Source organism: Juglans regia, chromosome 16 (genome assembly GCF_001411555.2).
Source record: "Juglans regia cultivar Chandler chromosome 16, Walnut 2.0, whole genome shotgun sequence".
Lineage (NCBI taxonomy): Eukaryota > Viridiplantae > Streptophyta > Magnoliopsida > Fagales > Juglandaceae > Juglans > Juglans regia.
In genome coordinates, this window is record NC_049916.1 from 1,336,319 (window position 1) to 1,606,287 (window position 269,969).

The following is a 269,969-nucleotide window of genomic DNA, read 5'->3' on the forward strand; positions in this document are numbered from 1 at the left end:
ATAGCTATTGATATCTGTATCCGAAATATCAAACAAAACTAATGAATGCAATTCATTTACCTTGTACTGCATAGACAACTTGAAAAGTTGCGTGTGTGTATATATATATATATATATATATATATATGTGGTTATATAGAGTAATGCTAGAGAGCAGATATTGTAGTTGTGTATATATTACATACACTACGTGACTGTTTCGCATCCTCTTTTTCTTTTTGATACAAAACGCACCACACGGCATCTCATCTCTCTCCATCGTGTCTCTCATCCACTCTCTCTCTCATTACCTCTCTCTCTTCTTGACTCTCTCTCTCATCTTGGTTCTCTATCATCTACTATCTCTCTCATCAGATCTCTCTCTCCTCGACTCTCTCTCTCATCAAATCTCTCTCTCCATCTTCGCTCTCTCTCTCATCTCGGTCTCTTTCTCATCTTCTCTCTCTAATTTTAAATTTAAGAGATGTGTGGTTTAGACGATATCACGTAGTATGTGCAAAAATAGCTGCTCTTAAGAGTGGTTGCTCCCAATAATATATTTCCACCTTCAAATTCATCTACCATTCATTAATTTTCTAACGTGCTAGTAGGTCGGCAGTGAACAGAAAGTGTGGAACCCATTTCTGTCCCTTTCAAAAATAGAAAAAAAAAGAGATTAGGTTTGTGTGGCTTCCCTTGTGTTCTGAATTAATGGGCACGATTCTTGTTTAGGATAGGATAATATTCTAATTATATATATAGAAAAAATCTATTTATGACACTATTTTTTTAACATATCCAAGATACTGCTGATATAGAAAATTTTCATATTAATTATGCAAAAAAGTGATTGGTATTTTAATTTTTTTAAATTAAAATAAATTCTATTATAAATAATATATTAATATACCAATTTATACGTAACAAACATATATAAATATATAAATATATCTTCATTTGCCGTAATAATAATAATAATACACTTTTGAGAGATTTTTCTTTTCTATTTATTTTAAAAAAATAAGGGCAGTGACAAGGTCTTATTTGTTTTCAGAAAACATCTCATCTCATCTCATTTCATTTAATTATTATAACTTTTCTAACTTTTAGTATAAAATAAAATAAACAATTTAATTTTTTTTAAATTTTAAAATAAAAATAATATTAAAAAATATATTATAATAATATTTTATTTAATTATTTAATTTTAATTTTAATTCATCTAATGTCTAATGTATGAAAACAAAAAGACCTTAAATTATGTTTGGAAAGAATGAGGAAATACACCCATGCCACAAATCGAAGTCAACAAGCACTTTTGATACTCTGCACTACAGTACAGACGATTAACTATCTTTCCTAGCAATCACGTACGGAAAATCACGGAGTAAAAAACAAATGATAATCGATAATTAAACTTGACCGAATTAAATAATATATAAATTTTACTGTTTCTTAAAAAAACCTAAAATCTGAGAGAAAACAAATAATTTTCATTGATTTAATCAAATAGTTTTCAAATGGTGTGTTTTGATGCTTCTACTGTTCTGCAAATGGTTTTTTTTTTTCCTAGAAACTTTTTTATTTTTATTTTTTAAACTTCGTCCAAATGAAAAGAAATTAAGCAAAACATAATATTCAAATTAGATAAAAAAAAAATTCTGAATTCTTTAAAAAAAAATCACTATTTGTAATGAAATATCACTATCTTAAATAGTGAGTTGTAAAACAAATTACAAAATAATTCTATCCGGATAATGCTGGAGCTCCAGCTGAGGGCTCCCGCTGGAGCTTATTTTATCATGTGTATTTTTTAATTTTTTTTATATAGATATTTTTAATGATTTTAAATATTTTTAAAAAATAAAAAAATTTATAATATTATTAAATAATACTTGCTTAATCACGAAGTAAAATATAAAATACTTTTTTATGATTTTTTATTTTACTTCGTGATTAAGGAAGTATTTTTTAATAATTTTTTTTTACTTCTTGATTAAGAAAATATTTTTAATAATGTTCTAAATTTATTTTATTTTTTAAAAAATATTAAAAAATATTAAAAAAAATTATATAAAAAATAACTTAAAAAAAACACATATAATATATGTTACAGCCCCCAGTGGGAGCTTCCAACGGGAGCCCCAGCGGGGACTGTAGCACGATCCAATTCTATCCATATCATTATTATTTTTTAAAAATCTTCCAAATCATTACAACGACAAAAAAAACTCATATAAAAAATTGATTCTTAGCCCATTAACGTGTTGTTTGACGGTCAAACTTTGACCAAGGTACAATTTTTTTTTTTCTAAATAGAAAGAAAAATTCAAATTTAGATTAATGCATTGATGGAATTTGAAAGGTCAATGCTAGGAGTTTGATTTGGGCTCTCTTTTTTTTGCCCGATGGGTATTTTATTTTATTTTAGTTTTTTATTTAATAATTAAGAAAATATTATTTAATAATATTAAAATTTTTTTATTTTTTTAAAAATTTTTAAAAGTATTAAAAAAATGACGTGAGAAAAAAAAACTTTAAAGAATTTTTGATTTTTTTTTTCACATAAAATTTTTAATACTTTTAAATATTTTTAAAAAAATAAAAAAATTCAAAATATTATCTTAAGTACTAAGTAAAAGAAAAAAAGGCTAAAAAAATAAATAAAATGCCAATTGGGAAAAAAAAAGGAGAGCCCAAATCGGACTCCTATTATCATTTTTCAATTTGAAATGAGTCTTGCTGCACCCAAGAGGGCGTAGCTCGACAAATTGTCCCGAGAACGTTAAATATTTTTTTTTATATTCTTAAATATTTATTTTTTAAAAAATTTCAATACAATGAAAAAATACTTTTTAATTATTAAATAAATAATTTTTTATTTATTAGACCCATCATCCAGAGAAGTAGCATTATTCGTTTGAAAGAGTCATGCTACACCAACTGACGGTGTAGCCGATAAATTGTTGAGAAGGCTAATGTCTTTTATTTATTTATATATATTTTTATATTCTTAAATATTATTTTTTAACCAAAATTCTTAATATTATTAAAAATAATTTTTTAATTATTAAATAATAATAATAAAAATTTGTCGGGATCCATATCCGACCATCATCGGGGAGAAGTAGCATTATTCGTTTGAAAGATTTTGACATTTTGACACCTCTCTCTCTCTCTCTCCCTCCATGGACCATGTCACCAGAGTTCTGAAATTTTGATCAATCTAATTCATTCGCTAACAGGCATATAGCCCCCGTTTCTGACTCGCCAATTTCCGCGAACCTTCTCTCTCTTTGACGAAGTAGAAAAATCTTCCTTCTTGCACTGATCGATCATGGAGTTCTCTAGCCTGTACTGTACTGGTTGTCTAGTCGCTCTTTAGTCTCCTTGTTCGGTGCGTTTATTTTGTCTTGTTTTATTATTTCGGTTTCATCGTTTTCTTTTGCCAGTACAGAACCTCCCAAGTGATTGTCCTTCAACTTTATCACTATTCGATTCTATTTTCATGCCTTTCGGTTCCAGTTTGGTTTCTTGCGTCTCTCTTCTACTTTCGTTCTCTTTGTGTTTAGTCTTTTTGTATATTTGGAGGTAATCTCTTGAATTTCGTTAAAACGGTTTGAAATTTAATGTTTTAAACTCCGTAAATGTAGGATTCGATTTTTTTGGCTAATTTTTGTTTCCAAAAGTTGAATTAAAAAGTTCGCTGTTTCAAGTACCATATTCCTCATTATGTATGGATAATCGTCAAGTTAATAGATTTATGGTAATTGGTCTGGACATTAGAGTAGTGGTGTATTGCTTTTTTATTGTGTTTTTGGTATGGTTATTAATGGAAATAACTGCAAATTTGGACTTTTTGGTAGTGCACCGGGCTGTCACTCTGACCACCAATTTTGTTCTTATCATCCTTCGACTTTTTGATTATTTATTGTGAATTACGGTGCTTAAGTAATTTTGCGAACATTTGGTGCCTTGAACTATCAATTCTTGTATGGCACAACTAGGGGAGGATGTGCATAAAGTCGATGAAATGCAAATTTCCTAATTTGAAACTTTTACCTATCAGGTTTTGGCATTGCGAGTTTTCGTGGTGCATGAAGAAGTTCCTTGGGCTGATCAACTTTTCTGGGCTCAACTCTTCATCTGGAAAATCGTGTTGTTAATAAGTTATAATCATGAACTACCAACATGAGAAGTATTTGAGGTTAGTTTAACGGTGCATATTCTAATTTCCAATGTTTGGTAATCAGACGCTTCAGTTTTTGCAAGTACGTACTTCTATGATTTTAGAAGCAAATAAATTAAATTCTGGCAGTGCTACTTGAAAACTGCCACAATCAATGCTACCACTGACACAATACAACATGCTCCATCACCACTATAAAGTTATTGATCTTATAGTAGGCATCTTGCTTTTATGAGATGCTTTGGGTATGTTTTGTTTCTAAGAGTTCTCAGAATGTTTTAAAAAAAAATTTCAACTTCAATCCAATCATCTTTAAACACCATTTTATTTTTATTTATCAGCAACTTTTTTTTTTCCTAATCATATCATATCATATCAATAAGCTCTTGTGAAAGAAGAACAACACAAGAACCTGAAGAACTTTCACTAAAACCCAAAAATAATTTTGTTCAAACAACTTTTCAATTCTACCTGCCCAATTTTACAAACCCCTATACAAATCACGTTTGAAAAACTTTTTATTAAATGGAATTCTCATTCTACTTACATATTTTCACAACCCCAAAAAAAAAAAAAAAACCATTCTTTTGTATCGTCATTTTCAACTTTGATATTCATTTCTTTCGGTTCTCTTTTCATGTTCCACTCAAATTGGACTTAGACTCATAAAAGTGGTTTTTATATTATTTACTATGTTTGGTTCAGGTTTGAGGATTGGAAGTCACAGAAAAGTACCGAGGGGGAATATCCTGAAAAGTATGGAGTGCATCCAGGAAGAATCAGAATGGCAGTTAACTTGGTTTCAGAAAAAATTCAAAGAGGTTTTGAATTTAGTTTGGAGAGGATAAACGGGATTATAAAATCATCAAAATCCTATTCATTTAGTAATGCTGTGGCTAAAGGGTCAGGTTTAAAGAAGAAAATTCTTGATCCTCAGGGTCTATTCCTTCAGAAGTGGAATAAGATATTTGTACTGTTATGTGTGATTGCAGTTTCACTGGATCCCTTGTTCTTTTATGTCCCTGTGATTAATGATCACAAGAAGTGCCTTGATTTGGATGATAAGATGGAGACTACAGCTATTGTTTTACGTTCTTTCACAGATATATTTTATGTGATTCACATTATTTTACAATTCCGTACCGGTTTTATTGCTCCCTCTTCTCGTGTGTTTGGGAAAGGTGTTTTAGTTGAAGATGCTTGTGCAATAGCAACGAGGTATCTGTCATCGTACTTTCTAATCGACATTCTTGCAGTCCTTCCACTCCCACAGGTAAGGGGAAGTCTTTACAGCCAAAAATTTCCTTCTTGGGGTATTTATGAGGTTGACTAGCTTGGGGTTGATTTTCTAGACTACACCTTTATTCTGTCGTAGATTCCTTAATTAGTAATGTAGGGTGAGGAGCTAGTATCGCTGTGTGCAAAACTATAAATATTTACCCTGCAACAGAAAGTTGGGTCATTGTGTCCCCTAGCCTGGTCCTCTTTGGATATTTATTGCAATTTCACTTCACTTACTGACCATTTCAAAATTTTCTTGTTGTCCTCCCACGTGCACTTTTTGTTAGATGAAATCTTTGTAACAATTAGTGCCTTGTGCATGTTGACCTCCTGCATTTCAGTTTGAGCATGCGTGGTAGCAACTTGAAGGTTTCCTATAACTTCCCAAATTAGATATATCATGTGGTTAATCCTGTGAAGAGTTATTTGTAAAAGTTCTCTGATATTACCTGATGACTTCTAACTTGCTGTGATATGCTCAGGTGGTCATTTTAGTTATCATTCCGAAAATGGCTGGCTCAAGATCGTTGAACACAAAGAATTTGTTAAAATTTGTTGTTTTTTTCCAATATCTGCCGAGGTTTCTTCGAATCTATCCATTGTACAAAGAAGTTACAAGGACTTCTGGCATACTCACACAAACTGCTTGGGCTGGAGCTGTACTCAATCTCTTTCTTTACATGCTTGCCAGCCATGTAAGATTGGTTAAATGGTTTCAGATTTTTTATTAGTATTTAGGATAAATATACATTTTTATTTTTAAAAATATATGTGCTTTGTAAAAATTCACTTGACCTTGGTTATATACTCTATAGGCTTACCATCTTTGTGAACCTGTCCTATATCCATGTTTGCTCCTTTTGCCTCTTTATGTTGCTTATGGAACTTCACATGTAGCTGTACTCAAATAATTTCTTTAGACAGAGATATGGTGTTTGGCTTTGGACCTTTGAGAGTTATAGTGCCTACTTTTATCAAGTGTATACCTTTTAAATTGTACAAATGTTATGTTGGAATTAAATGAAACAATATATTAAGGAGTGGGAGTGTCAAATGCAGACAGGTGAGATTACATTTGTTATCAGAAGGAACGTGTAAATATATTGGGTTTTCATTAAATACTTCCTTTTCTATAAGCAGTCCTATATTGGGTTTTATCTAAGAGTGGTGATACATTCATCAAGCTATAAAAGAATGAGTTGTTTGTCATCCTATTTTGTGCGTGAATCTTCAATACCTGCTGGCTTGAAGTTGATAACATGTATGAACCTTTATATTTTTAAGAGACATAAATAAGTGGTTTCTTTCTAGTGTTTTGTTTAGGTAACCGGAAATTTTAGTGATAAAAATAAAAGGCATAGCCCAAATACAATTGGTTTGTGAGCCTTTTGGATACTGAACCTTATTTATATGCATGTAAGCATGTCTACCAAAGAAAGTGAATTAAGAATAAAGGAACATATAAAAGGTATTATTCAATATTGTTTATGAATAGTCATGACTTAAATCATGGTGAATACCTTTTCCAACTGTTGCAATGGTGGATTGGAAATGGGTGTTGTTTTAGGGAATAGTGTCCTATGTAGCATATAGAGAAGGTTAAATAATAATGCTGGTTGAAAAAGCTTCAATTTGGACTCTTTTAAGTTCATATACTGACTGTATATGCCAGTATGAGAAACTCAATCTGTGGCTTTTTCCTTACAAGATCTCAACACCATTGAGCTTGCAAAATGCAGTATAAGAACAGACCATTTTTTTGGCATTCTTCATGTTAAAATTATATTGTAAATTGAAGTGCAATTACTCTCTTCTGCATATATTTTTGATAATTAAGTGTTTGCTCTTGTTTTAGGTGTTTGGAGCTTTTTGGTACTTGTTCTCCATAGAAAGAGAAGCTACATGCTGGCAACAAGCCTGTGGGAAAAATATTACGTGCTTCAATAGCTCCTTGCTTTGTGATGATAGGTTATACATGGACATTTTTCTTAATAATTCTTGTCCAGTACGGACACCAAATACAACACTCTTTAATTTTGGAATATTCCTTGATGCTCTTCAATCTGGTGTCGTCGAGTCGACTGATTTTCCACAGAAGTTGTTTTACTGTTTTTGGTGGGGCCTGCGAAATCTGAGGTGTGCTTGAATGGAGATCATTATTTCTTTTATGCTGGCTAGTTGGCAATAATAGTATGACATTGTTTGTGTGTGCGTATGTTTCCATGACATGGCATGCTTTTCTATGCTGATCGAACAGAGTTTTCATTTTGCCATTTGTTATATATGTATGCAGAGAGCATCAAGTAAATTGACTGTGACGACAAATTGCCATGACCTCTGCTACATTGCCCATTAAGTTCTTGTATACTTGCTTGGATTGTGATAACCCTTTTTCTAGTCCGTCCTTGTTCTTTTACTCTGAATGACATATATTATTGATCACTTAACTGGTTTATTTGATCACATTTTATCTAATTGATTGGATGGGAAGGGACTTCTTGGTGGTCATCTACCCCCCCTCCCCGAAAGAGGGGGCCAAAAATTAATGTGGGCAGAAGAATAAATTATATGGTTAGTATCATATATGGTCTTAGATAGTATTGAGTGGAAAAAATGAGTGAACCTAATTTGTTAGGATAAATGACCGAACACTCAGATGGGATTAAGGTGTATTTGGGTTGACTATCATTTATGGGTAAAGGAAGGATGGGTTGAATGTGTCTTTGTAAGAGAAGGGGAGGATAAGGATATGGGATCTGATTGGGATGATAATTGATGATGAAATATTGAACCTTGTTTGTGGTGTGAACATTACTGTTATGCTTATTAGGTATTTAGGTGTAAATGTAGCCTGTTGAATCTTGGTTCCCTTTTCTTGAATTTCAGCCCCTCATCTGATCATGTTGGCTGGTGCATTTATTGCATTTCATGTGGACTGTGTTACAATATGTGTATTTTTTTAGGTGTTCTATGTTGTGCACTTGCAGTTCACTTGTAAAATTATTGTTTGATGATTATCCTTGCTTCTTTTACTCGCAGTTAATTCACATTTGAAATTATTGTCTAATGTTTAAATACTTTCTATTTTTTTTTTTTTTCCTCTTTGTTCCCTTGTTTGATAATTTATGTGCTTTATGCTTCTCTTATAATCGTTAGGTTCAGGTGTTAATGAGGCTTTCCTCTTTCTTGCATGTTCAGCCCCATGTACCAGTCCCATGTTAAGCCCCATGTTAAGCTTTATATCAGTAGAACTGTACAATGTTTTGGTTGAATGAAATTTAATAAATGTACCAGTCAAAGTGATAAAACCACATTTGGATTGTGGCAGGTGCATTTTATTATATTCCGTGTGGGCTTTATCCTCTCATAATTCATTATGATATGCATATCCTTAGTGTGTTCCATGTTGAGCACTGACTTTATGAATTTTTTGTCTGGCAATTTATGCTTCCTTCTTGTTTTGCAGTTCTCTTGGTCAAAATCTTTCAACAAGTACCAATGTCTGGGAAATCTTCTTTGCAGTTTTCATTTCTATTTCAGGCTTGGTATTGTTTTCATTTCTGATCGGGAATATGCAGGTTGGTACTAAAAATTTTATTTAACAGCTCTTGGTCATGCATTTATGTTTGTGAGGGTGATGATCAGTTACAGAAATTTAAGTTGAATGCTCAATGCATGGACCACTCGTCATCTGTATACTTCTGAAGGACTTCTGCCTCAAAGGACTTCTGTATACATTCTTTGATATGCCAGAATGTACAGCTTCTATACAAGCTGCATATGGTGTGATTCAGGCCGATCCTAGAAATGCTTTTGAATTTTCCCATGATTGGTGTTTTGTACTTTGCAGATTCTATCCCCCTCCCTCTGCCCCCTAAAAAATTAAACAGAAATAAAAGAGAGGCTCAGAATTCCTTTTTGCCATTGCTGGCATTATGATGGTTGATGAATACCCTTCATCCTTGTCGTTATTGATACAGTCCTACTCATTGTTATGTTTTTAATTAATTCGAAGGGAGCCCTTTGGATTCATTAGATGACACCATGAAACAAAAGTCCAATGAGAGCTCATTTATGGACTTGTTTAACATGAGACCAAATGCGTGTTTAGGTTGTTTGAGCTAAATTACATGTTATGGAAACTCAGAGGTTCACTTGTATGTGGCCCATATATTCTAGGTTATGATGAATCAACTTTTTTGAAACAGACATACTTGCAATCCACGACTACAAGATTGGAGGAGATGAGAGTCAAGAGGCGAGATGCAGAACAGTGGATGTCACACCGTTTGCTCCCTGAGGGGCTGAGAGAACGGATTAGGAGGTATGAACAATACAAATGGCAAGAAACTAGAGGTGTTAATGAAGAGAGTTTGCTGAGTAATCTTCCGAAAGACCTTAGAAGGGACATAAAGCGCCATCTCTGCTTGGCACTGCTCATGAGAGTGAGTTTCTTTACCTCTCTATTACTTTTTTGTATATCATGTCACTGGTAGTAAGAATGGTATTGTTGTTTATTTTAACTATATTTCCAATCCTCTTTATTCTTATCTAATTCGCACAAAAGCTGGCATGAGCATCTAGCTGCAATGAATGCATCCTAAGAGTTCAATCTTATATTGATAGTTTTTGGAGTTTTTGTTTTGCTTGTTATATGTTAACTTTCGGAGGGTTTTTTTTTTCAAGACAATAGTAAGCGAAAAATTATTGGATGTACTTTCTGCTTTTAAATGGGTAATTCCTAAAAGTAGGGTTGTGTCTATCGATATTGGATAGGGAGAAAGGCCAATCCATCATGATTTATACCCAAATTGAAGCGTCAAATATGATTAATATTCCTTACCAAGAAGTGAGATCGTCTGCAGTCTGTATCAAAGATATTTCTGAAGCAATTCAAAACAGACTATTATTTTAGACATAAAACGTGTTTTTTTTTTCTTGGTTGCATTCATGGCTAGTCTGCTTGGAAATAGTCTATACTGTTATTTCCATTGGTGTGAATTGGTTCAATACTTGAGTTCCCTGTTTATAAGCTTTATCCTGAGTTAGGAAGTAGATTGACTGACTAAATGCTTCGATAGTTTACAATGCTTATAGATATCATTAGATTAATTTTGATGTGTGTCATTTGTGTAGATATTACATCATGGACAATATCTATTGCCTGTATAATTTTCAAAACAAGTCTGCAGCCCGTGTAAAGCTAGTCTCCTAAAGACTTGCTTTTATTGAGTCACCTCAACATTTATTTAATTAATTTTATTTTATTTTTATAATTTTCCATAATTTTATTATTGAATATCCATAAATTTGGTACTTTCTGTTTAAAGAAATTTGAAAGGTCATGGCAATTAATTTATTCAATTTGCAATTTTAAGGTCTTAGAAAATTTCACTTTTCCTATATAAATCTGTCTTCTTTCCTTTATATTTAATTTATTAAAATTAGTAGTTACTCTATAATCAGCCACGCATCGCATGGGTACACACAACTAGTTAAATCTAATTGCAACCGCACACTTGTCGTCAAGGAGGTTTTTCTGGATCATAAGTCCAATCCTTTTCATTGTCGTTGGGTGCTATTCAGAGCGGCACGTTGCACCGACGCGCATTTTAAAGCGAACGTGTAGCGCACTCGAGCTACTGTGAATCACTTTCTGTTGATGCCATGCGCAGCAGCTCTGGGCCCAGTGACTTTGGCACCGTCTTGACCGACCGCTTGGCTCCTTCCCAGAGTGGCGCGTGTCATTCATGCACCACCAGTGTTTTCCCTTTAATGTTGTTTGGTGTTTGATCGTTGTTTCCATTTTCTATATTTCCAACTTTTTGTCGGTGTGTTTTTTGTTGGTGTTTGTTCGTTGGTTTTTTGTTTGAAGGAAAAATAAAGTGAAATAGGCTATTGGACTTATGTCTATAGTAGTGTTGGTTCCTCCTTCCTCTGGTCTGGAGGATGGGTGTGGTATTTACTTCTCCTCCATTGGAGGATGGAGTTTGGATGCGAGTTGGTTTTACCTTTGTTTTATATAGATATTGACACTCTTTTTTGAGAGTTTTATAAAATTCAGACAATGCCTATCGCAAAGATATTTGTGTATGGGAAAGCGTACAATAGGAGTTAGTTTGGCTTGTAACTTGAGTCACAGATGTAACTTCCATATGAAATGAAATGATGTTTATTTCCTATCAAAAAAAAAAAAAAAAAAGAAAAAGAAAAGAAAAAAAGTTGTCTGCACCTTTTTTTTTTTAATAAGTAGTTGTGTACAACCTTTTAAAGTTGAATTCCTCTACAGTACCCTCGGTAATTACTAGATTTACGATTTATTATTCTTATTTTTTATTTTTGGAATGTATTTCAGGTACCAATGTTTGAAAAGATGGATGAACAGCTGTTGGATGCAATGTGTGACCGTCTTAAGCCAGTTTTGTACACAGAGAAAAGCTACGTTGTCCGGGAGGGAGACCCAGTTGATGAGATGCTCTTCATCATGCGAGGCAAGCTATTGACAATGACTACCAATGGTGGAAGAACTGGCTTCTTCAACTCTGAATATCTTAAGGCCGGTGACTTCTGTGGAGAAGAACTTCTTACTTGGGCTCTGGATCCTCACTCTTCATCCAACCTACCCATCTCAACAAGAACTGTCCAGGCCCTTACAGAAGTCGAAGCCTTTGCTCTAAAAGCTGATGATTTGAAGTTTGTAGCCTCTCAGTTCCGGCGGCTCCATAGCAAGCAACTTCGCCATACTTTCAGGCTTTATTCTCAGCAATGGAGGACTTGGGCGGCTTGTTTCATCCAGGCAGCCTGGCGCCGCTATAATAAGAAGAAGCTTGAAGAGTCTCTTCAGGCAGAGGAGGATAGATTGCAAGATGCATTGGCCAAGGCTGGAGGGAGCTCGCCAAGTTTAGGTGCCACCATTTATGCCTCGCGGTTTGCTGCTAATGCACTTCGTTTGTTACGGCGAGATGGTACACGCAAGGCAAGGGTGGCAGATAGAATTCCACCTATTTTACTTCAGAAACCAACGGAGCCTGATTTTGCTTCTGAAGAACAATAGGTACACCATCCCTGGCGAATTTATATGCTTTGTTTTGTTGTATTAAGTGTGAAAATTAGATAATTTTTTGTTTTTTCTACAGAGAGAGTAGTGGAATCACATTATGGTAGAAAAAAATATTCATAATTCATTGGCTATGAGGCCTGTACATTGTATAATGCATATTTCTATGTTGTATATTGAATTTTTACTTCCTGTTTTTTCCTGCCATGCTGAAAGTTGTTAAACCACAGAGATTCTCAGGTTTGAAGTGCGTAAAATATGACTAGCAAAGATATTGAGCCTTTGACAAAACCTTGTTAGCGAAATGTAACCAAATTTACGAAGAAAAATGATAGTTGTAATCGTGAATGTGTAAGTACTGCGCAATCAGTTTGAAAAAAATGAATAAATACGGTATTCACAAGAAAAAAAATTAATTTTTTAATAGTGAATTTTAACTCTTTTTCAAAGCGATTGTATGACGCTTGTGCATTCTATGATTGTATGTAGTATTACTCATTTATGAATAATTACTAAAAAAGGATAAGATAGCGTTTGGTTGCAAGACTCAGTTGAGTTGAGCTGAGCTCAGTCTAATTTCAAGTTGAGTTTAACATCCAAACACCAAACTCTCAAATTACTAAACTCATCTCAACTCAAAACCTCCTTACACGTGGGAACTACAACCTTTTTCAACTTAACACATCTTTAAGACTTTATATATGAGATGCACAACCTTTTTTAACTTCATTTGAAAAGTACTAAACTCATCTTAACATCTAAACATACTTTAAACTCATTTTAGATGGACTCCACATAACTTCCTCTGCTACTTAACTCACTACTATCCATAAAGAACTGAGATTAACTCAATATCCAGATGCAGCCTAAGAGATCTATACTAGTCACCGGGTGTAAAATAAATGATCGTGTCAAAAATTTTAATGGAAATGAGTCCAGATCACAATATGGTGGAGAGGTACAGACCCCATAGTATGATCGGGGCAGAGGAACTCCGGCGAGTAGAATCAAAGTGGAGATGGGAAAGGCAATCTTAAGGCATTCTAGGAACGATCAATGGATCGAGCATTATGAGGAAAGCCCGGTAATTAAGGAGAATTTTAAAATTTCAAACGATCCTGGGACATCAGCGGAGCAGACTAATAATTCACTTACAACGAAAGAATTGCCGTTACAATCTTCATTCCATATTGTGATTCCTCGATAAGATCACGATCCTTTAAAGGAAAGTGAGCCAAGATCAGATGTTGCTTTAATGCAGGAGGGAATTTCGGTAGCTAAGGAGATCACCGATGTAAATTTGATTATGAAGGACTTGTCAGGACTTAGGAGAGAAATGAGATGAGAATTTTGTAAATAGCTGTAAGATAGTTTGTAATAGTAGTGGAATAGTTTAAGTTGAATATTTTTTGGGTTTTGAGAAAAAAGAAAGAACAAATTGAATAAAAAATATTATAAAATTAAAATATTGTTAGAATATAATTTTAAAATATTATATATTTTTATTTAGAGATTTGAAAAAGTTGAATTGTCTTTTATTTTTTGTTTGAAAGTTTGGAAAAGTTATAATGATTAGTTTGAAAATTTTGTATTTGAATTATGTTTGGAATGGGATGATATGAGATGAGATGATAATTTTGAAATAATATCTATTGTCAAACAAGCCCTAAGGATTCTGAGGATCCCTTCCAATTCCAAAATCAGATATGTTACTTGATAGCAAGTATCTCAGATCAAATTTCTCTTAGGGCTGGTTTGGACACTTAGAATATAAATTGTCGCCAATGATATAAGATCGCGAAGGGATTGGCGGCCACTGATCAGTCCAAGCTTAGTTACGAAACTTTTACGGCCACTGATGGTACATAGGCTAAGAAAATGGTCATCTCTCAAAACAGTGAGAAGATGTTGAGGGACATGCTTGCATATATGATAATTACTGATGAGATACCCTTTACCACAGTCGACAAAAGAGGCTTCCGAAAGTTTGTACAAACTATTGAGCCACGATTTTCCATTCCATCACGGTATATGGTGATGCGAGATTGTATGAAGATGCATGCGAAGGAGAAGACGGAGATGAGGAAATTGTTTATTACTACTGGCCAAAGAGTGTCATTTATGACTGACACATGGACATCCATACAGAACGTCTACTACTTGTGTATAACAACACACTACATTGATAATGAGTGTATTTTGCATAAAAGAATTATCGGCTTCAAAGCAATTGTGGATCATAAAGGTGCATCCATTGAGGCGAAGATGGATGATTGTATAAAGGATTAGAGAATTCGAAAAGTGCTGTGTATTACAGTTGACAATGCTAGTGCCAATGACATAGCAATTGATTGGTTCAAGCAGAATACGATGGTGAAAAATGATATCATTCGGGCCCATAAGTTTATTCATATTTGATGCTGTGCTCATATCATCAACCTTATAGTTGTTGAGGGGCTAAAAGAGGTTGATGATTCCATTACCAGAGTCCGCATCATTGTGCGATATGTGAGGGGTTCAAGCCTAGTTTTAGGCAATAGCAGAAGATCTTCAGATTGGATATTCTAGTATGTTATGCTTGGACGTTTCGACTCGATGGAACTCTACATACATGATGTTAGATGTGGCACAGAAGTACCAAAGAGGGTTCGAGTGGACGGAGGTCGAGGATGGGGGCCTGAGGTATGCTTTGTTGGAGCCAGCAAGACGGGGCTCGGTGTGCCAGACGCACATGATTGGACTAGTGTGAGATACTTTGTTCAATTTTTGAAAATTTTTTATGACATAACCATGCAGATATTTGGATCCAAATATACGACTGCGAACTTGTATTTCAGCGAACTCTTGGGGCTTCACTTCCATTTGCAAAATAGTTGTGTTGACTCTAGGGGATTGTTATCTGCTATGACTATGAGAATGAAGACCAAATATGATAAATATTGGAGGAATATTGAGAAGATAAATAGATTACTATTTGTGGCTGTGATCCTTGACCCCCGATATAAGTTGACTATTCTAGAATTTTGGGTAAATTCTATTCTAGGGATAGTGAAGGCTGTAGAGTTTATTAGAGTGCTAAAAAGTGATATTGATGACCTATATAGTCACTACAACAATAGTTGTTAGCCTTCATTTGCAGCTGGTAGCTCCTCACATTCGAGGCCGACGGGTTCGACAGCTTCCTTAGATGATATTGACCCATCAGGAGAGGTTACAGACCATCTTATTATGCAACAGTATCATCAACTCATTGCAACGAGGAATATTATGCAGTGTACGTTTGAGGTTGAACAATATTTATGAAAGCTGTCGAGGCACCTAGTGGTGTATTTCAATTATTAACTTGGTGGAACGTTAATTCCACCAAGTATCCAGTCCTTTTCCGTATAGCCCGAGATGTGCTAGCTATTCCTATCATTACAGTTACCTCAGAGTCGACGTTTAGCACTTGAGATCGCATGTTGGATGCTTATCGAAATTCATTGTCATCGTCAACCGTGGAGGCTCTCGTTTGCACATAGAATTGGATAAGTGAAACGCATATTGAACTAGATACCGTTGGCACTGATGCCTAGAGCTATATGCTTAAATCAGGTAACTTTATATACTTTTAAATAATTATTTAATTATTTTTAATGTTTCTAACTTCTACTTTTTATGATTTTATAGACTTAATTGTTAACTTAAACATAATTACCATTGACTAAAAGTCTGAGACGGACGCTCCTTGAGAGTTGGGATGGAGTTGAGAGACTATGGACTATGGAGAACCTCCTTTCTTGGTAAGAATCAAATTATACTTTTACTGTATTCAATTTTTTTTTTATCAGTTTTTTCCCTTTATTGATTGCAACTTTCTATCTTTATTTCAGGTATGACCAATAGACCATTGAGATTTGAGAGAAATCCGTGTTTAATATTTATGTAATTATCTTTAAAGACTAAGTCAATGTTGTAATAAATGAGATTGTTATAACTTATGGCTACATGTTATTTAGTTTTTAAACTATTGTATTTAAGTTTTTTTTTTTAGTATCTTTTTTTACAGGTTCGGAATTGGGCTTTGGTGAGCCCAAAAGTCAAAAAAGGGCATTCATTTAGCCCAATAAACGTTCGAAGCTCCGACCTTCGTTTGGAGCTCCGATTGGAGTTCGGAGTCAGACTTGAAGTAAAAATTTTCCTCCGACTCTCGGAGGTCAGAAATGTCAACTTCGACTCCGTCGGAGTCGGAGCTCAGCCCTATCTGTTGCTGTCTCACCAGAGGAGATTAGTGTTCTTTTTAATCAATTTTTTTTTATAATTTAATCACTTCCTCTCATCCAGAAGGTATTTCTAATTGTCTAAGCTCCATAAATGCAAAAGTGATTGAAGACATGAACTCCAACTTGATTAAAGGATCCACAGCACTTGAAGTGAAGGTGACCATTTTCTAGATGAACCCTTTAAGCTCACTGGACCAAATGGATTCCCTGCAGCCTTTTGCCAAGACCGTTGGAGTGTTGTAGGGTAGGATGTTAGCAAGGCTGCTCTTGAATTTCTAAACTCAGACGGTGGGATTGATAACATTAATGAGACTCATATTGCATTAATTCACAAGGTAAAGACACCCAAAAAAGTTTCTGATTTCAGACTAATTAGCTTATGCAATTTTCTTTATAAGATAATTGCTAAATGTTTGGCTAATAGACTGAAAGTTATCTTGCCTAATGTTGAATCTCCTACACAAAGTGCTTTTGCAACTGGTAGGTTGATTATGGATAATGTGGTGATTGCTTATGAAGCCATGCATACTATGAACAACAGGATTTTAGGGAAGTCAGGTTTTATGACTTTGAAGCTCGACATGAGTAAGACATATAACAAAGTAGGGTGGTAGTTCTTAAGAGCAGTGATGACCAAGATGGGCTTTAATGAAAGATGGATTGATCTTGTTATGAAATGTATTGAATCAGTCTCCTACTCAATTCTTATAAATGTCTCTCCCTAGTGTGTTTTCAAACCAACAAGAGGTATAAGGCAGGGTGATCCTCTATCACCCTGCCTTTTCATTCTATACTCTAAAGTTTTGAGCATCCTCCTCAACAATGTAGAAATATCAAGGTCAATTACAAGCATACCACTAGCTCGAGGCAGGATTTGCATTAACCACCTCTTTTTTGCAGATGACAGTTTGTTTTTCTGCAAGGGAAACTCAATGAATGGAGTAGGCTGATTGGTATTCTGGACATTTATGAAAAGACATCTGGTCAAATGCTTAAGAAAGCAAAAACCATCTATTCACTTTAATAGTAACACTAGCAAAGAATCAAGCGATATCATCCTAAACTAGCAGGAGTCAGATCAACCTCATTTTATGAAACATACCTTGGTCTGCTAGCCATCATTGGTAGATCTCGATCTCAGGCCTTTAAAAGCATCTTGGATAGGATAAGAAGCAGACTCAGCAACTCGAAAATGAAATTCCTTTTATAGGTAGGTAAGGAAGTTATGCTCAAATTAGTGGTTCAAGCTTTGCCCCTACAACATAGGAGTCTTCAAGCTTCCAAGATCACTTCTCAATGAAATCAATAGAGTGATGAATGATTGTTGGTGGGGAAAATAGGAGAATGATAGAAAGATTCACTGGGTATCATGGAACCAAATGGGAAAGGCAAAGTTGGCTGGAGGATTAGGCTTTCGAGATGCTGAGAGTTACAACCTAGCAATGCTTGCCAAGCAAGAATGGAGATTGATTTAGAGACATGAATCCCTAGTAGCACAAGTAGTCAAATTGAAATATTTCCCTCAGACCTCCTTTTTTCAAGGAAAGTTAGGTCCAAACCATCTTTTATTTAGATGAGTATTCTTGCAACAAGACATTTATTGGAAGAAGTCACAATATGGAGGATTGGAAATGGAGAACAAGAGTTGAAGGATTTACAACGACTAAGTGGATCACCCGGCCAACTACTTTCAGAGTGCAAAGTGCTGCTAGAATTCTTGATGAGGATGATACAGTTGCAGCTCTCATTAACTCGGATACAAAACAATGGAATGTTGTAAAGAAACGACCTGATCTACTGCAGGGCATTTGTATTTACTTATATAAAAAATATAATGTGACATTTTATAGCTAAGATGACAATGAGACATAGCTATACATGGAAATAAAACTATACATGGAAGTAAACTATACATGAAAGTAAAAACAGCTAGAGCTAATGATTATTATAGAATATGCAAGAATCTAATAAAGGAAATCTCAGAAATAACAGTGATGATAATCTTTACATTCTCCCTCAAACTCAAGGCGAAACAGGTTCGACATAGAGCTTGTTACGACTTGGTTCAAACTTTGGACTACACAGGACTTTTGTGAAGATGTTAGCAACTTGTTCTTGACTAGAGATGTGAGCTAAAGAAATTTTACCACTTGCAAGTTGCTTTCGGACAAAATGAACATCTATCTCAATGTGTTTTGTACGGTGGTGGAAAACTTGGTTTTTAGCTATATTGATAGCATTGAGATTATCAGAATACAAGGTGGGTGCAGGTAGGTGTAGTCGAGATTAGAAAGGAGGTGCATGAACCATATCAATTCAGCTGTTGAGGTGGCTTGAGCTCTGTACTCGGCTCTTGCAGTTGAGCGAGAAACAATTGTTTGTTTCTTTGCTCCCAAAGAAAGTAAATTGTTGCCTATGTAAACAACAAAGCTAGTCGTAGAGCGGCGGTCACAGACAAAGTGGACAGCATGAGCAATGTCTAGTCGCGTTAAGGTGAGATATTGGAGTGTCCCAACCATTTGTCTGTAAAGAGTGGGATCAAATAAGGGAATACCATCTGTAGTAGAGAGTTGATCACCAGATACTAGAGGCATGGAGATAGCCTTTGCACCATCAAAGCCAAAATGTTGGAGGATAGACATAAAGTATTGAGTCTGAGTGAAAGTCATTTCAAATTCACCACGAGCAACTTGTAGACCAAAAAATAGTGTAACTCACCAAGATCTTTCATATGGAAGACATTTGAGAGATGCTTGATAAACTGAGAAATTTCAAGAGTAGAGCTGTCGATAAGAATGATATCATCGACATAAATGAGAAGCATTAAAAGGGTAGACCCAGTGCGACGATAGAATAAGAATGTATCATAGGGACATCGCTGAGAACCCATTTGTTGGATGTAAGTGCTAAACTTCATGTACCAAGCATGAGGTGCTTGTTTAAGACCATAAAATGCTTTGTGTAACTGACATACATGAGTAGGTCGAGTTGGATCCTCAAATCTTGGTGGTTGGGAGAGATATACATGCTCTTGGAGATCCCCATGCAAGAAGACATTGCAGACATCCAGTTGTTTAAGGGACCAACCATGGGAGAGAGCCAAAGTGAGGACTAAACGAATAGTAAGAGGTTTAACTACTAGACTAAATGTTTCGTCATAGTCAAAACCAGGAATTTGTGTGAAGCCACGAGCAACAAGGTGAACCTTATACCTCTCAATGGAGCCATCAACTCTATTCTTAACCTTGAAAACCCACTTGCTGCTTACAATATTCATATCAGACAGATGAGGAACCAAGGTCCACATACAGTTTGTATGAAGAGCTTCCAGCTCATCTTGCATGGCTTGTTTCCAATTGGGGTCCTTTAGTGCTTGTTTGTATGATCTTGGTTCCTTTGACTGAGCTGCAAAATCAGCAACAAAACAAAGTGGAAGAGGATGCCGAGTTGAAAGTAAAAATTTAGGACGTCTTGTACCATCTTAGGTCCTTGTGATCATTGGATGAGTACGAACTTGAGCAACATTTTTCTGTTGGAGCAGGAGTGTTGGTTGGCAGAGAGGGAGACTAGATCTCAGATGAGTGTTGGGAGGAGGAGCTCAAATTAACTGATGAATTTTGGACAGAAGGCAGGGTAATGGTAGAATTTGATGTTATGAGGAACAACATGTTGCAGAGACTTTGGAAGAGATCGTAGGCGAAACATCTGTAAATTCTTTGAAAGAGAATCCTGACTACGAGCAAAAAGAAAGGTTAACTCATTAAAAAGCACATGACGTGATAAGTATACCGTCCCTATTGACACATTTAAGCATCAATAACCCTTGTAATGAAGTGGATAGCCAAGAAAAACACATCTGGTGGATTTGTACTCCAATTTATTTCGACCAAATGCTTGCAAATAGGGATAGCATGCACAGTCAAATACTCTCAAATGATTGTATGTAGGGAGAGTGCCAAAGACCATATCATGAGGGGTTTTGTTTTGAAGAAGTGGAGTGGGTAGTCGATTTATAAGAAAAGCTGCAGTGGTGAAAGCAACAGATCATAATTTGGATGGGATAGAGGCATGTGCAAGTAGAGTTAAGATTTTTCAACAATTTGTCGATGTCTTCGTTTAGCCAATCTTTTTTGCTTTGGGGTGCCGAGACAAGACAAAAGATGAAGAATTCCTTTGGAAGCAAAATCGGTTTTAAAAACTCGATTTAAAAATTCCCTTCCTCCATCACTTTGGACTATCTTGACACTTGTTAAATTGATTCTCCCCTAATTTCAAAAAAAGTTGGAAATATAGTGGCTACATCAAATTTTCGGACCATAGGACCAAACATACATGGAATATTCATCAATAATAACAAGATAAAAACGTTGGTTATCATAAGAAGAAATTGGGGCTGGTCCCCTTGCATCTGTATGAATTGTATGCAAGAAAGTAGAGACATAAACTGTCTGAGAAGAAAAAGGAAGCTTCTTTGATTTTTCTAAAGAACAACTTTCACAAAATAAGAACAACTTTCACAAAATTCAAGTGTCTTATTCGAAATAGGCAAGCAGGAAGAGAGAGTTGCTAGTATTTGAGAACTTGGGTGGCCCATGCAAGCATGCCACAAGCTGGCAGAACATTTTGCAACCGTGAATCCAACTAGAGAAGGAAAAGTGCATTGAGGATGGATTAGTGATTATAAGCCATTTATCACTGATCCTTTAATAAGCAGTTGATTCGTCCACAAGTCCTTGACGATAAAACCCCACGAATAAAACATTAAACAACAGTTACTATCTTGTGTAAATTGAGAAACTGAAAGTAGATTTTTCTGAATGGAGGGAACAATGAGAACATTATCCGATTGAAAAGAGATTTTTAGAAGATTAAATCGACCAACTACAGATTGGAAGGTCAGCATCGTTGCCAACCATAACAATGAGACAGTACTGTTTCAGTACCTAAATAAGGGTGAGTTGAATACCCTGGGCATCATTGGAGGTGGAGGTTATATGTTGATTTGCTCCTGTATCTGGATACCAAGTCTCATCAACCATGTCACCCACTTGAGAGCAAGAAAAGCTTTGTATTCCTTAGCTTCTTCATTAGAAGCATGGTAAGCATCTGCTTTATGATTTGGACCCCCACAACAGTAACAGGTGATACGAAAAGTTTCATTGAGACTGTAGATTTGGGCGAGTGCCTTTTGTCTGTTGAGAAGAAGATTGAGAATTGGAGTATCCACAACCACGAGTTTGACGTCCACCTCTTGAACCACCTCAATTTGTATAAAAAGCCGTTGTAGGAGATGCTTCTCTCATAAATGTAATGCGCATCTCAAAGTCACGGAGCTTGCTAATGACACCTTCAAGAGGAGGGAAGGTGTCTCGAGCATTGATTGCAGCAACGATGGGATCAAAATCTGATCCTAAGCCAAGAAGAATATAGATGATGAAGTCATCTTCATCCATCGGTTTGCCAGCACCTCGAAGAGAAAGAGACAAAGACTTGGCTTTTTGCAAGTAGTCTTCCAACGAAGACCTTCCTTTGGTGAGTGTTTGAAGCTCATCTTTGATCTGTTGAATATTGCGTGTATGACTCCCATACAACATCTCTAACACTTCCCATGCCTCATGGGAAGATTCACTGTTGATCACCTAAGAAAGAGGTGGATTTGAAAGAGAACTATTGAGCCAGCCAAGAAGGAGCTGGTCAACGTGCAACCAACGTGCAACATCAGGATTTGGATGTGAAGTACCATCCTCACCTAGGATGGTTGCAGGTGGCTAATGTATTTCCTTTTTGACATAGCCAGGTAAGCCATGGATTTGGACTCGAGCCTTCCGTAGCAAATAATTGGTGGAGGCAAACTTGGTAGAGATATCAGGCAAACTCATGTTTGTAGGGGAAAATTCAAGGGAGGTAGAGTCAATGATAGGTGAGATCGAGGAGGTTGAAGAAGAATCCATTTTCTCCAACCTTAATGGCAGTCTTATACCATGTAAAGAAAATACAATGTGACATTTTACGACTAAGATGACAACGAGACAAAGCTATGCATGGAAAGAAAACTAGCTATACATGGAAAGAAAACTATACATGGAAGTAAACTATACATGGAAGTAAAAATAGCTGGTGCTAACGATTATTACAGAATATGCTAGAATCTCGTAAAGGAGGAAATCTCGACAATAACAGTGATGATAATCTTTACAAATGTTACACTAATTGAAGAGGTGTTTTCCAGTGTTGAAGTTACTGTCATCAAATCCTTGTTAGTCTTTGTAATAGTCCAGACAAGTTGATATGGAGGTGCACCGCCAATGGTCAGTTCTTTGTTAAAAGTTCCTGCTAACGATTATTACAGAATATGTAGGAATCTCATAAAGGAGGAAATCTTGGCAATAACAGTGATGATAATTTTTACAAATGTTACACTAATCGAAGAAGTTTTTCCAGTGTTGAATTTACTATCATCAAATCCTTGTTAGTCTTTATAATAGTCCAGACAAGTTGATATGGAGGTGCACCGCCAATGGTCAGTTCTTTGTTAAAAGTCCCTGCCATTTGCAAAAAGAAATCATAGATCGACTTAAAGGGCAACCTTTTAGAACCAGTCATCAGAAGGAAATTTGGACAAGAATATGAGAGCTAAAAATCCCAAATGCTGCAAGAGTGTATTGGTGGAGAGAGAGCATGCCTTGAAGCACTTTCCACGAACCTGAATCTTTTCAAGAAAAAAGAAGTTGAATTTCCAAATTATCCAATCTGTTTAGAGGAAGAAGAATCAGTTATACATGCTCTATGGGAATGTACTGTAGCAAAAGATGTTTGGGGTCAATGTTCAAATAAAAAATAAGTAGAATTACAAAAGATAGTTTTTTGGAAACTTTTGCAACCAAGTAAGACTTGTTTGAGGAGCAGTCGGAAGAAATTGTAGTAGTTGCATGGAGGTACTATGGTTGAGAAGAAATGAATTTGTGTTTAGAGCCAACTTCACCCACCCGAATTTTGTTATGCAACAATCTAGACAGCTCTTGCTAGCCTTTAAGGAAGTGCGCAAAGATAAAGACAGTAAGGAAAATTATCTTAGAAGGTGATGCTCTTCAAGTTGTTCAAAGCATTACAAAGACAGAGGTCCTTTAGAATAGCATAGCTAGGAATACTGATCATCACTTATATTAAACAAACACTGTTATATTTTGATTTTTGGTCAGTCCAACATATTAGAAGGGAGGCAAATGTTGTGGCTCATATGTTAGCAAATAATGCTTTAGAAATTTCGGGTGAATGCCATTATTGACACGGAGTATAGTCCTTGTATTATTTCCCTCATTCAATGGAGGTTATCAATTAAACTGTTTTGTTCTAAAAAAAAAAATCGACACTACAACAAAATTGACTTTTAGGGATGAAATTATTTAGGCCTAAAAGTATTTTTTTGGGACAAAATTTAAATTTTGTCCAAAAAATTGATGACTTTACAAAACCGTTCAAATGTCAAAATGTTCGTTGGAACAGTATTTTTTGTGATGAATTAAAGTGTCTCAAAAAGTTTTTTATGTTCGAGAGGAAAAAATACGTCGAATAGAAAAATCTTGGCGGGGAAGTAATTTATTATGCTGGGGAAAGTTTAAAACCATTTGAACGATAATTATTTTTGTTCGAATGGAAAATAATTGGTGGCAAAACTTGGCGAGAAGGTTCCTAAACTGTTCGAATGGATTATATTTAGTTCGAACATATTCAAGCACCACATTTATACATTCAAACGTATAATATTAATCTCGGTACGTAACTCAAATAACAAAAAAGCTATATATACCATATATACAAATTCATTAATTAATTTTATGTAATTAATTTAAAAATATTTTAATGATTTCTTTTATGTTAAATAAGATTTTTATTTAAATAAATATTATCAGACATACACCACATAATATAAATCAATAATTACTCCAGAAAAGATAAAATATTTAATTTACAACTTAAGTAAATCATCAAAACACTATATATAGTGTCCATAACTATAACAAAAAATATATAAATAAAAAATAGAAACTACTGTGATGCGAGGTCTCTGGACACATCCTAGACTGCAGCTAATTGTCTCTCTACCTATGCCAGTCGAGTATTAAGCATGACCTGGGTTGTATTATTGGCATTAATCTATGTACGTAACTCATTAACCTTTGTACGAACTCAGAGACGCTAGCCATAATCTCTGTACGCAACTTAGTCATGGCAGTATGCACTGCATCGATCACTGCTGATATGTGTATGCCGATCTCAGCACAGTATGTCGACCATCTCCTCGCGAGTAGATTTGCGTGATGCCTCGGCCTGTGTAGATGCCTCAACAACCAATACTCCAGTATCTCTCGGCTGTGGATTTCTCTGAATATCAGCCCTGTATTCAGGAACAAGTCCACGAAAAGGAAATCTTGAGTGTACCGTGCTCCATGACAGGGTGGTGCTATTGATCGGTCCCATCGACTCTCGTGAACGCTTGGCAACTTCTGGCACGACCCTGTAATGTAGCAAAAATCGAGTGATCAGGATCCTAAACGGTGGTATATCTGTCGTAATATACCAAGCCTTTGATCGAATCCTCTTAAATATATATCCCACGAGGTCGATTAGAATGCCACGAGCCATCTGTATCATAAATGTCACTAGATTCATGCCAACCTCGGTCTTGTGCTGCTGAGGGTCAATGTTTTCATTATACTTTACTATATATGTTATATATGATATCATACAACATATATGTATATAGAGTATAGATTACTAATATACTATTATCTTATAAATTTCTCTATACTTTACTATATGATCTTAGTATATTTGAGGCTATATATATATGTGAGTATATATTACTAGTATATATGATCTTATATTTTCCTTTATACTAATTTAGTATAGTATCATATATATTATACTATATATATTATATATGATACACTTGCGGCCATTGATAGCAGAATTGAAAGATTCGTGGGAGAATGAGGTCTGAACATTTGATTCATTAACATACAAGTCGTTCAAGATGCATGCTGCAGTGTTATGGACAATAAATGATTTTCCTGCTTATGGAAACTTGTTAGGTTGGAGCACTAAGGGGAAATTGGCATGTCCAACTTGTAACAAACATACCCAATCTGAATGGCTTATGTATGGGAAGAAACTATGCTTTATGGGTCATCGTCGATTTTTACTTGGTGACCAAAGATGGTGTGAAAATGGTGGGATGTTTGATGACACTGTTGAATGGGGGCACCCTCCACCATTCTTATCTGGCGAAGATGCTATTGCACAGTTTGTGAATGTCAGAAGTAATGATTTCGGTAAAAAATAACGGAAGAGAAAACGAAGTGTGAATGAGTTAAATTGGACAAAGAAGAGTATATTTTTTGAAAACCCCTACTGGTCGACGTTAAAATTGCGGCATAGGCTCGATTTATGAATATTGAAAAAAATATATGCGAGTCTGTGTTAGGAACGTTGATGTCAATTGAAGGTAAAATGAAGGATAATATAAACTCACAGAAAGATCTAAAGCAGTTGGGAATTATACCTGAAATGTACTTGCAACAAAATGGTTCATCTGTTTACATGCCAATTGGGTGATATACATTGTCAAGGAATGAAAGGGCTACATTTTGTGAGTGGTTGCAGAAGATTAAATTATCGGACGGGTATGCTTCGAATCTAACAAGGTGTGTGCGAACAAATGATTGGAAAATTATTGGACTAAAAAGCCATGATTGTCATGTATTTTTATAGAGTATCTTGCCTGTTGGTGTGACTCCCCGACCCCCTCCTATGACAACGTGGGAATCATGATGTCGGGATGATGATAACACGGGTTACGCATCCCAACGATAAGTGCCAAGTATGTGTACATGCAGAAAGTGTACAACAAAAATGCAGCGGATAATTTAAGTACGTCAACTAAGTACCAAAATTATTTAATACAAATATTTAAAATAAATTGCCTTAAAAAGTTATACAGTTATCCTTAACATAAGTAGAAAGTTGAATACATATACAAAAGAAAAACAAATCCCATAATCCAAAAGCAACCACATGTCATTCCCTTCACGGAGCCGATTCCTCAGGCTCTTCGTCCTCATCTGCATCAAAATCTATGGTATCATAAAACGATACCGCAGGAAAGTAATAATCCAAACAACCCACGAGATAAAAATGCATTAATGCAACCAACATGCATGCTTATGATGAAATATGCATCAGACCCAAAATATCATTTTCCCGAAAATGAATATTTTCCAACACATGCCAAAATCCCATTTTGGCCCAAAAATATATTCCATCATTTTTCTATAAAATGATTCACACAAAAACCAACCATTTATTGGACACTGTAGGCAGGAATCGCAGGTGGGACTATACCACCATCCCTACTGCGTGCACTGTAGGTGGGAATCACAGACGGGACTATACCACCATCCCTATCGCATGCACCGTAGGCGGGAATCACAGGCAGGACTCTACCACCATCCCTACCGCATGCATCGTAGGTAGGAATCACATGCGAGACTCTACCACCATCCCTACAGTCTCTTTCATTTCTCTCACATGAAAATCTAATTTTCAATAAACACATGAACATGAATGCAATTACACGAAAATCCAGTTTCCATTTACAAATATGAACATGCATGCAAATATGCAATGTACAAGACACGACATCAATATCCAACAACCAACAAATCCCAATATAAACCAATCACGCAAACAACTCCATCCTGCAATCCAACCGACCCCCTTACTCCTCGGACTTAGTCCGGCATAACCAACCAATCATAGTAAATAAATGAGTTAGCGCAAAAATATATTTAAATCTCAAAAGTTATTTACAGCACTTTATTATAATTTTCGAAGAATCACGGAGGTGGAAGAGATAACAACACAACAACGGAACAATGCAAAACGCACAGTGGCTGTGGGTCTCAAAAATCCACTTTTGAACAGGGACAAACCAAGACCTGAGATTACTTGGTAAGGGCTTAGGGATGTCGGTGAAGCTAATGGTGGTGGTAGTTGGCCATGGGTGGTGGTGTAGAGGGCGGTTGAAGGCCAAAATGCTCAAAACAGAAATGGAGTTGGTGGAGCTTCACCGGTGGCGGATCGAAGCTAGGGATGGGTGGGTTAGGTTGCTAGGAGGTCAAGAAAGATGTGGTGAAGAAAATGTGGCCGGAGGTGGCGCGACGGCGACGCGCGAACACAGGAGGTGCTGCGGCTTAAAGCAATGCGTGGGGGCTCATGGCGGCGTGAGAGGGGCTGGAAATCGAAGGGTGAGATCGCCGGCCGAAGGGGAAGAAAACAGTAGGGGCGGTGATGGCAATGGGCGGCGCACGACGGCGCTGTGGGTGGAGGCGAAAAATGAACGAGGGAGAGAAGGAAGGTGTCGCGCGTTCGGGGAGAGAAGCAGGGGAGGAAAAAGAAAAGGAAGAAAAAGAAAGAAGGGAAAAAAGAAATGAGGAAAAAGAAAAAGAAAGTGAAAGAAATGAGGTCCAATTCTCACATCTTGGGTCACACAAATGATCCAACGAAAAAGATTTTAAAACAGCAAGTTAAATAAAATAATTTAAACATAGTGCTTAAATGAAAATAAAATAATTAAATCCAACAATAACTAACTAGAATAAAGAACAATTTAAATAATGAACAATAGTTAATAACAAGAAACACATTGAATTAACAATTAAAAATCTTAAAATAATATAATATAAATCATCTAAAATTTAAAATAAGAAAGCCCCTAATCTTAGTATATGCAATAATTTACTTAGTCAAAATACACGTAAATATGGGGTATCACAGTTGGTATCTATGGGTTCTTGACCAGAGATGTGCAGGTTGTGTTAATTGAGTTTGGTGCATTTTTTAAAGATTTACGTGCTAGAACGTTGAATATAGAAGTTTTGGATTGTATGGAACTAGAAATTGCATTAATATTGTGTAAGTTTGAGAGATTTACCCACCGTCATTTTTCGACATCATGATTCATTTACCCGTTCATTTGCCACATAAGGCTCGACTTGCAGGACCAATCCAGTACAGGTGGATGTATCCCATTGAGCGGTTTCTTGGAAAATTGAAATGCACAGTGGGTAATGATGTCTATCCAAAAGGATAAATTGCATAAACATATATTGATGACGAGTGTCATACATTCTGTTTCAAATACTTCCACGGCATTGACACAATGTTTGATCGGCTGGAAAGAAATTTTGATGTTGACCAAGCAAGACAACGGAACGGATTTTCTATATTTTCTCAACAAGTACGTCCACTTGGTGCTTAGCGTGGTTATGATTTGTGTGAAAAGGAGTTCAAGAAAACTCAGTGGTACGTGCTAAATAATTGTCTAGAGATAGAGAATCACTTGAAGTAAGTTCAAATTAATTGTTAATTAATCATTGAATTTACTTATTAAACAATTATACGAATATACTTATTGTTGGTAACTTTTAATTTCAGTGATCATATTAACGTGCTCAAAGAACTGAGAGTACATGATATAGACCAGAGACATGAACAAGAGTTCCCGAAATGGTTCGAACAATGGCAATGACATTAATACAGATGTAATTTTGCACTAACATATTTAAAATAGAGATGATTGTTAACAGTTGAATGTTTATACTTGATTTAATATGTAGGTTGTATAAATGCATATGAGTAATCCAAACGATATATCAGATGAACTATATGCACTGGCACGTGGCCCCTCGAGATGTGCTGCTTGATATTTTGCATGTATTTCTCAAGGAAGTAGGTATCACACAATTAATCGAGAACTTGATAGGAAAACACAAAATAGTGGTGTCCTTGTCGAAGGGAGTCATGATGGAGACACTATTGATTTTTATGGAGTTATTGTAGATGTAATTGGAATGAGATATGTGTGGGAGCTTGTGGTTTATATATTTAAGTGTGATTGATGGGATTTAAGCAATTCTCGAAGGGGAAAATGCCAGGATGAATATTTTATGAGTATTAATACGTCAAAAAAATGGTATGAAGATGATCATTTTATTTTGGCTTCCCAAGCATCTCAAGTATTCTATTTAAACGATCCTCAGTTAGGAAATCAATGGCAAGTAGTATAAAAGTTTTCTCCTAGAAATATTTATGACGTTATCCCTGAGATAGAGGGATAAGATAAAGAAGAAGATGATCCCTCTACTCAAGAAGCATACCAAGAGAGTCAACATGCCTTTAACTTATTTGTGGATTTGAATCAGTATTAGATGATCCCATTACATAGGGAAGATATTGAAGCTGAAATAGTTGATGCGACAGTTGATTAAAGTATTAAGTCATCTGAAGTATCTACAGATGATGAGAGCGAATCTATTGATGAAACTGATACAGATGATTGACCGGTTTTATGTTCACATTATACAGTATCTCGCAATTATGCCACCAAAGAGGAAGGAAGTTCGCATCCCATCTCCACCTGTTTCTAGCTCTCCATCTGACTCACTATTAGAGATTGACTCTATGGAGCAAGATAAATAGCTAATACTCATTTTTTCACTTAAGATATATGATAATTGATACGAGGTAAATAACTAACATTATTTTATAGCGATAACAATACAATCTTGTCACGGACGAGGCACTACTAGAGGCGTGACGTTAGAGAAATATCGTAAAGTAGGTAAGATTAAGGTTAACATTCCTGATGAACATACCGGAAGCGAGGGACAACAAGCAGCTTGGCTTGCATCGCATGTGGGTGCTCCTACACGGACTTATGCACATTTAGCTATGAGTTCGTGGCATAAAGTCCAACAAGATGTGAAAGAGCTTATAAAGAAGTATTGTTTGGTACGTAATATTTAAATAATAAATTTATATTGATATTATTTAATATTCTAAATGATAATATCTTTGTGTATATACTTTTTCAAGGATGACTTCGAACTAAATTTTTGTCGGAGAGATGAGCGTAGGACTGTCGAAGAGCTAATATGTAATGCATTCTGCAAGTATAAAGAAGGTGTCACGAGCATTACAAGAAGTATGAGAATAAGGAAGATGCACGCCATCATTCTTTTTAGGATGTTCGGCCTGAAGATCAATGAGAAAAACTTTGCGACATGTTTGAGGATCAATCATATAAGGTAAATTAAATGAATACTTTATATGTCATATTTGTAATTTTCACTTACTAACTTTTACAACTTCTATGCAGGAGCAAAGTTCTATAAACAAAACGAATAGACCGAAATTGAAGATTCATCATCATACAAGCTCAATATCTTTCTATCGCCTCTTTAAAAAATTGGTAATGAACTTTTTTTTTTTTCTATATAGTTTGTTTTTAATATTAACTTTATATATTAACAATGTCTCTTGTAGAAAGAGTCAGACACTAATTATGATCTGATAAAATTATATGCTGCATCACATACTAATAGTAATGGAGAGTGGACTCATCCCGATGCTCATGAGAATTATGTAAGTATTATAATTTCTTTTAATTAAACATATTTAAATTATTGTGTCAATATTAATTTTATATGTTGTGTGTAGGATAAAATGGTGACCCTTCGTGCTGAAGTTGCATTAGATCATAATTCATCAACAAGTGATGTTGAAATTTTTACACAAGTTCTGGGTCAATGTTCAGGATATTTAAGGGGTTTGGGTCGTTGTGTAAAGCCTTCAGGTTCTTCATCAACGTCAAGCACTACTATCATTGCGTTAGATAATGCAAATTCTAGGATCGAAGAATTGATGGCAAAACAGCATGAGTTAGAGGCTCAATTGACGAAACAAGCAGACATGGAGATGTGCTTAAAACAACAAGAAGATCAACAAAGAGAGATGCAACTCCAAATGCAAGAACAACAAAGACAGATATAATTTCAAATGCAGATGCTTATGCAACAATTCAGGCCTCCAAGTAATTAATTTTCGTTTGAAGTGTTTTTGTATATTGAACAATTATATATCATGTACTGATAATTCTATTAGTATTTTATTTATTTAGATTAGTTTAGTTTTATTTGTATTGAACAATTTGTAACGTATTTTTGAAATATAAATATCTATTTAGTTTTAAATTAGTATTGTCCATGAAAATAATAACTGTTTAAACTCTCATCAAACGTTCGAACATATATTAATCGGACACAACCATTCGAACATCACATGTTAATGTTCGAACGGTAAAAAAGTTGCATGCCGTTCGAACATGCAATTCACTATTTACATTCGATCGTTACTTTTTTTGTTCGAACGTTTCTTCATGTGTATTTAGTTGAACGGACTGGTATCGATCGACTAGACATGAAGTACCCGTTTGAAAAATCCCTCTTTGTTTGAACGTTATTTACTTCGTTCGAACGAATTTTCGAGACGAATTTAAATCGTCCTAGAAAAAAACCATTCGAACTCGATCAAATGGTCTGGCTCAATTTCGTCCTAAAAAATATTTTTTGGAACGAATTTGTGATTTTATTCTCAAAATACCTCTTGAAATAGTTTTATTGGGACGACCTTGGAACTTTTTTTTTTTCCGTCTCAAAAAATATTTTGGGACGAAATGCCAGTCTAAAAGACAATATTTGTTGTACCAATATTTAATTTTCGAGAGCTCCAAACAACAACTTGTAATGCGAGGACTGTCTCAATATTTAACATGTTTTTCATGTGGATGACTTGGTCATCTCATCTCATGAATGGAACTCAGATCAGAACGTTCCTCGTCTTGTAGGTCAAACGATTACATGCACATGATTCGGTGAAAAGGATTCATATAATATATCTTCGATCTCCGTGGATAGGAACTAGCAAGTATCTCACCATCTCCATTCACACTGGGTTTTCCATGCTTCTACATTGGAAAAGGAAAAGACCCTCATAACCCCCTAAATGTACTCGAATGTGCATCTTCACCCCTATGTGTAGCTTCACAATTTATTTGCTTATAACGAAAGTTCATAGATAATGCTATATATAATCTTGTGTACGAACTCCTTGGTCAACAAATTAACACTTAATATTTTAGTATAATCTTATTACTAAAAGAAAATCAGTACTGGTTGTGCTAGCTGTCACTGTGTCACATCACATGGAATCTCACATTTTCGTCAACTTTGCGAATTAAAAATTTTACCCAGTTCTGTATATTAATTAGCAAATTGCCTTTTTCAATCATTTTGATTTGCTGGGAAAGTCCCCAAGTTTGACTTTTCCCATGTTACAGTAACACGTTTAGCTGGCTGGGTTGACTTGGGAGTAGTTAAGTTTTTATGGGTTGTTACGAACCACAATATATGCTAAAGAAAGACTCGAGTACGGGGATAAAACAGACTAATGGCGCCAATGCTATTCGCTCGCTCTTATCTATATATTTGTCAGAAGATAAAGACTTATGAGTACCATTATTGTTCATCACTTGCTAGCTTCTGCATCCATCTTCAATCTTGCATGCAGCTCATTCCGAAGTGGATGCATGCAGCATCTAATTAAGGCACTTCCTGTCACTCATTTCTTTAATCTAAATCCTCGTCTTGTTTCCTCGCTCCAACTTTAACTATAAGTTCATTTTCTACTGATCTATAAATCCGCATTGTTGGATGAAGTTTTTTTTCCCTCAAATTTTGCATGTTTGGCTATTACTATGCATAATGTTGATGAATGAAAAATCGTACAATAGACCAGAAGGGGAAAAAGAATCATTCTCAATCCGTTGAGACGATTTAGGCCTCGATCCGTTGTTGTTTGGAGCTCCCGACAATGGTGACTATTGTTACTCAGGTCAGACTACGTAATTAACATTCTCGGCATTCTTCCAATCCCCTAGGTATTATCACAGCTTCTAATTTTATGATCCAAGCAATATTACTAATTAAATGTATAAAATTAGAAAAAAATAGAAAAACATAAGTTAAAATAACAAACATGCCAAAATCAAAATAAGAAAAAAATAAAAATATATATAAATTCTTTCTTAATCATAAATAAGTAAATAAATAAAAATATAAGTGGACATATTTAATAGTCATACTATCATTTTCCTATATTAATGAAATGATACATGCTACAACATATACGGCCTTTTGCGGCCACTTGATCATAGTTTGACCAAGTTTTTGGTCAATAAGTCTGCAAAAAATTTATTCGCGTGGTTGATCTAATATTCTTTCTTGAAGGTGGCCGGTAACTTTGATTTTTCCCTTTGTTACAGTAACACGTTTAGCTGGCCGACGTTGACTTTTCACTATTATGTATTTTATAATATTTATATATATATGTATATATATATATATATATATATATATATATATATCAGAACATAATTAAGACATGATCACTATTGTTCACCACAGCTTCTGCATCTTCAATATTGCAGCTCACTCGTAATTTGATGCAGCATCTAAGGCACTTTCTGTCACTTATTCATGCTTTAATCTAAATCCTCTTCTTGTTTCCTCGATCGCTCCAACTTTATGTGCAGGTTCATTTTCTACTTTATAAATACAAATTGTTGGATGTAGTTACTTTTTTTTTTTTAATTATGCATCGATCTCTCTGGCTATTACCATCCATGAAGTTCTTTATAAGTACTACACGAGTTTTTATATTATTAAGTCTTTTATTTTTTTTTGCTTCTGGGCTGCATATTATATGACAGCGTTCATATGTTTTCCATTTTCTAGAAGTGCACCAAATCCGGAATTTCTGGATACTAAGAGAAGTTCGCGGTGTTGAAAGATTGGGACTTTGTAAGCTTTAGTTATGAGTCGTCGTTGGAATTCTCAAGGAAGCGGGCGGGTAAAGTGAGCATCTTCTTCTTCTTCTTCTTCAATCTTAAAAATGCTATTTATCCTACTGTTATCTTTTGACATGAAAGACAAAAATTTGTAAATACTTTTCTACCCATGATTTAGTAAATACTTTTCATGTGGTTAAAATATTTTCGTGTGTATATGAGTAATGTTACATATAATTATAGAGTATGCAAGTACTGTATAGTCACTTTAGAAAAGAGTGCTATTCATGTGGTTTGAATAAGAGTCTCTTGGAAAAATGAGGTTTATTATTAAAAAATTATTTTTTTTTTATGTAAATTCTGTATTTATTCACTTTTTTCAAAATGATTATACGATGTTTACATACTCAAGACTTCAACTATCATTTCACATATACATATATTTTGCTGGTCAGCGACGTGGATATTGAGCGGCAAGCTCCCAAGAATGATGGTACTGGTTCAGATAAAAAGACGACAATAAAAATGGCAATTGGGCAGGCCGTCAATTACCCTTTGATGATAAAAATTATTTCAAAAATGAAGGAAATCATCTCAAAAATGCCGTGGTGGTTCCAGTACTTCCATTGGGATGTGATGTTTTTAGTGTTGTGCGTAGTTACAGTAGCAGTGGACCCTTTGTTCTTTTATCTTCCTGTCATCAACGAGGCTACCAAATGCATTACTATAGATACCACTTTGGAAATCACTGCTATTTGTGTGCGATCGTTCCTGGATTTGGTTGCTTTTGGGAATTTGGTTGCACGCAGGGATTACATGATGAGTTCAGACTACGTAATTAACATTCTCGCCATTCTTCCAGTTCCTCAGGTACCATGACAAACTTTTCTGATTCTAATTTTATAATCCAAACGATAATATTACTAATTATTAAATGTATAAAATTAATAAAAAAATATAACTTAAAAAAAATTAAAAAAACACGCCAAAATTAGAATAAAGAAACTAGAAAGTATAGAAATTAAAAAACAACTCAAAACATAAACCAATATTTTTAAAAGAACATAAGAATATAATGTATAAAAAAATTATATATTAGAAAAGAAAACTAAAAAATTGCTAAAAACATAATGAATAGGGTTTTCCTTCCAATTATGTTGGAGGAAATTTTATTAAAAAACAAGTGCTTGTTTCTCATATGCTCAAGAGATACATATCAATATTATAACCTAGAAGATATTTGCAACTGTGAATTATGCAATCTACGCATAATCGCTTTGAAAAAAGTGAATAAAACATGAGATTCATATGAAAAAGAATTAATTTTTTAATAATAGATTCCACTATTTTTCAAAGTGATTACACGGCGTTTACGTACTTCACGGTTGTATGTAGAATTACTCATATTCTAAATGGGTTAGTTGGAAGAAAAACTTCCTCCCAAAAACTCTGTCCTATCATAGTATATTAAATTTTCAATTAATAGAACACCACCAAAACACTAGACAAGGTAATATAATATATAAGATGTCAGAAGTTCATGTTATTTGAATGTGAGAAGTTGAATATGATTTGTTTGTATGTTGAACAATATTAAAAACATTGTTATTATTTTTATATTTTTTAATGCTAAAATCTTGGACTGTTCATCTGGGTTCCGGCCTGGAAACCGGGTATACCCGGACCAGGTTAGCTCTGGTCAGACCCAACCCGAGTTTCGGTTCCGAGTTGAATCCTTTTTTTTTCCTCTGCATAAAACCTTCCAGAATGCCTTTATTCTTTGCTTTGCTTCCCCTGCTTCATGATATATGTTTTCCAATGCCGAAAAAAAAAATACAATCTCAGGGAAAATAGTAATTGTGTTTGAATTAAGAAATTTGAATTAAGAAAGGTCAACAAATCTGGAAACCAATCAGCTACTGATTCAGACCTTGGGCCATGTCGAAGAGCACGAGCTTTATCTGCAGTCTCTGTAAACAATTAGAAATATAAAAGAAATGAAGTTTGGCTCAATCAATTACCAGTTGGTCGAGTGTATTCATATATATAGATGAGTACAGAGAGTTTAAATTACATTATCTAGATAGATACAAGATTTCAAATATTTAAACATCTACTAATAGAACTAGATAACTAGATAACTACATAATACTTATGAAATTTGCAGTGATTCACTAGATAACTATAACAACAACTAGGTAACAGCTGTAACAGATTTATCGGAGCTAATATGTCTAACATCCCCCTTCAAGGTGATGGGAAGATCTTGAACCATCAACTTGTCACAAAGGAGCAAAAATCTAGCTAAAGTGAGACCCTTTGTAAAAATGTCTGAAGGTTGAGCTGTTGTCGAGATGTAACCCGCTTGTATGTCTTTGTTAAATATCTTCTCTCTGAAAAAATGATAATCGACCTCAATATGTTTGGTACGAGCATGAAATACGAGATTAGAAGATAGAGCCAAAGCACCAAGATTATCTAACCATAGACAGGGAGCACTAGTTAGTGGTATTTACAGCTCCTTAAAGAGCATGCGAAGCTAATAGAGTTCAACCACAGTGAATGCCATAGACCTGTATTCTGCTTCTGTGCTTGATCTTGCTACAAAGGGTTGCTTCTTTGCTGACCAAGAAATAAGGCAGGGGCCAAGATATATACAATAGCCAGATCTGGACTTCTGTCATTAGGAGACCCTACCCAATTAGAATCACAAAAACCATTAAGTTGCAAGAAGCCCTTGCTGAAGTTGAGACCAAACTGTAAGGTGCCCTTTAGATACCGCAACACTCTCTTAGCCACTACTAGATGCTCAGTGGTTGGGCAATGTAAGAATTGGCACAGTTGGTTCACACTGAAGGATAGGTCAGGTCTGATAAGTGTGAGATATTGTAAAGCTCCCACCAAAATTCTATATTCAGTAGGATCATTGAGTGGATCCCTTGAAAATTTGGAAAGTTTGGAACCTGAGGTGCAAGGTGTGGAAGTTGGTTTAGCACCAGCCATCCTTGTGCGATTCAATAGATCAGTAGCATACTTTCCTTGATTGAGATGGAGACCTTTTGATGTTTTTGTGACCTGAATTTCCAAAAAATAAGAGAGGGGACCAAGGTCTTTGACAGCAAACTCATCACTAAGGTGAGTAATAAGATGATCAATGGAAGAAGATGAATTACTTGCAATTATTATGTCATTAACATAAATAAGCATAAACAGAAATGTTGTTCAAATGGAATGTAAAAAGCGATGTATCAACCATGGAGCCATTGAACTCGAGAGCAAGTAAGGCTTGTGACAGTCTCAAAAACCAAGCTCTAGGAGCTTGTTTGAGTCCATAGATGGACTTATGTAATCTGCACACATAATCAGAGAGATGAGGATCCTCAAACCCTTTAGGTTGTTCCACGTAAACTTCCTCTTCAAGAAAACCATGTAAAAAGGCATTGGAGATGTCAAATTGTTTGATAAACTAGTCATGATGAACAACTAATTTTAGTACCAATCAAATTGTGGCTGGTTTAATAATAGGGCTAAATGCCTCATTAAAGTCCACCCCATCAATTTGATCGAATCCTTTAGCCACTAATCTGGCCTTGTAATGATCAATACTCCCATTTGATTTTTGTTTGAGCTTAAACACCCACTTATTCCTAACAACTTTCTTATGGCAAGGTTGTGGACATAAAGTCCAAGTTTTGTTGGCTATGAGGGCATTATATTAAGCCTGCATAGCATCAAGCCAATGCTGGTTCTTCACTACTTCCTTATAGGTTTGGGGTTCAGAAGGTAAGTTGATGGTAGAGAGAGCTTGGAGAGGATATTTGGTGGAGTAGTAGAGATGGTAGTCTGGAAGTTGTTTAGGTTTGGAGGAGTTGGTCATGGATTGTGTAATGATTTGAATGGAGGAGGAGGCATGCAAATTTATGGTGGTGAGAGGAGTGGAATTAGGTGAAGGAAGTTGAAGATCAGGTGAGGAGGAATCAGGTGGGGTTTCAGAGATAAGATCATTATGAAGAGCAAGTGGAGAAGAAGCAAGTTGTGTTTCTAAGATGGGAGTATTATGTGGAGCAGGTGGGCTTGTATCATTGAGAAAAATAGACTCAGGTGGGCTTGTTTCATTGGGAAAAATGGGCTTAGGTGAGATAGATAAGGTGACGTATCAAGGGAAGAGGTTGTGACAGTGAATGTAGGAGGTGTAATAATAGGAAAAGAAGAAACTGAATTAAGAGATAAGGGATTAGAGAAAGAACCTGATTGTGAGGCATTGACAGAGGAGGGAAAAATATCCTGCAAGGGTGAGGAAGCAGCAGCTGGAGCCCTTGTATTAGAAGTAGGAAAATTCAATTCATCAAAGAGGACATGTCTGGAGATGTAGACTTTCTGAGAATTTAAATCCAAGCATCAATATCCCTTCTGATTTGAGCTATACCTGAGAAAAACACACTTGGTGCTTCTAAAGGCTAATCTGTGGGTGTTATAAGGTATAAGCAAAGGGTAACATGCACAACCAAATGTCTTTAGGTATGAGTAATCTAGTGGTTTGTTAAATAAGGTGAAGAATGGTGACTGATTGCTAAGGATAGGTGTAGGAAGCCTATTGATGACATATATGGCAGTGAGAAAAGCATTAACCCAGTAACATGATGGAAGATGGGACTGAGCTAAGAGTGATAAACCTGTCTCAGTGATATGCCTATGTTTTCTCTCAGAAATCCCATTTTGCTCAGAAGTATGAGGACAAGTGAGCTTATGTAAAATTCCATTGGTAGAGAGGTATTCTCCACCATTGTCAGTCATAATTTGTTTGATTTTTCTAGAAAATTGAGTTTCAACAAGTTGTTTAAACTTAAGAAAACAAGAGAATACATCAGATTTGAATTGCAAAGGAAACAACCAGGTAAATCTGGAAAAATCATCAATAAATATAACATAGAGTTTACATCCACGTACAGAATCAACTGGAGAGATCCAAACATCTGAGTGTATTAACTCAAGAGGATGTGTGCATCTGCTATTGGACTCGGGAAAGGGAAATTTGTGACTCTTAGCAACTTGACAGGATTCACCCAGATTATTCTGTTTTACAGGTCCATAAATAGGAAGCAAAGCTTCTCGAATGACCCTAGCAACTGTGGACTTAGAGGCATGAGCTAATCTAGAATGCCAAATATTAATTGGAGCTTTGACACCTTGTAATGCAGTGAAAGAGGAAATATGAGCAGGTTTTGGATTAGATTACTTGAGTTTCAACTTCTTGAGATACATGGGATATAGTCCAACTTCACTCTGCCCTTGAAGAAGTGTTTCCTTGGTCTGTAGGTCCTTCACAAAGAAATGAGATGATGTGAGCTCAAAGTAACAGTTATTGTCATTGCAAAATTTCTGGATGGATAAAAGATTAGAAGATGCATTCGGGCAATGTAAGATATTGTGTAAAAGAAACTTGTTTTTGGAGTTAAGAAGCATAGAAGAACCAGTGTTGGTGATGAGCAGGCCTCCTCCATTGCCCACTATGACCTGATCTTTGCCCTGATAAGGCTGTTGTTGTAGGGTCAAGTTGTCCAATTCAGAAGCAATGTGGTTGTTGGCACCACTGTCAAGATACCAAGGCTGCTCAACTTCTTGTGTGCCATGAGTGTGGGCTGCCAACTGAGCTGGTGGTTGTCGACCTTGGTAAGTAAAGTCCATCTTGTGATAGCAATCAAGGACTTGGTGGTTGTTTTGCCACATATTTGGCATCGTGGGAATTTGGTGGAGGTGAAGGTGCTGCTGGATGATTGTGGCTTAAGGGAGAAGTTGCTAGTGTTTGAATTGGCAGGAGGTTGATTATAGTTGGAAGGCTTCCCTTGCTGGGTGGGGTATTTGGATTTCTTGCCATGGTTAAACTTTGGTTTGTTTGTGAAGAAAGCAAACTGACTGCCATCACTGGGAAGGATCTTGTTTTGAGATTCAAGTAATTGCTCATAATTAAGCAATTCAGTTTGAAAATCCTCAAATGAAATTGGTTTGTCTCGAGTTGCAAAATTAGGAGATGTGATGAAAGGATGATAAAGGGAATTAAGACCCCCGATGACATAGGAGATCAAGTCTTCCTCATCAACAGATTTACCTGCTGTTGTGAGTTGGTCAAACCAGTTTTTGGCAAGGATAAAGTAATCAGAGCAGGTTTTAGTGCCTTGTTGCAATGTTTGGAGCTATCTTTTGAGGTGGGAAAAGCGAGATCTGGACTGAGGAGCAAATTTGCTAGCCAATGTATTCCATACCATTTTGGATGTTGTCAACCCATAGACTATGGAGAGGATCTTCTCACTGAGAGTGGCATTTAACCAAGCCAAAATAAATTGATATTTCTTCTGCCAAACCAAGTAATTTGGGTTGAGATCAGAAGTAGATTTCCCAGTGGAATCAAGAAGATATTGAGAGGGACAGATTTATGACCCATCAACAATGCTTAGTAAGTCATGGCTTCTAAGCACAGGAATGAATTGAGTAATCCAATTCAAATAATCAGTTCCATCTAGTTTGACAGAAACCAAAGAGGTAATGTTTGAGATAACAAAAGAGGGATTGGATGAGGCCATATAGGATCGAGTTGCGTAAGTAATTTAATTCTCTGATAGCAAGTTAGAAATATAAAAGAAATGAAGTCTGGCTCAATCAATTACTAGTTGCTCGAGTGTATTCATATATATAGATGAGTATAGAGTAGTTTAAATTACATTATCTAGATAGATACAAGAATTCAAATATTTAAACATCTACTAACAGAACTAGATAACTACAGAATACTAACAGAATACTTATGAATTCTACGGTGATTCACTAGATAATTACAACAACAATTAGGTAATAGCTGTAACAGATTTATTGGAGCTAATATGTCTAACATAAACTGTGCCAGAAATAAACTCAAGAAATGGTTTGGCAACCATGATTTCCTCAGATTCTATTGTAGACAATTGTAACTTGTCAAGCTGAGTAATAAATCTTTTGCCATTACAAAAAGAGAGAATGCCCACAATAGGGAAATACAGGAAAGTAAAACTTGTATGTTGAAAAAGAACAAATACTCCCAAGTAAAAATCGCCAGAGCATTTTACGGAGAGAGAGAGTTTATTATGAGCTAATTGATTGGCTTGCTCTCTTTTGGCTGTACTTGCAGCTGTCCTAGTTCCTTTTCTTGTGAACCTTTTGAGAGATCAAACTTATGGTCTCAATCAGTAGCTCACGGTGATTAACTGAAAGGAAAAAAAAAAAAAAATCGGGTGCTGGGTTGCAAAACCCAAATTTGGATCCAAATCCGAAACCGGAATCTAGTTTTTCAGATTTCGGACCGAATCAGAAAAAATTCCATCCCGAATAAACAATCCTAGTAAAATCAATTGTTTTATAAAGAGATTGTGGAAACTTACGTATTTAGATCTTATAGAGTTCATTACTTTTGCATAAACAAGTACGTCCTCCTCAATATATAGCTAGTAGATCTTACGTACGTACCTTAATTTTTATATTTATGAACAACAGGTTCTAGTGCCACTTATGTTTTCTGAAATGAGCGGTTCAAAATTTCGGAACATAAGGAGATTCCTAAATGTAGTTGTTCTTTCGCAATATGTGCCAAGAATTCTCCGTATCTACAGATTGTGGAGGAAAGTCAACGAGACTATCATCCTACCCAAAAGTATCCCCTCAACTACTAGTACTAGTACTGTTAAAGCAGTGAACGCAGAAGGGTACAAGAATATGATGAAGAATATCCCACCCAAAGGTTTTATAGTGATGAAAGGTGGATTCAATCTCTTTCTGTATCTCGTTGCCAGTCATGTACGTATGTTTAATAATATTAATTCATCATTTATTATTATCTCTACTAATTTATAATTAATTGCTGAAATATTAGTGGTATATATCTTTGATCTTCAGGTACTGGGTGCTTTTTGGTACTTCTTCTCCATCGAACGAGAGACCACGTGCTGGCACGTGGCCTGTGAGCCGCATCAGACAGATATTGGATGTATCGAGACTTCTTTCAACTGTGATGCTGGTTTTGGAAATCACACAATTTTAAATGATTATTGCTCTTTAGAAAAAAAAACAAATACAACTCTCAGCTTTGATTTTGGGATATTCCAAGATGCCCGTCAATCTGGTATACTGGCGTCCATGGATTTTCCACGAAAGACCATGTTTTGTTTTTGGTGGGGCCTGCGAAATTTGAGGTAACTTCGTAAACGTTACAATTTTTTCTTTTTGAGATATTTCAAAATATTTGTTTAATTATGTGACATGTCATCTGATCAAGAACCATGCATCTATCATGCTATCAGCTTGTTTCATAACACGTACATTGTATATATATAATCATACATGCATGCATTTTGTTCCTTTAAAGTTTCTTACGTACCCATTTTACAATGTAATCAAATATAATATATATTAAATGTCAAAGTAATAATTCAGCTACCTCAATATTCATTTCAACAATCTATTCAATATATATATATATATATATATATATATATATATTCATTTCAACAGTCCAGATAATAATTTGAAGGTAAAAAGACGTTATAAATTGTTTCTTTTAAAAATAATTCCTCGCTAGCTAGTCGGTAATTTCCATTGCCATATTTTCTTGTGCTTAGTCTATTCATTCTGCATATTGATCAGCTAGGACAGGGCCAAATCATGTCTAGTACTTCTTGGCTGGCTATCTATCCCGCACTTATGATCTATAAAGTACAGCATGATATCAAATTTAATATTTGGACTGGCTATCAGAAGAAAAGATTGAAAAAAGTAAACGAAATAAGAGAATATATATATATAAATATATTTATATAATGTTGTTGATCTTGTTGTTATTATTATATATAGGCCCCGAATAAGAAGCTTTACATGATTGCTCCAAGATAAAAAGAATGGACTATGGAGTCAAAATAAGTTATTATTAATTTAGATGAAAATAGATACACAAACAAAAAATCAAAGTGCATGAAAATCAAGTATACTTATCTTGTACAGAATGCTAAATCATGAAAGAAAATTGTTTTCACCCTGCATGCATCTCTAAATTAGATCTCATATGTCCATGCAGTCACATAAATAAACGGCTTTTAATTTGTATGTTTTAATTAAGGTGATCACTTTAAATTTTGCTTGTTTATTTTGAGCATATATATATATTAATATTTTCTATAATTATTAACTCATACATAGCCGTTTCAAATCTTGCAGTTCACTTGGTCAAAACCTTGAAACAAGTTCTGATTACTGGGAAAACTGCTTCACAGTTTTAATCTCGGTCTTTGGCTTGCTTCTGTTTTTATACTTCATCGGAAATTTGCAGGTTGATACTGATCATCATCAATTTTTTTTTTATTTTTTTTAAAGCAGGGCCTCTTATTATTTCCATATATAATTATGTCATGTCTATATATAATATATATGAATATCATGTTTGAATTTTTATAAACATATATGTGTAGAGGTCCTTAAATTTGAATTCTCACTCATTTAATTGAATATTCTATATTAGGTCAATAATTAAAAGAGTCTGATCACATCATGTGAAGGTATAAATTGAGTGATTAAATTCCCATATTGGATCTTTGGGACACGTGGTTTGACAAAGTACGTACAACGTGTTAGGCAAGGATATATGGTTTATGGATGATATATATATATATATATTATTTTTGTTATATAATTTGTATGTTTGTATATAATTAATTAGGTTGGGGGATTCTTTACAATATTCCAATTTGGAGGAAAATCTTGTACTAATATCAAGAACAACGTTAATTTCCTCCAAATTAAATTGGATGAAATTTTCTCGAACTCATTTAAAGGTATATATATATCATCATGTACGATCATGATAGTCTTGTAAATTTGAATTTTAAACATGTAGCAACAATAAATTAATCTCTATCTTTGGCTATTATTAACTAAAATATGGCTAGTCTAAGAATTAATATAATAATGTGAAAATTTATGATCAGTAGAAATCTAATCTTATATATATGAATATAGTGTGACAATTGATAACTGTTAGATGTAACTTATAATGAGTAGAAATCTTAGAAACTGATCAACATTATATATAATTATGATGTGACAGGTGTACATGCAGTGGGAAGCATCTAATGAGTTGAAGGAGATTTTTAACCGATCGAAGAAATCTAAGCAGCATGATAAGATATCTAAGCGGTTGGAGAACTCTAATTCTAAGCTCAAGTTGGAGACATATAAGCGGTACTACTTGACAGATACGGATGAGGAGGATAAGGCAAAGACCATTAGAACTAAATTACGTAGCATCGAGTCTTGGATAAGCACAATCGGACTCTCTTACCAGCTAAAACACATAATCAAGAGCTATGTGACACCATTAATACTCGAAGATCAAAAGAAAGATATTGATACAGAGAATCCATTCCCTCATCTTCCCACACCACTTGGAAGATTGATTAAACTCCATCTCTGCTTGCCCCTGCTAAGGACGGTGAGTTTCGATCCCCCTTCCTTTTATGCTTGACCAAACAAATCATTCAAGTGGCCTGAAATTTTAGTTATTTTTCAGTTAATTGAATGGATAGTAAGATGATGGATCGACGTAGTGGTTTAGTTATTTACTTAAGACTTACATTTAGAGAAATGTCATTTTTATAACGACATTTATTTGACATTATTCATGATCCTCAATCACACTAATTATTGTTATGTCATATTTTAATGGTTTTTCATTTAAATAATTTACTAACAAAATCACTTAAAAATATGTCACATCAATCAAAGATGATAAGTATGGTCACTAGATTTTGCATGATCTATTTTTTCGCATTGACCTGTTTGCTTCGAAAAGAGTACATGATGCACCAATGTCCATCTCGTAGAAGTTGGTATGTGTGTGTGTATATATATACATATATATATATATATATATAAATATCATGCTCATTGTTAATTAATCTTGTCGATTGTTTGTGAACATACAGATGCCAATATTCAAAAATGAAAGTGAAGAATTGTTGTATGAGATCACTTGTAAGTTTCTCAAGCAAGTGCAGTACAATCAAAATAGCTACATTGTTCGAGAGGGAGAACCACTAGATGCGATGATCTTTGTGGTGAAAGGAATTGTGTGGATGTATACAAGTAATCATGACGATAAAACTGACTGTCTTAAGAAAGGTGACATATTCGGAAGAAATCTTGTAGAATGGGTGCTGGAAACCCCCGAACTATCCGACCTTCCCTTATCGACAATGACACTCAAATGTCATACAAAAGTAGAAGCTTTTTGTCTTATGGTTGGCGACCTCAAGGATATGATATCTCAATACTGGTGGAGATTTAGTAAGTTCCGCCACATCACCCAGTCTGACTCGAAACAGTTGAAACATTTTGCAGCTTCATCCATCCAAGCAGCATGGCGCCGCAATGCCATCTTGCATCCTCATTAAGCACTTGAATGAGGTTACCTATTCTGCCCATGTATTTGGCTAATGCCGCCACCACCGACAGCTCCCCAAGTTTAGATAACAATATATATATACCACTTAATAATTAATCTAGTGTTATCAGATGCTATTAATGCTCTTTGTTGAAAGACAATATATAGTTTGTTCAAGAGGCCGGCTTGTATTATATTGTGGATTAAATACTGTACTCATTTTTTGAGTAGTTAATTAACTTGCTAGTCGCTTGATCTTAATATTGAGTTGTTAAAAGAGTAGGAAACCATAAATAAATATTTGCGTAAAAATAAATAAAATCGCTAATTATATTGCTGCACATTATCATGAATTTGAGAAAGGAAAAAGTAGATTCGCACCCTCAAATTATTGGAAATGTATTTTTATACTTTGCACCATTATCCAATTAATTATATATATAATATAGTTGTTCATGACATAGATGGAAAATATTTATATAGTTGTTAACATAGACTCGCACCGTCAAAACACTGCATGGTCACTCTCAATTACCAATAGCACTACAAGAATACTAATTTTTTCTGGCAAACCCGCCAAAATACATATTTTCTGCGACTTTTTCTTGTCATCGCTTTAGTCTTGTCTTAAATGCTATATATTTTGCAGCAAAATAAAAAATAGTCGTAAATAATACATTATTTTGGCGATTTGTTTTGCCGCAAATAATGAGATATTAGCTAGAAATAGTATCCCTGTTACGCGATAATATCGCCAGAAATAGTTGACCAAAATATTTGACAAAAACATTATTTGCCGAAAATAGTTGACCATGCTTGAAAAATGAGATGAGTCTCGTCTCAAAATTTCTCACAATTTCATTCCCAAACATCATTCAAATGCAAAACACTTTTCAATATCAAATATTCAATATTTTCATCTAATCTGTTACAACTTAAATTTGCAAAACAGGCTAGAACATGAGGAAAGAGTCATCCCCAGCCCACAGAGGTGATTTGGGCCACGATGATGTAGTTAAAAAGTCCCACGATGGTGGTTTGGATGTTGAACCAGCACTTGAACCTTCATTCATAAGAATAAACGGTAAATAAATACATAAAATATAAATAAAGAGATAGACAAAAAGATTTATGTGGTTCAACTTAAAAGCCTACATCCACAAGTTGTTTGAGGGTGAAATCCACTATGTTGAATGGTTGTACAATATCTCATTGCCTCACATTTCTCTAATACACTGGAGGATTTTAGAAATTTTGGATGTTGAAGAAAATGTCATCATCCTGAAGAGAGAATATTTTTTCGAGTCTCTGTGCGTAATGTAGTCTTCTTGAATATGAGGAGATTCTCTTCCTTTATAGAGGTTTCCTTCCTTTGAGTAATTGAGTCATACTTGCCTTGTGAAATCATTTCCTTTTACATGATTGAATCAACTTAATTGCCTTATTGCTACTTGGCCTTATCATAGGATTTAATTCTTGGTTGTTTATTTTATACCCAACAGATGCCTTAGCATCAATGTGAGAAGCTGAGAAACTAAGTATAGATAAATGAACTTCCTTTTTCCATAGCAATGCTAGCCTCTCACTTTTACCCATAGCTTCAACTGTTAGACAACAATTAAACCTTAAGCGAACTCTACATAATTCCATCTTTGCAACATTAAGTTTTATCTCTTGCAAGAACAAAGCATTCGGATATACTCTTTTGATAAGATCAGAAAGAGCACGAATACCATGAGGGTTCCTAAGCCCTCGAGTATTCCAGGTTAAGACCTTCATTGATCTCGGCGGGGCTGTGTACCAGCCTCCACCAATAACTGTTGGTTGTTGTCCTCACTCTCCCCATGAGTTTTTGCTTTATGTTTCAGTCTATTAGAATCTCTAGCCACTTCCACAGCAGAATCTGAACGAAGAGCCCTTTTAGATCCCCCTTGATCATTGATTGATATAGAATTATGATATGAACCTGAGGCCTTAAAACCCTTTTCCATTTACATGAGAGAGTTGTGTTATTGGATCCCTCTGATTTTGCCTGCATATCCTTCCTGCTAGTTTCTTTTACAAAAGTCTCCCTAGTAGAAATGACAAAATTATCCCTCTATTGATCATTATCCATACTGAGAGAAGTGTGACCATCACTAGGTAAGTCTCCCAATTTATCTCTTGGAATCTTGCAACACAACTGTTGGCCCGAGATATGCTCCACCTTACTGCTCCTCTGTAACGGAAATTTAGGATCATTATCACAATTTTGAAAATTAACCAAAATATGCGCCCCAACATCCTCCTCACAAACGTTATCTACATTAACTACCATATTCAGATGTATTGGAAAGTCGTCGGTGATCTGAACTTTCTCATGACCTGCAAGAATATTGCTATCTTTCTGCTGAGATTGCCTATCACGCACAGGACTCCCATAATCACCAAAGTTACCTGAACGTAGCCAGGGTCCATATAGAAATGCAGAAACTGATAACTGCTCCATCGTTGGCTTCCCTTGACTGCAATTCTTATGACTATGTACAAGAGTACCACATACATAGTAGAAATTTGGGAGGCATTCATAGGAGAAACGAATCTAGATAGGATTAGATGATCCCACAAAAATCTTTTTACCACGCAACAATGGCTTCGTCACATTCAAACCAACTCTAATACGCATGACTTCTCCCCAGGCTAATTCATTTTTCTCCAATTCCACCTCCACCACCCTCCCTAATTCCTTACCAATAATATGCCCCATCTTCCAGTTCTTAGCCATAATTGGAAGATCATGGATACAAACCCAGAAGAGTGCCTCTGAGAATGACACTTGATGTACTTGTTGAAGCCCTTCTACATCACTTGTTAACACCAAGTGTTTATCAAACGCCCAAGGACTCCGTTTAACACGTTCTTTATCCCAAGGATCATCAAATGCAGTGATGAATAAGTTTGCATTTACATCCCTAATAGAGATCGGCTTACCAGGATGCCATAGTTTCCTCATCGTACTCTTGAACGCTTCCTTGTTGAATTGTTTAATAGTGTGAAGTTTCAACAAAAAACATCTTCCACCTCTATCCAGAGCACCATCTAGAGATGCTTCATCGACCACCAAAACATCCTCTTCCTTTTCTGTTTACGACAGTCACTCATACATCTTCTCTAGATTTCCATCCATAGCTTGCACACACAAAAGGAACGATTGGAATGAAAGAAAAAATAATTCAGACCTGCATGTAGCAGGTAGGGTAACCTCTACTCAAGGGAGCCCTCGAGAGGATTGTGGTGTATGAATTTATACTTTATACTCTTTTATACATGATATTTATTGGGTGGGTTCCTCCTTGTGGGGAAAATCCATTTGGCCACTTGTGTTGCATTTTAGTAATTTTTGAATAATAGGGTTTTTGTCTTAAAAGAAGGTTGTCTCATGTGTGTGGTGTGGAGAGAAAGAGGAAGAGAGAGAGAGAGAAAAGAAAAAGAAAAAGAAAAAGAAAAAAAGGTAAAAAATATTCCGCTGTGTTTTTTCTGTTCACCCTAGGTACCAGAGCTTGGTTGATTATTTTGCTAATTATCTGTATGGATTAAATAGAGGATTTACTTGGTGGCATGATTAAACTCACTTATTCCAATTACTCAATTTGGAAGACAAGGATAGAGGATGTAGTGTATTGCAAAGAGTTATTTGAACCTATTGATTTGGTTGGTGTTAAACTAGAAATGAAAACTTATGATGAATGGAAGAAATTGAATAAGAAAGCTGTTAATCATATCATGCAATGGGTTATTCAAAGTGTCTTCGATCATGTAGGCAAAGAAATAAATGCTTATAGTCTTTGGATGAAATTATAAATTCTTTATGAGATAAAGATTGCATAAAACAAAGTCTTTATGATAAGAAGACTTGTGAATTTAAAGCACAAGGATGGACAAAGTGTTGCAAAGCATCTGAATAATTTTTAAGAATTGTTGAATGAGTTGTCTACCATGAAACTTGTCTTGGATGATGAAGTTCAAGCTTTAATTTTGTTGAGTTCCTTACTATAGAGTTGTGAAACTTTGGTTGTCTCTCAATAATTTAGCTCCCAATGGTGTGATGACTATGAGTATGGTGAAAGACAACCCTGTTCAATCAAAGGGCAAGAACAAACGAGCATGGAATTTCTTCTAATTCAGAGGTACTTGTGATAGAAAAAAAAAGGGAGGTGTAAAAGAAGAAAAATCCATGGTGATAACAATCGTGATAGGTTAAGAGGAAGGTCCACTTCAAGAAAATGGATAAAATATTTTCATTATGGTAAGCTTGGACATATGCAGAAAGTGCAGAAAGTTTAAAATGAATAGCTAAAAGAAAGAGGTGAAGAGCAGAAAGAAGAAAATGAAACTACAATAGTTGCATCTGATACAGATTTGTTCATTGTTTACAATGATGCTCATTCTAATATCTCAACTTCTTTTCATATTACCCGACACAGAAATTTAATATGCTCATGTTCTATTTGGGTAATTGGGTAACAACTTCTTTTCATATTACCCCATGCTCTTCCTATTCTTGTGGTAACTTTGGTTAGGTTAGGATGGGAAAGTATGCGAAGTGTCAAATGTGGGCATAAGAGATGTGCAGTTGGAAACCAGCATTGGGTGCAAGTTTCTTCTCAAAGACATGTTCCTGATATGCGCTTTAATTTGAATTCAATTGGAAAATTAGATGATGAATACCATAATCACCTTGAAAAAGGAAAGTGGAAACCTAGTAAGGTTTCTCTTATTCTAGCCAAGGGAAAGAAGATCAATACTCTTTACAAGACATATGCAAGGTTGATCAATGGAGATGTTATTGCTGCTGAGAATGAAATCCCCGCTAACCTATGTCATAAAGAGGCTTGGTCACATTAGTGAGAAGGGACTTCAGATTCTTGCAAAGAAGTAGTTTCCATCCAATATGAAAGGTACGCAACTAACGCCCTGTACTTAGTCTTATAGAAAAGCAACGAAGAATTTCTTTCTAGAAATTTTCTCCATATAAAAAGGGTGGTATTCTTGACTTGTTACAGATGTTTAAACAATTAATGCCAAAATTCTTGGCGATGTCTGTAAGGGGATTTTCCCTCCCCCCCTCAGACCTAGCGGGTCTTAGAACTGAAGGCCCAACCAAGGACGAACAAAGTCTCCAAACTGGCCCAAGGGTAGGCTCCTCTGGGCAGCAGAAGGAGAGAGCGTGCTGCAGGGGATGAGACCCTTTGATCTGGAGGCCCGTCGAGTAGTGTCTAGCTCTCGAGTGCTCGCCTACGTAGTGGGCATAATGTACGGGGAACCCTCGATCTTTTGACAAAAGGATACGGACAGACCACCAAGGATATGAAAATCAAGCCGCATTAATGGCACCACTACCCGATCTACAGGCCACATTAATGAAGCCGTCGTAGAGCCACGCCGCATTAAAGAACTATGACACAGGGAACAGTGAGAATGACACAGACTCCATCGGGACAGACACAATCTGTCCCTCCAGACTTGTGGTATAAATAGCAAGTCCTAGATACGAGAAAGCTCATATATGATTTTTAGACTCTTTTACTTATTTACAAACTTCCAAGAGAATTTACTAACTTTGGCATTAGAGACTCCCCGGCTCTAAGGCCTCTCTCACCTAGTTGTCTTCCTCCGCATATTTTGTAGGCCCATTTCTGAAAACCTGAGTTGTCGGAGCCTGGCCCAAAGTTGTGTAAAACACGATGTCAACAATGTACTTTAGTATGTTACATTGATTGATGATCACTTTAGAAAAGTGTGCTTTTCTACTGAAAATTACTAAAGACCAAGTGCTAGATGTGTTCAAGGTCTTACATGTGAAAGTTGAAAGGAAAACTAGACGATATTTAAAATGTGTTTGGGTAGATAATGATGGTGAGTAAGGAGGACCATTTGAAGAGTATTATAGAAGCCATGTCATCAGGCTTGAGGAAACAGTTCCTAAGACACCATAACATAATGGTGCAGCAGAGAGAATGAAGAGAACAACTTGTGAAAGAATAAGATCTATGCACTCTCATGCAAGATTGCTTAATTTCTTTTGGGGTGAGGCAATGAGGATAGCAGTTGACTTGGTCAACCTTTCTCCTTTAGTTCCTTTGGTTGATGACATTCCCTAAAGGGTTTTGACGGGGAAATAGATTTCTTTTTAGCATTTAAGGATTTTCACTTGCAGGATTTTTGTTCGTGTTCATAAAGGTGAGAGGTCCAAGCTTGATAGCAAATCCAAGAAGTGCATATTTTGGGATTATGCACATGAAGAATTTGATTACAGATTGTGGGATCCGATTAAGAAGAAGATTTAGAGAAGTAGAGAGATATTGTTTTCTTTGAAGACCTAACCATTGAAGACATGAAATATCAGAGTAAAAAGTTAGACTTTCAATGAAAAATTTGTTGATATGGATTCAGTTTTTCCTTCTTTTGTGATGTGTGATTAATATGGGGGAGATGTATTGGAGCAGCAAATTTTTATTTTATTTTATTTTATTTTATTTTTTATTTTTTATTTTTATAGGGTACAAACATTTCATTAATAGAATAGAGTTTACATACATTTATCAAGCCAAATGGCTTGAGAAAGAAAGTCTGAAAAACAATCAAACCACATTGTGATACTCTGAACATTCCATGCATAACGAGCAAACTTGTGGGCTACCCCATTTCCTTCTCTATAAACATGTTGTATTTGGCATTCGGTATATAAAGCCTGAAGCTTCCTAACTTCAAGTACCAAAGCCTCCAGCATAGCTGCAACTTCAACTTCTGCATTCAACACTTGCACTGCCATCCAACAATCTTACTCCACTACTAACTTGTTAATTCCCAATACCCGCACATAGTTGTAAGACTTGAAATATAGCTAGTAGTTCAATAGCTTCCACATTAATCCCTTCCTCTTCAATCTTGGTAGCTGCCTAGAGAACTTCACCCTTATCATTTCGAGGCACCAAACCCACACCAGCTTTGTGACTATTCCCGAAAATAGCACCATCAACATTGACTTTTAACCAATCTATGGGAGGCGCTTCCAGTCATAAAAAACTCGAATCATAGGCCGCGGAAGCAAACGTATGTCCTTAAAGGAATTGAACACATATAATGCATTGTCAATGACCTGCTTCACCGCTACATTCTTCTGCTCGTGCACCATCGGGTTCCTCCTCCACCAGAAACCCCAAGCAAGACAAAACATTAAGGCTAACTCCCCTTCCTTACCTTGCTCAACTACCTTCATAGCAACCTGCATAACAGTCATATTTTTGCCCAAAGATTGCGTTACAGGCAAATAAGAATTCCATGTAGGAAAGATAGACTGACTGTAGAATATGGCATGTGCAAGGTTTTCGACCCCTTCCCTGCAGAAACAACAGGAAACATCTGTTAAGACATGTCTCTTGTACAAGTTCTGTTTTGAAGGTAATCCCTATTTACATGTCCTCCAACCGAATATTTTAATTTTATTTGGGACTTTCATTTTCCACAAGGCCTTCTAGAGTTTCCTCTGCTGGTTTGAGTTTGAACATTCCCTTGTAGTACCATGTTTCCTCTCTATAACCAGCATGTAATAGCTTCTTACACTAAACTTTCCACTCCGCTCTTGAGACCAAATCCACTGATCTGGTTGTTCACTAAGGTAGAGAGGCACCTTCAAAATGTCTGCAACTATGTTTGGATTGAATAGAGCCCTTAATTGTGCCAGATTCGACCCTCCAGTTTGAGTATCTATCAAAGTAGCCACGGAAGCTTCTTGGAAATCAACTCTGAGAATGATATGTTCCTGCATCAATCATTGGTGGCCAATTATCCAGGGGTCTTTTCACAACTCTGCAGTCTTCCCATCCCCAATCTTCCATACACAGCCGTGCTTCAATAACTCCTTAGCTTTCAAAATGCCTCGCCATGCAAAAGATGGGTTTCTTCCTAGTCCAGCTTCTAACAAAGGACCATTAGGGAAATATCTAGCTTTGTAAATTTTATGCAACAAAGAATTTGTTTCTTTCAAGATGCGCCAACTTTGTTTGGCTAACAAAGCCAAATTAAAAGCATGTAGAGATTTAAAACCCAGACCTCCCTTCCCTTTCGAATCACACATTTTTTGCCAACTTAGCCAATGTATCTTCCTCTCTTCGTTCCTCTGACCCCACCAAAATTTAGCCATCATTGCCTCCAACTCAGTACAAAAGCCAGCAGGTAACAGAAAGCAACTCATTGAGTAGGTTGGAATGGACATGGCAACTGCTTTAATTAGAATTTCTCTCCCCCATTGTGATAATAACTGCTCCTTCCAGCACTGCAATTTTTTCCATACTCTTTGCTTGATATCAGAAAAAACCTTGGATTTTGATCTTCCAATAGCAAGAGGTAATCCTAGGTACTTTTCATATTGTTGAACCCCTTGAATTCCCCATAACTGCATTAACTCATTCTTTCTTACAAGAGAGACATTGCCTGAAAAAACCATGGCTATTTTTTTCTTACTAATTTTTTTGACCCGAGGCCAGCTCATATCTCTCCAATAAGGCTTGAATCTTCCTATTTTCCCCCACATCTACTTTACAGAATATTACTGAATCATCAGCAAACAGTAAGTGGTTTATGAAAGGAGCACCTCTACATATTTTGATCCCAGGAATATCATGGTCTAGAGCAGCAGCTTTTAGTAAAGAAATGAGCCCTTCAGTACAGATAAGGGGACAAGGGGTCCCCTTGTCTTAAGCCTGTACTTGGAACTATATTGCCTTTTGGTTTCCCATTCACTAGCACTGAAAAAATAGCAGTTTTAACACAACACATAATCAAGTTAACCAATTTGTTGTCAAAACCCATGGTACCCATCACCTTCTCTAAGAAATCCCACTCAACTCGGTCGTAGGATTTACTTATATCAAGTTTAAGGGACATATAGCTTTCCTTACCCTTCCTTTTCCTTTTCAGATACCCTTCATTTTCCTTTTCAGATAGTGGATTAACTCATAAGCCATAAGCACATTATCAGTAATTAAGTGACCAGGCACAAAAGCACATTGTGAATCCCAGATAAGGCTAGGCAAAAACGTCTTCATTCTATTGGCTATCACTTTCGAAATCAATTTGTAGACCACATTGCACAGACTAATGGGTCTAAAATCTGCTACTTTCACTGGGTTCTTCTTCTTTGGAATTAATGTTATAAAAGTATGGTTTAAAGAAGATGGAAAAGACCCAGTATTTAAAGCATCTAAAACAGCATGAGTAACATAATTACCAACAAGATGCCAATACTTTTGGAAAAACAATGGAGCCATACCATCAGGTCCTAGGGCTTTGGTTGGATCCATTTGCTTCAGAGCCTCCTGAACTTCAGCTTTTGTATTCCTTTTGGATTCAGCCTTCCAAAAATTCCATGGGGCCTCTCTGATCTACAGTTGTAAACAGCTTCTAAAAATACTTAGTGATCAAACCATCCCTCAACTCCCCTTCCTGCCATTCTCCATCATCATTTTGCAATTTTCCATTAAAATTCTTCTTCCTTCTATGAGAAGCCTTTGTATGGAAAAACTTCGAGTTCTGGTCCCCCTCCCTAAGCCAAAGTGCCTTAGACCTCTGCCTCCACATGACTTCATCCCACTCTAGCCACTTCTGAATATCGTCCCTGATGGCTTGTTGTTCAGCCTTTCTTAAACTCATTGGGTCACTTTCTTGCAATTGCCTTAATCGAAGCTTAGCTTTTTTTAGTTTCTTCTACACATGGCCAAAACTAGTGTGATTCCAAGCTTGAAGCCTTGGCCACAATTTGAGATCTTTTTCATCAAATCATCCATAGAGTTGCAGTTAGTGCCCCACCTCCATGTATCTTCCACATTGTTATCACAACCTTTCTCTCCTAACCACATGGCTTCAAACTCAAACATCTTCTCCCTTCTCCTTACCACAACAGCTACTTCTGAGTGCAACCAAATGGGTATATGATCCGAGTAAGCAGCCCCTTCATGTATGACTCTCGCTTGTGCAAATCGAGTCCACCATTGTGGATTCCCAAAAAATATATCCAGTTGTACACTGATACTCGAGCTAGACTCCCTACCATTACACCAGGTATATTTTAGGACCACTAATACAAATATCCCTCAATAAACAATCATTAACAACCTTTTGAAAATCCAACATCTGTCTTTCAAGCCTATCTCTGCCTCCCTACTTCTCATGCTGATAGAGGATTTCATTAAAATTTCCAGACACCAACCATGCCTCATCATCCCGTCTACATAAGGAACGAATCAAGTGCCATATCCTGTGTCTAAGACTATGCTCTGGATGACCATAAACCCCCATAAGAAAGAACTTATCTGTACTAACACCATCCACCATAACACATGCATCAATATGGAATTTTTAGTAATTCAGAATCATTAAATGAACATCGCTTCCCCACAACATCGCAATACCACCACTCCTTCCCTCACTACTCACTGCCAAACAGTTACTAAATTTAACCTTAAACTTACAAGAGTCAAAATCACGCACTTGTAACCTGGTTTCCTAAAGAAACACAATGTCGGGAGCTTCTTTCTTAATGAGATCACGAAGGGTCTGAATGCCACGTGGGTTCCCAAGCCCATGGACATTCCAACTGAGGAATTTCATGGCTCTCGGAGGTGTTGATTGTCAGCCACCGCCGATATGGAAATCTAGGTCTCCGCAGGTCCATCTGTCGAAGCATGCCTTCGCTTTGTGCTTCTGTCAGTATCCTCACCATCCTCTACCTTCGCCTTTAGCTTACAGGTTGAAGATGACCGTTGTGAGCTGTCTGAACTTGGAGATGAAGTGCTATTGATAATAGACATCTGTTTCCACTTAGCCCCTTTCAAAATGTCAGGCCTCTTTCGTCCCGTCAGATACAGGCCCTCCTGTTGGGCTAGCTTGGGCCCAACCTCAGTTCTTGGTTCTCCTATTTCAAGCCATATTAACATATCCTTCAAGCCCGTTAGATCTTGAGCCTGATCCATAGCACTTCCCACCGCATCATCACTCAACGTCTGTGTAAGTCTGACGTCTGTGTTCTTCTCAACCGCCATATTATTCACTTTGAGGATCATGGGATTAAGATCATCTAACATCTGCGTGTTTTCTGTCTACCCATTCTTTGAATTCAAATTCTGACCCATCCTCTCATCAGGTACTGGTACAACACTAGCATCCGTTTCCTTCCTAGATGCCAAATCATTCAAGTTGAAATTTATGGGATTTAAGGATGGCAATGAATTCGTAAAATCAGGAATCCCATCCTTATCAGTCAACTATTGATTCTTCACCACTTCAGTTTCTATAATCTCCATAACATCTCCGACATTTTTGCCAGTTTCCGTAGCAGAATCTATTGTGCCTGAGCCAGACGTCGGAGCATTTACTTAAGCTCGATTCTTGGTGTCACTCGGATGTGACCGTTGAGACCATCGTCGAAGACCTGGACTACCTGCACGCAACCAACTTCCATTGGGGAAACCATCTTTTTCAAACTTATCATGGCCAGACTTCCACAGCTTGCAGTCTGTATGATTATGGCCTAGGCAGCCACAACAATAACAAAAATTATGGAGCCGTTTGTAAGAGAATCTAACCCAGATAGGATCAACAGAACCAATATTAAGCATCTTCCCACGTAGTAGTGGCTTCGTAATATCAATGTTAATCCAAACCTGCATGAATTCCCCCCATGCCATTTCTCCCTCATCAATATCAACTACCTCCACTTTGCCTATAGTGTCTCCAATCAGATGACCAATGTAGTCAGTTTTGGCAATTAAAGGAAGATCATGCAAACGCACCCAGAAGAGAGCCTCAGTAAGTTGAATCTAATGGACATGTTTGTGCCCTTCAACCTCCTTTACCAGCACCAATTGCTTACCAAACGACCAAGGACCATCTCTTATAACTCGATCCTTATCACGGAGATCTTCAAACTCTACCAACAAGATTACAGGGTTTAATTCTCTAAACTGAAATTTCCTGACCGGTCTCCATGCTTTCTTCATTCTCATCTTAAAATCTTCCCGATTATAATGACGATCGGTGATCGGTTTAACCAGCAAACAATTAGCACCACTAAGGGCAGCTGCTTCCAGTTTATGGGCCTCCACAATACCCTCCTCACTTTCCTTCACCATCAGAGACATTCTCTTGTACATCTCCTTTAACCCCTTGTCCATGTGGAACCTTCACGCCTCTACCACCAACCTCCGGTTTGCAAAATCAAAAAAGCTCCTGTACTACGACAGGAAGAAGCCTCTACAGAGGAAAACCCTTTGAGAGGAAAACCAGCAGTATTAGTTAAGCAATTAGCTTTTAAAGATGATCAATAATTAAGTGAGAGGAGCAAGTTGGTACTATTGAAAGTAGTGAACTTGAAATTGATGATATGAGACCAGAACAAGTAGAGCAATTTTTTTTAGCACTGCCAACAAAAAAAAAGTTAAGAAGATCTACTAGAGGACGTTAGCCTTCCTCTAGATCTTCTGCTGCTGAGTATATTTTTCTTTTAGATGGGAGAGAACCAAGGTGTGTTTGTGCTTTGGAAATAGTAAGCTTATGCTTAATGGGTTTATAGATGCAGGTATGGCTGGTGACATTGATTCCAAAATGTCTACTTCAGGGTACTTGATTACTTATTCAGAGGAGCTATGTCATAGCAATCCTGACTGCAGAATGTGTTGGTTTGTCTATCGTAGAGGCCGAGTTAATTGCAATCACTGAAGCTAGTAAGGAGTTGTTATCGATGAAGAAGTACTTAGAAGAACTTGGTTAGAAACTAGAGAATTATATTCTTTACTTGTGACAGTCAGAGTGTTATCCATCTCAGTAAGAACTCAACCTTTCATTCAAGACCCAAGTATATTGATGTGAGGTATCACTATATTTGTGATGCATTGGATATGAAGTTATTAAAGATCGAGAAGATCCATACTAATGAAAGTGGGTCAAATAGGATTAAAAAAATATTGCGTATGCAAAAACTTGAAGTATGTAGAGGAAAAGCAGGTATGGTGGAAACCTTCACATAGTCGGGTGGGAGAGATGTCTTGGGTGGATCCCTTTTTGTGAGGGAAAACCATGTGGCCACTTGAGTGACAATTTAGTAATTTTGAATGAGAACATTTTTGTCTGATAAGAAGGTTGTGCCTCGTGCATGTGTGGTGTGGAGAGAAAGATGAGAAAAAGAAAAAGAAGGGTAAAAAATATTTCACTGTATTTTGTTTTCACCCTAACAATATTAAATATTTGAATTACATTATATATAATTTTTAATACTTTTTATCAATATTGAAATAACTGATTCAAAATCTACTTTCAATATTGTCATAAATCGACCTTTACTCGTTTTCGAATCCGAGATTTGAATTCTACGCACGAATGGAGCTCATCGTGAGAACGTTCCTCGTAGAGTCGTAATCGTAGTCACGTAGGTCAAACTATTACGTACACATGATGATTCGGTCAAAAAGATTCATATCTTAAGGAAATAATTAATTACGTACTGACCGTGCTGCAACTATGTCACGTGGAATCTCACTTATTGGTTGATCGGTATATTCTTTCTTGAAGGTTTAGTAAATTAGCATATAATTTACAGCAAGTACTCGTCCAAACGTGGCCTAGTAAATTAGCAAATTGCATTTTTCAATCATTTTCATTTGCCTTATGTTACATTAATTAACAGTACGTTTAGCTGGCTGAGTGGACTTGGGCGTAATTAAATAGTTTTTATGGGTTTTAACTTTTTACTAATTACGACTTTATATGCTAAAGAAAGACTTGAGAGTACGTGGCCGGATAGACAAATTCCAATGCTTGACTCACTATTAATATTTGTCAGAAGATAAAGGCATATGACCCATGTTCACCACTAATTGCTAGCTTCTGCATCTTCAATAGGAAAATGCGGGAGCTCCCAGCGGAGCTCCAGTGTATTTTATAGTATTTTATAATGTGTATTTTTTAATTCTTTTTTTATATAGATATTTTTAATGATTTTAAATATTTTTAAAAAATAAAAAAATTTATAATATTATTAAATAATACTTGCTTAATCATGAAGTAAAATATAAAATATTTTTTTATGATTTTTTATTTTATTTCGTGATTAAGGAAGTATTTTTAAATAATTTTTTTTTACTTCTTAATTAAGAAAGTGTTTTTAATGATATTTTAAATTTATTTTATTTTTAAAAAATATTAAAAAATAAAAAAAAAATTATATAAAAAACAACTTAAAAAAAAAACACATACAATTTCTACTACAGCCCCAGCGGGAGCTCCCAGCGGGAGCCCCCAGCGGGGGCTGTAGCACTATCCTCTTCAATATTAATGCAGCTCGATCACTCCTAAGATGCAGCATCTAAGGCACTACTTTCTGTCACTTATTGCTTTAATCCAAGTCCTCGTCTTGTTTCCTCGCTCCAACTTTAAGCGCAGGTTAATTTTCTACTCCATAAATCTGCATTGTTGGATGTAGTTTTTGTTTTTCCAAACAATTATTCATGTCTGGCTATAATTACCATGGAGTTCATATGAAGTCTTAGTTCATATGTTTTCCATTTCCTATATAGAAGTGCTCCAAATCCGAAATTTCTGCATACTAAGAAATCAAAGCTGGCGGGGTTGAAAGATTTTGGAGACCTTATTGTATTATTTGGGACTTTTGTAAGCTTTAGTACTTATGAGTCGTTGTTGGAATTCTCGAGGAAGCGGGCGAGTAAGGTGAGCATCCTCTTCTTCAATCTTAAAAAAAATGTTATTTACCTTATTATCTTTTGACGTGATATCAAATAAAAGATAAATAACAAAAGTTAGTAAATAATTTCTTCTCATGATTTAATAACACATCGGAAATGATGTAATAATAGTTAAAATGATGATGAATAACACTTACCATATGGCTACAGAGCATTTCTCATATATATCCTCAACATACCTACTACTGTTATGTCATACTTTAATTCATCTTTTATGTAAGTAGTTGACTTATAAAATCACTTAAATTTGTCCCATCAATTAAAGATTATAGTTATGGTTGCTCAATTTTGTGTGAAATCTAATTTTGCTCAATTGTTTGTGAACACGCAGATGCCCATATTTGAAAACGAAAGTGAAGAATTGTTGTATGAGATCTCTTGCAAGTTTCTCAAGCAAGTACACTACAATCAAAGCAGCTACGTTGTTCGAGAGGGAGAACCATTGGATGCACTGATCTTCGTGGTTAAAGGAATTGCCTGGACATATACAAGTAACCATGGCAATAAAACTGAGTGTCTTAAGACAGATGACCTCTTTGGAAGACATCTTGCATGTAGACTGGGTGTTGGAATCCCCCGAATTATCCAACCTTCCCTTATCAACAGGGACTCTTAAATGTCATACAAAAGTCGAAACATTTAGTCTTATGGCTATCTCAATGCTGGTGGAAATTTAGCAAGTTCAGACACATTGCCCAATCTGCCTCGGAACAGCAGAAACATTTTGCAGTTTCATCAATCCAAGCAGCATGGCGCCACCACCCCATCCATCCTCATAAAGTACTTGAATAAGGCAAGTCTACCCATACTGTTGGCTATGCCCCGCCGCCAACAACTCCCCAAGTTTAGATAATTTTACCACTTAATAATTAATCTAGTACTGTTATCAAATGCTAATCTTGCTCTTTGTCGAAATACAATAAATAGCCTGTTTATGAGGACTTGTATTATATCTGCATTGAAGTTTTTTTAGTCATTAGATAAATTGTTGTCGCTTGATTTTGATATTGAGTGGTTATAAATTGGAGTCTACTTTTTTACATAAATTTATATAGAATTTATCTATTTAGAATTTGTATAAATTATTTTTCATAATTTAATCAGCTTGTCAACCTAGCTAGGACTGATTGGCAGGTTTTCACTTTTCAGCAGCCGAAGTACTACCGGTTAACCAGGAAAAAAAACGCACAAACACCTCTCATGAAACTGTTCGGCAGGAACTGGTCATAATAAAACACGTACATACGAGATTGATAAAGTCTTTAGTTTTGGTTGGTCATTTTACTTGGTCATAATAAAACATGTTCAATATTGACCTTTCAACGCTGGCTGATGAAGTGGAATCTTCGTACGTGTATCCTTCTCCTTTTCATTTCTGGATTATTTGTTTGCTACCGACTGCTTCACTGATTGTGAAATCCCCGGCTCACATTTGATATATATAGCCCGATATGGCGATTACCACTGGCTGTATATATTTTCTTGGCTGCTTGCGGTTTGCATGTCCATCATTCTTCACTCACTACAACATAATGTGTATTTTGTGACAGAGGAAATAGTCACAAAAAAATAAGAAACCGTCACTAAACATATTTGGTGACGGTTGAAACCGTCACCACGACCGTCACCTAATTTGCGTCACAGAAAATATTTGGTGACAGTTTACTATTCAACCGTCACAAAAAATATTTTTAGTGACGGTTGGAAGTGTTCCATTCGGTAAATTGTTCGAACGTTCCTTTTTTTGTGACGGTTGAGAATTGTCATAGAAAATCACGTTCAGACGTAAAATTAAACGTTCGGACGTTAACCCGACCGATTGGCGTTCGAATGAGAGAATTTGACGTTCATTGATTATCGTTGAACGTTTCATATTTACGTTCGAATATTAATGCGTCCGAATGTTAATTTCAATAAACGTTCGAATATTTGTTCGAACGTAAACGTAAATGTTCAAACGTAACGCGTTTAAAGTGTGGAAGTTATTTCGAATGTCAACGAAGGAGCGTTCGAATGCAAGTTCTTTGTTCGAACGTTAATCGCTTTATCGTTCGAACGGTTTGTTCGTTTTAGCATGACGACGTTCAAACGTAGAGTTTGACGTTTGAACGATCCAATTGTATTTACGTTCGAACATTTGTTAGAATGTGAACCAACGTTCAAACGATTTTTATTTACATTCGAACGTACAGATCAGAAATACTAATTTCATAAAATTTAAAAATATAATACCAATTGTATCATATTACATACCATCAATTAACAAGTAACAATGTCTTATAAAAGCACAAAATTAGATATTAAAACTAGCCAGAAATACTGATAAAATCTATTTCTTTTTTTTCCCTCGCCCACCGCGATTCCGTTGCAATGACATAACATGCTCCATGTGCCCTATTATCTCCCGTTGCACTTGCTCTTGCACTTCACTGCGTATTCTTTCGTCTTGGTCTCTCTGTTGGTCCTGCAAACACGTCTCTAAATAAGACTGTCATTCTAAGAGAGAATCTAACTCTTGTTGTCTCGACCTCATATACTCATTCTCATGCCGTGCAGCTTCTAAATCTGCCATAAGATTATTAATTTGTGAAACTGATGAGGTTGAGGAGGATGAACATCTATGCTTGATAGATCATCCCAAACGTCTTGCCATACTAGACTGCGGCCCGAGCACTTGCGTGAATATGTCTATGTCACTAGGAGAGGATTCCTCAGAAGCCGACTGCATCTCCATAATTTTTCTCTGCAACTTAAAAGGTAATGATCGTAAATAATTAGTAACGTATTAAAAGAAATAGAAATAAGAAATAAACTATTCAAATGTTATATAAATAATTTATTTAACAAAATTAACATTGCTTACATAATTATCTGCAGCGACAGGATCCATCCAATCACTATGCTCATTAGTGTGAGTAACAACATAGACATGAATGAGGGAAAAATTTTCAGAATCATCACGTTTCTAACAAAGCGACATTAAAAATTTTAAAAAGATAATGTTAGTACTTATTAGAAAGAATATCAGAAAAATAAATGAATTCTATAATTTTTTAATTACCATTTTTTCAGCAAGACGGTAGAATGACCTTGAACCGGCACAATGGTGGACAGTCAGAGCGGATCTATTCTGTGCATTTGTAGAACTCAAGTGCTACAAAATATATTAAAAATGTTAATTGTAATATGTATACATATAATATATAGAACGAATATGAATGTAAATAATTAAAAGATATAAATGTAAAATACCTGATAATCTGGAGATGCGAAAAGATCACTATACTTTCTCCAATCATCTAACTTCATCTGCTAAAAAGGAGACTGCGCAGCCTCTTCCAACGTCTCACACTTCTTGAAGTGGTCATGACATCGTCCTTTGTGACGTAGGAATAGTGTAGCCATCAACTCATTCACGGTTCTCAAATCCTCGCTACGGCCAAAGTCGAGGTTGAATTCATCCTAACAAGGGAATCAGGTAAAAAATATAATATACTATTTTAGGTGAAAAAAATGTACTGAAAAGTAAATTCACCAACACACGACTTCGAATGTGCTCCTTAATCTCATTCGGAACATCTCGCCATGAGCGCACATAAAATGGAGCATAAGCTCGAACTACTGTGCCAATATAGGAGGAAAGCGCTGCTGCACTATCATCCACTCCTCCAGTGGAATTATCAGGAATTGTGATCTTCAGTTTTTCGTGCCTTCTATCTTTTCCAAGAGAGATTCCACATGTATAGCCATGACCGCGACGTGCAGATGCATCAATTACATGATAATAGATATACTATGATTATAATTATATAGTTATTGAGACAAAAGTATTAACTATATATATAATTATTAACGACAATATTTCCTTACTGGTAGGTGTCAACTGGCTGTTGTTCTCTTCTGTGTTAGCTTGATCTTCAGGAACGGATTCCTCGAGTGGGGAGTCCTCAATGGATTCAGGATTTGGACTTGGTGGAGGCACATTTCTTCGTTGTCGTTTTGGCGGCATTCTTGAAAATAATTAATTATATCAATGAAAATTAATTAGAAGAAATTATGAAAATTCAAGATATTTTATAGCCACCTATATGAATAAAATATTTAGTACTTTTATTCTTCATCTTCAGATGAATTTTCCATGCTTGTTTCAGAATCTCTATCAATAACATCTTTATCATCATCATGCATCTCTTCTTCATCGTCCTTATCCGCCTCCTGCCCGGATTCTGATTCGTCTTCATCTTCTGACTCGTCTTCTTCTTCTTCTTTCTCCTCACTTACTTGAATTGAATGATCATTTAATACAAACGGGTCGAGATAGACGAATGGGACATCATCTCTACACAAGGGAGCAACTCGAGTGCACCGAGGTCAACAAACAAGTTAATACCCTCTCCATCTTCCTGGTATGCCTCAACAATCGGAGTGTCATCTTCATCTCCACTATTCTCGTAATCTGCACTCGTTCCTGCTTCATATATATTTTGAGGAACAAATTTTTGTACGACTCGCCAAGTTATCTCTCCACTATCTTCATTAGCACTTTTCATTGGATCAATCAAGTAATAGACTTGGGTAGCTTGACAAGCCAATACAAATGGATCATTTTCGTACCATTTAGATGCAGTATTGACACTCGTAAAGTGATTATCCCTATATATCGAAACCCGACCATCGCCTAGATCCCATCAATCTCATTTAAAGACATATGTTATAGACCCACCAAGATATTTCAATCCGATAATATCACGTATGACACCATAATAGTCAATATCATCTGTTCCGTGACTCCCTTCAACCAACACACCACAGTTTTGAGTCTTTCTATTACGTTCATGGTCCAGAATATGGAATCTATAACCTCGAACCGTGCATGCAGTGTATTGAAGTGCTCTATTTGACGGACCACGGGCCAATGCATAAAATTCAAAAGAAATTGATTCGGGATCACGAGAACGTTGTTCCAAAATCTAACAATTGTCAATAATAATATATAACATCCTAATATATAACATAAACATTTATAATATAATATATTATAGATAATATTTTGGAAATTAAATTGACAAACGTTCGAACGTAATAATAATTACGTTTGAACGTTCTGTGTATATAAGGCTAAAACCGAACGTCGAAACAACCTTTCCAAAACGTATCCATCGTCTACTCCGTTGGATGCCGCCACGCCTCTGTCACCGCCGCCGTCAACTCCGCCACAATCGTCACTAAAAGGTAGGCACTCATTTTTTATTCAAATAACATGTATTTTATTGAGATTTGAATTGAGTTTTGTTTAAAACCGAATAAGTGATGGTTGGATTTTTAACTCTATTTTCTGGCCACCACGGCCAGCCATTGGCCGAATAGTCATCGTAGAAATATTTCTTGAAGTGTATACTTCATTTCGACAGTGACATTTTGGCATTTAGAACCTTGTAGAGAAAATTTCAAGATTTTAATAATGGCTGAGTCGACTCAGACATTCTGCATCGTAACGTTCGAATGTTTCACCAAGACGTTCGAACGTACGACGTTTAAATTACATAGCCGTTATGGCTTCTACTTTCGAACGTTCATTATCTTACAGTCAGACGTCATTTTCATCAATTTTACGTCTAAACGTTTAATGTATATGTTCGGACGTACTACTTTTTAAATATTATTAAACGACATACGTTCGAACGTGAGTATTTTACTTTCGCAAGTAAATCACATACGGTCGGACGTTTAATTATAACGTCCGAACATAGTGATTTTCTACTTTATTCATGCTTCGACGTTCGAACGTTCATATTTAAGTTCACACGTAAAACAAATACGTTCAAACGTATAACATAAACGTCCGAACGTACGTCAGCCAATATTTATTTACCGCTTATGTTCAAACGTCTATGTTTTACATTCGAACGTATATGTTTTACGTTTGAACGTATATGTTTTACGTTCGAATGTAAATTTATTTACATTATTTTACGTGCGAACATATAAATAAACGTTTGAACGTTTTATCTTTAACGTTCAAACATTTATTTTGCTATGTTTGAACATTAATGCAGAGCAGCTTAAAATTAACACAAAAAAATGCATTAATGTAAATAATTTTTTTTTCCTTTTCTATTTTCAGGATACGACTCTTCCACTGCATACTAGGAAACGAGGGAGGGAAGGAGCAACGTCGGACACTGCTCGTATCAGAGCTCGTACTGTTATGGTAGAGCGAGAGGTCTTGATTAATGAGTTCGACGAACTCTGTTAGCAGCAGACGAACCTGAGAGATGTTTTCCTCAGAAAAGGCTGGGGAAATATTTGCACATTGAGAGGGAAGGTATACCCCTGAATGGTTCAGGAATTCTATATGGGGATGTGTGACATGCCTCAGAATGCATCCTCTCACACTGTGACTGTACGCGGTGTTTCCATTGAGGTATCACCAGATGCATCAGCGAGCACCTCGGGATTCATCGAGGAGTTGAGACATTTGCATACTCCACACCCAGTGAGGATGTAGGCACTTCTACATCATCTACTGGCTGTCCATTTGAGCCAGCATCAGTCAGAGATGCAGGCCAATCAGAGGCTGAGGATACTGGCGTCGAGGCTCGGGATGATGACCGAGACGAGGATTTCTATATCCTCATCGGGAGGGACCGCATGCAGATCGAGCTGAAGAACGCCATCAACCAGAACCATCTGCTGCATTTCTTCCGCATGTTGCACCTTATTGTTGCAACAAATGTTGATCCCGTGGCACATAAAACCATATTTAGTCAGCTTCAGGCACAATTTTTTATACGAGTGGCATGTGGAGATCCTATAGATTTGCCACTGCACATCTTTGAGAGGATCCGTTACGAGGCAAGCATCGTCTCCACGGATAATCTCCCATACGGTGTCCTAATCAGCCAACTATTACTTGCACGGAGAGTGCCAACCCAGCCAGAGGAGCGGGTCAAAGATCAGATGAGCCTCCTCGACATGACCATGCATTGACGTAGCATTGGACAGGCGAGGGGACGTTAGCCACCTTCTGTAGAGGATCTAGTTCCTCCGATGCAGCTTGAGCCAGGTCATGTCGGGAGTAGTAGTCAGCATACGCCGAGTACATCTGCAGGAGATGCGCGGCGTGCTTGGGTTGATGCGGTCATCTCACAGCTGACTGCACATATCGATCATAAGATCGATCGATCGCTCGAGGCTAAATCGGCGTCTATTGCCGAACTCACCCATCGTGTAGCTATCCTCAACGACAAGGTTGATACCTTGACTGAGGAGGTACGGAGTTCGACTTTTGCGGATAACGTTATCATCTGACTGTTGTTTACTACATTCTATCAAATTTTATATTTTATTTTTAATATTTGTAAAGAAAAATATTATTGAATATTTCAATCATTTTTTAATTTCAATTTTTAATCTTCTTTGATGTTATATTTTTCAACTTTAATACTAAATCACTGTATTTCAAATATATATAAACATAAATATATATTTATATATTACAAATTGTGTATATATAAATATATACAATTCAATTTTTTAGACTTGTTCACAAATTATGCACAATAAAAACTACATAATTTTTAAATTAAAGTCAATTAATTTAAATTTACAATGAACGTTCGAACGTTATTACTTAAAGGTCGAACATTGGCGCAAACATTTTACGTTTGAAAGTTAATTAATAACGTTCAAACGGTTGCGCCAAAACATTTTACGTTTGAACGTAAACAGATATAACATTCGAACGTATATGTAACGTTCAAACGTATATTTCCCATACGTTGGAACGAAAAAAAAAATCTCATCTATCTTTAGTGACAGTTTCCAGAAACTGTCACTGAAAATACCTTTTAGTGACGGTTTAGGGACTGCCACAATTTCCCAATCGCCACTAAAATGCAATTGTGTTGTAGTGACTAGTATGTACATTCCTTAGTTATGATAGTGGTAATCGATGACTAAGGTTGAGTTTGCCTTCTTAAGAAAATTAATGAACATATGTGAATGATTGTGATAAATAAATAAAAGAAATCGTCTCTCTATTTTTAATAGGATAAATTTAGCTGTGATTTCTTCAATAAGAAAAAATATTGCTCTTACTTGAATTTGAGGATTTTAAGTGAGAGAAATGCGCATAAAGTTGACTCTACAATATTAAAGTTATAAATATTTTGGACAATATTAAATAAATAATAAATAATAAATGATCTATTTGATGTGTTTGTATTTTTTCCACTCGAGGCTTTTAAATTTGAATAAAAAAATAAAAGATAAAAGGGGCAAAGAGCCGAACAAGTGTATCAAAACAATCAATACAGGCCAGAAAAATATACATAAATAAAAACAAATGATCAAGAATATTTGACCAAACAAGCTTGGTATCACTTTTTCTTGACTCTCGCTTAAGACAAAGGAAAACCAACATTACATCGATCCACCAATAAACCAATACCACAAAAACAAAATACCAAATCAAAAAATAAAGAAGAAAACACAAGATCCGAAAATTTGGGAGTCCCGTTTTATCTTGTTGAATAATCCCCTTCCATAACCATGGCAAATTTTGATCACCTTCGTAACAAATACACCTCCCTTCCTCCCCATGTCTTGTCTTGACCCAATGCATGCGTGGTTGATTAAAGAGATGGCCCTGCCTTGAAAGCTAATTTCTGTTGATCTACGGAGAAAATTCCTTTTTCTAATTCCCGGCTGAGAAAAAAAAGTACTATATATGTGGTACAGTATTTGGGATTAAGTTGCCGTTAGAAAAGCTGAAAAATGGTGTTTAATTTGCTAATCTATTCTCCATTTTCTCGGTAACCAAATTATTCAGCCAATTGTAATGCCAAAATAACTTCGTACGTTGGGTCTATAAATATATAGTTTGGCAATTCATTTTGTATTTTCAACTCTGTAACGTTCTTGATCAGCTAATTCGTGTGCATGCATCGGCAAGATATGATCTCTTACAATGCAGAATTGCGGCATGTGGAGGCGTCGTGTGTATCTAGTTTTGTGTTTTGCAAGATATGGATCAATTAATATGAATTCCAAAAGTCAGAGTTTGGAATTCAGAGTTGGAGTCGGAGTGACTCCGAGAAGGGTTGTCGGAGTTGGAGTTGGAGTTGGAGTTGGCATTCAGAGCTTCATGGAGCTCCAAACTCCAAACTCTGGCTTTAAAAAAAAAAAAAAAAATCCAGATGTTTACAATTGAATTTAAATAAATAAATAAATAAACAATGCCGTTCCGCTTAGTGTGGAATGACGTCATTTCTTCACACGGGGATGGTCCAAAACGTAGGACCTCCTTCTTTCTTCTTCCCCTCACTCTCCCTTATTATGATTCTCTGTTCCCACTTCCCTCTCTGAGTCTCTGTTGCTCCATTCCCGTTTGATGTCGTGATCTTATCGTCGTTTACGCCGTTCAACCTTTGAGATGCTGTAACTCGTAAGTGTACTTAGTGTAGTCTGAGACTCTGAGCCCTAAATTAATTAGTTTTCGTAATTTTTATTTTTTGCCATGATGTTGGGTTGCCTTTAATTATTTGATGCTTTACATTATAACAGTTGTTTTGGGTCTAGTTGTTGGGCTACTTGTAAATGTAAAATGGAATGGATTACTATGGAGTGAAACACTATGGAAAACTCACATACAGTCAACCTAGTGCATTTATTATTATAAAATGCAGCAAAACATTCTACCAACAATTGTCACTTACAACCACAACCTCAAAATAAATGTGCAGAAAATACTTCAAGATTTCTATAAGCATTCGACTATCTGTACATTCTTTACAATCACAACTGCCAACAAAAATGCTCCAGATTTTCACAAAATACTTCAAATAACCCATCAAAAATAGAATAATAATTTTCATACATGTTGAACACCCACAAATCTATACATTCTTTACAACCACAACATCCAATAGAAAACTTCCAGATTTTCACAAAATACTTCAAGAAACCCATAAACAATGCTTCACAAATTCTCATCATTGCCTGATGGTGTTTGTTGTGTGACAGTACTATATTGGGTTCCAATAACAACATTTTCAACGTTAGCACCAACTTGGGGGGCCAGGACCTCACCAACTCCAACTTGTTCATCATCAAATATTTTCCTGCAAGTCTAATTTTCAAAATGCCAGAAAATACACATCTATTAGAAAGGAAACAAACACTAGTCTAACATATATACAATTAATAGAAAAAAAAGCCGAGTACCTGTTTCTTCTTTCTCTTGGTTAAGGCCTTCTCCACAGGTGGAACCTTTCTCTTTGTTGGGGGTCTCCCTTTCCCTCGAACAACGTTAGGACTTAATACTTTCTTACCCTTATCCACGATGTCGCTCTCATTGACCTTAGTTGAACCGGACTGAAGTGGTAATCTTTTAAAATTATGCTCAAACTCATCCAAAACCCGCATGAATGCATTGACATGGTTATCACTTGGGGATACACACGTTGCTAATTTCAGACATCTTTTAACCACAAGTTCATACCTTCGTGTGTCCGCATTATCTCGCAAGTCATCATCGCTACTTTTGACAAGTGTGTATCTCTTCTTTAAGTCTTTCATCCACTGATCCAAGACGTACCTCTCTGGTAATACATGAATCTTCTTTATTTGACAAACTTTAAATACATGTCTACAAATAATGTCCCTTATCTCAAACAGTGCACACGTGCATTTGATATCACATTCCTCCTCATTATAGTAAACTACGTAATGGATAGTTTTGACATGGTCATCTGTGAAAAGTTCATCCCAGACATCGAAGGTGGAAATACAACCCTGTTTGCTAACAAGTATGCAATTACAACAAATCATCCCCCACACCTCCCTTTGGATTTCTTTAAACTTGGCATTTGTATACACTGCTTGAAACTGTTTCTCAATGTGGAATGGACTCACATATGGGATGGTTTGGTTGCACAAATTGAAATCAGTTGTTGTCTCTACTTCCACCTTCTTCCTCAGAGCATTGTCAAATTGATCCACAATTTCCTTCAACGTTGTACCAGAATGCACATATCCGTCAAAAAAGACATTCATGCTTTCAAATAGCTGTGTAATGCTCATACCAACCCAAAATACACCCTTCAAGAAAGTTGGTACCTAAAGTGATCTCTCGGTATACAACCCTTATAGCCACGCATTATCACCAAGGTCATATTTCTGAATTAGTTCCCCCCACTTGGCATCAAATTCTTCACAGGTATATGAATCATATAGGGCACTCTGAATGGCAGTCTTCAACCTTGCGTTGAATTGGGAGTGAGATCCCAATTTATCAGGCAGTTTTTGCATGATATGCCATAGACAATATCTACAGCCAGTTTCTGGGAATACTATCGCAATGGCACTCTTAATTGCCCGGTCTTGGTCTGTTATGATTGCTTTTGGAGCCTGACCGTTCATGTAGTCCAACCATGCTCGAAACAACCACACAAAAGTACTTGTATCCTTGCTTGAAATCAAGCCAACCCCTAATGGTATGGACTGCCCATGATAGTTTACCCCAACAAAGGGAGCAAAAGGCATACCGTATCTATTTGTTAGATACGTCGTATCAAAGGTGATCACATCTCCAAAATACTCGTACGTGGCTCGAATATGTGCATCAGCTTAGAACACATTTCTGAGTCGCAACTCATCATCCACATCCATCACAGAAATAAATCTATCATTCATCTTCCTCATCCTCTTAAAGTAATCACTAAGTATTTCACCACCTCATTTACCCAGCCTAAAGTGTTTGGCTTTGTTAATATAATTTTGACAATCTTTCTCTTGAAATTCAAGATTCTCGAACCCCCCGCATCAACGACAATTGCTCCAAAATTTTTGTTCATTTGAATACCTACCCTGTCATTCAGATCAAGCATTCTTTGACTGTATTCATCTAAACACTTTTGACTTCTAAAAAATTTTGACTTCTGTGGGTTGACAGTACTATGATTGTGAGTATTCTTAGCAGCGGTCAAAACCCATACACCTTTTTTGTCCAAGTGAGCATTTACCTTCACCTTACAGTCTGTTTTAATTGTTGGTCGTGACTTTGAGATATTACTGTGATTCGGATGGTAGTTGTCGCTATGTGCACACCTAATTGTCACATACTTCGGTTTTCCAGATGCATCTATCTTCGTCCTTTGTGTGATAACACCAAAACTTGTTGCTTGGCATATTGCTTATAATATACAAGAAACTCTTCATCAATGGCGAACTTCATACTAGGTTTTGGCTCCTCAACTCGTTCATCATCATCCGATACTTCATTAGTTTCCTTGACCTCTACCTCTTTATTTACGTCTGACGAAGTTTCTGAAAATGAAAATGTATGTTTCGTATTAGAATTTAAATTATAACATTGGATGTTTACTAATTGGGTTAAAAGTCTAATACCATTTGTCAGGTGACAGCTCTTATCAGTCGTATGTGATGTACCACCAAAATTCTTTTCACTTTCAGCACCCAATGGCAATGGCACAGTTGATGATTCACTTGCTAGTTGGGAAGTCTTTTCAGATCTTGTTGACTCCTCTAGATTACTTGATGGTGGCATCGATGGATGCTGTAATGAGACACGGTGTTCAAATAAATTCAATGCATATAAAAGAAAACTAAAAATGATTAAAAGGAGTATACCTGGTAGGTATGTTGAACTCGTGCTCCGGATTACTCGACGAAGGGTAGGGCATCATTGGTCCAAAAGGTGGCATCGATAGAAGCTGTAGTTAGGCACAGTGTTAGAACATCTGAAATGCATATAAGGAAAAAAAACCTAAAAAAGTTTAAAAATAATCTACTTGGTTACCCCAAGTGCATGTATATGGATTTGGATATGCATTTTGAGGCAAGATAAATGGTGGGTAGTACGAGTTTCTTGGACCATAATATCCCTATAATACACAAATAAAAAATACATTTAACTAAATGGCAATATCAGATATAACAACATTTCCAAATGATCAATATGTTTCATACTTGAGTTGAGTCAGTGAAATCGATGTAGAAGGTGTAGAAGGCATAGGTGCCGTTTCATCTTCCTCTTTGTCCATCCTGCTATTTCAACTGAGATTTTAAGACAAAGTTACTAAACAAAAATGCATAAATCATTCCACAATTGAGTACGTTAAAAGTATAGTGGTTAAACATAAATCTTCAATGTAAATCTAGAATTTAAATACTTTAGTTTAAAAGCATGGTGGTTGAATACTTTAAAAGCATAAATCATTCCACAATTGAGTACGCTACTTCTCTCTTTTTCTCTTGCCTTTTTTTTTTATTTGTCAAATATTACAAACTTTTTTATAAATCCTACAAATGAGGAGATAGAAAAGGGGGGGGGGGGGTGATAGATCTGTATTTTGCACTCAATAGTGAAAATTATGTTTGTCACTGCTTTCTGTCCAATGCAATTCTATAAATCTCTCCCCCCCACTTCTCCCACCCCTTGGTAAGTAGAATTTTATGAACCTCAATAGATTCTACTTCAGTGAATCAATAGACAATCGCCATGTAAATTTTCCATTAAAAAAAAGCACGTATAAAAGAATCATAGTTTTGAAATGAATTACAGTGGTCTTCATTAATAGGTAGGAATCCCTGCACTGCATGTTTATTCATACATGTAGCTGAGAAATAAAGATATTTGTTGTTCATAATGTAGCTAGAGTAACAACAAAAAAATGATTACTTGTACATTTAAATTACAAACAGCATACATTTGAAAACAAAAAGTAAAAAATTATTGGCTTTTAATGCAATTTTCTCATACTTCATCAACTTTGAGAAGTTACACGGCGCATAAAAAAAAAATCAGCTTGCAATGGCACTCATATGTGCAACCCAATTGACTTTTAATGCAATTCTCACTCTTACACAAGGCATAAAATAAAATAAAATTACCTTGCACTAACACCCACCCCAAGTTCCAAGTTCACAAACACATTGAGAAATGAAACCTATCAAATATACTGTAATTTTCGGGCAATAGTAGACAAAAAAAGATAACAAAAGCAAAGAAAAACCCAAACTTTATTGATTGTGGTTTTCGGTGCTCGGTTTTCTTTGCAAGAGTTGACACAGGGGGTAAACCATCAAATGAAAGCCCCACGTAGAATCGAACAAGCAGCACTGATCTAAAAGTGAGCTGAATGTCTGTCTACGTTGAAAGAAAAGCATAAAAACGAGATTGTAACACATAAGAAAAACGGAAATGGCTCAAAGATTATAAAACAGGATAAAATAAAAAAACATTAAAAAAAAAAAAGTAAAAACTTGTGACCCTGTGACATTGAATGTGGAGGTGAAGACTCGTGGATGCAAGCTAATGTTGGCGGTGGGTCTGTCGTGGCTAACTTCTCGTCGACAATCCCAGACGGTGGCAAACGTGAAGAGGTCACTGGTGGAGGCAGAAGAGGCTGCGAGCGGGAAGAAGATGTTGTCTGGCAGAGGAAGAGGGGGAGAGAAAAAATAAATTCGAAATGTGTATTGGGTATAATTTTAGGTTTAACTAAACCCACGCTTAACATTAGAAAAAACAAAAAAAAATTGTCACATCACGTTTTGTGTGGCACATGAGAAAAAGTGGGAGAACTCTTGATTTTTCCCTTTTGTACAGTAACGTGCACGTTTAGCTGGTTGACTGTTCACTATTGTGTATTATCTATATATATATATATTTATCATACATGATTAAGACATGATCACCATTGTTCACCACAGCTTCTGCATCTTCAATATTGCAGCTCACTCGTAATTAGATGCAGCATCTAAGACACTTTCTGTCACTTATTCATGCTTTAATCAAAATCCTCTTCTTGTTTCCTCGATAGCTCCAAGTTTAAGTGCAGGTTCATTTTCTACTCTATAAATACAATAGCCAGATCTGGCTATTACCATGAAGTTCTTTATATGTGATTGTGCTGTCCTACATGAGTTTTTATATTCATGTTAAGTTTTTTTTTTTGCTTCTGGGTTGCATATTATATATATGATAGCGTTCATTTGTTTTCCATTTTCTAGAAGTGCACCAGATCCAAAATTTCTGGATACTAAGAGAAGTTCGCCGTGTTGAAAGATTTTGGAGACCTTATTCTATAATTTAATTGGGACTTTGTAAGCTTTTGTTTGTAAGCTTTAGTGATGAGTCGCCGCTGGAATTCTCAAGAAAGTGGGCAAGTAAGGTGAGCATCTTCTTCTTCTTCTTCTTCTTCTTCTTCTACTTGATGAGGATCCTTACTCACGAATTTATTTGTCTGAGGATGGGCATGGGAAAAAGGGTCTAGGAGCTCCTGGGGCTGATGATTGGGAGACCATAAGAAACTTTTCGAAATTTCTTCATGTATTTTATAATGTCACCCTGCGTATTTCTGGATGTATTTTATAATGTCACCCTGCGTATTTCTGGTACACTATATGTCACATCAAATTTGTATGTCCAATAGCTTATCAATATTCATAAAAACTTGAATGTTTTTTGTGACAATGGTAATCGACGCTTGAGTTCAATGGCTTTGAGAATGAAAACAAAATATAATAAATATTGGGGTGATCTTGAAAAAATAAATCGATTATTGTTTGTTGCTGCCATTCTTGATCCACGGTACAAATTGGTTGCTCAAGCATATTGGTTCAACAAAACATTGGGCAATGAGAGGGGTGAGGAATTTGTTACACTCCTCAAGAGGGATATGGAATATTTGTATGAACAATATGTAGGGTTTTGTGGTGGCCGCGTAACTGGGTCTAAGTCTACTCGGAGTCAAAGTGGTGAAGGTAGTGCATCAATGGGGACACTGGGGAGTAATAATAGTACCTGGAATGATGATGACCCCATGGACTTTTTGTTGGGATTCCATAAAGACCAAAAATCAGCATCCTTGATGGATTGTAAATCTGAACTAGAGCTGTATTTGTTGGAGGATGTTGAGGTTCCTACGGGAAATTTTGAAACTTTGGTATGGTGGAAAGTCAATTCAAGCAAATATCCGGTTCTTGCTCTAATGACAATAGATATCTTGGCCATTCCGATCTCCATCATTACATCTGAGTCTACATTTAACACAGGAGGCCGTGTCCTGAATCCATTTAGGAGTTCTTTGGCTCCAAGTACTGTAGAAGTTCTTGTGTGCACGCAAAACTGGTTAAAGTCAACTCCTATATGCTTGAGTGAAAATTATACGGATGCCATTGATGATGCAGAGAGTTATAAGTTAGACTCAAGTAATGTATTTAGAGATTTTTTTAAGTTGTTATATATGTTGATTTTGACATTTTGTGATACTAACCTCCTATACTTTAACATCTTAATATAGAATTAATCACTGGTATAGCCAACTTACTTCGTGAAGATGATTGACAATTTGACAGATTGAGCCTTTGAGGTTTTGAGTTACTATCCAAAATACTAAATGTTTCATGCTGAATTCTGTTTACTTTTCAAAGACAACTCTGCTAGCTACTTCTACTTTGTTTATGCCATATTTATTTAAATTTTCGAGACTTCAGTTCAAACAATCTAAATGGATCAATTCCTCCAAATAGGCTTTTTGAGAATATTACAAGTACGTAAGATTCTGCATCTTCCTAATAAGATGTAATATACATGCTTTTTATGTTTGTTTAAGTTTATTTTTCAGATGTAATTAAAGTTGGATATTTTTCCTTACTAATATTTTCATTTTTTTTTTCAAGTAAAACTTGAAAATTGGAACATTTGGAAGTTTGTAACATTTAATATGTTTTGGTTCATTTGTTGGGCATTTAGAATATTGTAATTTGGAAGTTTGTAATTTATTTTATTTTGGTGCATTTGAAACTTTGTAATTAAATGTTGTTGGGAACATTTATTTTGGTTGGCACTTAGAACATTTTGGATTTCTTTTGTTGTTAGAATGAAACTTAGAAGACATTTATTGTAGTAGTGGTAAGTAAATATTATTATAATGGGTGTGGATGATGGATAGTAGGTGTGGTCCTTGTGGATGTTTATTGTAGTAATTAGTTGAAACTTGGATGTGGATATCAGGATATGGATGATGGGAGTACATATAAAAATAGGATTTTCTTTTTAAATTTTGAATGCATGTTAGTATGTTGTTTTATTTAGTTGTATTTTTTGTTATAATCAAAAGTTTAATTAGTTTAGATTGTAATTTTGAGAAAATTGAAATTTAAAATGCCAAATTTTTTTTTTAAGTGGGTCAAATATGAAGTTAGAAAAGATTAAAAAAAAAAAATTCAAAAATCTGACTCTGCTCAGACAAGTCGGAGTCAGAGGTGGATCGGATTCTATACATCTCGGAGTTGGAGTTGGAGTCGAAGGTTGTGCCCTCTGACTCCGAAGTGGTCGGTACTCACCCCTAGGTATAATAGAATTATTGTTCCTATATATATATATATATTGAAACGGTACATGCTGCAACATAGCCTTTTGGGGCCACTTGGTCAGGGGCGGCTCAATGCAAACGATGGCCTAAGGCAAAAATTTAAGATGAGATTATTTTTAAAAAAATTTAATATAATAATTCAATCAACTCTCCAATTAAGTATAATACAAATAAACAGATATTCTGATTCTTTACAATACGTTTTTTTTTTCTTTTTTCTTTTTTGTGTGTAAGTTTCAAAATGATAAATTTTTTTTTTTAGTCAAAGGTATGTGTGACCTGATAATCATAATCCTCAGCTTCCAAAATGGAGGTCTGGAGTTTGAAACAATCTCTCCAAATAAATAAAAAAATCGTAAAACTTTTCTTGTTCATATCATCATTATTATTTAAAGTTGAGATTTTTTAAGTTTCCAAATTTTGTATTCTATTCTTAATTATTGTGTATATCAAATAACTACGCTTTTTTGTTATAAGGTGTTTATTGGAAATATTATTTTATTAATTTATTTATAACTCATAGCAAGATTTTAAAAGAATATATAAGATGTGTTCATCACAATACTAACCTTTTTTAATATCTATTTTTTATAAATTTTATTGTTTAAAAGAATATAAAATGACTTGTGCCAATTTTTTTGAACGAAATCACATTGAGGGCTTTTTGGTGGGGTTAAGGAGTGGCGGCATTAGGCAAGTTTCAGTCGCCTTGCTTTGAGCCGCCCCTGCACTTGGTCATAGCTTGACTAACTTTTTGGTCAATTTAAGTCCTGCAAACATTTTATTCACGTGGTTGATCTAATCAAAATATTCTTTCTCGAGGGTCGAGGGTTAGGTGTAGTTTGGATAATGGTTTAAAATGAGATAAAAATTAAAAATTTAAATAAAATATTATTTTTTAATATTATTATTATTTTAAAATTTAAAAATATTGAATTATGTATTAAATTTTATGTGTACGTTTAAAAATGTTATAACCAAGATGATGAAATATTTCTAATATCGAAATAGGGGCAAATTAGAAAATTGCATTTTTCAACATTTTGATTTTTTGGGAAAGTGGGCAAGTTTGATTTTTCCCTTTGTTACAGTAACACGGTTAGCTGATTAAGACATCAATTTGATGCAGCATATGAGGCACTTTCTGTCTCTTATTCATGCTTTAATCTAAATCCTCTTCTTGTATCCTCGGTGGCTCCAAGTTTAAGTGCAGGTTCATTTTCTACTCTATAAATACAATAGCCAGATCTGGCTATTACCATGAAGTTCTTTATATGTGATTGTGCAGTACCACATGAGTTTTTAAAATCATGTTAAGTTTTTTTTTTTGGATATAATTTTAGGTTTAACATTAAAAAAAAAAACAAAAAAAAATTGTCAGATCATGTTTCGTGTGAACATGAGAAAAAGTAGTAGAACTCTTGATTTTTCCCTTTTGTACAGTAACGTGTACGTTTAGCTGGCCGTTGACTGTTCGCTATTGTGTATTATCTATATATATATATATATATATATATTTATCAGACATAATTAAGACATGATCACCATTGTTCACCACAGCTTCTGCATCTTCAATATTGCAGCTCACTCGTAATTAGATGCAGCATCTAAGGCACTTTCTGTCACTTATTCATGCTTTAATCAAAATCCTCTTCTTGTTTCCACGATCGCTCCAACTTTAAGTGCAGGTTCATTTTCTACTCTATAAATACAATAGCCAGATCTGGCTATTACCATGAAGTTCTTTATATGTGATTGTGCTGTACTACATGAGTTTTTATATTCATGTTAAGTTTTTTTTTTTTTGGCTTCTGGGCTGCATATTATATATATGCATGACAGCGTTCATATGTTTTCCATTTTCTAGAAGTGCACCAGATCCTGAATTTCTGGATACTAAGAGAAGTTCGCGGTGTTGAAAGATTTTGGAGACCTTATTCTATAATTTAATTGGGACTTTGTAAGCTTTAGTGATGAGTCGCCGTTGGAATTCTCAAGGAAGCGGGCAACTAAGGTGAGCATCTTCTTCTTCTTCTTCAATCTTAAAAATGCTATTTATCCTGTTATCTTTTGACGTGAACGACAAAAGTTAATTAGTAAATACTTTTCGATCCATGATTTAGTAATACATCGGGGAGATGTGATTATCATAGTTAAAATAATAATGAATAGCACTTGTCATGTGGTTAAAAACTTAAAACATTTTCGTGTGTGTGTGTGTGTGTCTATATATATATATATATATATAATTGTTACCTCTATTAATGTCTTTTGGTCTATATATACATATATTGTGCTGATCAGGTACGTGGATATTGAGCGGCAAGGTCCCGAGAATGATGGTACTGTTGTTTCAAAAATAATAAAAATGGCAACTGGGCAGGTCAACCAACCTTTGATGATGAAAATTACTTCAAAAACGAAGTGGTTGTTCCAATATTGGGATCTGGCGTTTTTAGTGGTGTGCGTAGTTGCAGTAGCAGTGGACCCTTTGTTCTTTTATCTTCCTGTCATCCACGAGGATACCAAATGCATTGCTTTAGATAAGACTTTGAGAATCTTTGCTACTGGTGTGCGATCGTTCCTGGATTTGGTTGCTTTAGGGGACCTGCTGGTTGCTCGGTCAATAGCAAGCAGTGATTACTGTTACTCGAGGTCAGACTACGTAATGAACATGCTCGCCATTCTTCCACTCCCCCAGGTACTACGACAAACTTTCTCGCCATTCTTTTGTATTATATACATACAAGTTGGGAAAATCATATCTTAAGAATGGATCGGAACAAAAACTTATTCCATTGATCTCCTCCTATACTTATATATATTTATGAACATGAACAGTTTCTAGTGCCAATTATATTTTCTGAAATGAGAGATTCGAAATTCCGGGACGGAAGGAAATTCCTAAATGCAGTTGTTCTTTCGCAATATGTGCCAAGACTTTTCCGTATCTACAGATTGTTGAAAATAGTCAACCAGACTATCATCCTACCTAAGAGTAGTCCTCCTAAAACTACTCATGTTAAAGTGATGAACGCAAAAAGCTACAAGAATATGATGATGATCCCACCCAAAGGTTTTGTAGTGATGAAAGCTGGATTCAATCTCTTTCTGTATCTCATTGCCAGTCATGTACGTATGTTTTCATCGTTTATTATTATCTCTACTAATTTATAATTAATTAGTTGGGGATGAAATTATATTTATCTTTGATCATCAGATACTGGGTGCTTTTTGGTACTTCTTCTCCATCGAACGAGAGACCACGTGCTGGCACCTGGCCTGTAAGCATGATTCCGGATGTAACAAGAATTCTTTTAACTGTGGTCATGGCAATCACACATTTTTAAATGATTATTGCTCTTTAGAAAAAAAAACAAATACAACTCTCAGCTTTGATTTTGGGATATTCCAAGATGCCCGTCAATCTGGTATACTGGCGTCTATGGATTTTCCGCGAAAGAACTTGTTTTGTTTTTGGTGGGGCCTGCGAAATTTGAGGTAACTTCGTAAACGTTAATACAATTTTCATTATTATTATTATTATTATTATTAGTATTATTATTTATTTAGATACATAGTCATACATTGATGTTGTTCCTTTAAACTTTCCCACCCATTTTACAATGTAATCAAACATAATATATTGAAAGTACCACTTTGAGACATAACTAAGGGGTACGTTTGGGTGTTGAAAAGTGTTGAGAAGTGTTGAGAATGTTTGTGAATAGTTATGAGTAGAGATTGGAGTGAGTTTGTGAGTCCCATTGAGAGTATTTTGAGTTGTTTGGATGTGTGAAGTATGTTGAGTTGTTGACTTTTGAGTAGGTAGTTGAAAAATGTGTGGGTTCCATAAATATTATAGTGATTTGATTTTTAGTAATAAATATTATAATGATTTTATTATAGTGATTTTTTAATATTAATAAATATTGTAGTGATTTTATTTTACTTTTATATATAATAATGATAAATAGTATAAAGATTTTATTTTTAATTTATATATAATTGTGATAAATATTATAATGAGATTATTTATATATATATATATAATAGTTATAAATATTATAGTAATGTTATTTTTTATTTATATATTATAGTGATTTTATTTTTAATTTATATATAATAGTGATAAATATTATAGTAGTTTATTTTTTATTTATTTATAATAGTGATTTTATTTTATATATATATATTATAGTGATTTTTATTTATTTATATATTATCATGATTTTTTTTTTATATTTAATAGTGATAAATATTATAGTGATTTTTTATTTATTTATATATTATAGTAATTTTTTATTTATTTATATATTATAATGATTTTATTTTTTTATTTATATTTAATAGTGATAAATATTATAGTGATTTTATTTTTTATTTATATATTATAGCGATTTTATTTTTTATTTATATATAATAGTGATAAATATTTTTTATTTACATATTATAGTGATTTTATTTTTTATTTATATATTATAGTGATTTTATTTTTTATTTATATATTATCGTGATTTTATTTTTTATTTATATATTATAGTGATTTTATTTTTATTTATATATAATAGTGATAAATATTTTTTATTTATATATTATAGTGATTTTATTTTTTATTTATATATTATAGTGATAAATATTTTTTATTTATATATTATAGTGATTTTATTTTTTATTTATATATTATAGTAATTTTATTTTTTACTTATATATTATAGTGATTTTTTATTATTTATATATTATAATGATTTTTTTATTTATATTTAATAGTGATAAATATTATAGTGATTTTATTTTTTATTTATATATTATAGTGATTTTATTTTTTATTTATATATTATAGTGATTTTATTTTTTATTTATATATTATAATAATTTTATTTTTTTATTTATATTTAATAGTGATAAATATTATAGTGATTTTATTTTTTATTTATATATAATAGTGATAAGTATTATAGAATGTTTGTGAATAGTTATGATTAGAGATTGAAGTGAGTTTGTGGGTCCCATTGAGAGTATTTTAAATTGTTTGGTATGTGAAGTATTTTCAAAAGTACGAGAATACTTGGAAAGTGTTAAGGATACTTCGTCACCCAAACACAGCCTAAATCGTACTGCGTACCAAAAATACTAAGATATGCATGATGATCACCTCTTAATATCCAACCATCCATTAAAATTATGCTATATACATGATACCTTTTTTAATTCTTGACTTATTTCAATGATTAAAATCGAATGAAAGTCATATTTGATTAAAAATTGTAGTTTAAATGTCCGACGTACTTGCATGTCAAAGTAGTAATTCAGCTACAACAATATTAATTTCAACAAATTAAAGATAATAATTTGAAGGTAAAAAGACGTTATAAATTGTTATTCATTTTGATCATATTATATATATATATATATATATATATATTAATGTTTTTTGATCATTTTCTGGCAGTTCATTTGGTCAAAACCTTGAAACAAGTTCTTATTATTGGGAAAACTGCTTCACAGTTTTAATCACGATCTTTGGCTTGCTTCTGTTTTTATACTTCATCGGAAATTTGCAGGTTGGTGCTGATCATCTTCTTCTTCTTCTTCTTTTGTTAATGTTTTTTAAGCAGGGATCTCATTATTTCCATAATTATGTGTATATATGAATATGTTAGAACTTTAATTATTTTCATCTATTAAATTCGTAACAGCTCCAATTTTTTTGAGAAAGTGGTGATATTTTATAAACATATATGTTTAGAGGTCCTTAATTTGAATTCTCACTTATTTAATTAAATATTCTATATTATGTGGTCTTCTTATTAAAAGAGTCTGCTCACATATGAATGTATAAATTGAATCATTAAATTCCCATGTATCTTTGGGGCAAGTAATGGTTTGACAAAGTACGTGTTAGGCAAGGATGGTTTATCTAATGATATATATTTTTATTAAATAATTTGTATATTTTTATATCTATAATTAGGTTGGGGGATTCTTAATTATTTCCAATCCAATTTGGAGGAAAACCTTGTACTAATATTAAGAACAACGTTTTTCGCCTAACTAAATTGGAAGAAATTTTCTCCAACCCATTTAAAAGCACTATCATATCATGATAGTCTTGTAAATTTGAATTTTAAACATTTAACTATTATTAACTAAAATATGGCTAGTCTAAGAATTAATATAATAATGTGAAAATTTATGATCAGTAGAAATCTAATCTTTTATATATGAATATAGTGTGACAATTGATAACTGTTAGATGTAACTTATCATGAGTAGAAATCTTAGAAACTGATCAACATATATAATTATGATGTGACAGGTGTACATGCAGTGGGAAGCATCTAATGAGTTGAAGGAGATTTATAAGCGGCCGAAGAAATCTAAGCAGCATAATAAAATCATCATGTCTAAGCGGTTGAAGACATCTAAGCAGTACTACTTGACATATATGGACGAGGAGGATAAGACCGCAAACATCAAGAGAACTAAATCACGTAGCATCGAGTCTTGGATAAACACAATCGGACTCTCTGATCAGTTACAACAGATTATCATGAGCTATCTGACACCAATACTGGAAGATCAAAACAAACATATTGATACAGAAAACCCATTCTCACATCTTTCCACAACACTTAGAAGATTGATTAAGCTCCATCTCTGCTTACCCCTGCTAAGGAGAGTGAGTTTCGATCCCCCCATCCCCCACCCACCTCTAAATTTCAGTTATTTTTCCTTAAAAGTGCTTAAAAATTAATCGAATGTATAGTAAGATCGATGTAGTGATTTAGTTACGAGTTAGGGCAGCTTTGGGGTGTTACATGAGACACAAAAATCTAATTTGATCTCATTTCATTTCATCCCATCTTATTTCCAAACATAATTCAAATACAAAATTTTTAAATTAATCATTACAACTTTTTCAAACTTTCAAATAAAAAATAATTTTAAATTTTTCAAATACCAAACAAAAATAATATTACAAAACTATATTATTACAATATTTTAACTTTATAATATTTTTTACTCAACTTTTTCTCTATCATTTTCCAAAACTCAAAAAATACTCAACTCAAACTATCTCGCTACTATTCATAAACTATCTTACTACTATTGACATTTGTGATCTGACATCCATCCTCATTCATACCAACTACTGTTATGTCAGATACTTTAATTCATCTTTCATGTAAGTAGTTGACTTATAAAACCACTTAAATCTATCACATCAATTAAAGATTATGATAATAGTTGCTCAATTTTGCTTGAAGTCTAATTTTGCTCAATTGTTTGTGAACAAACAGGTGTCCATATTCGAAAACGAAAGTGAAGAATTGTTGTATGAGATCACCAATAAATTTCTCAAGCACGTGCACTACAATCAAAACAACTACATTGTTCGAGAGGGAGAACCATTGGATGCAATGATCTTCGTGGTCAAAGGAATTGCGTGGACATATACAAGTAACCATGGCAACAAAATTGAGTGTCTTAAGACAGGTGACCTCTTTGGAAGACATCTTGTAGACTGGGTGCTGGAATCCCCCGGACTATCCGACCTTCCCTTATCAACAAGGACACTCAAATGTCATACAAAAGTCGAAGCGTTTTGTCTTATGGCTAGCGACCTCAAGGATATGATGTCTCAATGTTGGTGGAAATTTAGCAAGTTCAGACACATCGCCCAATCTAACTCGGAACAACTGAAACATTTTGCAGCTTCATCAATCTAAGCAGCATGGCGCCGCCACACCATCCATCCTCATAAATTACTTGAATGAGGCTATCAAGTCTGCCCATGCTGTTGGCTATGCCCCGCCTCCAACAGCTCCCCAAGCTTAAATAATTTTTCCACTTAATAATTAATCTAGTACTGTTATCAAATGTTGATCTTGCTCTTGTCGAAATACAATAAATAGCTTGTTTAAGAGGACGTGTATTACATGTTGTGGATTAAATACTGCATTGATTTTTTTTAAGTCGTTAGATAAATTGCAGTCGCTTGATTTTAATATTGAGTGGTTATAAATTGGAGTCTGTTTTTTTATATGAATTTATATTGAATTTATCTATTTAAAATTTGTATAAATTATTTTTCATAATTTAATCAGCTTGTCAGCCTAGCTAGGACCGATTGGCAGGTTTTCACTTTTCAGCAGCCGAAGTACTACCGGTTAACCAGGAAAAAAAACACACACATGCCTCTCATGAAACTGTTCGGCAGGAACTGGTCATAATAAAACACGTACATACGAGATAGATAAAGTCTTCAGTTTGGTTGGTCATTTTACTTGGTCATAATAAAACATATTGTTCAATATTGACCTTTCAACGTTGGCTGATGAAGTGGAAACTTCGTACAGAAAGGGGTTTTGGTCATTGTGTCCCTTGTACGTGTATCCTTCTCCTTCTCATTTTTGGATTATTTGTTTGCTACTGACTGCTTCACTGATTGTGAAATCCACGGCCCCACATTTGATATAGCCCGATATGGCGATTTCCGCTGTATATATTTTCTTGGCTGCTTGCGGTTTGCATGTCCATTCCTTACATATAAAAAAAATAAAAATAAAAAAAATTGTTAAAAGGTTGAGTTTGCCTTATTAAGTAAATTAATGAACAGGTGTGAATGATTGTGATAAATAAATAAAAGAAATCATCTCTCTATTTTTAATAGGATATATTTAGCTGTGATTTCTTCAATAAGAAAAAATATTGCTCTTACTTGAATTTGAGGATTTTAAGTGAGAGAAATGCGCAAAGTGGACTCTACAATATTAAAGTTATAAATATTTTGGACAATATTAAAATAAATAATAAATTATAAATGATCTATTTGATGTGTTTATATTTTTTTCGCTTGAGGCTTCTAAATTTGAATAAAAATTTGAAGGGGGCTAGCTTGTTCCTCTTCATCAAATTATGTAATAAACTCTTAACTCAATTATAAATAAAAGATAAGAGGGGCAAAGACCCGAACAAGTGTATCAAAACAATCAATACAGTTCAGAAAAATATACATAAATAAAAACAAATGATAAAGAATATTTGACCAAACAAGCTTGATATCACTTTTTCTTGACTCTCGTTTAAGACAGAAAAACCAACATTACATCGATCCACCAATAAACCAATATCACAAAAAAAAATTCCAAACCAAAAATTAAAGAAAAAACACAAGATCCGAAAATTTGAGAGTCGTTTTATCTTGCTGAATAATCCCCTTCCACAACTATGGCAAATTCTGATCACCTTCATAACAAATACACCTCCCTCCCTCCCCTTGTCTTGTCTTGACCCAATGCATGCGTGGTTGATTAAAGAGGTGGCCCCGCCTTGAAAGCTAATTTCTTTTAAAGATATGTACGTACGTCTAATCTCATACCAGGAACCTTTGGGTGTGACATTAACGCATAGGATTAATTCCAAAAAAAAAAAAAACCTTTCCTAGCTTCTTGACGCTCACGGTTGAATAGTAGTGGAGATTAGCACTTAATTTCAGGGTATTAACGTAGCTCTACCCCAACGCCTATGCACCGATCATGGGCATATACCAAATACAGATTCACGTCTATATACATGGCAACTCACCCAACGGCTAGCCCATATATGAGAACCTCTCAACCCAACGGAAACATATAGATAATTACAACTTTATTTTTCCTTGTATAATCTTGCATTCCGACCGTCAATACAACTAGTATTATTCATAATAGAACCTTGTACCTTGTATATAAATAAATACAAAGACTCTCGGCACTCTCACGGTGAGTGAGTATTTTTCTCAAACACCTTGTGTGCACTCTTCTTCATGGTACTTGTTAAAACCAGAACCAGTGATACAAGAATGTAGCACAGGTGCTCGTAAAAATGCCTCAAAGACAAAATATATTCATAAAAGTGTTCTATCAATTTCATTACATCCTCAGTACATTAGCACTAGTATTTATAGCAGAAATACACAAGAGTCTAGAAGGTTCTAATTTATTCCACAAGGGGAAGAGTTGGTTATGGCATTCTGTTGAGAATCAACAGCAGAGGAAATGGAAATGAGATTCTATTGATGGTGCGCTGCAGATGCATCGGTCTTGACTTGTGAGGAGTTATCCTCTACGGCAGGTACACATGCTCTAACATCCCCCCGCGATTCAAGCGGTACCAAGAAGATGGTGAGGCTGGAACGAAGGAGTGCAAATCGTGCCGAGGAGTGCGGCTTAGTAAATATATCTGCAATTTTTTCTTTGCTCGGGACAAAAGAAACAGTAAGAGTTTTCTTAGTAACACGGTCACGTACAAAGTGATAATCAAGATCCACATGTTTAGTTCGTGAGTGTAAAACTGGATTCGCCGAAAGGTAAGTTGCACCAATATTATCACATAACAGGTGGGGTGCTTCAGAAAGAAAAATTCTCAATTCTTTTAATAAAGCTTGTATCCATAGAAGTTCACAAGCAGTATTTGCAATTGATTTATATTCTGCTTCGGTAGAGGATCTAGCTATTGTTGGTTGTTTCTTGGATCCCCAAGACACTAGGTGAGACCCAAAATAGACACAAAAACCACCCGTCGATTTTCGATCATCCAGGCAACTAGCCCAATCAGCATCTAAAAATGCTGTTAGTTTAAGAGAAGAGACAGAAGAAAAAAATAGGCCAAGATGGATGGTGAGTTTGAGATAACGCAGTATGCATTTAATAGCTTGCCAGTGAGAGTGGCGAGGACAGTGCATATATTGACAGATTTTATTGACAACAAATGAGATATCTGGACGGGTAAATGAAAGATAATGGAGACTACCAACGACACTTCGATAAAGCTGAGGATCCTCAAATGAGGATCCATCAAGAGCTGAAATGAGAGAAGAATCAGACGCTGTAACAACTATGTCATCAACATAAATTATAACGTATACAGTGGAAGTAGCAGATGTAAATATAAACAGAGAGGAGTCAGAAATTGAAGCATGAAAACCGAGTGAAATTAATTTCGAACTAAGCTTTGCAAACCAAGCCCTAGGTGCTTGTTTCAAGCCATAGATAGATTTATTTAATTTACAAACAAAATGAGAAAAATCAGAATGAACAAACCCAGTAGGTTGCTGCATAAAGACATCTTCTTCAAAGTCCCCGTGCAAGAAAGCATTTTGTATATCCAACTGATGAAGGGGCCAGTTCCGAGACACTGCAATAGAGATCAAAACGTGAATAGTAACAGGCTTGACGACCGGACTAAAGGTCTTCGAATAGTCAAGGCCGGCTTGTTGATGGAACCCTTTGGCAACAAGACGAGCTTTACGTTGCTCAATGGTTCCATTAGCAAGCCGTTTGGTCTTGAGGACCCATTTGGAACCCAGAAGATTTTGAGAATGATGGGGAGGGACAAGAGACCATGTTTTATTTCAGAGGATAGCTTCAAATTCACTGGCCATGGCAGCACGCCAAGTAGGGAATTTAGAAGCTTCCGTGTAGGAAGTGGGTTCGTCGGGAATGGAGGAAAGGGTGGAGAGAGCAGCACTGTGCTTTGGTGGTGGCCATAAAATGGTACCATCTTGTCGATGAAGGGGCCGGGTTATGTGAGATTTAGACCGAGTGGTCATGGTACGAAGATTGATGGATTCCGAATGGGTGTTATCAGAGGATGAGGAGGGCTGGTTTGAAGAAGAAGTCGCAGGAGAAGATGTTGAAGAAGACGGCGCATGAGACGTCTGGAAGGTATTTTCGGAAGCGATGGATTGAATGGAGTTAGGGTTTGGGTTGGTGGGCTGATGGGTTGAGATATGAGATGGAGGGATAGATTGAGGTGGGTTGGGCCGGTCGCAAGGTTGAGGAGATGAGAATGGGGCTCGATTGGATAATGAAGGAGAAAGGAAATTGGTGAGAACGGGCTGGGTTGAGAATGGGGCCTGGGTGGATATTTGTTGAGTTGAAGAGAATGGAAAATGAGTTTCATCAAAGCGTACATCCCATGAAATGTAGATTCTACCAAATGAAATATGTAGACAATTGTACCCTTTGTCATCAAGGGTGTATCCTAAAAAGACATAGAGCTTAGATCTCATGTCTAATTTATGATGGTTGAAAGGGCAAAGGTTAGGCTAACAGGCCGAGCCAAAAATACGTAAAAAATTATAATCAGGTGGAGACCCAAACAGAACTTGAAACGGAGAGAAATGTTGAAGAATGGGTGTGGGCATTCTATTTATGAGGAAAACTGCTGTTTTAAAAGCATCAACCCAATATTTGAGAGGAGTCGAAGATTGGGCAAGAAGAGAGAGACCAGTCTCGACAATGTGGCGATGACGCCGTTCAATGCTACCATTTTGAGCATGAGAGTATGGACAAGAAATTCTATGAGAAATACCAAGTTTTTGCAAAATAGCATGAAAGGGACGAAACTCACCCCCCCAGTCTGATTGAACAGCTATAATATTTTTTGAAAAAGTATTGTGAACAAATATAACAAAATTTAGAAAAAATTTTGACACATCAGATTTTGCATATAGAGGAAAAAACCAAACATACTTTGTAAAGTCATCAACAATAGAAAAGTAAAATCTAAAACCACTGCAGGATAGCACAGGCGCAGGTCCCCAGATATCTAAAAAAAGCAACTGAAAAGGAAATTGCAAGCTAGAGGGTGAGAGTGGATGTGGGAGAGCATGAGACTTGGCTTGAAGACAGGCCGAGCAGGGTGACGAAGTGGATGTGGAGGTGACTGGAAGATTGTGATGTCGTATAGTAAAGCATGCCATATGCTAGGTGAGGTCCGTTCGCCAATGAAAGCATGTCGTGGAGGGAGAGTGACATCCGCATCATCAGTTGGAAGAACATACAGACCATTCTTAACGGGGCCTTGGAGAAGTACTTCCTGGGACGTATATCCTTTACAAAAAAACCAGAAGAATTAAATTCAAAGAAAATTGAATTATCCAAACAAAATTGTCGAACAGATAATAGATTTCGAGAAATTAAAGGAACAAGAAGTAGTTGACGGAGAAGAAAATTGCCAGAAGGTGTCGGAAGCAAGCCAGAGCCAGAGTTTTGAATAGCGAGGGATGATCCATCGCCAATAGTTACTTAATCTGGACCTTGATAAGGTGAGGACTCGAGATTAAGCTTGGAAAAATTAGAGGTGAAGTGAGTGGAAGCAGCAGTGTCTAGAAACCAATTTGAAGATGGTGCTGATGTATTTGAAAAATTGGTGAAATTAGCTGAGAGACAAGGAAGAGGTGGAGACTGATATGTATGATTAAACTGATGATAACAAGAGATAACTGTGTGACCAATACGATTACAGAGCTGACATGTAGGTCGATTAGTCTGAGAAGAAGAAAAAAAATTAGAGGGAGTTGGAGAAAAATTTCGACCACCCCGTCCACGCCGAAAGCCATGGCCACGGCTTCGATTTGGAGGAGTAGACGAGCCACGCACAGTGGTGGAGTTGGCAGTGAAGGAATTATGGGAGAGAAGAGATAGTTTTTGATGAGCAAGACGAGATTCATGGTTGACAAGAAAACTGTAGGCCTGAGAGATGGAGAGAGGATCGGGACGCGTAGTGATGGAGGACACTACGGACTCGAAATCGGAGCTTAAACCAGTCAGAAAGTAGATGATGAACTTAGAATTAGGGAGTGGGTAACCTGCGGCATTGAGAGAGGCAGAGAGTGCTTTGGCTTTTTGAAAGTAAGTGAAGATTGAATCAGACCCTTTTTTCATAGTTGCAAGTTGAAATTTAGTGTGCATGAGGTGGGCGGTGGATTGAGCCGAGTGTAATTCATGTAGAGTTTCCCAGATTTGCTGGGAGGTGGAACAATCGAGAATTTGAGAGAGGACAGTCTCAGTGAGAGAAGAATAAATGGCCGACATTATGAGTTGGTCTTGGGTGTGCCAGGAGATATAGTTCGGATTAGGAGCATTATCAAAGATGGAGGGAGGCATGGGAGTGGATCCATCGACATAGCCAAACAGTTGGTTGCCGCGGAGGAAGGTTGTGATTTGGGTGTGCCAGAGTAAATAATTGTCGGTAGAAAGCTTAATGGTGATGAGTTGTGTAGTGGAGTTGGTGATAGAAGAATTCGGAGAAGAATTTTTGGGTGGTGCCATGATGATCGGAGAAAGAAAAGTGGGCATTGGCCCTATTCAAGCTCTCGATACCATGTTGAAACCAGAACCAGTGATACAAGAATGTAGCACAGGTGCTCATAAAAATGCCTCAAAGACAGAATATATTCATAAAAGTGTTCTATCAATTTCATTACATCCTCAGTACAATAGCACTAGTATTTATAGCAGAAATACACAAGAGTCTAGAAGGTTCTAATTTATTCCATAAGGGGCAGAGTTGGTTATGGCATTCTGTTGAGAATCAACAGCAGAGGAAATGGAAATGAGATTCTGTTGATGGTGCGACACAGATGCATCGGTCTTGACTTGTGAGGAGTTATCCTCTATGGTAGGTACACATGCTCTAATAGTACTAGAGCTTGTGTGAGAGTAACAATGAGCCTGTGTGAGAGTAACACAGTCTACCTCCCATGGCTACTATCCTCCTCAACGTTGGTAATTTTGTTAGCTTGCGCCTCACCAGCTCCAATTACCCACTGTGGGGTGAGCAAATTTTGGCCTTGGCAGAGGGAAAAGACCAAGTTAATCATGTTCTTGGTGAGAGCTTAACACCACCAAAATATGGTGCCCTTGATTGGGCTTTGGGCTCTGATCAGAGCTCCTTTAGCGAAGAATTTATTCGGTTGTGCAAATCAGACAGGCTACTTCATGGGTGGATCGCTGGCACCCTTTCATAGGAGGCACTTGGCCTTGTTGTCAGGCTGTAATTAGCTGCTTAGGTCTGGTCCTCCTTGAAGGAAGCCTATCCCCTGGATTCACAGAAGTGTGAGTTCCACCTTACCTAGCAACTTACATATCTGCAGAAGGAACGAAACACCACCCTAACCAATCACTTACGCACTTTCAAAGGTCTTTGTGATAGCCTTGCTGCCATCGGGTGCCCTGTGCAACATAAGATGAAGGTTGTTATGGTCAGTTCAGTAGTTGGAAGAGGGATGACTGCGAAATCTGGAAGGAAGCTTATCAGGGGAGTTAGTTACATGTTAGTTGATCATGTGATAGTCACGTTTCTACTTGAGGGTTAAATGTTCTATTGTGTCCTCATTTACTCATTGATGATTACTATAATACCCTTAGTATTCAACTGCCATTAACAGACGTGATTGTCTATAAATACTGAAGTCCTTCATTTATATCGCATTCATCGAAAAGTTAATAAGAATTCATTTGGAGGTTCCTAATCCCTCGAAGATCAAAGTGTTCATTTCCAATATTGTGTGATAATTCTCTAGCATACTGTTACAATTGGCATCAGAGCAATTTGCAATTCTGGGCAATTTTTTTCGAGAATAGCAGAAGGCACACGGTTTAAAGACTTGGAGAAGATGGTTCTTGGGTTGAAGCAACATCAAGAATTGCAAGAGAAGAGAATCGCAGATCATCAGAGTTTACTGGATGGCTTGAATTCAAAGATAGATATTTTGTTGGAAGCTGTGAATGGGGGAAGAAATGTTTGAAATGGGAGTGGAAAAAATGGCGATGGGGCTCAGTCTTAGAACTCGAATGTGACTCCTAGATGCAATTTCGAAGTATTAAGTTGGATTTTCCAAGATTAAATGGCGAAAACCCAACTGGATGGCTTTATAAGACAAATTATTATTTTGCCTTACATCCAATGCCAGATGGTCAGAAGATATTGATGGCCTCATTATGTATGGATGGGAATGCATTAGTATGGTTTCAAGATGCTAAGGAAATTGGTTCTTTCACTACTTGAAATTCTTTTTTTGAAGCTGTGCAATTAAGATTCTGGAGCTCTTCTTACGATGACCCTATGGAGACACTTACAAGATTGAGGCAGAATTCTACAATTGGGGCACACAAGACTCAATTTGAAGTGCTCTCGAGCAAATTGAAAGGCTTGTCTGAAAATTATAAGCTTTATTGTTTCTTGAGTGGCCTTAGAGAATGAAATGCTTTTCCTTTATGACGCTTTACGAAACGACACGAAATATGTTTTACGAAAGCATGCTAACTATAAGTGTTCAAAGGTATACGTATGTATGGACCTCCTTGGCAGCCCCTTTTTATGCAACAAGGTATTAATTGTATGCATGTGAATGGATGACTATAAGCAGTATCTATTGTATGTATTTTCTACGAAAAGAAATGTTGAGGCTTACGCCTTGTGCTTTAAGCGATGTTTTAAATGGTGTCATGAAAGATGATGTTTAAGCCCCATGCTTTTAAAATGATGTTTCTCCATGAATGTACTGTTAAATGAAAGGATTGAAAAGGAAAGGACTGAACTGAATGAAAGGACTGAACGTTTAATGTCTGAAAATACGTAATGGCCATATGAATGAATAAAAAGGGTACCAAAGGAATAGGCAGATTGCAATGCTAGGTAAGTAGTACTGGTAGTGCACCTAGTGCTGCCCTATGACTGAAAAGAGATTCTCAACCCGTGGCCACAGGTGGAGTCGAGGTCCAAAAGACTACTAAACTCATCACACGAGGCGTAACAATGTGTACCGGTCAAAGAAAGTGATAAGAAAGAATGTATAAATGCATCGCATTCTTTAAGAAATGAAAGCACTGACGGGAGAAATGTTTTATGAAAAGAAAATCATTTTTAAAGAAAAATCTCGTCCAGTGATGTTTTCAAATGAATGCATGTATGTATAGTATGTATAGAATGATGAATGCATGAATGAAAACCTATATTATTATATTTTAACCGTATGAAGTAATACTTATTGAGTATTCGACTCATTTTAGTTTTTATGTGTGCCCTTCTCCACATAGGAACTGAATGAGCAGTACGTGTCAGGATGGACATGGCCCAAGGGAAAGAGTACAAAAGTCTAGGCATGAGAGTTTTAACTGTATGACAGACCTTTTTATCTTAAGATTAATGTTTTCCGCTATAAACCTCTTTTGTTCTCAAAACACATTTTATTTTAAAACGTAGAGTCTTGCACCCTGGGTATGGAAGCAAAAAGTTTTAAATCGAACGGTAATTCCCGTTATCTTTTCTAAAATCTAAAAAGTCTCACCACAAGGACGGACATTACAAGTAATGCAAGATATAGTCTTAGGGTGTGCAAGCTCTATATACGCACTCTCTTTGAAAAACAAATGGGGTCCACTACTAAAAAATAATTATTTTCATGTAGGTCCTAGATTTATCTACTTTTTTCAAATGGAGTGGGCGGAGCTTACATATTCTAAGACTACAGACATCATTTCTCTTATGTAAATTAAAAAGAGATCTAAAAATCATAAAAACATAACTACAAACTATTTTTCATAAAGATTATCGACCTTGAATATTTTTTCTTTTATTTTCACTTTTTGATTCCATATTAAGAAACTCAATATTCTATAACAAAAAACTTTGGGATCCATATTAATAAGTTTATTATTTTTCCTAAAATTAGTTTTAATTTTAGTTTTGGAAAAACCACATTCTTGAAAATAGATAATATATAGAAATTAAACAAAATATTGGGACTATAAAAAAATTGGAGAAAGGTATTTCTAGGTATATTGAAAATTTAAAAAACATTTAGAGCATATGGAGATTATAATTTTTTTTGGGGGGCGCCATTGGTCACCCCAAAGAAGGCGCCAAATGTGTCCCATGCAAGGAGGGTCCCTTAAGTTCCCAAGAAGCACTATGATGAAGGGGAAGCGGAAGGGGAAGGGGAAGAGTGTTTTCAGCTAGGGCAAGAAAAAAGGGCCACTTGTCGCCCATGCAAGAAACTCTTAAAAACCTTTCATTTTTCCAAAAATAGGTAATGATGGGAGATAGAATAAGTGGAGAACAAAGAGTATAAATAGAGGGCATTAATGGCCGGTGCCCCTTTCACATGTTAAAGGAATATCAAATGTCATTTGTTTCATTTTTAGATTTCATTCCCTCTTCTCCTCTCTATCTCGTCCACTCAAGAAGAAAACCAAACACTATTTTCCTTTCATCCAAACACTCTCTTCGCACAAGCATAGGAGGGAAATCGAAGACATCACATTGGGGAGGTTTGCACAGTGAGAATCTTCAAGTTTCTATCTCATTCTCTTCTCATGAACACACATGCACTTGCAAGGGTTTTTGGGTTGAAGAGATTTGGCTTAAGAGAGTTGAGAGATGTGTGCTATGGCTTTGTTGTGTCTCACAGGATTAATAGAGTACTTGGTTCGACCATGATGAGGCAACCGTGCTTAATCTTATTGAGTATGGGTTGCCTTGGGTTTTTCTTCTCAAGGAACCAGAATCATTAATGACAAAATGGAAATGAAGGAACCTATGTAGAGTTAGGTCACGTTCTGCCACCACTAGGATTTCCTTGAAGGTTTTCCTTCTAGTAAACCATAAGTTAAAAATCCTTACACATCTTCAAGAAAATTTCAGCCATCGGGTTGTTATACACACACAATTATGCACTTTTCACACAAGGCACACAAATGGTGATTAGGGTTACAAGGACCAACTATCACCGAACCAGTATGGGTTTTACCAAGTAAGGGAAATGCTAATACCATTCGGCCTACGGTTTCCTCAAGGCATGTGTCTATGAGGCTTAAGGCAAGGCAAGGGCCACGAGGTGGTAAAAGAAACCTTAGAACCGATTAGGGTTAGAAAGCCCAAACCCTAAAACACGAAGCACATGTATGGTTTGAAGTATTGTTGCTTTCAATAGTCTAATAATTGAAACATACACTTTCAGCTTGCTTGATTGTTGAAAAATACTTTTGAAGGTTTGTAAGTTAGCCCCTAACTTACTCTTGGATAATATATTTATGTTTATGGGTAAACTCTATATTTTGATTGTTCAAACTAGATTATAGAATTGCTATTTGTTACATAGTATGATTTGTGTAAAGGGTTTTCCCCTCAAGGCCCAAAGGGCCCTATCAAGCCCGGCCCAAGATAGAAAGCCAAAAACCCGGCCGACTAGGAGAATCCTCTGTGCATGGCTTGTAGGAGGGATGGTGCTGCAGGGGATGAGACTTGTCGATCTGGAACCCCTTAGGTATTGTCCAGTTCTCGAGTGTCCGCTCACACATCAGACGTGATACACGAAGAACCATTGATCTTCTGACAAAAAAGGCATGGATTGACCAGGAGCAAGGCAGACTAAGAGGAAAAGCCTGGAGAACCACGCCCATTAATGGCTCCGCCACCGGGACAAATATGCCACATTAATGACATCGTCGCAGAGCCATGCTAGATTTAAAGCCTCTGACAAAAGGAACAGTACAGAGAACCCAGACTTCATGAAAACACACATGATCTGCACTTCAGACTTTTAGTATAAATAGCTGATCCCATGTATGAGGATACTCTCTCTGATTCCTAGACTCTCTTACTTATTTACTATACTCCAAGAATATTTATTAGCATAGACATTGGAGGTTACCCAGCCCCAAGGCCGCCCTCTCAAAGCCGCAATATTTTTTCCTTGTGTATGGCTCATTTTCGAATACCTGAGTTGTCGGAGTTTGGCCCAAAAGTGTATGAAACACGACGTGAACAATTCGTATTGTATATGTGCATGCTATGCTCAAATGTTGCTTTTTTAATTATTGGTTCAAATGACTTGTTTGGAGTTTTGAGAAATGGTATATGCTTGTTCATGAGCTTTCATATGTGATACACAAGTATATGTTTCGACATGTTCTAATTCTTTCAAGCTATGCACATGATGCACTCTTGGTATATGGCATAGATACATGATAGTGTTGCATGAAAGTTACATGGTTGCATGTCACATGATTTCGGGTTGTGCATAAAAAGAAATAGTTTTGTCACAACCCCAATGCTAGGATGGGGAATATTCTGGGGGAGCTCCTCTGTCCACTCTGAAGTACTTAAATTGGAATGATAACCCTTGGGTTGACGAAGTACAGTCAACGGACTTCAAATATATAGGTTCTTTTAAAAGGATTCCCAGAGTGAAATAGCCACAACTAACGCTAGTGGGTGCAACACATTGTAACATATAAACATTTGATAGGTACACTCTATGTATCAGCCTGACAATAAGATTTTTCTAAAGTTAAATCCAAGGAGTATTGTTTCAATATTTAACAATTAACAATTTTTTCATGTCGATGACTTGGTCATCTGATGAATATTGGAACTCTGATCAGAACGTTCCTTGTAATTGTAGTCTCCTAGCTAGGTAAAACTATTACATGCACATGATTTGGTGAAAATGATTCATATATTCTACGTGGATAGGACGTATCTCATCATCTCCAAGCAAACTGAGTTTTTCATGCTTTTTTTTTTTTTATAATAACGGACCACATTCCATTCATAATAAAGGACATAAAAATTTGACTTAAAAACAAGTCAGTTACAAACGTTAATAGTTTCACGGCACACTTCCATTACTGACTAGTCCAGACTGCACATCTCTAAAGGCCTAAGTCTATTAGATATGTCTTGCACAGCTCTATCTACAACAGAGTTAATAGTAACTGGGTGACAAAACTCCATACCCCGACTAAGCGGAGTAGGGTGCACCAACCCCACTATAAGCACAGCTTAAGCGGAAGGGGGGACCACTCCATTCAGATTAAGGTACGAAGGTACAATTTTTTAGATTTTTATTTTTCTAAAAAGTAAAGACAGGACATGAAATAAAATACAATGGGAAACCACTGCGAAAACTGGAAAAACAATGCTCCAAGAGGCTGCTGTGGCACGTGCAGTACACGTGCCACTCTGGGAGGAAAACCGACGATCGATCTTGAAAGTCCCAGACTCACAGACCCTAGAAGCGTCGCGCGTGGCGCCGGCAAAAGGCTTCCTGGTGGCGTGTGAGAGCCACTTGCTGAAAGTTTCCGAGAACTTTAAACCGCGAGTGCGAGCTACTCGCAGCTTTGTTTGGCGCCGCATTCAGTGGTCCTAAGGATTGGCAACTGGGCAATACTATGGAGGGGCGCGTGCTGGTCTATGGTCGTTGGAAAGTTCCAGATCTACGTTTCTCCTTGATTTGGCCTAAAAAACACAAAAGCACAAAACGAAGCACTACACAGAGGGAGGGAGAGGGAGGGAGGGGGAAGAGAGCCGAAACTCCCACCCCCTCTAGCCGGATCTGTAGTGAAAAGTTTAGAGAGAAGGGAGAGCATTTTGGTCTAGAGAGAGGGGTGTCCAACAAAAATCTACTTTTCCATGCTTATACATTGGAAAAGACCCTCATAACCCCCTAAATGTACTCTAATCATCATGTACGGTTAATTCACCCGTGTCTGTAGCTTCACAATTTATTTGCTTAAAACGAAAGTTCATAGATAATGCTATAATCTCGTGTACTCCTTGGTCAAGAAATTAACATTTAATATTTTAGTATAATCTTTTATTACTAAAAGAAACTCAGTACTGATCCTGCTGTGACTGTGTCACATGGAATCTCACTTTTTGGTCAACTTTGCAAAAATTTTACTCGGTTGATCTGTATATTCTTTCTTCAATGTTTAGTAAATTAGCAAAATGCATTTTTTAATATTTTTTATCTGCTGGGTAAGTTTTATCTTCCCAATGTTACAGTAACACGTTTAGCTGGCTGAGTTGACTTGGGAGTAAAGAAGGGTAAAGGTCTATGATCGGGTTCGCGGGTTGTCTCAAAATTTGAAAGTCACGGTGCTCCATGTTTAGGACCCTTTGGTGCTGCGTGTCATTTTAAATTAGAATAATACAGTGTCACATGATTTATTAAAAAAAAAAAAAAAAACACCACAAAAGTGAAGGGAACTTTAGAGCAAATTTAGTTTTCATCTTTTTTTGTGTTTTTGGACGACTTTTTATTTCGAATATAATTTTTAGTTTTTTTTAATAAATCAAATGGCACTGTAATGTCACATCGAGAGAACTATTTAAACGGTAAATTTCAAATAACTCAATAGTAATACTCTTTAAAATAAACGAAAAAATTAAGTGTAAAATCTGAGATATGAAATGATATCATTATTTCTACTGGCTAGTATTTGAAGTCGGCTCTGTTCTTATTTTATTATTATTATATTATAAATTTTTATATAAAATATAATAAATAATTTAATTTTTTTAAATTTTAAAATAATAATAATATTAAAAAATAATATTATTTTAATAATATTTTGATTAACATTCAATTATCATCTCAACTCATTATCTAAATGACACCTAATTGTATATGTTTGCTACCAACACCAGGAAGAATGATTTGTGCTGTGTTTTCTGGCCGTGATGGTAATTTGCATTTGAAGATTGAAGCGAATGATTTTTTAAAAACTCATTAGACGATCAGACCTTTTAATTAAGGGTCATGCTAGGGCCATTGATAGTGGACCCAGATGATTCCTACCCATAAGTACTGCAAAATGCACTTTTTTATTTTGTGTTTACTTTAAGTATTTTTTAAATTCTTTTAAATATTTTTAAAAAATCATAAACTTGTTTAAAAACACTTCCTTAAAAATTAAGTAAAATAAATATAATAAAATTAAATTAAAAAATCAATCAATAACTTTTCTCGTACTGAATCCGATGATTTAGCATTTTCCTTTAATTAATGTAACTTTTAATTTAATTCTTCTCACATATGGCATGCCACTTGTCCATTAATATTTCCTTGGTACACCACATTGACATTTTTGTCAATATTTTTTTAGAAGATGATGGAATCTCAATTTTATTGATAACTCTCACTTTTGACGAAGGAATACCTTATACAAAGAGGAGCAAGGCATTACAGAAATCTCAAAACCTAGCACCTACAGTAAATATAATATATATATATATATACACACACCTAGAAAAAACTAGCTAGTATAATCAGATGAAACTAAAGTTTAATGCCAGAAGGAAGGAATACCTACAGGATCCATAGAAAACAGACCAACCATGTGTTTAACTAATTCAAAAAGGGAGGAAAAACTAACTGTGTTACCCATAGAACCAAAAAGAAGCAAGCTGGCTTGTTTGCCAAAGCATTACCTTCTTTGTAAATATGGTGAATACTAAAAGGAGAAAACATTTTAAATTCATGAAGAATGTGATCATCCCAAATGTCAGAATAATATCAAGTGGTTGAGAATTATTATTAAGCCAATTAACAGTAAGGAGAGAGCCAGATTCAACAATAAGCTCGTTAACACTAAGATGGTTACCGAGCTTATTGAAAAATAGGTATTGTTTGAGTTATATTGTGGAAAAGTGGTATGGTTTGAGTTATATTGGATTATGGAAATTCTATAAAAATATTATAAAACTAAAATATTTTTAGAATATAATTTATTAATATAATTTTTGTTTTAAAATTTCAAAAAGTGATATTGTTTTTTGTGTTTTGTTTAGAAGTTTGAAAAATCTGTAATGATTAGGTAATGATTAGATGAAAAAGTTGAAGATTTGAAATAGAAAAATGTTTGTGTTAGAGTGATGTTTGGGAAGGAAATTATGAAAAATTTTGTAATAAAATGAGATGAGATAATCTCACTTCTCAAACAAACCCAAGATTTCTCAACTAGACTCTAATCTTATGAATATGGCAGTGGAGTTAGGCTGAATGTCCTCAAAACGAGCAAGCCAAAGTTTCCAAAAAAAAGAGCTGGGATTAACGTAACAGTTAAATGGAATTGGTCAGAGCCCCGAAAAAAGTACCAATACCAATGACTTGCTCTATTTTTCTAACTAGTAGAAGTAGTGGGAATGAGAACCAAGAGAGAAGAGAAATAAAGCCAAATTGCATTACTAAGAGCACAATCAGAAAAAAGATAATTGACATTTTCCATGGAGCCACCATAACAATAATTGCATTTAGAAGGGACGAAAATCCCACACTTTTGGATCTTCTCATCAAGAGGGATACCATTATGCCAAAGTTTCCAAGCAAAGATGGAGATTTTCTTAGGTATGACTTTATTCCAAATGAAGGAAGCAAAGGGAAATGGGCATTTTTGTCAAGTTTGTTAACCGGAATAAGTCAAAATATTTTCGTTGAAAAAGTGTTAAGCCCAATCTACAAACAAAATCAAGACTCAAATAAACGATTTGATTCAGGTCAACACAAATTGAATCGATTAGAAACCGACTCAATTTTAGTAAACTTTTTGAGTCATTTATTGAACCGCTTCAACTGACTGATTTAGGCCGTTCCAGATTGATTCTAACCGATTTTAGATTGATTTGAGCCAATTCGATTGAATCAAAACTGTATTTATTTTTAAGTTGTTTAACAATTGAATTTTTTTTTTAATAAAAATATGATAGAACTAAACATATATTAAATTTTTTATTATTGTATTCAATAACAATCGCAAAAAAATTAAACGATAAAACATATAGTTCTTTATTTTCTTTACTTAAACAAAAAAGTCAAAAGATAAATTAGTATTTTTCATTAAATTTGTGGTTATGCATAAAATACTACATTTCCCACATGCATATAACTTAATGGTCTTTATGTTCTTCGCATGAGGCAAAATAATGTTAACAATTGAAGTTAAATACATAAATAACATGTTTATTAAAACTATTTCGATTTATATAATATTTTTATTGAAACTAGTTAATGAATTTATACTTTATACTCTTTTATACATGATATTTATTGGGTGGGTTCCTCCTTGTGGGCGAAACCCATTTGGCAGCCACTGGAGTCGCATTTTAGTAATTTTTGAATAATAGGGTTTTTGTCTTAAAAGAAGTTTGTCCCATGTGTGCAGTGTGGAGAGAAAGAGGAAGAGAGAGATCAAAAGAAAAAGAAAAAAAAGAGGTAAAAAATATTCCACATTGTTTTTTGTGTTCACCCTAACAAAGTGGTAATAGAACTTGGTTGATTATTTTGCTAATTATCTATATGGATTAAATGGAGGATTTACTTGGTGACATGATTATATTCACTTATTCTAATTACTCAATTTGACGACAATGATAGTGGATGTACTGTATTGCAAAGAGTTATTTGAACCTATTGATTTGGTTGGTGTTAAACCAGAAAAGAAAACTTATGATGAATGGAATAAATTGAATAAGAAAGCTGTCAGTCATATTAGGCAATGGGTTATTCAAGGTGTCTTTGATCATGTAGGCAAAGAAATAAATGCTTATAGTCTTTGGATGAAATTAGAAAGTCTTCATGAGCAAAAGATTGCATAAAACAAAGTCTTTATGATAAGAAGACTTATGAATTTAAAGCACATGAATGGACAAAGTGTTGCAAAGCATCGGAATAAGTTTTAGGAATTGTTGAATGAGTTGTCTACCATGAAACTTGCCTTGGATGATGAAGTTCAAGCTTTAATTTTATTGAGTTCCTTACCATACAGTTGGAAAACTTTGGTTGTGTCTCTCAATAATTCAGCTCCCAATGGTGTGATGACTATGAGTATGGTGAAAGACAACATGTTTAATCAAAAGGTAAGAACAAACAAGCATGGTATTTCTTCTAATTCAGAGGTACTTGTTACAGAAAAATGAGGGAGGAGTAAAAGAAGAAAAACCCATGGTGATAACAATCATGATAGGTTAAGAGGTAGGTCCACTTCAAGAAAATGGATAAAATATTTTCATTGTGGTAAGCTTGGACATATGCTGAAAGTGCAAAAAGTTTAAAATGAATAGTTGAAAGAAAGAGATGAAGAGCAGAAAGAAGAAAATGAAACTACAGTAGTTGGATCTGATACAGATGTATTCATTGTTTACGATGATTCTCATTCTAATATTTCAATTTCTTTTCATATTACCCGACATAGAGATTTAATATGCTCATGTTCTATTTGGGTAATTGGGTAACAACTGCTTTTTATATTGCCCCATGCTCTTCCTATTCTAGTGGTAACTTTGGTTAGGTTAGGATGAGAAAGTATGCGAAGTGTCAAATGTGGGCATAACAGATGAGCAATTGGAAACCAGCATTGGGTGCGAATTTCTTCTCAAAGACATGTTCGTGATATGCACTTTAATTTGATTTCAATTGGAAAATTAGATGATGAATGCTACCATAATCACCTTGAAAAAGGAAAGTAGAAACTTAGTGAGGGTTCTCTTATTCTAGCCAGGGGAAAGAAGATCAACACTCTCTACAAGACAGATGCAATGCTGATCAATGGAGATGTTATTGCTGCTAAGAATGAAATCTCTACTAACCTATGTCATAAGAGGCTTGGTCACATTAGTGAGAAGGGACTTCAGATTCTTGCAAAGAAGTAGTTTCCATCCAATATCAAAGGTACGCAACTAATGCCCTGTACTTCTTGTCTTGTGGAAAAGCAACGAAAAATTTCTTTCCAGAAATTTTCTCCATATAAAAAGGGTGGTATTCTTGACTTGTTACAAATGTTTAAACAATCAATGCCAAAAGTCTTGGTGGTGTACTTTATTATGTTACTTTGATTGATGGTCACTCTAGAAAAATGTGTGCTTTGTTTACTGAAAATTACCGAAGATCAAGTGCTAGATGTGTTCAAGGTCTTACATGTGAAAGTTGAAAGGAAAACTGGAAGATATTTAAAATGCATTTGGTTAGATAATGGTGATGAGTAGACAGAACCATCTGAAGAGTATTATAGAAGCCATGTCATCAAGCTTGAGAAAAAAGTTCATTAAACACCACAACATACTGGTGTAGTAAAGAGAATGAAGATAACAATTTGTGAAATAATCAGATGTATGCTCTCTCATGCACGATTGTCTAATTTCTTTTGGGGTGAGGCAATAAGGATAGGAGTTGACTTGGTTAACCTTTCTCCTTTAGCTCCTTTGGATGATGACATTCCCTAAAGGGTTTGGATAGGGAAGTATATTTCTCTTTAGCATTTGAGAATTTTCGCTTGTAGGGATTTTGTTTGTATTCATAAAGATGAGATGTTCAAGCTTGATAGCAAATCCAAGAAGTGCATCTTTTGGGGTTATGCGCATGAAGAAATTGATTATAGATTGTGGGATCCAATTAAGAAGAGGATTTAGAGAAGTAGAGCGATATTGTTTTCTTTAAAGATCACCTAACCATGGAAAACGTGAATCAGAGTGAAAAGACAGACTTTCAATGAAAAATTTGTTGATATGGATTCAATTTTTCCTTCTTTTGTGATGTGTGATTAATATGGGGGAGATGTATTGGAGGTTGATACTATTGAAAGTGGTGAACTTGAAATTGATGATATGAGACCATAACAATAAGTAGAGAAATTGTTTCAGAACTGCCTACAGAAAATTAGTTAAGAAGATCTACTAAGTAACTAAAGGACGTCAGCCTTCCACCAGATTTTCTGCTGTTGAGTATATTTTGCTTTTATATGTGAGAGAACCAGGGTGTGTTTGTGCTTTGGAAATAGTTAGCTTATGCTTAATGGGTTTATAGATGCAAGTATGGCTGGTGACATTGATTCCAAAATGTCTACTCCAGGGTACTTGATTACTTATACTGGGGGAGCTATGTCATGACAATCCTGACTGTAGAAATGTGTTGGTTTGTCTACCGCTGAGGCTGAGTATATTGCAATCACTGAAGCTAGTAAGGAGTTGCTATGGATGAAGAAGTGCTTGGAAGAACTTGGTCAAAAACAACAGGATTATATTATTTACTTGTGATAGTCGGAGTGAAATCCATCTCAGTAAGAACTCAACCTTTCATTCAAGACCTAAGCATATTGATGTGAAGTATAACTATATTCATGATCCATTGGAGATGAAGTTATTACAGATTGAGAAAATCCATACTAATGAAAGTGGGTAGAATAGGATGACAGAAATATAGCCTATGCAAAAACTTGAAGTATGTAGAGGAAAAACAAGTATGGTGGAAACCGTCACATAGTTATGAGGGAGAGATGTCTTGGGTGGATGAGTGGATCCCTTATTGTGAGGGAAACCCATGTGGCCACTTGAGTGACATTTTAGTAATTTTTGAATGATAATGTTTTTGTCTTATAAGAAGGTTGTGCCTCGTGTGTGGTGTGGAGAGAAAGAGGAGAAAAATAAAAGGTAGGGTAGAAAATATTTCACTATATTTTGTGTTCACCCTTACAATATTAAATACTTGAATTATATTATATATATATATAATTTTTAATAATTTTTATCAATATTTAAATAACTGATTCAAAATTGTCATGAATCAACCTTTACTCGTTTCCAAATCCGAGATTTGAAGCCTACGTGCAAAACAAAAGTTTTGAAATATTAAGGAAAAAAAAAAGATAATTATGTTAAATACAAGGACCGCTTCAATATTTAACATGTTTTTCATGTGGACGACTTGGTCATTGCATGAATGAAACTCAGCTCAAGATCGAACGTTCCTCGTAGAGTCGTAATCATACCCGTAGGTCAAACAATTACGTACGTACACATGATGATTTGGTCAAAAATATTCATATCTTAAAAAATATTCATATCTTAAAGAAACAATTACGTATTGATTGTGCTGCAACTATATTCATATCTCAAGGACGAGCGTTACAAGTAATTTTAGATATAGTCTTAGGGTGTGTAAGCTCTATATACGCACTCTCTTTGAAAAACAAATGGGGTCCACCATTAAAAAATAATTTTTCTTCATGTGGGTCCTAGATTTATTTACTTTTTTCAAAATGAGTGACGGAGTTTACATATTCTAAGACAACAAACGTCATTTCTCTTATGTAAATTAAAAAGAGACTTAAAAATCATAAAAACATAACTACAAACTATTTTTCATATAGATTATCGACCTTAAATAATTTTTCTTATATCTTCACTTTGGAATCCATATTAAGAAATCCAATATTCTATAACAAAAAACTTTGGGATTCATATTAATAAGTTTATTATTTTTCCTAAAATTAGATTTAATTTTAGTTTCGGAAAAACCACATTCTTGAAAATAGATAATATATAGAAATTAAACAAAATTTTGGAACTATAAAAAAATTGGAGAGAGATATTTCTAGGTATATTGAAAATTTCTAAAACAAATTTAGAGAGCATATGGAGATTATAAATTTTTTTGGGGGGGCGGTCACCCAAAAGAAGGCGCCACATGTGTCCCATGCAAGGAGGGTCCCTTAAGTTCCCAAGAAGCACTATGATGAAGGGGAAGGGGAAGGGGAAGGGGAAGAGTGTTTTCAGCTAGGGCAAGAAGAAAGGGCCACTTGGCACCCATGCAAAAAACTTTTAAAGCCTTTCATTTTTCCAAAAATAGGTAATGATGGGAGAGAGAATAAGTGGAGAACAAAGAGTATAAACAGAGGGCATTTTTGGCCGGCACCTCTTTCACGTGTTAAAGGAATATCAAAGGTCATTTCTTTCATTTTCAGATTTCATTCCCTCTTCTCCTCTCTATCTCGTCCACTCAAGAAGAAAACCAAACACCATTTTCCTTTCATCCAAACACTCTCTTCGCACAAGCATGGGAGGGAAATCAAAGATATCACGTTGGGGAGGTTTGCACAGTGAGAATCTCCAAGCTTCTATCTCATTCTCTTCTCATGAACACACATGCACATGCAAGGGTTTTTGGGTTGAAGAGATTTGGCTTAAGAGAGTTGAGGGATGTGTGCTATGGCTTTGTTGTGAGTCTCACAGGATTAATGGAGTACTTGGTTCGACCATGATGAGGCACCATGCTTAATCTTATTGAGTATGGGTTGTCTTGGGTTTTTCTTCTCAAGGAACTAGAATCATTAATGACAAAATGGAAAGGAGGGAACCCATGTAGAGTTAGGTCACATTCGGCCACCACTAGGATTTCCATGAAGGTTTTCCTTCTAATAAACCATAAGTTAAAAATCCTTACACATCTTCAAGAAAATTTCAGCCATCAGGTTGTTATACACATACAAGTATGCACTTTTCACACAAGGCACACAAATGGCCATTAGGTTATAAGGACCAACTATCAACGAACCAATATGGTTTTTACCAAGTAAGGGAAATGCTAATACCATTCGGCCTACAGTTTCCTCAAGGCATGTTTCTATGAGGCTTAAGGCAAGGCAAGGGCCACGGGGTGGTAAAAGAAACCTTAGAACCGATTAGGGTTAGAAAGCCCAAACCCTACAACACGAAGCACATGTATGGTTTGAAGTATTGTTGTTTCATTAGTCTAATGATTGAAACATACACTTTCAGCTTGCTTGATTGTCGGAAAAATACTTTTGAAGGTTTGTAAGTTAACCCCTAACTTACTGTTGGATAATATATTTATGTTTTTGGGTAAACTCTACATTTTGGTTGTTCAAACTAGATTATAGGATTGCTATTTGTTACATACTATGATTTGTGTAAGTGGATTTTCCCCTTAAGGCCCAAAGGGCCCTATCAAGCCCTGCCCAAGATAGAAAGCTACAAACCAGGCCGACTAGGAGAATCCTCTGTGTATGGCCTATAGAGGGATGGTGCTGCAGGGGATGAGACTCGTCGATCTGGAACCCCTCTGGTAGTGTCCAGTTCTCGAGTGCCCGCTCGCACAGCAGGCGTGATACACGGAGAACCATTGATCCTCTGACAGAGACGGCGTGGACGGACTAGGAGCAAGGCAGACTAAGAGGAGAAGCTTGGAGAACCACACCCATTAATGGCTCCGCCACCTGGAAAAACATGCCACATTAATGACACCGTTGCAGAGCCACGCTGCATTTAAAGCATTTGACAAAAGGAACAACACAGAGAACCCAGACTTCATGAAAACACGCATGATCTGCACTTCAGACTTTTAGTATAAATAGTTGATCCCAAGTATGAGGATATTCTCTCTGATTCCTAAACTCTCTTACTTATTTACTACACTCCAAGAATATTTACTAGCTTAGACATCGGAGGTTACCCAGCCCCAAGGCCGCCCTCTCAAAGCCGCAATATTTTTTCCTTGTGTATGGTTTGTTTTCGAAGACTTAAGTTTTCGGAGGTTAGCCCAAAAGTGTGCGAAACACGACGTGAACAATTCGTATTGTATATGTGCATGCTTTGCTCAAATGTTGTTTTTTAAATTATTGGTTCAAATGACTTGTTTGGAGTTTTGAGAAATGGTATATGCTTGTTCATGAGCTTTCATATGTGATACACAAGTATATGTTTCGACATGTTCTAATTCTTTCAAGCGATACACATGATGCACTCTCAGTATATGGCATAGATACATGACATTGTTGCATGAAAGTTACATGGTTGCATGTCACATGATTTCGGGTTGTGTATAAAAAGAAATAGTTTTGTCAAAACCCCAATGCTAGGATGGTGAATATTCTGGTGGAGCTCCTATATCCACTCTGAAGTGCTTAAATTGGAATGGTAACCCCTGGGTTGAAGAAGATCAGTCAATGGACTTCGAATATATAAGTTCTTTTAAAAGGATTCCCAGAGTGAAATAGCCACAGCTAACGCTAGTGGGTGCAACATATTGTAACATATTAACATTTGATAGCTGCACTCTATGTATCGGCTTGACAATAAGATTTTTCTAAAGTTAAATCCAAGGAGTACTATTTATATATTTAACAATTAACAAATTTTTTATGTCGATGACTTGGTCATCAGATGAATATTGGAACTCTAATCAGAACGTTCCTTGTAATCGTAGTCTCCTAGCTAGGTAAAACTATTACATGCACATGATTTCGTGAAAATGATTCATATATTGTCCGTGGATAGGATGTATCTCATCATCTCCAAGCACACTGAGTTTCCATGCTTTTTGTTTTGTATAATAATGGACCACATCCATTCATAATAAAGGACATAAAAATTTGACTTAAAAACAAGTCAGTTACAAACGTTAATAGCTTCGCAGCACACTTCCATGACTGATATGGTCTAGTTCAGACAGCAGATCTTTAAAGACCTAAGTTTAAGAGATCTGTCTTGAACGGCTCTATCCACGACAGAGTTAACAGTGACCGGATGACAAAAGCCCATACCTCGACTAAGCGGAGTAGGGTGCACCAACCCCACCATAAGCACAGCCTAAGCGGAAGGGGGGGACCACTCCATTTAGATTAAGGTCTGAAGGCATAATTTTTTAGATTTTTATTTTTCTAAAAAGTAAATACAGGACACAAAATAAAGTACAATGGGAAACCACTGCGAAAATTGGAAAAACAGTGCTCCAAGAGGCTGCTGTGGCACGTGGAGTACATGGAGTTAAACTGTGTTTAGTTAGATAATGGTGATAAGTAGAGAGGACCATCTTAAGAGTATTATAAAAGCCATGTCATCAAGCTTGAGAAAACAATTCATAAGACACCACAACATAATGGTGTAGCAGAGAGAATGAAGATAACAATTTGTGAAGTAATCAGATGTATGCTCTCTCATACAAGATTGTCTAATTTCTTTTGGGGTGAGGCAATAAAGACAGGAGTTGACTTGGTCAATCTTTCTCCTTTAGTTCCTTTGGATAATGACATTCCCTAAAGGGTTTGGACAAGGAAATATATTTCTCATTAGCATTTGAGGATTTTTGCTTGCAATGATTTTGTTCATGTTCATAAAGATGAGAGGTTCAAGATTGATAACAAATCCAAGAAGTGCATCTTTTGGGGTTATGCACATGAAGAAATTGATTACAGATTGTGGGATCCGATTAAGAAGAAGATTTAGAGAAGTAGAGAGATATTGTTTTCTTTGAAGACCTAACCATTGAAGACGTGAATCAGAGTAAAAAGTCAGACTTTCAATGAAAAATTTGTTGATATGGATTCAATTTTTCCTTCTTTTGTGATGTGTGATTAACATGGGGGAGATGTATTGGAGGAGCAAGTTGATACTATTGAAAGTGGTGAACTTGAAATTGATGATATGAGACCAGAACAATAAGCAGAGAAATTTTTTCAGAACTGCCTACGAAAAATTAGTTAAGAAGATCTACTAAAGGGCGTCAGCCTTCCACCAGATTTTCTGCTGTTGAGTATATTTTGCTTTTATATGGGAGAGAACCAGGGTGTGTTTGTGCTTTGGAAATTGTAAGCTTATGCTTGACGGTTTTATAGATGCCGGTATGGCTGGTGACATTGATTCCCAAATATCTACTTCAGGGTACTTGATTAGTTATTCTGGGGGAGCTATGTCATGGCAATCCTGACTATAGAAATGTGTTGATTTGTCTATCGCAGAGGCTGACTATATTGCAATCACTAAAACTAGTAAGAAGTTGCTATGGATGAAAAAGTGCTTAGAAGAACTTGGTCAAAAACAAGAGAATTATATTGTTTACTTGTGACAATCAAAGTGTTATTCATCTCAGTAAGAACTCAACCTTTCATTCAAGACCCAAACATATTGATGTAAGGTATCACCGTATTCATGATGCATTGGAGATGGAGTTATTACAAATTGAGAAAATTCATACTAATGAAAGTGGATCAAATAGGATGACAGAAATATAGCCAATGCAAAAACTTGGAAGTATGTAGAGGAAAAGTAGGTACGGTACGTGGAAACCCCCACATAGTTGGGAGGGACAGATGTCTTGGATGGATCCCTTCTTGTGAGGGAAACCCATGTGACCACTCGAGTGACATTTTAGTAATTTTCGAATGATAATGTTTTTGTCTTATAAGAAGGTTGTGCCTCGTGTGTGGTGTGGAGAGAAAGAGGAGAAAAAGAAAAGGTAGGGTAGAAAATATTTCACTGTATTTTGTGTTCACCGTAACAATATTAAATACTTGAATTATATTATATATATATATAATTTTTAATAATTTTTATCAATATTAAAATAACTGATTCAAAATTGTCATGAATCGACCTTTACTTGTTTCCAAATCCGAGATTTGAAGCCTACGTGCAAAACAAAAAGTTCTGAAATATTAAGAAAAATAAATAAAAGATAATTATGTTAAACACAATTGGACCGTTTCAATATTAATTTAACATGTTTTTCATGTGGACGACTTGGTCATCGCATGAATGAAACTCAGCTCATGAGCGAACGTTCCTCGTAGGTCAAACTATTACGTACGTACACATGATGATTTGGTCAAAAATATTCATATCTTAAAAAATATTCATATCATAAAGAAACAATTACGTACTGATCGTGCTGCAACTATGTCACATGGAGTCTCACTAATTGGTCAAGTTTGCAAAAATTTTACTCGGTTGATCTGTATAATATTCTTTCTTGAAGGTTTAGTACTAAATTAGCATATAATTTACAGTAACTCGTCCAAACGGGGCCTAGTAAATTAGCAAATTGCATTTTTCAATCAGTTTCATTTTCCCTATGTTACATTAATTAATTAACACGTTTAGCTGGCTGAGTGGACTTAGGACTAATGCCAATGCTTCACTCGATATATATTATCTATATATTTGTCAGAAGATAAAAACATATATATATATGACCATTATATACTAAAGAAAGACTCGAGTACAGGGCCGGATGGACTAATTTTGCCAATGCTTCACTCAATATTATCTATATATTTGTCAGAAGATAAAGACATATGACCATTGTTCACATACAACTTTCTGTCACTTATTATCTTCAATATTAATGCAGCTCACTCCTAAGATGCAGCATCTAAGGCACTACTTTCTGTCACTTATTCGTGCTTTAATCTAAATCCTCGTCTTGTTTCCTCGCTCGCTCCAACTTTAAGCGCAGGTTCATGTTCTACTCCATAAATCCGCATTGTTAATTTGGATGTTGTTTTTTTTTTTTTTTTTCCAAACAATTATATATGCATACATGTCTGGTTATAATTACCATGGAGTTCTCTATACGTACATGACAGAGCGTTCATATGTTTTCCATTTTCTATATAGAAGTGCTCCAAATCCGGAATTTCTGGATACTAAGTGATCGAAGTTCGTGGAGTTGACAGATTTTGGAGACCTTACTGTATAATTTGGGACTTTTGTAAGCTTTAGTAGTTATGAGTCGTCGTTGGAATTCTCGAGGAAGCAGGCGAGTAATGTGAGCTTCTTCTTCTTCTTCAATCTTAAAAATGTTATTTATCTTATTATCTTTGACGTGATATCAAATAAAAGATAAATAACAAAAGTTAGTAAATAATTTCTTCTCATGATTTAATAACACATCGGAAATGATGTAATAATAGTTAAAATATTGATGATGAATAACACTTCAACCGAATTTCTTGGACTACGATCAGTACTGATCGTACGATCAGTAGTCCACTTGCGTAAATAAGGCATGCCACTACGATCGAAGGATGCTGTCATATTTCCTTTCCTAAAATGGGATGTCCTCTTGCGGAAACCAATCTTCATTGCAGCCACTACTACCCATCCTAGCCAGGAAATCTGCTGTCATATTTCCTTTCCTAAAAACATGTTGAATCCGAAAATTCAGCCTTATAAAATATTACTGATTTCCTCTCAAAAATCATCCAAATACCAAAAGCTGCACTTCAAGCTTCAAAATAATGTAATTGAAACCCAAGTTATGGCATTTACATAAACCCATCAACAGAGCCCGAAGTTTTGCCTGGTTATTAGTTCTCCTGCCCATGCAAGCAGCAAACGCAAATTTCATGTTTTCGTATGGCTAAAGCGCATTTCTCATATATATATAATTATTACCTCTATTAATGCTTTTTGGTCACTATATATATATATATATATATATATATACGTATGTTGTGCTGATCAGGGACGAGGATGTTGAGAGGCAAGGTCCCAAGGATGATGATGGTATTGGTTCAGAACAAAAGAAAATAATAAAATTGGCAACTGGGCAGGTCAATCACCCTTTGGTGATGAAAATTATTTCAAAAACGCCGTGGTGGTTGAGGCTCCAGGACTTCCATTGGGATGTGGCGTTTTTAGTGGTGTGTGTAGTTGCAGTAGCAGTTGACCCTTTGTTCTTTTATCTTCCTGTCATCAACGAGGCTACCAAATGCATTACTATAGATACCACTTTGGAAATCATTGCTATTTGTGTGCGATCGTTCCTGGATTTGGTTGCTTTTGGGAATCTGCTTGCAAGCAGGGATTACATGATGAGGTCAGACTACGTAATTAACATTCTCGCCATTCTTCCAGTACCCCAGGTATTATCACAAAAACATTATTATATTCTTAAGAATGCAGGATCGTAACAAAAACATTATTCCGTTGAACTCCTCCAATTATTAAATTTTATGAACAACAGGTTCTAGTGCCAATTATATTTTCTGAAACGATCAGAGGTTCGAGATTCCGGCACGGAAGGGAATTCCTAAATGCAGTTATTCTGCTGCAATATGTGCCAAGACTTTTCCGAATCTACAGATTGTGGAAAATAGTCAACCAGACTATCATCCTACCTAAAAGTATCCCACCAACTACAACTACTATTCCATGTGTTAAAGTCGTGAATGCAGAAAGCTACAAGAATCATGTCATCCCACCCAAAGGTTTTATAGTGATGAAAGCTGGATTCAATCTCTTTCTGTATCTCGTTGCCAGTCATTACGTATGTTTAATAATATTAATTCATCATTTATTATTATCTCTACTAATTTATAATTAATTACTGAAACATTAGTGGTATATATCTTTGATCTTCAGGTACTGGGTGCTTTTTGGTACTTCTTCTCCGTCCAACGAGAGACCACGTGCTGGCACGTGGCCTGTAAACCGCATCAGATGTTGAAGTCCATGCCCTGAGCAGTCATTGTTGACTGCTCAGCGCTTAACCCTCAACCCCCAGCACCCAACCACCTAATGAATGCAACAATAGATGCGTTCATACGTGAAGTAATGCGCCTATAAATTAAAGCTTCAGACGAGAGCATCAAACACCCAAAGAGAAAAGAAAAGAGAGAGAGCCGAGAGAGCTCTGAGAGAAAAGAAGAGAGTTGAGTTGAGTGGAGTGTGATCCTCCTCCTCTGTAATATTTTTTTGTGTTCCACTATTTATTAGTGAAGCTCTTTTCTGTGGATGTAGGCAGTTGCCGAACCACGTTAAATTCGTGGTGTCACTGAGTGCATGAGTGTACTCTTTTATTACCGCTTTTATCCCTTCCGCTGTGTTGATTTCCCCAACAAGTGGTATCAGAGCGTTTGTTGGAAGAAGTTTTTTACAGAAAACTCGGTTTTAGTGTGTAGCTCAGTTTTCAAATTTGAGCATACCACTGTGTTCGTCTCATCCAGACAAGAAAAGCGGTGGAAACCAGAGGCCAAACGGAGGCTGCATGCGCTCCCACGCGCCGTCTGAAGATCGGAGAGTGAGACCCACTCTCGACACGCGTCCCACGCGCCAAGTAGAGTCTCTAGCGTGTGATTCCCACGCTCATACACGCGCCACATGCGCTCCAGAGAAGACTTGCGCGTGAAGTTCACGCGCCCTGACGTGTTCTTGACTCCATAAAGCGCGTGAGGGACACGCGCCTACGCGTTCCACGCGCACCAGAGGAGTTCAGGCGCGTGAGTTACACGCGCCTACGCGCTGTTTGTCGCGCCACGCACTGCACGCGCGACAGAGTTCCTGTTTTGGTTCTTTTGCTCATTCCTTGTGCTATCTGAGTCCGATTTTGACGAAACAAGACTCGTTTCCAACAAAATCAGACGTTCCGGACACAACGGTGCTGTCCGTTTTGTGATATTCCACCTCAAAGATCCTGTACTTGTATTTTGTATTTAGAACAGTCTAAATCCATGGAGGATTCAGCATCAGGCGCCATGATAAAGCTGACTGCCTCAAACTACAGTCTTTGGAGACCTCGAATGGAGGATCTCTTGAACTGTAAAGATCTGTTTGACCCTTTGGAAGATGAAGGGAAGAAGCCAGATGAAGTTACGGATCAAGTGTGGAAAAAGATGCACAAGAAGACTATTGGTCAGATCAGGCAATGAATTGACCATAGTGTTTTTCACCACGTGGCCCAGGAGACGGATGCATATAACCTCTGGAAAAAGTTAGAGGATATGTATCAGGCTAAAACTGCTCGAAACAAGGCCCTCTTGATGAGACGGCTTGTTAACTTGAAGTTGAAAAGCGATACCTCTGTTGCCGAGCATACTAGCGAGTTTCAAAACCTAGTTAACCAGCTCGGGTCCGTCAACCTGAATCTTGGCGATGAAGAACAAGCCCTGCTACTTCTCAGTTCATTACCAGACAGTTGGGAGACGCTGGTGGTCTCCCTAAGTAACTCTACTCCAGATGGCAAACTTACCATGACGATGGTTAAGGATGCCCTGTTTAATGAGGAGGCCAGACGAAAAGAGACAAGCATGAATCAAACTCATGCCCTTGTCACCGAGAGTAGAGAAAGGCCTCAAGGTAATGATAGAGGGAGAAGTGGAGGCAGAAACAGAGGGAAGCCTCAACCACGTGGAAGGTCCAGCAGTAGCAGGAACCAGCAGACGGGTAACATGAAATGTTACCACTGTGGCAAAGAAGGCCACATGAGGAAACACTGCCGCAAGTTTTTAAGGGAGCAAGGTCAAAGCAGTAAGCTGAAGAAAGAAGATGGTGAAACCCTTGTCACTCTTTCGGGAGATGTGGCAATACTCTCCACCAGTGACGAGACGTGTCTGCACGTTGCAAGCCATGATGTTGAGTGGGTGGTAGACACAGCAGCATCATACCACGCCACTTCCCACAGTGAATTTTTCACTACGTACAAAGCAGGAGACTTTGGTACGGTAAGGATGGGGAACGCCAGTTCCTCGAAGATCGTGGGAGTTGGCGAAGTGCAGATAAAAACCAACGTTGGTTGCACCATGGTGTTGAAAGATGTTCGACACATTCCTGACCTTCGGCTCAACCTGATTTCCGGGACAGCCCTTGATCGACAGGGCTATGACAGCTACTTCAGCAAAGGCACTTGGAAGCTGTCACAAGGTGCCATGGTTGTCGCCCGAGGACATATTTGCGGTACGTTGTACAAGACCCATGTGAAGATCGGTTCTGATAGCCTCAATGCAGTGGAAGACGAGGCATCACCGAATCTGTGGCACAAGAGACTCGGACACATGGGTGAGAAAGGGTTGGATACGCTTGCGAAGAAGGCACTCATCAAAGTTGCCAAAGGAACAGCGTTAAACCCTTGTGAGTACTGTTTGTTTGGCAAACAATGCAGAGTCTCGTTTAAATCCTCTACGAAGAGAAGATCAGAGTTGTTGAGTCTGGTACACTCTGATGTATGTGGTCCCATGGAAGAAGAGTCATTGGGAGGTAACAGATATTTCGTGACATTCATTGATGATGCTTCACGAAAAGTCTGGGTATATGTTTTGAAGTCAAAGGATCAGGTCTTCGAGCACTTCAAGAATTTCCACACCCTAGTGGAAAGAGAGACAGGAAAGAAGTTGAAGTGCCTGCGAACGGACAATGGAGGAGAATATGTCTCCAAAAGGTTCGCTGCATACTGCGCTGATCGCGGTATTCGACATGAGAAGACGGTCCCATATACCCCTCAGCACAATGGTGTAGCCGAAAGAATGAACCGGACCATCATTGAAAGAACAAGATGCATGCTCAGTATGGCCAAGTTACCAAAGCCATTCTGGGGTGAAGCTGTTCTAGCTGCCTGTTACCTGATCAACAGATCACCTTCTGCACCACTGGAATTTGAAATTCCTGAGAAGGTTTGGTCTGGAAAAGATGTCTCTTACTCTCACCTGAGAGTGTTTGGGTGCAAAGCCTTTGCACACGTATCCAAGGAGCTGAGACAGAAGCTCGATGTCAAGTCAACTCCATGTATCTTTGTTGGATATGGAGATGAAGAATTCGGATACAAGTTATGGGATCCAGTGACAAAGAGAATTGTCAGAAGTAGGGACGTTGTGTTCCATGAAAACCAGAACATAGGAACTGAAGCTTCATCAAGAGAGCTTAGTTCCGATACTCCAAATCCTGCACCATTACAGTCCGCCACAGATAATGAGGAAATGCAGGATCGAGATCCAGAAGCAGAAGAAGAAGCTCAGGGTGTCGAGCAGGGGGAGCAAGAATCCTCTCCACCAGCAGCTGGTGTACCACCACAAGGGTTAGATGGTGATGAACCTCCTTTGGTTGATGAACCAAGAAGATCGGCAAGAGGCCGCCTACTGATTCCGTCGAGGAGATATCCGGAATCAGACTATATTCTGCTTACTGATGAGGGGGAGCCAGAGAGCTTCCAGGAAGTTCAAACTCATGCTGATAGAAGCCTATGGGTGCAGGCAATGCAAGAAGAGATGAGTTCTTTGCAGAAAAATCAGACCTATGAGTTGGTGAAACTTCCTGAAGGAAAGAAAGCCCTAAAGAACAAATGGGTGTTCAAGCTGAAGAAAGATGGCCAAGGAAAGCTGACGAAGCACAAGGCCAGATTGGTTGTCAAAGGATTCCAGCAGAAGAAGGGAATCGATTTTGACGAGATATTTTCTCCAGTGGTGAAAATGATGTCAATTCGAGTCATACTCGGATTGGTAGCCAGCTTGAATTTGGAACTCGAACAGATGGATGTGAAGACAGCCTTTCTCCATGGAGATTTGGAGGAGGAGATCTATATGGAGCAACCAGAAGGGTTTGCAACTCCAGGGAAAGATCACTTAGTCTGCAGGCTGAAGAAGAGTCTCTATGGCTTCAAGCAAGCGCCGAGGCAATGGTACAAGAAGTTCGACTCATTCATGATGAGTTATGGTTACAAGAGACTTGTTGCAGATCAGTGTGTCTATGTTCGAAGGTTCCAGAATGACAAGTTTGTCATACTCCTTCTTTACGTTGATGATATGTTAATCGTTGGTGAGGATAGGTCCATGATTAACAAACTAAAGAAGGAACTATCCAAGTCCTTTGACATGAAGGACTTAGGCCCAGCACAGCAAATTTTGGGCATGAAGATTGTTCGTGATAGGAAAGCCAAAAGGGTGTGGCTATCACAACAAAAATATGTTGAACAGGTCATTAGACGTTTCAACATGGGAGATGCTAAGCCAGTCAAAACTCCACTTGCAAACCACTTCAAGTTGAGCAAGAGCTCGTGTCCTTCTTCAAAGAAAGAGATTGAAGAAATGGAAGCAATCCCCTACTCTTCAGCAGTAGGAAGCCTGATGTATGCAATGGTTTGTACCAGACCAGATATTGCTCATGCTGTAGGCATGGTGAGCAGATTCCTTTCAAATCCAGGAAAGGATCATTGGGAAGCAGTCAAGTGGATTCTCAGGTACCTGAAAGGTACATCTAACATGTGCTTGTGTTTTGGGGGAGCTAAACCAGTTTTGGAAGGCTATACAGATTCAGATATGGCAGGAGATCTGGATAGCAGGAAATCTACTTCAGGATTTCTCTTCACCTTTGCAGGAGGAGCTGTCTCTTGGCAGTCCAAGTTGCAGAAGTGTGTTGCTTTATCTACAACAGAGGCAGAGTACATTGCCGCAGCGGAAGCTGGGAAAGAGATGTTGTGGATGAAGCGTTTTCTCCAAGAACTAGGAGTTAGTCAAGAAGACTACAAGGTGCATTGTGATAGTCAAAGTGCTCTAGACTTGAGCAAGAATTCAATGTACCACTCCCGCACCAAGCATATTGATATCCGCTATCATTGGATACGCGAAGCGATGGAACAACAGCTGTTGAAGCTTGTGAAGATCCATACGAAAGAGAATCCAGCGGACATGCTGACGAAGGTGGTTACAAGTGAGAAGCTTGAGCTATGCAGAGACATAGCTGGGATGGAGAACATATAGGTAAATGGGCATGGAGGGGGAGAATTGTTGAAGTCCATGCCCTGAGCAGTCATTGTTGACTGCTCAGCGCTTAACCCTCAACCCCCAGCACCCAACCACCTAATGAATGCAACAATAAATGCGTTCATACGTGAAGTAATGCGCCTATAAATTAAAGCTTCAGACGAGAGCATCAAACACCCAAAGAGAAAAGAAAAGAGAGAGAGCCGAGAGAGCTCTGAGAGAAAAGAAGAGAGTTGAGTTGAGTGGAGTGTGATCCTCCTCCTCTGTAATATTTTTTTGTGTTCCACTATTTATTAGTGAAGCTCTTTTCTGTGGATGTAGGCAGTTGCCGAACCACGTTAAATTCGTGGTGTCACTGAGTGCATGAGTGTACTCTTTTATTACCGCTTTTATCCCTTCCGCTGTGTTGATTTCCCCAACATCAGACAGATATTGGATGTAGCGAGACTTCTTTCCACTGTAATGCTGGTTTTGGAAATCACACAATTTTAAATGATTATTGCTCTTTAGAAAAAAAATCAAATACAACTCTCAGCTTTGATTTTGGAATATTCCAAGAAGCCCGTCACTCTGGTATACTGGCGTCCATGGATTTTCCGCAAAAGGCCATGTTCTGTTTCTGGTGGGGACTGCGAAATTTGAGGTTCGTACTGCATGTTTCACTTTTTTTTTTTTTTTTTGAGAATTTCATAACTATTATTTTCCATTATTAACGGTACTACTCGGGTAAAAAAAATTTATTATTAATTTGGATGAAAATTATATATCATGCAAAAGAAAAGAAAAAGACTCGCGTGAAAATCAATTTATTTTCTAGAGATTATTTATTAGATCGCTTTAGATTTTTCTTGTTTAATTATTTTGAGCATATAATTATATATATCAATGGTTTTGATATTATTAACTACTCACACATGGACGTCCAAATCTTGCAGTTCACTTGGTCAAAACCTTCAAACAAGTTCTGATTACTGGGAAAACTGCTTTACAATTCTTATTTCGATCTTTGGTTTGCTTCTGTTTTTATACTTCATCGGAAATCTGCAGGTTGATATTTATTAATTATTTCCATTATTATTAATTAATTATATAATGGACTTGATAACTTTTGATGTAATATTTTATCTTAATTAGAAACTGATCAACTTAACTCATGTGATGTGACAGGTGTACATGCAGTGGGAGGCATCTAACGAGCTGGAGGAGATCACGTCTAAGTGGTCGAAAATCATACAGACTAATAAATTACTTAGCATCGAGGGTTGGATAAGCACAATTGGGCTACCTGACGAGTTAAAAAGCGAAATCATGAGCCATGTGAGTCCAATACTGGAAGATCAAAAGAAACATTTTGATACAGAGAATCCATTAGCTCATCTTCCCACACCACTTGGAACATTGATTAAGCTCCATCGCTGCTTAACCCTGCTAAGGACAGTGAGTTTCGATACCCCCCGCCCCCATGCATCTTTTTATGCTTGACCAAACAAATCATTCAAGTGAAAATTTCAGTTATTTTTTCATAAAAAAATCTTCAAAATTAATTGAGTGGATAGTAAGATCGAGGTAGTGGTTTAGTTATAACTTCGTTGTTACTCATCGCAATATTCAATGTTTCAAACACCATTCAAATACAATTAATATTTTTCAATTTTAAATTTACAAAATCTTCATTTAACCATTACCTAATGACTACAAATTTCTCAAACTTTCAAACAAAACACATAAAATAATAACTTTTTCAAATTCTAAAACAAAAATTATATTTTAACCCTTGTTTAACTTTATAATTTTCTTATTCAAGCTTTTATTCTCTGATTTCTCAAAATCTCATAAAAATCTTAACTCAAATTATATTTCACTACTATTCATAAATTATATTACTATTATTTACAGATTTCTCATCTCATATATATGTGTAACCAAACAAGGCCAACTACTTATATGAAATACTTTAATTGATTTTTCATTTTAAGTAGTTGACTTATAAAACACTTAGGGATGCTTGGGGAGTGAGATGAGATGAGAATTTTATGAATAATAGTAAAATAGTTTGTGAATAGTAGTGAGAGAACTAGAAAAAGTTGAATAAAAAATATTTTAAAGTTAAAATATTGTTAGAATATTATTTTTTAATATTATTTTTATTTTGAGACTTGAAAAAGTTCAGTTATTTTGTATTTTTTGTTTGAAAGTTTGAAAAATTTGTAATGATTATTTTGAAAAAGTTGTAATGATTAATTTGAAAGTATTTGTGTTTGAGTGATGTTTGGAAATGAAATGAGATAAGATGTAATGAGATGAAAACTACTTCTAAACATCTCCTAGTACTTAAGCATACGACATGATAAGTATGGTCGCTCAATTTTGCATGAAGTCTATTTTAGCATTGACCTCATCATGTTTAATTTGAAAAGAGTACTATGCATGCATCGATGTCCATCTCGTAGAAGTTGGTATATATTATCTCATTAATTAATCTTGTCAATTGTTTGTGAACATGCAGGTGCCAATATTTGAAAATGAAAGTAAAGAATTGTTGTCTGAGATCACATGTAAGTATCTCAAGCAAGTGCAGTACAATCAGAACAACTTCATTGTTCGAGAGAGAAAACCACTAATTGCGATGATTTTCGTAGTGAAAGGAATTGTGTGTACGTGTACAAGTAATCATGGCGATGAAAGTAAAACTGAGTCATGTCTTGAGAAATGTGACCTCATTAGCGAACGTGATCAGCTTGTAGAATGGGTGCTGGAATCTCCCAAACAATCCAACCCTCCCTTATCGACAAGGACTCTCAAATGTCATACAAAAGTTGAAGCATTTTGTCTTATGGCTGGAGACCTCAAGGATATGATGTCTCACTGCTGGTGGAAATTTAGCAAGTTTAAAAACATCACACAGTTTGACTCGGAACAGCTAAAACATTTTGCAGCTTCATCAATACAAGCAGCATGGCGCCGCCACGCCATCCATCCTAAATAAGAACATACTTGAATGAGGCAATCAAGTATGCCCATGCTGTTGGCTAAGGCCACTGTTGCCGGCCACTGTTGCCGGCAACTCCCCAAATAATTTAGATAACAGTATCTTTTAATAGTTATTCTAGTTTTAGCAGATGCTCTTGTTATTTATCGAAAGACAACTCATAGTTTGTTTAAGAGGGCTTGTATTATGTTGTGGATTAATATTGCTCTCACTTTTTTTAAGTCATTAATTAAATTGCTAGTCGCTTGTTTTCAATAGTTTGTTTAAGAGGGGTTGTATTATGTTGTGGATGTTGTATTTTTATACTTTGAACCATTATCCAATTATAATATAATTGTTAACATAGATGAAAAAGAGTTATATAGCACATGATGAATGTTGATGGTTGGATCTTGATCATCATGGTAGTTTTGGTAGTTTTAATTTTTGGCTCAAAGTACAAAATCTCTGATGGCCTAAGGGTACTGCAAGTTATATTTATCATTTCAAGAAATGTTATACTCTTATTAAATTTTTTATACGATGTTTTGAGTTCTTTGCATGCAACCTAATTAGAATTAAGTACAGCTTCAATGAATAGAAATAAATAAATTAAAGCATCTGCATCTCAAATGTACAAATCATGATCAGGTCGGGCGGCTCATAAGGGCCATAACAACCAATGTAATCCAGAAGGCTCAACAAATCATGAATGCAGAAAGCTACAAGAATATGATGATGATCCAACCCAAAGGTTTTGTAGTGATGAAAGCTAGATTCAATCTCTTTCTTTATCTCGTTGCCAATCATGTATATTAATTTCATGATCAGTTATTATCATCTGGATTTTAGAATTAATTATTGAAATATTAATGGTATATATCTTTGATCTTCAGGTTCTGCATGGGTGCTTTTTGGTACATCTTCTCCATCGAACGAGAGACCACATGCTGGCAGGTGGCCTGTAAGAATGATACTAGATATACCATTAAAACTTCTTTTAACTGTGGTGATTCTAGCAATTACACATTTTTAAATAATTTTTTCTCTTTAGAAAAAAAACTAGATACCACTCTCTTTTGATTTTGGAATATTCCAAGAAGCCCGTCAATCTGGTATGTTGGAGTCCATGGATTTTCTGCAAAAGACCATGTTCTGTTTTTGGTGGGGATTGCAAAATTTGAGGTTCATGCATGTTACACTTTTTTTTTCCTTTTTTTCTTTCTTTTTTTATTGAGATACATGTAAGAAAAATAAACAGAGGAAAATAGGAAAGACTGGAAGTGTTTGAACTGTTTGAACTGAGTCATCGCATGCTCTAACACCCCTGCAAACTGATGGGGAGTTTACGAACCATGATGAGTTTGGACCTCAAAAATTGAAATCGAGTTGTTGTTTGTCCTTTTGTAAATATATCCGCTAATTGGTCCTTTGTTGAGATATGCTTAACAAAAATATCTTTATTAACTACCTTTTCTCTAATGAAATGATAGTAAATTTCCATATGTTTGGTTCTAGCATGAAAGACAGGATTTGAGGCTAATGCCAATGCTCCAATGTTGTCACACCAGATAATTGGAGGCAAGTAAAGATATAGTTGGAACTCCTTTATTAACATTCTGATCCAATAAGCTTCGACTATAGCTAAAGCCATGCTTCAATATTCTGCTCCTGTGCTTGAATGTGAGACAATACATTGTTTCTTGGCGCACCATGATATTAAATTTTTCCTGAGAAAAATACTGAATCCACTTGTGCTTCTTCGGTCATCTGGGTTACAAGCCCAATCCGAGTTTGTAATACGCGGGCTCTAAGCCTAGTTTCTGTTGAAGCCAGCCCAATTGCACGAAGCCCGTCCCATGGTGATCACTTGAAGGGAGACTCAAACGACGTCGTTTCGTGAGTGTTTTTCTTCCCCTTTCTGCTGTACTATTTCTCTTCTCCGTGAGTTTCTGCTTTCTTTTGCGTTGCAGTTCCGCAAACCTCCCATTCCGTGGGTCTCTTCCCACGTTCCTTCGGTTATGTTTTCAGTTTTTCACACAGAAATTTCCCTCACTACATTTTGAACTACTCCTCTTGTGCAAATTCCATATAGTCCTTTGCGAGTGCTGCGAGTTCTTCCGTGGGTCATCGAACCTCATCGTTGTTGGCTAGTTTTCGCAACGGTGAGCCATCTCTTTCTTTTTCCCTCTCTCTCTGTTTTCCCTTTGCTTCACAGACGTTTTCATGAGTTTTCTTTGAGTTTTTGGCACGGTGCAGCAACTTCGTGGGTCTCTAAATCTTGTGCCATTGTCGAGTTTCCTCTCTGAAGTTTTTCTTTTCGGTAATCATCCCTCCCATTCACTGATCTCACTTCTAAATTTTTACTTTTATTCCCTGATTTTTGTACACATACAGACCTTCTTGTACGTTATTTTCTTCGGCTTATTTTCGCACACTCTCTTTGTTTCAGTTCACTATGCACACACTCATTTTAATTTTCCTCTCGTCTTCACAGAGTTTTTTTTTTTTCTCGTTAGAGCAGTGCCCCCTTGTGTTTGTCAGTTGTTGTTATAGAGTCCAACGCTGGTAAACTTCGTTACTCTCTCCTTTTGTTCTTTTTAAGTTTAATTATTTTGATTATTTATGCTAAGGTGTGGTGCTTTGGGTTGCTGTGTGTGGCGTATAGAAGTGTTTGAGGGATGCTCGGGGTGGTTTATGGATTGTGTGTGCAACGGGTGTTTTGAGATGGCTGTATTGGGTATTTTTTTTATTAGTGGCGCAGGTACCCAAGTCTTGAATTGTTGAATGACTAAAATATATGATGCTTGCGCTGAAGTTTTTATTTGAAGGTTAGAGTTGACGTATGGTTTGTGTTATGTTTTAAGCATTGGAGTTGTTGTTGTTGGTTTTGGAAATTTTTATGGTTGGTTTGGTGTTAATAAAAGGTGGCTGTTTTGGGGTTTAAATGCAAATGGTTTGAGGAGGGTACTGTCCGGGTTTAATGTTATGATAGTTATTGAGTTAAGAATAGGCTGTTTTGGTTTATTACTCAATAAATAGTAGCTTACTGGATTGGTTTAATAAATGTTGGGTATATGTTTTGTTTAGGTGGTGTCACTACTAGAGTTCCGACTCAAGGTGTTGATAATACACGGAAGTCAGGTAAGCGGGATTCATATACTAGTTTTACATAAAAGAAATGAAATGAGGTTGTCTTTGAAATAAACATGTTTATTTTTAAAAGAAATTTGAAAACAACCTCAGATGTTTATTTTGCATATGCACAAATTCTATATCAGAGAAAGTATTTTCTGTCATGATTGGTGTAGACATGAGCCAATTTTGTACATTTTGTTTCTGAACTATGCAAAAGAGCGAATATAAAAAATCTAAAAGTTTTTGTTATGAATAAATGAAAATATTTTAATTTTGTTTATTTCAAACATGTGAAATGATCTGAAACTATTCAGTACTTTGTTTTTATATGATATGTCATCTAAAAACATTGGCATGAAGTTCTGATTCTATATATGAATGTGATCTGATTCCGATGATATCTGTTTTGTTTTTTGTTAAGGCCCAGCCAAGGGTATAATGGTGGTTTATAACCCTACCACGGGGGTGAAACATGGTATACGGCCTAGCCACAGGTATAATGGTCGTTTATAATCCTACCACGGTGGTGAAACATGGTATACGGCCCAGCCACGAGTATAATGGTGGTTTATAACCCTACCACGGGGGTGAAACATGGAATACGACCCAGCCACAGGTATAATGGTGGTTTATAACCCTACCACGGGGGTGAAACATGATATACGACTCAGCCACTGGTATAATGGTGTTTTATAACCCTATCACAGGGGTAAAACATGGTATTTATCCCCATGTGATGCTAAGAGATGATATGATTATAATGTTTCAGTTTGGATATGCCAATGGATTTTTCTTTTTGAGAAATAAGTTTGTCTCTTTTGAAATTTTGCTCTCGTGTTTTTGTAGGGGAAAATTCAAGGGAGGTAGAGTCAATGATAGGTAGGATCGAGGAGGTTGAAGAAGAATCCATTTTCTCCAACCTTAGTGGTAGTTTGATACCATGTAAAGAAAATACAATGTGACATTTTACAGCTAAGATGACAACGAGACAGAGCTATACATGGAAAGAAAACTAGCTATACATGCAAGTAAACTATACATGGAAGTAAAAATAGTTGGTGCTAACGATTATTATAGAATATGCAAGAATCTCGTAAAGGAGGAAATCTCAGCAATAACAGCAATGATAATCTTTACAAATGTTACACTAATTGAAGAGGTGTTTTCCAGTGTTGAAGTTACTGTCATCAAATCCTTGTTATTCTTTGTAATAGTCCAGACAAGTTGATATGGGGAGGTGCACCGTCAATGGTTTAGTTCTTTGTTAAAAGTTCTTGCCATTTGCAAAAAGAAATCATAGATCGACTTAAAGGGCAGCCTTTTAGAACCAGTCACCAGAAGGAAATTTGGACAAGAATATGATAGCTAAAAATCCCAAATACTGCAAGAGTGTATTGGTGGAGAGAGAGCATGCCTTGAAGCACTTTCCACCAACCTGAATCTTTTCAAGAAGAAAGAAGTTGAATCTCCAACTTATCCAATCTATTTAGAGGAAGAAGAATCAGTTATACATGCTCTATGGGAATGTACTGCAGCAAAAGATGTTTGGGGTCTATGTTCAAATAAAAAGTGAGTAGAATTACAAAAGACAGTTTTTTGGAAATTTTTGCAACCAAGTATGATTTGTTTGAGGAGCAGCCAGAAGAAATTGTAGTAGTTGCAAGGAGGTACTATGGTTGAGAAGAAATGAATTTGTATTTAGAGCCAACTTCACCCACCTGAATTTTGTGATGCAGCAATCTAGACAGCTCTTGCTAGCCTTTAAGGAAGTGCACAAAGATAAAGATAGTAAGAAAAATTATCTTAGAAGGTGATGCTCTTCAAGTTGTTCAAAGCATTACAAAGACAGAGGTCCTTTAGAATAGCATAGCTAGGAATACTGATCCTCAATTATATTAAACAAACAATATTATATTTTGATTGTTGGTCAATCCAACATATTAGAAGGGAGGCAAATGTTGTGGCTCATATGTTAGCAAATAACGCTTCAGAAATTTCGGGTGAATGCCATTGACATGGAGGATAGTCCTTGTATTATTTCCCTCATTCAATGGAGGTTATCAATTAAACTATTTTGTTCTAAAAAAAAAAAAAAAACAACAGACGCTACAACAAAATTGATTTTTTGGAATTATTTAGGGAGGAAATCAATTTCGTCCCAAAATTTAAACAAAACATTTTGTTTAAATTAAATTAAATTTTGTCCCAAAAAATTGATGACTTTACAAAATCGTTCAAATGTCAAAATATCCATTCGAACAGTATTTTATGTGACGAATTAAAGCGTCTCAAAAATTTTTTTCCGTTCGAATAGAAAAAATACGTTTGAACAGAAAAATCTTTGTGGGAAGTAATTTATTATGCCAGGAAAAGTTTAAAACCGTTCGAACGATAATTATTTTTGTTCGAACCGAAAATAATTGGTGGCAAAACCTGGTGGGAAGGTTTCTAAACTGTTCGAACGGAATATATTTAGTTTGAACATATTCAAGCACCACATTTATACATTCGAACGTATAATATTAATCTTGATACATAACTCAAAATACAATATATATATATATATATATACATATCATATATACAAATTCATTAATTAATTTTATGTAATTAATTTAAAAATATTTTAATGATTTCTTTTATGTTAAATAAGATTTTTAGTTAAATAAATATTATTATCCATACACCACATAATATAAATCAATAATTATTCTAGAAAAGATAAAATATTTAATTTACAACTAAAGTAAATTATCAAAACACCATATATAGTGTTCATAACTATAACAAAAAAATATATAAATAAAAAATAGAAAATACTGTGATGCGAGATCTCTGCACACATCCTCGACTGCAGCTAATTGTCTCTCTATCTATGCCAGTCGAGTACTAAGCATGACCTGAGTCGTATTATTGGCATTAATCTTTGTACATAACTCATTAACCTCTGTACGTAACTCAGAGATGCTAGTCATAATCTCTGTACGCAACTCAGTCATGGCAGTATGCACTGCATCGATCACCGCTGATATGTGTATGCCGATCTCAACAAGCAGTATGTCGGCCATCTCCTCGCGAGTAGATGTGCGTGATGCCTCGGCTTGTGTAGATGTCTCACCAGCCGATACTCCAGTATCTCTCGGCTGTGCATCTCTCTGAATATCAGCCCTGTCTTCAAGAACAGGTCCATGAAAATGAAATCTTGACTATCCCGTGCTCCCTGTCTTCTGTTTTTATACTTCATCGGAAATCTGCAGGTTGGTGTTTATTAATTATTTCCATTATTATTTATGTACTGTGTATATGAATATGTTAGAATTTTAATTATGATCTTCACCTATCTATTGGTATCGGGCTATCATCAGCTCAAGCATTTTTTTGAGATAGTGGTGATTTAAGTACTAGCTGATTAGAGGTCTTGATATTTAATGTGAATCATTACTTCAAATCTCACTCTCATTTAATTGAATAAAATTTATCTATATGTTAGGCCTACCTATTAAAGTAGTCTGCTCACATCATGTGAAGGTATAAATTAAATGATTAGATTCCCATATATGATATATATTTTTTAATTTGTTATATAAGTTGTTTCTTTGGTTATTATTAATTAACAGATGCAGGGTAGTCAATTATATATAGGGGTATTGTAAGAATATTATATAATGGACTTGATAACTTAATTTAGATGTAATATTTTATTTTAATTAGAAACTGATCAACTTAACTCATGTGATGTGACAGGTGTACAAGCAGTGGGAGGCATCTAACGAGTTAGAGGAGATCACGTCTAAGTGGTCGAAAATCATACAGACTAATAAATTACGTAGCATCGAGGGTTGGATAAGCACAATTGGGCTACCTGACGAGTTAAAACACGAAATCATAAGCCATGTGAGACCAATAGTACTGGAAGATCAAAAGAAACATTTTGATACAGAGAATCCATTAGCTCATCTTCCCACACCACTTGGAACATTGATTAAGCTCCATCGCTGCTTAACCCTGCTAAGGACAGTGAGTTTCGATACCCCCCCGCCCCCCATGCATCTTTTTATGCTTGACCAAACAAATCATTCAAGTGAAAATTTCAGTTATTTTTTCATAAAAAAATCTTCAAAATTAATTGAGTGGATAGTAAGATCGAGGTAGTGGTTTAGTTATAACTTCGTTGTTACTCATCGCAATATTCAATGTTTCAAACACCATTCAAATACAATTAATATTTTTCAATTTTAAATTTACAAAATCTTCATTTAACCATTACCTATGATTACAAATTTCTCAAACTTTCAAACAAAACACATAAAATAATAACTTTTTCAAATTCTAAAACAAAAATTATATTTTAACCCTTGTTTAACTTTATAATTTTCTTATTCAAGCTTTTATTCTCTGATTTCTCAAAATCTCATAAAAATCTTAACTCAAATTATATTTCACTACTATTCATAAATTATATTACTATTATGCACAGATTTCTCATCTCATATGTATAACCAAACGAGGCCAACTTCTTATATGAAATATTTTAATTGATTTTTCATTTTAAGTAGTTGACTTATAAAACACTTGGGGATGCTTGGGGAGTGAGATAAGATGAGAATTTTATGAATAATAGTAAGATAGTTTGTGAATAGTAGTGAGAGAGCAAGAAAAAGTTGAATAAAAAATATTTTAAAGTTAAAATATTGTTAGAATATTATTTTTATTTTGAGATTTGAAAAAGTTCAATTGTTTTTTATTTTTTGTTTGAAAGTTTGAAAATTTTGTAATGATTATTTTGAAAAAGTTGTAATAATTAGTTTGAAAGTATTTGTGTTTGAGTGATGTTTAGAAATGAAATGAGATGAGATGTAATGAGATGAAAACTACTTCTAAACATCCCCTAGTTAAGCGTACCACATGATAAGTATGGTTTTTCAATTTTGCATGAAGTCTATTTTAGCATTGACCTCATCATGTTTAATTTGAAAAGAGTACTATGCATGCACCGATGTCCATCTCGTAGAAGTTGGTATATATTATGATCTCATTAATTAATCTTGTCAATTGTTTGTGAACATGCAGGTGCCAATATTTGAAACCGAAAGTAAAGAATTGTTGTCTGAGATCACATGTAAGTATCTCAAGCAAGTGCAGTACAATCAGAACAACTTCATTGTTCGAGAGAGAAAACCACTAAATGCGATGATTTTCGTAGTGAAAGGAATTGTGTGTACGTGTACAAGTAATCATGGCGATAAAAGTAAAATTGAGTCATGTCTTGAGAAATGTGACCTCATTAGAGAACATGATCAGCTTGTAGAATGGGTGCTGGAATCTCCCAGACAATCCAACCCTCCCTTATCGACAAGGACTCTCAAATGTCATACAAAAGTTGAAGCATTTTGTCTTATGGTTGGAGACCTCAAGGATATGATGTCTCAATGCTGGTGGAAATTTAGCAAGTTTAAAAACATCACACAGTTTGACTCGAAACAGCTGAAACATTTTGCAGCTTCATCCATCCAAGCAGCGTGGTGCTACCAATCCATCCATCCCAAACAAGAATGTACTTGAATAAGGATACAAAGTTTGCCATGCAATTGGCTAAGGCCACTGCTGCCGGCAGCTCCCCAAATAATTTAGATAACAATATCTTTTAATAGTTAATCTAGTTTTAGCAGATGCTCTTGCATGTTATTTATCGAAAGACAACTTATAGTTTGTTTAAAAGGGCTTGTATTATGTTGTGGATTAATATTGCACTCACTTTTTTTAAGTCATTAATTAAATTGCTAGCAAGTTGCTTGATTTCAATAGTTTGTTTAAGAGGGCTTGTATTATGTTGTGGATGTTTTATTTTTATACTTTGAACCATTATCCAATTATAATATAATTGTTAACATAGATGAAAAAGAGTTATATAGCACATGATGAATGTTGATGGTCGGATCTTGATCATCATGGTAGTTTTGGTAGTTTTATTTTTTGGCTCAAAGTACAAAATCTCTGATGGCCCAAGGGTGCAAGTTATATTTATCATTTCAAGAAATGTTATATTCTTATTATATTTTTTATACAATGTTTTGAGTTCTTTGCATGCAACCTAATTAGAATTAAGTACAGCTTCTGTAAAATCTGTAACTTCAAGATTGAGAAGAACAGAGAACTTGAAATGTAAACTAAAAATTGAGAACAAAAATTCAATGTGAATTTATTATTCTGCAGAAATTGCATGCATAATACTTTTACAACCTTTCTATTTATAGACACGTATACTAACTAACTTCACTTTACAGAAACAAAAGATATTCACTTAACATTCTAACTAATTATCACATTTGCATTTGGATTTAATTTCACTATTATTTGGAATTATCTCATTTTGCAATCTGACTTCACTTTTCTGTTTAGCTTCTTTTGACTTCAACTCCAAAGCTTCAATATGAGTTTGTATATTCCAACACCCCCCCTCAAGATGAGAATGTATATTGATCATTCCCATCTTGCGGATCAGATGATGGAAATTGAGGGAACCAAGTGGTTTAGTTAGAATATCTGCCAGCTGATGTTTGGATGGGATGTGAATGATCTTGATCAAACCTTCTTGCAATTTTTCTCGGACCAAATGGCAGTCGAGTTGGATGTGCTTTGTTCTTTCATGTTGGACAGGGTTTGATGCAATGTCAGAAGCTGGTTTGCTGTCTGTATAAAGCAGAATAGCCTGTGGATGAGGGACCTTTAAGTCAGCTAGCAAGTAGATCAACCATTGTAGTTCACATGTGGTAGAGGCTAGAGCTCTGTATTCAGACTCAGCTGAGGATCGACTAACTGTTGGCTGTTTCTTTGATTTCCATGATATAAGAGAGTCACCAAGAAACACTGTGAATCCAGTGATACTCTTTCTAGTGTCAATACAACCACCCCAATCACTATCTGAGTAGGCTTTTAGATGAAGAGGGGAATGTGCAGACAGAAATATACCTTGGCCTGGTGTTGCTTTGATATACCTGAGGACTCTTTCAGCAGCGTGAAGATGATTACTACTAGGATTAGCCATGAACTGGCTTAGTGCTTGGACTGAGTAGGATAAGTCAGGTCTAGTTATAGTGAGGTACAATAGCCTGCCCACTAATCTTCTGTATTGTGCAAGATCTGTCAAAGGTGGAGATGAGCCATTTGCACTCAGTTTTAATGTAGACTCCATAGGAAATGCCACAGGTTTACAGCCTGAAAAACCACTATCTTGCAAGATATCTAAGGCATATTTTCGTTGGCATAAAGTTATGCCTTTGGTTGATCGAGCCACTTCTATCCCCAAGAAGTACTTTAGTTCTCCCAAGTCTTTTATAGTGAAAGAGTTGTGTAAGAACCTTTTGACATTGACTATATCAGCAAGATTATTAGAAGCAAGAATCACATCATCAACATAAATCAAGAGTGCTATAAAACTGTTTGAATTATGCTTGATGAATAGAGAGGAGTCAGACTTCCCTTGAATAAAACCAAATTGAAGTAGAGAAGATGACAATTTGGAAAACCATTGTCTTGAGGCCTGCTTTAGACCATATAGGCTCTTTTTGAGTTTGCAAACTCTCGGATCAGTTGGTGAAGAATACCCTGGTGGTAGTTGCATATACACCTCTTCATTTAAATCTCCATGAAGAAAAGCATTGTTTACATCAAGTTGGTGTAAATGCCAATTCTTAATGGCAGCAATGGATAACAATGTTCTCACTGTTGTCATCTTAGCTACAGGTGAGAATGTGTCAAAATAATCAAGGCCTTCTTGTTGGGTGTAGCCTTTTGCTACTAATCTAGCCTTGTATCGATCAATTGTGCCATCAGCTTTGAACTTAACACGATATACCCATTTACATCCAATGGCAACCTTATTTGGAGGTAATATTGCAAGTTCCCATGTTTTATTTAATTCAAGAGCTTTGATCTCATTTAACATGGCTGCTTGCCAATGTGGAGAAGAATTGGCTTGTTTGAATGTCTTAGGCTCAAAAATAGATGATACAGCAGAAGTGAATGCTGCATGTCTAGGTGACAATTTATGTGTTGAAAGAAAATGAGCAAGAGGGTATGGCTTACCAGAAGAAGGAATGCAGCAGCTAGGAGATTTTTGAGATGTTGAAGTAGAGTGAGCCATATTACCACAATGAAAATGCTGCAAATATGAAGGAGGATTCCTTATTCTTTCAGATCTTCGAAGGTTTACATTTTCAAGATTAATCTGTGAAGTAATAGGTTCTGATGTTGGAATAGCAGAAGAGAAATTTTGTGAAGTTATAGATTCTGGTACTTCAGAAAGCAATTGATTCTGTGAAGAAGGAGGTTCTGGAATTGCAGAATATGGATTTGGTGGATTAATGGGTACTGTGAAGTCATGTATTGGGGGAAAATCAGGAAAAACAAAAGGTGTGTGAGTAGAGTTTGGAAGAGAAGGAAAAATGTTCTCATGAAAAATGACATTTCTGGAAACAAAGATTTTAAGGGTAAGGAGATCAAGCACTTTGTATCCCTTGATATTTGGTGGATATCCAAGAAATAAGCATTTTGAGGCTCTTGGATGAAACTTACTTCGACTGGTATGGATTGTGCTGGCAAAACACAAACAGCCAAAGGCTTTAAGATAGTTATAGGCTGGAGATTTGTGAAAAAGGAGAGCATATGGTGTGTTATTATCTAGCACAGATGAGGGGGTTCGATTTATGAGATGTGTTGCTGTCAATACACACTCAGTCCAGTATGTTAAAGGCAGTTTAGATTGAAAAAGAAGGGCTCTAGCAACATTTAGCAAATGCTGATGTTTTCTCTCAACTCTACCATTTTGCTCAGGAGTTTCTACACATGATAGCTGATGTATTATACCATTTTCTTGCTAAAAGGAAGGCATATTGAATTCTTGGCCATTGTCTGTTCTAAAAGTTTGTATTTGAGAATCAAATTGAGTTTGAACATATGTAATGAAGTTGGCTAGTAAAACTCGAGTTTCTGATTTTGCTTTCATAAGAAAAAGCCAAGTAAAACGTGTATGATCATCCACAATAGTAAGAAAGAATTTATGGCCAGAATGTGAGATAGTGGAAAAAGGACCCCAAATATCACAATGTACTAACTGAAAAGCTTTATTTGAATTGCTTTGTGATACAGGAAAAGACAGCTTCTTTTGTTTTGCTAGAGGGCAGATCTCACAAACATGTTTGTGAGATGTTTTTACAGAAGGATCAATAGAACTAATGAGTTTAAGTTTGGCAGAAGATAAATGTCCCAACCGAAAATGCCATATGTTAGGACTAATAGTAGATGTGTTAGCCAAGAAAGAGCTGTTTGAACCAGGAATTTCCTTTTGTGTAGCAGCAGAAAGATTGATGAGGTGATACAGGCCATTTCTGACTTCAGCAAGCCCAATCATCCTCCATTTGCTGAGGTCCTGCAATACACATTTAGATTGAAAGAAAAACAAGGCAACAGAATTTTCTTTAGTCAACCTAGAAGCAGAAATGAGATTGACATGAAAAGAAGGAACATAAAGGGCATTGTGTAAAGTTAAATCAGGTGAGATTTTAACAGTACCAGTAAAAATGATGGGAACTGAATGACCATTTGGTAAATGGACTGAAGAGGGTTTGTTTGGGATTTTTATAGACGTGAACAGATGAGGAGAACAGATCATGTGATCTGTTGCTCCAGTATCTAATATCCAAGAAGAGATGTGATTTAAGGAGGCATTAGCTAAACAAAAGATGGAGTTATTACCTGATGTAGAGGCAGTGTTAACTGCAGGATTAGGATTGGTAGAAGAAGTGGATAGACTATTGGCAAGAGTGATCAAATTCTGTATTTGCTCTTGAGAAAAAAACATTGTTGGGTTATTTAAGTTTTGCTCCATAGAAGATGCCATGTTTGCATTGGACAATCGTGTGGAATTAATTCTCTTTCCTCGAGGCCCTTTCCAACCTGGTGGATAACCTATAAGCTGAAAACATTTATCTACAAGATGTCCAGAGAATCCACAATGGGAACAAATGACATCTGATTTGCCTTTGACTTTGCTGAACTTAACAGCATTTGAATATGTTTGTGTAGATGGTTGTGCAGCAGCCATAGCATGAGAATCAAGGGGAATATGCACTGCATTAGTTAAGGAACGTTGGCTCTCTTCTTGTATCAATAAAGAGAAAACTTTTCCCATTGATGGTAATGGAGAAAGAAGCAATAGCTGGCTTCGAATTGCTGAGAAAGAATCATGCAGACCAATCAAGAATTTCATGATATAGTCAGCTTCTTGTTGATCAGCAAGATTCTTCAATACTGCACAGGTACATTTTTCCAAAAATCCACAATTACAAGTTGGAAGGGGACGATAACTAATGTGTTCATCCCATAGTGCTTTGAAAGCACTAAAATACTCAGTGACTGAATTTGAGCCTTGAGAGATAGAACTTAAGGATTTCTCTAAGGCAAATACTCTTGGAACATCACTACGCAGGTATCGAATCTTTAACTCATTCCAGATGTCAGCAGCACTATTGAAATAAAGAAGACTACCTCGAATATCCTTTGCAATGGAATTCATTAGCCAAGAAAGCACAAGATTGTTGGCTCGCAACCAAGCAATCTTAAGTCGAGAGTTAGTAGAATTAGGCTGAGGCAAACTCCCATCGATGAAGGCAACTTTGTTCTTGACTGTGAGAGCAATTGTGATGGACCGACTCCAAGCCACATAGTTATCACCAGAAAATATTTCAGATACAAGAAGGGCTCCAGGATTATCAGATGGATGCAAGTAGTAGTGACTTGAGGAATCATCAGATGGATTCCCCAAAGGAAAAGAAGAATTTTCAGAGAAATTATTATTAGAGGATTCTGCCATAGAAGCATAAGAAACAAAAGCAAGAATTGTAAAAGAAAAATCAAGAGGGCAGCGGAATGTTTATGGGCTCTGATACCATGTAAAATCTGTAACTTCAAGATTGAGAAGAACAGAGAACTTGAAATGTAAACTAAAAATTGAGAACAAAACTTCAATGTGAATTTATTATTCTGCAGAAATTGCATGCATAATACTTTTACAACCTTTCTATTTATAGACACGTATACTAACTAACTTCACTTTACAGAAACAGAAGATATTCACTTAACATTCTAACTAATTATCACATTTGCATTTGGATTTAATTTCACTATTATTTGGAATTATCTCATTTTGCAATCTGACTTCACTTTTCTGTTTAGCTTCTTTTGACTTCAACTCCAAAGCTTCAATATGAGTTTGTATATTCCAACAGCTTCAATGAATATAACTAAATAAATTAAAGCATCCGCATCTCAAATGTACAAATCATGATCAGGTCGGGCGGCTCATAAGGGCCATAACAACCAATGTAATCCGGAAGGCTCGACAATTCATGAATCCAGAAAGCTACAAGAATATGATGATGATCCGACCCAAAGGTTTTGTAGTGATGAAAGCTGGATTCAATCTCTTTCTTTATCTCGATGCCAGTCATGTATATTAATTTCATGATCAGTTATTATCATCTGGATTTTATAATTAATTACTGAAATATTAATGGTATATATCACTACAAGAAAAAATGTCTATTGCAGCAATTTTTTGTCTGCTGGAAATAATATCGCCGTAATAAGCAATTATTCACTGTGATTTTTGGGTCGACGCTGCTTCAAAGGGGCGCGTTTTTAATTTTATCTTTTACAGCGATTTTAAACACATTTGCGGCGCATAAAATTTGCTGCAAATATGTTTGATTTTATGTTGCGATTTTAATGATAACTGCGGCAAATTTAATTGCCGCAAAAGGTAAAAACCTTATGCCGACGCACAATTTCACTGCAATAGTCATTTTAGAACACACGGCGCCAAAACCCTAGAAAATTATTACATTTCTCCCCAAATCCCGATTTCACATTCGTCGTCCCCAACTTTCATCTTCTCCATTTCTCACTAGCTGCAGATTACTTACCTCCCACTCAAAATTTCCTCTAATCAACTTCCACCGAATGAAACCACTAACATCGGCACTGCTCCAGTCCAGTGATTCGAGCGTAAGCAATGTACGCGACTCCACCCCATCGAAAACCCACTAATCGGCATCTTCATCAGTTTATGCAGAGTCGACACCAGTGAAACAAGTCCCATTTTTTTGCACCCTAAGGCTTTGTTCTTCATCATCGTCGACCCTTTTCCGAATCAAAGTGGGTTGGAGTCGATTTTTCATCCCATTCATCTCCTGATCCACACAGCTGGAGTCGATTTCCCAAGGTAATTTACTCTGTTCTATGTCTTCATGGTTCTTAATGAAATCGTTTGGGTCAAGTAGAAATGGGGGTGTTTCGCTATAATATTTATGCTTAGGTTTTCCTTTTGCACACACATTTGACAATCCCGAGCGGGAGGAAGTGTTTCATCATGTTTCTCAGGAATATTAATTTTTGTATGGCTTTCTTTGACTCTGGCAAACTTTAGAATGCTTGGGTAACGGGCACAACAAATTAAACCCAATGATGTTGTTTTTTTAGTTATTAAAATAGCATTAGCATCTTATGCCTGCATGGAATGGGTTAAAATTTCCAACATTTGGTTGGATGATGGATGATGAATTGTTGATCAAGTTTCTTATATTTAATTGATGAGTATAGGAATCCAAATACATGGACCACTTGTGTTTGCATCAGATTACATATTGATCTGGCTAATTCACATTGTTTTTTCCCCCAATGACCCACGTTCAAAATAATTGGAACAGAGTTTGGGGACCCATGAACACTAATTGGTTTACAAGTTATCTACTGATCTTTTCTAGACATGGGTCTGGAATGTCTCAATCCACTGTGAAGGCTGCAAAAGAAAAGTAAAAAAGGTTCTAAAAAACATTGATATGCTACTCCAAAACCTAGTATTAATTCTTTGCAATATTTTTTCATATTTTCTGATAATGGGAATTATATATGGTTATGGTTTTCCCCCAAAAAAAAGGGTGTGCTTCATTTATACTCATTCCATTCCTTTAATTTTTATTCATTTCTACTTATAAGTACAAATGAATAAAAATTAAGGTGTGATTAGCTAGTTGATAAGGTGGAACTCCATGGTAACCTTAGTACTACCACTACCTTCGGAACATTAGCTAGCTATGAAAGTGATAATATTGCACTTTAATCTTTTTAAGAATCTTTTCCTAATTGCAAGCATGTCTAGAATCTATTATCTCAATGATATGGAGTAATGCACCTTCTAGAGAGGAAATCGACCATCTGAAGGGTGAAGTTGATGCTTGAGTTACGTGTGAGCTTCTCCATATTTTTTTTTGAACAAGTACACATTATCAATCTTTGATATAAACAATATTAAAGAGTACTACAGATAAATATAAAACGCAAAAAGGTGAACGTAGGTGTATGTCTCTATTTCTTATAGATAATAAATGATTAAGGGGCCCGTTTAGATTGTGAGATAAGATGAGATGATTTATCAATAGGATAAACGATAATTAGTTGAAATTAGATAAGATGAGATGAAACGAGGTTTTATCTCACCTTTGTACGTATTCAAACGGGCCCTAAAATCTCTTATATTAATTATGATCTAATTGGTTGTGAACTTCAGTTTTTAGCATACAAGCTTGAGTTTTGTAGTTTCTATATATGGATTGATAACATTTTTCAAAGGTTTCCCTCTGCATAAGAAGGACTTGAATTAATTTCTACTTTAACTTTGAATGTTTTTTGTTATTGGAGTATTTATATCTAATAAATTAGATCAGTCTACATGAGAGAGGCTGCTCGAAATTATAAAATATGCAATTTCAATAAAGTTGAGAACTGAGCTAAAGACTATAAGGGAAAAAATGGTCTATTATGAAGTAGAGTAATGTTAGAAACAAGTCTAGAATGCGTGAAAATTTCATGCAATTCCTTTGAAAAACAAAAACCCACCATAAAAATAAAGTAAGATTTTTCAAGGTGAGTCCTGAGTAAGTGATATTCTGAGTGCAATTCATTTTGAAAAAAAAAAAACCCATGTAGAATTATATGTGCTGACTCAATGTATTTGATATCCTGAGTGAAATGCATGCGATTCAAGTGTGAGTAGTTGAACCAAGGTACTCGTTTAGTATGTTTGAAGTTATAGTGTTGGAAGGCTTTTGGCTTCCGCAGGAGTCAGGGAAGTTGCATACCTTGCAGATGAGGATTTCGGCCAATGCTATTTCCAAATTGTATTTAAACTCTGGATCATTCTTATAGACTTTTAGTGCCTTTTTCAATATTTTCTCTGCCTCATCACCTTCTCTGATCTCAATAGCAATAGTGCCTTCATCTACAATCATGATAACTGAGAGAATATAGTACACGATTGTATATATATATATATATATATATATATATATATTGTTATTAACTATTGTGGATTAGTACTGGTTAATGATGCTACTAGTAAAGTCAAAATGTATGTGTATGGTTAGTCAAGCTTGTTTCTTTACTATACAATCCATTAGAAGAAATGGGTCTAGTCATGTCTCCAAGTCAATATAATGAAAGGTTTTAGTCAACCAGGTTCATGTAGAGAATTAATTGTACTCTTTTTCCTCTTTTGCTTTTTTGGGCAGCATGAGTGTTTGCATTCATCCCTAAATTGTTGTTTGGGATTATATGGAATTGTAAAACTATTGTTTTACTGCCATTTGGGGCTGACAGCCACCCTTGATCAGCCTACCCTACCACTTGGACTAATTAAGTGATCACCCTTCTAATTATTCAATTCATCTTCTTTTGTTCATGTTTTGGTACGATAATAATGCTCATTAACTGAAGCAATTAGTAAGGTAATTTGGATATTCTTCATAGTATGCAATAACTTTGTTCCCTATGAGGACAAATTAAACCATGAAGAGTTCAATCAATTGCTGAAAATTGTTTTAGCATGAAAGTCACATCTATGTTTGATTAACCATGACAACTTTATAGCTGTTTTTTGCTTATTTAAGTATAGGATACACTTCTTTTAATTTTTTCTCGTACTTCAACGACAAGTATATGTTACTGATAGTTGATGACCTTGCCACTTTTCGTACGCGAATAAATCTCAGTGCATAGGTGATTTTTTTTGCACCTCATAAATCCCTCTTTACACTTTCTTATCCCATATGTACGTAGAACATATGGGATAACCTCTCATATCATCGTTCACCTAGTCGAGTAAAGAATTTGACGATTCTTCTTTTTATTTAGATGGACAAAAGCTGGATGAATGTGGGTGATAGACTTGTCTCACCTACATATGCTGAAGGGGTTAAGAATTTCCTCACGATGGCACGAAACCATTCCATGGGAAGTGATCGCATTCGGTGTCCTTGTCGTATATGCTGTAATAACCTCTTCTTGCCTATATTTGAGGTGGAGACTCACTTGTTCATAAAAGGAATCAATCCAAATTACACCCAGTGGATATTTCATGGGGAGGAGGAAACACTCCCCATCATTGACGATGGCACTGATTCTGGGGTTGGAGTTGAAGATGCATACATTGATCACATGGACCTTTTGTTAGATGACATACGTGTTGGCACATTCAGAGATGCTCCTGAAGACAACACTACATCGCCAACTCAACCATCAATACCACAACCTCCCCAAACTCAACTTTTGACCAACTATTAGAGGATGCTCGACGTCCTCTTTTTTTACGGTTGCACTAAATTCTCAAAGCTCTCATTCGTCGTGAAGTTGTTACACATTAAAACGCTCAATGGGTGGTCAATTAAGTCTTTTCATATGCTTATTAGCCTTCTGCATTCTTCCTTTCCTGATGCTAACTTGCCTAGTTCATATGAGAAGGCAAGGTCATTGGAGCAAGGTTTAAGTTTCAACTACAACAAAATTCACGCATGCCCCAACGACTGCATTTTATTCTGGAAGGAATATGCTAATCTTAATGAGTGCCCTATATGTAAGGCTTCGCGTTGGATGCCAAATACATGTGGGTCACGAGTGATCCCACAAAAAGTGCTTTGACATTTTTCTTTGAAGCCAAGATTGCAGCGTCTCTTTGTGACAAACAAGATAGCATGTGATATGACATGGCATGAGAAGCAGCGGGTACCCGATGACACTAGTATGAGACATCCTGCTGACTCTAAGTCTTGGAAGACATTTGATCAAGCTCATTGTTGGTTTCCTAGGGATGCTCACAATATTAGGCTCGGTTTGGCAAGCGATGGCTTCAATCCATTCAACAACCTGGCAAAGCCGTAGAGCATTTGGCCAGTGATTCTTATCCCGTATAACTTGCTGCCATGGTTATGCATGAAAGACCAATTCTTCATGACATCACTCATTATCCCTGGCCCAAAATCACCAAGGAATGACATTGATGTGTATTTGCAGCCATTAATTGATGAGTTGCTTGAACTCTGGGAATATGGGGTACCTACATATGAAGCTTCCACTAAGGAAATGTTCATGTTACATGCTGTGTTATTATGGACAATTAATGACTTCCCTGCATATGGGAATCTTTCAAGATGGTCAACAAAAGGGAAATAGGCACGTCCCTCTTGCAATGCAAGCACAGATTCCAATTGGTTGAAGTATGGCAGAAAACAGTGTTATATGGGACATCGACGTCTCTTACCGGTAGGTCACATTTGGTGGACGAGAAAATGGTTATTCGACGGCAGAGAAGATCAACGCATGCCACCAAATTGGGTTGAAGGAGAGGGTCTTTTAACTCAACTACAAATGCTTGGAGATGTCCAATTTGGAAAAAGAAGTAGGAAGAGAAAACGCACTGCAGATGGGTTGAACTGGACAAACAGAAGCATCTTCTTCAAGCTACCTTATTGGTCAATGTTGCGGCTTCAACATAATTTAGATGTTATGCATATTGAGAAGAACATCTCCGATAGCATATTGGGCACTTTAATGGATATTCCTGACAAAACAAAAGATAACATAAATTCTCGGCGTGACCTGGAGAACTTGGGCTTCCGAAAAGAATTACATCTTAATCGTGAAGGTAGACGTGTTACGATGCTACGTGCATCATACACATTACATGGAGATGAAAGGAACAAATTCTGTCAGTGGCTCGCAGAGGTTAAATTTTCAGATGGGTTTGCTACCAATGTCACGCATTGTGTTTCTGTACGTGATTGCAAAATCTCTGGGCTCAAAAGCCATGACTATCATGTTTTCTTGCAACGACTGCTTCCTATTGATGTTGGGGTTCTTAAGGACTGATATTGCACTGGCTTTGACTGAACTTAGCAGTTTCTTCAAAGAGTTGTGTGCCCGAATACTAGATGTGAATTGCTTATCCCAACTTCAACTTGATATCGTCACCATTCTATGCAAATTGGAGATGATATTCCCTCCTTCTTTTTTTTGATATTATGATCCACCTAGTTGTCCATTTACCAGGTGAGGCCATACTTGGAGGTCCAGTTCAATATTGGTGGATGTACTCGTTCGAAAGGTATCTCGACAAATTCAAACTGTATGTTAAGAATAAAGCCCGTCCAGAAGGTTCAATAGCGGAAGCCTATATTCACATTGAGTGTTTGACATTTTGCTCGATGTGCCTCCAAGATGTTGAGACGAAGTTTAATCGAGCGGACCGCAACATTGATGGTGGAGAAGAGGATACTAGAGATGGATTCAAAATTTTCAACCAAAAACTTCGTCCATTGGGTATAGCCCGTAAGGTGCAATTAGAAGATAGACTTTGTAGCTCAGCCATATGGTACGTGCTTAATAACTGCACTGAGATTGGACCCTATCTCAAGTAAGCAATCATCATGACTTCCAACGTGTCTTTGAAACGACCAACTTGATAAGCATAAGACACTTCGTAAATAACTAATCTTGATCGTCGATTGTGTTCTCCAAATGCAGGGAGCACTACAACAAATGTAAGGAGTCAAACCCAAATTCTGTCGATCGCACGCATCAAACTGAGTTTCCAACTTGGTTCAAGCAACGTGTAAGTTAGCAATTGGGCTAGTTATCTACTTATAATAAACCTAACCTTTCTTTTGACTATGTGTATGAAATTCTAAGTTCACAATTTCTCCCGATATTGCTGTAGGTTCAGATTCAGCGTACAGGAAATCCACCAAGTGTGTCCGCTGATTTGTATGCGTTAGCTTGTGGTCCTGACCCTTGGGTGACATCATATGCTGCCTGCATTATAAATGGTAAACGGTTTCATACGAATCAGCTTGAACTTCGTCTGCGATCACAAAATTCAGGGGTGTTGGTAACTGGTGACGAAGATACTAATAATGTTGACTTTTATGGTGTTCTTAATGATGTTGTGGAGTTACGCTACATGGGAGGTCGTCAAGTGTACTTGTTTAGTTGTGATTAGTTTGATGTTGGTGATAAGAAACGTGGGGTACGAGTAGACGATCATCTAACTAGCCTCAACATGGACAGAACTTGGTATAAGGACGAACCATTTGTGTTGGCATGCCAGGCTTCCCAGTATTTTTACATTAGAGATATAAGGTTGAAGGGAAACTGGTATGTTGTGCAGAAGTATAATAATAGGAATGTATATGACATTCCACCAGTGCGAGACGTTATGGACGATAATGATAGCGAATCAAGGGAGGATGATGTCTATCAAGAAAATGAGCCATCATTTGATTATCCACTTTTACATTGTGATGCTTGTCCAGTATCAACTCCACTTAGTAGGACTGATATAGAACCTATCCACATTGATACACAAGGCCATATGGCAGTTGGTGGTGAATGCAGCAATTCAACATACTTTATTGATGATGGAATGGTTCCATCTGGTTCCGAAGATGGTTATGGAGATTGGGAATATTCAAATGAAGAGGATCTATCCACCGATGATTTATCAGAGTCAGAATAGGCAACCTGCCAACCATTAGAAACCAGGTGAACACCGCATCAGTTGAAAGAGGTAGCCTTCAAAGGATTAGTCGTCATGTTGAAGGGGTTGCAAACTGCAATTTATTATAAACTCATCTAATTTTTTTCTTTGATTTACAAATGCCAAACCCTGAAGTATTCGTATTGATGAGGGTACACGCACTAATATAATAGTTTCATAATATTTATTTTAATAAAATTATCTTATTGCATGTGTTTAATGGGTGGAGATTCCCTTAGAACACCACTCTGTTGTTCGGCCCAGAAGTGCGTAAAATCCTTGATTCCTCATGAAGTATTATGTAATCTTATTTGCACCCTTCAACCAATGAAATAGTTAGATCTAAAATAAAGGATATAATATTTGCATTATTCCTTCTGCATTCCTTGCTCTCTATTATATCACATAGTGAATCAGTTGCCACTTTTCGTATTAATACATTCAAACAACAAACATAATTATAATAGTATAGTAGCCTTTCACATTTTATGTGGTTTGATCTCCATGCCTGAGACTGAATTTAAGTTTCTTAGGTTAGTGTATACACAACAAGAGTTAGGAATGTACCCCAAGCGCATAGGGATGAATTAATCGATCGTGTTCGGGTAAGACTTTCCTACTTTGATCCAAATCATTAAAAATGTAAACTATATATAATAATTCACGAGTAATCACCTTGATTTTTAATGGGCTATGCAGGGTGATTTTGAATTAGATTGGGACTTAGAGAATCATCGATTAGCTGTGACTAAACAGCTTCGTAAGCGCTTTAATGCCTTCTACCACCAACTGCATAAGATATATATGTCATATGGCAGCCATGACGAGGCATTGGCGACTGGGACTAGTTTGGTCAGCCCCCTCGTCTAGTTTAAGCTCTGCGAACGATGGCGTAGCGAGGCCTTCCAGGTATGCATTCTGTATGTTCAATCCAAATGCAGAGAAGTTGGGTAATAACTCCCCTAACCTGATTGGATGTTTAATGTCCTCTGTGTACTATAGTTTTCTCATAGATGGTTTTTAATGGCAGAAAATATCAAGTAAAAACTGGGAGAATAGAAAGATGCTGCAAATTAACCACACAATAGGTCGCAAATCTTTTGTGAGGTTGCTAGAACAGAAGGTATAAGGTTTGAAGTAAATTATTCCCCACACAACACATTTCCTATTTGTAAGCTCATATCATGGCAACCACACACTCACATGATGTTAAGTATAGGAGGTGGATTTTCCTTAAGGGGTATGCTATATCATCATGTTTTATCTGATATTTGATCAGTAACTCTTGTATAGCATTTGAATGGTTAGTCAGGTTTATTAGTTATTAAAGTATGCATGCCATATGTAATAAATTAGTTATCTAGTGCTTGATTTACATGCACACATGTAGCGTGCTGAAAATGCAAATTTAGTGGACTTCTACAAGGAAACCCATTGGTCCAAGAAGAAAGATAAATTTGTGACACCTGCCACTGAAGACATTTATGTGAGTATATTCTAGCATAAGAGTTATTTCGAGTATGCAATGATGGTTCTATTTATCAGATTGAATCTTAAGAATTGATCAGTAGGACGTAAAAGTCCATAATCTGTGGGTTAATGTCCTATTGCAGAAGGATATGGTAGGAAAGCTAGATACTCTTGAACCAAATAAACGAACTGACGAAGCAGCAGCGGGTGTCTTCAAAGAGGTACTTGGGCATCGACCGGGTTATGCAAGAGGATTGGGAGAGATGGTTATCCCGGAGTCTACGAGACAATGCTCAATGGCATGAGAGAGAGAGAGAGTATATAGCTTTGATTGAAAAACATAAGAAAGATGCTGAAGCTTCCAAGAGTGAGATGGAGTCAATGAAGGCAAACATGGAGGTTATGATGGAGAGACAAAATGAAACCGATCGATGTTGAGGGCCATCTTCGCTGCGTGTCCGTCCCTCATTGAGTCTCTTGGAGAGACTCAGTGAGGATATTTTTGTGGGAAAAAATGGGAAGGTTTTTTTGTCGTATTTTTGGGTGCATTTCTGGACTAAGATGGTGGATTGGCAAGATATATATATATATATATCTAATGGGAGGTTATATCTATGAGTTTTGTGGGAGCAAGCTGGGTTTTAAAAAGCAGATGTTTTGGCCCAAGATATATCTTTAAATAGGTATGATAATATGTACAAACTTTATGAGATGATGTTAGGCCTCACTGAACATGAGTCAAACATGTAAGTATCTAAGCCACTGCCTTCACTATACATATCGATTGGGTGTAGTGACATGCTTACCATGATTTGGTTGCTTGTTGTGCAGGCTAATTCATACCATGTATGTTACAATCATGAATGGGAGGGGTCAGATTTGGCCAGAGTCTAATACTACTCCTGGAATTGGTTGTAATTTTCTGGTATTGTGCATGTTATGTCATCATGGTATGCGCTAGCTATTTTTGTCTTATGCTTGACACCCGGTGGATCCCAAGCCCAAATTCATAAGAGGCTGAACAAGCTGGTGACGCCTTCATTCCCCTATGCAAGCATATAACTAGTATGCACTTCTATCCAAATGATATGCTATTTATGTAATTTTTATACATGATATACAAGTACAGCATGAGTTCTTCTGCTCAAGTATAGATAGGCCTACTTTGGGTCGTATTCGGCATGGGACTAAACACGATTGTTTTCGCAAGTTGGCCTTCGACACTGAGACAGGAGTGTTAAATGTTATATATAATAATGCATGCCATCCCCCTTCTTGTCAAATACGAAAGCAACAATGGATGGTTTTTAAGAATATTATGTGAGCATGTTTGAACATTATATATTAATGGGATAGAAAATAAAATATGTACCTCCAAGACAAAGTAAAAAATGTTTCCTCATTAATGCACCATACGCTAGTGTATAGGGCTGATGTAGTACTAATGTATTGGCATGGATGAAAAATGTAGAATTTGTATATATATATATATATATATATATATATATATATATGCTTTTATGGTTAATTACAAGTATTGGAAAGTACTATTTGGTAATATTTGGAATGAGTTGGAGCAGGAAATTAGGTACTCACGGAAAAATGGTGCATTTTGTATACTGGATTGGTACGGGGTTGAAAATGACATTTGCGGCGATTTCCAATCGCCAAGAATAATCATTGCCAAACAGAAAATTGTTTTTGCGGCGATCTAATTTGGACGTCAAAAACTAAATATTTCAAAAAAAAAAATTGCGGCGAAAAATATCGCCACAAATAATGAATATTGTGTCTAATTATGTTTCGCCGCAAAAGGAAAATGCCATTGTCCCAAGATCGGCAAACATGAAAACGTTGCCAAAACTCAATTACAGTGAATAAAAGTGTTGCAAATTCAAATTGTGGCGATTTTTATCGACGGGAAAAATGATTATTGCGGCGATTTTTTAGAATGCTGTAAATAAACGCAAATATTTGCGGCGATTTTTGGTGTATTAGCGATGAAATAAAATGCTCTAAATACTCTTTCGCAGTGCTATGATGCAGAAGTCCCAAAGATATTTGCGGCGTATGTGTGGAATAATTGCAGCGAAAAAAATCGCTGCAAATAAAAAATTTTTGCAATGACTTTTGGTTTTTGCTGGCATAAATTTTAAATGAGTCAACAATTGCGACAAAGTGCCGGCGCAGCATAAATCGCTGCAAAAGGGTATCTGCCGCGATATATGGGGTTATTTGCGGCGAATTGGAGCGCCGCAAAAGGCCGTTTTTCTTGTAGTGATATCTTTGATCTTCAGGTACTGCATGGGTGCTTTTTGGTACATCTTCTCCATCGAACGACAGACCACATGCTGGCAGGTGGCCTGTAAGAATGATATTGGATTTACCATTAAGACTTCTTTTAACTGTGGTGGTTCTAGCAATTACACATTTTTAAATAATTTTTTCTCTTTAGAAAAAAAAAAAACAGATACCGCTCTCTTTTGATTTGGAAATATTCCAAGAAGCCCGTCAATATGGTATTCTGGATTCCATGGTTTTTTTGCGAAAGACCATGTTCTGCTTTTGGTGGGGACTGCAAAATTTGAGGTTCGTGCATGTTACACTTTTTCTTTCCTTTTTTTCTTTATTTTTTTATTGAGATACATGTAAGAAAAATAAATAGAGGAAAATAGGAAAGACTGGAAGTGTTTGAACTGAGTCATCGCATGCTCTAACACCCCCTGCAAACTGATGGGGAGTTTACGAACCATGATCAGTTTGGACCTCAAAAATTGAAATCGAGTTGTTGTTTGTCCTTTGGTAAATATATCCGCTAATTGGTCCTTTGTTGAGATATGCTTAACAAAAATATCTTTATTAACTACCTTTTCTCTAATGAAATGATAGTAAATTTCCATGTGTTTGGTTCTAGCATGAAAGACAGGATTCGAGGCTAATGCCAATGCTCCAATGTTGTCACACCAGATAATTGGAGGCAAGTAAAGATGTAGTTGAAACTCCTTTATTAACATTCTAATCCAGTAAGCTTTGACTATAGCTAAAGCCATGCTTCAATATTTTGCTTCTGTGCTTGAATGTGAGACAACTCATTGTTTCTTGGCACACCATGATATTAAATTTTTCCTGAGAAAAATACTGAATCCACTTGTGCTTCTTCGGTCGTCTAGGTTACAAGCCCAATCCGAGTTACTAAAAACATGAATGTCAACTGTAGAAGGTGCATAAAAAAGTCCATAGTCCACCGTGCCTTTCGAATATTGAAGCACTCTTTTTACTGCCATCCAATGAGAATCTGGTGGATTATGCATAAGTTGGCAAAACTGATTTACTGCATATGAAATGTTAGGACGTGAAATGGTGCAATATTGTAATGCTCCCACCACACGCCTATATTCAGTAGGATTTGGTAGAAGTGTGCCATCATGCGATGATAACTTCATTCTCGAAGTTGTTGGACATGCGAATGGCTTTGCTCCTTGCATTTTGGTGCTATCAAGAAGATCCCAGATGTATTTTGCTTGCCGAAGATGAAGCCCTTCATTGTTACGTTGTGCTTCAACTCCAAGAAAATAACTTAACTGTCCAAGATCTCTAGTGTGGAATTATTCTTTCAAGCTATTAATAAAAGAAATAATGGCAGAATTGCTTGATCCAGTGAAGATAATGTCATCTACGTATACTAACACAAAAATTTTTAATGTGTTAGTGCAAAGTGTAAACAATGAATAATCAACTTTTGATTCCTCAAAGCCAAATTGTAATAATTGTTGAGATAGCCTCCGAAACCAAGCTCTTGAAACTTGTTTAATGCCGTAGAGACACTAATGAAGTTGACACACGAGATCAGGTTGACTCTCATCAATGAATCCTTGAGGTTGTTCCATATACACCTCTTCATCAAGTATGCCATGTAAGAATGCATTGGAGACATCAAATTGTCTTATAGGCCAATGGAATTGAACTGCAATAGATAAAACCAATCTAATTGTAGTTAGTTTAACCACTGGAGAGAAGGTATCAAACTAATCAATTCCAGATTTTTTATCCAAGCCTTGCTTTGTAGAGTTCAATGCTACCATCCCGTGTCTTTTAATTTTGAATACTCATTTATTCCTCACTACATGTTTGTCGTGTGGTCTTTGACAGAGAGACCATGTCCCATTTTCCATCAAAGCATCAAATTCTCATCCTATAGCTTGTCTCCACTCAAGTTTTGTTACTAATTGTGTATGGCAAGTTGGCTCAGATTCTATTAAAATTCTAGTGAAACAACGAAAGGATGACGAGTGGAATAAAACATTTTGAATCCAAGAAATTCTTTTGGTTTTGAATTCCCTGTTTTGGACCGAGTGATGATATTGCTTTCTGGTGGTTCGAGATGAGGTGTTTGTGTTGATTGAGGATCGGGATTGGTATGCTCTTGAGAAGCATTTGTGTCTATATTGGACTTTGATGGGTTCACTGACAAAGGTAAAGGTAGGGAATCGTTATTATGCAAGTCTGAGGTAGTATGTGTTTTGGATGATGTATTGTTTTCACAAGCAGGATCAAGTGAATTTGAACTCGGAATTAAATTGAGTGGAATGGAATGTGAGATGGGAAACAAACCTGTTGACATCATGCTCTCATGGACTGGTGAAATGCAACATTTCTCTTTTGCTGGAAATGAGTTCTCATCAAACATTACATGTCTCGAAATATAATTTTTTCTTGTGTCCAAATCTAAGCATCTATAACCCTTGTGTTGAGCTGCATACCTGAGAAAGAGACATTGTTTGCTTCAAAAGGATAGCTTGTTGTTTTCATATGGTCGCAAGTAAGGATAACATGAACATCTGAATGTTCTTAGTGAAGTATAGGATGACATTTTGTGATGAAGCATGAAGTAAGGAGATAGATTATGGAGGGCTTTCGTTGGAAGTCGATTTATGAGAAAAACTACTGTAAGAAAAGCATCAGTCCAATATTTATTTGGTAGTTGTGCTTTAGCTAATAATGTTAAAACAGTTTCTTGAATGTGTCGATGTGTTCTTTCTGCAATTCCATTTTGCTGAGAAGTGTAAGGGTAGGTTAATCTATGGCACATCCCATGTTTTGTCAAAAAAGATTTGAAATCATTGGAAAGATATTCTCCTCCATTGTCGGATTGTAATTGTTTAATTTTAGAAAAGAACAAATGTTTTACAAGAGTTTTATATTGCTAAAAAATAATAAAGACATCGGACTTAAAACGCATGGGATACATCCATGTAAACCTACTAAAATCATCGATAAAAATAACATAGTAGCGACAACCACCAATTGAAATTATTGGAGATACCCAGACATCAGTGTGAACAAGCTACAAAGGCTTCGGTAGAATCAACAAAATACAGTTTAATAGCTTTTTCTAATTGAAGAGAATTGTAGAAATCTAATTTATTCAAGGATTTAGAAAGAGGCAGGTAATTGCGCAAACGATCTAAGGTGGACTTGGCAGGATGCCCAAGGTGATTATGCCAATTTTCCACGGATGTTTTTATTCCTAGTTTTGTAGTGAAGCAACACATTTTATTTGATGAGCTCTTGTGTCCAGCAAATGGATAAAGTTCGTTTTCAACCAGTCCTTGAAGCAAGATGCGATCTGTCTTGTCCTTCACACAAAAATCAGTACCAGGCACGCAATAACAATCATTGTCTAACCATAATTGATTGTTGGAAAAAAGATTCGTAGAGGCATTTGGACAATGAAGAATATTTTTGAGTTTGAAAAAGGCATGATCAAAATTTAGAGTTGAATTTCCAGTATTTTTTATAACCAAACTGAGCCATTGCCAACTTGGACGGTATCGTCACCCTTGTAGGACGCTTGGTTCGTTAAATTTGCTACATTGGCGGTGATATGAGCATTGGCTCCATTATCTGCATACCAGACATTTTGGTCATAAGAATTATTGGCTTCAGTAGCCATGGCAGCAAGGTCAGTAGGTGGCAATCGTCCCTGAAAATAGAAGTCAAAGCGATGATAGCAATCAAGGGCAATATGTCCTCTCTTACCATAAATTTGACAGGTTGGCCTGTCATTGGTTCGAGTAGTTGGAGAAAACTAATTACCTTTATTTGGATTGTAAGATGATTGCAGCAGTTGTGGCTTTGGAGTCGTCGTTTGCTGCTTTGGCTTCCTTAAGATGAATGGTGCTTTCCCTTTTTGGTTTGCTGCAAATGCATAGTGTTGATCAGGTGCTGAGTTGTTCTGTGCATCAATGAGAGTCTCAAAGCTTAAGAGTTCAACCTGGAAGTCATTGAAGGACAAATCTTTGATGCGGCATGCGAAATTGAATGAGGTCATGAAGGGAGTAAAAACTGGCCGAAGTCCTCCCAAGAGAAAGCTAATCAGATCTTGATCATCTGTAGCCTTCCCAGTAGTTGCTAGTTGATCAACCAGATTCTTGGCTTCCTCCATAATTTCACTACAAGACCGATTGCCTTGAGTGATGGTCTGAAGTTGTCTTTTTAACAGAGCAATCCTAGACCTTGAAGTATATGAAAACCGAGTGTGAAGAGCATCTCACACTTGTCTCGAGGTCTTCATTCCATAAATAGTAGAGACTAGCTTCTCTATAATAGAAGCTAATAGCCAACTTAGAACACATGTCTTTCTTTAACCACATTGTGTAAGCTAGGTTAGTGGTCCCATTTGAAAGAGTTGTTAATGAACGAGAGACATTTCCATCTACAAGATTAGCAAGATCATGACTCCTTAAAAAGACCATGAATTGGACGCTCTATGACAAATAGTTGTGGCCAACCAATTTCTTGGGAACACAAGTTGGGCATTGGCTTGAACAGTAGGTTGGGGAAGTTGGGTATGGTCATTTGAGTTGGAGGCCATTGTTTGGAAAGCGGAAGCGTGTATCAGGATCAGGCGTGTGCCCTTTTACCAACTGATACCATATAAGAAAAATACACAGAGGAAAATAGGAAAGACTGGAAATGTTTGAATTGGTTGGCTTAGTTGCCATTTTCTTTTCATTCAATCGAATTTATAGAGTATTACATATAACAAATTATAGAAAATTAAGGAGTAGAAATAGATGATTTACAGTTAACATTAATCTATTGTTTTAATCAAAACAGAATGAGAAAAATTTGGAGGTGGATTGTTTGCTGCACAACTGTCAAACTGATAGAATTTCTTCAACTTTTTTCTTGATTCTCTCAACTAATATTCGATTGCTGCACAATTGCTAAATTGATCTCATTTCTTCAACTTCTCTCTTGATTCTCTCAATTGATATTCGACTGAGTCATTGCATGCTCTAACAATACATAATCATGCATGCATTTTGTTCCTTTAAGCTTCCTCTCCCATTTTTGAAAGTAATCAAACATAATATATTGAAAGTACCACTTTGAGACATAACTAAATCGTACTACCAAAAATACTAAGATGTGCATGATGATCACCTTTTTTCAATCTTTACTTATATCAATGATTAAAATCGAATGAAAGTGATATTTGATTAAAAATTATAGTTTAAATATTGTCCGAGTACGTGCATGTCAAAGTAGTAATTTAGCTACCACAATATTATTTTCAACAAATTAAAGATAATAATTTGTAGGTAAAAAGACATTATAAATTGTTATTCATTTTGAGCATATTATATATATAAATTAATGTTTTCTGATCATTTTCTCGCAGTTCACTTGGTCAAAACCTTGAAACAAATCCTTATTATTGGGAAAACTGCTTCACAGTTTTAATCTCAATCTTTGGCCTGATTCTGTTTTTATACTTCATCGGAAATTTGCAGGTTGGTGCTGATCATCATCTTCTTCTTCTTCTTCTTCTTTTAAATGTTTTTTAAGTAGGGATCTTATTATTTTCATAATTATGTGTATATATGAATATGTTTGAACTCTAATTATTTTCATCTATTCATTATGAACATATATGTTAGAACAGGTCCTTAATTGAATTCTCACTCATTCAATTGAATATTCTATTGTCTACTTGTAAAATAGTCTGCTCACATATGAAGGTATAAATTGAATAAGTAAATTCCCATGTATCTTTGGGACAAATGGTTTGAAAAAGTATACGTTAGGACATGATGATTTATCTATGATATAGATTTTTTATATATAATTTGTATAGTTGTATATAATTATGTTTGGGGATTCTTAATTTCCAATCCAATTTGGAGAAAAATTAAATTGGATGAGATTTTCTCCAATCCATTTAGAAGTACCATGTCACAGTCAATTTGAATTTTAAACATTTAGCAAGCAATAAAATCTCTATCTTTGGCTATTATTAGCTAAGCGATGGCTAGTCAATTATAGGGGTCTAAGAAATTAATGCGAAAATTTACGAGTAGAAATCTTTTATGAATATAATGTGACAATTGATAACTTTTAAATGTAATTTATGAGTAGAAATCTTAGATCAAACTGATCAACATAATTGTGATGTGACAGGTGTACATGCAATGGGAGGCATCTAATGAGTTGGAGTAGATTTATAAGCGGTCGAAATCCAGGCAGCATAATAAGATCATGTCTAAGCGATTGGAGACATCTAAGCGGTAGGATTCATCTAAGCGGTTGGAGACATCCAAGAAGTACTACTTGACATATATGGATGAGGAGGATATGGCAGAGATCATCATGAAAACTAAATTACATAGCATTGAGTGTTGGATAAGCAGAATTGGACTCCCTAACCAGTTAAAACATATGATCATGAGCTATGTGACACCAATACTACAAGATCAAAACAAACATATTGATACAAAAAAACCCATTCCCACATCTTCCCACAACACTAATTAGAAGATTGATTAAGCTCCATCTCTGCTTGCCCCTGCTAAGAAGAGTGAGTTTTGATCCCCCCCCTCCCTCCACCCCTCTAAATTTCAGTTATTTTTCCATAGAAATGCTTCAAAATTAATCGAATGTATAGTAAGATCAATGTAGTGATTTAGTTACGAGTTAGTTGCTATATTAAGAGAAATGTCGTTGTTATAACTACATTTGTCTGACATCCATCCTCAACATACCTACTACTGTTATGTCATACTTTAATTCATCTTTCATGTAAGTAGTTGACTTATAAAACCACTTAAATGTGTCACATCAATTAAAGATTATAATTATGGTTGCTCAATTTTGTGTGAAGTCTAATTTTGCTCAATTTCTTGTGAACACGCAAGTGCCCATATTCGAAAACAAAAGTGAAGAATTATTGTACGAGATCACCTATAAGTTTCTCAAGCAAGTGCACTACAATCAAAGCAGCTACATTGGTCGAGAGGGAGAACCATTGGATGCACTGATCTTCGTGGTGAAAGGAATTGTGTGGACGTATACAAGTAACCATGGCAATAAAACTAACTGTCTTTAGACAGATGACCTCTTTGGAAGGCATCTTGTAGACTGGGTGCTAGAATCTGCCGGACTATCCGACCTTCCCTTGTCAACAAGGACTCTCAAGTGTCATACAAAAGTTGAAGCATTTTTTCTTATGGCTAGCGACCTCAAGGATATGATGTCTCAATACTGGTGGAAATTTCGCAAGTTCAGCCACATCACCCAATGATCTGACTCGCAACAACTGAAACAATTTGCAGCTTCATCCATCCAAGCAGCATGGTGCCTCCACGCCATCCATCCTCATAAAGTACTTGAATGAGGCTACCAAGTCTGCCCATGCTATTGGCTTAAGGCCACAGCAGCCAACAACTCCCCAAGTTTAGATAACTGTACTACTTAATAATTAATTTAGTGTTATCAAACGCTCTTGCTCTTTGTCGAAATACAATAAATGGATTGTTTAAGAGGACTTGTATTATATTGTGGATTAAATACTGGACTTATTATTTTTTTGTCATTAGTTAAATTGCAGTCACTTGATTTCAATATTGAGAGGTTAACCACTCAATAAAGAAATAAATAATTGTGTAATAACAAATGAAAATGATAATATTGTTGCACATTATCAATTTGAGAAAGAAAAAAGTAGGCTCACACCTTCAAATCATTGGATGTCGTATTTTAATATTCTGCACCATTATCCATGAAATATTGATAGTCGGATATTCTTGATGGTGCAATATGTTAATTTTGGTAGTTTTAATTTTTGGTGCAAAATACAAAATTCCTATTGTTATTGTATTTTTTTATATTTTTTTATTGGATGTTAATTAAGTACAGCTTCAATGTATAGATCAACCAAAGCAGCCGCATCTCAAATTGGCAAGTTTTCACTATAATGTAATGAGCTTGTCCTGTCCAACAAATCATGTAAGCACTAAATCAATTATAAATAAAATATAAGAGGGGTAAAGAGCCGAACGAGTGTATCCTAACAATCAATACAAGCCAGAAAAATATACATAAATAAAAACAAACGATCAAGAATATTTGACGAAACAGGCTTGGTACCACTTTTTTTCTTAACCCAATGCATGCATGGTTAATTAAAGAGATGGCCCCGCCTTGAAAGCCATTGAAGGAAGATCTTAATTTCTTTTAAAGAGATGTACGTCTAATCTCATACAAAAGATGAATGAAGGTGAAGAACTGAATTGATCTTAGAGAAAGTGAACAAACATTTGGGTGTGACATTACCTTATGCGATTAATTCCAAAAAAAAAACCTTTCCTAGCTTCTTGACGCTCACGGTTGATCTATGGAGAAAATTCTTTGTTAGTGTAAAATAAGTGTGTTGGCATATTCATGTGACAACCTATGTTAAATTGTGTTGTAACAATGTTAAGTGGGATCAAGTGAAAAGGAATTGAAGTCAGCTCAACATGGCTTGAGCGGAACCCATATAGAGATCAGTTCGCTCAACTCTTGCTCGACATGGCGCTCGAGTGGATGTTCATATAGAGAGTTCGCTAAACACCCACTAGACATAGTGCTTGAACAAAATCCAGACAGACAAAGAGTTCTCTCCACACTCGCTGGACATAGGCTTGGGACTGACTCGTATTTGTTGTTGGAGCTTGTTTCAGTTCCTTTATTTCAGTTGGATGATTGTATAAATCCCATTGGTGGTTTTCATTTTGGGTTGTAAGGTTTAAAATTTTATGGTACTTAGCTTTGACTACTTTTTATTTTCTGCTGCGATAAATTGTATTACACACATATTGCATGCTAGCATACACTAGCACATGGCGTTGGGGTGTGTGATCCGTGTGGTCATTATACGATTCATCTCAGTGTCACGACTTCCACCAAATCACACATGGGGGTTGAGGGTGCCACAAGCAGTGCAGCCACCAAATTACAATATGATTTCGTTTAGTGAACTCAATAGTTACAAAGGCGCATGGGATTGTGTTCGGATCAAAATTCCAATTGATAATTGGGTTGTATGGGTATGGCATCCTTCTCTTCCTAAATTCATGGCTACTGCTATGCGGAAGGCGCTTCATAGTGCGCTGAGTGTAGATGATCGGTGAGAAGAATTGGCATTCCTATTGTGTCAAAGTGCAACTGTTGTGACCACGGAGAGTATGAAGATCTAAACCATGTGGTGGCTGAGGGCGAGTTTGCTAAATGTATCTGGAGGAAAAGTGCTTTATAGGTGGAAATGACTGTGAGGGAGGGTCGGTCTTGGAAGGAAATAGTTGGTAGTTGGTATAATACTGCTACTAAATCTTCTACTATGGGTAATCTTATTGGGATCATCCCTTCTATTATTACTTGGAGATTATGACTGAGAAGATGCAAAGCTCGTATGGAAGGCAGTGGTGAGTATGTTGAACAGGTTTGGAGAAGTATTCGCTATTGGATTACCAGAATAGGTGAGAAATTAAAGGCCGAGAAACAGTTGAAAAGAACAGACGAGGTGATCTTAAAAGAGCTAAATGTCCCTCCAAAAAAGGGAACAAAGAAGACACTGCAGATGGTCAAATGGTTTCGACCATACCAGGGAAGATACAAAATCAACACAGATGGGAGCAGCCGAGGCAACCCGGGGCAAGCTGGAGGTGGAGGAGTAATTCGAAATTCCTCAGGTAATTTGGTTAGAGCATTTTCGATTTCCCTGGATCAAGGAACAATTTCTTTTGCAGAATTCATGGCAATTTATCATGGATTACAATTGGCTAAAAGTATGGATATTGTTCAGCTAGATATAGAATTGGATTCTAGTACTGTGATAAAATGGTTGAAAACATCAGTTTGAGGCTTATGGTATGTAGAAGATTTTTTGGAAGAACTGAAGGATATGAGGAGAAATATGAATGTAGCTGTCAATCATGTTTATCGGGAAGCCAATGCTCCAACAGACTTCTTAGCTAGAATGGGCTCAGAGGGATGCACGAACAGCTGGGAATGTTTTTTTGATTTACCCCGTAAGCTTCGTGGTCTTCTGAAGACGAATAAAGCCGGACTACCATACCTTCGAGATGCATAAACTGCCCTGCGTTGTCTTAGGCGTTCTGAGTTTATGCTTGGTTGAACTTGGCTTTTTTTTTTTTTTTTTTTTTTTTTTTTTTTTTTTTTTTGGCTTTGGTTTGTAATGTGTAATCTTGGTTTTCCTCCGCCACATGTGAGGTTTTAAATAAACCCCGGAGGGTCTGTCCTCCATAAAAAAAAAAAAAGTTACAAAGATTCAATTGCAGAAATAGGAATATCTCTTTTCAAAATTTTCACAAATTCTTTCATAACTATGTTTATTAACAAGTTAAAAAGTTTGAATATGATTTATTAGATTTATTGGTAATTGCATTATACATCAAACAAGCTAGAGAAGTAAACAAAACAAATGGTCCCACAATGCTCCAAGAAATATATATGTAATTGATCAAAAGTAAACATATTTTTTAATTTATGTATTTATCTTATTTAACTTTCAATATTAATTTATTTCTAATTTAGTTTATTATTATTAAACTACTATTTGCTCTTACTCCAATTTTGTAGCTTGAACCCTATATGTTTGATTAAGTGGGCTCGGTTTGTTGATGCTAAATGTGAACAAATTTAAAAAATTATTGAAGCTAAACCAACGATTCTTGTTACACAGTTAAAAGTCACTTCTTACAATGATATTATTGAAAAATAAGAATTTTATATTTTAGTTTTATATAATATGCCTACACTATATCTAATACAACTTTTTAACATAAGACTTTCTTTGTCATCACGACCAAGAAGTGTGTTTACAATCAATCCTCTTATTCCTGGTGCAGCATCATTGCAAACGTGGTAAAAAAGAGGATTGAGAAATGAAGCAAATATCACTTTGTATTTCTTTCAATGTGAACAACAAGCAGAGATTCCAAGTTGTATTTAAACGGATACGCTATGACAGAAGGACATTATACAGTGAGGAAAGGGGGAGAGTATCGTGGACTATAATATTTGATTGAAGATGCTGAGATATAAAAGGACACTTTGAATATTTTTCCTTGATTTCAGACAGAGATCTCCATGCTGTGATTGAGTCATATTAGTCCGTGAGCTGTACTTAAAACTAACTTGCCATCCGAAATTGTCTCCACATATTTGTGTTGATCGTGAGGATGTTTATCACATAACGACATGTAGTTTCCTTGTTTCTCCAAGAAGCATCCTCTACGTGCTCTGTTTGTGTGAGTTGAGCTGGCTGATGTGCCTTATTAGGTAATACATGTTTCGCTTATTTATTTATTTATTTATTTTAAGACCAACACTTAATGATTCATTACTTAAAGATATAACAATTACATTTTCAAAATTTTGGTCTTTTTTTTCAATATTTTTTTTAAAAAAAAAAATTAGGCAACACTTAATGATTCATTACTTGAAGACATAGTTGTAAAATGCTTGGATCCGACCGACACATGCATCTGTCTCTACTCATAATGTTCGTCCATTAACCAACATTTAATATTGTAGAACTGCTCAAAACTTCACAACTTATGACGGTAAAATCATATTCTTAACAACAAATATTCATTTTTATGATGTAATCATAAACCAAAATATCATCCACTTTTTTATAAGTACATCACAATACTTTCCTAACTATGCAATATTTACAACGACCCGATTTTAATATTTGTTATAAATATGATATAGAAACCAAAGTTTTGAGTAAAAGGGAAAATAAATGTGCTCGACCTTCACCAAATCTTCTTTTACATGTCTTGCATTGGATGTAACAACGGAACAAGCTATGAATACAATGAAACATATATGTGTTATCATTGTAAACATACAAGCATTGCACAACCATGATATTTACTTTTTCTCTAAACTTTTAGTTTTTATCACTCACTTAAAAAATTTAAGATATGCTTTCTATCCATCCTAATACATAACTATATTTTTGTTACTAATAGTTGTCGAGCATATGTTGAAGTCGATGATGGTACAGGACAATTAGCTACAATAATCTTTGGTGCAATTGCAGAGGAAGCACTAGGTTGTTCAGCAATTGATTTTATGAATCATACTGGCGAGACCAAACATAATATTACATTTTTTTAGCTCTTTCAATTCAAATCATAAAATATTTTTTCTTTATACCATCACATTTCAATTACTCTAATTTGCAAAAATATCATAAATCAAAACAATTTTTATAATAAGATGTTTCTATTTAAAATCTTTTGAACCTTCAATTTTGTACATTTAGAATCTTTATTTATTTAATAATGACATATCAATACCAAACTTATATCATCCAGGAACATATCCCATTCTTGAAAAGTATTTCCAAAGAAACTTCACAAAAAGATTGGATAATTCAAGTTGTCGTAGACATAGCAACAGCACCACAAAAAATACAATATCCTCTCAATTGATTCTGCGAAAAAATAGGAAACATGTTGATTAGCTTATTTACCACTTGCTTTATCCTCTCATATTATATTGTTTATGTGACTTCATTTTGAAAACTTCTATCAAACTACAGTTAATATTAAACATGCATGTATATATATATATATATATATATTACTTTGTTATGTAAACTTGTATCAAGCTTCTTTAGGATGTATATTACTATGGTTGAAATGTATATTATTTTACTTTGCCATATATATAGTTGATATATATTATTAGGTTATTTTATCTCAAGTAGGCAAACCTCAACTTGGCAAACGTCCCTTGACGTTGCTTTACTACTAGTGTGTATATATATATATATATATTTATATATTGAAACGGTAACACGTTTAGCTGGTTGACTTTTCACTACTTTATATTATCTATCTATCTATAAATATATATATATATTTATCAGAACATAATTAAGACATGATCACTATTGTTCACCACAGCTTCTGCATCTTCAATATTGCAGCTCACTCGTAATTAAATGCAGCATCTAAGGCACTTTCTGTCACTTATTCATGCTTTAATCTAAATCGTCTTCTTGTTTCCTCATCGATCCAACTTTAAGTGCAGGTTCAAAAAGATTCATATCTTAACAAAGATTCATATCCTAAAGAAACAATTACGTACTGATCGCGCTGCAACTATGTCACATGGAATCTCCTTATTGGTCAAGTTTGCAAAAATTTTACTCGGTTGATCATGATCTGTATATTCCTTCTTGAAGGTTTAGTAAATTAGCATATAATTTACAGTAACTCGTCCAAACGCGCGGGGCCTAGTAAATTAGCAAATTGCATTTTTCAATCATTTTCATTTTCCCTATGTTACATTAATTAACAGTGCGTTTAGTTGGCTGAGTGGACTTGGGAGTAATTAATTAGTTTTTATGGGTTGTTACGAACAACTTTATATATATATGCTAAAGAAAGACTTGAGTACGGGGCCGGATAGACTAATGCGGCCAATGCTTCAGTCAATATTATCTATATATTTGTCACAAGATAAAGACATATGAACATTGTTCACGGCCACTTGCCAGCTTCTGCATCTTCAATATTAATTCAGCTCGATCACTCCTAAGATCGATGCAGCATCTAAGGCACTACTTTCTTTCACTTATTGCTTTAATCTAAATCCTCGTCTTGTTTCCTCGCTAGCTCCAACTTTAAGCGCAGGTTCATTTTCCAAACAATTATGCATATCTGGCTATTACCATGCATGGAGTTCTTTATATATATATGACAGCGTTCATATGTTTTCCATTTTCTATATAGAAGTGCTCCAAATCCAGAATTTCTGGATACTAAGATATCGAAGTTCGTGGAGTTGAAAGATTTTGGAGACCTTATTGTATAATTTGGGACTCTTGTAAGCTTTAGTAGTTATGAGTCGTCGTTGGAATTCTCGAGGAAGTGGGCGAGTAAGGTGAGATTCTTCTTCTTCTTCAATCTTAAAAATGTTATTTATCTTATTATCTTTTGACGTGATATCAAATAAAAGATAAATAATAAAAGTTAGTAAATAATTTCATCTCATGAATTAATAACACATCGGAAATGATATAATAATAGTTAAAATGATGATGAATAACACTTATCATATGGCTAAAGCGAATTTCTCATATATATATATATATATGTATATATATATATAATTATTACCTCTATTAATGTTTTTTGGTCACTATATATATATACGTACGTATGTTGTGCTGATCAGGGGCGAGGATGTTGAGAGGCAAGGTCCCAAGGATGATGGTATTGGTTCAGAACAAAATAAAATAAGAAAATTGGCAACTGGGCAGGTCAATCACCCTTTGATGATGAAAATTATCTCCAAAACGTCGAGGTGGTTCCAGTACTTCCATTGGGATGTGGCGTTTCTAGTGGTGTGTGTAGTTGCAGTAGCAGTGGACCCTCTGTTCTTTTATCTTCCTGTCATCAACGGGGCTACCAAATGCATTACTATAGATACCACTTTGAAAATCATTGCTATTTGTGTTCGATCGTTCCTGGATTTGGTTGCTTTTGGGAATCTGCTTGCAAGCAGGGATTACATGATGAGGTCAGACTACGTAATTAACATTCTCGCCATTCTTCCAGCTCCCCAGGTACTATATATGACAAACTTTTATGCTTCTAATTTTATAATCCAAACAATAATATTACTAATTATTAAATGTATAAAATTAAAAAAAAAAACATAACTTAAAAAAAAATATAAAAACACGCCAAAATTAGAATAAAGAAACTAGAAATTATAGAAATTAAAAAACAACTCAAAACATAAACCGATATTTTTAAAAGAACATAAGAATATAATATATAAAAAATTATATATTAGAAAAGAAAACTAAAAATTTGCTAAAAACATAATTAATAGGGTTTTGCTTCCAATTATGTTGGAGGAAATTTTATTGAAAAACATGTGCTTGTTTCTCATATGCTTAAGAGATACATATCAATATTATAAATGGGTTGCACGTTGGAAGAAAAACTTCCTCCCAACTCTGTCCTGCCATAGTACATTAAATTTTCAATTAATGGAACACCACCAAAACATTAGACGATGTAATATAATATCTAGGATGTCAGAAGTTCATGTTATTTGAATGTGAGAAGATGAATATGATTTGTTTGTATGTTGAACAAGAACAAATACTCCCAAGTAAAAATCGCCAGAGCGTTTTACTGAGAGAGAGAGTTTATTATGTGCTAATTGATTGGCTTGCTCTCTTTTGGCCGTACTTGCAGCTGTCCCAGTTCCTTTTCTTGTGAACCCCTTTTGAGGGATCAAACTTATGGTCTGAATCAATAGCTCACGGCAAACTGAAAAAAAAAAAAGGGATACCAGTTTGTATTCCGGGATTTTGCAATCCAAGTTCCGGCCAGGAACCCGAAACCGGAATCTGATTTTTCGGATTTTAGACCGGATCGAAAAAAAATTCATGCAGATGAACAGTCCTAATAAAATCTATTGTTTTATAAAGAGATTGTGTAGACTTACATATTTAGATCTTATAGAGTTCATTACTTTTGCATAAACAAGTACGTCCTACTCAATTAATAGCAAGTAGATCTTACGTACGTACCTTAATTTTTATATTTATGAACAACAGATTGTAGTGCCACTTATGTTTTCTGAAATGAGCGGTTCAAAATTCCTGAACATAAGGAGAATCCTAAAGGCAGTTGTTCTGTTCCAATATGTGCCAAGAATTATCCGTATCTACAGATTGTGGAGGAAAGTCAACGAGACTAGTACCCGATTTAAAGTGATGAAAGCAGAAGGGTACAAGAATATGATGATGATCCGACCCAAAGGTTTAATAGTGATGAAAGCTGGATTCAATCTCTTTCTGTATCTCGTTGCCAGTCATGTATGTTAATTTCATGATCAATTATTATCATCTGCGTGTATTTCATAATTAATTACTGAAATATTAATGGTATATATCTTTCATGATCATGATCAGGTACTGGGTGCTTTTTGGTACTTCTTCTCCATCGAACGAGAGACCTCGTGCTGGGACGTGGCCTGTGAACCGCATCAGACAGATATTGGATGTAGCGAGACTTCTTTCAACTGTGATGCTGGTTTTGGAAATCACACAACTTTAAATGATTATTGCTCTTTAGAAGAAAAAACAAATACAACTCCCAGCTTTGATTTTGGAATATTCCAAGAAGCCCGTCAATCTGGTATACTGGCGTCCATGGATTTTCTGCGAAAGGCCATGTTCTGTTTCTGGTGGGGACTGCGAAATTTGAGGTTCGTACTGCATGTTTCACTTTTTTTTTTTTTTTTTGAGAATTTCATAACTATTATTTTCCATTATTAACAGTACTACTCGGGTAAAAAAAAGTTATTAATAATTTGGATGAAAATTATATATCATGCAAAAGAAAAGAAAAAGACTCGCGTGAAAATCAATTTATTTTCTTGATATTATTTATTAGATCGCTTTAGATTTTCCTTGTTTAATTATTTTGAGTATATATATTATAATATATATCAATGGTTTTGATATTATTAACTACTCACACATGGACGTCCAAATCTTGCAGTTCACTTGGTCAAAACCTTCAAACAAGTCCTGATTATTGGGAAAACTGCTTCACAGTTCTTATTTCGATCTTTGGCTTGCTTCTGTTTTTATACTTCATCGGAAATCTGCAGGTTGGTGTTTATTAATTATTTCCATTATTATATATGTACTGTGTATATGAATATGTTAGAATTTTAATTATGATCTTCACCTATCTGTTGGTATCAGGCTATCATCAGCTCAAACATTTTTTTGAGACTCTGGTGATTTAACTACTAGCTGATTAGAGGTCTTGATATTTAATGTGAATCATGATTACTTCAAAACTCACTCTCATTTAATTGAATAATATTTATCTATATGTTAGGCCTACTTATTAAAGTAGTCTGCTCACATCATGTGAAGGTATAAATTAAATGATTAGATTCCCATATATCATCATCATCATATCTTCTTAGGTACCTGTTTGAGACAATTAGTGGTTTGACAAAGTACGTGTTGGGCATGCAGGATGGTTTCTATATATGATATATATTTTTTAATTTGTTATATAATTTCTTTCTATGTGCGTGTGTGTGTATATATATATATATATATATATTCTGTATATATGGTTTCTTTGTATATAGTTAGGTTGGAGGATTCTCTCAGGCCAACCTAATTTATTTCATGAGGAAAATCTTGTACTTGAATAAACAGAATCTTCCTCCAAAGTAGATTGGAAACTCATTTAAAAAATGTCACATCAAAATTAATCTTGTAGATTTGATTTGAGTTTTAATCATTAAGCAAGCAATAAAACCTCTACCTTTGGTTATTATTAATTAAAAGATATTGGACTTTTTTTCTTATTATTATATAATGGACTTTTTTTTTTATGACTAGAATTTTAATTAAAAACTGATCAACTTAACTCATGTGATGTGACAGGTGTACCTGCAGTGGGAGGCATCTAACGAGTTGGAGGAGATCAGGCAGACTAGTAAATTATATAGCATCGAGGGTTGGATAAGAACAATCGGGCTCCATGACGAGTTAAAACACAAAATCATGAGCTATGTGACACCATTAATACTAGAAGATCAAAAGAAACAAATTGATACAGAGAATCCATTCCCTCATTTTCCTACACCACTTGGAAGATTGATTAAGCTCCATCTCTGCTTACCCCTGCTAAAGACAGTGAGTTTCGGACCACCCCCTCCCCCCGCTGGTTTTTTATGCTTAACCAAACAAATCATTCAAATGAAAATTTCAGTTATTTTTCCGTAAAAAAATTTTCAAAATTTATTGAATGGATAGTAAGATCGAGGTAGTGGTTCAGTTACAAACTGTTACTCATCGCAATATTCAAACACCATTCAAATATAAATATTTTTCAATCTTAAATTTTAAATTTTCCAAATTTTCATTTAACCATTACCTAATAATTACAAATTTTTCAAATTTCCAAACAAAACATAGAAAACAATAACTTTTTCAAATCTCAAAACAAAAATTATATTAAAAAATTATATTCTAACCGTCTTTTAACTTTATAATTTTCTTATTCAACTTTTTATTCTCTCCTTTGTCAACATCTCATAAAAATCTTAACTCAAATCATATTTCACTGTTATTCATAAATTATCTCACTATTATTCACATATTTCTCATCTCATATGTGTAACCAAACGAGGCCAACTACTTTTATGAAATACTTTAATTGATTCTTCATTTTAAGTAGTTGACTTATAAAACACTTAGGGGATGCTTGAGGAGTGAGATAAGATGAGAATTTTGTGAATAGTAGTGAGATAGTTTGATTAATGTTTTGGAAAATGAGAGAGAAAAAATTGAATAAAAAGTATTATAAAGTTAAAATATTATTAGAATATTATTTTTTAATATTATTTTTATTTTAAGATTTGAAAAATTCAATTATTTTTTATTTTTTATTTGAAAGTTTGGAAAAGTTATAATGATTATTTTGAAAAAGTTGTAATGATTAGTTTGAAATTAGTATTTGTATTTGAGTGATGTTTAAAAAGAAAATGAGATGAGATGAGAGTAATGAGATGAAAACTACTTCTAAACATCCCCTAGTTAAGCGTACCACATGATAAGTATGGTTGCTCAATTTTGCATGAAGTCTATTTTAGCATTGACCTCATCATGTTTGATTTGAAAAGAGTACTATGCATGCACCAATGTCCATCCCGTAGAAGTTGGCATATATTATCGCATTAATTAATCTTGTCAATTGTTTGTGAACATACAGGTGCCAATATTTGAAAACGAAAGTGAAAAATTGTTGTCCGAGATCACATGTAAGTATCTCAAGCAAGTGCAGTACAATCAGAACAGCTTCATTGTTCGAGAGAGAAAACGACTAAATGCGATGATTTTCCTAGTGAAAGGAATTGTGTGTACGTGTACAAGTAATCGTGGCAATGAAAGTAAAACTGAGACATGTCTTGAGAAATGTGACCTCAATAAAGAACATGATCAGCTTGTAGAATGGGTGCTAGAATCTCCCAGACAACCCAACCCTCCCTTATCGACAAGGACTCTCAAATGTCATACAAAAGTTGAAGCATTTTGTCTTATGGCTGGAGACCTCAAGGATATGATGTCTCAATGCTGGTGGAAATTTAGCAAGTTTAAAAACATCACACAGTTTGACTCGGAACAGCTGAAACATTTTGCAGCTTCATCCATCCAAGCAGCGTGGCGCTACCATGCCATCCATCCTAAACAAGAACGTACTTGAATAAGGATACAAAGTTTGCCATGCAATTGGCTAAGGCCAGTACTGCTGCCGGTAGCTCCCCAAATAATTTAGATAACAGTATCTTTTAATAGTTAATCTAGTTTTAGCAGATGCTCATTATTTATTAGAAGACAACTTATAGTTTATTTAAGAGGGCTTGTATTATGGTGTGGATTAATATTGCACTCACTTTTTTTAAGTCATTAATTACATTGCTAGTCGCTTGTTTTCAATAGTTTGTTTAAGTGGGCTTGTACTATGTTGTGGATGTTGTATTTTTATACTAATTTGAACCATTATCCAATTATAATATAATTGTTAACATAGATGAAAAAGAGTTATACAGCACATGATGAATGTTGATGGTCAGATCTTGATCATCATGGTAGTTTTAATTTTTGGCTCAAAGTACAAAATCTCTGATGGCCTAAGGGTGCAAGTTATATTTATCATTTCGAGAAATGTTATACTCTTATTATATTTTTTATACGATGTTTTGAGTTGTTTGCATGCATGCAACCTAATTAGAATTAAGTACAGCTTCAATGAATAGAACTAAATAAATTAAAGCATCCGCATCTCAAATGTACAAATCATGATTAGGTCGGGTGGCTCATAAGGGCCATAACAACCAATGTAATCCAGAAGGCTCAACAATTCATGAATGCAGAAAGCTACAAGAATATGATGATGATTCGACCCAAAGGTTTTGTTGTGATGAAAGCTAGATTCAATCTCTTTCTTTATCTCGTTGCCAGTCATGTATATTAATTTCATGATCAGTTATTATCATCTGGATTTTATAATTAATTACTGAAATATAAATGGTATATATCTTTGATCTTCAGGTACTGCATGGGTGCTTTTTGGTACATCTTCTCCATCGAACGAGAGACCACATGCTGGCAGGTGGCCTGTAAGAATGATACTGGATATATCATTAAGTCTTCTTTTAACTGTGGTGGTTCTAGCAATTACACATTTTTAAATAATTTTTTCTCTTTAGAAAAAAAAAAAAACAGATACCATGAATGTCAACTGTAGAAGGTGCATAAAAAAGTCCATAGTCCATCGTGCCTTTCGAATATCGAAGCACTCTTTTTACTGCCATCCAATGAGAATCTCGTGGATTATGCATAAATTGGCATAACTAATTTACTTCATATGAAATATTAGGATGTGAAATGGTGCAATATTGTAACGCTCCCACCACATGCCTGTATTCAGTAGGATCTGGTAGAAGTGTGCCATCATGCAATGATAACTTCATTCTCGAAGTTGTTGGACATGCGAATGGCTTTGTTTCTTGCATTTTGGTGCTATCAAGAAGATCCGAGATGTATTTTGCTTGCCAAAGATGAAGTCCTTCATTATTACGTTGTGCTTCAACTCCAAGAAAATAACTTAACTGTCCAAGATCTCTAGTATGGAATTCTTCTTTCAAGCTATTAATAAAAGAAATAATGGCAGAATTGCTTGATCCAGCGACGATAATGTCATCTACGTATACTAACACAAAAATTTTTAATGTGTTAGCGCAAAGTGTAAACAATGAATAATCAACTTTTGATTCCTCAAAGCCAAGTTGTAATAATTGTTGAGATAGCCTCCGAAACCAAGCTCTTGAAGCTTGTTTGAGGCCGTAGAGAGACTTATGAAGTTGACACACGAGATCAGGTTGACTCTCATCAATGAATCCTTGAGGTTGTTCCATATACATCTCTTCATCAAGTATGCCATGTAAGAATGCATTAGAGACATCTAATTGTCTTATAGGCCAATGGAATTAAACTGTAATAGATAAAACCAGTCCAACTGTAGTTAGTTTAACCACTGGAGAGAAGGTATCAAAGTAATCAATTCCAGATTTTTTATCCAAGCCCTTTGCCATAAGCCTTGCTTTGTAGCGTTCAATGCTACCATCCCGTGTCTTTTAATTTTGAATACTCATTTATTCCTCACTACATATTTGTCATGTGGTCTTGGACAGAGAGACCATGTCCCATTTTCCATCAAAGCATCAAATTCACATCCCATAGCTTGTCTCCACTCAAGTTTTGTTACTACTTGTGTATGGCAAGTTGGCTCAGATTCTATTAAAATACTAGTCAAACAACGGAAAGGATGACGAGTGGAATAAAACATTTTGAATCCAAGAAATTCTTTTGGTTTTGAATTCCCTGTTTTGGACCGAGTGATGATATTGCTTTCTGGTGGTTCAAGATGAGGTGTTTGTGTTGATTAAGGATCGGGATTGGTATGCTCTTGAGAAGCATTTGTGTCTATATTGGACTCTGATCGGTTCACTGACAAAGGTAAAGGTAGGGAATCGTTATTATGCAAGTCTGAGGTAGTACGTGTTTTGGATGATGTATTGTTTTCACAAGCAGGATCAAGTGAATTTGAACTCGGAATTAAATTGAGTGGAATGGAATATGAGATAGGAAACAAACTTGTTGACATCGTGCTCTCATGGACTGGTGAAACGCAACATTTATCTTTTGCTATAAATGAGTTCTCATCAAACACTACATGTCTCGAAATATAAATTTTTCTTGTGTCCAAATCTAAGCATCTATAACCCTTCTGTTGAGCTGCATACCTAAGAAAGAGACATTGTTTGCTTCGAAAGTATAGCTTGTTGTTTTCATATGGTCGCAAGTAAGGATAACATGAACATCCGAATGTTCTTAGTGAAGTATAGGATGACATTTTTTGATGAAGCATGAAGTAAGAAGATAGATTATGGAGGGCTTTCGTTGGAATCCGATTTATGAGGAAAAACTATTGTAAGAAAAGCATCAGTCCAATATTTATTTGGTAGCTAGTTGTGCTTTAGCTAATAATGTTAAAACAGTTTCTTGAATGTGTCGATGTTTTTTTTCTGCAGTTCCATTTTGCTGAGAAGTGTAAGGGTAGGTTAATCTATGGTATATCCCATGTTTTGTCAAAAAAGATTTGAAATCATTGGAAAGATATTCTCTTCCATTGTCAAATTGTAGTTGTTTAATTTTAGAAGAGAACAAATTTTCACAAGAGTTTTATATTGCTGAAAAATAATAAAGACATCGGACTTAAAACGCATGGGATACATCCATGTAAACCTACTACAATCATTGATAAAAATAACATAGTAGCTACAACCACCAATTAAAATTATTGGAGATACCCAGACATCAGTGTGAACAAGCTACAAAGGATTTGGTAGAATCAACAAAATACAGTTTAGTAGCTTTTCCTAATTGACAAGAATTGTAGAAATCTAATTTATTCAAGGATTTAGAAAGAAGCAGGTAATTGCACAAACGATCTAAGGTGGACTTGGCAGGATGCCCAAGGCGATTATGCCAATTTTCCAATGATGTTTTTATTCCTAGTTTTGCAGTGAAACAACACATTTTATTTGATGAGCTCTTGTGTCCAGCAAATGGATAAAGTCCGTTTTCAACCAGTCCTTGAAGCAGGATGCCATCTGTCTTGTTGTCCTTCACACAAAAATCAGTATCAGTTAGCATGAAATAACAATCATTGTCTAACCATAATTGATTGATGGAAAAAAGATTCGTAGAGGCATTTGGACAATGAAGAATATTTTTGAGTTTGAAAGAGGCATGATCAAAATTTAGAGTTGAATTTCCAGTATTTTTGATAACCAAACTGAGCCATTGCCAACTTGGACGGTATCATCACCCTCGTAGGACGCTTGGTTCGTTAAATTTGCTACATTGGTAGTGATATTAGCATTGGCTCCACTATCCGCATACCAGACATTCTGGTCATAAGAATTATTGGCTTCAGCAACCATGGCAGCAAGGTCAGCAGGTGGCAATCGTCCCTGAAAAGAGAAGTCAAAGCGATGATAGCAATCAAGGGCAATATGTCCTCTCTTAACACAAATTTGACAAGTTGGCCTGTCATTGGTTCGAGTAGTTGGAGGAAACTGATTACCTTTATTTGGATTGTAAGATGATTGTAGCAGTTGTGGCTTTGGAGTCGTCGTTTGTTGCTTTGGCTTCCATGAGATGAATGGTGCTTTCCCTTTTTGGTTTGTTGCAAATGCATAGTGTTGATCAGGTGCTGAGTTGTTCATGCATCAATGAGAGTCTCAAAGCTTAAGAGTTCAACCTAGAAGTCATTGAAGGACAAATCTTTGTCGCGGCATGCGAAATTGAATGAGGTGATGAAGGGAGTAAAAACTAGCCGAAGTCCTCCCAAGAGAAAGCTAATCAGATCTTGATCATCTGTAGCCTTCCCTGCAGTTGCTAGTTGATCAACCAGATTCTTGGCTTCCTCCATAATTTCACTACAAGATCGATTGCCATGAGTGATAGTCTGAAGTTGTCTTTTTAACAGAGTAGTCCTAGAACTTGAAGTATATGAAAATCGAGTGTGAAGAGCATCCCACGCTTGTCTCGAGGTCTTCATTCCATAAATAGTAGAGACTAGCTTCTTTATAATAGAAGCTAATAGCCAACATAGAACACGTCTTTCTTTAACCACATTGTGTAAGCTGGGTTAGTGGTCCTATTTGAAAGAGTTGTTGATGAAGGAGAGACATCTCCATCTACAAGATGAGCAAGATCATGACTCCTTAAAAAGACCATGAATTGGACGCTCCATGACAAATAGTTGGGGCCAACCAAATTTTTGGGAAACAAGTTGGGCATTGGCTTGAACAGTAGGTTGGGGAAGTTGGGTATTGTCATTTGAGTTGGAGGCCATTGTTTGGAAAGCAGAAGCATGTATCAGGATCAGGCGTGTGCCCTTTTACCAGCTGATACCATATAAGAAAAATACACAGAGGAAAATAGGAAAGACTGGAAGTGTTTGAATTGTTTGGCTTAGTTGCCATTTGCTTTTCATTCAATCAAATTTATAAACTATTACATATAACAAACTATAGAAAATTAAGGAGTACAAATAGATAATTTACAGTTAACATTAATCTATTGTTTCAATCAAAACAGAATGAGAAAATTTGGAGGTGGATTGTTTGCTGCACAACTGTCAAACTGATATAATTTCTTCAACTTTTTTCTTGATTCTCTCAACTGATATTCGACTGCTGCACAATTGCTAAACTGATCTGATTTCTTCAACTTCTCCCTTGATTCTCTCAATTGATATTCGACTGAGTCATTGCATGCTCTAACAATACATAATAATGCATGCATTTTGTTCCTTTAAACTTCCTCTCCCATTTTAGAAGGTAATCAAACATAAAATATTGAAAGTACCGCTTTGAGACATAACTAAATCGTACTACCAAAAATACTAGGATGTGCATGATACCTTTTTTCATTCTTTACTACTTATATCAATGATTAAAATCAAATGATAGTAAATTTAGCTACCACAATATTATTTTCAACAAATTAAAGATAATAATTTGTAGGTAAAAAGACGTTATAAATTGTTATTCATTTTGAGCATATTATATATATACATATATATATATAAATTAATGTTTTCTGATCATTTTCATGCAGTTCACTTGGTCAAAACCTTGAAACAAATCCTTATTACAAATGAAGATGGCCCCACCTTGAAAGCCGCTGAAGGAAGATCTTAATTTCTTTTAAAGAGATGTACATCTAATCTCATACAAAAGACGAATGAAGGTGAAGAACTGAATCGATCTTAGAGAAAGTGAACAAACCTTTAGGTGTGACATTACCTTATGCGATTAATTCCAAAAAAAAAAAACCTTTCCTAGCTTCTTGACGCTCATTGTTGATTTATGGAGAAAATTCTTTGTTAATGTAAAATAAGTGTGTTGGCATATTCATGTGACAACCTGTGCTAAATTGTGCTGTAACAATGTTAAGTGGGATCAAGTGAAAAGGAATTGAAGTCAGCTCAACATGGCTTGAGCGGAACCCATATAGAGATTAGTTCGCTTAACTCTTGCTCGACATGGCGCTCGAGTAGATGTTCATATAGAGAGTTCGCTAAACACCCACTCGACATAGCGCTTGAACAAAATCTAGACATACAAAGAGTTCACTCCACACTCGCTGGACATAGGTTTGGGACTGACTCGTATTTTTTTTTTGGAGCTTGTTTCAGTTCCTTTATTTTAGTTGGATGACTGTATAAATCCCATTGGTGGTTTCCATTTTGGGTCGTAAGGTTTAAAATTTTCTGGTACTTAGCTTTAACTACTTTTTATTTTCTGCTGCGATAATTTGTATTGCACACATATTGCATGCTTGCATACACTAGCACATGGCATTGGGGTGTGTGATCCGTGTGGTCATCATACGATTCATCCCGGTGTCACTACTTCCACCAAATCACACATGGGGTCGAGGGTGCCACAAGCATTGTAGCCACCAAATTACAATATCATTCCGTTTAGTGAACTCAATAGTTACAAAAGCACATGGGATTGTGTTCGGATCAAAATGCCAATTGATAATTGGGTTGTATGGGTATGGCATCCTTCTCTTCCTAAATTCATGGCTACTACTATGTGGAAGGTGCTTCATGGTGCGCTGAGTGTAGATGATCGGGTGAGAAGAATTGGCATTCCTATTGTGTCAAAGTGCAACTGTTGTGACCACGGAGCTTATGAAGATCTAAACCATGTGTTGGCTAAGGGCAAGTTTGCTAAATGTATTTGGAGGAAAAGTGCTTTATAGGTGGGAATGACTGTGAGGGAGGGTCGGTCTTGGAAGGAAATAGTTGGTAGTTGGTATAATACTGCTACTAAATCTTCTACTATGGGTAATCTTATTGGGATCATCCCCTCTATTATTACTTGGAGATTATGACTGAGAAGATGCAAAGCTCGTATGGAAGGCAGTGGTGAGTCTGTTGAGCTGGTTTGGAGAAGTATTCGCTATTGGATTACCAGAATAGGTGAGAAATTAAAGGCCGGGAAACAGTTGAAAAGAAGAGACGGGGTGATCTTAAAAGAGCTAAATGTCCCTCCAAAAAAGGGTACAAAAAAGACATTGCAGATGGTCAAATGGTTTTGAACATACCAGGGATGATACAAACTCAACACAAATGGGAGCAGCCGAGACAACCCGGGGCAAGCTGGAGGTGGAGGAGTAATTTGAAATTCCTCATGTAATTTGGTTAGAGCATTTTCGATTTATCTGGATCAAGGAACAGTTTCTTTTGCAGAATTCATGGCAGTTTATCATGGATTAAAATTGGCTAAAAGTATGGGTACTGTTCAGCTAGATATAGAATTGGATTCTAGTACTGTGATAAAATGGTTGAAAACATCAGTTGTGGCTTATGGTATGTAGAAGATTTTTGGGAAGAACTGAAGGATATGAGGAGAAATATGAATGTAGCTATCAATCATGTTTATCGGGAAACCAATGCTCCAACATATTTCTTAGCTAGAATGGGCTCAGAGGGACGCACGAACAACTGGTAATTTTTTTCTGATTTACCTCGTAAGCTTCGTGGTCTTCTGAAGACGGATAAAGCCAGACTGCCATACCTTCGAGATGCATAAACTGCCCTGCTTTGTCTTAGGCGTTCTGAGTTTATGCTTGGTTGCACTTGGTTTTTTTTTGCTTAGTTTTTCTGTTTTGGCTTTGGTTTGTAATGTCTAACCTTGGTTTTACTCCGCCACATGTGAGGTTTTAAATAAACCACGAAGGGTCTATCCTCCTTCATATAAAAAAAAAAAAAAATAGTTACAAAGATTCAATTGCAGAAATTGGTAAATCTCTTTTCAAAATTTTCACAAATTCTTTCATAACTATGTTTATTAACAAGTTAAAAAGTTTGAATATGATTTATTAGATTTATTGGTAATTGCATTATGCATCAAGCTAGCTAGAGAAGTAAACAAAACAAATGGTCCCACAATGCTCCAAGAAATATATATGTGATTGATCAAAAGTAAACATATTTTTTAATTTATGTATTTATCTTATTTAACTTTCAATATTAATTTATTTCTAATTTAGTTTATTAGTATTAAACTACTATTTGCTCTTACTCCAATTTTGTAGCTTGAACCCTGTATGTTTGACTAAGTCAACTCGGTTTGTTCATGCTAAATATGAACAAATTTAAAAAATTATTGAAGCTAAACCAACGATTCTTGTTACACGGTTAAAAGTCAGTTCTTACAATGATATTATTGAAAAGTAAGAATTTTATATTTTAGTTTTATGTAATATGCCTACACTATATCTAATACAACTTTTTAACATAAGACTTTTTTTGTCATCACGACCAAGAAGTGTGTTTACAATCAATCCTCTTATTCCTGGTGCAGCATCATTGCAAAAGTGGTAAAAAAAAGGATTGAGAAATGAAGCAAATATCACTTTGTATTTCTTTCAACGTGAACAACAAGCAGAGATTACAAGTTGTATTTAAACAGATACGCTATGACAGAAGGACATTATACAGTGAGGAAAGGGGGAGAGTATCGTGGACTATAATATTTGATTGAAGATGCTGAGATATGAAATGACACTTTGAATATTTTTCCTTGATTTCAGACAGAGATCTTCATGCTGTGATTGAGTCATATTAGTCCGTGAGCTGTACTTAAAACTGACTTGCCATCCGAAATTGTCTCCACAGATTTGTGTTAATCGTGAGAATGTTTATCACACAATGACATGTAGTTTCCTTCTTTCACCAAGAAGCATCCTCTACGTGCTCTGTTTGTGTGAGTTGAGCTGGCTGATGTGCCTTATTAGGTAATACATGTTTCTCTTTTTAATTTATTTATTTATTTTAAGACCGACACTTCATGATTCATTACTTAAAGATATAACAATTACATTTTCAAAATTTTGGTCTTTGTTTTCAAATTTTTTTTTTTTTTAAAAATTTCAAGCAACACTCAATGATTCAGTACTTGAAGACATAATTGTAAAATGCCTAGATCTGACACATGCATCTGTCTCTACTCATAATGTCTGTCCATTAACCAACATTTAATATTGCAAAACTGCTCAAAACTTCACAACTCATGACAGTAAAATCATATTCTTAACAACAAATATTCATTTTTATGATGTGATCATAAAACAGAATATCATCCACTTTTTTATAAGTGCATCACAATACTTTCCTAACTATGCAATATTTACAACAACCCAATTTTAATATTTATTATAAATATGATATAGAAACCAAAATTTTGAGTAAAAGGGAAGATAAATGTGCTCGACCTTCACCAAATCTTCTTTTACATGTCTTGCATTGGATGTAACAAAGGAACAAGCTATGAAGACAATGAAACATATATGTGTTATCATTGTAAACATACAAGCATTGCACAATCACGATATTTACTTTTTCTCTAAACTTTTAGTTTTCATTACTCACTTAAAAAATTTAAGATATACTTTCTATCCATCCTAATACATAACTATATTTTTGTTACTAATAGTTGTCGAGCATATGTTGAAGTCAATGATGGTACAGGACAATTAGCTACAATAATATTTGGTGCAATTGTAGAGGAAGCACTAGGTTGTTCAGCAATTGATTTTATGAATCATACTAGCGAGAAAACATAATATTACATTTTTTTAGCTCCTTCAATTCAAATCATAAAATATTTTTTCTTTATACCGTCACATTTCAATTACTCTAATTTGCAAAAATATCATAAATCAAAACAATTTTTATAATAAGATTTTTCTATTTAAAATCTTTTGAACCTTCAATTTTGTACATTTTGAATCTTTATTTATTTAATAATGACATATCAATACCAAACTTATATCACCAAGAGCATCTCCCATTCTTGAAAAGTATTGCCAAAGAAACATCACAAAAAGATTGGATAATTCAAGTTGTCATAGACATAGATCAACTCAAACAATAGCACTACAAAAAATACAATATCCTCTCAATTGATTCATCAAAAAAATAGGAAACATGCTGATTAGCTTATTTACCAATTGCTTTATCCTCTCATATTATATTGTTTATGTGACTTCATTTTGAAAACTTCTATCAAACTACAGTTAATATTAAACATGCATGTATATATATATATATATATATATTGCTTTGTTTTGTAAACTTGTATCAAGCTTCTTTAGGATGTATATTACTATGGTTGATATGTATATTATTTTATTTTGCCATATATATAGTTGATATATATTATTAGGTTATTTTATCTCAAGTAGGCAAACCTCAACTTGGCAAACGTCCCATGACGTTGCTTTACTACTAGTGTGTATATATCTCCTTATACTTAAAAGAGCTTATCGCTCTGTGAACAGTGACATCAACAATAATGAACAGTAACTTAATTTACTATTTCTCCCCCGCTCACGTCGCTCTCTACCTCACAATTCAACACACAAATTACAAACTAACAGATAACGTCCCTCTCTGCAAATTCACCATAAAATAACCACACAAATAACGTCCCTCTCTACCTCACAGCAAATTCACAATTTCCCCTTCGTCCTTCTTTGCAAATTCACCACAAAATAACCTCACAAATCACAAAATTACCAAATAAATTTCCAAACAATTCACAATTCACCACAAAATCACAAAATTACCGAACAAATTTCTATTCAAATCACAAAATCAACACACAAATCATAAACCAACAGATCCGAGAAGGCAGGAGCTGGGGCTTCGGCTGGAGGAAAGGAGGAAGAGGAGGGGTCGTCGGCGAAGGACGAGGCTGCTGCTGGTGGTGCGGTGGCGTAGGAGTGGCCAACGGCGGCGCTACGGGGAGAAACCCGTGCGTCGAGACCCATTTCGGGTTGGTCGCGTGCGGCTGAGGGAGGAGCGAAGGGGACTTCGACGGTAGGGTTTCCTCGCCGGCGTGAGGAGAAGCTGGTGACGTAGTTGGTTACGTCGGATGGTGGCGCACGGCGGCTTTGGTCTGCTTGAGGGAGGAGATCGGGTGAGAGAGAGGGAAGACACGCGGGGATAGGAGGAAATGCCAAGGGACTTCGACGATGGGTTTTGATCGTCTGTGTGAGCGAAAGCCGATGATGCGGTTGGTGACACCGCACGATGGCGCACGGTGGCGCATGGTGGCTTGAGGGAGCAGATCGCGTGAGAGAGGGAGGACGCGGGATGCGGCTGAGCGGAAGGAGAGAGAGAGGGAGAAATAGAAAGTGAGGAGAAAAAGAAAGATTTTTAGATTTAAATCCAACCGTTTATCATAATCTCTAAATTTGATTTAATGGTAAAAATTTAAACACTGATTAAATTAATTTAAAATAAATAAATAATATATAAATATTATATCATAAATAAATTATTAAATTTAATTTATAAAATATTAAAATTTCTTAGATTAAATTTCTAAATTTGATCTAATAATAAAAATTTAAATATTGATTTAAGTTAATTAATTAACATATAAATATCATATCATAAATAAATTATCAAATTTAATTTATAAAATATTAAAATTTTTAAGATTTAAATCAACCCTTCATTTTACTTCTTATTTTTTTTTCTTCGGTTGGATTGCTTCGATTTATGCAGTGAAGTACTATCATTATTACATAAATTCTTCGCATCTCTTTTCACTTGTTAGGTACAAAAATTGAGTTCATAAAAATTCTCTATAACTTTTTTTTTATTCGCATGTTTTTTCACATATTCTATTATTGTTCATCAACAGTATGATGAACAGTATGAACAGTATATTTTTTTTCCTCTCTTTTTTTTTTTGTTTGTCCATGTGAATACCAATGTGTAACGTAATACTGCAATCGTGTGTAAGAAATGAGAGAGGAAGAAAGGAAAAGTGGAAAAAAAATATTGATTTTTGAGTTTTAAATGAACAATAAAGAAGTTGTTTTTTTTTTCTTCACATGTTCTTTTCGCATATCCTATTACTGTTTATTATATCATGCACTAAAAATCAACTTTAATTTATAAAATACTAATTTTTCATCATTAAATAAATGATGAAATTTTATTGTACATTTTTAAGAGAAAAAAACTATCTAATTAATTTGAATTTTTAATATAATTTAAATTTCATAATAAATGATGAACATATATAAATAATAATTTTATTCTTATACGTTAGATTATTTTAATATTCGAAATTACACTTTATTTTTTCTTCAATTTGACAGATGTGGCCGATCTGTATAGTAAAAATAAAAAAATATGAACTAATTAATTACTGTCGTCTGGCAGATCTGACGCTTCTGTCATTGCCGACTAAAGAGAACTGCTACAACTAACGAAAACATAGTTCAAAAATATGTCCTGAATGTGTATTTCATTTTTTTATTTTTCTGTTCTTTTTTTCATGTATTTTTTTAATCATCATAAACATTTTTAAAAAAATAAAAAATTTACAATATTATTAAAAAAATACTTCCTCAATCTCTAGATAAAAAAAATATTTTGCTTATGATTATGTTTTTTTTTTTAAGACAAAACATGTTTATATTTTACAAAATAATTTTTTTTTTTCTTCCAACAGGGCAAACGTGCATAGCACGTTGAAGCACTGCTAGTATATATATATATATATATTGAAACGGTAACACGTTTAGCTGGTTGACTTTTCACTATTTTATATTATCTATCAATCTATCTATATATATATACATATATATATATATATATATCAGAACATAATTAAGACATGATCACTATTGTTCACCACAGCTTCTGCATCTTCAATATTGCAGCTCACTCGTAATTAGATGCAGCATCTAAGGCACTTTCTGTCACTTATTCATGCTTTAATCTAAATCGTCTTCTTGTTTCTTCATCGATCCAACTTTAAGTACTGCAGGTTCATTTTCTACATGATTTTTTATATTGTTAGTGTAGGTTCAAAAAGATTCATATCTTAACAAAGATTCATATCCTAAAGAAACAATTACGTACTGATCGCACTGCAACTATGTCACATGGATTAATCTCACTTATTGGTCAAGTTTGCAAAAATTTTACCCGGTTAATCTGTATATTCTTTCTTGAAGGTTTAGTAAATTAGCATATAATTTACAGTAACTCGTCCAGACGCGCTGGGCCTAGTAAATTAGCAAATTGCACTTTTCTACTTTTTATGATTTGTATAGATCTAATTGTGAACCCTAATATAATTACTGATGACTGAGAGTTTGAGACGGATGCCCCTAGAGAGTTGGGATGGAGTTGAGAGACTATGGACTATACGGAGAACCTCATTTCTTGGTGAGAATCAAATTCTACTTTTACTATGTTCAATTTTTTATTATTAATTTTTTTCATTTATTGATTGTAACTTTCTATCTTCATTTCAGGTATGATTAATAGACCATTGAGATTTGAGTGAAATCCGTGTTTAATATTTATATAGTATCTTTAAAGACCAAATCAATATTGTAATAATTGAGACTGTTATAACTTATGATTACATGTTATTTAGTTTTTAAATTATTGTAATTAAGTTTTTTTTTTATTTTTTCTGTATTTTTTTACGGAATTGGGTTTTTGTGAATCGGAAAGTCGAAAATAGGCATTCATTTAGCTTAATAAACGGTCGGTTCGGAGTTCCAACCTCTTATCAGAATTCTATCCTCTTATTGGAGTAGGACTCCGAACTCATTCGGAGTCGGAGTAAAAATCTTCCTCCGAAGGTTGGAAACGTTTGTCGGAGCTCAGCCAATGGAACTCGGCTCATGAGAACGTTCCTCGTAGAGTCGTAATCGTAGTCTCGTAGGTCAAAGTACTATTACGTAGGTACACATGATTTGATCAAAAAGATTCATATCTTAAAGAAATAATTAAAAAATAATTACGTACTGATCGTGCTGCAACCATGTCACATGGAATCTCACTTATTGGTCAAGTTTGCAAAACTTTTACTCAGTTGATCTGTATATTCTTTCTTGAAGGTTTAGTAAATTAGCATATAATTTACAGTAACTCGTCCAAAGGGGCCCTAGTAAATTAGCAAATTGCATTTTTCAATCATTTTCATTTGCTGGGAAAGTGGGTAAGTTTCATTTTCCCTATGTTACATTAATTAATTAACACGTTTAGCTGGCTGAGTGGACTTGGGAGTAATTAATTAGTTTTCATGGGTTGTTACGAACAACATTATATATATATACATATATATATATATATATATATATATATATATGCTAAAGAAAGAGGTAAGTACGTACGGGGCCGGATAGACTAATGCGGCCAATGCTTCACTCAATATTATCTATCTATTTGTCAGAAGATAAAGACATATGAACATTGTTCACGGCCACTTGCCAGCTTCTGCATCTTCAATATTAATGCAGCTCGATCACTCCTAAGATCGATGCAGCATCTAAGGCACTACTTTCTTTCACTTATTGCTTTAATCTAAATCCTCGTCTTGTTTCCTCGCTAGCTCCAACTTTAAGCGCAGGTTCATTTTCCAAACAATTATGCATATCTGGCTATTACCATGCATGGAGTTCTTTATATATATATGACAGCGTTCATATGTTTTCCATTTTCTATATAGAAGTGCTCCAAATCCAGAATTTCTGGATACTAAGATATCGAAGTTCGTGGAGTTGAAAGATTTTGGAGACCTTATTGTATAATTTGGGACTCTTGTAAGCTTTAGTAGTTATGAGTCGTCGTTGGAATTCTCGAGGAAGTGGGCGAGTAAGGTGAGATTCTTCTTCCTCTTCAATCTTAAAAATGTTATTTATCTTATTATCTTTTGACGTGTTATCAAATAAAAGATAAATAATAAAAGTTAGTAAATAATTTCATCTCATGAATTAATAACACATCGGAAATGATATAATAATAGTTAAAATGATGATGAATAACACTTATCATATGGCTAAAGCGAATTTCTCATATATATATATATGTATATATATATATATAATTATTACCTCTATTAATGTTTTTTGGTCACTATATATATATACGTACGTATGTTGTGCTGATCAGGGGCGAGGATGTTGAGAGGCAAGGTCCCAAGGATGATGGTATTGGTTCAGAACAAAAGAAAATAAGAAAATTGGCAACTGGGCAGGTCAATCACCCTTTGATGATGAAAATTATCTCCAAAACGTCGAGGTGGTTCCAGTACTTCCATTGGGATGTGGCGTTTCTAGTGGTGTGTGTAGTTGCAGTAGCAGTGGACCCTCTGTTCTTTTATCTTCCTGTCATCAACGGGGCTACCAAATGCATTACTATAGATACCACTTTGAAAATCATTGCCATTTGTGTTCGATCGTTCCTGGATTTGGTTGCTTTTGGGAATTTGGTTGCAAGCAGGGACTACATGATGAGTTCAGACTACGTAATTAACATTCTCGCCATTCTTCCAGTTCCCCTGGTACTATATATGACAAACTTTTATGCTTCTAATTTTATAATCCAAACAATAATATTACTAATTATTAAATGTATAAAATTAAAAAAAAAAAACATAACTTAAAAAAAAAATATAAAAACACGCCAAAATTAGAATAAAGAAACTAGAAATTAAGTATAGAAATTAAAAAACAACTCAAAACATAAACCGATATTTTTAAAAGAACTTAAGAGTATAATATATTAGAAAAGAAAACTAAAAATTTGCTAAAAACATAATTAATAGGGTTTTGCTTCCAATTATGTTGGAGGAAATTTTATTGAAAAACATGTGCTTGTTTCTCATATGCTTAAGAGATACATATCAATATTATAAATGGGTTGCAGGTTGGAAGAAAAACTTCCTCCCAAAAACTCTGTCCTGTCATAGTATATTAAATTTTCAATTAATAGAACACCACCAAAACACTAGACGATGTAATATAATATGTAAGATGTCTGAAGTTCATGTTATTTGAATGTGAGAAGTTGAATATGATTTGTTTGTATGTTGAACAAGAACAAATACCCCCAAGTAAAAATCGCCAGAGCGTTTTACTGAGAGAGAGAGTTTATTATGTGCAAATTGATTGGCTTGCTCTCTTTCCGCAGTACTTGCAGCTGTCCCAGTTCCTTTTCTTGTGAACCCCTTTTGAGAGATCAAACTTATGGTCTGGACTCTGAATCAATAGCTCACGGCAAACTGATAAAAAAAAAAGGGATACCAGATTGTATTCATGGATTTTGCAATCCAAGTTCCGGCCCGGAATCCGAAATCGGAATCTGGTTTTTTGGATTCCAGACCCAATCAGAAAAAAATCCATGCAGGATGAACAATCCTAATAAAATCTAGAGCTTTGTTACACAACTTCCACCGCACTCCACAATCCTAATAAAATTTTTAATATATTTTTAAAATTTTTTTTGAGTTTATTCTTTTTAAATTATTTCAAATTTTCTATTCATTATTCATATAATAAATATTTGATAAAAGAAAAAAATAATAAAAATTAAAAATAATGTGGAGTGTGGAGGGTTAGGAAGTTGTGAAGATTTTTTGTAAAATCTATTGTTTTATAAAGAGATTGTGTAGACTTACATATTTAGATCTTATAGATTCATCAGTTTTGCATAAACAAGTACGTCCTACTCAATTAATAGCTAGTAGATCTTACGTACGTACCTTAATTTTTATATTTATGAACAACAGATTGTAGTGCCACTTATGTTTTCTGAAATGAGCGGTTCAAAATTCCTGAACATAAGGAGAATCCTAAAGGCAGTTGTTCTGTTCCAATATGTGCCAAGAATTATCCGTATCTACAGATTGTGGAGGAAAGTCAACGAGCCTAGTGATGAAAGCTGGATTCAATCTATTTCTGTGAAGAACGCAGAAGGGTACATGAATATGATGATGATCCGACCCAAAGGTTTAATAGTGATGAAAGCTGGATTCAATCTATTTCTGTATCTCGTTGCCAGTCATGTATGTTAATTTCATGATCAGTTATTATCATCTGCATGTATTTCATAATTAATTACTGAAATATTAATGGTATATATCTTTCATGATCATGATCAGGTACTGGGTGCTTTTTGGTACTTCTTCTCCATCGAACGAGAGACCTCGTGCTGGGACGTGGCCTGTGAACCGCATCAGACAGATATTGGATGTAGCGAGACTTCTTTCAACTGTGATGCTGGTTTTGGAAATCACACAATTTTAAATGATTATTGCTCTTTAGGAAAATAAACAAATACAACTCTCAGCTTTGATTTTGGGATATTCCAAGATGCCCGTCAATCTGGTATACTGGCGTCCATGGATTTTCCGCAAGAGGCCATGTTCTGTTTCTGGTGGGGACTGCGAAATTTGAGGTTCGTACTGCATGTTTCACTTTTTTTTGAGAATTTCATAACTATTATTTTCCATTATTAACAGTACTACCCGCGTAAAAAAAAGTTGTTATTAATTTGGATGAAAATTATATATCATGCAAAAGAAAAGAAAAAGACTCGCGTGAAAATCATTTATTTTGTAGAGATTATTTATTAGATCGCTTTAGATTTTCCTTGTTTAATTATTTTGAGCATATAATTATATATATCAATGGTTTTGATATTATTAACTACTCACACATGGACGTCCAAATCTTGCAGTTCACTTGGACAAAACCTTCAAACAAGTCTTGATTATTGGGAAAACTGCTTTACAGTTCTTATTTCGATCTTTGGCTTGCTTGTGTTTTTATACTTCATCGGAAATCTGCATGTTGGTGTTTATTAAATATTTCCATTATTATTTATGTACTGTGTATATGAATATGTTAGAATTTTAATTATGATCTTCACCTATCTATTGGTATCGGGCTATCATCAGCTCAAACATTTTTTTGAGACAGTGGTGATTTAACTACTAGCTTATTAGAGGTCTTGATATTTAATGTGAATCATTACTTCAAATCTCACTCTCATTTAATTGAATAATATTTATCTATATCTTAGGCCTACTTATTAAAGTAGTCTGCTCACATCATGTGAAGGTATAAATTAAATGATTAGATTCCCATATATGATATATATTTTTTAATTTGTTGTTTCTTTGGTTATTATTAATTAACAGATGCAGGGTAGTCAATTATATATAGGGGTATTGTAAGAATATTATATGATGTGATGTGATATTTTATTTTAATAATTAGAAACTGATCAACTTAACTCATGTGATGTGACAGGTGTACATGCAGTGGGAGGCATCTAACGAGTTGGAGGAGATCACGTCTAACTTTCTAAGTGGTCGAAAATCATACAGACTAATAAATTACGTAGCATCGAGGGTTGGATAAGCACAATTGGGCTACCTGACGAGTTAAAACACGAAATCATAAGCCATGTGAGACCAATACTGGAAGATCAAAAGAAAAATTTTGATACAGAGAATCCACTAGCTCATCTTCCCACACCACTTGGAACATTGATTAAGCTCCATCGCTGCTTACCCCTGCTAAGGACGGTGAGTTTCGATCCCACCATGCATCTTTTTATGGTTGACCAAACAAATCATTCAAGTGAAAATTTCAGTTATTTTTCCATAAAAAAATCTTCAAAATTAATTGAGTGGATAGTAAGATCAAGGTAGTGGTTTAGTTATAACTTCGTTGTTACTCATCGCAATATTCAAAGTTTCAAACACCATTCAAATACAATTAACATTTTTCAGTTTTAGATTTTCAAAATCTTCATTTAACCATTACCTAATGATTACAAATTTCTCAAACTTTCAAACAAAACACATAAAATAATAACTTTTCAAATCTTCAAACAAAAATTACATTAAAAAATTATATTTTAACCCTCGTTTAACTTTATAATTTTCTTATTCAAGTTTTTATTCTCTCACTTCTCAAAATCTCATAAAAATCTTAACTCAAACTATATTTCACTATTATTCACAGATTTCTCATCTCATATATGTAACCAAACGTGGCCAACTACTTATATGAAATACTTTAATTGATTTTTCATTTTAAGCAGTTGACTTATAAAACACTTAGGGATGCTTGAGGAGTGAGATGAGATGAGAATTTTATGAAGAATAGTAAGATAATTTGTGAATAGTAGTGAGAGGGCTAGAAAAAGTTGAATAAAAAATATTATAAAGTTAAAATATTGTTAGAATATTATTTTTTAATATTATTTTTATTTTGAGATTTGAAAAAGTTCAATTCTTTTTTAATTTTTTGTTTGAAAGTTTGAAAAATTTGTAATGATTATTTTGAAAAAGTTGTAATGATTAGTTTGAAAGTATTTGTGTTTGAGTGCTGTTTAGAAATGAAATGAGATGAGATGAGATATAATGAGATGAAAACTACTTCTAAACATTCCCTAGTTAAGCGTACCACATGATAAGTATGGTTGCTCAATTTTGCATGAAGTCTATTTTAGCATTGACCTCATCATGTTTGATTTGAAAAGAGTACTATGCATGCACCGATGTCCATCTCGTAGAAGTTGGTATATATTATCTCATTAATTAATCTTGTGAATTGTTTGTGAACATGCAGGTGCCAATATTTGAAAACGAAAGTAAAGAATTGTTGTCTGAAATCACATGTAAGTATCTCAAGCAAGTGCAATACAATCAGAACAACTTCATTGTTCGAGAGAGAAAACCACTAAATGCGATGATTTTCGTAGTGAAAGGAATTGTGTGTACGTGTACAAGTAATCGTGGCGATGAAAGTAAAACTGAGACATGTCTTGAGAAATGTGACGTCATTAGAGAACATGATCAGCTTGTAGAATGGGCGCTGGAATCTCCCAGACAATCCAACCCTCCCTTATCAACAAGGACTCTCAAATGTCATACAAAAGTTGAAGCATTTTGTCTTATGGCTGGAGACCTCAAGGATATGATGTCTCAATGCTGGTGGAAATTTAGGAAGTTTAAAAACATCACACAGTTTGACTCGGAACAGCTGAAACATTTTGCAGCTTCATCCATCCAAGCAGCATGGCGCTACCACGCCATCCATCCTAAACAAGAACGTACTTGAATAAGGATACAAAGTTTGCCATGCAATTGGCTAAGGCCAGTATTGCTGCCGGCAGCTCCCCAAATAATTTAGATAACAGTATCGTTTAATAGTTAATCTAGTTTTAGCAGAAGCTCTTGTTATTTATCGAAAGACAACTTATAGTTTGTTTAAGAGGGCTTGTATTATGTTGTGGATTAATATTGCACTCACTTTTTTTAAGTCATTAATTAAATTGCTAGTAGCTTGTTTTCAATAGTTTGTTTAAGAGGGCTTGTATTAAATTGCTATATAGCACATGATGAATGTTGATGGTCGGATCTTGATCATCATGGTAGTTTTAATTTTTGGCTCAAAGTACAAAATCTCTGATGGCCTAAGGGTGCAAGTTATATTTATCATTTCGAGAAATGTTATACTCTTATTATATTTTTTATACGATGTTTTGAGTTCTTTGCATGCAACCTAATTAGAATTAAGTACAGCTTCAATGAATAGAACTAAATAAATTAAAGCATCCACATCTCAAATGTACAAATCATGATCAGGTCGAGCGGCTCATAAGGGCCATAACAACCAATGTAATCCAGAAGGCTCAACAATTCATGAATGCAGAAAGCTACAAGAATATGATGATGATCCGACCCAAAGGTTTTGTTGTGATGAAAGCTAGATTCAATCTCTTTCTTTATCTCGTTGTCAGTCATGTATATTAATTTCATGATCAGTTATTATCATCTGGATTTTATAATTAATTACTGAAATATAAATGGTATATATCTTTGATCTTCAGGTACTGCATGGGCGCTTTTTCGTACATCTTCTCCATCGAACGAGAGACCACATGCTGGCAGGTGGCCTGTAAGAATGATACTGGATATATCATTAAGTCTTCTTTTAACTGTGGTGGTTCTAGCAATTACACATTTTTAAATAATTTTTTCTCTTTAGAAAAAAAACCAGATACCATGAATGTCAACTGTAGAAGGTGCATAAAAAAGTCCATAGTCCATCGTGCCTTTCGAATATCGAAGCACTCTTTTTACTGCCATCCAATGAGAATCTTGTGGATTATGCATAAATTGGCATAACTAATTTACTTCATATGAAATATTAGGATGTGAAATGGTGCAATATTGTAATGCTCCCACCACACGCCTGTATTCAGTAGGATTTGGTAGAAGTGTGCCATCATGCAATGATAACTTCATTCTCGAAGTTGTTGGACATGCGAATGGCTTTGCTCCTTGCATTTTGGTGCTATCAAGGAGATTCGAGATGTATTTTGCTTGCCGAAGATGAAGTCCTTCATTGTTACGTTGTGCTTCAACTCCAAGAAAACAACTTAACTGTCCAAGATCTCTAGTATGGAATTCTTCTTTCAAGCTATTAATAAAAGAAATAATGGCAGAATTGCTTGATCCAGCAACGATAATGTCATCTACGTATACTAACACAAAAATTTTTAATGTGTTAGTGCAAAGTGTAAACAATGAATAATCAACTTTTGATTCCTCAAAGCCAAGTTGTAATAATTCTAGAAATCTAATTTATTCAAGGATTTAGAAAGAAGCAGGTAATTGCACAAATGTTCTAAGGTGGACTTGGCAGGATGCCCAAGGCGATTATGCCAATTTTCCAAGGATGTTTTTATTCCTAGTTTTGCAGTGAAGCAACACATTTTATTTTATGAGCTCTTGTGTCCAGCAAATGGATAAAGTCCGTTTTCAACCAGTCCTTGAAGCAGGATGCCATCTGTCTTGTTGTCCTTCACACAAAAATCAGTATCAGTTTGCACGAAATAACAATCATTGTCTAACCATAATTGATTGATGGAAAAAAGATTCGTAGAGGCATTTGCACAATGAAGAATATTTTTGAGTTTGAAAGAGGCATGATCAAAATTTAGAGTTGAATTTCTAGTATTTTTGGTAACCAAACTGAGCCATTGCCAACTTGGACGGTATCATCACCCTCGTAGGACGCTTGGTTCGTTAAATTTGCTACATTGGCAGTGATATTAGCATTGGCTCCACTATCTGCATAACAGACATTCTGGTCATAAGAATTATTAGCTTCAACAACCATGGCATCAAGGTCAGCAGGTGGCAATCGTCCCTGAAAAGAGAAGTCAAAGCGATGACATCAATCAAGGGCAATATGTCCTCTCTTTCCACAAATTTGACAGGTTGGCCTGTCATTGGTTCGAGTAGTTGGAGGAAACTAATTACCTTTATTTGGATTGTAAGATGATTGTAGCAGTTGTGGCTTTGGAGTCGTCGTTTGTTGCTTTGGCTTCCTTGAGATGAATGGTGCTTTCCCTTTTTGGTTTGTTGCGAATGCATAGTGTTGATCAGGTGCTGAGTTGTTCTGTGCATCAATGAGAGTCTCAAAGCTTAAGAGTTCAACCTAGAAGTCATTGAAGGACAAATCTTTGTCGCGGCATGCGAAATTGAATGAGGTGATGAAGGGAGTAAAAACTAGCCGAAGTCCTCCCAAGAGAAAGCTAATCAGATCTTGATCATCTGCAGCCTTCCCTGCAGTTGCTAGTTGATCAACCAGATTCTTGGCTTCCACCATAATTTCACTACAAGACCGATTGCCTTGAGTGATGGTCTGAAGTTGTCTTTTTAACAGAGCAATCCTAGACCTTGAAGTATATGAAAACCGAGTGTGAAGAGCATCCCACGCTTGTCTCAAGGTCCTCATTCCATAAATAGTAGAGACTAGCTTCTCTGTAATAGAAGCTAATAACCAACTTAGAACACGTCTTTCTTTAACCACATTGTGTAAGCTGAGTTAGTGGTCCCATTTGAAAGAGTTGTTGATGAAGGAGAGACATCTCCATCTACAAGATCAGCAAGATCATGACTCCTTAAAAAGACCATGAATTGGACGCTCCATGACAAATAGTTGGGGCCAACCAATTTTTTGGGAAACAAGTTGGGCATTGGCTTGAACAGTAGGTTGGGGAAGTTGGGTATTGTCATTTGAGTTGGAGGCTATCGTTTGGAAAGCAGAAGCATGTATCAGGATCAAGCGTGTGCCCTTTTACCAGCTGATACCATATAAGAAAAATACACAGAGGAAAATAGGAAAGACTGGAAGTGTTTGAATTGGTTGGCTTAGTTGCCATTTGCTTTTCATTCAATCGAATTTATAAACTATTACATATAACAAACTATAGAAAATTAAGGAGTACAAATAGATAATTTACAGTTAACATTAATCTATTGTTTCAATCAAAACAGAATGAGAAAATTTTGGAGGTGGATTGTTTGCTGCACAACTGTCAAACTGATATAATTTCTTCAACTTTTTTCTTGATTCTCTCAACTGATATTCAACTGCTGCACAATTGCTAAACTGATCTGATTTCTTCAACTTCTCCCTTGATTCTCTCAATTGATATTCGACTGAGTCATTGCATGCTCCAACAATACATAATCATCAATGCATTTTGTTCCTTTAAACTTCCTCTCCCATTTTAGAAAGTAATCAAACATAATATATTGAAAGTACCGCTTTGAGACATAACTAAATCGTACTACCAAAAATACTAAGATGTGCATGATACCTTTTTTCATTCTTTACTACTTATATCAATGATTAAAATCAAATGAAAGTAGTAAATTTAGCTATACCACAATATTATTTTCAACAAATTAAAGATAATAATTTGTAGGTAAAAAGACGTTATAAATTGTTATTCATTTTGAGCATATTATATATATACATATAAATATATATATATAAATTAATGTTTTCTGATCATTTTCTCGCAGTTCACTTGGTCAAAACCTTGAAACAAGTCCTTATTATTGGGAAAACTGCTTCACAGTTTTTATCTCAATCTTTGGCCCGATTCTGTTTTTATACTTCATTGGAAATTTGCAGGTTGATGCTGATCATCATCTTCTTCTTCTTCTTCTTTTAAATGTTTTTTAAGTAGGGATCTTATTATTTCCATAATTATGTGTATATATGAATATGTTTGAACTCTAATTATTTTCATCTATTCATTATGAACATATATATATGTTAGAACAGGTCCTTAATTGAATTCTCACTCATTTAATTGAATATTCTATTGTCTACTTATATATTGAATAAGTAAATTCCCATGTATCTTTGGGACAAATGGTTTGAAAAAGTATACGTTAGGACATGATGATTTATCTATGATATAGATTTTTGATATATAATTTGTATAGTTGTATATAATTAGGTTTGGGGATTCTTAATTTCCAATCCAATTTGGAGAAAAATTAAATTGGATGAGATTTTCTCCAACCCATTTAGAAGTACCATGTCATAGTCAATTTGAATTTTAAACATTTAGCAAGCAATAAAATCTCGATCTTTGGCTATTATTCAATAAGCGATGGCTAGTCAATTATAGGGGTCTAAGAAATTAATGTGACAATTTATGAGTGGAAATCTTTTATGAATATAATGTGACAATTGATAACTTTTAAATGTAATTTATGAGTAGAAATCTTAGATCAAACTGATCAAACATAATTGTGATGTGACAGGTGTACATGCAATGGGAGGCATCTAACGAGTTGGAGGAGATTTATAACCGATCAAAATCCAGGCAGCATAATAAGATCATGACTAAGCGATTGGAGACATCTAAGCGGTAGGACTCGTCTAAGCGGTTGGAGACATCCAAGAAGTACTACTTGACATATATGGATGAGGAGGATAAGGCAGAGATCATGAGAACTAAATTACGTAGCATTGAGTGTTGGATAAGCAGAATTGGACTCCCTGACTAGTTAAAACAGATGATCATGAGCTATGTGACACCAATACTACAAGATCAAAACAAACATATTAATACAAAAAACCCATTCCCACATCTTCCCACAGCACTAATTAGAAGATTGATTAAGCTCCATCTTTGCTATCCCCTGCTAAGGAGAGTGAGTTTTGATCCTCCCCTCCCTCCACCCCTTTAAATTTAAGTTATTTTTCCATAGAAATGCTTCAAAATTAATCGAATGTATGGTAAGATCAATGTAGTGATTTAGTTACGAGTTAGTTGCTATATTAAGAGAAATGTCGTTGTTATAACTACATTTGTCTGACATCCATCCTCAACATACCTACTACTATTATGTCATACTTTAATTCATCTTTCATGTAAGTAGTTGACTTATAAAACCACTTAAATGTGTCACATCAATTAAAGATTATAATTATGGTTGCTCAATTTTGTGTGAAGTCTAATTTTGCTCAATTGCTTGTGAACACCCAAGTGCCCATATTCGAAAACAAAAGTGAAGAATTATTGTATGAGATCACCTATAAGTTTCTCAAGCAAGTGCACTACAATCAAAGCAGCTACATTGTTCGAGAGGGAGAACCATTGGATGCACTGATCTTTGTGGTCAAAGGAATTGTGTGGACGTATACAGATAACCATGGCAATAAAACTAAGTGTCTTCAGACAGGTGACCTCTTTGGAAGGAATCTTGTAGATTGGGTGCTAGAATCCCCGGACTATCCGACCTTCCCTTGTCAACAAGGACTCTCAAATGTCATACAAAAGTTGAAGTGTTTTGTCTTATGGCTAGCGACCTTAAGGATATGATGTCTCAATGCTGGTGGAAATTTCGCAAGTTCAGCCACATCACCCAATGATCTGACTCGCAACAACTGAAACAATTTGCAGCTTCATCCATCCATCCTCTTTAAGTACTTAAATGAGGCTACCAAGTCTGCCCATGCTGTTGGCTTAAGGCCACTGCAGCCAACAACTCCCCAAGTTTAGATAACTGTACCACTTAATAATTAATTTAGAGTTATCAAACGTTATTGCTCTTTGTCGAAATACAATAATTGGATTGCTTAAGAGGACTTGTATTATGTTGTGGATTAAATACTGGACTTATTATTTTTTTGTCATTAGTTAAATTGCAGTCGCTTGATTTTAATATTGAGTGGTTAACCACTCAATAAATAAATAAATAATTGTGTAATAATAAATGAAAGTGATAATATTGTTGCACATTATCAATTTGAGAAAGAAAAAAGTAGGCTCACACCTTCAAATCATTGGATGTCGTATTTTAATATTCTGCACCATTATCCATGAAATATTGATAGTCGAATATTCTTGATGGTGTAATATGTTAATTTTGGTAGTTTTAATTTTTGGTGCAAAATACAAAATTCCTATTGTTATTGTATTTTTTTTTTTATAGGATGTTTTGAGGTCTTTGCAACCTTAGAATTAAGTATAGCTTCAATGTATAGATCAACCAAAGCAGCTGCATCTCAAATTGGCAAGTTTTCACTATAATGTAATGAGCTTGTCCTGTCCAACAAATCATGTAAGCTCATTATAAATAAAAGATAAGAGGGCAAAGAGCCAAATGAGTGTATCCTAACAATCAATACAAGCCAGAAAAATATACATGAATAAAAACAAACGATCAAGAATATTTGACGAAACACGCTTGGTACCACTTTTTTTTTTTTTGACCCAATGCATGCATGGTTAATTAAAGAGATGGCCCCACCTTGAAAGCCGATGAAGGAAGATCTTAATTTCTTTTAAAGAGATGTACGTCTAATCTCATACAAAAGACGAATGAAGGTGAAGAAATGAATCGATCTTAGAGAAAGTGAACAAACCTTTGGGTGTGACATTACCTTATGTGATTAATTCCAAAAAAAAAAAAAAACCCTTTCCTAGCTTCTTGACGCTCATTGTTGATTTATGGAGAAAATTCTTTGTTAGTGTAAAATAAGTGTGTTGGCATATTTATGTGACAACCTGTGTTAAATTGTGTTGTAACAATGTTAAGTGGGATCAAGTGAAAAGGTATTGAAGTCAGCTCAACATGGCTTGAGCGGAACCCATATAGAGATTAGTTCGCTCAACTCTTACTCGACATGGCGCTTGAGTAGATATTCATATAGAGAGTTCGCTAAACACCCACTCGACATAGCGCTCGAACAAAATCCAGACAGACAAAGAGTTCGCTCCACACTCGCTGGACATAGGCTTGGGACTGACTCGTATTTGTTTTTGGAGCTTGTTTCAGTTCCTTTATTTCAGTTGGATGACTGTATAAATCCCATTGGTGGTTTCCATTTTGGGTTGTAAGGTTTAAAATTTTCTGGTACTTAGCTTTGACTACTTTTTATTTTCTGCTGCGATAATTTGTGTTGCACACATATTGCATGCTTGCATACACTAGCACATGGCGTTGGGGTGTGTGATCTGTGTGGTCATCATACGATTCATCCCGGTGTCACGACTTCCACCAAATCATACATGGGGTCGAGGGCGCCACAAGCATTGTAGCCACCAAATTACAATATCATTCCGTTTAGTGAACTCAATAGTTACAAAAGCGCATGGGATTGTGTTCGGATCAAAATGCCAATTGATAATTGGGTTGTATGGGTATGGCATCCTTCTCTTCCTAAATTCATGGCTACTACTATGTGGAAGGCGCTTCATGGTGCGCTGAGTGTTGATGATCGGGTGAGAAGAATTGGCATTCCTATTGTGTCAAAGTGCAACTGTTGTGACCACAGAGCTTATGAAGATCTAAACCATGTGTTGGCTGAGGGCGAGTTTGCTAAATGTATTTGGAGGAAAAGTGCTTTATAGGTGGGAATGATTGTGAGGGAGGGTCGGTCTTGGAAGGAAATAGTTGGTAGTTGGTATAATACTGCTTCTAAATCTTCTACTATGGGTAATCTTATTGGGATCATCCCTTCTATTATTACTTGGAGATTATGACTGAGAAGATGCAAAGCTCGTATGGAAGGCAGTGGTGAGTCTGTTGAACAGGTTTGGAGAAGTATTCGCTATTGGATTACCAGAATAGGTGAGAAATTAAAGGCCGGGAAACAATTGAAAAGAAGAGATGAGGTGATCTTAAAAGAGCTAAATGTCCCTCCAAAAAAGAGTACAAAAAAGACATAGCAGATGGTCAAATGGTTTTGAACATACCAGGGTAGATACAAACTCAACACAGATGGGAGCAGCCAAGGCAACCCGGGGCAAGCTGGAGGTGGAGGAGTAATTCGAAATTCCTCATGTAATTTTCTTAGAGCATTTTTGATTTATCTGGATCAAGGAACAGTTTCTTTTGCAGAATTCATGGGAGTTTATCATGGATTAAAATTGGCTAAAAGTATGGGTATTGTTCAGCTAGATATAGAATTGGATTCCAGTACTGTGATAAAATGGTTGAAAACATCAATTTGTGGCTTATGGTATGTAGAAGATTTTTGGGAAGAACTGAAGGATATGAGGAGAAATATGAATGTAGCTGTCAATCATGTTTATCGGGAAACCAATGCTCCAACATACTTCTTAGCTAGAATGGGCTCGAAGGGACGCACAAACAACTGGGAATTTTTTTCTGATTTACCTCGTAAGCTTCGTGGTCTCCTGAAGACGGATAAAGCCGGACTGCCATACCTTCGAGATGCATAAACTGCCCTGCTTTGTCTTAGGCGTTCTGAGTTTATGCTTGGTTGCACTTGGTTTTTTTTTTTTTTTGCTTAGTTTTTCTATCTTGGCTTTGGTTTGTAATGTGTAACCTTGGTTTTCCTCCGCCACATGTGAGGTTTTAAATAAACCCCGGAGGGTCTATCCTCCTTCATAAAAAAAAAAAAAATTGTTACAAAGATTCAATTGCTGAAATAGGTAAATCTCTTTTCAAAATTTTCACAAATTCTTTCATAACTATGTTTATTAACAAGTTAAAAAGTTTGAATATGATTTATTAGATTTATTGGAAATTGCATTATACATCAAGCTAGCTAGAGAAGTAATGAAAACAAATGGTCCCACAATGCTCCAAGAAATATATATGTGATTGATCAAAAGTAAACATATTTTTTAATTTATGTATTTATCTTATTTAACTTTCAATATTAATTTATTTCTAATTCAGTTTATTAGTATTAAACTACTATTTGCTCTTACTCCAATTTTGTAGCTTGAACCCTATATGTTTGACTAAGTTGACTCGGTTTGTTCATGCTAAATATGAACAAATTTAAAAAATTATTGAAGCTAAACCAACGATTCTTGTTACACGGTTAAAAGTCACTTCTTACAATGATATTATTGAAAAGTAAGAATTTTATATTTTAGTTTTAAGTAATATGCCTACACTATATCTAATACAACTTTTTAACATAAGACTTTTTTTGTCATCACGACCAAGAAGTGTGTTTACAATCAATCCTCTTATTCCTGGTGCAGCATCATTGCAAAAGTGGTAAAAAAGAGGATTGAGAAATGAAGCAAATATCACTTTGTATTTCTTTCAACGTGAACAACAAGCAGAGATTACAAGTTGTATTTAAACAGATACGCTATGACAGAAGGACATTATACAATGAGGAAAGGGGGAGAGTATCGTGGACTATAATATTTGATTGAAGATGCTGAGATATGAAAGGACACTTTGAATATTTTTCCTTGATTTTAGATAGAGATCTTCATGCTGTGATTGAGTCATATTAGTCCGTGAGCTGTACTTAAAACTGACTTGCAATGCAAAATTGTCTCCACAAATTTGTGTTGATCGTGAGGATGTTTATCACACAATGACATGTAGTTTCCTTGTTTCACCAAGAAGCATCCTCTTCGTGCTCTGTTTGTGTGAGTTGAGCTGGGTGATGTGCCTTATTAGGTAATACATGTTTCGCTTTTTAATTTATTTATTTATTTTAAGACCAACACTTCATGATTCATTACTTAAAGATATAACAATTACATTTTCAAAATTTTGGTCTTTGTTTTCAATTTTTTTTTTTAAAAAAAATTTCAGGCAACACTCAATGATTCATTACTTGAAGACATAATTGTAAAATCCCTAGATCCGACACATGCATCTATCTCTACTCATAATGTCTACCATTAACCAACATTTAATGTTGCAAAACTGCTCAAAACATCACAACTCATGACGGTAAAATCATATTCTTAACAACAAATATTCATTTTTATGATGTGATCATAAAACAGAATATCATCCACTTTTTTATAAGTGCATCACAATACTTTCCTAACTATGCAATATTTACAACAACCCAATTTTAATATTTGTTATAAATATGATATAGAAACCAAAATTTTGAGTAAAAGGGAAGATAAATGTGCTCGACCTTCACCAAATATTCTTTTACATGTCTTGCATTGGATGTAACAACGGAACAAGCTATGAATACAATGAAACATATATGTGTTATCATTGTTACAAGCATTGCACAACCACGATATTTACTTTTTCTCTAAACTTCTAGTTTTCATTACTCACTTAAAAAATTTAAGATATACTTTCTATCCATCCTAATACATAACTATATTTTTGTTACTAATAGTTGTCGAGCATATGTTGAAATCGATGATGGTACAGGACAATTAGCTACAATAATATTTGGTGCAATTGTAGAGGAAGCACTACGTTGTTCAGCAATTGATTTTATGAATCATACTAGCGAGAAAACATAATATTACATTTTTTTAGCTCCTTCAATTCAAATCATAAAATATTTTTTCTTTATACCGTCACATTTCAATTACTCTAATTTGCAAAAATATCATAAATCAAAACAATTTTTATAATAAGATGTTTCTATTTAAAATCTTTTGAACCTTCAATTTTGTACATTTAGAATCTTTATTTATTTAATAAGGACATATCAATACCAAACTTATATCATCCAGGAGCATCTCCCATTCTTGAAAAGTATTGCCAAAGAGACTTCACAAAAAGATTGGATAATTCAAGTTGTCGTAGACATAGATCAACTCAAACAATAGCACTACAAAAAATACAATATCCTCTCAATTGATTCATCAAAAAAATAGGAAACATGCTGATTAGCTTATTTACCACTTGCTTAACTACAAGAAAAAGTGTTATTTCCGGCTATTTTTATTTCCGGCGACGCAAATATAGCCGCTAATAGTTATCAGTATATACGTAGCCTTTTAATAATATTATTAGTACCTGACTGACTTGCAAATTTTCATTTATTCTTGTTCTGACATTGTTGCTTTTTATGTATCTTTCAACATCTATATGACTAAGAATAAATAACTTGTTTCATCATTATTCTAATTTTTTTTTTGTTTGGTAAATGAAGTTGTTGAATGCGAGATATCATAGAGGAAATCACATTGGGTGAGTGCAACGGACTTAATATTTATTAGTTCCAATAAATGCAAATTATGTATTTCTCATATAAAAAATCTTAAGTGCATATGGCTTTTCACCTATATAATTTGTTCTTTTTGGTGCGTACTTTGTTTGGCAGGATCAAATTGCCATGTGTTGGATTTTTCTCACATTGGGTACAGTGATTTTGGAAGCTAGTTTTATACCAGACTAAAGAGCTAGCGTATGTAGAGACTTTCTGAATCATGTAAAAGGTAGTCCCAATTTCAGGTGAGACCCTTGTATTAATTGTCAGAGAGTTTTTACGTGTTCTATATATGTACATAATATATACAATATATATATATTTTAGTTAGAGATGCAAAGGAAAAATAAGAGATGCTATCTTTTATTAATTGAATGCCTTGTAACTTGGGCTTTGAATATTATGTTTTTGCAGAAATATATTGCATTTCTTTACAGTTGTTTTGAAACACTTGAAGTCAAATCGGTGAATCAAATTCAGCTCTTCCCATACTTGTTGGAATATGGTGATTAGAAAGAAAAACACTTGCAATGAAGAAGCTGGCGCATTCATGAAGGCAACTTGCTGCTAGACATTTATAGTTTGAACGAAAAATACTTGTAAATTTATATTCCATTGTGATATGTTGGATGGTATTATGTAAAATGTACACTTAAATCTTGGTGAATTTTAAATATGTATGTTGAGGTTATTTGAATGATGTTGACATATAATTTATATGTGCAATCAAATATAAATTTATCCAAATTTAGGATTTCTAATTTATTAATAAGCAATTATTTGTTATGAAATTACAAATATTAGGAAAATAACAGGAAGACAAAATACAAGCAAACAGAATTGGATTTAAAAAAAAAAAAAAACATATTTCCGGCGAATGTAACTCGCCGAAAATAACTGCAGCGAGTAAGGACTGTTTGCGGCGACTATGTCATCGCCAAAAATAATCAGCTCACGTTATCATCGACAAGAATGAAACATTTGCGGCGAAGTTAAATTCGCAGCAAATATTATATTTCCGCGGTTTTTAGTCGCCGGAATAGACTTCACAACTATGCTAAAAATATCTTTACTGGCGATATATATGTTTATTTCCGGCGATCTATACTCGCCGGAAATGGAAAGCATTTCTGTCCGTCCTCCACCTCGGCACAAAACGTCTTACTTGGCTGATTAACAGCGGCGACTTTGGGGCAAGATGAGGTAGCCGGAAATACTTTATTGCGGCGATATATTCATTTATTTGCGGCGAAGGACGTCGCCGGAAATGAGTTTATTCCTTGTAGTGCTTTATCCTCTCATATTACATTGTTTATGTGACTTCATTTTGAAAACTTCTATCAAACAACTGTTAATATTAAACATGCATGTATATATATATATATATATATATGCTTTGTTTTGTAAACTTGTATCAAGTTTCTTTAGGATGTATATATATTACTATGGTTGATGTGTATATTATTTTATTTTGCCGTATATATAGTTGATATATATTATTAGGTTATTTTATCTCAAGTAGGCAAACCTCAACTTGGCAAACGTCCCTTGACGTTGCTTTACTACTAGTGTGTGTGTGTATATATATATATATATATATATATATATATATATATTGAAACGGTAACACGTTTAGCTGGTTGACTTTTCACTATTTTATATTATCTATCTATCTATATATATATATATATATATATATTATTTATCTGAACATAATTAAGACATGATCACTACAGCTTCTGCATCTTCAATATTGCAGCTCACTCGTAATTAGATGCAGCATCTAAGGCACTTTCTGTCACTTATTCATGCTTTAATCTAAATCGTCTTCTTGTTTCTTCATCGATCCAACTTTAAGTGCAGGTTCATTTTCTACATGATTTTTTATATTGTTAGTGTAGGTTCAAAAAGATTCATATCTTAACAAAGATTCATATCCTAAAGAAACAATTACGTACTGATCGCACTGCAACTATGTCACATGGATTAATCTCACTCATTGGTCAAGTTTGCAAAAATTTTACTCGGTTAATCTGTATATTCTTTCTTGAAGGTTTAGTAAATTAGCATATAATTTACAGTAACTCGTCCAGACGCGTGGGGCCTAGTAAATTAGCAAATTGCACTTTTCTACTTTTTATGATTTTTATAGACGTAATTGTGAACCCTATTATAATTATCGATGACTGAGAGTTTGAGACTGATGCCCCTTGAGAGTTGGGATGGAGTTGAGAGACTATGGACTATACGGAGAATCTCATTTTTTGGTGAGATTCAAATTCTACTTTTACCACGTTCAATTTTTTATTATTAATTTTTTTCATTTATTGATTGTAACTTTCTATCTTCATTTCAGGTATGACTAATAGACCATTGAGATTTGACTGAAATCCATATTTAATATTTAATGTTGTAATAATTGAGACTGTTATAACTTATGACTACATGTTATTTAGTTTTTAAATTATTGTAATTAAGTTTTTTTTTTTCAGTATTTTTTTTCGGAATTGGGTTTTTGTGAATCCAAAAGTCGAAAATAGGCAATTATTTAGCTTAATAAACGGTCGGTTCGGAGTTCCAACCTCTTATCAGAGTTCCATCCTCTTTTTGGAGTAGGACTCCGAACGCATTCGGAGTCGGAGTAAAAATCTTCCTCTGAAGGTTGGAAACGTTTGTCGGAGCTCAGCCAATGGAACTCGGCTCATGAGAACGTTCCTCGTAGAGTCGTAATCGTAGTCTCGTAGGTCAAAGTACTATTACGTAGGTACACATGATTTGATAAAAAAGATTCATATCTTAAAGAAATAATTAAAAAATAATTACGTACTGATCGTGCTGCAACCATGTCACATGGAATCTCACTTATTGGTCAAGTTTGCAAAACTTTTACTCGGTTGATCTGTATATTCGTCCAAAGGGGGCCTAGTAAATTAGCAAATTGCATTTTTCAATCATTTTCATTTGCTGGGAAAGTGGGTAAGTTTCATTTTCCCTATGTTACATTAATTAATTAACACGCTTAGCTGGCTGAGTGGACTTTGGAGTAATTAATTAGTTTTCATTTTCCCTACGAACAACTTTATATATATATATGCTAAAGAAAGACTTGAGTACGGGGCCGGATAGACTAATACGGCCAATGCTTCACTCAATATTATATTTGTCAGAAGATGAAGACATATGAACATTGTTCACGGCCACTTGCCAGCATCTGCATCTTCAATATTAATGCAGCTCGATCACTCCTAAGATGCAGTATCTAAGGCACTACTTTCTTTCACTTATTGCTTTAATCTAGATCCTTGTCTTGTTTCCTCGCTACCTCCAACTTTAAGCGCAGGTTCATTTTCCAAACAGTTATGCATATCTGGCTATTACCATGCATGGAGTTCTTTATATATATATGACAGCGTTCATATGTTTTCCATTTTCTATATAGAAGTGCTCCAAATCCGGAATTTCTGGATACTAAGATATCGAAGTTCGTGGAGTTGAAAGATTTTGGAGACCTTATTGTATAATTTGGGACTCTTGTAAGCTTTAGTAGTTATGAGTCGTCGTCGGAATTCTCGAGGAAGTGGGCGAGTAAGGGGAGATTCTTCTTCTTCTTCAATCTTAAAAATGTTATTTATCTTATTATCATTTGACGTGTTATCAAATAAAAGATAAATAATAAAAGTTAGTAAATAATTTCATCTGATGATTTAATAACACATCTGAAATGATATAATAATAGTTAAAATGATGATGAATAACACTTATCATATGGCTAATGCGCATTTCTCATATATATATATATATATATATATAATTATTACCTCTATTAATGTTTTTTGGTCACTATATATATATATACGTACGTATGTTGTGCTGATCAGGGGCGAGGATGTTGAGAGGCAAGGATGATGGTATTGGTTCAGAACAAAAGAAAATAAGAAAATTGGCAACTGGGCAGGTCAATCACCCTTTGATGATGAAAATTATTTCAAAAACGCCGTGGTTCCAGTACTTCAATTGGGATGTGGCGTTTCTAGTGGTGTGTGTAGTTGCAGTAGCAGTGGACTCTTTGTTCTTTTATGTTCCTGTCATCAACGAGGCTACCAAATGCATTACTGTAGATACCACATTGAAAATCATTTCTATTTGTGTTCGATCGTTCCTGGATTTGGTTGCTTTTGGGAATTTGGTTGCAAGCAGGGACTACATGATGAGTTCAGACTACGTAATTAACATTCTCGCCATTCTTCCAGTTCCCCTGGTACTATATATGACAAACTTTTATGCTTCTAATTTTATAATCCAAACAATAATATTACTAATTATTAAATGTATAAAATTAAAAAAAAAAAACATAACTTAAAAAAAAATATAAAAACACGCCAAAATTAGAATAAAGAAACTAGAAAGTATAGAAATTAAAAAACAACTCAAAACATAAACCGATATTTTTAAAAGAACTTAAGAGTATAATATATTAGAAAAGAAAACTAAAAATTTGCTAAAAACATAATTAATAGGGTTTTGCTTCCAATTATGTTGGAGGAAATTTTATTGAAAAACATGTGCTTGTTTCTCATATGCTTAAGAGATACATATCAATATTATAAATGGGTTGCAGGTTGGAAGAAAAACTTCCTCCCAAAAACTCTGTCCTGTCATAGTATATTAAATTTTCAATTAATAGAACGCCACCAAAACACTAGACGATGTAAAATAATATGTAAGATGTCAGAAGTTCATGTTATTTGAATGTGAGAAGATGAATATGATTAATTTGTTTGTATGTTGAACAAGAACAAATACTCCCAAGTAAAAATTGCCAGAGCGTTTTACTCAGAGAGAGAGTTTATTATGAGCTAATTGATTGGCTTGCTCTCTTTCCGCAGTACTTGCAGCTGTCCCAGTTCCTTTTCTTGTGAACCCCTTTTGAGAGATCAAACTTATGGTTTGAATCAATAGCTCACGGCAAACTGATAAAAAAAAAAGGGATACCAGATTGTGTTCCAGGATTTTGCAATCTAAGTTCTGGCCCGGAATCTGAAACCGAAATCTGGTTTTTCGGATTCCAGACTGTTAGGACTCTCAGTGATGAACAGTAATGTAGAATAAACACAGTGACGATGATGCACTCACAATGATAAAAATACCTCAGAGATTCATACGCAGTGAGGGATTCGAGGTCCCCACTTCCTCCTTAAGAACTAATGATTCCGATGAGAATTTGCTCCAGAATGAATACAACATTCCTCTGGCATGATACTTAACAAACAGTAATTGAAAATACAGAAAAGCCCCCCAATAACTACCTTTTGTAAATAACTAAGACTACACCGTTTTATAACAACTCAAACGGTGCGTTTACATCAATAACCCAGCCTTTTATGTTGCCTAAAACTATGCCGTTTCTCTTAGTTAGGTGACGTCGTTTCTTGCCCATAAAAGAACTATCCAAGCTGCATCGTTTTGAGCTCTTGAAGACGCAAAATCCCCAAAGCTCGAACTCCACTTCACTTCGCACACTTCTGTCTTCCAGCCTACAGACCACAAACCCTAAAGCTCTCATCTTGCCTTCCATGGATTCCCAAACTCGAGGACCCTAACATTCTCCCCCCCTTAAAAAACCTTGTCCACAAGGTGTGGATACAAAGCCCTCATTTTCCACACTTTCTCCCAACTATTTTCTTCCTCCGATAGCCCTATCCATTTGATCAGTATTTCGGACACTGCCCTTCCTCCTTGCTGTCTCATGCGTCGATCTCGTACCGCCTCTGGCTCGGGTAACACCTCGCCGTCGCTATTTGTGGGTGGCAAGGTGGCCAATGGTTGGATCCGGTCTCCTAACTTCCTCTTTAAGCACGACACATGGAAAACGGGATGGATCTGCGACGTGGATGGAAACTCTAGTCGGTAGGCCACCAACTCGAGTCTCTGAGCCACCCTGAACGGCCCGTAAAAACGTGGCACCAACTTCATGTTTCGGCGAGCCGCCACTGATTTCTGACGGTACGGCTGCAGGCGAAGGTATACCCAGTCTCCCTCTGTGAACTGTCGCTCCGTTCTATTTTTGTCAGCATAATTTTTCATTCTTACTTGTGCTGCCGTGAGGTTTCCCTTCAAAATGTTGAGAATCTGTGTCCTATTCCGTAGCAATTGATCCACTGTGACATTGTTAGATGTTCCCGGGATATAATCCAGTAATCTAGGGGGCGCATACCCGTAGAGGGCCTCGAAAGGGGACATCTTGGCTGAGCTGTGGTAGGTGCTATTATACCACCATTCAGCCAAAGGAAGCCACTGACTCCATCCAGTAGGCTTAAGACTTGCATAACAACGCAAGTATCCTTCCACTACCTTGTTCACATCTTCTGTCTGCCCATCGCTTTGAGGGTGATAGGCTGAGCTAAAGTCTAGTGAGGTCCCCTGGAGTGTAAACAAACCCTTCCAGAAGGTACTTAAGAACACGGGGTCTCGATCTGAGACTATACTTTTTGGGAAACCATGTAGCTTGAACACTGAACCAAGGAACACTTGGGCCACCTCTGAGGCGGTGTAGGGGTGTGCTAAGGGCATGAAATGCCCGTATTTTGTGAACCGATCAACCACCACAAAGATAACTGAGTACCCTTTTGATTTCGGTAGCCCTTCTATGAAATCCATTGAAATATCCATCCAAGCTTGTTGTGGTATAGGAAGGGGTTGTAGGAGTCCCGCTGGTGGCAATGTTTCATACTTGGATGCTTGACATATCTCACACTCCCAAACCCATTTTTTTATGTCTTTTTTTCATACCAGTCCAGTAGAAGTCTCTCTTGGCTCTTTGATAAGTCTTCAAATAGCCTGAGTGTCCAGCCATGGGGTCGGTGCGTATAAATTGTAGTACCTTTAGTTTAAAGGGGGAATCGGGCACGATAAGAATTCTTCCTTTTCTCAGAATCAGCCCTTGCTGCAATGTTGTTCCCTTAGGAACTTCATGGTGATTCAACAATTTCTCCATCAATGCAGAATATTCTTCACTGTTTAGGTAACTTTGCTTTAACTCCCCCACCCAATCAGCAGTCGGAAATGAAATTTGTGCACACAACCCCACATTTTCCTCCCTTCTTGAAAGAGCGTCAGCCACTAAATTTTCTTTACCCCTTTTGTACTCAATAAAAAAGTCGTACCCCATTAGCTTAGTAATCCACTTCTCTTGCACCTCAGTTCCCACACACTGTTCTAGCAGGAATTTAAGTGCTTGCTGGTCTGTTTTAATGACAAACGGTTGTCCAAGAAGGTATGGTCTCCACTTTTGCACGGCCTTGACTAGAGCAAGTAGCTCCTTCTCGTATGTTGATAACAATAGTGCCTTACCCTTAAGAGCCTGACTGAGGTAGTAAATAGGCTGTCCGGATTGCATTAAGACTGCCCCAATGCCCTTTCTGCTGGCATCACATTCAATTACAAAGGGCTTGCTGAAATCAGGTAATTTTAGCACTGGTGGTTGGGAAACAGCTTGCTTTAGGGCTGTAAATGCCTTGCTGGCCTCTATGTTCCAAGAAAAAGAATTTTTCTTGAGTAGGGAGGTGAGAGGGGCAGCAATAAGCCCATAATTCTTGATGAATTTCCGATAATACCCCGTGAGCCCTAGGAATCCTCTTAAGGCCTTCACATTTTTAGGCTCGGGCCATTCCAACATAGAGATAATTTTAGAAGAATCAGCCATAACACCCTTAGCACTTATGATATGGCCCAAGTAGTCAACTTCCTCCACGGCGAACCGACACTTTGATTTTTTTGCATACAAGCAGTGCTGTTTCAGCATGCTTAAAACTGCCCTCAAGTGATTCACATGCTCCTCCTGAGACTTATTATACACCAAGATGTCATAAAAAAAAACCAGCACAAATTTCCTCAAGAAGGGTTTGAATACATCGTTCATTAACCCTTGGAAGGTTGCCGGAGCGTTAGTGAGGCCAAAAGGCATCACTAAGAACTCATAGTGCCCATCATGGGTACGAAAAGTCGTCTTAGGAATGTCATTAGGCACCACCCTCACTTGATGATAACCCGATCGTAAGTCAAGTTTAGAAAAAATCACCGACCCAAAGAGTTCATCCAGCAACTCATCTATCACTGGAATAGGAAACTTAGCCTTTACGGTTTCCTTGTTAAGTGCCCTATAATCCACACACAGCCTCCAACTGCCATCAGCTTTACGGACAAGCAAAACCGGGGAGGAAAAGGGACTAGAGCTAGGTCTAATCACCCCACTTTTTAACAACTCAGCCACAATCTTTTCTATTTCTGTTTTCTGGTAATAAGGGTATCTATATGGCCTGTTTGTGATGGGTTGAGTGCCTTCTTTGAGAATTATTTGGTGGTCATGAGTACGAGATGGAGGTAGCTCCTGAGGTTCATTGAATACCTCTTTGAACTCATCCAACAGTTCTGAAAACTGCTCCCCAATCAATTCAGCCTTTTCTTCCTCTTTCCCTTCACATACAATTTGCAAAAGAATGCCCTTTCCCTTAGCCATAGTTGCTTTAAGAAATTGTTGGCTACCCTCTACAACCGAGGGACTCAACTTCATTCCCTTCAATTCAATGATTTGGCCCTCCCACCCAAATGTCATTATGAGCTTCGAAAAATTCCAAGTTATGTTGCCTAAGGTTTCTAGCCATTGGACTCAAAGTACGATGTCACATCCCGCTAAGTCCAATAAATGAAGAGGAGGGTTTAGCCAATTACCTTGCACCTTCAGCTAGGCTGTTTTGCAGATTCCCTCACTGCTAAGGCCTTGTCCATTGGCCACTCGAACCTTTAATTGCACTGAATAATCCACTGGCAGCTGCAATTTTGACGCCAAGGTTGAGTCTATAAAGTTATGCGAACTCCCGGAGTCCACTAATATTACTACTTGCACTCCAAGAATACTTCACATTAAACGCATAGTTCGCACATTAGGAGTTCCTGCTATGGCAGCTAAGGAGATTTCCAACTCCTCCTTGTTGCTGGTTAATGCTTCTATTGGCAGTTTTTTCTCTTTGTCCTCGCCTGTTTGCTCCTCTTCTTCTTCTTCTTCTACCTCTTCTTCATTCCCTTGTATCAAGTAAATGCGGGGGTTTTTGCAAGTGTGTTGAGGATTCCACTTTTCCTCACAATGATAACACAAACCCTTACGTCGTTTCTCATCCATTTGCATGGAAGAAACTGGTTTAGTGCCCCCCATAGGCTTCCTCCACTTGTTGTACTGATCACTCGAGTAAGATCCTTGGGAATAGTTGCCCCCTATCCCAACAGAAGTTGATCTCTCCCCCATAGGTTTACTGATTTTCTTGATGCTGTTAAGGTACTCTTCTTGCATTTTTGCTAATCGATATGCTGCGTTTAAATTGACAGGGTTTTGCATCCGAATCGGAATGCAAACTTCATCTCTTAAGCCACTAAGGAAGCAGCTGAGTTTGTGAGGATCTGAGAGGCCTCTCAAACGGTTGGCCAATGCCTCAAATTGGCTCATGTACGCAGCCACACTACTGGTATGTTTCAATTTTGTCAATGCTTCCATCGGATCATCGTAAGCCGTGGTTCCGAAGCGAAGAAGTAAGGAACGGGAAAAGGCTTCCCAATCCCGGAATAACCCCCCTTCGGAGGCATTTTGGAACCACACCAATGCATTCCCGTCCATATGGTAAGAGGCCATCAATAACCTTTGAGGCAGTGGAGTTTGATGGAACTCAAAATAGTGGTTGGCCTTAAATAGCCAAGTAGCTGGCTCGACACCTTGGAAATGAGGAAAGTCGAGTCTGACTCCTCTTGGATTAAATCTTCTCAGTTCTGGAATTTCAAGGTCCAGGTCATGGTGTGGGGGTGGAGGAGGAGGAGGAGGAGGAAGATTGTGTTGTTGATTGAACCAGGTGCGTAACATATCTTTGATTTCTTGGACATCCGTTTTCACCGTATTAACTTCTATTTTCAACTCCAGGATTTCTTGTTGGTGACCCTCCACTTGATGCTGCAAGGCTTCTTGTTGGTGTTTAGATCTTGTGTTGTCGGCCATGGTGGTGGATGATGCTGTTTGGATTAATTTCTGAGTGTATGTGTCTGATAGTGGAATGCGTTTGTGTGGATATTTTCTGGTTTGGTGATGGATGAATATACCTCGGTAGGATTTGTTTCTGGGTGGGTGTGGGTATCTTCTGGTTTTGGCTATGGATGAATGTATTGTTTTGGCTATGGATGAATGTTTACTGATTCTGTTTGGATTAATTTCTGGGTTGGAAATGGGTAGGATCGACGGCACTTGATACCAATTGTTAGGACTCTCAGTGATGAACAGTAATGTAGAATAAACACAGTGACGATGATGCACACACAATGATAAAAATACCTCAGAGATTCATACGCAGTGAGGGATTCGAGGTCCCCACTTCCTCCTTAAGAACTAATGATTCCGATGAGAATTTGCTCCAGAATGAATACAACATTCCTCTGGCATGATACTTAACAAACAGTAATTGAAAATACAGAAAAGCCCCCCGTAACTACCTTCTGAAAATAACTAAGACTACACCGTTTTATAACAACTCAAACGGTGCGTTTACATCAATAACCCAGCCTCTTATGTTGCCTAAAACTATGCCGTTTCTCTTAGTTAGGTGACGTCGTTTCTTGCCCATAAAAGAACTATCCAAGCTGCGTCGTTTTGAACTCTTGAAGACACAAAATCCCCAAAGCTCGAACTCCACTTCACTTCGCACACTTCTGTCTTCCAGCCTACAGACCACAAACCCTAAAGCTCTCATCTTGCCTTCCATGGATTCCCAAACTCGAGGACCCTAACACAGACCGAATCGTAAAAAAAATCCATGCAGGATGAACAGTCCTAATAAAATCTGGAGCTTTGTTACACAACCTTCACCACACTCTATATTTTTTAAAATTTTTTAAATTTTTAATATTTTTTTAAAATTTTTTTTTGAGTTTATTATTTTTAAATTATTTCAAATTTTCTATTCATTATTCATATAATAAATATTTGATAAAAGAAAAAAATAATAAAAATTAAAAATAATCATGTGGAGTGTGGAGTGTTAGGAGGTTGTGAAGATTTTTTATAAAATCTATTGTTTTATAAAGAGATTGTGTAGACTTACATATTTAGATCCTATAGATTCATTACTTTTGCATAAACAAGTACGTCCTCCACAATTAATAGCTAGTAGATCTTACGTACGTACCTTAATTTTTATATTTATGAACAACAGATTGTAGTGCCACTTATGTTTTCTGAAATGAGCGGTTCAAAATTCCTGAACATAAGGAGAATCCTAAAGGCAGTTGTTCTGTTCCAATATGTGCCAAGAATTATCCGTATCTACAGATTGTGGAGGAAAGTCAACGAGACTAGTACCCGATTTAAAGTGATGAAAGCAGAAGGGTACAAGAATATGATGATGATCCGACCCAAAGGTTTAATAGTGATGAAAGCTGGATTCAATCTCTTTCTGTATCTCGTTGCCAGTCATGTATGTTAATTTCATGATCAGTTATTATCATCTGCGTGTATTTCATAATTAATTACTGAAATATTAATGGTATATATCTTTCATGATCATGATCAGGTACTGGGTGCTTTTTGGTACTTCTTCTCCATCGAACGAGAGACCTCGTGCTGGGACGTGGCCTGTGAACCGCATCAGACAGGTATTGGATGTAGCGAGACTTCTTTCAACTGTGATGCTGGTTTTGGAAATCACACAACTTTAAATGATTATTGCTCTTTAGAAAAAAAACAAATACAACTCCCAGCTTTGATTTTGGTATATTCCAAGAAGCCCGTCAATCTTGTATACTGGCGTCCATGGATTTTCCGCGAAAGGCCATGTTCTGTTTCTGGTGGGGACGGCGAAATTTGAGGTTCGTACTGCATGTTTCACTTTTTTTTTTTTTTTTTTGAGAATTTCATAACTATTATTTTCCATTATTAACAGCGCTACTCGGGTAAAAAAAGTTATTATTAATTTGGATGAAAATATATGCAAAAGAAAAAAAAAACTCGCGTGAAAATCAATTTATTTTCTAGAGATTGTTTATTTTAAGTATATATATTATAATATATTTCAATGGTTTTGATATTATTAACTACTCACACATGGACGTCCAAATCTTGCAGTTCACTTGGTCAAAACCTTCAAACAAGTCCTGATTATTGGGAAAACTGCTTCACAGTTCCTATCTCGTTCTTTGGCTTGCTTCTGTTTTTATACTTCATCGGAAATCTGCAGGTTGGTGTTTATTAATTATTTCCATTATTATATATGTACTGTGTATATGAATATGTTAGAATTTTAACTATGATCTTCACCTATCTGTTGGTATCAGGCTATCATCAGCTCAAACATTTTTTTGAGACAGTGGTGATTTAAGTACTAGCTGATTAGAGGTCTTGATATTTAATGTGAATCATGATTACTTCAAATCTCACTCTCATTTAATTGAATAATATTTTTTCTATATGTTAGGCCTACGTATTAAAGTAGTCTGCTCACATCATGTGAAGGTATAACTTATTCTTGAGGATGAAATTCCACTTATTCTATTATTTGTTAAGTGGGGGGCAATATTTTTCTAAGAAATAGAACTTCTTTCTTGCATTTAATGCTAATGTTCTATTTAGAACATGTATCATAGGGCACTTGTGATCACTTTGATATGCAACACTAACTGCATACACATGAGCTTCATACACATGGCATGTAGATTCATATTGGTGTTAAAGCAGCAAGTACTGTTTTACAATCAAAGTTCATGATAGCTCATGATTTTGATGATTGTCCTAGCTCAATTCTTATATCATTGGATTCCTGTTATACTTTGTAAGGGCTACTATAGAGGGGAAAAACAATAATATTACAATGCTGTAGGAGTGCAAGTGTAGATCAAAAAACTTTTTTTTTTCTTGGAAAAGTAGTTCAGAAAAGTAGACCAATACACAGTTCTACAATTCAGCCTTGTTTATAAAGGTGTGCTATTTTTACTTTACATGCTCCTATTTTCATTGTAAAGACCAGGTGGTTTTGTGATTCACTTGTTATTGTTTTTTGGGAGACTAATTAACAAGTGCTCCTCTGCTCCTAGAGTGGCTTCCGTTAGTAGTAATGCTAATGTCCAATATGATGCAAACAAGCAATACTTGAGTGGTTCCTAGTATTCCTCCTGCATTCTCCTCTATGCATCTTAGTCAATATGCTCTCAGGAATGTTGATCTGGGATGTTTCATCTTATAACTTAAAAAGGTTTCTCTCTATCATTGTTCTCCAGGTCATCTCATTTGAGGCATGTTTTGTGAATTTTTTTTGTTTTTGAAACACTTTTTCCGGCAAATAAAATTCACCAGAAATATTTTTTTATAGCATAAACTTATTCCCGGTGACATTATTTAATGACGACGATAATTTAAAATTGATGGGAAAAATAATGATTATTTGCGGCAATTTATTAACTTTTTGTGACGGTTAATATCACCGCAAATAACTTTTTTCAGCAATTTTAATGGTAAACGAAAAGGCCATTTCTGTCGATTTTTTTAACATTTTCGACAGACTAAAATCGCCGGAAATAGTAGTTTTTCTGACGATTTTTTAAAATCGCTGAAATTGATAAAAAAAAATGGCTTTAGAATTTCAACGAACCTGCAGCGATTTATAAATCGCTGAAAATGATCAAATGCAGCGATATATTATTATATGTATTTGTGACGATGACTGACATAATTACCGATGACTGAGAGTTTGAGACTGACGCCCCTTGAGAGTTGGGATGGAGTTGAGAGACTATGGACTATATGGAGAATCTCATTTATATTTCTTAGTGAGAATCAAATTCTACTTTTACCATGTTCAATTTTTTATTATCAATTTTTTTCATTTATTGATTGCAACTTTCTATCTTCATTTCAGGTATGATTAATAGACCATTGAGATTTGAGTGAAATCCGTATTTAATATTTAAGTAGTATCTTTAAAGACTAAATCAATGTTGTAATACTTGAGATTGTTATAACTTACGACTACATGTTATTTAGTTTTTAAATTATTGTATTTAAGTTTTTTTTTTCAGTAATTTTTTACGGAATTGGGTTTTTGTGAATCCAAAAGTCGAAAATAGGCATTCATTTAACTTAATAAATGGTCGGTTCGGAGATCCAACCTCTTATCGGAGTTCTATACTCTTATTGGAATAGCACTCCGAACGAGTTCGGAGTCGGAGTAAAAATCTTCTTCCGAAGATTGGAAACGTCTGTCGGAGCTCAGCCAATGGAACTCGGCTCATGAGAACGTTCCTCGTAGAGTCGTAATCGTAGTCTCGTAGGTCAAAGTACTATTACGTAGGTACACATGATTTCGTCAAAAAGATTCATATCTTAAAGAAATAATTAAAAAATAATTACGTACTGATCGTGCTGCAACCATGTCACACGGAATCTCACTTATTGGTCAAGTTTGCAAAACTTTTACTCGGTTGATCTGTATATTCTTTCTTGAAAGTTTAGTAAATTAGCATATAATTTATAGTAACTCGTCCAAAGGGGGCCTAGTAAATTAGCAAATTGCATTTTTCAATCATTTTCATTTGCTGGGAAAGTGGGTAAGTTTCATTTTCCCTATGTTACATTAATTAACAGTACGTTTAGATGGCTGAGTGGACTTGGGAGTAATTAATTAGTTTTAATGGGTTGTTACGAACAACTTTATATATATGCTAAAGAAAGACTTGAGTACGGGGCCGGATAGACTAATGCGGCCAATGCTTCACTCAATATTATCTATATATTTGTCAGAAGATAAAGACATATGAACATTGTTCACGGCCACTTGCCAGCTTCTGCATCTTCAATATTAATGCAGGCTGCAGCTCGATCACTCCTAAGATGCAGCATCTAAGGCACTACTTTCTTTCACTTATTGCTTTAATCTAAATCCTCGTCTTGTTTCCTCGCTAGCTCCAACTTTAAGCGCAGGTTCATTTTCCAAACAATTATGCATATCTAGCTATTACCATGCATGGAGTTCTTTATATATATATATGACAGCGTCCATATGTTTTCCATTTTCTATATAGAAGTGCTCCAAATCCGGAATTTCTGGATACTAAGAGATCGAAGCTCGTGGGGTTGAAAGATTATAGAGACCTTATTGTATAATTTGGGACTTTAATTTGTAAGCTTTAGTACTTATGAGTCGTCGTTGGAATTCTCGAGGAAGCGGGCGAGTAAGGTGAGCATCCTCTTCTTCAATCTCAAAAATGTTATTTATCTTTTCAAATAAAAGATAAATAACAAAAGTTAGTAAATAATTTTTTCTCATGATTTAATAACACATCGGAAATGATATAACAAAAGAGATTGATACTCTCTTTTGAGAGGCTTTTTGAAGTTCAAAGAATGTCCATCGTAAATATATTTACAGGAAAACTTATACCAGAAGAGATTGATACTCTCTATTAACGTTTTTGGTCACTATATATACGTATGTTGTGCTGATCAGGGACGAGGATGTTGAGAGGCAAGGTCCCAAGAATGATGGTATTGGTTCAGAACAAAAGACAATAATAAAATTGGCCATTGGGCAGGTCAACGGCCAACGTTTGATGGAAGTCTTTTCGAAAACGAGGTGGTTCCATTGGGATGTGGCGTTTCTAGTGGTGTGTGTAGTTGCAGTAGCAGTGGACCCTTTGTTCTATTATCTTCCTGTCATCAACGAGGCTACCAAATGCATTACTATAGATAACACTTTGAAAATCATTGCTATTTGTGTGCGATCGTTCCTGGATTTGGTTGCTTTTGGGAATCTGGTTGCAAGCAGGGATTACATGATCAGGTCAGACTATGTAATTAACATTCTCGCCATTCTTCCAGTTCCGCAGGTATTATCACAAACTTTTCTGCTTCTAATTTTATAATCCAAACAATAATATTACTGATTAAATGTATAAAATTATATAAAATATGGAAAAATATAAGTTAAAATAACAAGCACGCCAAAATCGGTCCGAATAAAAAAAAAACTAGGAAGTACAAAAAAATAGAAAACAACTCAAAACAAAAACCAATATTTTTAAAAGAACATAGAAAACCAAAATTTTTTGGAAAATATAATTAAAAATCCCAAAACTAAAAAAGAAACCCAAAGTGAAAATAAAATATAAATTTTCTGAAAAAATGATTAAATTTCAAAGAAGTTGGGAAAATCATATGTATTATATTATATTCTTAAGAATGCGCGCAGGATTGTAACAAAAACATTATTCCAAAGTTCCAATTATATTTATGAATAACAGGTTCTGGTGCCAATTATATTTTCTGAAATGAGAGGTTCGAAATTCCGGGACGGAAGGAAATTCCTAAATGCAGTTGTTCTTTTGCAATATGTGCCAAGACTTTTCCGTATCTACAGATTGTGGAAAAGAGTCAACCAGACTATCATCCTACCTAAAAGTATCCCGCCAACTACAACTACTTCTTCATGTGTTAAAGTCGTGAATGCAGAAAGCTACAAGAATATGATGATGATCCCACCCAAAGGTTTTATAGTGATGAAAGCTGGATTCAATCTCTTTCTGTATCTCGTTGCCAGTCATGTACGTATGTTTTCATCATTTATTATTATCTCTACTAATTTATAATTAATTACACTACTACTAATCAGTAGTAGTACTAATATAATTTATAAAGACTAGTTGGGGATGAAATTATATTTATCTTTGATGATGATCAGATACTGGGTGCTTTTTGGTACTTCTTCTCCATCGAACGAGAGACCACGTGCTGGAACGTGGCCTGTAAGCAAGATACCGGATGTAGCAAGACTTCTTTTAACTGTGGTCATGGTTTTAGCAATAACACATATTTAAATAATTTTTGTTCTATAGAAAAACCAAATACCACTCTCTTTGATTTTGGAATATTCCAAGAAGCCCGTCAATCTGGTATACTGGCGTCCATGGATTTTCCGCGAAAGACCATGTTCTGTTTTTGGTGGGGACTGCGAAATTTGAGGTACTCCGTACACGTTATACTTTTTTTTTTTATTAATTAAGATACAAAATTATACATGCATTTTGTTCCTTTATACTTCCTCACCCATTTTGCAATGTAATCAAACATAATATATTGAAAGTACCAAAAATACTCATCATTCATATGCATGGAGGGGAATTTGGGAGTCAAAGCAGGATCTGATGAAGGGGTGATGATGGGGGGTTGGCAATGGGAAGTCAATTAACATATGCGCTGATTTTTGGTTACCAGAACATAGGCTTATCCCTCAACCACAGGATCTGTCTAGAATTCAAGATTATGAGAAGGTGGTTAATCTTATTGATGCAGAAACAGGATGGTGGAATGTGGATATAGTGAGAAGGGTCCTTCCACCTAGTGCAGCTGCTGAGGTTCTCAAGATTTCAGTTGGTCCATGCAATAGAGATGGTAAGCTAGTTTGGGAGCATGAAAATAATGAAGTCTTTAGTGTGGAGTGCTCATAGACTGTTTTATAGTCTGAAGAAAAACAGCAATGCCGGGGAGAGTTCAAATTCAGCTGCTATGAATGTATTATGGAAGAAGATTTGGAAATTGAGCATTCCCAACAGAGTGAGAGTCTTTGCTTGGAGGGCTTGCAGAAATGGGTTGCCCACTATGGAGAATTTGAAGCTCAAAAAGGTGATTTAGGAGGATGGTTGCAAGTTTTGTCAAAAGGATGCTGAGACTGTCTCACATGTTCTATATTTCTGTCCTTTAATTCGAGACTGTTGGAAAAAACAGTTTGATTATCTACCAGTTGATGGGGATGTAGCAGATCTAGTGAACTTAGCTCAGCAAGTGCAAGCAAGAGGAATAAAGGGTAAGTTGGAGAAATTCTTTCTAATAGCCTGGAGTATGTCGTATAGGAGAAATCAGTAAGTGCATGAGTGTACTACTTTATGCCATGAACAGGTTATGGGAAATGCTTTGTCCTTGTATAAAGAACATGTGGAAGCATCAAAGCCCTCGATTCAGAAAACAAGATCTGGTATTGGGTGGAAGACTCCTCCAGCAGGTGCTGTAAAGTTAAACACTGATGGTTCCATTTTCTTGGAGCAGTGCAAGGTATTGGAGTGAGTTTGAGGGATGCCAAAGGTAATTTTCTTTTGTCAACTAGCAGTATAGAGAATGAGGTGAATGATCCTATGGAGACTGAATTGCTAGCAATTCTGAGAGGTTTATAGCTGTGCTACCCAATGGGGAGTCTATGTCCATTCTAGGGAATGCAATTTTAAGTGTTAATGCAATTTTAGCTCCTGGGGAGTCTATGTCCATTCTAGGGAATCCGATATATGAAGTAAGGAATTTGATGAAGATGATGGCTAAAGTCACAGTGCAACATGTAGGCCGTATGGCCAATGGAGCTGCTCACAGTTTAATAGTTTGGTGGAATGAGGTCCCAGATTTTGTTTCTTAGATTGTTTGGTCTGAAACTTTTTGATGTAAAACTGTGGTTTTTTCAATAAAGCTTTTTTCCTATCAAAAAAAAATAAAAATCCAACCATCCAAAAAAATTATGCCATATACATGATACCTTTTTTTATTCTTTACATATTTCAATGATTAAAATCGAATGACAGTGATAGTTGATTAAAAATTATAGTTTAAATGTCTAACGTGCATTGCAAAGCAGTAGTTCAGCTACCACAATATTAATTTCAACAAATTAAAGATAATAATTTGAAGGTAAAAAGACGTTATAAATTGTTATTCATTTTGAGCATATATATATATATATATATATATTAATGTTTTCTTATCATGATTTTCTGGCAGTTCACTTGGTCAAAACCTTGAAACAAGTTCTTATTATTGGGAAAACTGCTTCACAGTTTTAATCTCGATCTTTGGCTTGCTTCTGTTTTTATACTTCATCGGAAATTTGCAGGTTGGTGCCGAGCATCATTTCTTCTTCTTCTTCTTCTTCTTTTTAATGTTATTTTAAGCAGGGATCTTATTGTTTTCATAATTATGTGTATATATGAATATGTTTAAACTTTAATTATTTTCATCTATTCAATTCGTAACAGCTCCAACGAACTTTTTTGAGAAAGTGGTGATATTATATAATTTGAATTCTCACTTATTTAATTAAATATTCTATATTATATAAGGTGGTTTACCTTGAGTCTGGCTCACAAATGAAGGTATAATTTGAATGATTAAATTCCCATGTATCTGACAAGTACTGGTTTGACAAAGTACGTGTTATATATATATATATATATCTATATATATATATTTATATATATTTTTTATATAATTTGTATATTTGTATATGTATAATTAGGTTGGGGGATTCTTAATTTCCAATCCAATTTGGAGAAAAATCTTGTCCTAATAATAATATTAACGTTTTTCTCCCAACCAAATTGGATGAAATTTTCTCTAACCCATTTAAAAGTACTATCATGTCATAGTCAATTTGAGTTTGTTTTTTTAACACATGGAGGAGGGGTTCGAACCCATTATCTCTATTTTGGAGATTTGGGTCATGTGCCAACCGGCCACAGGCCATTTGCTATTATTAACTAAACGATGGCTAGTCAATTATAGGGTTCTAAGAATATAATGTGACAATTTATGAGTAGAAATCTTCTCTGAATATAATATGACAAGTGATAACTTTTAGATGTAATTTATGAGTAGAAATCTTAGAAACTGATCAACATAATTGTGATGTGACAGGTGTACATGCAGTGGGAGGCATCTAACGAGTTGGAGGAGATTTATAAGCGGTCGAAGAAATCTAAGCAGCATAATACGATCATCATGTCTAAGCGGTTGGAGACATCTAACCAGTACTACTTGACATATATGGACGAGGAGGATAAGGCCGCAACCATCAAGAGAACTAAATTACGTAGCATCGAGTCTTGGATAAGCACAATCGGAATCTCTGACCAGTTAAAACAGATTATCATAAGCTATGTGACCCCAATAATGGAAGATCAAAACAAACATATTGATACAGAAAACCCATTCTCTCATCTTCCCACAACACTTAGAAGATTGATTAAGCTCCATCTCTGCTTACCCCTGCTAAGGAGAGTAAGTTTTGATCCCCCCATCCCCCACCCACCTCTAAATTTCAGTTATTTTTCCTTAAAAATCTTCAAAATTAATCGAATGTATAGTAAGATCGATGTAGTGATTTAGTTACAAGTTAGTTGCTACATTAAGAGAAATGTCGTTGATATAACGACATTTGTCTGACATCCATCCTCAATCATACCAACTACTGTTATGTCATATTTTAATTCATCTTTCATGTAAGTAGTTAACTTATAAAACCACTTAAATGTGTCACATCAATTAAAGATTATAATTATGATTGCTCAATTTTGCGTGAAGTCTAATTTTGCTCAATTGTTTGTGAACATGCAGGTACCCATATTTGAAAACGAAAGTGAAGAATTGTTGTATGAGATCACCTACAAGTTTCTCAAGCAAGTGCACTACAATCAAAGCAACTACATTGTTCGAGAGGGAGAGCCATTGGATGCATTGATCTTCGTGGTGAAAGGAATTGCGTGGACCTATACAAGTAACCATGGCAATAAAACTGAGTGTCTTAAGACAGGTGACCTCTTTGGAAGACATCTTGTAGATTGGGTGCTAGAATCCCCTGGACTATCCGACCTTCCCTTATCAACAAGGACTCTCAAATGTCATACAAAAGTTGAAGCGTTTTGTCTTATGGCTAGCGACCTCAAGGATATGATGTCTCAATGCTGGTGGAAATTTAGCAAGTTCAGACACATCGCCCAATCTGACTCGAAACAGCTGAAACATTTTGCAGCTTCGTCAATCCAAGCAGCATGGCGCCACCACGCCATCCATCCTCATAAAGTACGTACTTGAATGAGGCTATCAAGTTTGCCCATGCTGTTGGCTAAGGCCTACCGCCAACAACTCCCCAAGTTTAGATAATTTTACTACTTAATAATTAATCTTGTACTGTTATCAAATGTTGATCTTGCTCTTTGTCGAAATACAATAAATAGCTTTCTTAAGAGGACTTGTATTATATGTTGCCACTTGATTTTAATATTGAGTGGCTATAAGATCAGAAGGAAACCATAAATAATTAATTATGTAATAATAAATGAAAGCGATAATATTGTTGCATATTTTCAATTTGAGAAGGGAAAAAGTAGGCTCACACCTTTAAATTATTGGATGTTGTATTTTAATATTCTGCCCCATTATCCATGAAATCTTGATAGTCGGATATCCGTGATGGTACTGCGACATGTTAATTTTGGTAGTTTTAATTTTTGGCGCAAAATACAAAATTCCTTATCAGTCTAAGTGTGCTAATTATATTTATCCTCGAGAAATGTATACTTTGATTGATGATCAATCTAGAAAAGCATGGGCTTTTCTACTGAAAACTAAAGACCAAATACTAAATATGTTCAAGGTCTAACATGTGAAAGTTGAAAGGAAAATTGGAAGACATTTAAAATGTATGTCGGCAGATAATGGTGGTGGGTAAAGAGGACTATCTAAAGAGTATTACAGAAGCCATGTCATCAGGCTTGAGAAAACAATTCCTAAGAAACCATAGCATACTGGTGTAGCAGAGAAAATGAAGAGAACAATTTGTGAAAGAATCAGGTGTATGCTTTCTCATGTAAGATTGTCTAATTTCTTTTGGGGTGAGGCAATGAGGACAGGAGTTGACTTGGTAAATCTTTCTCCTTTAGTTCCTTTGAATGATAACATTCTCAAAAGGGTTTGAAGACGAAAATATATTTCTCCTTAGCATTTGAGGATTTTCACCTGCAGGGATTTTGTTCATGTTCATAAAGATGAGAGGTCCAAGCTTGACAACAAATCCATGAAGTGCATCTTTTGGGATTATGCACAAGAAGAATTCGATTATAGATTGTGGGATTCATTTAAGAAGAAGATTTAGAGAAGTAGAAAGATATTTTTTTTCTTTGAAGATCAAACTATTGAAGTCGTGAATCAGAGTAAAAAGTCTAAGACTTTCAATGAAAACTTTGTTTATATGGATGGATTCATTTTTTCCTTCTTTTATGATGCGTGATGAACATAGGGGAGAGGTATTGGAGGAAGAAGTTGACACGGTTGAAAGTGGTGAACTTAAAATTGATGATATGAGACTAGAACAATAAGCAGAACAACCTTTCTCAGAACTGCCTACCAAAAATTAGTTAAGAAGATCTATTAGAGGACGTTAGCCTTCCATCAGTTTTTCTACTGCTGAGTATGTTTCACTTTTAGATGGGAGAGAGCCAGAATATTATCAAGAGGCGATACATCATGATAAAAAAAAATAAGTGGTTGAAAGCCAAACAATAAAAGATGAAATCTCTGTATGAGAACGATACCTATAAGTTGGTAGAACTACAAACGGTAAGAGAGCACTAAAGAATAAGAAAAACTCTTGCTGCAGTCGCCTCGTGCAATCCTGGGGCAAACGAGTTTGACGTGGACAAAATAAAAATGCACCGTTTCAACGAGTTTGTTTTCTTTTCGACATTTATCCAAATCTACCCTACCTCCTTTGATTTCTTTTCGATAAACCTAGCCGGTTTGTTTGATAAGTTACATTGTTTGAAAAATATTAAGCGTGATGTCGATACTAGTATTAAAGTATAAAAATATTAGAAATATTATACTTTGTTGACTCTCAAACACTTTTTTGCCTGCAAATGAGTTCATTGAGCTCTTTTGTGAATTGGTTGTGTCCAGACTTCCGATCATTGCCAAGCAAAGGTGAAAGAATTGAATCATCCTTACTACTTTGTAAAGCTTAAATACATGGAATTCTTATATGTATCTAATTATTTCAGAATTAGTGGCAATTAGGAATATTTTTGAGAAGTAATATTGGAAAGATTTTGTATATACAGCTACTGATCTTCTACCAAACAGTGGTGTAAACCCCATGGTAACTACCATTTTCCTTTTGTTAATCATAAGTCATGCAAAACCTCCTTGATTAGCTTGTATGTGAGTCAAACATTAGCTATCTTTTATGTTGAACTCTGAATGTTATGTTCTCTTGTAACATGTTTCCTTCTTTATTTAAAATTTTATATAATTTTAAGTAGTGTGATGGAAGAAAACAAAAAATTGGTTTTTCCTTCTAATAACAGCTACCAAAGCTTTGCTTTACACAATGAGATGTAGACATCTTATGAACCTTAGATGTAGCTGCCCATGGAGAACACGAAGAACCCACACGAAGAAGAAGAAGACCCACGTGAAACTCTTACCAGTTTGCACCTACTGTTCCGACAAGGAGAGATATACCCAATTTGCAAATAGATGACATCGAAGACAAAGACGGCTTCCAGATCTAGTTTTTCTCCACTTTGCTTCAATGCACAATGTGAAGAACACACGAAGAAGACGACCACGTAGAAACACACGAAGCCATGGTGGTTTGTGAACAAGCTCTGAATCTCTGTTTGAAGAACAAGCCTCCGACCACACGAACGCAAGATGGGTTTCACATATTTCGTCTGCTTGAAGAAAAAGCTCACGCAGAATCTCTTTTCATATTTCTCTCTCGCATTTCTTCTCTTTTTTTATTTTAAATGTAATGACTGATGTGGCATAGTCAACTGCCCACCGTTTGCGCGGCGCGACTATCCCTAGAAGAATTGAAAGAATAAATGAGTTTTCATATTTAAGATTGAGATAAATAGCTCACAACCAATGTACACAACACACTTGGTTATGAAAGGGGTTTAGTCAAATGAAAGTCATTGATTTTTAAAAAAAATTATCATCGTGGTAAAAATGTCTTCTATCATCAGTTGTCTTGCGCTTTGCTACTAGTATGAATTTAGAAATTGAACAGCTTGATGTGAAGACTGCTTTCCACCATGGTGACTTGGAGGAGGAAATATATATGGAGCAACCAAAGGGGTTCACAACAAAGGGCAAAGAGAACCTTGTGTGTCGATTGGAAAAAGAGTTTAAAGTAGGCACCTAGGCTATCGTACAAGAAATTCGATTCCTTTATGGTTGAGCAAGGGTATAATAAAACTACTTCTAATCATTATGTATTTGTTAAAAAGTTCTCTGATGCTGACTCTATTATTCCCTTGTTATATGTGGTTGACATGTTGATAATTGGTTGTGATTTAGAAAAAATTGACAAATTGAAAAGAGAGTTGAATAAGTATTTTGCTATGAAAGACTTCGGACCTGCAAAACTGATAATTGGAATGAAGATCTCTCTTCACGGAAAGAATGTCATGTTGTGGCTATCTCAAGAGAGTTATATCAAGAATGTGCTAGACTGATTCAACATGGGCAAAGTAAAACCAATGAGTTCACCACTTGTAGGTCATTTGAAACTAAGTTTGTAGCAATGTCCTATAAATGAGAAAGAGAAGAAAGAGATGCAAAATGTGCCTTATGTATCAAGGTAGCTTAATGTATGTCATGGTGTGCATAAGACCTCATATTGCTCATGTCATTCGAGTTGTCAGTAGATTCGTCTCTAATTCTAGTAAAGAACTTTGGGTAGCTATAAACTAGATTCTCAAGCATCTTAGAGGTACTTCCTGAAGAAATTCATGGGCCTAACTCATCTCATAAAATCGGTTCCACAAGAAATGATTGATCATTCCTTATAAACATGCCCAAAATCTTATCTATAGACAATATGAGATTATTCCTCAACACCTCCTCACGTAGAGGCCAGTATTTTTTTCTAGTGCTTGTCTCGGGATAAGTAGTGTGGGCCCTCATTACTTCAGGATACTTGATTACTTATTGAGGGGGAGCTATGTCATGGCAATCCAGACTGTAAAAATGTGTTTTTTGTCTATCGTAGAGGCTGAGTATATTACAATCCCTTATGCAAGTAAGGAGTTGCTATGGCTGAAGAAGTGCTTAGAAGAACTTGGTCAGAAACAAGAAAATTATATTCTTTACTGTAACAGTCAGAGTGCTATCCATTTCAGTAAGAACTCAACCTTTCATTCAAGATCCAAGCATATTGATGTGAGGTATCACTATATTCGTGATGCATTGGAGATGAAGTTATTGTAGATTGAAAAAATCCATACTAATGAGAGGGATTGATGACAAAAATATTGCCTACGCCAAAACTTGAAGTATATATGTAGAAGAAAAGCAAGTTTGGTGGAGCCCCTCACATAGTCGGGAGGCAGAGATGTCTTGGGTGGATCCTTTCTTGCGAGGGAATCGCATGTGGTCACTTGAGTGGCATTTTAGTAATTTTTGAATGATAAGGTTTTTTTCTTATAAGAAGGTTGTGCCGTGTATGTGGTCATGTGGAGAGAAAGAAGAAGAAAAATAAAATTAAAATTAAAATTAGAGTAGAAAATATTTTGTTGTATTTTGTGTTCATCCTAAAAATATTAAATGCCTGAATTGTATTATATATGATTTTTAATACCTTTTATCAAAATCAAAATAACCAATTTAAAATTGTCATGATTCCGAATCCGATTTTTGAAACCCACGTGAAAACCAATAAGTTTAGAAACATTAGCTCAAAAAGATTCATATCTTGTGCTGTCACTATATTGTCACGTGGAATCTCACTTTTTGTTCAAGTTTGCAAAGATTCATATCTTGAAGGTTTGGTAAATTAGCATATAGGTTAAAGTAATTTGTTCAAACGGGGCCTATTAAATTAGCAAATTGCATTTTTCAAACATTTTGATTTGCTTGGAAAGTGTGTAAGTTTTATTTTTCCTATGTTACAGTAACACGCGCGTTTAGCTGGCCGAGTGGAGTTGGGAGTAATTAATTAGTTTTTATGGGTTTTTACGAACGACTTTATATGCTAAAGAAAGACTCGAGTACAGGGCCGGATGGACTAATATTACCAATGCTTCACTCAATAATATCTATATATTTGTCAGAAGATAAAGACATATGACCATTGTTCACAACTTTCTGTCACTTATTATCTTCAATATTAATGCAGCTCATCACTCCTAAGATGCAGCATCTAAGGCACTACCTTCTGTCACAGCTTATTGCTCTAATCTAAATCCTCGTCTTGTTTCCTCGCTAGCTCCAACTTTAAGCGCAGGTTCATTTTCTACTCCATAAATCCGCATTGTTGGATGTAGTATTTGTTTTCAAACAATTATGCATGTATGTGATCTGGCTATTACCATGGAGTTCCTTAATTACATATGACAGCGTTCATATGTTTTCCATTTTCTATATAGAAGTACTGCTCCAAGTCCGGAATTTCTAGATACTAAGAGATCGAAGTTCGTGGAGTTGAAAGATTTTGGAGACCTTATTCAACTTTTGTAAGCTTTAGTTATGAGTCGTCGTTTGGATTCTGGAGGAAGTGGCCGGCGAGTAAGGTGAGCATCTTCTTAAAAATGTAAGCTTAGTAAATAATTTTGTTATCAAATTATTTATCATATTATCTTGAAATTTTATTTATCTTATTATAATCTTGATATCATGAAATAATAGATAAATAACAAAACCTAATAAATAATTTTTACTCACGATTTAATAACACATCGGAAATGAAGTAATAATAGTTAAAATGTTTAAAAAAAAAAATCGCTATTTTTTCATGTAACATTTACGTTTTCTGTTATTTCCTTTGTTTTAGGTTAATAATAAAAAAGAAATAGTCTCTTGAACATTTTATCTATAGAGTGAAAGTCATCTCCCCTCTGGAGGGTGGGGCTTGAAATCTCTGCTTTAGGCGGAGTGTAGTCTCTTAGACGGTTTGTCTGTAGAGAGTTCTAGAAGTTAAGACCATACTAATTACAAATAAATTTGTATACTTGTGGAGTCTCAACTCGAGTAGTTGGCTTGTAATCTGGATTTTTTCCTGTATGTATCTGTCACAGCTCTAACTTCACTTTCATGAATGAATGAACTCTATTTTCCATAAAAAAAAAAAAAAATAGTTAAAATGATCAAGATGAATAATAATAGTTATTTATCTCATATATATATATATATATATATATATATAATTATTACCTCTATTAATGTTTTTTGGTCACTACATATACGTATGTTGTGCTGATCAGGGACGAGGATGTTGAGAGGCAAGGTCCCAAGAATGATGGTATTGGTTCAAAACAAAAGAAAATAATAAAATTGGCAATTGGGCAAGTCAATCAACGTTTGATGAAAATTATTTCGAAAACGCCGTGGTGGTTTAGGCTCCAGTACTTCCATTGGGATGTGGCGTTTTTAGTGGTGTGTGTAGTTGCAGTAGCAGTTGACCCTTTGTTCTTTTATCTTCCTGTCGTCGACGAGGATACCAAATGCATTACTATAGATACCACTTTGGAAATCATTGCTATTTGTGTGCGATCGTTCCTGGATTTGGTTGCTTTAGGGGATTTGGTTGCTCGGTCCATAGAAAGCATTGATGACTGTTACTCGAGGTCAGACTACGTAATTAACATTCTCGCCATTCTTCCAGTCCCCCAGGTATCCTTATTATCACAAACTTTTCTGCATGCTTCGAATTTTATCATCCAAACAATATTACTAATTAAATTATCCAATTTTATTTATGAACATAAACAGATTCTAGTGCCAATTATATTTTCTGAAATTAGAGGTTCGAAATTCCGGGACGGAAGGAAATTCCTAAATGCAGTTGTTCTTTCGCAATATGTCCCAAGACTTTTCCGTATCTACAGATTGTGGAAAATAGTCAACATCACTATCATCCTACCTAAGAGTAGTCCTACAACTACTCATGTTAAAGTGATGAACGCAGAAAGCAGCTACAAGAATATGATGATGATCCCACCCAAAGGTTTTGTAGTCATGAAAGCTGGATTCAATCTCTTTCTGTATCTCGTTGCCAGTCATGTACGTATGTTTTCGTCATTTATTATTATCTCTACTAATTTATAATTAATTACACTACTACTAATCAGTAGTAGTACTAATATAATTTATAAAGACTAGTTGGGGATGAAATATTATTTATCTTTGATCATGATCAGATACTGGGTGCTTTTTGGTACTTCACCTCCATCGAACGAGAGACCACGTGCTGGAACGTGGCCTGTGAGCATGATACCGGATGTAACAAGACTTCTTTTAACTGTGGTCATGGTTTTACCAATATCACTTTTTTAAATAATTTTTGCTCTTTAGAAAATCCAGATACCAATCTCTTTGATTTTGGAATATTCCAAGAAGCCCGTCATTCTGGTATTCTGGAGTCCATGGATTTTTTGCGAAAGACCATCTTCTGTTTTTGGTGGGGCTTGCGAAATTTGAGGTTTGTACATATTACAGTACTTATTATTATTATTATAAAAAAATCTATTCATCATTTCAACTTTCATCATCTTCCCATCATCTCAAGATGATAAGTTTATAAATAAAATATAATAAATAATTTTCAATTACCTAATGTCACATCATAGGATGCATGGAAATTTAGATGATGAGTAGCATTACGCTATTATTATTATTGAGATACATAATCATACATGCATTTTGTTCCTTTAAACTTAATTCCTCACCCATTTTACAATGTAATGTCATGAAACATAATATATTGGAAGTACCACTTTGAGACATAACTAAATCGTACCTACGTACCAAAAATACTAAGATATGCATGATGATCACCTCTTAATATCCAAGCATCCATTAAAATTATGCCATATATATATATATATATATATATATATATATATATATAAACCTTTTTTTATTCTTTACTTATTTCAAGATAAAAAGACGTTATAAATTGTTATTCATTTTGAGCATATTATATACACACACACACATTAATGTTTTCTGATCATGATTTTCTGGCAGTTCACTTGGTCAAAACCTTGAAACAAGTCCTTATTATTGGGAAAACTGCTTCACAGTTTTAATCTCGATCTTTGGCCTGATTCTGTTTTTATACTTCATCGGAAATTTGCAGGTTGGTGCTAATCATCATCATCTTCTTCTTCTTCTTCTTCTTCTTCTGTTAATGTTTTTTAAGCTGGGATCTTATTATTTCCATAATTATGTGTATATATGAATATGGTTGAACTTTAATTATTTTCATCTATTCAATTCGTAACAGCTCAAAATTTTTTAGAATGTGGTGATAATTATATAAACATATATGTTTAGAGGTCTTTAATTTGAATTCTCACTTATTTAATTAAAAATTCTATGTTAGGCCAGGATGGTTTATCTATATATGATATATATTTTTGTTATATAATTTGTATATATATATATATATAATTAGGTTGGGGGATTCTTAATTTCCAATCCAATTTGGAGGAAAACCTTGTACTAATATTAAGAACAACTTTTTTCTCATAACTAAATTGGATGAAATTTTCTCCAACCCATTTAGCTTTGGTTATTATTAACTAAAAATATGGCTAGTCTAAGAATATATTAATAACGTGAAAATTTATGATAAGTAGAAATCTAATCTTTTATGAATATTGTGTGACAATTGATAACTTTTAGATGTAACTTATAATGTTGAGTAGAAATCTTAGAAACTGATCAACGTAATTCCGATGTGACAGGTGTACATGCAGTGGGAGGCATCTAATGAGTTGGAGGAGATTTATAATCGGCCGAAATCCGGGCAGCCTAATAAGATCGTCATGCCTAAGCGGTTGGAGATATCTAAGCAGTACTACTTGACATATATGGATGAGGAGGATAAGGCAGAGATCACGAGAACTAAATTACGTAACATTCAGTGTTGGATAAGCACAATCGGACTCCCTGACCAGTTAAAACAGATGATCATGAGCTATGTGACACCAATACTGGAAGATCAAAACAAACATATTGATACAGAAAACCCATTCCCTCATCTTCCAACAAAACTTAGAAGATTGATTAAGCTCCATCTCTGCTTGCCCCTGCTAAGGAGAGTGAGTTTCGATCCCCCCCTTCCCCCACCCACCTCTGAATTTCACTTAAATGTGTCACATCAATTAAAGATTATAATTATGGTTGCTCAATTTTGCGAGAAGTCTAATTTTGTTCAATTGTTTGTGAACACACAGGTGCCCATATTCGAAAATGAAAGTGAAAAATTGTTGTATGAGATCACCTGTAAGTTTCTCAAGCAAGTACACTACAATCAAAGCAGCTACATTGTTCGAGAGGGAGAACCATTGGATGCGCTGATCTTCATGGTGAAAGGAATTGCGTGGACGTATACAAGTAATCATGGCAATAAAATTGAGTGTCTTAAGACAGGTGACCTCTTTGGAAGACATCTTGTAGATTGGGTGCTGGAATCCCCTGGACTATCCGACCTTCCCTTATCGACAAGGACACTTAAATGTCATACAAAAGTTGAAGGGTTTTGTCTTATGGCTAGCGACCTCAAGGATATGATGTCTCAATGCTGGTGGAAATTTAGCAAGTTTAGACACATCGCCAAATCTGACTCGAAACAGCTGAAACATTTTGCAGCTTCATCCATCCAAGCAGCATGGCGCCGCCAGACCATCCATCATCATTAAGTGCTTGAATGAGGCTACCAATTCTGCCCATGCTGTTGGCTAAGGCCACTGCCACCAACAACTCCCCAAGTTTAGATAATTGTACCACTTAATTATTAATCTAGTGTTATCAAATGCTCTTGCTCTTTGTCGAAACACAATAAATAGATTGTTTAAGAGGACTTGTATTATGTTGTGGATTAAATGCTGCACTTGTTTCTTTTTATGTCATTAGATAAATTGCAGTCGCTTGATTTTAATATTAAGCGGTTATAAGATCAGTAGGAAACCATTAACAAATAATTGTATAATAATAAATGAAAGTGATAATATTGTCGTACATTATCAATTTGAGAAAGGAAAAAGTTGGCTCACACATTCAAGTTATTGGATGCTGTATTTTAATATTCTGCACTAGGGGTGGCAAATCGTGTTTTCATGTCATGCTCTTGTCATGTCAAGTCATGAACATTCGACTATATAGGTAAACCCGAACCCGACCCGTTAAGCTAAACGTGTCAAACTTTCAAACTTTAACTCATCCCAATTAGATAACGGTTCGTGTCGTGTCATTTGTTTTGACTTGTTTAATAATTACTTAGAAATATGTTAACACGACACGACTCATTTAAATCCGTTTGTTTCATGTAAATGGATTGAACTAAAACCCATAACTCATTTGACCTGATTAACATAATTTCACATAATTCTATATTTATTAATAACCACAATATCTTAAAATATATATATATCAATATTTTTCAAATTTTAACATATAATAAAACTAATATTACAAACTATACAATAACAAATATGAGCATAGGTCTAAAATTCCAATTCCAACAATAAAAATATAGGCATATTAAGAAATACCAATAGTACAACTTAACAATAATAAAATTTTAATTTTGAAATAAATTCTAAACGGGTCAAAAGGGATTGATTTCGTGATAAGTAGGTTGACCCGTTATTGACCCGTTTATAAGTCGTGTCTTAACGGGTCAACCCATTTTGATCCAAACCTGTTAACATCAGGCCCAAATCCGTTAATTCTATGTCATGTTCGTGTTATATTCACAGATCATGTCACATATTGACACCTCTATATAGCATCATTATCCATGAAATCTTGATATATAGTCGGATATTCTTGATGGTGCGATATGTTAATTTTGGTACTTTTAATTTTTGGTGCAAGGTACAAAATTCCTATAAAAGATAAGAATTAAGTACAGCTTCAATCATGTATAGATCAACCAAAGCAGCCCCATCTCAAATTGGCAAGTTTTCACTATAATTTAATGAGCTTGTCTTCTCCAACATATCATGTATGCTCTAAATCAATTATAAATAAAAGATAAGAGGGGCAAAGAGCTGAACAAGTGTATCCTAACAATCAATACAAACCATAAAAATATACATAAATAAAAACAATCGATCCAGAATATTTGACGAAACAGGCTTGGTACCACTTTTTTTCTTGACCCAATGCAATATGCGTACGTGGTTAATTAAAGAGATGGCCCTGCCTTGAAAGCCGCTGAAGGAAGATGTTAATTTCTCTTAAAGAGATGTACGTTTAATCTCATACAAATCTCATACAAAAGACGAATGAAGGTGAGAACTGAATCGATCTTAACGCATGAGATTGATTCCGGCAAAAAAAAAAAAAACTTTCCTAGCTTCTTGAGACGCTCATGGTTGATCTACAGAGAAAATTCTTTGCTAGTATAAAATAAGTGTGTTGGCATATTCATGTGATAACCAGTATTAAATTATGTTGTAATAATGTTAAGTGGGATAAAGTGAAAAAGGATTGAAGTTAGTTCAACATAGCTCGAGCGAAACCCATATAGAGATCAGTTTACTCGACATGGTGCTCGAGCAAACGTTTATACAAAGAGTTCGCTAAACACCGGCTTGACATAGCGCTCGAGCAAAATCCAGACAGAGAGTTCGCTCAACACTCGTTCGACATGACGCTCGAGCGGTAACCTAGACAGAGAGGTCGCTCGGCACCCACTCAACTCACGGCTCTAGCGACTCATGGATATAACATGCGCTTGAACTTGCTCGACACTCTACTCGAACGAATGTTCAAAAATATGACTTTGATTAGGATTTCAGCACCGTGTTCCATGCACACTATAAACGAAAGCTTATTCATTTCTTCAGTTGGCAAGCACGCACAGAGCATAAAGAGAGCAAAACATATAGAGAAAGATTTCATTCCATATACTTTCATTTTCTCTTAAATCAGATATCCATCTTACTGTGCTTGAGGCCATCAACTATTGCTAAATCATTTGGTGTGAATGTTCTTTGGTCGGAAGTAATTCCGGAGCTGCCGTTGAAGAAGAGATGAAGAGGTTCTCATGGTGAAGCTATAGAAAAGCCCAAGTTCCAGAGCTGGATGCATGCAAAGATCGAGTGGGCCACTCCTGATATTACAAGCGAGATATAGCTACTGCAAGGATCTTGTGATGTTTCTAAATGGGTTGTAACAAACTAAATTTCTATAGTAGATTTTAAGTGATGACTTACACCCGAAGTGATTTTAGATTTTGAAAACGTTCTTTAAATGAGTTTCCACTTCGTGACCAAATTGATGTGTTGATTTTTTTATGTGAATTGTTTCATTGATTGACTGCTTGTTTGACAATAGTTTTAAATAGTGCAGTACAATTGAATTACACCTATTCACCCCCTTTTAGATGTTGTATTGGATTTGAACTACTGATTTTTTACCTTTTGCTACTTAGCAGCCGGGAGAAAAAAGTACTGTGGTACACAATGGGGAATTAAGTTGCCCTTAAAAAAGCTGAAAAATAGTGTTTTCCTAATCTATTTTCCATTTTCTCTGTAACCAAATTATTCAGCCTATTGTATTGCCAAAATAAGCTCGTACGTTGGGTCTATAAATATATAGTTTGGAGGTTCATTCTGTATTTTCAACTCTGTATCGTCGTTGATTAGCTAATTCGTGCGCATGCATCGGCAAGATATCTCTTGCAATGCAGAATTGCGACATGCGAATGAGTTTTTTCTTAAAAAAATAAAAAACAGTTTTATTGAAAAACAAATTCGGTGAAGGAATATCAAGATTACATGACATTCCAATAAAATAACCAAAATCCAATCTCCAGTCTTTTCTAAACATCTAATCAACTCTCTAGTACGGGAGCCCACTCTTATACAGCCGAATCCAGCCTCTAAACTGCAGCAGTAAGCCCTTCACATTATTCAAACTATTACTAGCACCATGCGCTCCCATCTTAGCCAAGAAGTCCGCTGGAGCGTTACCTTCCCTTAGAATGTGGCAAAATGAATAATTCAGAGAACTCAGAATATGCAAGGCTTCGTCCCAATAGTCTTCCAAATACCATACTCCACATCTACCTTTTTTTAGCCAATTAAGCAAAACCATAGAGTCCAATTCAATATCCACATCCATAAAGCCCAGCCGCTTGCAGTGTTTAAGTCCTTCCACCACACCCAAAAGTTCCGCATAGTTATTTGACCCTGGAGGCAACGAAACAAAGTAAGCAAACCGGAGCTTCCCAGTATGGTCCCGAATCACCCCTCCTGCGTCTGCACTACCTGGATTCCTCAGGCTACATCTGTCTGAGTTCAGTTTGAACCTTCCCTCTCTCGGTTTCAACCAGTTCACCGCTCTAATGTGTCTGGGTCTTGGCAACACTGCAGGGATGTGAAGCTCCCGAAGTATTTTCCCATCCGAGCGAGATAATTTCTCCACCTTGTTCATGCTGTTGGCTATTGATGAGAACCAGAACTTTATATCTGTCCAGACCTTCTCCACCGATTCGCACCTACCCTCCATACGAGCCAAATAACGACGGGACCAAAGCCTCCAGCTCACAATAAAAGGAAGGATGCCCATTAACAAGCCTATTTGTGATTTTCGTGAAGCCCTTCGAAACCAGTACTGGGTATGGTCCTTCCAGTTTAGCTGCCTAACAACGGCACCGAAATGTCCACCACATATTTGCCAAATGGCCGTAGCAAACTCACCTACAAACAAAACATGGTTTAGATCCTCGTAGCCCCCTTCCCGACAACAATCACATCTTGATACCAAAGGAATTCCCACTCTTCGGATACTGATCAATTAATGCAAATGAGCTGTCTAGTAATTTTGTGTTGTAAAATGGTTAGGTTCCTTGGTTTGTTGGCGGTTAAGAATAGCTGAGGCAGTACTCCCTCGTCTCAAGCTTCATTTGTTCGATCTTTTTATTTACCAACTTATTTATTGGTATTCATCATAAATATGCAGTTGCTTATTTACCTCCATTTTGTATAGTTTTTGTTCAATACTGGTAGTTCTTTAGTGCATATATTTAATAGTATTTGCAACAAAATAAAGTATTCCTTGGAAAAGCTTATTTGCGTCAAAAACAATCGTTAGAAATTGTTAGTAATGGATCCCATGATTCGTGTAGTGTCCAAATGGGTGCAAAACTTACAACAGAAAATTATAGTTTAACATCAAGAGAACAAATGGACAGCAAAAGAGAGGTAAGGGATTTTCTGATAAAAAAAGTGATTCTGAAAAATGGAACAAAGACAAATTTGAGCAAAAAGATAAAGTGAAGTGCTATGAATGCTTAGGTTATAGTCACATAAGAATTGAGTATCCAAACTTTAAAAGAAACTAAGGAAAAGCTCTTAACGTAACACTTAGTAACTGATCTGATTCTTAAAATTTCAATTCATCATCTGAGGATGAAACTTAATTTATATCCTTTTCTGTTGTTGTTGGTGAATTTTCTGATGTTAATCTAACTAAATCTGAAAGTGATGATGATGATAGTGATTTGGAGGTTGCTCTAGTTGTGGTTGATCATGAGCCAAGTTTACAAGAAGCCTACAATGATCTATGTGATGAGGTGGTCAAGCCGAAAAAACTAAATAAGAAGTTGTACAACAAGCTCACAGCCGTGGAGAATAAAAAGAATAATCTGTCTGAGGCATTAAAAGTTTCTGATATTAAAGTATCAATATCGAACACTCAAAGAGGAGTACTTGAGAATGAATAGAAAAAAGTACAAGCGTGCAAGGAAAAAAATGCAACTCAGAAATTAGATGAGATGTTGAGTTTTCAAAAATCTAGTTGTGATTGCACGAGTTTGGGGTACATGAGTTTCCACGGTATGGAACTTAAAGCCTCATCATCCGCTGCCACTTCATTAAAAGGTATCATTTTTGTTAAAAGAAATCAAGATGAGGAAGCTCCAAAGAAGGCCTTGTCTAAAACTCATATTCCAAGAGCCCGCACACGATAGACCAATGACAAAGAAGCTCAACCAAGGTAAGTTTGAAGGTAAGTTTACTCATACTTGTCATTTTTGTGGTATGCTTGGTCATATAAGACTACACTGTTTTAATTTAAGAAAAGTGCAAGAAAAAGAAAGAAAAAGAAAATATACAAGTAAAGAAAAGAATTTAGAAAATAGGGTTGAAGAGATGAGTCATCAAATAACCTCCATTAGCCTTAAGTTTGGTAAACTAGCAAAATTTTGTCTTCCCAGCAAAGGAAAAAGTGTGCAAAGTGATATGGATAAGTCAAAATATAAAACAAAATGGGTGGTCAAAGAAAATAGTGAGTAGACCTTGCCAAGAAAGAAAGTCATTGGTGTGTGATATCAGGTGAGATGCACCTTATAGTATTACATTAGTATAAGACATGCATTTTTGTTTTGTTTTGTTTTAGGTTTCTGCTTTTCAGTTTAAAATACATTATTTTTTTTTTGGTTTGTTTTACGTTTATTTTTTAAGGAAAGTGCATACTTGGTGTGTCAAGGTTTGAGCACTTGAGCTCTCACATAGTAAATTCTTGAACTTATGTATCTCTCTATTTTTTGCAATCAACTTTGAGCTTACTAACCTTATGGGTCATCTTGACAAAGTTCATTTTCAAGCACTGTGAGATGTTCTCTCAAACGGATGTTCATCTTCTAGGGTTCCAAGCCATTTCAATATAAATACGAATGTTTTCATTCTATTTTTCACTTTTTAAGTTTGAAGTTGCCGAGAACTTGCAGAGAGAGAAAGAGTGGTCCTCTTGTGATATTTCCAAGATTGTATTGGTACTTTGGGAAGAAGATTTTGTAATTAATCTCTTGTACTCTATCTTATTGATAGTGAAGTCATTGAGACCGACCTCGCTAGTGGACGTAGACTCACATTAAGTCGAACTACTTAAATCTTGATGTTTTGTGTATGAATGTTGTTATTTCTTTTGTTTGCTTCTGCTGTTATATTTCAAATTAGCATTTGATAATCAGTTTATCCAAACACTGCTCAGCATGATAAAGGGCGTTAATCCACTTGGTTTGACACCTATCAAATCTGTGGTAGAAAGGTACACGTTGGAACCGGTTTAGTGATGCATGTCAACCTAATGATGTCCCTAAGCTTTAGCCGCCCTCCCTCTTGAGGATGCATCCTACGATAAAGAATGGACTGTAGACACATGTGCTTTGGCCCACATGACAGGTCATGCAGGTATACTCGATAATCATTGTCGCTATTTCGGCAATGATGTCGTTATTATTGATGATGGCAGTACACATGCTATTAAACACATTGGTGACACGTATACTGGTAATGACACCTCTTGAATCAATTTAAAAAATGTCCTCTTAGTTCCTAATTTAGCCAAAAATTTGTTATCTATTGGACAACTTACTTCTGATGATCCCTAACTGTGAATTTTATGGTGTTGATTTTGTTGTTTAGGAATTGAAGACCAATCGTGCCCTACTGATCGGGTGACGGAAGGGTAACCTCTATAACTTGTCCCCATCTTATGATGCTCACTTCTACACCTGGTTCCGGTAGGTTTCTGAAGAAGTGTGGCATTAACGATCGGGATGCCCCAAGTCCTACGCTCTTCAAGTCATCGAGTCTAAAGGATTTATTCAAACTTAGAAAACGAGTTTTTTTTACCATCTTCTAGTGTTACTTCTTACCGTTTTTAATAAAATTCATTGTGAATCTTTATGTGGACTTGCCCTTGTTTTTCCTATTGAAAATTTTTATTATTATGCATGCTTAGTTGACGCTCACTCTACATACATGTGGCCTATTCCCTTGCAAAAAATATATATATATATGATTTTTAATTATTTCTCTTATTTGAAAAATATGTTGAACGTCAATTTAATAAAAAAATTTCATTCTGATAGAGGAGGTGAATTTTCTAACCCTCAATTTATGTGACATCTCCAAAGTCAAAGTATTCTTCATAGTTTCTCTTGCCCTTATATTCCTGAACGAAATGGGGTTATTGAGCATCGTCATCACACCATCCATGAACTTTGAATGACTATGCTCTTCCATAATATAAGGTAGTTAGTCCAATCTCATTTGAGAAACTATCATCTATATCGCATATATATATATATATATATATATATTCAGTCATTTACTCTCATGTCAATTAGAATTTTGACAGCATTTCTCCATAATTCTCTAAGTATACTAGTCGCAAAAAGTGTTGGCACTTATCGACGGGCAAGACACTTACGGACCATACAGTCAAAGAATGAAAAGAAATACTGACCCAAAATTCCAAAACTAACATGAGAGTTCATGCTGAATATATCTGCCATATAGATTATAGAATCCCAAGCTGTCCACTTTGGATGATTCAAGAGTTGTATCCAAACATTCTTCTTGAATAATAGGGCAAAACTCTCGAACAAGACTAAGATTAAATTGGATAGAAACTCAATCATGCAAACAAACCTAGAAGACAAGAATATTCATAACATTGATATGATAACATTATACTCTATATAATATATCACATAAATCATATCAAGATTTATAAAATGATTTATATTGCAATAAGCATATATCAATATTTATGGAAGAGAAACTTACAATAATTTAAAAAATGCTTTGCAAATATATTGCCAAAGATCAAAAGAACACAACGGTTGGCTAGAGTCTCATACTGATCACGTGTTGTAAAACTTAAGAGAAATAGAAAGAGAATGGAAAGATTGCAGCGTAAGAGTAGCTCTTCAGGAACTTAATATCATTTACTTTGAATTTTTTGTGTCATACAAATGATCCTCAATACACCATTTTATAGGGATAAGGGAATAATAAATATGAAAGAATGTTACATGAATTAATGAGATATATTCATAAATTTAGTAATCTCAAGAGTTGATACATAAATGTGATAGAATTCTAAAATGTGGAATCTAATTATAAATGTTAGCATAGATGAAAAAGAGTTATAGAGCACATGAATGTGATGGTTGGATCTTGATGGTGCGATATGTTAGTTTTGGTAGTTTTAATTGTTGGTTCAAAGTACAAAATTCCTGATGGTCTAAGGGTGCAAGTTATATTTATCATTTCGAGAAATGGTATACTCTTATTCTATTTTTTATACGATGTTTTGATTCCTTTGCAACCTAATTAGAATTAAGTACAACGTCAATGAATAGAACCAAATAAATTAAAGCAGCCGCATCTCAAATGTACAAATCATGATCAGGTCGGGCGACTCATAAGGGCTATAACAACCAATGTAATCCAAAAGGCTCAACAATTAATGAATTTTATTTTTGTAAGCTACTTATAAAGAGAAAAACAAACAAATAAATAAAAATATAGACCAAAAGTCATCAACCGCCCGATAAGTATAACAACCATCTCCCCATCGAGAGATGGTTGTAACACATTTGTCTGATAAGTATAATGCATATCACTATGCACTACACAAAGTCTACAAAAAATATGTTTTGCATGAGGACACCCTACGTGGTCGGACATCCACGATGAAAAAACCTGTTTGGCAGCTGCTTTGTGAAAGGTGGGCAAGCGGAACATTCAAAGTATATTGCCACGAAAATTCATTACTTGAAATGCTTTTTTTTCAACTGTTTTTTTTTTTTTTTGGTTTGTGTTAGATATTGATATATATATATATATATATATATAGCTTTTGCTGCCTTTTTAAATTCCCCACATACGAATTTTTGAATGGGAGTTGGTTTCTTGAAACAAAATTGCAGAAGTCGCGAAAAAACACTTCGAATAGGCAAAAACAGAAGGTCAAACATACCCGTGGGGGGAAATCCTTTGCAAGGATTTTGGAAGAGAAAGTTTGTGTCTTATCTTTTGATGTATAAGTAATAAAATTGTGCTGCATTTTAACTTAAGTTCTGATTATGTGTGGCAGTGGGAAATGACTCCAAATATGATTGTTTTCTTTAAAGAAACACATTAGTCAGCACGGACAGGCAAATTCATCAATGCCACAAGCACACAATTACTTTTGTGACCACTTAGAGGAGTAAGACCATGCTGTACGAAACAAGGATGGGGCTTGATTTTGGCATAGGATAAGTTAGGTCGAAGGTAGTGGATCTCACCTTAATTGTTTTAGACTTAGTATTGTTTGGATGCTTAAGATATTATCCAAGTATCTCAAATTTTGTAAATAACAATGAAATAATTTGAGTGAAAATGTTTTATTGGATTCTGAGAAAGCATGGAGAAAAAGTAGAAAAAATGTTTTTTAATATAAGTATTATATTGAAGCTTGTGAAAGTGAATCAATAAAGTTAAAAAATTATTTAAATATATATTTTTTAAATTTTTTAATATATGTAAAAATTGTATTAATTTTTGTGTTTAGATAATGATTAGAAGAAAATGGTGGAAAATCTTAAATTAAAAATGAAAAGTGTTTTATGTTTGAGTGATGTTTTTGAATAAAGTTATGAAGAATCTTGGAAATTTTGAAAAGCGACTTTACCATTTATATATCTAGCTAGTCTCACATATTTACATGAACGTAACGATACCTGTAAAAAAAAAGGTATACTAATTTAGATCTATTTTATCCTAAAAAAAGAAATGTTAGATTTAGAAAAAGATATCATAAAAATAAAGTTTAAAAACTGATGTAAATAGATGTAATATATTAAATCTATTTTATAATAAAAAAAGATTTTACAATATGATGTATTGAAGTATATCAGTCTGTGACTTTACTTGAATGAGATCTTTTGTGAAAGATGAGAAGTGCAAGCTAGTTTCACAAAAATAAAATTGGTAAAATTTAATTATTTAATTTATATTTTAAATCCAAGCACAGCTTGGAGACAAAACCTAGAATATTACAAATTAATGGTGAGAACTTGCTTGCAGGTTGCTTAAGGATATTGATGATAAATGCATACTCAAGCTAGGTACAAACTGATGGATATAATTTGGCATCAATAATAAATGCTAGGTAGTACTCTGATTAGTAGAGATGAGGATACAGAGTCTCCTCTCTGTTTTTCCCGCGAAAGCAGAGGTGGTGCATTTTTCTCGAACCTTCGGGGAGGACGAGTGGTTGAGACTCTGTGGAAAGGTGGACAGAGGATGGAGGAGATGGAGGATCTAGAGGTGTTGTGTGTGAACCTATGTCTAACAGAAGAAGAGAAAGTGGGGATCGAACTTGGGAGTGAATCTGAGGATGCAGTGAGGGAGAAAGGCGATAGAACTTTAATTAGGAAGGTGTATGGAAAGGGTGATCGGGAAGGAGGTGCTGGCATCGACATTGGGCAAAATCTGGAGAATAAGCTACCCTGCAACTTTTCAGGAGGTGAGAGTAAACACATTCATCATCACTTTTAGGACCCACGCCGATAAGTTGAAGGTGATGGATGGGCGTCCATGGCTATTTGATAGCCCTATGTTCATCCTCCAGGTGTTTGATGGTTTCTCGCAACCACAGCACTGGAAATTTAGTAGAGATATACAATAAAAGTTGCCAGTGATGGATATCTACCTTTTTTTTTGATCCTATAGCAATCGGTCAATATCTGTATTTGGAAAAAACTCCGTCCCGAATGAACAGTTTTATCAATAATAAATGCTGGTTAGTACCATATACAATAAAAGTTGCCAGTGATGGATATCTACATGTTTTATTGATCCTATAGCCACTGATCAATATCTGTATTTGAAATATGAAGCAAAAATAATTAATGCAATTTCTTTTTCTTTGAATTGCATGGACAGCCAGAAAACTTGTAGATTATTCAGGTGCTTAATTCACACATACACACACATGACATATAGATCGCAAACCGATTCATCGACCATTCATCAATTTTCTGCAATTCGTAGGGTCACGCGTTACTACGTGGGCATGCAGTGAATAGGAAGTGTGGGGACCATTTCTGTCCCTTTCAAAACTAAGATTAGATTTGTGTGGCTTGACTTGGATTGTGAATTAATTGGAAATATTCTTGGCATGCAGAGAGGATAATCTTCTAAATTTATTTATATATCTTCATTTGTTGGTTGAGAATGTCGAAATAAAGATATTACTAGGTATCATCAAACCAGCAATTCTCCAATCCTTTAAAAAAAGAAAAAAAACAATGGCAATAAATTGGGTTTTAAGTCATAATTTGACCCATGTAAATATTTTACTTAACATGCTCTACTCTACATGATATGAGATTGAAAATATTGGTGGAAAAAATCCATGCCACAAATACAAGTCAACGAGATGAGCGGGAGAATTAGGATATTTTTTATTCCCTCCTAATTATTTTAGGTAATGTTAGATATAGTCTTAAAAGTCTCATACACACTCATTTTGAAAAAAAAAAATTGTCATCCTTCAACCAATATATTTAATTTGTTTTTATCATCATTCAACCTTTTGATTATTTCTTGTAACTTAGGGTGCATAAGAAATTTTGCGACCATTAATTTGGTGCCTTGAACTATCAATTCTTATAGGTCACAACTTGGGGAGAATATTGTGCGATGAAATGCAAATATTCTAATTTAAACTTTGTAATTCTGCAGGTTTTGGTATTGCGAGTAACTTTCGTGGTGCATGAAGAAGTAATTCCTTGGGTTGATCAACTTTTCAGAGCTCAATTATTCATCGGGCCGGGAAAACCGTGTTGTTATAACCAAGATCAAAAATCCCGAACATAGGGAAATTCCTAAATGCAATTGTTCTTTTGCAATATGCGCCAAGAATTTTCCGTATCTACAGATTGTGGAAAAAAGTCAACGAGTCTATCATCCTACCTAAAAGAACTACTACTACTACTACTCATGTTAAAGTGATGAACGCAGAAAGCAGCTACAAGAATATGATGATGATGATCCCACCCAAAGGTTTTGTAGTGATGAAAGCAGCTGGATTCAATCTCTTTCTGTATCTCGTTGCCAGTCATGTACGTATGTTTGTATATTTCATCATTATTATCATCAGTTTCATCGTACAGATCTATATATATATATATATATATATATCAATCTCATCAGGACGAAAACCTATAACTTATAAAGAGAGGGTCAAAGGATATATAGAAATTAGTATATATATAATAAAAAAAATTAAAAGATTATTTAAAAGCGTGCATATATAGGTATATATATAGTCTTGAATGTAAAATAAAAAAATAAATTAGAAATTTATCATGTCAATTGATCTCTATATTCTCTCACTACATCAAGGTTATTAATTATCACATTCATTTTTAATACAGACAAGCGAATAATTTGTAAGAAAATCGTCACTTATTTTTGTTTCGAAAAATTATCTCAACAATATTAAAAACTGAAAAAGTTATTTCCATTGATTTTTATTTTGAAACATAGTCATCTTAACAAGGTTTATAATTTCAAATTCTTGACTAATTTCCATATTGTTCAACTTAAGTTTTTTTTTTTTCCGCTATCAAAAAAAAAAAAAACTTAACTTTTCAAAATAAAACTTAAAGAAAATGACACATGAAAAGTCATATTACAATATTCAAAATTAACTTATAATTTAAACGTAAGTAGTACATAATAAATCAAATTAAAAATTTTGGTTTACATGATGAATCAATGAGCATATATATAATTTATGGATCAGAATAAAACATGATATGGGATTAAAAGAAATCACATTTAATACTCTTTTATTACAATTTTTTTTTTTCGATAGGTTAATAAGATCGAGTCTACAAATTTCTTTGGAGAAAATTATTTTAAGTTTTTTTTTTTTGTTAAAAAATCATAAAATTCTAAAAAGTTGGAAACAAAGAGATAGATCAATTAAGAAGCACGTACTTCTTCGACTACTTCTCTTTAAATTTTCCTCGACCCCCTTAATTCGTCCCAATTTAATGATCTATAATTTTCTAGTGCTTTTACACTATTGATCAGTACTAATAATTAAGAGGTCGATGAAATAATAATATTGGTATCTATCTTTTATCAGGCACTCGGTACTTTTTTGGTACTTCTTCTCCATTGAACGAGAGACCGTTTGCTCGCAGTTGGCCTGTGAGCATGATATTGGATGTAACAAGATTATTTCCTTAAACTGTGGTAGTAGTACTGATGGTTTTGGAAATTACACGTTTCTAAATGATTATTGCTCTAGAGAAAAAAAAACAAATACAACTCCCAGCTTTGATTTTGGAATATTCCAAGAAGCCCGTCAATCTGGTATACTGGACTAGTCCATGGATTTTCCGCAAAAGACCATGTTTTGTTTCTGCTGGGGCCTGCGAAATTTGAGGTTCGTATAGTACTGCATGTTACACTATTTTTTTTTTTTGAGAATTTCATAACTATTATTTTCCATTAGTAACAGTACTACTCGGGTAAAAAAGGTTATTATTAATTTGGATGAAAAAATATGCAAAAAAAAAAAAAAAAAAGACTCGCGTGAAAATCAATTTATTTTCTAGAGATTATTTATTAGATCGCTTTAGATTTTGCTTGTTTAATTATATTTTTGAGCATATTATATATATATATATATATATATATATATATATATCAATAGTTTTGATATTAATATTAGCTACTCACACATGGACGTCCAAATCTTGTAGCTCACTTGGTCAAAACCTTCAAACAAGTCCTGAATACTGTGAAAACTGCTTCACAGTTCTTATTTCGATCTTTGGCTTGCTTCTGTTTTTACACTTCATCAGAAATCTGCAGGTTGGGGTCTTAGGCTCGTTTTGGATTGAGACTTAATCTGATCAATCTGTCTCATCTCATTATTATAATTTTTTTAAATTTTAAAATAATAATAAGATTAAAAAATAATATTCTAATAATATTTTATTCAATTTTTAACTTTCATTTCAATTCATTTCATCTCAACTCACTATTTAAACATATGTTAGAGTAGGATTGAGACGAGAGAATGCAGAGAAGGCATTAACAGAATATGATTCTCATCTTGTATTGATGTGTACTGCTGTGTGTATATATATACACTGTGAAAAGAAATAAAATGAGAATATAATCTGTTACATGTAACCGTAGATAGCAACAACCTAAAGTCCCTACGGGATTTAAAAAGGAATGCAGAATATGCATATCAACTGTTTGAGGTATTGCTCAGCTCACATATAATAACTAAGGTACATCAATGGTATCTATTCTAATAACCTAACCTTATTAATTATTTCCATTATTATATATGTGTGTATATGATGAATATGTTAGAATTTTAATTATCTATTGGCATCAGGCTATCATCAGCTCAAACATTTTTTTGAGACAGTGGTGATTTAACTACTAGCTGATTAATTAGAGGCCGGTCTTTGATGTGAATCCTTACTTCAAATCTCACTCTCATTTAATTGAATAATATTTATCTATATGTTAGCCCTACTTATTAAAGTAGTCTGCTCACATCACATGAAGGTATAAATTAAATGATTAGATTCCCATATATCATCATATCTTCTTAGGTACCTGTTTGGGACAATTAGTGGTTTGACAAAGTACGTGTTGGGCATGCATGATGGTTTCTATATATGATATATATTTTTTAATTTGTTATATAATTTGTTTCTTTGTATATATTTAGGTTGGGGGATTCTCTCCAACCTAATTTCTTTAAGGAAGTTAAGCAACAGTCTCCTCTCTGTTTTCTCTCCCGCGAAAACTGAGGTGGTGAAAAAAGTCAGTAACCGTCAGAGGTGATCTGAGAGGAATGTGGGCTAGAAATGGCAGATTTGGAAAGTGAAGAGATGGAGGGGCTCGAATGGATGTGTGGTAGTCTCCGACTATCGGAGGAAGAGAAGTTAGGTATTGACTTAGATTTGGTATCGGTGGAGGTTGCACGAGAGAAGGGGGAGAGAAGTTTAATTGGGAAGGTTTGTATGGATAGGGTAATTGGATGTGAAGTGATTGCTGCGATTATGACTAAAATCTGGAGAGTAAGTAGTCCTACAAAATTTTTGGGAGTTGGAAAGAATCTGTTTGTGATAACATTCAAGACATATGCCAATAAGATGCGGATCCTAGAGGGAAGGCTATGGCTGTTCGATAGCCATCTTTTTGTCTTAAAAGTGTTTGATGGTTTCTCTCAACCAAATCAGTGGGACTTCTCTACTGAAGTGTTTTGGGTACAAGTTCATGATCTCCCAATGGTCTGCATGACTCATGAGGGAGGAATCCAAATCGGAAGCTCATTGGGGGAGGTTAAGAAGGTGGAGAGTCCAGATGATGGTGTTGGATGGGGACAATTTCTACGGATTAGGGTGGAGATCCAATTACACAAAGCACTTGCTCGGGGGAGAGTAGTCAAGGTGAATGGGAGGCAACTTTGGGCAACATTGAGGTATGAAAAACTGTCTAGCATTTTTTTTTATTGTGGTTGGGTTTTACATAGTGAGGGTGGATGCAAGATGGGAACAGGGAAGAGCGAGGAGAGGGGGGAGGATAGAGCACAATTTAGTTCATGGCTGAGGGTAGAGGTTGTGCAAAAAGGAAAATATAATGGCTATTGGACCAGATGTGGGAGTGGGGGGAAGGAAAAAACAAGGTGGAAAAAAAAAAGAAACAAAAGGGGAGGGGTCTGGGAGTGAGGATACGAATGGTCAAGATTGTCCAACTCGGGTAACAGAGAAGGAGAATATATCAAAAGAGGAAGGGGTAGTGGATCGGGGAGCCAAAATTACTAAGGTTGAAATGAAATGGGGGGAGAAGGAAGATGGGATGGGTGAATTGAGTGAGGGGTCTGGCCTTTTGCTATTGTCTGATAATCAAAAAGGAGGGGGAGCGGCTGAGTTTGTCAACACTAAAGAAAATCAAATGGAGTCTGTTGAGAAGAAAAATAGAAGTTGGAAGCGAAAGGGTAGAGACAAAGGTAAGCTAAATAACCCTTTGATTCTAATGAGTAATAAAAAAAGGGGTGGGAAACAGGAGCAGAATGAAGTAGAGAGGAAGAAGTTGAAGTTATGTGATGAAGAGCACATTGAGTGCAGATTGGCAGAGGCTATTGAGCAACCCTGCCAAGAATTATTAAAATCTTCAGTTGGAACTGCCGAGGGCTTGGGAACCCCCGGACAGTTCAATTTCTTTGCTTAATGGTAAAAGAAAAGAGACCCAAGATTGTCTTTTTTATAGAGATAAGAATGCATATAAAAAGAGCTATTGGTATCAAGAGAAAATTGGGTATGGAAGGTTGTGTGGTTGTTGAACCCAGAGGAATGAGTGGTGGATTAATGGTTCTTTGGAAGTTGGAAGATCAAGTTGAATTGCTTAATTACTCACAATGGCATATTAACTTGTGGGTTAAAGGGGGCAAAGGGGAGAGGGATTGGTTGTTAACTGGTTTTTATGGGAACCCTGATGTTAATAAAAGGGGGAATTCATGGTAACTTCTTAAAGATTTAAAGCCCCAAGATGGGATTGTGTGGTGTGTTCTAGGAGATTTCAATGAAATAATCTCTCAAGATGAAAAGGTGGGAGGGAGGGAAAGAGGTGAGGGGCAAATGTCACTATTTAGAGAGGCTCTAGAGTGCTCTGGGCTATATGACATGGGTTGGATAGGGAACAAATTCACATGGTCTAATGGGCATGAGGACCATACCTTCAGTAAGGAGAGACTTGATCACGGGGTGGCCAATCAGAGGTGGATGGGTAGGTTCTTGGAGAGAAGGGTAGAGGTGCTGGGAATACAAGTCTCTGACCACAAGGTTTTGTTTCAATCTGTGGGAGGGAAGGTTGGGGGGTTTCAACAGAGAAGGAATTTTAAATATGAGATGAGTTGGGGTATGGAGGAGAAGTGCAGCAAGATTGTAAGGGATGAATGTAGAAAAGATAATATTGAGAGGAAGCCTTTAAAAAAGATTCAAAATCTGCTAACAGGATGTAGAAGGGCTTTAAGCAGATGGTATAGGGGTTCAATAAGAGCTAGAGAGGGGGCCATAAAAGAAAAAATTGAGAGGTTAAATTTACTGGAAGCTGATGAAAAGCCCGAGAGAATGGGGGAAATAAAGAAGCTGAGAGAAGAGTTGGGATTCTTGCTAGAACAGGAGGATTTGAGATGGAAGCAGAGGGCAAAGAAACAATGGCTAGCTTATGGAGATAAGAATACTCAATTCTTCCATGCATGTGCAAGTTAAAGAAAAAAGAAAAATACAATTAAATCCATCATGGATGAGGAAGGAAGGTTGGTGGAGTCTGAGAGTGAAGTAGAATGTGCTTTCTGGGAATATTTCAGGAAAATTTATACATCTTCGAATCCTTCCTCTGATGATATTGTGAACAGTGTGCAGCATACTAGACCCAAAATTGATGAAGGTATGAAAGGGGTTTTAGAGAGAGTGTTCACTATGGGAGAAGTGGAGTTGGCTTTAAGTCAGATGTCTCCCATGAAGTCCTCCGGGATTGATGGTTTTGGGGCTGGGTTTTACCAAAACCATTGGGAAACAGTGAAAAATAAGACTTGTAAAGCAGTGTTAGATGTTTTGAATGGGGGAGAGATTAGCATGGGGTTAAACCATACCTTGATTGCACTGATTCCCAAAGTGAAAAATCCAACCTCAGTAAGAGAGTTCAGGCCAATTAGCCTTTGTAATGTGTTATACAAGCTCATTGCAAAGGTATTAGCAAATAGAATTAAGAAAGCCCTACCTACTGTGATTTCCCAAAACCAAAGTGCATTTATACCGAGGAGGTTAATAACAGATAATATAATGTTGCCATATGAAATGCTACATTCAATGAGGGTGATGCAGAGGGGAGGTGAAGGGAGTATGGTAGTCAAATTGGACATTTCAGAGTTGAGTGGCCTTTCCTAAGGGCAATGCTGTTAAAACTGGAGTTTGGGGACAAAATAATAGGATTACTTATGAAAAGTGTGAAAACTGTCAGCTTCTCTATTCTTGTAAATGGAAAGGTTGGGAGATCTATAAGGCCAATTAGAGGAATAAGGCAAGGGGACCCCCTGTCCCCTTACCTTTTCATCATATGTGTAGAAGGTTTTAGCCAAATGCTTCATACAGCTGAGAGACAGGGAGACATAAGGGGAAGTGCTGTTTGTAGAGGAGGATTGAGGGTGAATCACCTACTTTTTGCTGATGATTGTGTGCTTTTTTGCAGGTCAAAAGTAGATGAGTGGAGGAGAGTTTATGAAATTTTAAAACTCTTTGAAGCTGTTTCTGGCCAAGCACTTAATAAGGAAAAAACTTCTATAATGTCTAGCAAAAATACAAAAAGTGAAGTAAGAAGGAGAGTCAATCATGAAGCTGGTGCAGTGATGTGTGATAGCTATGAAAGATATTTAGGCCTACCTGCCTTTGTGGGAAGATCAAAATATAATGCTTTTCGAAGCATAAAGGAAAGAATATGGATGAAGGTACAAAATTGGAAGACCAGTTTCCTCTCGAAAACTGGGAAGGAGGTGATGATTAAAACTGTATTGCAAGCTATACCAACCTATACAATGGGTGTTTTCCTACTGCCCAAAAGATTGTGCACTGAGATTGAAGGCATTTTCTCGATATTTTGGTGGAGCCAAGGTCAGAATGAGAAAGGTATTCATTGGAGAAAATTGAGTGAAATGGGAAGACAAAAAATGAAGGGAGGAATGTGATTCAGATCTTTGACAAGTTTTAATATGGCAATGCTTGCAAAACAGGGGTGGAGAATACTAAAAGATCCTCAATCCTTAGTTGCTAAAGTTTACAAGGAAAAATATTATAAGCACTCAAAGGTCTTGGAGGCAACTCTTGGCAAATCCCCTTCTCTAATCTGGAGAAGTGTAGGGGAAGCAATGGAGGTGGTAAGGGAATGGGCTATATGAAGGGTGGGTAATGGCAAGGATATCAAGATTTGGGGACAAAAATGGTGGCCTACTAAAACTACCCATTGTGTACAGTCTCCTAAAATGATGTTGCAAGCTGAGGCAAAAGTTTGTGAATTAATAGATGAGGAAAAAAGGTGTTGGAAGGTGGATTTGGTAAATGTTGTGTTGTCAAAGGAGGAAGCGGAGATTGTGAGATCAATCCATGTCAGTCAAAGGGGCATAGCAAATAAACTTGTGTGGGGTCAAACAAAGAATGGGAAGTACTCGATGAGGAGTGCATACCACATGGTCCAGCAAAGGTTATTGCAAATAGGTGGTGAACCTTCTAATCTCGAGAATAAAGATGAGATATGATCAAGAATTTGGTGCATGAATGTACCAACTACTACAAAGATGTTTGTGTGGAGAGCTGTTAGTGATTTGTTACCCACAAGGAAAAATCTGTGGAAGAAAAAGATTGGAGAGGATCCTTTGTGCCCAATATGCAATTTGAATGAAGAAACAATATCTCATGTAATGTGGTCTTGCCCTGCAACAGTAGATGTATGGGGGGATACAATGAGTCCTATTAGTAAGTGGCCTACTGGTGAGTGTGATTTTGTACAAAAATGGTTGGACTAGTGCAGAGGTAGGGATCAGAAAATCCTTGAAATGGTGGCTGTAATAATGAGGGGTATATGGTATAGAAGAAACAAATATGTATCTGAGAAGAAGTTTTGGAGGCCTGGTAATGTAGTACAGATGGCAGTTACAGGGTTGGAGGCTTTTTATTCAGCAAATGAGGAAAAAAGGGGGTTGAATAAGGGGGAGGGAGGGGAAAGAGAAAAATGCCATTGGAGATTCCTGTTGGTGTAGCTTTCAAAGTTAATTTCGATGGGGCTCTTGACCAGAGTTGCTCAAAGATGGGAATGGGCGTCGTAATCAGAGATAGGCAGGGGGAGGTAGTGGCTGCTATGTGTTCTTCAAAAAGGGATGCCCAAAATTCCTATGTGGTAGAGGGGATGGCCCTGTGGAGAGCCATGGGATTCTGTTTGGAGATTGGAGTAGTGGATGTGGTTTTCGAAGGAGATTCAAAGGAATTGATTGAGGCTGTGATGTCAGATGAAGAGGACTCTAGATGGGGTCAGATTGTTGAAGATATTAAGCAACTGAGGAGTCTGCACAACAATTGGAAGATGGTTTTCAGTCATAGGGAAAGCAATGAAGTGGCTCATAATTTGGCAAGAATAGCTCTCTTGAATGATGAGGAACATTTCTGGATGAAAGATGTACCAAACTCTATAAAACAGTATATTGTAAAGGATAAACTTTGTAATATTTTACAGTGAATGAAAGTTGATGAATGATTCAAAAAAAAAATTCTTTGAGGAAAATCTTGTACTTGAATAAACAAAATCTTCCTCCAAATTACTAGATTGGAAACTCATTTAAAAAATGTCACATCAAAATTAATCTTGTAGATTTGATTTGAGTTTTAATCATTTTAGCTAGCAATAAAGCCTCTACCTTTGGTTATTATTAAATAAAAGATATTGCACGCAGGGTAGTCAATTATATATAGGGGTACTGTAAGAATATTATATAATGGACTTAATTGATAACTTTAGATGTAATTTATGAGTAGAATTATTTTAATTAGAAACTGATGAACTTAACTGTGATGCGACAGGTGTACATGTAGTGGGAGGCATCTAACGAGTTGGGGGAGATCATGTCTAAGTGGTCGCAAATCATACAGACTAAATTACGTAGCATCGAGGGTTGGATAAGCACAATCGGGCTCCTTGACGAGTTAAAACACAAAATCATGAGCTATGTGACACCAATACTGGAAGATCAAAACAAACAAATATATATCAATACAGAGAATCCATTCCCTCATCTTCCCCCACCACTTGGAAGATTGATTAAGCTCCATCTCTACTTGCCCCTGCTAATAGGGATGTTCGACCGGATCCGAATCCGGATATCCGGCCATAACTTGATCCGGATGTTAAAATCCGGGTAGTTATCCGCCCTCCGGGCGGATATATAACCGGATTTAATCCGGGTTATAACCGGATAAATCCAATTTTAATTCTTAAATTTTTTAAAAAACACTTTAAAACTTAAAAAAATGTTTTTATAGCACTTGTTTTTTAAATTGCCCAGATTTTTTTTAAAAAATAATTTAAACACTTTTTAAAAGATTTTTATAAAAAAAATAAATTTTCAAACAAAATAGATAAAAATGTAAAATAAATAATATTGTTGTTACATCACAATGCAAAACATATATTTACAAAAAATAAAATAAATAATAATACATCACAACTAATTAACTAAAATATAAACTTACAAAGAACAAAAGAAATAATAATACAACACAACTAATTAAACTAAAACATAAATTTACAATGATCAAAATGCAACATTGAGCAACTTTGTCCATCAACTTATGTATGTTGAACATACTCCTTCTTTGGCCCCTCCCTTGAAAATGCAACAATCAGCTCTGAAAATGCAACAATATATAAGCAAGGTCTTTTCATGAGCAAATTGCAAATTGCAGATCAGGTTGACTCTAGATGGATTACAATAAGCAAGGTCTTAATTATTTTCTATTATTTTATCGTTCTCTTTTCATTTGTAGTGTTCTTCCATATCTACAAAACTGTTTGCTTGTGTGGATTCTAGTACCCAACCCAGACTGTGGAGGCCACAGCTTATAATATTATGAACAAGGGCAAAGCAAAAATAGCAGTCACTATAGCCAAACTAAAACATAAAAATAGCAAGCTGCTAAGGACAGTGAATTTCGATCCCCCCATCTTTTTATGCTTGACCAAACAAATCATTCAAGTGAAAATTTCAGTTATTTTTCCGTAAAAAATTCTTCAAAATTAATTGAAAGGATAGTAATTAAGATCGAGGTAGTGGCCGTTTAATTAGTTACAACTTAATTGTAACGCATCGTAATATTCAAACACCATTCAAATACTAATATTTTTCAATTTTAAATTTTTAAATTTTCAACTTTTTCATCTAACTCTTATTTTTAACATTATTAATATATAGTTTGTTTAAAAAGACGAGGAAAAAAAAAAAAACCCAAGATGTACCCCATGCCAGCCTCTACTTTGATGCATTTATACTACATGCTCACTAGGGTTTATATTCACCCTATATATATATATATATAGGCAAATTGCAGGACCTCTGGCTCTTGCACCTATCTGAGTAGGGAGCCTATTTTTGTCTCCACTACCAGGCCTTGCTATATATTTGCAAGCGGGTGGTCCTGCTCGTCTGGACGAGCAGGCTGATTAGCCCATAAGAGTGTACATAAACCAACGGGACCGGTTGCTGGAGTGAGGAACCAACTGGACCCGGTGGAGAACTGGTTTGATGGTGATGTAAAATACAAGAAACCGACATTGGCCGTTTCGGTCCCAATCTGAACCAAGTTCAGATCGCCGAACTGGCCGATATAACATATATAAATATATATATATATATATTTTTATATATCTTAGGAAAAATGACGTCGTTTCACTTAAGTGATTTAAACGGTATCTTTTTACATGTAACGTATAGCAAAAAAACATAGTATTAAAAAATATAATAAACAATTTAATATTTTCAAATTTCAATTCAAATTTTTCAAATCCCAAAATAATAATAATATTAAAAACTAATATTCTAATAATATTTTTTTCAACTTTCATTTTTCATTTCAAACTATCTCATCTCATCTTTGAATCCAAACTAGCCTTTGTGAAATGTCTCCGTTTAGTTTGATACACCAAATAACGTCATTTAGATATAAAACCTATACACCAAATAACGTCATTTAGATATAAGGTTTTATAATATCTCCCCTCCATTTTCTTCATCCTAATCCTCTCTCTCTTCTCTCTCCCCTCTCACTCTTAGGGGTGTAAACTCAAACCGGAAAATCGGTCCGAACCGGACCAAACCGGACCGGTTTTACCGGTTTTAAACCGGTCTGGTCCGAAACCGATTTTTAAAATGTAAAAACCGGCCGGTTCCAAGATTTTTTGGACCGGACCGGACCGGTTGATTAAAAAAAATAAAATTTTTCTATATATAAGTTTTATACAAAATATTATATATATATATACATATTAAATATTAATATATATAAGTTTTATATATAATGTATAATTATAAATTTTTACGTGAAATTTTTATATATAATTATATATATTCATATATGAAATAATTTCTTATTATAATTTATAAATTATTACATAATATGTTAATACTAAATCACTAAAAATTTATAACTAATACTGATATATAACTTATAACTATACCAATAATCTAATATTAATACTATTATATAGTCTGTTTATGATTCCTTATTGTTATGATTTAAGAGTTTTCCTTTACTATATTTCTCTCAGATTTGTTTGAAGTATTTTATTCTTCAAATCGTGTTGGGTTTATGTGTTATTTTTGTGCATTTGTTGGTATAATGGTTGATAAAAGTCCTGATTTAAGAGTTTTCTTTTCCTGTATTTCTCACTCAGTGTTGTTACTAATAGATTATTATTCTTCAAATCGTGTTCATACTTTGGCAGATTTTGTTGAATATTTTTGTGCTCTTGTGGGTATAAGCATGTGTTACTGTAGCATTTGTGATGCATTTTGCATAACATTATTTTTAGAGTTTTGCTACGGATTAGCCACTGTTGCGTATAACATTATTTTCACGGCTAATCCGTAGCACACATTACATGTCTTTTTTTTTTTCCTTTCTTCTTAAAACCCGTCCTCGCAATCCCTCCCCATCTCATTCCCATTTCTCTCTTCTCACCCTTGTCCCTGTTGCAGTCCAAATCCACCGCTGCCGCCAACAATTGGGCCTCCCATCACAACCACCGACCACCACCACCGAGCCCTTCCTCCTCCCCCAACTCGAGGCCCATAGCTCCTCCGCACGCACGCCCTCTCTCTACACAGTTTCCCCACGTTGTGGCTCACATTCCTCCACCTACAGCCGTGCTTCGCCACCCACAAGCACGCCGAACCTCCAACCCTCGACCATACCCTCCTTCCCCAACCCACACCAACCTTCCTCTCTCCCTCACATGCCCTCTCCCTCGCGGGTCCTCTCTCCCTCACGGCCAAATCTGCACCACCGGACCACCATGCCTCCACCTTGACAGTTGACGGCACCACCAGCTCCACCATAGCCTCCCCATGACTACCCCTTTCAGATCCCACAGAGATGGGCGACATGGGGGGATGCGGGAGATAATGGACGACGCGGGGGTGGGGGTGGGGATGGGGATGGGGATGGGGATGGGCAACGCGAGTGGTTTGTGTGGGGGGAGGGGATGGGCAACGGGCGGGAGGCCTTGGGCAAGGGGGGAGAGGCCTTGGGCGACACGGGTGGTGGGGGTTGGGGGTGGGGGCGACGTGGGAGGAGAGAGGAAGTAAAAATAATTTGAAATTGGTGAAATGAGATGGAACGTGCGAAGCATAGGTTTTATTGTAGGAAGTTTTTGGTCATTTCACTTGAAGTCACGTATGGTGTGTTTTGGCTTATGTCAATACTTTTTCTTAATTTTATTTGGAATTGTTCTGTGTTCTGGTTTATAAGTAACATGTATAACTTTTGTAGTTGAAATGTGGGAGGTGTCAAGAGGTAAGCCAGAAAGAAACTAGTGTGACCTTAAGTCAGACCATTGCTCTCCCAGCTAGTAAAGCAACCAGTAATCTCAATCTTAACAATAATTTCTCTTTCAAAGCAGTGGAGGGGGTTACGTCTCGTGCGATTTTAGTGCGGTTCTCACCCCCGTCTCGTCAAGCGGCAGTCCTTGGTTTCAGTCCAAGATCTGAGCCACCTTGACAGGGGTGGGCGAGCGAGGAGCGGTGGAGGGGGTCACGGCAGGGGAAGAGGCGGCCGCCTGCACAATGGTGGAGGTGGGCGTAAGGGTGCTCGTGCTCGTGCGAGTAGGACGGGGGTCGTGGTGGAGGCGAGCAAGCGAGACGGTGGAGGGGCAACGAAGCCGGCGGAGGAGATGAGAGGTAGCTGAGGCGTCGGGGAAGGGGGTCACGAGAAGAAGGGGCCGCGTAGGAGGAAAGCAGGAAAAGAAAAAAGAAAAAGGAAGAAGAAGGGGGGCGGCGGGAAAAGAATGAGATGTAGCCGACAGTGTTTTCTTCAGTGTATTTTATTTTCTATGTATTTACAGTTTTTGGTGTTTGTTTTATTAAGAATAGAAAGAAATGGATTATTGGACTTATATCTATAGTAGGAAAACCTCTCTTCTTATGGAGGATGTGATGTTTATCTCCTCCTCCTTTGAAGGATGGGGGTTTAGTTATCGGTTTGGATACCTTTCTCTCCTCTGGAAGTGGAGTTTGGTGTTTTACCTCTGTTTTATACAGAGACTGATACTCTCTTACGAGAGTTTTTAAAAGTTTAGATAATGTCCATCGCAAAAAAAAATTTTGTGTGGGGAGATGTACAACAGATGTGTAGTTTGACTTGTATTCAGAGTTTTTCTCTGTATTGACTAGTTACAGCTGTAACTTTCTTCATGGATGAAATGAAGTCTATTTCTCATTAAAAAAAAAAAAAAACACAATAATTTCTTTTTCTCAATTTATTGTTCACTCTTCTAATGCATGACTATTTATATTGTTGAATGGGTTTGTTGAGATTCTTGGCATAATAGAATCTCAATTGGTTGTTGATAATGAAGGGAAAGAAAAGAATTTCTAGGTCAGAAATTCTTCAACTGTCTCATTCTGGAATATTTCTATAGTTTTTAATTCTGAAACTATCATGAGAAAGTGGTCGTAGTATTCGCTTTTTATTTAAGTTAGGAAGCTAGTTCCAGCCCAAAAAAGGCCGAGTAACTCATCCTATATTATTCATGTCGAATAATATTCTAAATGTGAAAGGATAATCCTAGTTTTGTGTATCTTTATTATTATCAAATCAAAGCCATCATGTCTGTATTCTGTTTTTGATAGATAATCTGTAAACATCAGAAACTGAAAGTATATGCATGTAGACTGTATTATTCGACATGAATAATCATCGAATAATGTCAGAACCAGACACTCAAAACAAATTCAGTAGCTACGAATTTGACTAATTGGTAGATGATAATAGGACAAGACGATGATGAAAGAACATAAACCTGTAATCTCATCGTCCACATAGCTGTAAAATGATTTATTAGATAAGTAAGAAAAACCAACTCCAGCTGGATGACTCCCAGGTACAGCATAAATGCCAAAACCCCAATGTATCAAAGTCTGAATGATATTGCATAGTCACTATTTTTCATTCTCATATAAGGGAAAAGATGAGACAAGCATATATTACTGAATAAAAATAAAAAATTTAAAGAAAACTTTGAGCAACAAGGACTATATCCATTCCATGGTTTTCAATCTTAGTTCTTAAGACTACACTACATTGCATTCCCATTTTATAGGAACAAACTTCACATAACCATTTATGACATTTCCTGTACAGTTGAACAAAAGCGCTGTATCATCCATAGCATGGAGATCCAAAAGACCAGCACCAAAATCACCCCTAAACTCCGGAGAATAAAACCCATCAGATGTGGCTACCATAATTGAATGTTGGATAGTATGCATGTATGGCTCAAAAGCACAAAAAAAAAAATAAAAAGAAAACAACAGATCAAGCACAGGAGATATATATTATGAATATGAACTTCTAAATCAAATCATGGGAGCTAGTTTTGAGTTGGGTACTTGAATCTTATTGTGAATTGTAAGTTTTTATGACATCATGTGGTTGCTGAAAGGTGGTATTTATTAGAACCGAATTGAGAGGATGGAGTTGGAGCAAGAATTTGAGTGGAATGAACCGCAAAACATTGAGATAAGTGTGGACCTTGCAGCAACAGCCAAACGGCAGCTTCAGTTCTTTGCCACTGTTCATAGGAATCGTTACCTCTATGATGGCCCTGCCCTTGAGAGGGACATCTACAGGTAAGGCATTTGCCCAATCATTTTTTTTGCATGTTGTTGCAAGTTTCCATACCATATCATCATGTGTAAGTATGCATAAATCATGTGAGATTCTGCTGTTACTGTTTTATCAAGACAAAAGGAGATCTAGAGGAATTCCTTTAGTATGTAAAGGATTATGTACAGATTCTGCTGTGGTTTTTGCATAATATTTTCTTATGATGCATGCAATCTATGCTCAGTACCCGGCTGTCTCTAAACTTTTTCCTGTGTTGCTTTGAAGGTGTGTACTGATGCATTTTATGTATAACTGCCAGATTGGTGCTTGTCCAGATGGAAATGTCAAATATCCCACAAGTACAAGGGCATTGATGCAGTCTTGTAAAGAGCTGTTCTGCCCACCCCTCATACCCAGGATATCTGACTAGATATAATTTATAAAGATAGAGGTGCAGCACAATTGACATATATAAAGATGAATGTGGAAATTTCCAGATCTATCTACTAGCATAATGTGTTCTCAATATTTAGTAGTTAATCAAGTTGTAGGTTCTTGAAACCCATTGGTCCACCCAGTGTATAGCCCATATATAACTACACTAATTTGAATATGAATTGAGTTTGACTTAACCATGAATGTTTTTCCATTATGAAATTAGATGAAAATGGTGCTGGAAGATTTGAACATTGGAATCCTACATGTTCTCAGGGCATATATAATGAAAGTTCAATTTTTTTTCCTTTATGTTTCCCGTTGGATAAACACCATAAGTGTTATATAGAAATGAAACAATATTATTTTACCTGACAACATTCAGTGTAGTTTACCGTATTAATAAAATTAGATGAAGTGTACGTGAAAATGAAGACCAATCAACGTCGATTGGCGAAAAAAAAAAAAAACCATTGAATTGCGGCGCAATTAAAACTCGCTGCAAATGAAAATTATTAAAATTTTGAGACATTATTTGCACAATGGTCTAATAATATTTAATAGTGCGTTGTAGATAATCCTTTTACGGCGATTTTTATGCACTGCAAAAGGCGACTGACCTTTGCAAATAGCTATTCCGACCACCAAAAAAATCGTCGCTTTTACTTTTGCGGCGGTATATTCCAATTGCGGCGAGTTTATCATCCGCTGCAAATATATGCGATTCCAACTAAATCTAAGATCGCTAAAAATAGTCACGTATGTTTGCAGCGATTTAGGGAATAAATGCGGCGATAACTTCCCGCTGAAAAATTTAATCACAATCATTAAAGATCGTTGCTAAACGTATTTGCGGCGAATAGACTATTGCCCAACCAACAAAGTACTTAATTATTGAATAGACTATTGCCCAACTAACAAAGTACTTAATTATTGAATGAGGCCGCGATGCCATCCATACTTTGCTAGACTCATTCAAGCTGCTTGAATGGCATGGTGGCTACGTTGCTCGAATGTTTCCAACTCGTTAGCCGCGTGAATGCCATGGTAGCTACGTTGCTTATATCTTTGTAACCACTCAGATGCCTCCGACTGCATGTACACCTGTCACATCACAATTGAGTCGATCAGTTTCTAAGAATTCTAGTCATAATTAATTACATACGCTAATTCCAAAAGATAACAAGTCCATTATTTTCTTTTAATTACTAGCCATCTTTTACTTAATAATAACCAAATATAGAGATTTTATTGCTTGCTAAAATGATTAAAATTCAAATTTACAAGACTATGACATGATATTTTTAAATAGTTTGAAGAAAGTTTCTTCCAATATGGTTTGGAGGAAAACAGTACTGTTCTTAATATTAGTATATACAAGATTTTCCTCCAAATTAAGTTGGAATATTGAATCCCCCAACCTAACTATATTATATACACAAACATACAAATTATATAGCACAAATATATATCATAGATCAACCATACTGGTGTCGTAACATGTACTTTGTCAAACCACTTATACCAAATATATATGGGAATTTAATAAGAAAAATTATATTTATATACTTGTATAGATAACACATGACTTACTAAAATGTTTAAATGACATAATTTTATTTGAAAGATAACTTTTAAAATTTAAATCTTATAAATCAAATATTACAATTTAAATGAGATAGATGTGATATGCTCTAGCAGTTCTACACACCGGCTTGTAAATAAAATAATTCAAGAGTTTAATCTTTTAATTTATACCTTCAGACGAGAGCACACTCTTTTACTAAGTAAATCTAACATAAATTATTCAATTAAATGAGGGGTGAAGTCTAACCGGAGTGAGAATTCAAATTTATAAGAACCTCTATACATACATGTTAAATCACCACTTTCTTAAAAAAGTTTGAGCTCATACGATCAGCACAATAACTAATATTCAAACATATTCAGTTATACACATAATTATGGAAATTAAGAGCCCTGCTTTAAAAAAATAAAAAAATAAAAAAAAAAGTAGAAGGATGATAATCAGCACCAACCTGCAAATTTCCGATGAAGTATAAAAACAACAGCAAGCCAAAGATCGAGATTAAAATTGTGAAGCAGTTTTCCCAGTAATCAGGACTTGTTTCAAGGTTTTGACCAAATGAACTGCAAGATTTGAAACGGTTATATATGTATGATCAGTTAATAATATCAGAAAACATTTATATAATACATATATTATATATATATATATAATTATGTATATGCATGGGCCGTTAATAAGATTTGGACCAACGTAACGCAAGCAACTTCTTATTCGGGCCCTATAATAATAATAATAATAACAACAACAACAACATTAATTTTATGATAATTAATAATTATAATAGAAAAATAACCCAACAATCTTATTTCGTTTCCTTTTTTCAATCTTTTCTTCTGATATAAGTAAAATAACCCAAATAAATTTGATATGTTGTTGAAGATCAGTGATAGCCATGCAAAAACTGGACAGTTGGCGGCTTTGTACGTGATAGCTGGTCAATATGAATGAATAGACTAAGCACAAGCTAGAAAGTATGGCAATGGAAATTACTCATGACTAGCTAGGAATTTAAATGGAAACAATAATTAACGTATTTTTACCTTCAAATCATTATCTTTGTTGAAATTAATATTGTGGTAGCTGAATTACGTACTACTTAATTCACACGATGGACATCATGATTTAAACTATATATAATTTTTAATCAAATATCACTTTCATTCTATTTTAATCATCGAAATAATTTAGTAAAGAAAAAAATATATGTGCATATGACATATATAATTTTAATGGATGGTTGGATATAATTAAGAGATGATCACGATGCAGTACATGATCTTAGTATTTCTGGTAGTACGAGTAGTAGTAATAGTGTCTCAATTAAGTGGTACTTTCAATATTATATTAGGTTTGATTATATTTTTAAATGGTCGAAAAAGTTTTAAGGAACAGAATGCATCATGTAAGATTATTTACATGTGTGATGAAACAACATATACAGCATGATACATGGATATATATATATATATATATATATATATATATATATAGTTCTTGATCAGATGACAAGTATCATAATTAAAACAAATATAGATATCTCAACAAAGAAAATTCGAAAAATGCACGAACCTCAAATTTCGCAGGCCCCACCAGAAACAAAACAAGGTCTTTTGCGGAATATCCATGGAATCCAGTATACCAGATTGACGGGCTTTTTGGTATATTCCAAAATCAAAGAGATTGGTATTTGGATCTTTTAAAGAGCAAGATTCATTTATAATCGGGTGATTAATTCTAAAATCATTATCACAGTGAAAAGTACTATTGTTACATGTAATATTATGCTCATGACAGGCCAAGTGCCAGCACTTGGTCTCTCGTTCGATGGAGAAGAAGTACCAAAAAGCACCCAGTACCTGATCATGATGAAAGATATATACCAATATTATTTCATCCATCTCTTAATTACTGATTAGGGTAATTAATTATAAAGCAGTAGGAAATTCTGGATCATGATCGGATGTTTATGGATCGGTACAACGAAATTGATGTTAATGATGCATGAAACTTACATGACTGGCGATGAGATACAGATAGAGATTCAATCCAGCTTTCAACACCATATATTTCTTCTTTTCCTTTTTCATTTTCTTTTCCTTTTTCCTTTTCTTTTCCTTTTTCTTTTCCTTCTCATTGTCCTCGTCAGTAGGACGACTACTCTCAGTTTTAGGTTGATTGTTCATAGCGTCGTTGACAGCTTTATTCCACAATATCCAGACACGGAGAATTCTTGGCACATATTGCAAAATAACAACTGCATTTAGGAATTTCCTTATCTTCCGGGATTTTGAACCGCTCATTCCAGAAACTATGATTGGCACTAGAACCTGTTGTTCATAAATAATATCATGTTCAAATAACATCAACTTCTAACATATCTTATATATTATATTTAATATTAAATTCTCCCATCTATATATATATATATAATAAGCTCCTAATTTACATGGTGGCATTGGGTGCCCAGTCTGCCCGGCCGCACTTTGGATTTTCTATTTTTTTTATTATTAGTTTTTTTTCTTTTTAACTATATATATATATATATATATATATCTTTCATAAGTTATTAGTTTTTATATTCAAACTTAAACTTGTATCTCTAGTGTGTGTGTGTGTGTGTATATATATATATAATATTATTAAAAATATTGGTTTATGATTTGAATTGTTTTTATAATTTTTAGTATATATTTTTAATAAAAATATATCTAGTATATCTTATTATTTAAAATATTAGAAGCAGATCAAAAGTTTGTAATTGTACCTGGGGGACTGGAAGAATACCGAGAATGTTAATTACGTACTCTGAGGCTTCTAAGCGGATCCTTTTTGATATTTGACGAACCAGATCCCCAATAGTAACCAAATCCAGGAACGATCGCACGCAAATAGCAATGATTTTCAGAGTTTTATCTGTAGTAATGCATTTGGTAGCATTACTAGGGTTGTCCTCGATGACAGGAAGATAAAAGAACAAAGGGTCTACTGCTACTGCAACTACGTACACCACTAAAAACATCAAATTCCAAGCTGCTGCATCCATCTTCATTTCTGGCGAGTCCGAGACAACGGGGGAAACGGAGCTTATATACTATATATAGCCTAGAGAAAAGGTTGCAAATCTTACACGCATATTTAAAAAAAAAAAGAAAAAAAAAATAGTATATGTATCTGATATTATATTACTCATTATCATTTTTTTTACTAATTACTGATTTCCGACACGTGTATTGTGATGAGACTCCATCATTTTCAGTACCGATTCATTTAATACTATTCAAAATATTTATAAATACAATAATAAATATTATAAAGTCTACTTTATACACATTTCTCTCATTTAAATCCTCAAATTCGAGTAAGAATAATATTTTTTTTCTAAGAAATCACTGCTAGTTATATCTTATTAAAAATATAGAAACGATTTCTTTTATTATAATTATTATTTATTATTATTATTATTTATCAGAATCATTCTCATGATGACGTGTTCATTAATTTAATGAATAAGGCAAACTCAATAATTCAACAATTTTTTTATGTGTATGGATTCATGAAAGGTTCATCATACTAGTGAGTATGATTTGAGTATGACTGTAAATGAATCAATCTGTTCAATAGCTCACTTGATACTCGCTCGGTTAAATTCGAATTGAGCTCGACTAGTGAAAAAAAAAATATATATATATATATATATATCATTCATGAAAGTAGATGCACACTCGATTTATAAATGATACATACCCGATAAAACTCAACAAAACTTTTTAAATCCGGAACTTTAGGAATAAACAATAATTGTTCTTCTTCTTTTTGTTATCTTTTTTTACATGTGTTTTTTTATACTTTTAAATCTTTTTTAAAAAAATCACAATATTATTAAAATATATTTTTTTAATCACTTCGTAAAATAAAAAATTTTAACAGTAACATCGAGTTGTAATAATTAATAGTGAGAGTGTATTTTCCTAGTTTCCACTAATTATTTTAATGTGTTTTTTTACTTTTTTTTATATGTATTTTTTTATTTTTAAAAAAATTTACTATATCATTAAAAAAAAGGTTTTTAATCATGAAGTAAAAAAAAAAACAGAAAAAAAAAAATTGCCAACTGTAGCTCGGACGCTTAGCACTATCCTTAGAAAAAAAAATGAAAAATTCTATTCCTAAGCCTCATACACCACATACCATCTTTTTTATGATTTTTTTTAATTTTATTCTCTTACCAAATGTGTAGTATATGGATTATGAGTAGAATAATTCAATTATTTTAAAAATAATAAAATAAAATAAAAAACTTTAAAAAAATAATTTCTGCCTAAATAATTTTGTTTGGCTTGACTTGTATTCTGAATTAAATTTGACTAATTTGTAGATGATAATAGGACAAGACGATGATGAAAGAACACAAACCTGTAATCTCATCGTCCACATAGGCTGTAAAATGATTTATTAGATAAGCAAGAAAAACCAAATCCAGCTGGGTGACTCCCAGGTACAGCATAAATGCCTAAACCCCAATGTATCAAAGTCTGAATGATATTGCATAGTCACTATTTTTCATTCTCATATAAGAGAAAAGATGAGACAAGCATATATTACTGAATAAAAATAAAAAATTTAAAGAAAACTTTGAGCAACAAGGACTATATCCATTCCATGGTTTTCAATCTTAGTTCTTAAGACAACACTACATTGCATTCCCATTTTATAGGAACAAACTTCACATAACCATATATGACATTTCCTGTACAGTTGAACAAAAGCGCTGTATCATCCATAGCATGGAGATCCAAAAGACCAGCACCAAAATCACCCCTAAACTCCGGAGAATTAAAACCCATCAGATGTGGCTACCATAATTGAAATCAATTATGCTAGGTACAAGCGGGTTGCGCACCAACCTGCGTACCAGTTAATAATTTAAAGCTGTTGTCAGATGTATTAAAAAAAAATCGAAAAAAAGAGCAAAACACGATAACAACCCCAAAAACTGAAACGAAGTAGAAGATAGAAACAACAGGAAAACACAATCTTGCACAATAGAAAGAACACCGTCGAACTCAGGGATGCTCTCGCTTACTTAACCAAATAGAATCTCCGTGTAAAAATTCTGATTTTCAGTTGTTTCTCCTTTCCCATTACCCACCCCGCTAATTCTCTAAAAACCACATCTTTCACTCTAAAATAAATTTTCACACCTGTATATTATATACACAGATCGCAAATGGGTTCGATTTCATGAAAAGATTGGAGGAGGAATTAAGGAAGATTGACGCGTTTAAATGCGAGCTTCCTCTCTACTAAGGGTGTAAATTCAAACCGGAAAACTGGTTCGGACCGGACCGGACCCGACCGGTTTTACCGGTTTTGAATCGGTCCGGTCCGGGACTAGTCCTTAGAATGTAAAAACCGGCCAATTCCAGTTCGGTTTTGAGTTTGACTTAACCATGAATGTTTTTCCATTATTAAATTAGATGAAAAAGGTGCCGAAAGATTTGAACATTGGAATCCTACGTGTTCTCAAGGCATATATAATAAAAGTTCAATTTTTTTCCTTTATGTTTCGTATTTCCTTTATGTTTTCCATTGGATAAACAGTATAAGTGTTATATAGAAATGAAACAATATTATTTTACATGACAACATTCAATGTAGTTTATCGTATTAATAAAATTCGAGCTCGGTTAAATTCGAATCGAGCTCGACTCGTAAAAAAAAAATACTTATTTGTAAAAACAGATACCCGCTCGATTTGTAAATGACACATACCCGATAAAACTCGACAAAACTTTTTGGTTCCGGAACTTTAGAAATAAACAATAATTGTTCTTCTTCTTTTTGTTGTCTTTTTTTACATGTATTTTTTTTATACTTTTAAATATTTTTTTTAAAAAAAATAAAAAAATCACAATATTATTAAAATATATTTCCTTAATCACTTAGTAAAAATAAAAAATAAAAAATTTCAACAGTAACATCGAGCAATAAGAATTAGTGGTGAGAGTGTCATTTTCCTGATTTTTGCTAATTATTTTGATGTGTTTTTTTACTTTTTTTTACATGTATTTTTTTAACATTTTTAAATATATTTTTTAAAAATATTTATATTATCATTAAAAAATATTTATTTAATCATAAAGTAAAAACAAAAACAAAAACAAAACAAAAAAAATGCCAGTCGTAGCTCGGACGTTTAGCATTTTCCTTAGGAAAAAGAAATCAATTCTGCTAGGTACAAGCGGGTTGCGCACCAACCTGCGTACCAGTTAATAATTTAAAGCTGTTGTCAGATGTATTAAAAAAAAACTAATAAAAGAGCAAAACACGATAACATCCCCAAAAACTGAAACGAAGTAGAAGATAGAAACAACAGGAAAACACAATCTTGCACAATAGAAAGAACACCGTCGAACTCGGGGATGCTCTCGCTTACTTAACCAAATAGAATCTCCGTGTAAAAATTCTGATTTTCAGTTGTTTCTCCTTTCCCATTACCCACCCCGCTAACTCTCTAAAAACCACCTCTTTCACTCTAAAATAAATTTTCACACCTGTATATTATATACACAAATCGCAAATGGGTTCGATTTCATGAAAAGATTGGAGGAGGAATTAAGGAAGATCGACGCATTTAAATGCGAGCTTCCTCTCTGCTAAGGGTGTAAATTCAAACCGGAAAACCGGTCCGGACCCGACCGGACCGGTTTTGAATCTGTTCGGTCCGGGACCGGTCCTTAGAATGTGAAAACCGGCCAATTCCGGTCCGATTCCGGTTTAGGGATTTTTTGGACCGGACCGGACCAAACCGGACCGATTGATAAAAAAAATATTTTTATATATAAGTTTTATACAAAATATTATATATATATTAAATATTAATATATATAAGTTTTATATATAATGTATAATTATAAATTTATACATTAAATGTTAATTTATAATTTCATATATATATATATATATATTCATATATGAAATAATTTCATATTATAATTTATAAATTATTACATTAAATGTTAATACAATATATAAGTTTATAAATAATACTAATAGTCTAATATAGACTATAGACTATAGTTATACTTATAATTAATACTAAAAGTTTATAACTAATACTAATATTAAATATATAATTTATAAATAATACTAATATATAACTTATAACTATACTAATAGTCTTAAAAAAATCGAAAAATCGGAACGGACCGGAAACCGGTAAAACCGGAAGTACCGGTTTAGAAGGGTAACCGGTGCGTAATCGGTTTTGAAAAATAAAAAACTGGTATATACCGGTTCGATTTTAAATTTTATCTAAAACAGGACCGGACCGGACCGGTTACACCCCTACTCTCTGCATGACTTTATTGACCGATGGTTGGTTTTGGATTTTCTTTCCTTTATTATGCCATTTTTTTGGAAATAGATTTGGTTTTTGGGATGGGCTTGGATTTGAGAGGTTTCGGATAGGCAGGCTTCTTTTTATTTGTTGATTTGGAACTAAATGATACAATATCGGAGATGGGTTCTTGGGTGGGTTTTGATTATTTTCTTCCTGTGGGTATTTGTTCTTATACATACGAAAATCCTCTACTAGGAATGGGTCTTTCCGTGGGATTTATGACATTCAAGGCATGTGCAGGTTATCTCGTTGCAAGTAAGGAAGAAAGAGAGGAATTTCCAGTTTATGAGCTTTCGTTTCTCACTCCGGGAATTAAGGATTCGAGGGAAGAATTCAATTCTAACTGTTTGAAAAATGGTTGTAGCAAGTCAGTTTCTTCCTCTGCTCTTACTGCAAATATACGGAGTGTGACACAGCATTTACAGCATCGGTTGCCAAAATTAAAACGATTCGTTTCATTAAATTAGTCCATGTCAGCTTCGGTCGGTGTACTTCGGTGCACAAATTCACCTAAAAGAATCATTTTCCAAAAGAAATACTAAACTAACTTTTTGATTTTCTTTTTCGTGAATTCTAATGATCAGGATTGCGATTACTGCGTTTTAGGATTGGAGAATTTCTGGTTGGACACCTAGTAATATCTTTATTACGATATCCTCACCCAACAAATGAAGATATATAAAGAAAATTAGAAGATTATCCTTTCTGCATGACAAGAATCTTTTCCATTGAGTCAGGTCAATACGAGTCAAGCCACACAAATCTTTTTTTTTTCCTACTTTTGAAAGGGACAGAAAGGATAATGATAGCTTATTACTCTTTACTATTCATCTACTGTTTAAATATATTTTATATTTTTATATTTTTTTATCATTTTTTAAAATATTTTTTTAACATCTTTAATCATTAAAAAAAATTAAAAAAATATATTATTTTATTAATACTTACTTCCTTAATCATTAAATAAAATAAAAATTATAAAAAATTAAATATAAAAAAAATAATATATAAATAATAGTAGAGTACCAATCCTATTATTCAGGAAAGAAATGGTTCCCACACATCTTCCCATTCACTCGTGCCAACGTAACCAATCCAAACGGCGCAGATAAAAAAGTTTGAAATGCATGTATCTGTTTCGTATTCGATAAAATGTATTATGTATAGTGTTCAGAAAGGACTGTTTTTTCACGGGAATGTAATGAAAACTCCTCTGGCGCTCATCCAGCTCATCTCGATTATTTATTTTTTATATATAATAATAATTTAATAATTTTAAAAATAATTATTATTTTTATTTAATATTTTACAAAATATTTTAATTATAAAACATATTTTCAACTTATAATATTATTATGAAATATATTATAAAAAAAATTGTATAGGTAATTTATAAATTATTATTATTAATTTATAAATATTTATATAAAAAAAACAAAATCATTACAAATATTATATTACATTATTCCTTTCATTTGTTGATTATTCTTTTCATTATTATTTGTACATATTTCTATATTAAGATGCCTTTGTTTTTGGTACATACATCAGGTAGTTTGTTGGGAAATATGTGTATTAGAAAAAGATATAAAGGAAACAAGGACAGCAAAAATAAACATTTCTTGTCACAACCCCACCTCAGAGAGGGTGGGGTCGCGATGTATATACCTATTCTTTCTTTTTCTTTTCTAGTAACACGCGATTAGCATGAACATGATACACGTGCACTCTAAATTTATAATTTAATAAAGGAAACGCCTAATAGACATTTTATTCAAATATTTATCCATAAAAGACTCTCAGAGTCTATACGTTCATAAAAACATAACCTATCATCCATAAACATAACTGTTCTAGTTAGGAAAGGTCCTAAGTGTCTGTCTCTCCCTTTGCAGTAGTGTCTTGCTTTACAGCCTTTTCGTCATTGCCTAGAAGTTTAAAACATAAATACAAAAGTGAATCGAATACTCAGTAAGTAGTACACCATGCAGTGAACATACGAGGAATCTATTCTTTTCTTTTGAAAACATGCATACATAAACATTTTGCTAATTCTTGACAATGCTTTCATGCATAACAGTTTAAGGGATAAGCCATATTTTCATGCATAAACATTTTAAAAAATAATCATGATTTCATGTTTCACTTTCTTTGGCCAGTACACACTAAGTCCCGTGTGTTGGGGTTAGCAGTCTTCCTTTAGACTTAGATTCAGCCAGTGGTCACAGGTTGTGAATCTCTTTCAGTTAGAGGACAGCACTGAGTGCACTACCAGTATTACTTACCTAGCATTACAATATGCCCATTCCTTTGGCACAATTTTCATTCATATGGTTGTTACGTATTTTCATACAATAAAACATTCATTCATCCAGTTCTTTCTTTCATTCATTTCAGTCTTTACAGTCCTTTTCATTTAACAATTCATTCATAGAAAGCGTCATTTAAAATCATGAACTTAAACATCATATTTTCATATAACAGTGCATTCATGAACAAAAACATCATTTTAAAAGCACGAGCTTGAACATTATTTTTTATGGCATCCATAAAGCGTAAGTTCATAGGGACAATTAACATCAGTTCATAGGGACATCTTAAAAAGTTTTTTTCCCGTCATTTAAAGCATCAGTTCATATGGATATTTTAAAACACTTTATTCGCGTCATTGAAAGCATCGCTTAAAGCATAAAGCATGAAACGTTCATTTCCTTTCATTTGCAATCAAAACATTTTTATCATCTTTCTTATTCCAATGCACATGCATTTTTATGAAAAGATACATTTTCATGTTACTACATATAGCAATAATCAATAAGTTTATTGAGAAAGCATGTATGTAAATCTCATGACTTAGAACCTATGTGCATGCATTACCTTATACACATACACACAGAGTGCTTAACAGGGGCTATCAAGAAAAGACTTGTACATACTATATTCATTTAATATTTTCTTTAGAAAAACATTTGCAATAAGAGAGAGAGAGACATTCTTTCATAAAGAGAACTTGGTGTAAGAAGCATGGTCATAGCTACTTACCTCTATGCTCTTCGATATTTCCATCATCAATATTCCTATTCCAATAAATAGCATAAGCATGTACAATATTCTTTAGCCATTCCTTTAAAAGTGAAAGTCACAATATTACAATCTAACGTCCCTTTTATGCTTGGCGTTAACCCGATGACTACTCCTCATATCAACTTACAAGATAAATAACTTAAATATTAAGACATGCTAACTGTCCATGAAAAAACTATTTTAAAAGCTTACATGAAAAATAGTTAAGAATTCATAGGCTTCAAGCAAGATCTCTTTAGTTTAAGCACACTTTGAAATCCTACATGTTCTCAGGGCATATATAATGAAAGTTCAATTTTTTTCCTTTATGTTTTCCGTTGGATAAACAATATAAGTGTTATATAGAAATGAAACAATATTATTTTACATGACAACATTCAGTGTAGTTTACTGTATTAATAAAATTCGAGCTCGGTTAAATTCGAATTGAGCTCGACTCGTGGAGAAAAAAAAAACTCATTTGTGAAAACAGATACCAACTCGATTTGTAGATGACACATACCCGATAAAACTTGACAAAATTTTTTGAATCCGGAACTATAGGAATAAACTATAATTGTTCTTCTTCTTTTCGTTGTCTTCTTTTACATATATTTTTTTTATACTTTTAAATTTTTTTTAAAAAAATAAAAAAATCACAATATTATTATAATATATTTCCTTAATCACTTAGTGAAAAGAAAAATAAAAAATAAAAAATAAAAAATTTCAACAGTAACATCGAGCTGTAAGAATTAGTGGTGAGAGTATCATTTTCCTGATTCTCGCTAATTATTTTGATGTGTTTTTTTGTTTTTTGTTTACATGTATTTTTTTTAACATTTTTAAATAATTTTTTTTTAAAAAAATTATAATATCATTAAAAAATATTTCTTTAATCATGAAGCAAAAAAAA

The 269,969-nt window shown here is 35.3% G+C and overlaps 9 protein-coding genes and 1 long non-coding RNA gene across 12 annotated transcripts; 7 read left to right on the forward strand and 3 right to left on the reverse strand.

Annotated features, from left to right (window-relative positions):
* Positions 1-3,128: 3,128 nt before the first annotated feature.
* Positions 3,129-12,706, forward strand: LOC108981770 (cyclic nucleotide-gated ion channel 1-like). Of its 2 annotated transcripts, none has more exons than XM_018953021.2 (8): positions 3,129-3,376; positions 4,049-4,186; positions 4,874-5,441; positions 5,932-6,144; positions 7,305-7,585; positions 8,916-9,027; positions 9,658-9,894; positions 11,805-12,706. In XM_018953021.2, exons 2-8 carry the CDS (start codon positions 4,158-4,160, stop codon positions 12,501-12,503), a joined length of 2,139 nt encoding a protein of 712 aa, XP_018808566.1. In that variant the 5' UTR covers positions 3,129-3,376; positions 4,049-4,157; the 3' UTR covers positions 12,504-12,706. The 2 variants fall into 2 exon arrangements, with proteins under 2 accessions (XP_018808566.1, XP_018808567.1); XM_018953022.2 differs by lacking the exon at positions 3,129-3,376 and adding an exon at positions 3,403-3,570.
* Positions 12,707-18,993: 6,287 nt separating this feature from the next.
* Positions 18,994-19,437, reverse strand: LOC108981768 (uncharacterized mitochondrial protein AtMg00810-like). Its single transcript, XM_018953019.1, has one exon. The coding sequence runs from the start codon at positions 19,435-19,437 to the stop codon at positions 18,994-18,996; it is 444 nt and encodes a 147-aa protein (XP_018808564.1).
* Positions 19,438-34,132: 14,695 nt separating this feature from the next.
* On the forward strand, positions 34,133-46,039 carry LOC108981769 (cyclic nucleotide-gated ion channel 1-like). Its single transcript, XM_035686592.1, has 8 exons — positions 34,133-34,259; positions 34,462-34,581; positions 34,970-35,384; positions 42,036-42,335; positions 42,435-42,730; positions 43,749-43,860; positions 44,635-45,018; positions 45,512-46,039. The coding sequence occupies exons 2-8, from the start codon at positions 34,541-34,543 to the stop codon at positions 45,977-45,979; spliced, it is 2,016 nt and encodes a 671-aa protein (XP_035542485.1). The 5' UTR covers positions 34,133-34,259; positions 34,462-34,540; the 3' UTR covers positions 45,980-46,039.
* Positions 46,040-70,743: 24,704 nt separating this feature from the next.
* LOC109009994 (protein FAR-RED ELONGATED HYPOCOTYL 3-like) lies at positions 70,744-71,819 on the reverse strand. Its single transcript, XM_018990681.1, has 2 exons — positions 70,989-71,819; positions 70,744-70,893 (listed from the first exon to the last, which is right to left on the reverse strand). The coding sequence occupies exons 1-2, from the start codon at positions 71,817-71,819 to the stop codon at positions 70,744-70,746; spliced, it is 981 nt and encodes a 326-aa protein (XP_018846226.1).
* Positions 71,820-79,711: 7,892 nt separating this feature from the next.
* Positions 79,712-86,192, forward strand: LOC109009995 (cyclic nucleotide-gated ion channel 1-like). Of its 2 annotated transcripts, none has more exons than XM_018990683.2 (8): positions 79,712-79,851; positions 80,006-80,177; positions 80,468-80,864; positions 81,005-81,295; positions 81,384-81,664; positions 83,616-83,727; positions 84,483-84,845; positions 85,468-86,192. In XM_018990683.2, exons 2-8 carry the CDS (start codon positions 80,137-80,139, stop codon positions 85,894-85,896), a joined length of 1,914 nt encoding a protein of 637 aa, XP_018846228.2. In that variant the 5' UTR covers positions 79,712-79,851; positions 80,006-80,136; the 3' UTR covers positions 85,897-86,192. The 2 variants fall into 2 exon arrangements, with proteins under 2 accessions (XP_018846228.2, XP_018846227.2); XM_018990682.2 differs by having other exon boundaries at positions 80,031-80,177.
* Positions 86,193-120,396: 34,204 nt separating this feature from the next.
* On the forward strand, positions 120,397-229,500 carry LOC109020120 (cyclic nucleotide-gated ion channel 1-like). Its single transcript, XM_035686593.1, has 4 exons — positions 120,397-120,463; positions 217,796-217,907; positions 218,708-219,070; positions 229,036-229,500. Exons 1-4 carry the CDS (start codon positions 120,408-120,410, stop codon positions 229,498-229,500), a joined length of 996 nt encoding a protein of 331 aa, XP_035542486.1. The 5' UTR covers positions 120,397-120,407.
* Positions 198,891-199,619, forward strand: LOC118344897. Its single transcript, XR_004798624.1, has 3 exons — positions 198,891-198,944; positions 199,078-199,208; positions 199,378-199,619. It is a non-coding gene; the product is annotated as an uncharacterized LOC118344897 (long non-coding RNA).
* Positions 229,501-239,665: 10,165 nt separating the features above from the next.
* On the forward strand, positions 239,666-241,540 carry LOC118344890. Its single transcript, XM_035686810.1, has 2 exons — positions 239,666-240,118; positions 241,339-241,540. Exons 1-2 carry the CDS (start codon positions 239,755-239,757, stop codon positions 241,371-241,373), a joined length of 399 nt encoding a protein of 132 aa, XP_035542703.1. The 5' UTR covers positions 239,666-239,754; the 3' UTR covers positions 241,374-241,540.
* A 4,783-nt stretch (positions 241,541-246,323) lies between these two features.
* LOC118344867 lies at positions 246,324-246,911 on the forward strand. Its single transcript, XM_035686594.1, has one exon. The coding sequence runs from the start codon at positions 246,324-246,326 to the stop codon at positions 246,909-246,911; it is 588 nt and encodes a 195-aa protein (XP_035542487.1).
* Positions 246,912-257,829: 10,918 nt separating this feature from the next.
* On the reverse strand, positions 257,830-261,632 carry LOC109004569 (cyclic nucleotide-gated ion channel 1-like). The gene is made up of 5 exons (XM_035686834.1): positions 261,353-261,632; positions 260,601-260,915; positions 260,158-260,444; positions 259,037-259,148; positions 257,830-258,101 (listed from the first exon to the last, which is right to left on the reverse strand). The coding sequence occupies exons 1-5, from the start codon at positions 261,629-261,631 to the stop codon at positions 257,973-257,975; spliced, it is 1,122 nt and encodes a 373-aa protein (XP_035542727.1). The 5' UTR covers position 261,632; the 3' UTR covers positions 257,830-257,972.
* Between the last annotated feature and the right edge of the window lie 8,337 nt (positions 261,633-269,969).

What these genes read in the sequence shown, in the direction of transcription:
- LOC108981770 (XM_018953021.2), top strand. Translation starts at nt 4,158, where the DNA reads ATGAACTACCAACATGAGAAGTATTTGAG. An exon ending in CAACATGAGAAGTATTTGAG is followed by an intron (nt 4,187 to 4,873) that starts GTTAGTTTAACG and finishes TGTTTGGTTCAG; the next exon opens with GTTTGAGGATTGGAAGTCAC. An exon ending in CAGTCCTTCCACTCCCACAG is followed by an intron (nt 5,442 to 5,931) that starts GTAAGGGGAAGT and finishes TGATATGCTCAG; the next exon opens with GTGGTCATTTTAGTTATCAT.
- LOC108981768 (XM_018953019.1), bottom strand. Translation starts at nt 19,437, where the DNA reads ATGACTTTCACTCAGACTCAATACTTTATGTCTATCCTCCAACATTTT.
- LOC108981769 (XM_035686592.1), top strand. Translation starts at nt 34,541, where the DNA reads ATGAGTCGTCGTTGGAATTCTCAAGGAAGCGGGCGGGTAAA. An exon ending in CAAGGAAGCGGGCGGGTAAA is followed by an intron (nt 34,582 to 34,969) that starts GTGAGCATCTTC and finishes TTTGCTGGTCAG; the next exon opens with CGACGTGGATATTGAGCGGC. An exon ending in TGGGGCCTGCGAAATTTGAG is followed by an intron (nt 42,731 to 43,748) that starts GTAACTTCGTAA and finishes CAAATCTTGCAG; the next exon opens with TTCACTTGGTCAAAACCTTG.
- LOC109009994 (XM_018990681.1), bottom strand. Translation starts at nt 71,819, where the DNA reads ATGAATGTCTTTTTTGACGGATATGTGCATTCTGGTACAACGTTGAAG. An exon ending in CCAAGAGAAAGAAGAAACAG is followed by an intron (nt 70,894 to 70,988) that starts GTACTCGGCTTT and finishes TTTGAAAATTAG; the next exon opens with ACTTGCAGGAAAATATTTGA.
- LOC109009995 (XM_018990683.2), top strand. Translation starts at nt 80,137, where the DNA reads ATGAGTCGCCGTTGGAATTCTCAAGGAAGCGGGCAACTAAG. An exon ending in CCATTCTTCCACTCCCCCAG is followed by an intron (nt 80,865 to 81,004) that starts GTACTACGACAA and finishes GAACATGAACAG; the next exon opens with TTTCTAGTGCCAATTATATT. An exon ending in TGGGGCCTGCGAAATTTGAG is followed by an intron (nt 81,665 to 83,615) that starts GTAACTTCGTAA and finishes ATTTTCTGGCAG; the next exon opens with TTCATTTGGTCAAAACCTTG.
- LOC109020120 (XM_035686593.1), top strand. Translation starts at nt 120,408, where the DNA reads ATGGATTTTCCGCAAAAGGCCATGTTCTGTTTCTGGTGGGGACTGCGA. An exon ending in TGGGGACTGCGAAATTTGAG is followed by an intron (nt 120,464 to 217,795) that starts GTTCGTACTGCA and finishes ATTTTCTGGCAG; the next exon opens with TTCACTTGGTCAAAACCTTG. An exon ending in ACTTCATCGGAAATTTGCAG is followed by an intron (nt 217,908 to 218,707) that starts GTTGGTGCCGAG and finishes GTGATGTGACAG; the next exon opens with GTGTACATGCAGTGGGAGGC.
- LOC118344890 (XM_035686810.1), top strand. Translation starts at nt 239,755, where the DNA reads ATGCTAGGTAGTACTCTGATTAGTAGAGATGAGGATACAGAGTCTCCT. An exon ending in ACCCTGCAACTTTTCAGGAG is followed by an intron (nt 240,119 to 241,338) that starts GTGAGAGTAAAC and finishes GTAATTCTGCAG; the next exon opens with GTTTTGGTATTGCGAGTAAC.
- LOC118344867 (XM_035686594.1), top strand. Translation starts at nt 246,324, where the DNA reads ATGGGTTGGATAGGGAACAAATTCACATGGTCTAATGGGCATGAGGAC.
- LOC109004569 (XM_035686834.1), bottom strand. Translation starts at nt 261,631, where the DNA reads ATGGATGCAGCAGCTTGGAATTTGATGTTTTTAGTGGTGTACGTAGTT. An exon ending in GTATTCTTCCAGTCCCCCAG is followed by an intron (nt 260,916 to 261,352) that starts GTACAATTACAA and finishes TATGAACAACAG; the next exon opens with GTTCTAGTGCCAATCATAGT. An exon ending in TGTATCTCATCGCCAGTCAT is followed by an intron (nt 260,445 to 260,600) that starts GTAAGTTTCATG and finishes CATCATGATCAG; the next exon opens with GTACTGGGTGCTTTTTGGTA.